At 40.5% G+C, this 267,827-nt stretch overlaps 3 protein-coding genes and 2 long non-coding RNA genes across 14 annotated transcripts; 4 read left to right on the top strand and 1 right to left on the bottom strand.

The window, feature by feature from the left end:
* Nucleotides 1-11,683: 11,683 nt before the first annotated feature.
* On the top strand, nucleotides 11,684-73,459 carry ZYG11A (zyg-11 family member A, cell cycle regulator). The gene is made up of 14 exons (NM_001205891.2): nucleotides 11,684-11,773; nucleotides 28,430-28,595; nucleotides 38,674-39,425; nucleotides 53,435-53,575; nucleotides 56,973-57,149; nucleotides 59,650-59,714; nucleotides 60,244-60,343; nucleotides 60,437-60,490; nucleotides 65,131-65,292; nucleotides 65,368-65,412; nucleotides 67,582-67,776; nucleotides 69,534-69,595; nucleotides 70,141-70,238; nucleotides 73,296-73,459. Exons 1-14 carry the CDS (start codon nucleotides 11,684-11,686, stop codon nucleotides 73,457-73,459), a joined length of 2,271 nt encoding a protein of 756 aa, NP_001192820.1.
* A 2,284-nt stretch (nucleotides 73,460-75,743) lies between these two features.
* On the bottom strand, nucleotides 75,744-106,180 carry ECHDC2 (enoyl-CoA hydratase domain containing 2). 6 transcript variants are annotated; one of them, XM_024988378.2, is made up of 10 exons: nucleotides 105,996-106,180; nucleotides 89,421-89,488; nucleotides 89,264-89,351; nucleotides 86,294-86,380; nucleotides 85,392-85,484; nucleotides 83,715-83,774; nucleotides 83,319-83,506; nucleotides 78,677-78,727; nucleotides 77,212-77,259; nucleotides 75,744-76,404 (listed from the first exon to the last, which is right to left on the bottom strand). In XM_024988378.2, exons 1-10 carry the CDS (start codon nucleotides 106,126-106,128, stop codon nucleotides 76,327-76,329), a joined length of 894 nt encoding a protein of 297 aa, XP_024844146.1. In that variant the 5' UTR covers nucleotides 106,129-106,180; the 3' UTR covers nucleotides 75,744-76,326.
* On the top strand, nucleotides 104,201-128,683 carry LOC132344909 (uncharacterized). Of its 2 annotated transcripts, XR_009493983.1 has the most exons (3): nucleotides 104,201-105,015; nucleotides 117,595-117,652; nucleotides 117,768-128,683. It is a non-coding gene; the product is annotated as an uncharacterized lncRNA (long non-coding RNA). The 2 variants fall into 2 exon arrangements; XR_009493982.1 differs by lacking the exon at nucleotides 104,201-105,015 and having other exon boundaries at nucleotides 108,272-117,652.
* A 6,668-nt stretch (nucleotides 128,684-135,351) lies between these two features.
* LOC132344910 (uncharacterized) lies at nucleotides 135,352-140,997 on the top strand. Its single transcript, XR_009493984.1, has 2 exons — nucleotides 135,352-139,281; nucleotides 140,116-140,997. It is a non-coding gene; the product is annotated as an uncharacterized lncRNA (long non-coding RNA).
* Nucleotides 140,998-147,109: 6,112 nt separating this feature from the next.
* Nucleotides 147,110-266,316, top strand: SCP2 (sterol carrier protein 2). Of its 4 annotated transcripts, NM_001033990.3 has the most exon segments (16): nucleotides 147,150-147,289; nucleotides 152,525-152,579; nucleotides 157,631-157,702; nucleotides 158,714-158,845; nucleotides 160,074-160,138; nucleotides 175,364-175,490; nucleotides 188,778-188,841; nucleotides 194,641-194,727; nucleotides 198,236-198,386; nucleotides 199,479-199,626; nucleotides 209,038-209,145; nucleotides 227,018-227,171; nucleotides 238,809-238,902; nucleotides 255,186-255,315; nucleotides 262,243-262,322; nucleotides 264,656-265,670. In NM_001033990.3, coding segments are annotated over 16 exon segments (1,632 nt in total). In that variant the 5' UTR covers nucleotides 147,150-147,220; the 3' UTR covers nucleotides 264,752-265,670.
* The last annotated feature ends 1,511 nt before the right edge of the window (nucleotides 266,317-267,827 follow it).

Genomic DNA, 267,827 nt, shown 5'->3' with positions numbered 1-267,827 from the left:
GGTCGTAAGTGGACATTGACTGTCCTTACTGATGGTGTAGGGCAGCATTAGTGTTTAGATGCCACAGAATTGTTGAATGGTCACTAGAAATACTACTGCTTCACTGATACACAAACGTGAGATTAGATGTATTAGAGTGATAGGGTTTTTAAAAATATTTTATTTATTTTTATTTACTTGGCTGTGCTGGGTCTTAGTTCCAGCTCTTGGGATCTTCGATCTTTGTTGGGGCATGCAAGTTCTTTAGTGGCTGCATGGGGACTCTCAGTTATAGCATGTGAGATCTAGTTCCCTGACCAGGGGTGGAACCCAGGCCCCCTGCACTGGGAGTGTGGAATCTTAGACACTGAACCACCAGGAAAGCCACCTTTAAAAGTAGTTTTTAAAATAATTTTTGTAATAAGTATTAGCTTTTCTTAACCCCTCATTGTCTCTTCAATAATTCATTCAATACTAACATGGTATCACTATGGGCCACACATACTGAGGAAGATAAATACCTTTGGACAATATTTAACCAAACAAGTTGTTAAGCTGTGTTGTCTATAGCCAACCTTCAAAAAGAAAAAAAGCAAGACTTTCTCCATTCTCCCCTCTCCCTTACCCTTTCTAGCAGTTTTTATTATGTAGATTGGCCCAGTCTCTTGCTAAATTTAAATTCTTTTCTCCTGAGTTGTCTTTCTACTTCCTGTTCCCTATTCTTAATCTGCATTGTAAGAATCCAATGAACACCTCCGAGTAACTGCATAACTCTTCAAATTGAGAGGAGTGGGTGAATATCAGAAACCATGAGCACTCACATTAATCATTTTTTGTCTTTTTATAATTTAAGATTCTAATGCAGTCTGAAAATTAAGCCTATAAAAGCAAGTCACAGGGTGGGAGTATCGACACGCAGCTCTTGACTTCTAGAAGCAGCCTTTGGAGCAGGTTTGTGGAAATGATACCAGATTTTGCAGATGAGTGGCTTGTTCCTGTGCATTCAGTAAGACAGCTGTTTAAAATCATCATGCAGTGACTCAAAAACTGTCAATAAAGGACTGTCTCTCCTAGACTGTGATGTGACTATAAGAGTAAAGAACAACAACAAAAAACCTCAGCTCTCCTATCACTTTACATCAATACACATTATAAAAGGAACCATTTTCAATGACAAAGCTAGAATGTGATTGTCATATTTCAATATAGGAGTTATCAAACACATGTTCTACCTAATTCTTGGTTTCATCAATTCAGTCTAAAATAAAGCCCTTCAAAACTGGAAATAGTATGAATAATGAGACAAGTACTGTATTTAACCCTCAAACATGTTGTAAGGGAAGAGAATTACTCCTTACTTTATAAATAAGGGGAAGCCTAATGATATGACTTGTCTCATATCACATATATAGAAAGTAATTTGTAAATTAAACCTAGATACTGTTTTAATACCAGCTTCCCCACTCTTTGAAGAATCTTTGCTGATTTGTACAGGCTCAGTAGCGATACCTTTGAATTAAAAAGACAAATGTGGGATTTCCCTGGTGATCCAGTAAGTAGCTAAGAGTCCAGGCTCCCAATGCAGGGGGCCCAAGTTTGATTCTTGGTCAGGAAACTAGATCTCGCTTGCCACAACTAAGAGTTCGTATGCTGCAACTTCAGATCCCACAGGCCTCAAGCCTCAATGAAGATCAAAGATCCTGTGTAATGCAACTAAGACCTGGCACAACCAAATGAATAAAAGTTTTTTTTTAAGACATGTATAATCAAAAAAGTCCTCTGAAACTGGTTCATGAAATAAACCACATTATTGTTTGTGGATACTAGCAATGGATTTAAAGAATCAGATTTTAAAGACCTATGGGAACAGATCAACTATGTGATTTGGAGTCAATCAATTACCACTGTGCCAAATTCTATTGTAAGAAGGGTATAATTTCAAATAACACTAGTTTTCAGTACATTCTGATGATTGACTTAGAATTCCATATATCCAGAAAATACATACCGGAAATACATATGCTAAGCATTTTTTGATGTATACTTTTCCAGCTGAGCCTTGCAACAGCCTTGTAAAGAAGATAATTATGACATTCATGGGTAAGGAAATTGTGAGGTATGAAATAACTTTGCCAGGTTCATAGGTTATGAAGTTTCAGAGTCACACGTAAGATTTAAGTCTATCAAACTCTGAAATCTATGCTCTTAAACACTTTGCTATAAAGGGGAAGATCAATTTAACCATTCAGGACAATCTCAAATCTCATTTAAACATTAAGGCCATTCCCACTCACACTTTGGCCTCTCTCAAAGGATGGAACCCATTGACAGTTTTCCAAGTTTATGATTTGCAACCTCACTGGCCCTTAGCGTCATTATTGTAGTGTCTCCTACAATAAAACATAAGCCTTTTACAACTTAGGGAGAAAATTTCCTCCCCAAAGTAATAGGGCTAAAGAGACCAAGAAACCACCACACTGATACAGATAGAGATTACTTAAATGTGAAAATATCTGAACATGCCTTATCTAACTAGTATGGAGCTTTAGAAGAGTCACCTGCCACAGACCTCATTTGTATGGAGGTCTCCAATCAAAGGGGCACTGACCTTGAGCACTGCTGCTGCTGCTAACTCACTTCAGTTGTATCCAACTCTGTGCAACCCCATAAACGGCAGCCCACCAGGCTCCCCCGTCCCTGGGATTCTCCAGGCAAGAATACTGGAGTGGGTTGCCATTTCCTTCTCCAATGCATGAAAGTGAAAGTGAAGTCACTCAGTCATGTCTGACTCCTAGTGACCCCATGGGCTGCAGCCTACCAGGCTCCTCTGTCCATGGGATTTTCCAGGCAAGAGTACTGGAGTGGGTTGCCATTGACTTCTCCGTTGAGCACTGAGACATTTCCAAATAATTGTATAAACAACTCTCATCAGAACCTCCCATCCTTTGAAGCTCTAAACCAACTCCCCTGTCGTATTAAGCCAGTATGTAAACCTTTCCCCACAGCTGTTCCAGGAGTTAGTTTCTATGTAGGTTATTCCCATGTGTGTAATAAAATTTCCCCTTGTTTACCTACTGTCAGTCAATTTATAGGTCTCCTTCCACCTCCAACAATCGGACCTAAGTTGGTAGAGGAGTTTTTCCTCTCATAAGCCTTCACAATAAGTTCATTAAAAAAAAAAATGTTAAAACTAATAAACACGGAGAGAGAATGTTGGAATAAAGGACAGTACTTTAAATGGATGCATGTAGTTTTATATGTATCACTTGCCCTTATTTTACTCATTTTCTGCCCACCTGTGATAACTTAGAGACAAAAAGAGTCTTTTTGGATGGGCCTTAGAGAATAATTTCCTTAATTTCGTTTCCCTGGAGTGGTTTGTCTTTCTTCAAGTTCACTACTTCAGTGTGTTACCTTTTACTAATCAAATTAGCAAAGAGGGAGACTGGGGCTTCCCAGAGGGCTCAGTGGTAGACTTCCTGCCAATACCTGAAGAGATGTGGGTTTGATCCCAGGGTGGAGAAGGCCCCCTGGAGGAGAACGTGGCAACCCCGCTGCAGTATTCTGCCTGAAAAATCCCATGGACAGAGGAACCTGGCGTGCTACAGTCCAGAACTCACAGAGTCGGACAAGACTGAGTGACTGAGCACAGAGGGAGACTAGTCAAGAGGGAGATCTCAGAACTCCAGGCTGCCCCTCCCTAAATACAGGAAGCCTTTTCTTTAGGGCCATTGATACTTTGTACTGCTCTGTGATTCCAGTTCCTTTATTTTCTAAGCAGGCTCTTCCTATAGTAATACAGGTTTTACTGCTGATCACTACAATAAGAAAAATAAACCAAAGCTACAGACATGGATAAGACAAAGACTTAATAGCTAGTCTTTGTGTTTTTGATGCCCAGAAAGCGACAGTTGCTAAAAGTCTCAGAGCTTCAAATGACCCTTTTCCTTAGAAATTATCCTGTCTACTAGAAAGCACAAAACTGACACAGGCAGTGTTGATCTCTTAGTTTTTGAAATTCGGTAAGTTTGGTATTCCAGAAGAGGAAGTGAAGCTCACAGGGTACTACCCAAAGGTAAGGTGGAGATGGACTCTGAATTCAGGCTTTTTTGACATCAGAGCTCATGATCTTTCCCCTGTATTTCATGCCAGTTGTTGTTGAGCAGCTCAGTCGTGTCCAACTCTTTGTGACCCCATTGACTACAGCATGCCAGGCTTCCCTGTCCTTCACCATCTCCCGGAACTTGCTCAAACTCATGTCCATTGAGTCAGTGATGCCATCCAACCATTTTGTCCTCTGTCGTCCCCTTCTCCTGCCTTCAATCTTTACCATGCCAACATAGCTAAAGAAAATTTACAAAGTTCTTAAAGAAATCCAACCATGATCTAAAGAATCTTGACTATAGTTTTCTCATTGCATTGCAGAAGTTTAATTTCTTAAGACTTTCCAATTTATCTGTTCCTGCACTATCCTTTGCCCATTCTTCAGAGTTGTCAGAAAAAGGGAGGGGAATGTCAGGGAAGGGCTCTCTAAAGGAAGTGAGGTCTCAGTGAAATCTGAAGGATTAATACGAATTACTTAGAAGGGGGAGGTAGCATGGACAACAATGAATGTGCCAAAGTACAAGTCTAGAACTGAAACAATTTCGCTATATGATGTTAAAATGAGAATGCAAAGTGAAATGAAAGTGTTCGTCACTTGTATCTGACTCTTCGCGACCCCATGAACTATAGCCCACCAGGCTCCTCTGTCTATGGAATTCTCCAGGAAAGAATACTTGAGTGGATTGCCATTCCCTTCTCCAGGGAATCTTCCCAACCCAGGGATCAAACCCAGGTTTCCTGTATTGCAGGCAATGTCTTTACTATCTGAGCCAGAATACTAATAATTTAAACTAGAGATACAACCAGGAGCCAGATCATGAGGATGATCTAAGCCATCCTAAGAAGTTTGGGTTTTATTCTGAGGACAATGGGGAGACATGGAAGTGTTTTAAACTGGGGAGAAACATCATCAGATTTGTGTTTAGGTAGAATACTCATTTTAGGTGCGTAAAAGATTGGTTGGGATGGGTCTGGTAATGGATCAGTTAGGAGCATAAATCATCAGAAATTATTGAAGTGGAAAACTGGAGACTAGGTAGGGGATGGATATCGGAGAAGGCGATGGCACCCCACTCCAGTACTCTTGCCTTGAAAATCCCATGGACGGAGGGGCCTGGTGGGCTGCAGTCCATGGGTTGCTAGGAGTCAGACACGACTGAGCGACTTCACTTTATTTTTTCACTTTCATGCATTGGAGAAGGAAATGGCAACCCACTCCAGTGTTCTTGCCTGGAGAATCCCAGGGACGGGGGAGGCTGGTGGGCTGCTGTCTATGGGGTCTCACAGAGTCGGACACGACTGAAGCGACTTAGCAGCAGCAGCAGCAGGGGAGGAAGGGCAGGAAGCACAGTTTATGACAAAAATTTGTTCTTCCCTAAGTAGCTGCAACCTTGCCTCTGATTTTGGAGACAAACTTCCTTTTACAACTACAATTGATTTTTTCCAGGTAGCCATTACACTTTTTTTTTTCCCCCAACAAATAATACTGGCTACCTTCTGTAAGTTAGGCACTATTATTTTTAGTCACTAAGTTGTCTGACCCTTTTGCAATCCCATGGACTGTAGCCCACCAGGCTCCTCTTTCCAAGGGATTTCCCAGGCAAGAACACTAGTTCAGTTCAGTTGCTCAGCTGTGTCTGACTCTTTGCAACCCCATGGACCACAGTATACCAGGCTTCCCTGTCCATCAGCAACTCCCAGAGCTTGCTTAAACTCATGTTCCGTCGAGCAGGTGATGCCATCCAACCATCTCATCCTCTGTCGTCCCCTTCTCTTCCTGCCCTCAATCTTTCCCAGCATCAGGGTTCCTTCCAATGAGTCGGTTCTTCGCATCAGGTGGCCAAAGTACTGGAGTTTCAACTTCAGCATCAGTCCTTCCAATGAATATTCAGGACTGATTTCCTTTAGGATGGACTGGTTGGATCTCCTTGCAGTCCAAGGGACTCTTAAGAGTCTTCTACAACACCACAGTTCAAAAGCATCAATTCTTTGGCTCTCAGCTTTGTTTATAGTCCAACTTTCACATCCATACATGACTACTGGAAAAACCATAGTTTTGACTAGATGGATCTTGGCTGGTAAAGTAATGTTGCTGCTTTTTAATATGCTGTCTAGGTTTGGCATAGCTTTTCTTCCAAGGAGGAAGCATCTTTTAATTTCACGGCTGCAGTTACCATCTGCAGTGATTTTGGATCCCTCCAAAATAGACTGGGTTGCTATTTCCTTTTCCAGGGGATATTCCTGACCCAGGGATCAAACTTGCATCTCCTGTATCACAGGTTAATTCTTTACCACTGAGCCACCAGGGAAGTCCCTTGGCACTATTTTACACCTGGGTATAACAAAGTCTTTTCCCTCATGTTAGTTCAGTTCAGTCATTCAGTCATGTGCAACTCTTTGCGACCCCATGCACTGCAGCACACCAGGCTTCCCTATCCATCACCAACTCCTGGAGCTTGCTCAAACTCATGTCCATAGAGTCAGTGATGCCATCATCATCCTCTGTAATCCCCTTCTCCTCCTGCCTTCAAACTTTCCCAGCCTCAGGGACTTTTCCAATGAGTCAGTTCTTCACATCAGGTGGCCAAAGTACTGGCACTTCAGATTCAGCGTCAGTCCTTCCAATGAAGACTCAGGACTGATTTCCTTCAGGATTGACTGGTTTGGTCTCCTTGCAGTCCAAGGGCCTCTCAAGATTCTTCTCCAACACCACAGTTCAAAAGCATCAATTCTTTGGTGCTCAGCTTTCTTTATTGTCCAACTCTCACATACATACATGACTACTGGAAAAACCATAGCTTTTGATGGACCTTTGCTGGCAAAGTGATATCTCTTCTTTTTAATATGCTGTCTAGGTTGGTCACAGGTTTTCTCCCAAGGAGCCAGCATCTTTTAATTTCATGGCTGCAGTCACCATCGGCACTGATTTTGGAGCCCCCCAAAATAAAGTCTGTCACTGTTTCCATTTTTTCCCCATCTATTTGCCATTAAGTGATGGAACTTGATGCTATGACCTAATTTTTTTGAATTTTGAGTTTTAAGGCAGTTTTTTCACTCTCCTCTTTAACTTTCATCAAGAGACTCTTTAGTTCTTCTTCACTTTCTACCATAAGTGTGGTATCATCTGCATACCTGAGGTTATTGGTATTTCTCCCAGCAATCTTGATTCCAGCTTGTGCTTCATCCAATCTGGCATTTCACATGATGTACTCTGCATAAAAGTTAAATAAGCCTTACTGATAAGGCAATATTTGAGCTAAAATTTGAAGGAAGTAAGAGAGATATCCATGAATATAACAAGCAGTCCAATGGTGCTGGAGTAGAATGAATAAAGGAGAGAATGGCAGAAGATGAAGCAAGAGAAGGGCATGGAAAGAACAGATTATGTAGAACCTTGGAGAACACCATCCTTATGAATCTTTATATTCTGCCTGAGATGGGAAGCTATTGGAGGATTTGGGGTAGAGGATGACATGATGTTTAAAGTGATCACTCTAGTTGCTATGTTGGGAAGAGATTTTAATGGAACAAGCCTGAAAGCTGGGGAACCAGACAGGAGGATAGACAGGAGGATATTGTAAGAATCCAAGTTGGTTCTGACAGGGGCTTGGACCAGGTTAGCAGGTGGGAGAGATAAGAGATAGTCCTTGGATATATTTTAAAGACAGAGTCGATAGGATTTCCTAACAGATAGGATATTGGATATAAGAATAAGAGAGGAGTTAAAAATTATTTCCAAGGTTTTGTCACAAGCAACAGAAAGGAAGGAGTTGCCATATACTAAAATAGGAAAAGCAGATTAGGGTAAGGACAACAGGAGTTTACTTTTGGACACATTAGGCTATTTTGATAACCAGGTGTATATGTTGAATAAACCACTGAATGTATCACTCAAGTTCAAAAGCAGGGTACAGTCTAGACATAAAACATGGATATATCAGCATATAAATTTCTTTTAAAGTTATGAAACTAGACAAAATTACCACAAGGAAGAGAGATTGGATAGGGAAGACATATACAAGTACAGAGTCTTGGGGGTACACAAAGATTTAGAACTATGGGTGATGAGAAATCAAGAGGATGAGAAGGAGCAAAAATGAGGTAGGAGGAGAAGAGAAGAAAGAGGAAGGCATGGGAGAGGAGGAGGAAGAGAAGATGCATCCTGGAAGCCAAATGGAGAAAGGGAGGAAGAAATGATCACCTGGGTCAAATGCTGCTGAATAAATAAGATGAGAGAAGAGTGACAACTGAATTCAGCAACCTGGACGTTGAGAAGAATGGTTAGTGGAGTGGCAGGGGAGAAAGAAAAGGGTAAGAAAAAGATTGGAGACAGCATGTACAGACCACATTTTGGATAAGTTTTGCACAAAAGGGTGAAGAGATATGAGGGCAAGACCTGAATAGGTATTAAGTACTAGAAATTAGGTCAAAAGAAGTTTTTTTTTTTTTTTTTTTTAATTATGGGAAAAGTATCAGCTGGTGGCAATGATCCAAGAAAGGGGAAAAAATAATTCAGGAGAAAGAAAGGATGTTGCTGGATGATGTCTTTGAATAAGCAAGAGATGAGACTTGTTGCAGAAGCCCAGAACTAGCCAAATTGCCAATATCCATTGGATCATAGAAAAAGCAAGAGAATTCCAGAAAAACATCTGCTTCTGTTTCATTGACTACGTTAAAGCCTTTGACTGTGTAGATCACAACAAACTGTGGAAAATTCTTAAAGAAATCAGAATATCAGACTACCTTACCTGTCTCCTGAGAAACCTATATGCAGGCCAAGAAGCAACAGTTAGAACCAGACATGGAACAATGGACTGGTTTCAAATCGGGAAAGGTGTACATCAAGGCTATATATTGTCACCCTGCTTAACTTATATGCAGAGTACATCATGAGAAATGCCAGACTGGATGAAGCATAAGCTGGAATAAAGATTGCCAGGAGAAATATCAATAACCTCATATATGCAGATGACACCACCCTTATGGCAGAAAGCAAAGAGGAATTAAAGAGCCTCTTGAAAAAGGTGAAAGAAGATAGTCAAAAAGTTGGCTTAAAACTCAACATTCAAAAATCTAAGATCATGGCATAACTGGTTCCATCACTTCATGGCAAATAGATGGGGAAACAATGGAAACAGTGACAGACTTTATTTTCTTGGGCTCCAAAATCACTGTGAACTGTGACTGCAGCCATGAAATTAAAAGATGCTGGCTCCTTGGAAGAAAAACTATGACCAACCTAGATGGCATAGTAAAAAGATCACTTTTTACATCACTTTGCCAGCAAAGGTCCATCTAGTCAAAGCTATGGTTTTTCCAGTAGTCATGTATGGATGTGAGAGTTGGATGATAAAGAAAGCTGAGCACCAAAGAATTGATGCTTTTGAACTGTGGTGTTGGAGAAGACGCTTGAGAGGCCCTTGGACTGCAAGGAGACCAAACCAGTCAATTCTGAAGGAAATGAGTCCTGAGTCTTCATTGGAAGGACTGATGCTGAAGCTCCAATACTTTGGACACCTGATGTGAGGAGCCAACTCCTTGGAAAAGACCCTGAGGCTGGGAAAGATTGAAGGCAGGAGGAGAAGGGGATGACAGAGGATGAGATGGTTGGATGGCATCACCGACTCAACGGAAATGAGTTTGAGCAAACTCTGGGGGATGGTGAAGGACAGAGGAGCCTGGTCTACTGGAGCCCATGGCGTTGCAAAGTGTCAGACATGACTGAGCAACTGCACAGCAACAACAAAGAGTATAAAGAGTTCATGGTAATAGGATAGAAAGCCTGTAGTAGTAGATGGGTAGATACGATGGTTGGAGCTTAGAATTCTTTTTTTTAATATTTATTTATTTGGCTGCTCCAGGTCTTAGTTGCTGCATGTGGGATCCAGTTCCCTGACCAGGGATCAAACCTTGGCCCCCTGCATTTCGAATGTGGAGTTTTAACCACTGGACCACTACAGAAGTCCCTAGAATGTTCTTTTTGATTCTTTTTTTTTCAGTGAAAGAGGAAATTGACAGTATGATTAGGGGAAGAGGTGTTCAAGATTTGAGGACGAAAGTTATAAAATAGTCTTTAAAAATACTCTACTATAAAATTAAATTAAAAAGTACACCTGAAACTAACACAGCATTGTAAATCAACTATACTTCAATACGAGGCTTCCCAGGTGGCACAATGGTAAAGAGTCTGCCTGCCAATGCAGGAGACACTGGGTCAGGAAGATCCCCTGGAGAAGGGAATGGCAACCCACTCCAGTATTCCTGCCTGGAGAATTCCAGGGACTGAGGAGCCTGGCAGGCTACAGTCCATGGGGTCACAAGGAGTCGGACACGCCTGAGCGACTGAACAACAATCAAGGACTTGTTCTCTGTCAAGCATTTTCATGTGTTTTACATAAATTTTTTTTTTTTTTTTTCTTTTTTAACGCGCAGTTTGTAGGATCTCACTTCCCCAACCCGGGACTGAACCGAGGACAAGGTCGTGAAAGCGTGGAATCAAAACTTTTAGACCACCAGGGAGCTCGCTACATACACTATCTTATTTATAAGGCATTCTCATCCCATTTTACTGATGAGGAAGTTGAGCTTTAGCGAAATTAAGAAGCTTGTCCAAGAGCAGGCATTCCAATGCAGTATTCAAATTCAAGGCTCCCTACTCTTAACAACTATCCTTTTCCAAGACATCCCTTCTGTTAATTTTACTAGTGTACTAATTTATTGCTCTCTTTCACGGTTTCTTGGAGCAGATTATAAGGGTCTTCTTGATACTTTTTAGGTCATAAGAAACAAGAGAAGTGCTATTGCCAGTTCTAAGAGAAAAGTCTTTTAAAAATATATTTTTAAATGTATGCATTTAAAATATCCCTCAGTATCCATGGGTTCTCTATCCCCGGATTCAACGTCCATGGAACATGTTCAAAAAAAAAGTTTTCTTGAGGTTTCAAAAAGCAAAATCTGAATTTGCTAGTACCAGCAAATTATATGTAAATATACAGAATTTACAGTGTATTAGTTATACTAGTATGAGCAAGCTACAAGTCATTTAAAGTATAGAGGAGGAAGTATGTAAGTTATACCCAAATACTCCTCTTTTTTATAAGGCACTTCAGTTTCACGGGATTTGGTTATGGTGGACCCTGAAATCAATGCCCCTGGGGACAGAGAGGGACCACCATATTGTTTCCCAACTCCACAGAGCTGGTCCATGGGCGTGCCTTTGACGGGCAAAGGGAACGTGGTATTGAACCGTATGGCGTAGGTTTTGTGGGAGACTTGGGCATAGACGTGGGGGTAGGAGTTGAGTTGTCTGTACGGCGTGAAGGAGGTGGAAGGAGAACAGCTGGGTCCTCACCGGATGGAGTGGTGGGTGGCCGGGGTGGGGGTGGTGAGTGGCCGGGGTGGGGGTGGTGAGGCCCGTCCTGGGGGCGGGGTCTACGGTGGGCGAGTGCGCGTCGCCGCGCCCGGCATTTCAAACCTCGCGGCTTGATCGCTGAGTGTCAGCTCGCGGGTGTTGCTCAGCTGCTTCCTGGCGCGGGTCGAACTCTCGCGGGATCCAGGCCCACCTCGACGGCAACTCTCTCCTCGACGCCTCACAGTCGCCATGGTTCACTTCTTGCACCCGGGCCTTTCGCCCCGGACCATCGTCCCTCCGGACGCTCGGAAGGATGTTCTAGGCTTCCTCGTGGTGCAGGTGAGCTCCGAGGAGGGCAAGAATCGGGGGTAGGAAATGGAACGCGAACCTCGGCTGGACGTCAGCCCTGGGCGAGCACGGCAAGTCGTCGGGGACCGTGCGGAGACATTTTTGGCTCGTTTGACCTACGCGGGGGGTAACGTCTAAAGAGGCTGAGCCCCTGTTAGGCTTCTGTGTTCAGATGCTGGGAAGTGCTTGTCGGAGAGGAGTTTTCCGCCCGGGGCGTCCCAGCCTCCGAGCGCGCCGACCCTGCGCAGCGGAGGAGTGGCGGGGTGTGTCCCGCCTCCCGCTTGACCTTGGGCGGGTCTTCTCCTCTGGTCCCCTTGGTTCTCCTGTGTAAGTGAGTGCGTGCGTGCTAAGTCGCTTCAGTCGTTTCCAACTCTTTGCGACCCTAGGGACTGGAGTCCACCAGGCTTCTCTGTCCATGGGATTCTCCAGTAAGAATACTGGAGTGGATTGCCATGCCCTCCCCCAGGGGTATCTTCCCTACACAGGGATCGAACGCGTCTCTCCTGTCTCCTGCATTGGCAGGCGTATTGACTAGCGCCTCCTGGGAAGACTACGTGCAAGCGCGGGCGACAGCTATTTTGCAAGGTGGTGTTAAGTTTAGACGTAAGCACTGGGCGTGGCTTTATGCTTGGCCCGTGGCATTTATTGTCATCCTGCGCCCAAATGCCTTAAACTTCAACTGTTCCCTAACGTATGTTGGGGACTCGTTGCTCCCCAGAGTATGCGACCTGTCGGTCCTGGGATTGTTAATAGAAAGAGCCCGCCTGGAAGAACTGGAACCCCAAAGTGAAATTCCTAAAATTCCATGTGTTCTTTTCGGCCCCGCTCACCGTTTCCCTCGGAATGCCTTTCAAACGAAATTGAGCAACACGCAAACCAAAAGAGTGTGTATTTGGAGCCTACTGTGTATCAGTTGTCGCATTTCTAAAATCTCTCGGATTTTTTGGTAGGCATTGATGGTCTCCATTTTACTAGTGTGTAGGAAAATTGAGAACCCTTGACTTGCTCAGGATCTTGAACCTGACATCATTTCTGATGTGATTCCATATTCTACAAAACCCCAAGGGCCTCCCTTCTTAGAACTCAAAATCTAGTGAACCCATATAGTATGGAGGAAAGGAAATATTCTGATTGAGGTTGCACTTTACACACTAACGCCTTGTTGGCCTTTGTGTCCTGCAGAGATCTAACCTGTAATCCTGTAGACCCTTTTGGACTCACTTTTAAAAGCTTCTTAAATAATGCATACATTTATTTGTTATTGTTCAGTTGCTAAGTCCTATCTGGCTCTTTAGCGATCCGACGGGCAGCAACACTGCTGCACTCCCCTGTCTTTCACTCTCTCCTGGAGTTTGTGCAAATTCACGTCTTGTCTTTTGGGTTGGTGATGTTCTATCTCATCATCTTATCCTCTGCCTCTCCCTTCTCTTTTTGCCTTCAATCTTCCCCGGCATTGGTCTTCCCTGTTAGCTCAGTTGGTCAAGAGTCCGCCTGCAATGCAGGAGATTCCTCGGTAGGGAAGATCTGCTGGAGAAGGGATAGGCTACCCTCTTCAGTATTCTTGGGCTTCCCTTTTGGCTCAAGAATCTGCCTGCAATGCCGGAGACCTGGGTTCTGTCCCTGGGTTGAGATCACCTGAAAGAAGGGCAAGGCTACCCTCTCCAGTATTCTGGCCTGGAGAATTCCATGGACTGTAAAGTCCATGAGGTCGAAAAGAGTCAGACAGGACTGAATGACTTTCACTTTCCCAGCATAAGGGTCTTTTCCAGTGAGTCAGCTTTTTGCCTTAGGTGGCCAAAATATTGGAGTTTCAGCTTCAGCATCAGTCCTTCCAATGAATATTTAGGGTTGATTTCCTTTAGGATTGACTGGTTTGATCTTGCTGTCCAAGCAACTCTGAAGAGTCTTCACTAGCACCCCAATTTGAAAGCATCAATTCTTTGGCACTCAGCCTTCTTTATCGTCCAACTCTCACATCCGTATATGACTACTGGAAAAACCATACCTTTGACTATTTGGACCTTTGTCGGCAAAGTGATGGCTCTGCTTTTTGATACTCTGTCTGGGTTTGTCATAGCTTTCCTTCCATAGCACAGGCGTCTTTTAATTTCATGACTGCAGTCACAGTCTGCAGTGATTTTGGAGCCCAAGAAAATAAAGTTTGCCACTGCTTCCACTTTTTCTCTTTGTCATGAAGTGATGGGACCAGATGCCGTCATCTTAGTTTTTTGAATGTATACTGTTGGGGTATGAGGTTGAAAGACGAGAGTGAAAAAGCTGGCTTAAAATTCACCATTTTAAAAACTAAGATCATGGCGTCTGGTCCCATCACTTCATGGCAAACAGGAGGAGAAAAAGTGGAAGCAGTGACAAAACCAGACTGGATGAAGCACAAGCTGGAATCAGGATTGCCAGGAGAAATATCAGTAACCTCAGATACACAGATGATACCGCCCTTATGGCCAAAGTGAAGAGGAAGTAAAGAGCTTTTTTTTTTTTTTTTAAAGAGCCTCTTGATGAAAGTGAAAGAGGAGAGTGAAAAAGCTGGCTTAAAACTCAACATTCAAAAAATGATGATCATGGCCTCTGGTCCCATCACTTCAAGGCAGATAGATGGGGAAAAAATGGAAACAGTGACAGACTTTATATTCTTGGGCTTCAAAATCACTATAGATGGTGACTGCAGCCATGAGATTAAAAGATGCTTGCCCCTTGGAAGAAAAGCTATGACAAACCTAGACAGTATATTAAAAAGCAGAGACTACTTTTCCAGCAAAGGTCGGTCTAGTCAAAGCTATGGTTTTTCCAGTAGTCATGTATGGATGTGAGAGTTGGATGATAAAGAAAGTTGAGCACCAAAGAATTGATGCTTTTGAACTGTGGTGTTGGAGAAGACTCTTGAGAGGCCCTTGAACTGCAAGATCCAACCAGTCAATCCTAAAGGAAATCAGTCCTGAATATTCATTGGAAGGACTGATGCTGAAGCAGAAGCTCCAATACTTGGCCACCTGATGCGAAGAACTGACTCTTTTGAAAAGACCCTGACGCTCAGAAAGACTGAAGGCAGGAGGAGAAGGAGACGACAGAGAATGAGATGGTTGGATAGCATCACCTACTCGATGAATATGAGTTTGAGAAGCTCCGGGAGTTGGTGATGGATAGGGAAGCCTGGTGTTCTGCAGTGCATGGGGTCCCAAAGAGGCTGAGTGACTGAACGGAACTGAACTTTCACCCTTATCAAGAGGCTTTTTAGTTCCTCTTCACTTTCTGTCATTAGAGTGGTATCGTCTGCATATCTGAGGTGGTTGCTATTAGTCCAGCAGTCTTGATTCCGTCTTGTGATTCATCCAGCCTGACATTTGTTTGTAGCTAATGGAAAAGCTGAGTTGTTAATGTATGTCCAAGCACAGCATGTCAAGTACATTTTTTGCTGCCACTGGCATAATTGAAATGCAAGGTTTTCTTTAGAAAAGTGATCAGACTAATTCATTTCTGTGTGGGTCATTTGGTTAAGATTTTTAGTTAATTTAAAAAATTGTACAATTCACGAATACTTTTCCTTTAGATTTCTCTGTTGTTTTAAATGTTATTTAGCAATGTTTTGTAGTTTTTACTGTAAATGTCTGTTACATATTTTGTTAAATTTATCCCTGTTTTTGTTAGTACTGTGAATATTTTTTAAAAGTTTGTAGTTTGGGGGGTGTATTGATCTTGTATCTTATGACTTTGCTCAAGCTACTTTAAAAAAAATAGAAAAAAATTTAATCAAAAGTTGGTTCTTTGTAAAGATCAATAAAATTGCTAGATCTTTAGCCAGGATAACCAAAGGAAGACTGAAATAACCAATATCAGAATGAAGGAGCTACTGTCACTACTGATGTAAAGCCACATATATTGTTTTGTTTTTTTATGTTTTCTTAAGATTTTCTTTATAATCTGTTATCTGCAAATAAAGACAGCTTTACTTATTTCCTTTCAATCTGTGCTTTATATTTCCTTTTCTAAAAAATGCAATATCTAGGACTTTTTGTAGAATGTAAGAGAAAAGTAGTGAGAAGAGACATCTTTATATCATTCTAGCTCTTGGTTTTCCCATAGATGCCTTTTATCAAATTAAGGACGTTTTCTTCTATTCTTAGTTTGCTGATTTTTTTTTGTTTTTGCTTTTTTCAATCATGGATATCATGAATGTGTTTTGAAATGTGTTGAAATACTTTCTCAGCATATATTAAGGACGTATGTTTTTGTTCTTTATTGTGTTGATGTGGTAGGTTTTATTGATTGTGAATTTAACTTGACATTGTTGGACCTTAGTTCCTGGACCAGGAATTGAACTCTCACCTTTGACAGTGAAAGCTGAGTCCTAACCACTGGACTGCCAAGGAATTCCCTCCATTGAGTTTTTTTTTTTCCAGTTGATTATTTTAAAAGTTTCATTCTACCTTTTCTGTTGACTTACTAGTTCTCTTCCTCTTCTCTGAATGGTCACACAAAGCTAACAGTTTTTAAAATGTGGACTGAAGACCTCTGGGGTCTCTAAGACCCCATTCTGTTTCGTTAAGCCTCACATTAATGAAATTTGCAAAGATGTAAAACAGTGCTGCCATTGTCACTAAACTTTTAAAAATTCTTTTTGAAAATACAGCTCTTTAAAAAAACTGTTCTTTATTGGGAACTTCCTGGTAATCCAGTGGTTAGGACTTGGTGCTTTCACTGCTGCGGGTGCAGGTTCAGTCCTTGGTCTGGGAACTAAGATCCCACAAGCCATGTGGTGTGACTGGGAAAAGAAAATGTTCTTTGTGTGAACATGTGATTGGTTTAATTTTTATTATTTCTGAATGAAATATTTTAAAGATTTCTTAGTTTTAACTTATAATACAGTAATGTTGATATATATAATCCAGTTTTTTAAGAGTACTGTTGGTGCTAAGACTAAAAAGTTTGAGAGTCACAGCTCTAGGTTTTAAAATGTACACGTTTTGGAGAAGGAAATGGCAACCCACTCCAGTATTCTTGCCTGGAAAAGTCCATGGACAGAGGAGCCTGGCAGGCTGCAGTCCATGGGGTTACATGACTGAGCATGTGTGCATGAGGGTGGAGGGTCACGGGTTGGTAGCAATAAACTGGTAGAACTAAAAAAAAAAAAATTGTACACGTTTGACTTACTGCACTACTTCTAAATATATCACTTCAGCTTACAACAGTGTTCTTTGATTTTCTCCCCTCTTTCCTCTCCTTTGTACTGTTTAAATAAGACATTTTACTTTTCTAAGTTGCACAGTATATTGTTTTTACTTTTTCTTTGATGAGTTATTAAAGAAATTAGGAAATAAGAAAAATAGTTGTGTATTTATCCACATGCTCCTGTTTCCAGTACTCTTCCCTTTTCTCTAGATCCCAAATATCCATCCTGTATAATGTTTCTTTACCTAAAGAACATTTTACCTTTCTTATAGTGTAGATCTGCTGATGATAGGTTCTTTCTACTTTGTCTGAAAATATCTTTATTTTACCTTTATTTTTGAAAGATATTTCAATGCACTTAGCTTTTCTTCCTATTGCACTTAAATTTTTTAGAAAATTTTATATATTTAGTTGGATCTTTGTTGCTGCACGGGGTTTTCTTTAGTTGTGGTGAGCAGGGATGTTCTCTGGTTGCAGTGCAGGGCCTTCTCTTGTTGCTGAGCACAGGCTCTAGGATGTGCGGGCTGCAGAAGCTTGGCGTGTAGGCTCAGTTGTGGCTCTGGGGCTCTAGAGCACAGGCTCAGTAGTTGCGGCACGTAGGCTTAGTTGCTCTGAGGCATGTGGGATCTTCACGAATCAGGGATAGAATCCATGTCTCTTGCTCTGGCAGGTGGATTCTTTACGACTCAGTCACCAGGAGAGCCCTCTACAGCACTTTAAAAGTGTTACTTCATTGTCTTTTGGCTAGCATTGCTTCTGATGAAAATTCAGTGGTCACATTTTTTCGTTTTAAACTGTCCACAGTACCTCTAGCTCCCTCTGCCCCACCCCTAGCTTAGATTTTTCTTTTTATCATAGGTTTTTAGCTATTTGTCATGTTGTAGTGTCTTTTATTTCACTTTGGGTCCATTCTTGCTTCCGGGATCAGTTGGTTGATATTTTGCATCTAATTTCAGTATTTTTTGACTTTTTAAAAAAGAAAGTTATTAAGTTTATTGTTTTTTGTACCTGGCGAATTAGCTATGTAATTCAATAAATATTAAGCTATAAAACAGTTTCATAGATTCCAAGTATAGGACATTGTCCTTGTTGACCTTTTTTATTTTTAAGTTTATTTATTTATTTTCTTGCTGCATGTGGGCTTTGTCTAGTCTCTGTTGAGATTCCATATTTATTCCCTTGTTATATTCATATTCTTCTGTATATCCATGAATTATAATACCTATTTTAAAGTTCTTGTTTGCTAATTATGTTATTTCCAGATCTGTTTCTTGTTCTCTTTTTTTGGCTGCATCATGCAGCTTGTAGGATCTTAGTTCCCCATCCAGGGATTAAACCCAAACCCTCTGTAGTGAAATTGTGGAGCCCTAACCACCAGACCTCCAGGAAGTTCTCTGGATCTATTTCTTGTGACTGATTTTATTTTCTTTCCTGCTTCTTACCATTTCTTATATTTTATTGTAAGCTAAACATCATGGGTCCTAGTGTGTTTAGATTTTTGTTGTCTTTTTGAGTCAGGCCTATATTTGAGGTTTTTAAAACAGATTTTTTTTTTTTTTTTTTGGTCTGTGTTCTGCCCTTCATGAGATCTTAGTTTCTGACCAGGGATGGAACTGAGGCCCTCGGCAGTGAAAGCGCCGTGTCCTTACCACTGACCGCCAGGGATTTCTGTGAGGTTTTTTTGGCTGAGCTGGGTGAAGATCTTTAGTTGCAGCATTAACTCTTGGTTGCAGCATGTGGGATCTAGTGCCCTGCCGAGGGGTCAGACTCCCTGCATTGGAGTCCCAGTTTGAAGTCTGTCACTGGACTACCAAGAAAGTCTCTCTGAGGTTTTTAAAGCGCTATTGAAGGGACTTCTCTGGAGGTCCAGTGGTTAAAGAATGCAGGAGCACAGGTTTGATCCCTGGTCTGGGAATTAAGATACTGCATGCGCAAGCCACATGGTGTGGCCATAAATAATAACAAAACAAAAACAAAAAATGCTGTTGTAAACTTTTAAAGTTTAATTTTCTAATTGTTGGTCGTATATAAAATACAGCTTTTTGTTTGTTTTGATTTATTACCTTATACCTATTAAAACATGTTAATTAGAGTTATGTAGTAGTGTTTTGTATTTTAGAAATGATGAATCTAAACCCTCGGTTGAGATGGATTGGAAAAGGATTAAGAGTGGAAGCAGAATAATTTGGAGTTTTTTAGTATTCTTGGAAAGATATGGTAGTGACTTGACTTAGGAATTGGTAGTGGAGTTAGAAAGAAGGGGATGAACTAGAAATTTATTTGGGAGGTTTGATAGGCATACAGCAGGAAATAGATGACACAGTCAGAATAGGGCTAATTTAATGAGAGTTTTGGAGAAGGAAATGGCAACCCTCTCCAGTGTTCTTGCCTGGAGAATCCCAGGGATGGCGGAGCCTGGTGGGCTGCCATCTATGGGGTCGCATGGAGTCGGACTGAAGCGACTTAGCAGCAGCAGTGAGAGTTTAATTAAGGGATTACTTCCAAAGATAAGGGAGAGGTATGGAAAAACCACAATAATATACTACTTCATGTCTAGTGACAGTAGCTCTTGCCACCCCTAGGTGCAGAGGACCTCTCAGAAGGAATGTCTTAGTTCATTTAGGCTGGTGTGACTAAAATTCTGTAGACTGGGTGACTCATAAAAAACATAAATTTATTTCTCACAGTTCTGGAAACTAGGAAGTTCAAGATCAAGGTGCTGGAAGATTTGGTGTCTGGTGAGAGCCTGCTTCCTGGTTCATATACGTCTTTTTGCTGTGTTCTCACATGGCAGAAGGGACAAGGGAACTCTCTGAGGTCACTCTTGTATGGGCATTAATTCCATTCAGTGAAGGCTTTACCCTCATGACCTAATGACTTCCCAAGGTTCCTCCCTCCAAACATTAAATTAGAGGTTAGATTGCAGCATAAGAATTTTGGAAGAATGCAGACATTTAGTCAATAGCAAGAACAGAGGACTAATCTTAGAGGAGTGATTAGTATGCCATAGCCAGCCCAAGATACTTTAAATGAGAAAGAACAGGGGAAATTATCTGTGTGGAGTTTAACCCCCAAAACATATATCCAGTCTTAACCCTTAGAACCTGTGAATTTGACCTTTGGAGTCAGAATGTTTACAAATGTAATTAAGTTGAGGATCTTCCCCTCTTGCTTCTCTGCACCCCCACCAGGTGGCTTGTGGGACTGGGGATTGAATTTGGGCCCTTGGCAGGAAAGCACAGAGTCCTAACTACTGGACCACCAGGGAATTCCCAGGTTGAGTATCTTGGTGAGAACATCTGATCCATCCTAAAGTTTTAGGCCAGACCCTAAATCTAATGTCTGGATTTATAGTGTTTATAAGATAAAGGGATAGAATTTGAGACCTAGAGATACAGGGGAGAAGGCCATGTGAAAATTAGAGTTGTGCTGCCACAAGCTAAGGGAAACCACAGCCCCCAGAAGCTGATACCGTAAGAAATCTTCCCTAGAGCCTTCAGAGGAACAGTGGTCCTGCTCATACCTTGATTTCTGGACTTCTGTCTTCCAGAACTATGAGAGAGTAGATACCTGTTGTTTTTAGCCACCAATTTTGTGGTAATTTCTTATAGGAAATTACCTAGGAAACTAATACGTGTTCCAGTTTTTTGAGAGTTTCATGTCAGAACCAAACTAACAGCCAGAGGGTAAGGGAACCTATTCACGAGAACCTATTCATAGGATCTACACAGGTCACCTCAGCAGTAGAGGTGGAGAAGATTGAGTGGGTCTGGGGTGAGATGGGAGGTAGTTAGCAAATAGAAGATGTCTGGCACAGGTAGAACCAGTAGGATTTGCTAATGTATTGGATCTGTGTGTTTTGTGGGATGTTGATTAAAGATAAGGAAATGTCAGTAAAGATTAAGCAGCTGAATAGATGTTACGCCATTTCCTGAGTAGGGAAAGACTGGATAAATATAGTTTCCTACATGTTAAGTTTGAAGTGTTTGTCTGACATGGTTAAGTAGATACGTCAGGGAGGCAACTGGTTACCTAACACTGGATTAACGAGAGATCTGGCCTGAAGATAATACTGTAGAATTCGTTGGATTTATAGATAACATTTAGAATCATGTTATCGGTAATCAGATATTATAGAGGCAAAGTTATTAGTCATTAGTGGTCTTGATGGGAAGTCAGTCTCTAAAACATTCTACTGATTTATAAAACAAAGACAAGTAACAAAATACTGTGGTATAATTCTATGTATATAAAGTTCAAAAACATGTAGAACTAAATAATATTCAGGATAATGGTTACTTCTGGGTGAAGGGGTAAGTAGCATCAGGGAAGGGTATGTAGGGACTTCAGAAAATTGATATATTCTATTTAAGCTGTGTCATGAATACAAAAATATTTTTAAAATATATTGTTTTATATTTAAATATTTTACATATGTTCTAAACTTCATTTATATGGATTTAATCTTTACTGTATTTTAAATATGAGACTGCCATGTCCAATAATTTGGCAAATAATGTCATAAAGCCTTAAAAGGAAATATTCTGGATAAAATGCAGCAAATTCAATTACAGAGTAAAGGAAATCCCCAGCATTCCCACTCAATTCATAGAAGCTGGAAATCACCACTGTAAGCAGGCCCTGAAATAGCCAAAGATTAGAGACTAGACCTTTGCCAAAACCAGGTGGGAAGTTTGAATGGAGACTGTGAATTGTAATATACATATATAAACGTGAACTAACAAAAGCTGATTATACTTCAGGGAAATGGTAGATCTAAAAGTCTGCTTATGGAAAAGAGAAATAGGGGACCTTGTCAGTTTTGGCTTGGATTTTTGAATGAGAAAAATATCTCCTAAAAATGTGCAATCACATTTCTGTCCTCAGACTCAGGGTTTTAATTGACATTTCTTGCTTGGTTCAGGAAGTGTGTAGCTGAGAAATTATCAAAATGGTCACTGATGATGCCCCTGGGTAAGTAGCATTTAGCATAACCACCCGATGTGGCCTATCTTCTACCCAGGTTTCACAGGAGTCTAGTAAAATCTCACTAAAGATTAACTCAGAGACTTAAAGATTAGCTCATGGACTTCTATGTGGCTCAGTGGTTAAGACTCTGTACTCCCAGTCCTAGGGGTATGGATTTGATCCCTGGTTGGGGAACTAATATCCTGCGTACTGTGCCATGAGGCCTTAAAAAAAAAGAAAAGATTAGCTCACATCTTAAATTATGAAACATGAACCTCTCTGATTAAGAACCAAGAGAATCAGGGGCTGTCCTGCTGGTGTAGTGGTTGGCAGTCTGCCTGCCAGTGCAGGAGATAACAGGTTTGATCTCTGGTTTGGGAAGATCCCACATGCCATGGAGCATCTAAGCCTATACACCACAATGCTGAGCCCTGTGCTCCAGAGCCCAGGAACCACGACTACTGAAGCCTGTCTTCTAGAGCCTGTGCTCCACACCAAGAGAAGACACTACAATGAGAAGCCCATACAGTACAATGAAGACCCAGCAGAGTAAAAAACAAATAAGTAAATCTTTAAAAAAAGAATCAACAGAATTATATTCCCAGACTTCAGAAAATGGTATTAATGAAACACTATAAAGCAAGTGTGTTTAAAATTTATTAAATAAATATTGCATAGGAACCTGGAATGTTAGGTCCATGAATCAAGGCAAATTGGAAGTGGTCAAGCAGGAGATGACAAGAGTGAACGTCGACATTCTAGGAATCAGTGAACTAGATGGACTGGAATGGGTGAATTTACTCAGATGACCATTATATCTATTACTGTAGGCAGGAATCCCTTAGAAGAAATGGAGTAGCCATCATAATCAACAAAAGAGTCCAAAAGGCAGTACTAGGATGCAATCTCAAAAATGACAGAATGATCTCTCTTCGTTTCCAAGGCAAACCATTCAATATCACAGTAATCCAAATCTATGCCCCAACCAGTAATGCTGAAGAAGCTGAAGTTGAACCGGTCTATGAAGACCTGCAAGACCTTCTAGAATGAACACCCCCAAAAAATGTCCTTTTCATTATAGGGGACTGGAATGCAAAAGGAGGAATTCAGGAAACACCTGGAGTAACAGGCAAATTTGGCCTTGGAGTACAGAATGAAGCAGAGCAAAGGCCAATAGAGTTCTGCCAAGAGAACGCACTGGTCATAGCAAACACCCTCTTCCAACAACACAAGAGAAGACTCTACACATGGACATCACCAGATGGTCGACACCAAAATCAGATTGATTATATTCTTTGCAGCCAGATGGAGAAGCGCTATATAGCAGCAAAAACAAGATTGGGAGCTGACTGTGGCTCAGATCATGAACTCCTTATTACCAAATTCAGACTGAAATTGAAAAAGTAGGGAAAACCACTAGACCATTCAGGTATGACCTAAATCAAATCCCTTATGATTATACAGTGGAAGTGAAAAATAGATTTAAGGGACTAGATCTGATAGAGTGCCTGATGAACTATGGATGGAGGTTCGTGACATTGTATAGAAGACAGAAGTCAAGACCATCCCCAAGAAAAAGAAATGCAAAAAAGCAAAATGGCTGTCTGAGGAGGCCTTACAAATAGCTGTGACAAGAAGAGAAGTGAAAAGCAAAGGAGAAAAGGAAAGATATAAGCATCTGAATGCAGAGTTCCAAAGAATAGCAAGGAGAGATGAGAAAGCCTTCCTCAGCGATCAATTCAAAGAAATAGAGGAAAACAACAGAATGGGAAAGACTAGAGATCTCTTCAAGAAACTTAGAGATACCAAGGGAACATTTCATGCATAGATGGCCTCGATAAAGGACAGAAATGGTATGGACCTAACAGAAGCAGAAGATATTAAGAAGAGGTGGCAAGAATACGCAGAACTGTACAAAAAAAGTCTTCACGACCCAGATAATAACGATGGTGTGATCACTCACCTAGAGCCAGACATCCTGGAATGTGAAGTCAAGTGGGCCTTAGAAAGCATCACTATGGACAAAGCTAGTGGAGGTGATGGAATTCCAGTTGACCTATTTCAAATCCTGAAAGACAATGCTGTGAAAGTGCTGCACTCAACATGCCAGCACATTTGGAAAACTCACAGTGGCCGCAGGACTGGAAAAGGTCAGTTTTCATTCCAATCCCAAAGAAAGGCAATGCCAAAGAATGCTCAAACTACCGCACAATTGCACTCATCTCACACGCTAGTAAAGTAATGCTCAAAATTCTCCCAAGCCAGGCTTCAGCAATACGTGAGCCGTGAACTTCCAGATGTTCAAGCTGGTTTTAGAAAAGTCAGAGGAACCAGAGATCAAATTGCCAACATCCGCTGGATCATCGAGAAAGCAAGAGAGTTCCAGAAAAACATCTATTTCTGCTTTATTGACTATGCCAGAGTCTTTGACTGTGTGGATCACATAAAGTGTGGAAAGTTTTGAAAGAGATGGGCATACCAGACCACCGGACCTGCCTCTTGAGAAACCTGTATGCAGGTCAGGAAGCAACAGTTAGAACTGGACATGGAACAACAGACTGGTTCCAAATAGGAAAAGGAGTACGTCAAGGCTGTATATTGTCACCCTGCATAATTAAGTTATATGCAGAGTACATTATGAGAAATGCTGGGCTGGAAGAAGCACAAGCTGGAATCAAGATTGCTGGGAGAAATATCAGTCACCTCAGATATGCAGATGACACCACCCTTATGGCAGAAATTGAGGAAGAACTAAAGAGCCTCTTGATGAAAGTGAAAGAGAAGAGTGAAAAAGTTGGCTTAAAGCTCAACATTCAAAAAAATAATATCATGGCATCTGGTCCCATCACTTCATGGCAAATAGATGGGGAAACAGTGGAAACAGTGGCTGACTTTATTTTTCTGGCTTCCAAAATCACTGCAGATGGTGACTGCAGCCATGAAATTAAAAGACGCTTACTCCTTGGAAGGAAAGTTATGATCAACCTAGACAGCATATTAAAAAGCAGAGACATTAGTTTGTCAACAAAGGTCCGTGTAGTCAAGGCTATGGTTTTTCCAGTGATCATGTATGGATGTGAGAGTTGGACTATAAAGAAAGCTGAGCACTGAAGAATTGATGCTTTTGAACTGTGGTGTTGGAGAAGACTCTTGAGAGTCCCTTGGACAGCAAGGAGATCCAACCAGTCCATCCTGAGGGAGATCAGTCCTGGGTGTTCATCGGAAGAACTGATGTTGAAGCTGAAACTCCAATACTTTGGCCACCTGATGCAGAAAGCTGACTCATTTGAAAAGACCCTGATTCTGGGAAAGATTGAGGGCAGGAGAAGGGGACGAGAGAGGATGGGATGGTTGGATGGCATCACCGACTCAATGGACATGGGTTTGGGTGGATTCCGGGAGTTGGTGATGGACAGGGTGGCCTGGCGTGCTGCAATTCGTGGGGTCGCAGAGTCGGACATGACTGAGCGACTGAACTGAACTGAAACAAATGATGAAATAAAAAAATGAAAAAAGAGCAATATATAATCAGACTATGAAGAACTAAATGTGACAGAGTAAAGAAATAGTGACCTGGAAGGTAGATCTGTAGAAATTACCCATGGGAAGCATAATTTCCATTTTCACATGGGCATATGAACCAATTCTGGGTTTTGAGACACAAGTAAAAGTCTGCTAAGACTGTTTCAGGGAATTTTTTTGCTTCCCTGAAATTGATGCTTTTTTCTGCATGAATTCCGACGTGGCCAGGGTTTGAAGCAGTTTAAACTCTCATAAGGTCTTTTGGGAATGCAAAATAATAGAGCCACATTACAAGAACAGGTGAGTACTGTCTTATGTAAAGTTAAATTCACACTTGTAGCAAGTGTGGAATTCCAGGGACACAGAAATCCCATTTTTAGGTGACTACCCATGAAAAATGAAAACTGTGTTCCCACAAAAGTTTATGTGGGAAGCCCCACCAGGGACTTCCCTGGTGGTCTACTGGTTGGGAATTCAACAGCCAGTGCAAGGGACACAGGTTCGATTCCTGGAATCATCTGGAAAGACTGTACATGCCACAGAACAACTAAGCTCAGCTAAGCTCTAGAGCCTGCAAGCCACAACTACTGAGCCCATATGCTGCAACTGGAGAAAGCCTGAGCACAACAAAGAACCAGCCCAACCAAAAATAAATTAAAAAAATTTTATGTGAGTTGTTACAGCTTTCTTCAAATTTGTCTAAAGTGCAAATAATCCAAATGCTCTTCAGTTGGTAAAGAAAGAAATTCTAGTATATTCATTACAGTGGAATGCTTCTCAGCAATAAAAAGGAACAAACTACAGAAGCATGCAACACCACCAAGAACCTGTGTTAAAATGCATTATGCAAAATGAAAGAAGTCAGATTTGAAAGGCCTAATTACTTAATGATTCTGTTTATATGACATTTTGGGGAAGGCAGGACACTGGAGACAGAACAAAGATGAGTAGTTGCTTGGGATTGTTAAGAGGGATTGTCTGCAAAGGGACACTGGAGAATTTCTGTGTTATGGAACTGTTCTATATCTTTATTATGGTGGTCGTACACAACTGTATGGATTCATCAAAACTCACTGAACTAACTGTATACCAAAATAATTTTTTTTGCTATGTATAAATTATACTACAATTAAAAGAAAAACAATGAATAAGAAAATAGTACAGTATTCAGAGTAAGTCAGAGTAAACTTACTGGAGAAATTTGGTTGTGAAGAAGAGTAACTGAAGAGAATGTGGGAGTCAACAGAAGGTTTTTGTTTTTAAAGCAAATAATGGAGCATAAACTGCATGCTGTTGCTGCTGCTAAGTCGCTTCAGTCGTGTCCGACTCTGTGCGACCCCGTAGACGGCAGCCCACCATGCTCCACCGCCCCTGGGATTCTCCAGGCAAGAACACTGGAGTGGGTTGCCATTTCCTTCTGCAATGCGTGAAAGTGAAAAGTGAAAGTGAAGTCGCTCAGTCGTGTCCGACCCTTAGCGACCCCATGGACTGCAGCCCACCAGGCTCCTCCATCCATGGGATTCTCCAGGCAAGAGTACTGGAGTGCGGTGCCATCACCTTCTCCAGTAAACTGTGTAAGAATGATCTATTTTATGGGAATTCCCTGGTGGTCTGTTGGTTAGCACTCTGTGCTTTCCTGCAGGGCACAGCCGGGAAAAAGAAGAATGATCCATTTGAGAAGGATAGTTTGAAGATGTAAATAAATGAAGAAACAACAGGAGGAGCCAAGACAGGAAGGATGAAATCCAGCCAGCACATGTGGAAGTGTTGGTCTTTGCAAGGATGTACGTGTTTTCCATAGAAGAGGAGACCAAGGAAAAGATGCTTGCAGTTTTGAGCTAAATTTGATGGGGAGGTGGCTTCATTTTTTTCACTGAAGTGGATCAGATTCTGATACCAGTGTGAAATGGGTTTGAGGAACAAGTAGAAGGCATGAAATAATTATTGCTTGATAGTGGGAGAGTGCCCTGTCTAAGGAGACTTTGAATGATTTCCAGCTATTAGGGCTCATTTGAAGTTAATGTGCATGAATTTTCCATGACATAATATGTTGTGTGAATCTTCCCCTCTTCATAGATGATTAGCTGCTGGGTGTTGCCATAAAGAAAGGTGAATAGCGAAGTTCTTCCAGGAGAATATCTGAAGAGCATGATGGAGGAGAGAAAACAGGGAGTTGAGGATATTTATGAAGGTGGCGTGCTGCGATTCATGGGGTCGCAAAGAGTCGGACACGACTGAGCGACTGATCTGATCTGATCTGATCTGAATCTATACTTTGGACTATGGAGGGAATTTATTCAGTAAAAAGTGGTGTGGAGGTCATTGAATGTATTGCATGTTGAAAATTTGACAAAGATGGCAATCCCTGGCTTATCGCTCTCTCTTTATGTCTGAATGCCATACCTTTCAAATGTTTGTTGAATGAACAAATGTCAGTCTCTTAGCGAAGATGTCTTATATCTCTCAGTTTGTATTCTACAGCCTCCTGATTATAACAGTCTTTTATAGTGTGAACACTTTTGAGGGTGGGAATGGGCAGACCTTCTTATCCTCTGGCATGTGTTAATCACTGAATAAATGTTTGCTGAATAAATGACTGTGTGATTTCTGCTTGTTTAGTTCCTTGTGTTGTATTGAAATTGTCAGATTTATTGGATGTATTCTCTACTTAACTGTTTGGTCCAAAAGGATTAGAGCTGTATCTTACTCATCCCTGTATTCTCAGGGGCTGGCACAGAACAGGAGATAAGTGAAGGATTGAGAGAACTTAATTTTTTTTAAAGATACAACAGAAGCTACAACAGGTAAAAATCTTCCACATGGTTGATGATTGGAATAAGGTGGTTTCATTACATATAAATCATTACAGTTAGAAGAACGTATCTTAAGATATTCTCATGTATAACATGACCACTTTTATGTTGAATTTTTGTAGATGTAACAAGTTTGTTTGTTTGGGGGTTTGTTTGCTAGGAGGATGCATCTCCCTACTCTTTGGTCAACATATGCCTGAACGTCCTGATTGCTAACCTGGAGAAATTGTGTTCTGAAAGATCTGATGGAACACTCTGTCTTCCGGAGCATTGGTGTTTTCCTCAGGAATTAGCTGACCGATTCGTTTGGTTGATGACTCGGCAAGGTAACGATAAGACTGCTTTTTTGTGTACATTTATAGCACTTTACTATTTGAAAAGCACTTTTGCATATAATTCTGTTTTGTTCCTCTCAACAACCTGCTAAGAAATGCAGAAGTTTGTGTGGAGGTTGATTTTCAGAATCTTTCTGGGATCCTTTAATGAAAATTATCTTCCTTCTAGGTTTGCCCTGCTATTGCTATAGTCTCATCTCCCATTCTTTTGATTGTGAATATGAACCTTTAAAAATTTTTTCCTTTGCTTCTTTTTGTAGTAGGGCTTTCAAAGGGCTTTGTTTGTTATGTTAGTGTTTTCTTAATGAAAAATTTTGGAGAGTAACCCATGATTGAGATAAAATTCACATAGTGTATAATTCATCCATTTAAAGTATATAGTTGAGTTATTTTTTTTAGCATATTCACAGATTTGTGCAGCCATCATCCCAGGCAGTTTTCATCACCTCAAAAACAAAACAAAACAAAAAACATGTTATTCATCCCCCTATAATTCTTAGCAGTCACCAATCTACTTTCTACCTCTATGGATTTGCCTTTTTTGAACATTTAGTGTAAATGGAATCACTTAATATGTGACCTATTGTGTCTTCGGAGAAGGCAATGGTACCCCACTCCAGTACTCTTGCCTGGAAAATCCCATGGATGGAGGAGCCTGGAAGGCTGAAGTCCACGGGGTCGCTAAGTGTCGGACACGACTGAGCGACTTCACTTTCACTTTTCACTTCCATGCATTGGAGAAGGAAATGGCAACCCACTCCAGTGTTCTTGCCTGGAGAATCCCAGGGACGGGGGAGCCTGGTGGGCTGCCATCTATGGGGTCACACAGAGGTGGACACGACTGACGCGACTTAGCAACAGCAGCAGCATTGTGTCTTGCTTCTTTCATTTAGCATAATATTGTCAAGGTTCATCCATTTTGTAATATCAACTACTACTGAATTTTTATGGCTGTGTAATATTCCATTATATCCATATACTACCATTTATTCGTTTCTCAGTTGATGAACATTAGGTTGTTTTTAAGATTTTTTTTTAAATGTGGACCATTTTTAAGTCTTTATTGAATTTGTTACAATATTGCTTCTGTTTTATGTTTTGCTTTTTTGACCACAAAATGTGTGGGATTGTAGCTCCCAGACCAGGGACTGAACCCTCACCCTCTGCACCGGAAGGCAAAATCTTAAGTCCTAGACTGCAGGGAAGTCCCTGTGTTGTTTTTATTACACATTTTGGCTATTATGAATAATGCTTCTATAAACATTAGTGTACACATTTGTGTGTGTGGATATATGCTTTTATATCTTAGAGTTTATACCCAGGAGTGGAATTGCTGGGTTAAGTGGTAGCTTTGTGTTTAACTTTTTGAAGAACTTCAAATTCTTTCCCAAAGTAGCTGTACCATTTTATGTTCCCACCAGCAGTTGGAACAGAAGAGTTCCAATTTCTCCACATTCTTACCAAAACTTGTTATCTAATGACTTTGATGATAGCCATTCTGGTGGATGTGAAATGGTATCTATTGTGATTTTTATGTGCATTTCCCTAATAGCTAATTGGCTTCCCTGGTGGCTCAGACAGTAAAGAATCTGCTTTCAATGCAGGAGACCTGGGTTTGGTCCCTGGGTTGGGAAGATCCCTTGGAGAAGGGAATGGCTACCCACTCCAGTATTCTTGCTGAAAACTTCCATAGACAAGAGGAGCCTGGCAGGCTATAGTTCATGGAGTCACAAAGAGTGAGATGTGACTGAGCACGATATAAAATATAAATATAAAAAATACACATATACCTCCTTTATCTATTCATCTGTTATTGGTATGTATGTTCCTGTTGCCGTTTTAAAAATTGTTTTTATAGGTCTTTTTCTTCTCTTGTGTTTTCCGCCTAGAGAATCTCCTTTAACATTTGTTGTATAGATGGTATCCATTCATCTGTTGCTGGACCCTTACGTTGCTTCCATTTCTTGGCAGTTGTAAATAATGCTCCTGTGAACATTAGGATGTATATATATTTTCAGATCAGTGTTTTGTTTTTTTCATGGATTATATACCCAGGAGTGGAATTGCTGGTCATATGATAGTTGAGTTTTTTTAAGAAAACTCCACAGTGTTTTCCACAGTAGCTGCACCAGTTTTTACATTCCCACCGACAGTATATGAGGGTTTCCTTTTCTCCACCTCCTCACCAGCATTTGTTCTTTGAGTTCTGTCTGATGACAGCAGTTCTGACGGGTGTGAGGTGATCCCTCATTCTGGTTTTGATTTGGACTTCCCTGGTGATTAGTGATGTAACACATAAATCTTTTCATGTGCCTATTGGGCATATGCATGTCTTTGGAGAAATGTCTGTTTAGATCTTCTTTCCATTTCTAAATAGAATTGTTTGTTTTCTTGATATTAAGTTATATGAGTTGTTTATGTATGCATTGTAGATGTTTTAGGTTGGTGAAAAAGTAATGGCAATTCTTCAGACTGTGAATTTTAATTTTAAATCATTATCAGTTCAGTTCAGTTCAGTCGCTCAGTCATGTCCGATTCTTTGTGACCCCATGAATCACAGCACGCCAGGCCTCCCCGTTATCACCAACTCCAGAGTTCACTCAGACTCAGCGTCTATCGAGTCAGTGATGCCATCCAGCTATCTCATCCTCTGTCGTCCCCTTCTCCTCCTGCCCCCAATCCCTCCCAGCATCAGAGTCTTTTCCAATGAGTCAACTCTTCACATGAGGTGGCCAAAGTACTGGAGTTTCAGCTTTAGCATCATTCCTTCCAAAGAAATCCCAGGGCTGATTTCCTTCAGAATGGACTGGTTGGATCTCTTTGCAGTCCAAGACTCTCAAGAGTCTTCTCCAACACCACAGTTCAAAAGCATCAGTTCTTTGGCGCTCAGCTTTCTTCACAGTCTAACTCTCACATCCGTACATGACCACTGGAAAAACCATAGCCTTGACTACACGGACCTTTATTGGCAAAGTAGTGTCTCTGCTTTTGAATATGCTATCTAGGTTGGTCATAACTTTCCTTCCAAGGAGTAAACGTCTTTTAATTTCATGGCTGCAGTCACCATCTGCAGTGATTTTTGAGCCCCCCAAAATAAAGTCTGACACTGTTTCCACTGTTTCCCCATCTATTTCCCATGAAGTGATGGGACCAGATGCCATGATCTTTGTTTTCTGAATGTTGAGCTTTAGGCCAACTTTTTCACTCTCCTCCTTCACCTTCCTCAAGAGGCTTTTTAGTTCCTCTTCACTTTCTGCCATAAGGGTGGTGTCATCTGCATATCTGAGGTTATTGATATTTCTCCCGGCAGACTTGATTCCAGCTTGTGCTTCTTCCAGCCCAGCATTTCTCATGATGTACTCTGCATATAAGTTGAATAAGCAGGGTGACAATATACAACCTTGATGTACTCCTTTTCCTATTTGGAACCAGTCTATTGTTCCATGTCCAGTTCTAACTGTTGCTTCCTGACCTGCATACAGATTTCTCAAGAGGCAGGTCAGGTGGTCTGGTATTCCCATCTCTTTCAGAATTTTCAACAGTTTATGTGATTCACACAGTCAAAGGCTTTGGCATAGTCAATAAAGCAGAAATAGATGTTTTTCTGGAACTCTTTTGCTTTTTCCATGATCCAGAGGATGTTGGCAATTTGATCGCTGGTTCCTCTGACTTTTCTAAAACCAGCTTGAACATCTGGAAGTTCACAGTTCATGTATTGCTGAAGCCTGGCTTGGGAGAATTTTAAGCATTACTTTACTAGCGTGTGAGATGAGTGCAATTGTGCGGTAGTTTGAACATTCTTTGGCATTGCCTTTCTTTGGGATTGGAATGAAAACTGACCTTTTCCAGTCCTGTGGCCACTGCTGAGTTTTCCAAATGTGCTGGCATATTGAGTGCAGCACTTTCACAGCATTGTCTTTCAGGATTTGAAATAGCTCAACTGGAATTCTATCACCTCCACTAGCTTTGTTCATAGTGATGCTTTCTAAGGCCCACTTGACTTCACATTCCAGGATGTCTGGCTCTAGGTGAGTGATCACACCATCGTGATTATCTGGGTCATGAAGATCTTTTTTGTAGAGTTCTTCTGTGTATTCTTGCCACCTCTTCTTAATATCTTCTGCTTCTGTTAGGTCCATACCATTTCTGTCCTTTATCGAGCCCATCTTTGCATGAAATGTTCCTTTGGTATCTCTAAGTTTCTTGAAGAGATCGCTAGTGTTTCCCATTCTATTGTTTTCCTCTGTTTCTTTGCATTGATCACTGAGGAAGGCTTTCTTATCTCTTCTTGCTATTCTTTGGAACTCTGCATTCAGATGCTTATATCTTTCCTTTTCTCCTTTGCTTTTTGCTTCCCTTCTTTTCACAGCTATTTGTAAGGCCTCCCCAGACAGCCATTTTGCTTTTTTGCATTTCTTGTCCATGGGGATGGTCTTGATCCCTGTCTCCTGTACAATGTCACGAACCTCCGTCCATAGTTCATCAGGCACTCTGTCTATCAGATCTAGTCCCTTAAATCTATTTCTCACTTCCACTGTATAATCATAAGGGATTTGATTTAGGTCATACCTGAATGGTCTAGTGGTTTTCCCTACTTTCTTCAATTTCAGTCTGAATTTGGTAATAAGGAGTTCATGATCTGAGCCACAGTCAGCTCCTGGTCTTGTTTTTGTTGACTGTGTAGAGCTTCTCCATCTTTGGCTACAAAGAATATAATCAGTCTGATTTCAGTGTTGACCATCTGGTGATGTCCATGTGTAGAGTCTTCTCTTGTGTTGTTGGAAGAGGGTGTTTGCTTTGACCAGTGCATTTTCTTGGCAAAACTCTATTAGTCTTGCCCTGCTTCATTCTGTATTCCAAGGCCAAATTTGCCTGTTACTCCAGGTGTTTCTTGACTTCCTACTTTTGCATTCCAGTCCCCTATAATGAAAAGGACATCTTTTTTGGCTGTTAGTTCTAAAAGGTCTTGTAGGTGTTCGTAGAACCGTTCAACTTCAGCTTCTTTAGTGTTACTGATTGGGGCATAGACTTAGATTACTGTGATATTGAATGCTTTGCCTTGGAAACGAACAGAAATCATTCTCTCGTTTTTGAGATTGCATCCAACTGCTGCATTTCGGACTCTTTTGACCATGATGGCTACTCCATTTCTTCTGAGGGATTCCTGCCCGCAGTAGTAGATATAATGGTCATCTGAGTTAAATTCACGCATTCCAGTCCATTTTAGTTCGCTGATTCCTAGAATGTTGACTTTCACTCTTGCCATCTCTTTTTTGACCACTTCCAATTTGCCTTGATTCATGGACCTGACATTCCAGGTTCCTATGCAATATTCCTCTTTACAGCATTGGACCTTTCTTCTATCATCAGTCGCATCCACAACTGGGTATTGTTTTTGCCTGGCTCCATCCCTTCATTCTTTCTGGAGTTATTTCTCCACTGATCTCCAGTAGCATATTGGGCAGTTACTGAGCTGGGGAGTTCCTCTTTCAGTATCCTATCATTTTGCCTTTTCATACTGTTCATGGGGTTCTCAAGGCAAGAATACTGAAGTAGTTTGCCATTCCCTTCTCCAGTGGACCACATTCTGTCAGACCTCTCCACCATAACCCACCTGTCTTGGGTGGCCCCACGGGCATGGCTTAGTTTCATTGAGTTAGACAAGGCTGTGGTCCTAGTGTGATTAGATTGACTAGTTTTTTGTGAGTATCGTTTCAGTATGTCTGCCCTCTGATGCCCTCTTGCAACACCTACCATCTTACTTTGGTTTCTCTTACCTTGGACGTGGGGTATCTCTTCACGGCTGATCCAGCAAAGTGCAGCCGCTGTTCCTTACCTTGAACAAGGGGTATCTCCTCACCGCCGCTCCTTCAGGCTCAAACACATCTTTATTAATCAAAAAAGGAACCATTACAATCAACGTTTTTCCAATGAGAAGTAAGTTTTTTTATTCCTGTAGAATAAAAATCTGTATTTTGGGATTCAGTGAACTCTTGGAAGGCATTTTCTGCCTCTATTGGTTGTGGAAGCATTTTCCCTGCAGAAAGTTGTCGAGATGCTTGAAGAAGTGGCAGTCGGTTAGTGGGAAGTCAGGTGAATATGGTGGATGAGGCAAAACTTTTAGCCCAGTTTGTTCAACTTTTGAAACATTGGTTGTATGACGTGGGGTTGGGCATTATAGTCGGAGAAATGGTTCGTTGTTGTTGGGTAGAATAAGAGAAAACAACACTTCAAAACAATGATTTTTTTGATTTTCGGTCACCTCATGAGGCACCCAGTTACTGAACTTTTTCACCTTTGTTTTTTTGTTTCTTATCCTTCATTCCTGTTCCACACTTTCTTTTGTATGCTTCCGTTTCTTTATATATGTGTTGTTTTATGTTCGTCAAGTTGCCATCTTGGGAAGCTTTGTATATTTTCTCACTTTGTATACTCCCTGGATAATCTTCTTTGGTTTAGCTACCACTTCTACTTTAATTTCCCAGAGTTTTCAGTGCAGGTCTTTATTCGAAGCTCCAGAGCCACATACAAGATAGGCAGGTATCTTGGAACTCTTAGCTAGGCTGCTGAATCATCCTCCTCTTTTGGTTTTCTTCTACTTCAGTGTCTGCTGCTTATGTTTCTGCTCATCTGGCTTCCCTTGAAGGACAGTGCAAAAGCTATCTAGAGTGTAGATGCTTTTTGGTAGTTGGTCCTTGTTCCTTTTCCTCTTACATTTCCATGTTTTAAACACCATTCTCTATTCTGAGAAGACCTTGGCTGATTTTCTGGAAAGTCCTGAAGAATAACCACTCAGATCTGTGTTTTGTTAGGGTGTGAGGGCTGGATCTTTATACTTCCCAACACAGTCTTTGGATGTGGATTTCCATGGAAAAGTGGTATGACCATGGGTGAAGCAACTCTTTTCAGCTAATGCAGTCTACACAGATGAGGGCTGTCAGTTGGTGGCATTTCCAGCAGCTCAAGTAGTAAGTCCTTTCTTTCTTTCTTTCTTTTTTTAAACCATTTATTTATTTATTAATGGCTGCATTGGGTCTTAGCTCTTCAATATGGCCCGCAGGCTTCTCTCTAGTGGTGATGTGTGGACTCCAGAGTGCAAGGGCTCTGTAGTTGTGGCATGCAGGCTCTCTAATTGGGGTGCGTAGTTGGAGTTTGTGGTCTTAGTTGCCTCTCGACATTGGCATCTTAGTTCACCGACCAGGGATCAAAACTGCGTCCCCTGCATTCAAAGGTAGGTTCTTAACTGCTGGAAGTCCCAGTCATTTATTTTTAAATGTGATCTGGTGTCACATCACAGCATCTACTACACTGCCATTTCCTCCCATCTTAGATGGTTTGGCCATCTGTCTCCCTGTTCAGTGACTTAGGAGTCACTTTTCATCCCCCTCCTCCGCCCCCCTCCTTTGTTCTTTTGACACGTTTTCTGCCTTCAAAGTACATATCTCAAATGTTTTTCTCCTCAAGTCAGGTCAGATGTTAGTTTCTGACTCTTTGCAACCCCATGGACTGCAAATGACCATGGGTGAAGCATTAGCTGCCAGGCTCCTCTGTCTGGGGAATTCTCCAAGCAAGAGTATCAGAGTGGGTATGCATTCTCTTCTCCAGGGGATCTTCCCAACCTAGGGATCAAACCCAGGCCTCCTGCATTGCAGGCAGATTCTTTACCATCTGAGCCACCTTCTCCTCCTAGCTCCTGTCAATGACACCTTTCTCTTTCTTCTCCCCTGGTCTCCCAAGTGGTTTCCTTACCTTTAATTTTGTACATCGCCAAGCTCTGCCACATAGCCGAGAGTAGTCCTCTATATCTTAATCAGATCTGTCTGCACTTTTGCCACTCTTTAAAGTCTTCTCTTGTACTTAGGATGAAATGCCAGTTATTTACCCTGGCCTACAAGGTCTAACTGACTCTTGCCTCTGTCTATAACCTGTCAGATTATGGTATCCCCTTCTCTATTTGTGCTTCAGCTGCACTGGTTTTTTCTCATTTCACAGGAATAGCCAAACTGTCTCTTCTCAGGGCTTTAGCCTGTCCCTCTATCTGGAATGACAGCTACCTTTGCCTTTCACATCCTTTTTGTCTCAGCTTAAATGTCACCTCCTAATACTTCACTGAAAGACAGAAGATTCTTGTTTTCCTTCTCATTTTTCCCCACCCCTGTGTTATAGTCTTGTTTGTTTCCTTTAGAACCTTTACTGCGTTGTTAATAGTATTTTGCTTGTTTTATATTCTTTTGTATCTGTGTTCTTCTGCTGCTGCTAAGGCGCTTCAGTTGTGTCTGACTCTGTGTGACCCCAGAGATGGCAGCCCACCAGGCTCCGCCGTCCCTGGGATTCTCCAGGCAAGGACACTGGAGTGGGTTGCCATTTCCTTCTCCAGGGGATATTCCTGACCCAGTTTCTCCACCATTGCAGGCAGATTCGTTAGCAACTGAGGTGCATGGGAAGCCCTTGAATAAATGTAATAAGTTCTTTCTGAAAGCCTTGAGTATTGAGATTTCCTTTTTCCTAGGTTAGTAGCATAGCCCAACTCAGACTGGGGACTTGTGAATCAGCTTATATACCTTTTCCCTCTGTTCTTTCCCTTAATGCATTCAACTGCTGTGTTCTGTCAGTTTAAACTTTCATCTCTCATCATTAAAATCATTAATAATCTCTTGCCCCATCCCACTCCCATCAAACACCGTCTTAATTCTTTTGTGTCATCACACATAATTGGTCTTTGTAAAAATATATTATAACCATTCATTTTTTGCTTAACAAGTTTGAGTTTTTCATTTTTGTTTACAGGGTACATGAGTTTCCTAGCTTTGTTTACAGGCCCCATCTGCCTTTTGCCTTCCTCTCTGCTGTCGTTTCCGCCAGGCCTCCCCTTGTACACTGTGGTCCAGTAGCACTGATCAAATAGGGTCGTTCTGAATAAGCTGACGTTCTGTGCCTCTGTGTCTTTGTTGTGTTCTCCCACCCTTCACCTTCCCATTGGGAAACCGATATTCAGCCTTAAAACCTGCCCTGATATTAACCTCATCTGTGTTCAATATCTGGTACAAATCACCACTGAATATAATATATTATTATAGTCACTTATTTGCCTGACATGCTTCCTAGACTGAATTCTTTGTGGTCACAGGTGTCTTATTACCTTGTATGCCTATTACTTAATATGGAATCTCATATATAGAAGATGCTTAATATTAATAAGTTGTTTCTAAATGAAATCTAATACAACCCATTCATTTTACAGATGAGGCATAGAGAGAGAAGTGACTTACTAAAGGCCATCCACTAGTTTGGTTAAAAGTAATCATTAGTGCTATTTGCATATTATAGGCCCTATACTTACCTACCTCTTTTATTTTGTCTTTTTTTTTTTTTTCTATGAACAAAGTTGAAGTGAAGTGAAGTAAAAGTCACTCAGCTGTGTCCGACTCTTTTGTGACCCAATGGACTGTAGCCTGCCAGGCTCCTCTGTCCATGGAATTCTCTAGGCCAGAGTACTGGAGTGGGTAGCTATTCCCTTCTCCAGGGGATCTTCCCAACCTAGGGATTGAAACCAGGTCTCCCACATTGCAGGCAGATTCTTTACCATATGAGCCATCAGGGAAGCCCCCGAGTACTGGAGTGGGTAGCCTATCCCTTCTCCAGAAGATCTTTGCGACCCAGGAATCAAACAGGGGTCTCCTGCATTGCAGGCGAATTCTTTACCATCTGAGCTACCAGGGACGCCCAAGTAAACAAGGTTACTATGGTTAAAACTGTGGACACTGAAGTCAAACTGCTTTTGATTCTTGATTCTGCCACATATTTTGACCTTGAGTAAGTTCCTTAACCTCTTTAAGCTTTAGTTTCCTGAGCTGTGGGATGGTAATAATCATAATTCCTTTACAGTATTATTTTAAAGAGTAAATGAGATAATCTGAGTAAAGGGTTTAGAACAATGCTCGGCACAGAGTAAACAGTAAGTATAGTCATTATTGTTACTGTTAGCATGTATCAAAGTTTACTGGCCACAGTGCCTCCTGGAAAAGGCATAAGATTTAGTTATTACAAGCTGGTTCTGGTTCTCTTGTAGGCAAGCTGACTGATAGAACAGCAAGCATTTTCCAAAGCAACCGAATGAAACTGAAGCTGGTCAACATTCAGAAAGCTAAAATATCCACAGCTGCATTCCTAAAAGCCTTCTGCCATCACAAACTCATTGAACTGGATGCTACTGCAGTACACACTGACCTCTCCATCCCAGACATCCTAAGTGGACTCTGCAGCAATAGCTGGATCCAGGAAAACCTCCGACGTCTCATCTTGGACTCAACAAGCATCCCTCGAGATTCAAGACTGTTGTTCTTTGGTCAGCTCACTGGTCTTCGTGTTTTAAGCGTTTTCAATGTTTGTTTTCGTAGTGAAGACCTGGCTAATGTTTCGCAGTTACCCAAACTGGAAAGCTTGGATATCTCTAATACTCTGGTCACTAACATCTCTGCACTCCTTACCTGTAAGGATCGACTTAAATCTCTTACAATGCACTATCTAAAATGTCTGACCATGACCAAACCACAGATTCTCGCAGTCATTAGAGAACTTAAATGTCTGCTTCACCTTGATATTTCTGATCACGGGCAACTCAGGTCAGATCTAGCTTTTCATTTGCTACAACAGAAAGATATTCTGCCTAATATTGAGTCCCTGGACATTTCTGGGAGTAATTACATCACTGATGGAGCTGTAGAACTATTTATACAACAACGGCCTGCGATGCAATTTGTGGGACTGTTGGCTACAGATGCCGGTTATTCCGACTTCTTTTCTGCAAAGAAAGGCTTGAGGGTTCGTTCTTTTCTGAAATAAGTTTGTTTTATTTGTTCAGAACATTATTAAGCTTTCTTTGTGTATCAGAATCTGTACTAGGCATTCGGGTTACAAAGACAGATGAACAATTCTTAAGGAGCTTAATGATTAAGAATTATTGTGTAACTCCTATGTAGTATGAGGTTGTGAAAATATAACCTTAAATAAGATACAGCCCTAGCCTCCAGTGTCTTCCAGTCTAGCTTGATAACCATAAGCAGAGCCATTCACACATTACCTCTTAGGTGCCAGTTGGCATGTTTTGCACATTGTTTTCTATTTTAATCCTCCCATTTTACAGATGAGGAGGTTAAGCTATTTATCCAGTCATAGAACTATTAAATGATAGAGCTGGCCGTATATTTGGGTCTTTGTGAAACTAATGCTTTTCCCTCTAGGGACAGCTAAATATAATGAATAAGGCAGGTGATGTATGCCTAACACCATTTTTGAACGCAATTGTTAAAAGACCCTGAAGGAAAAAGTATTGTACATTGCTAGACTATGTTTATAGCCTCTAGTGGTGCTGTTTTTAAAAGAGCATATATTTAAATATTTACGTCCTAGAATACTTTTTAAAAACAGTGGCTTTCTACCTCAGTTGTACATTCTAATCACTTTGGGAGTTTTAAAATACACTGATGCCTGTGGCCTATTCCCTAGAGATTCCGATGTAACTGGTCTGGGATTTGGCCTGGGCGTTAAGTAATTCTAACGTGGAGCCAAAGTTCAGAACAACGACTTCAAAAGAACCCATTAAAAACAATGACTTATATAATTTTTACTGGGGTGAGAGTAAAGTGATTTGCAGTCATTAGTTGTTTTCACATTTTATTCTTTTGATTTTAAAATAGCAATTGTGTCATAAAGTTTTTTAATTTTAAATGACTTAATGAACCCATGAAGCTATCAGTTGCATCATTAGGCTACAAATAGATAATTTGAACTTTCAGATTAAATGTGTATAGTAGAGAATTGTTTACCAAGAATGTACACCTAGGCCTGTTTCAGATTAATGGCACTTAGTGTCCCAATGATCAAAAGAACCACAGCAGTTTAAAAAAAAAAAAGATTTTTAACACATCAACTCATGATATATACAGTAATATTGCCAAGTGCTAGAATATTCTGTAGAGAGATTATGCATGTAGTTAAGATATTATCAAAGCCAGTACACCAAAAGAAAATGAGACAAGTTTTCTTTCAGTAAACTTTATCTGGTATACATGTAAGTTTAGTTTATTTTGAAAATGTTAAATAATGCATTGTATACAGTGTTGGATATTTTGGGGGAGGGAGAGGGGAGACCACAATCTTCCCAGTACTAAGAAATTCTAAAGATCCTAATCCAGACTTAGTGGAGTATAAGGTATGGTAAGTTTAAAAGGTGTGTTTCAGAAAATCTTATATTTAAGAGAAATATATATTTTTCAAGTCAGATACAAAATACACTAAGCATTTTTGTTGTTTGGGTTGCTCAAAAGTTTGCTAAAAATGGGTAAAATTAAGGGTTAGTGAAAACCTTCTAACAGAACAGGTATGTGTTATTTTCTTGTACCTAATGTTACAGTGGGCAGTGTGTACTTAATTTCTTTAAAATGGGTGGAAAGGGCACCCACCATTAGTCCTAAGAGCCGTATAACATTTTCATTTGCTAGGGAATCCTTGCTGATCCACTGGTGGGGTGTCTCAAGAATGAGAATTGTTTTGTACTGGCATCTGTAGGAAACCTTGGAGAGAGAGGGTGATGTAACAGCTGTCTGGTCTTCTGCTTAGTCTTACAATGGCTTTTCCTGTGTTTTTCTTTCAACTCTTACATCTAGATTCTCACAAAACTTAAAAATCTAGACTATATCCATTGTTTAGATTGTTAATAATGTGTAGATCCTTGCACAGTTGATCTACATATAGTACTTGAAAACTGTTTTGAAATAATTTGTAATGTGGCAGATCACTAACTTTAAACATTTTGCCAAATTTGTCTTACCCTATTCTGTCTCTATACATGCAATTTTTAATACACACAAACACACACACATGCGTATTTGGCTGTGCTAGGTCTTAGTTGCAAAATGTGGAATCTTTAGTTGTAGCATGTGGGATCTACTTCCCTGACCAGGGATCAAACCCAGGCTCCTTGCAAGCGCAAAGTCTAGCCACTGGACCACCAGGGAAGTCCCCACACACAATTTTTTTCTTGAGGGTAGGTTGCATACAACATGCACCTCTGCCCATTAATATACTTTAGCTTGTATTTCCTAGAGGAAAGATAGTCTCTTTGACTCTCTGAGAGCATGGGTAATCTCAAGAATGACCATAGTGCAGCTGTCAAATTTCAGGAAATTTAACATCAATACAAATCTTTTATATAAAAGTCTACTGTATGTGTTTCCAGTGTTGATTTTCCCAGTTTAACACCATTTATAAAATATTTTTCCTTTTAGTCCATGATTATTTTTACATTCAGTTGTCATATGTGTACTTAGTCATGTCCAGCTCTTTGTGACCCCATGAACTGTAGCCTGCCAAGCTCCTCTGTCCACAGAATTTTCCAGGCAGTAATAGTGGAGTGGGTTGCCATTTCCTACTCCAGGGGACCTTTCCGGCCCAGGGATGGAACCAGCATCTCCTGCATTTCCAGGCTACCTGGAAAGCCTCAGTTGTCATAGTCCTTCCTTTTCTTCATTATATTGATGTTTTTGAAGAATACAAACTAACATTGTTGTGTTTGTTTTTTTGAAGAATGTTCCTCATTTTGGGTTTGTCTGATGCTTCATCATAATTCAGATTCTTCTAGGTCTACCCAGAATACCACATAAGGGATGTTGTGCCCTTATGTAATACACTTATGTGTCTCAAGTGTATTACAGTATGAAGCACAGAGTGCCCCTCATTGGTGATATTAATTTTCATCACTTGGTCAAAGTATTGTTCAGGTACTAGGTAAAATATCCAGGTGCAGATAAAATATTATCTATATACTCTTGTACTGTTTCTACCCTACATAGATAATACTATTCCTTTTGAAGCTAATGAATGCTGTACAAGATATTAGAAGACTATGCCAATATCCTGGCCCTCATCAGAGTTTCTGATCTAGATTTAGCATCCATTGATGATTCTTACTCGAACCATTCTTTACTGCAGTGGTTGCAAAGTGATGATTTTCCAACTCTAACTCTTTTTTTTCAGCTCTTCTTTTTATTCAAAACATTTAGCAAGTCTAACATATCCTCAGTATGAACTCATTGGTTCCTGTTGTTTTCAGTGATTTATAATGCATTGCTGTTCTTAATTATTTTGATGCTCAGCTTGTCACAGGGTGGCCAATGAGAGCTCCTGTGTCTGTTTTTACATGCCCCCATTATTACTGTTATTATTTTGAGTCTTTCTTTACTTTCTAGGCTTCTTATACTTCCCTGTTTTGGCTTTAGAGTTAGATGTTTCTCCCAAGAGCCCTGGTTCCTTTTAGTGGGAAACCACTGAGTGTTAGATGTGTTTTTAAACCGTTTCATCAAGCAGAGCTAAGAAACAGATGAAATAAGTTTAAAAGTGATACTTACAAATGTCCATCTTTATATTGTTCTTCTTTGCCTTTCCACATTCTGTGTTTGTATCTCTCTTTTCCACATGGAGAACCTCGGCTTCCAACAGCCTCAGCACATTTTCCTTAATCCTATAACATGTATAAAATAGTTTCAGAGTTGCTTCATTTATACTACTTTGAAACACAAACCTACTGAAAAAGAGTTGAAGATATATTTGCAATTCTTTCTTTTCACTCTTGACTGAGAGTATAGTCAAAGTATTAAGCCATATATATTTAGGTTTTTAAATTTCCACTTCTTACACAGTAGGTAGCATAGTACATGTACTCTGGACTTTGCTTTTCTAACTTAGTGGTATGTCTTGGAAATCACCCCATGTCAGTTCATGTTCCCGTTTTTTGGGAGGGGATGGTAAGATACACATAAAATTTATCATTTTAATCTTGTTAAGTGTATAGTTCAGTGGTTTTAAATACATTAATAATTTTGTTCAACCATCACCATCATTCATCTCCATAGCTCTTTTCACCTTGTAAAGCTGAAATACTGTAGGCATGAAACCCTGCCTCCCATTACCCCTTCTCTCCAGACCCTGGCAATACAAACTTCTACTTTGTGTCTCTACGATTTTGACCAACTCTCTGATGTAAGTGGAGTCGCACAGTACTTGTCCTTTTGTGACTGGCTCATTTTACTTTACGTAGTGTCCTAAGGGTTTGTCCATGTGGCATACTGCCTTTTTCAGGTTGAATAATAGCCATTATGTGTATACCACATTGTGCTTATCCAGTTGTCATTGATATGTACTTGGGTTGCTTCATGTTTTGGCTTTTGTGTTGATTATTGTGAGTAATGTTGTTGCAAGTAGGAGTACACAAATATCTCTTTGAGACTCTGCTTTTTTTTTGATCACTCTGTGAAGCCTCAGTTCTTTGACAAGGGATTAAATCCAGGCCTCTGCAGTGAAAGCCTGGAATCTTGATCACTAGTCCACTGGGAAACTCCCAAGACTCTGCTTTTGGTTCTTTTGGTATATACCCAGGAGTATATACTAGAATGGACATGAGTTTGAGCAAACTCTGGGAGATAGTGAAGGACAGGGAAGCCTGGTGTACTGCAGTGCATGGTGTCACAAAGAGTTGGACATGACTTAGCGACTGAACAATGAGCAATCCAGACGTGGAATTGCTGGATCATATGGTGTGAAAGTCGCTCAGTCGTGTCCGACTCTTTGCAACCCCTTTGGAATTCTCCAGGCCAGACTACTGGAGTGGATAGCCTTTCCCTTCTCTAGGGGATCTTCCCAACCCAGGGATCAAACCCAGGTCTCCCTCATTGCAGGTGGATCATATGATAATTCTTTTAATTTTGGGGTAACTACCATAATGTTTTCTGCAGCAGTTGCACAGTTTTTACATTCTCACTAACAGTGCACAAGTGTTTGAATTTCTTCACACACTGGCCAACACGTTATTTTTCTTTGTTTTTAAATTTTTTAATAGTAACCATTCTAATGGGTGTAAAGTGGTACCTCGTTGCAGTTTTGATTTGCATTTCCATACTTATCAGCTATACTGGGCATCTTTTCAGAAGGTTATTGACTATTGGTATGTCTTTGAAGAAATGTCTAGTGAAGTTCTTTGCCAGACTTTAAATTAGGTTGCTTAGGTTTTATTTTTGTTATTGTTGTTGAGATATAGGAGTTCTCTGTGTAGTCTGGATATTAATGCCTTATGATATAAGATTTTCAAATATTTTCTCCCCTTCTCTGGTTTGTCTTCATGAAGTTCAGTTTGTATTTCTTTTGTTGCTTGTACCTTTGGTGTCATATCCAAGAAATCACTGCCAAATCCAGTATTGTGAAGCTTCCTCATGTTCCTTATAGGAGTCTTATAGTTTTAGTTCATAAATTTAAGTCTTTGATCTGTTTTGAGGTAATTTCTTTCATGTGGTGTTATGTTAGATTTTACAACTTCATTCTTTTACATGTGGATATCTAGTTTTCTTAGGACAATTTCTTGAAAATACGAAATTGTCTTAGCACCCTTGTTAAAAAAATAATCTGATCATAAATGCAAGGCATTGTTTTAGGGCTTTCTAGTCTATTCCATGGGCTCCCCTGTGGCTTAGATGATAAAGAATCTTCCTGCAGTGCAGGAGTCCTGGGTTTAATGCCTGGGTTGGGAAGATCCCCTGGAGAAGGAGATGGCAACCCACTCCAGTATTCTTGCCTGGAGAATCCTATGGACAGAAGAGCTGGGCAGGCCAGGTTCAATCCTTGGGTTGGGAAGACCCTTGGAGAAGGGAATGGCCACCCACTGGTCTGTATGCCAGTATTTATGGCAGTGCCACATGTTCTGATTATTTTAGCTTTGTATTGATAGTCAGTTTGAAATCAGGATGTGTGACTCCCTTGGAATTCTGTATAAATTCAGGGCGTGTGTTTGTATTTCTGCTAAAAAGGTCATTGGGATTTTGGTAGGATTATATAAATATGTAGATAATTTTGTGTAGTATTGACATCTTAAGTCTGCTAATCCATGAACATGGGGTGTGTTTCCATAATTTATGTCATCTTTAATTTCTTTCATTAGTGTGTTGTAGTTTTCATCATACAAGCCTTTCATCTCCTTTGTTAATTCCTAAGTACTTTATTGGAGAAGGCAATGGCACCCCACTCCAGTACTCCTGCCTGGAAAATCCCATGGGCGGAGGAGCCTGGTAGGCTGCAGTCCTTGGGGTCGATGAGGGTCAGACACGACTGAGCGACTTCACTTTCACTTTTCACATTCATGCATTGGAGAAGGAAATGGCAACCCACTCCAGTGTTCTTGCCTGGAGAATCCCAGGGACGGGGCAGCCTGGTGGGCTGCTGTCTATGGGGTCACACAGAGTCAGACACGACTGAAGTGACTTAGCAGCAGCAGCAAGTACTTTATTGTATTATTGTAAACAGAATTATTTTCATGATTTCCTCTTCAGATTGTTTATTATTATTGTATAAAAATTGAACTGATCTTTGTGTGTATCCTGCAACTTTCTGGATTCATTTATTAGCTCTAATAGATAACAGTTTTTTGTTTTTTTGTGGTATATAAGATCATATAGTTTGTAAGTAGATCATTTTATTTCTACCTTTTCAATTTGGATGCCTTTTATTTTTTTAATTTAACTTTTTATTTTATATTGGAGTAGAGCTGATTAACAATGTTGTGATCACTTCAGGTGAACAGCAAAGGGACTCAGCCGTACATACACATGTATCCATTCTCCCCTAAACTCCCCACCCATCTTGGATGCCTTTTATTTCTTTTTTCTTACCTACTTGCTCTGTTTAGAACTTCCAGTGCTGTGTTCAGTAGACGCTGTGAAAGGGGCTTTTGTCTTTTTCCTGATTTTAAAAGCTTTCAGTCTCTCACTATTGAGTATCATGTTCATTGTAGATTTTTCATGTATGGCTTTTATTAAGTTGAGGTAGCTTCCTTCTGGGCTTTTTGCGAGTGTTTGGGGGCTTCCCTGGTGCCATAGACAGTAAAGAATCTGCCTGCAATGCAGGAGACCCAGATTCAATCCTTGGGTCGGGAAGACCCTTGGAGAAGGGAATGGCCACCCACTCCAGTATTCTTGCCTGGAGAATTCCATGGACAGAGGAGCCTGGCCCACTACAGTCCATGGGATCACAGAATTGGACACTTTGCCAGAAAGGGTGTTGAGTTTTGTCAAATGCTTTATCTGCATTAGATGAGGTGATCATGTGGTTTTCCTCCTTCATTCTAATACTGGTGTATATTAACATTGATTTTTTAGTATACCATGGTATGTTGAACATTGCATTCTGGGAATAAATCCTACTTGGTCATGGTGCTGTGCGTATTTGCTTAGTCATGTCTGACTCTGCGATCCCATGGACTGTAGCCCACACAAGCCCACCTCTGTCCCTGGGGATTCTCCAGGCAAGAATACTGGAGTGGGTTACCATGCTCTTCTCCATGGGATCTTACCAATCCAGGGATCAAACCCTCATCTTCCACCTTGCAGGCAGATTCTTTATCACCTGAGCCACCAGGGAAGCCCAAGAATACTGGAGTGGGTAGCCTATCCCTTCTCCAGGGAATCTTCCTGACCCAGGAATTGAAGCGGGGTCTCCTGCATTGCAGGCAGATTCTTTACCAACTGAGCTACCAAGGAAGCCCTGGTCATGGTATATAATTCTTTTATTTGGCTGAGTTTGGTTTGCCTGTATTTTGTTGAGGATTTTTCCATTTCTGTAAGGACTGTTAAATTCTAGTCTCCTTTTCTTGTAGCGTCTTTGGCTTTGGTATCAAGGTAATGCTGGCTTTGTAGAATGAGTTAGGAAATGTTCCATCTCCAGTTGTTAAACTGAAAAGTTTTAACATTAATTCTTCCTTAAGTGTTTGGCAAAATTTACTAGTGAACCCATTAGATCTAGGGCTTTTATTTTTGGGGAAGTTTTTGATTATTGATCCAGTTTCCTATTTCAGTTTTCTTCAGTGTCTTCATGATTTAGTCTTGTTAGGTCTTATATGTCTAGAAATTTTCTCATTTTATCTAGGTTATTAAGTTTATTAGAATGTAATTTTTCATAATACTCTTAGAATTCTTTTTTTTTTCCTATTGAATTGGTGGTAATGTCTTCTGTTTCATTTCAGATTTTAGTATTTTGAGTCCTTTCTTTTTTCTTAGTTTCTTTTTTTTACCCTTAGTCCATCCATCTGTCAGTTTTGGTGATGTGTTCAAAGAACCAATTTTTTGTTTCATTGATTTTCTTGCTATTTTTATATTCTCTATTTTTTTGCTCTTTGCTTTAATAATGATTATTTCCATCCTTCTGCCAGCTTTGGGTTTAGTTTTTTGATCTTTTTACGTTTAAAATAGTTACTGATTAGGAAGGACTTTGCTCATTAGTTTCTATATGTTTTACAACTTTTTTTTTTAATCCCTCATTTCCCTCATTACTGTTTTCTTTGTTCAACTGACTTTTTGGATTTTTTTTTTTTTTTTTTTGGGTTGGTATTATTCTTGTGTATTCTGTAGCTGTTTTCTTTGTGGTTATCATGGATGTTAGTTACATTTAACATCCTAACGTTATGACACTCTAATGTGAATTTATACTAGCTTAATTTCAATAACAAACAAAAGCTGTTCCTTTAGCTGTCTGTCTGCACCCCTTTTAATTGATGTTCCCAAATTATAGATTGTCTGCCCCAAAGCACAGAATAATCCTTTTTAGTGTGTTCATCACAAGTTTTGTAGAAAACAAAATTTGGAATTAAACCAGATTTATAATAACACTAGTTTTTAGATGAATAATGATCTTTTGAAGGAACTATTTGTTTATTAAATCATGTTGAAAAAAAGTGTTACCGACCATTTAAAAAATACCACTAGCTTTTGTAATTGCTCATGTATTTACCTTTGTTGAGATCTTTATTTCTTCATATAGCTTCTTGTTACTGTGTGGTGTTCCTTCATTTTCACCTTGCAGGACTTCCTTTAGCGTTTTTCATGGGGCAAGTTTAGTGGTAATGAACTTCCTTGGCTTTTCTTTACACGGAAATGTCTTGGCTTCATCCTCACTTTTTAAAAAACTTAACAGTTTTTTATTGGGATATAGCTGCTTAATAAACAGTGTTGTGATAGTTTCAGGTGAATAGCAAAGGGACTCAGCCATAAATACACATATATCCATTCTACCCCAAACTCCCTTCCCATTCAGGCTGCCACATAACATTGAGCAGAGTTTCATGTGCTGTATAGTTAAGTCCTTGTTGTTTATCCATTTTAAACATTGCAGTGTGTACATGCCCATCCCAAACCCCTTAGCTATCCCATCTGCCTATCCTTTCCCCCTAGCAACTATAATTTCATTCTTTAAGTCTATGAGTCTCTTTTTATTTTGTAAGTAAGTTCACTTGTATCATTTCTTTTTAGATTCTGCATTTAAGGGATGTCATTTGATATTTCTCCTTCTCTGACTTACTTCACTCAGTATGACACTAAGTCTGTGTTGCTGCAAATGGCATTATTTCATTCTTTTTTTAACGGCAGAATAATATTCCATTGTACTTATGCACCACATGTTTATCTGCTCCTCTGTCAATAGACATTTAGGTTGCTTCCATGTTTGGGCTATTGCAAACAGTGCTGCAGTGAGCATTGGGTTACATATATTCTTTTGGATCTTGTTTTTCTCTGGATATATGCCCAAGAGTGGGATTTCAAGGTGATATGGTAGCTCTTTAGTTTTTTAAGGAACTCCCCTCCTGTTCTCCACAGTGACTGTACCAATTTGCATTCCTACCAACAGTGTAGGAGGGTTTCCTTCTCTCCACACCCTCTCCAGCATTTGTTGTTTGTGGAATTTTTGATGATAGTCATTCAAGCTTTCACCCTCACTTTTGAAGGACAGTTTTGCAGGGCATAAGATTCTTGGTTGACAGTTTTTTTCTTTTAACACTTTGAATATATCAACCCATTGTCTTCTGGCTTCTAAGTTTTTGATGAGAAGTCTGCAGGTCTTAACTGAGGAGCCTTTGTATGTGATGATTTGCTTCTCTCTTGCTGCTGCTTAGAATCTTTGGCATTGAAATTTTGATTATAACATGTCTCATTGTGAGTCTTCTTGAGTTCATCTTGCATGGAGTTCTTGAATTTCTTGGATGTTTATATTCATGTCTTTCATCAAATTTGGGACATTTGCAGCCATTTCCCCCCCAATATTCTTTGCTACTGTAAGTCTCTTCTAAGATTCCTACAGTGTGTATGTTGGCCTGTGTAATGGTATTCCACAGGGTCCTTAGACTCTGCTCCTTTGTTTTCAATCCTTTGCTTTCTGTTCCTCTGACACAATTTCCTTTGTCCTATCTTCAAGTTTGTTGATTTTTTTCATCTTCCCGCTCAAATCTGCCTTGAAAAACTCAAGTGAATTTTTATTTCAGTTATTATACCTTTCAACTCCAGAATATTTCTGGATTCTTTTTAAGGTTTTTTTTTTTTTTTTTTTTTTAAATTTAAATCTCACTTGAGTTTCTCTTTTGTTCTTTTTCTTGACTTTATCTAATTTTCCTTTCGTTCTTTGAATGTCTTTAAGGTGGATGTTTTGAAGTCTTGTTTGAGTTGACCTGCTATATCAGTTCTGTTACAGGGACAGTGTCTTTTGATTTTAATTTTTTCCCCTTGAATGGGCCATGCTTTCCTATTTCTTTATACGCTTTGTGATTTTTGTTGTTGAAAACTAGGCATTTGAAACTAATAATATGGCAACTCTGGAAATCAGATTCTTTTCCCTTCCCAGGGTTTGATGTCTATGTTACTGTTTTTGTGTTTGGGATCTGTGTTGAGGATCAGCCTGAAGTATAAATTTTAAGATCTCTAGGTCTTTTATGAGCCTTTCCCTGGATATGTGCAGTAACTTTGGGATATTCTCTGTATATGTAGTTGTTTTGAATGTCATAGTCATTAATGTCTATCTTCTAAAAGGGGAAAAGGAAACAATGAAGGGGCAGCCCTTGAAATTGCTTGGAAGTCATTTTAGCTGGTGGGAGAGGGGCTTTGAACAGTTGGCTGGTGAGGGTGCAGTGGCATTGGCTACCCATCTTTTTGTGCCTGTTATCAGAAGCAGTCAGAGCACAGATTCCTGATATTTGGAGGGTTCTTTTCCCCACCTGGACTCTCACAGGCTAAGTGCAGGCAGCTCTAGGAGCATATGCTGGTGGCTGGGAAGTGGGATGGGGCATGGGCAGCTATTGTGGAAAGAGCTGAAATTGATGGAAATGAGCCACAGTTTATTGTTGAAACATCCTGTAGAAGTTGCAAGCATGGATATAAACTCCTTTATTTACCCTTTTTAAAAATTTTATTTATTAAATTTTTGTTGTGCTGGGTCTTTGTTGCTATTCACAGGCTTTCTCTAGCGCTGGTGAGCAGGGGCTACTCTCTAGTTGTGGTTTGTGGGCTGCACGTTGTGCTGGCTTCTCTTGTTGCAGAGCACGGACTCTGGGTGCATGGGGTCAGTAGTTGTGATGCATGGGCTTAATTGCCCTGTGGTATGTGGGATCTTCCTGGACCAGGGATTGAACTGGTGTCCCCTGCATTGCTAGGCAGATTCTTGACCACTGGGCTACCAGGGGAGCCCCCTTTTCTTTCCTTATTTCTTGAAAATGCTTGTCCACTGTTACATTACATTGTGTGTTGCTTGTTAAGTCTGATGACAATCTAGTTCTCTGATTTGTTTTGATATTTTAATTATTTTTAAATGAAAGAGATGAATATTTTTAATGATAAAAGGTACAATTCACAAAGATAGACATCATAAGCCATTAGACATCTAACAACAAAGAAACAAAGATACATAAAGCAAAAATCAGAACAGATCTAAGGGAAAAGAAAAATACAATCATAGTGACACATATTAACATTTCTCTGAGTATTTTATCAAGTGCAAAAAAAAGAATAGGAACATCTTGAGTAATGTCATTAAAAATTATAGTAGATTTCTATTATATTAATAATTTGTTTGATCTTTTTATAAGAAGGCCCTGAAGGTTGTTTTTCTTTACCATTAAATTTAATCTTTATACTGTGATATGTCTTGGATTTGATTTAGGTCAGTTTTCCCAGGTGGTTGGTGGGAGTTCTTTCAGTGTGTTGATTTAGGTCTTTTTTTATTTCCGGAAAGTTTTTGTTGGTAGTAATTTTAAAAATTAGTTCATTTCTTCCCCAAGAACTTCAAGTGTATGTGTGTTGTATCTTTTTTCCCTATCAGCACTCAATCTTAGATCCTTTTAACTTCTTTCTTTTAAAATTTCTTTATCTTGTTTGTTTCTTGCATTTCTTCTCCTTACTAAATTTTAGTCAATTCTATTATTCTTTGGATACTTTGTACTTAGTTTTTATGTTTGATATGACTTGATCTTTTCTTTTCTTGAGTTTAATCATCCCTGTTTCATCTTTTTGTTGAATGTATTTTTTTCACATCCAATAATCCTTATTAAGAACATTTACTTCAGTTTAAAGTGGTATGTTACAGATTTGTTTTTGATTTAGGAGAAGAATTTTTCTTAGCTGAAGTGTGTGGTTTTGCTTCAGTGTATAAAGCTGTTACAGGTCTTCGTTGTGGCACATGCAGTCTCTGAGGCATGTGGGATCTTTAGTTGTGGCTCTAATTCCCTGACCAGGGATTGATCCCCGGCCCCCTTCATTGGGAGTGTGGAGTCTTAGCCATTGGACCACCAAGGAAGTCCCTAGATTTGCTTTTTAAAAAAATTCTTACAGTAGCTTTATATGGAATTGGTTTGAATCTTTTTATTTCTTTGCATTTAATTGACCGGTGTCCTAATTCAAAAGCATTCTTCTGTCATTTTAGTGATGTGATGTTTCTTCAATGAATGTTGTTACTGCTGATCATGGTGGAGTTGTTTTTCTTTTCATCTTTGTGAAATCCTGAATTTTACCCCCTTTTTTTTCTTTTTCTTCACTTCCCAGGAATGCTGAAAACTAGATAAAATCTAGTTTTATATTTTTAAATAAATGTTTAAATAAATAAACATTTATTTTTCATTTACGGTTTGGGTAAGGTTACCATTATTCTCCAGACCCAAAGTCTATATACAGACTTCTGGAAGTTATTACTTTAGTGGTGGTGGTTGTTCAGTTGCCTAGTTGTGTCTAACTCTTTGCAGCCCAATCAGCTGTGGCACACTAGGTCTTCCCGTCCCTCACCATTCCATCTCCTGAAGTTTGCCCAAGTTCCTGTTCACTGCATCAGTGATGTCATCCAGCCATCTTATCTTCTGACACCCTCTTTTCCTTCTGCCCTCAGTCTTTCCCATCATCAGGGACTTTTTCAGTAAGTTGGCTGTTTTCATCAGATGACCAAAATACTGGAGCCTCAGCTTCAGTATCAGTCCTTCCAACGTGTATTCAGGGTTGTACTTGAGTTGGTAGCAAAGAAGAATTATCTTAATATTAATGAACTAATTAATTAGTTCTATAAAAGTTCAACTCCTTTTTCATCTTAGTTATTTTATCTTTTTTTTCCCCCTATCTTTTTTTTGTCTATTTTATATGAGTACTTAGAGAACACACGTTCATGGTTATTGGTTGTTTAAGCATTTACATGCTATGCATTATTCAGTTGAGGTCTCTACTGTAACAGCTGTAGGGAGATAGTATTTGAGTCTGTCTCCACTGCTTAATTAGTTTGTTATATTTAGCAATGTACATCACCTCTCTGGAGCCACCATGTAAAAATGAGGTTGAGGAGAACATTTACCTACTAGAATTACTGAATGAAATCAACATTGTAAAGCTCTTGAAACATTTAAGTGAATATTCATTGTTTCAAACACTTGACACACTAAAAAAAGCCTTCCTTGTAGGTGAAAGGTGAAACCTGTTGGTAACATCCTTGTTTTCTAGGTTGCTGGAGGAGCAAATATAAGTCAGATTTCAGAAGCACTGAGCTGCTACAGGAATAGATCATGTTTTATGAAGGAAGCCCTCTACAGGCTCTTCACAGAGACGTTTTCAACGCAAATAACCATGCCTGCTATTTTAAAGGTAACTACAACTCAGAAATGTAATTTTTAAAACTACTTATTACTTGATTCAATTAAAGTTGTTTAAAATTTGGAAAACTCAGCAGTGGCCACAGGACTGGAAAAGGTCAGTTTTCACTCCAATCCCTAAAAAGGTAATGCCAAAGAATGTTCAAACTATTGCACAATTGCACTCATCTCACACACTAGTAAAGTAATGCTCAAAATTCTCCAAGCCAGGCTTCAGCAGTACATGAACCGTGAACTTCCAGATGTTCAGTCTGGTTTTAGAAAAGGCAGAGGAACCAGAGATCCAATTGCCAACACGCGCTAGATCATCAAAAAAGCAAGAGAGTTCCAGAAAAACATCTATTTCTGCTTTATTGACTATGCCAAAGCCTTTGACTGTGTGGATCACAATAAACTGTGGAAACTTCTGAAAGAGATGGGAATACCAGACCACCTGACCTGCCTCTTGAGAAATCTGTATGCAGGTCAAGAAGCAACAGTTAGAACTGGACATGGAACAATAGACTGGTTCCAAGTAGGAAAAGGAGTACGTCAAGGCTGTATATTGTCACCCTGCCTATTTAACTTATATGCAGAGTACATCATGAGAAACACTGGGCTGGAAGAAGCACAAGCTGGAATCAAGATTGCCGGGAGAAATATCAATAACCTCAGATATGCAGATGATACCACCCTTATGGCAGAAAGTAAAGAGGAACTAAAGAGCCTCTTGATGAAAGTGAAAGAGGAGAGTGAAAAAGTTGGCTTAAAGCTCAACATTCAGAAAACGAAAATCATGGCATCCGGTCCCATAACTTCATAGCAAATAGATGGAGAAACAGTGAAAGACTTTATTTTTCTGGGCTCCAAAATCAGTGCAGATGGTGACTGTAGCCATGAAATTAAAAGACGCTTACTCCTTGGAAGGAAAGCTATGACCAACCTAGACAGCATATTAAAAAGCAGAGACATTACTTTGCCAACAAAGGTCTGTCTAGTCAAGGCTATGGTTTTCCCAGTAGTCATGTATGCATGTGAGAGTTGGACTATAAAGAAAGCTGAGCACCAAAGAATTGATGCTTTTGAACTGTGGTGTTGGAGAAGACTCTTGAGAGTCCCTTGGACTGCAAGGAGATCCAACCAGTCCATCCTAGAGATCAGTCCTGAGTGTTCATTGGAAGGACTGATGTTGAAGGTGAAACTCCAAAACTTTGGCCACCTAATATGAATAGCTGACTAATTTGAAAAGACCCTGATGCTGGGAAAGATTGAGGGCAGGAAGAGAAGGGAATGACAAAGGATGAGATGGTTGGATGGCATCACTGACTCAATGGACATGAGTTTGACTAAACTCTGGGAGTTGGTGATGGACAGGGAGGCCTGGCATGCTGCAGTCCATGGGGTCACAAAGAGTTGGACATGACTGAGGGACTGAACTGAACTAACTGAACTGATTAAACACATCGAATACAGTTACTTAATATGCCTTATTCTATTGTGAGTCACAGTGCCCACACAGTGGGAAAAAAAAAAAAGCAGTGTTAGGCTTAAACTGCCAGATCATCCCATGTTTTGAGCATCTTAATCAATCTCAATTGTTCAGATTTTTGAATTTGATCTGAGCATGGGATGATAGAACCATTGCCTAAAACAGGACTTAATCTGAAAACATGAATTCACTTTGTTTAAACATTTTTATTTATTCCTTTACTCTTTAAAATCTAAGATAATAGTTTTTTTTCCCAAAAATAGCAACCACAATATCCCTATAAGAATAGAACAAAATAGCAGTAATTGAAGGTAATTAATTCTAGCATTTAAAGTATTGTGAATAAAGTAAAGTTACCAATATTGATAGGGTCAGACTTTGCTTTCCTTTACAGAAGGATGAATTTGTTTTAAATGTAATTGGAAGAATTATGTGGTTTGAGAAAGAAAACTTATATTATTTAAACTTAAGTATAAATTGAAGTCCTAAAATTATTGTTTTTATTATTTGTAATTTCTGCAGTTCCATAAAAATAGGCTATTTTTATGACTGTTTTTAGGCTATTTGTGTACCATGGAGAATTAGATTTACTCATAACTTAAAAACAATACCGTATAAAGAGAAAAACTCTGGATCTTTGTTTCCCATCTGTAAGGAGAAAAATTGAATTAGATATTCTAAAAGTCCTTTTCATATCTATGTGAGATTTTGTGGGGGTTTTTTTTGTTGAAAATCATGTTTGTTTTACTTTCTATGTATTTATATTGCAGATGATGGCAATTACTTGAAATCCTAAGAGCAGTTTACAATATAGAAAAAAACAGTTTCCATAGAAGCAGTGTATACTGGCTCTGAGTTTATGTAGGTGTCAAAGTAAGGGGTCTGGTCTTTCATTGGTTCATAATCTCAGGGCTCATTTGTATATCAGCAGACTGGTCTCTGAGGAGGGGAGGGATCATTATCCCTATTTGAGAGACAAAACAGATCATGTTGTCCCTGAATGTTGGAGCAGGTATGGTATACACTTGGTATAACACCTTCAGTTTAAATTTATTTCTAGGTCTACACAATATGTCTTCTATTAATAGTTACCTTTCTAATGTTAGGTTTTTTGTTTGTTTTGTGGCCATGCCTCATGGCCTGTGGAATCTCAGTTCTCCAACCAGGAATTGAACCTGGGCCACGGCAGTGAAAACACAGAATCCTAACCACTAGTCCACCAGGCAACTCCCTAATGTTAGGTTTATCACTTTTCAAATTCAAATTTCTTCCTGCTCTTTTGATGGATTCATCCCATCTTTTTGTCCACTTTGTGTTTTTCTTTATCATGTTTCCCTTCCCTCGTAATTTCTTTTCCATTCCACCCCCACCTCCATTTCCTATCCAGATCCTATCTGAGACCCTGCCTAAATGTGTTCTCTGAATGAAACTTTTGACTTCCATACCAGAGATGATTGCTTGCTGTATGACCACCTTAGGCAGCACTTTATTTATACCTCTTTTGTGGTGCTTTTTTTCCAATTTCATCTTTTGACATCTCTTACAATGTTATTTGTTTATATACCCTATTTCTTTCATAAGGCTTTATGCTAAGGAGTAGGATATAAGTGATTCCTGTTTATTTCCCCTGTAGTGCTTATCATAATGCCTTGGAGGGACTGAGGCTCTATAAATGATTGTGAAATCACAGATGAGGAAACAGGTCCAGAGGAAGGAAGTGAGTTACCTAAAGTCACACAGCAAATTATTGACTGTGTTTGGGTTAGAAGGTATTGCTGGTGTCCTAAAAAATAAATGGTGAGGATGGGAAAAAATCTATTACTTTTTGTCCGGATAAGCAAGTATTTTTGATAACACAGAAATAAGACTGTGTAAAGAATGCTAATGTTGTCATATACCACTAAAATAAATTCATCTTCAGCTTGTGGCTGTAGGAATGAGGAGTCATCCATTGGATTTGCCAGTGCAGTTCACAGGCAGTGCTTGTGCCCTCAACTTAACACGCCAGGGCCTGGCCAGGGGCATGCCTGTTCGTCTGTTGTCAGAGGTTACCTGTCTACTTTTCAAGGCTTTGAAAACTTTCCCCCATTACCAGCAGGTAATTTGATTTTAATATTTGACTGTGCTTCTTACTTGAGGACAAATACATGAAAAATATGTTTTATTTAGTTCTGATTTTTCATCCTGAGAGAGAGAAGGAGGGAGGGGAGGGAGGGGGGAAAACAAATGCATGATTACTGTAGAAAAAACAAGAAATATAGATAAGTAATATGGTTTAAAAATGTTGCATTTATCAGAAAACAGCTACCCAGAAACATCTACTGTTAACACTTTGGTACATCCTATAGGCTTAGCAACATGTGTGCAAATTAAATTGAATTGAGTCATAGATCTAAATATAAAAGCTAAGTCATAGGTCTAAATATAAAAGCCATAAAACTAGAATAAAACATCAGAGTAGGCAACGTTTTCTTAGGATACAAAAAGCACACTTCATAAAAGAAAAATAATAAATTAGAATTCATCAAATTAGAAGCTTCTGCCCAAATACACACAGAGACATTAAAAAATGAAAAGATAATCCAGGACTGAGAAAAATGTCCATTACATATATATGACAGAGGACTTTTATCCAGAATGTAAAGAACTATTAAATAGGTAACACAAGATAAACAAACCAATTTTTTAACAAGGCAGAAGGCTTGAACAGACACTCCATGAAAGAAGATAGTGCAGGTGACAAATGAGCACTTGAAAAGATGCTCAGTATCTTTATCTATCAGGGAAATGCAAATTAAAAGCACATTTAGATACCACTGCACACTTAGGTGGGCTTCCTGGGTGGCACTAGTGGTAAGGAATCTGCCTACCAGTGCAGGAGATGCAAGAGACACGGGTTTAATCCCTGGGTCTGGAAGATCCTCTGGAGTAGAAAATGACACCCCACTCCAGTATACTTGCCTGGAAAATCCCATGGACAGAGGAGCCTGGCAGGCTACAATCCATGGGGCTGCAAAGAGTTGGACATGACTGAGTACACACCACAGCCTCACAGCATAGATAGCCTCATAGATAACACTGCACACCCCCTAGATTGGTTGAAATTTAAAAAGTGACAGTATCAGGTGTTGACAAAAGTGTACAGAAACTGAAATTCTCATATGCTGATGTTAAGAATGAAAAATGATAAAACCAATCCAACAGTCTGGTAATTTCTTTGAAAGTTAGAGATATACCTTTCATACTACACAGTTATTTCACTCGGAGAAATGAAATTATGTAGCCATATGATGGCATACACAAATGCCCATAATGTCTTTATTCATTATCCTCCCAAACCGAAAACTTAATGTGTAGCAACAGGTGAATAGATAAACCAATAATGGTATATTCATATAAGGAAATACTACTTGGTGATAAAAAGAAGTGAAGTACTGATACATGCCACGTGGATGAATCTCAAAAAACATTCTATGCTGAGCAAAATAAGCTAGACATGATAAAATAGATACTGTATGACTTTATGTGAAATCTTAGAAAAGACTAATTAATGACAGTATGATTTTCTGGGGTTGAAATTTGCAAGTTGGGAATGGAGTGGAAAGTGTCACAGTGGAACTTTTCAGGGTAATGGAAGTATTTTTTATGTTGATTGTGGTGGTGGGTAAAGTTATACATAATATTTATAAATGTGTCAGATCTGATTGAAATGTATACTTAAAGTTAAAATGGGAATCAGTCTATTAAAATTACAGTAACATGATCTTTCCTCACTTAAAAGAAATCTGTATTTCCACTTTTTCTTGAAAAATTGGATGATCCTTCTCAATTCAGTCTGAATTCCTACATGGCCATCATTAGTTGGAGCTGATTAATAACTGCCACCATAAAAGGGCCTGAATTGTCCAGTTTGCCATAATTCCTCCCTCTGCCCTGTTGTTTTGCATTCTGCCGTCTTCATTTGTTTATGTTACTGCCTAGTTCCTGTTGGCATTTCAGGTTTGCTCCCCCTGCTTAATACACTATGCTGCTGTCACGGCAGTACATGCCACTGGCCTACTCATGGTCTTTCAAAGAGATGTTACAATTTTTTATTCCTATAGCTTTCCTAGAAGTCCTTTTCTCTCTCCTAGTTCAGTTCCTACTAGTCGTAGATAGAAAGTAGAAGCTCTGTCACAGAGTTAGTTATGAGATCTGGTTCAGACATAGTCATTCATTAGCTGGGCCAGGCTTCTAGGAATTGGTTTAGATTGACGCACAGGCAGGCAGCTTCCCACATAGATCCTTCTAGGGTTCAGGGGGAACGGAGACTCCCTCTCTGCCAGAAAGGAGGAAGATTACTCTTTGGGCAAAGGTAAATGTTTAGAGTTTAATAGTAAGATTGATACCAGAAACTATATAAACCAACTATACTTCAGTAAAAAATAAATTTAAAAAACTATAAAAAAAAAATAGTAAGATTGAATGAAGAACTTGGAAAGGACCAGGTATGTAGTGGGCGTTCAATAAGAAAAGCTTAGAAGCTTCCAAATGCTTAGAACCTTTGTTTAGAATGGGTGTACATTTGCTCATAATTATTTTTCTTTATTCCCTTAAAGTTACAGAAGAATTGTCTTCTCTCCTTAACCAATTCCAGGATTCTTATGGATGTTCCATTCGACAGGCAAGTATAAAATTAGGTGATCTAATTTTGGGGTACTGACCAGTATTATTCTGAGCTTTGTTGTCTTTTGGTTATTAGCCTAGCAGGGGTCTGACTGAGGTTGCGATAAAGCGTTTGGGGAGAATGTTCTGTTCAGAAGTACTGTAGTTATAAATGTTGTCTCACAAAGTGTGAGTCCATTTCAGGGCAGTGAGTGATAACATAGGTGCTAGAGGGTTAAATATCGAATCAGGTTCTAGCTCTTCCATTATCCTTATGCATGTCAGATCTTCCTGGATCAGGGATCAAACCTGTGTCTTCTGCATTGGCAGGTGGATTCTTTACCACTGAGCCACCAGGGAAGCCTTTCTCTACCTTTTTGCATACTCTTTTCTTCTCTTCTTTTTGCCAAACACTCTTGGTTTTCATAGCTGAGTCTTTATAAGTCCACAAGTATTTTTAAACAGGATTTGCTGGGGAGGCTGAGTGATTTCTTAACTTCTCATGTATAGTTTACCACGTTTATTGTGAGAAAAATACTGTTTTTTAGGTTCGATGCTGCCAAGTTTGTTATGAGATGGCTTGGTAAGCATGAAAGTCCCAAGATGCAAGCCATGGCAGTGAGCATAACCTCTATTCTAGCCCTGCAGGTATGTGGTTGCTAAATGCAGACCTCTTTCTCTAGTCATAGCGGAGCAGTGATAGAATTTGAAACATTTTACTTTCTGCTTTTTTGTTTCTAGCTCTCACCTGAGCAAATTGCACAACTCAAAGAGGAGGTTTTCATGGCAGTTAAGGTAGGTTGTCACTTTTAGAACTTTTCAATAAAAGTAACAGTTTAAAAAATTAAGAACAGTTTAAAAGTATTATAAAATGAACAGTCTGTGGGACCTGCTACCCAGAAGAAGCTATTCTCTACTCTTCAATAGCTGTTTCTTCTGGTATTTACCTCCATATTTCTAAATGAAATGCTTATAACTGCAGCTGTTTTTTGTTTTGGCTGTGCTGCCTTCGTTGCACTGTGAGCATTCTCTAGTTGCGGCATGTGCTGTGGGGGTTTTCTTGTTATGGAGCTCAGCCTTAGGAATTGTGGCATTTGGGCTCTAGAGCACTTGGGTTCTCTAGTTGCAGTGTGCAGGCTTAGTTGTTCCATGGCATGTGAGATCTTAGTGTACTCACAGCTCTCCACCACCACCAGAGATTGGATCCATGTCCCCTGCATTGGAAGGTGGATTCTTAAGCACTGTACCACCAAGGAAGTACTACAGTTTATTGATTTATCAATTTTAGATGTTACCTCCTGATTCTGCTGCTGTCAGTTCAGTTCAGTTCAGTCACTCAGTTGTGTCCAACTCTGTGACCCCATGGACTGCAATACTCCAGGCTCCTTGTCCATCACCAACACCTGGAGCTTACTCAGATTCATGTCCATCAAGTCAGTGATGCCATCCAACCATCTAATCCTCTGTCACCCCCTTCTCTTCCTGCCTTCCATCTTCCCAGCATCAGCATCTTTTCCAGTGAGTCAGTTCTTCTCATCAGGTAGCCAAAGTATTGGAGTTTCAGCTTCAGCATTAGTCCTTCCAATGCATATTCAGGACTGATTTCCTTTAGGATTGACTGGTTTGATCTCCTTGCAGTCCAAGGGACTCTCAAGAGTGTTCTCCAACACCACAGTTCAAAAGCATCAATTCTTCATGGTTAGTTGTTGCAGCCTTCTTGGTGTCAGATCCTTTGTTCTTGAGGTCAGGTCATGGTGAGGTAGCGAAGTTTCTTTAAAACTCCACCAACAAATGTTACTCTGTTTTATAAGAAAGGGCAAGGTCCCTAGGCAAAAATTTCACCCTCCAAGATCCAAGTCTAGCTATGAGGCGGGGGTCCCTGCAGGGGTCAGTTACCGTGCCACAAAGCATTGTCCAGCACCCAGTCTGGGTTCTCTTGCCAGTGTCCAGGCCTGGCTGAAAAGGTGCATCTTAGTTGGCATCTCCCTCAGGGCCAGGTCTCCAGACCCTGCCCAGTTGGCATCTCTTAGGGAGCCAGGTGCCCTAGACCCAGCCATTCCTCAGCTCCTCAGGCTGTCCAAGTGGTAGGGGCTAGGTCCCACAAACTGCATCCTATACAGACTGCCACTGCTATTAGATCACAGAGGCAGGGATGGGGGAGAGGGCCATCACCTCAGGGCCTGGCTCTGCCAGTGTGTGGCCTTGGCAAGGGTTCTGTGTCTCTGTAGAACACAGGCCTCAGCCTGTTCTCTGGGCCCCCCACTGATGCACGGCTGGGTGAGCTGGAGGCTCCAGGGAGGAGGCAGAGATCCACCTCTTACCTCACTCTGCACAGGACGACCACCACTCTGCCTGCCATTGGTTGAATGGTCGCTCATTGGCAGTTGCTTGCTTGTAGGAGGGGCCTATTGCCCTGCCGACCAGTAACTGAGCAGGATCACTAAGGGTCACTCGCTGACAGTTGCTGAGTTTAGGGAGGGGCCCACTTCACCACCAACCAGTGCCTGAGCAACCTTTAATAGTCTTTTGGTAACCATAGTCTGGTAAGGGAGAAAGTGGGGGCTAATGGCTACAGCACTGGCTGCATGCTGAGGGCTGTGCACAGCCGTGCTGTATTACACTTTCAGGTCTTGCAGCTTTATTTTTGTGAATTCTCTAGATATATTCTCTCTTGACTGTATAAAATATTTGAGGTGGAATTATAACAGAGTGCTGCCAAGCACAGATCTTAGCACGTGGCCATCACTGTGTACTATTACTGTACACCCTGTTACCAGCCATTGATTGGTGCTGCAGTGGGCCCTCCCACAAGTGGCCAACTGTCAATAAGTGACCATTATTGGTCCTGCTCAGCCATTGGTTGGCACCAGGTCCCTCCCACAGGCAACCAGCTGTCAATGAGTGACCATTAGTGGTCCTGCTCAACCATTGGTTTGCACCAGGCCCCTCCCACAAGCAACCAACTGTCAATGAGTGACTGTTAACGGGCCTATTCAGCAAACAGTCAGTGGAGTGGTGGTCATTGGGGAGAGTGAGGTAAAAGGTGGATCGGGGTCTTCTCCCTGGGGACCTCCAGCTTACCTGGCCTTGGGCCCTTGGGTAAGCTGGGAGGCTCAGGGAACAGGCTGGGGGCTGTGTCCTGCAGGGCTCCAGAACCCTCACCAAGGCCACCTATTTGACTTTGCCCAGGCCTTGAGGTAGTGGTGGACCTCTCCCCTGTCTCCACCTCTTGACTTAATGGCAGTGGCAGTCAGCATAGGATGCAGTTGGCGGGACCTGGCCCCCACCATACAGGTGGCCTGAGGAGCCTGAAGGCCAGTTGGGCTCCTGGCTTCTCATTGATGATGGCTGGACAGGGTCTGGGGACATGGCCCTGAGGGAGTTGCCAACTGAGATCTGCTTCTTCAGCCAGGATCTGGACCTCAAAGGCTGAAGTTTTTGCCTAGGGACCTAGCCCTTTCTTGTTAGGACGGAGAATAATATTTGTTGGTGGAGATTTACAGAAACACCTTACCTCACCATGACCTGACCTCAAGAACAAAGGATCTGATACTAGGTCCCTTGTGGAAATGGCTGTCTCTTTCCTTTTACATGATAGTCTAGCATGTTTGAAAGAAAGCATAAATACTAGCTCAACTTTGATCTAGAAATATTCTAATATGAAATGGTATGTTGGAATCTGTTAGTTTTTTCAAGATGTTAGGACATACGATTATAATACTAGTGTTATCCTCTAGCCACAGTAACCTGCTCAGTGGCATAGAACAGACGGTTTTTCCTCTAGAATATCTCCCCACTCCCCTCCCCCCATTCCCTGTGTCCTCATTCCTTGCTTAGCTGCCTTATCCTCTTTTTATTCTGGTCTCAGTTTAGATAGTACCTTTGTATGTGTTACTGAGTGCAAGCACAAGTTTATTCTGTTTGCCACACAGCAGGCCAATCAGGAGATGAGTTGATGGAACAGAAAATAATTATTTTAATTAGATAACTAGCAGACCAAGAAGATGGCAGACTAGTGTCTCAGAAGCCATCTTGCCCCAGGGATCACCACTCCCCTGGTGGTCCAGTGGTTAAGAATCCGCCTTGCAGTGCAGAGGAAGTGGGTTCAGTCCCTGCTCAGGGAACTAAGATCCCACATGCTGTGGAGCAGCTAAGCCAGCATACGGCAGTCAGTGAGGCCTGGCACCACTTAGAAGGTCCTTGTGCCTCAAAGAGCCCTCATGGTGCAACAGAGGTCCTGCATGCAGCAACTAAGACTTGATATTGCCCAATAAATAAATATTAAGAAAATTATTTTTAAAAGAACCAAACCCATCTTACCCAATCGTAACTGAGATAAGATTTGGACTCCTTTTATATACAGGAGGGGAGAGGGGCTCACTTGGCACTGACCAGTGGCTGAGCAGGATCACTAATGGTTGCATGTTGACAGTTGCTCGCTTCAGGAGAGGGGCCCACGTTGTGCCAACTGATGGCTGAGCGGGGTTGCTATAGCTTGCCCCTGCCTTGCTGCCACAACACTCTGAGCAGAACAGTGCGACATCAGAAAGCGGCCAGGTCTGAAGAACTTCCAGATCACTCCAGCATGTTGTAACTCTGGTTGGGGCGAAGCACAAGGCGCACAAGCAGTGGAGACCACAGTGGCTACGTGGAGGCAGTTGACACGCCCATCCCTGGGATTGCTGTCTGAGGCAGGGGCGCTGTGGGTTCAGCCCATACTGACTTCACTGGTCAGCTCGTGACTGATGAGGTGGCCCAGGTGCGAGTGTCCCCAGAGTGGAGCTCTAGCCTGCCCAGCTGTGCGGTGGGTAGGCGGCAGGCATGGACCAGTGGGGTCTGTGTCGCTTCGTGCAGAGAGGTGCAGGGTGGTGCAGCAGCCCCTCCCTAGATGGCTGGTGCCAGGGATGGGGGAGGGAAGGGCCCATCACACTTTGGGAAGGCTGCTGTTACATTTGGAGGTTTCTCACACCTTTTCTAAAGAAAATTCTTAGGCTTTTAGGTGTTTCCTTCAGAGCATTTACCAAATCTTAAAATTCTTTTATTTAGTTGAGAAAAACCAATTATCTTTTTTTTTAATCTGTCTCTCTTACCTGAATATGTGCCTGCCTTCCAAAAGGTGTTGACTAGATACTCTTAACACATGAATAATGGAATAGCTAATATGTACTTGATTATGAGGTTTATTAACAAGCATGACAAACTAGATTAAGTGATTATTAAAATTTAATATTTTTTTCTTTTGAACCTCACAAAAACCCTAGGAAATAGGGGTAACTCATTTTACAGAGAGAAGGTAGGAACCAAAGCTATTAAGTGGTCAGACTGGGTTTAGAACCTCGGTTTGATTCTAAAAACTTTTCTTAACCATTGCTTTCCTTATATTGGAAACACTTGAGTCAGTCACCAGCGTGTCTAACTCTCTTTTTCTTTTTTAGGAACTTCTAGCAATAGTAAAACAGAAGACTGCTGAGAATCTAGATGACGTCACCCTCTTGTTTACTTTGAAAGCACTTTGGAATCTTACAGAACAGTCTCCGGCTATTTGTAGGCACTTTATTGAGAATCAAGGATTGGCGATCTTCATCCAAGTCTTGGAGGTGGGAAGACAGGATTGAGTTTATCTGTAAAGTTATTTTCTTCATGATACAATAACCTGTATATTCTTTTCACAGACTTTTTCAGAGACAGCAATACAAAGCAAAGTACTTGGTCTTTTGGTAAGGTGAATTGTTTTGAATTAATTGTAATTAATTAAACAATAAGAAAACTAACACTTATGTGTTACCTACTATGTGCTAGGCACTTTTGTAAGCAGTTTACATTAACTTGTTTGATCTTCACACCATCTCTATAAAGTAAATACCATTATATATGAGTCAGCTATTGCTGTAAACAAACTACAGCTTAAAACAGCATCCATTTTATTTACTTGTGAATCTGTGGGTCAGCAGTTTGAACTCAGCTCAGCTGTGCACTTCTGCTGGTCTTATGTGGTTACTCATGTCACTGCCGTCGTCCATCAGTGGCTGAGCTAGACCTAGGTGCTCCAGGATGATCTGACTCTGACCTCTGGCAGTTGGTGCAGGTTGTTAGCTGGGCCTGGTGTCTGTATGAGCTTCCTCACTTGGCGGTTTCAGGGCAGTGGTAGACAGCAAGTCCACTGCACAAATGCTTCTTCAGTTTCTGCTTATGTCAGATTTTCTAATGTCTCACTGGTCAAAAGCAGGTTATACAATCTGGGGTGTTTTCCAACAACCACTTCTCCAGTTCTCTGACAGGAGCTAGATGTCCTACAGTTCGATTCAGCTAAATTCTGTCACTGACTGTCAGGCATTAGCATCAGATCCTGAAAAGCTCAGTTCCACAAGTCTGCCTCCACTTTAGTTGCCAACTGTTAAGTCCAGAGCTACTCCTGCTTCTGATTGACTTTAAGTTGAGGGATTCCACAACCCTTTCCTCAGGTTGTAATTTGCTAGAATGGCTCACAGAACTTGGGAAGGCACTTTATTTGATATTTCTAAAATATATATTTATTTGACCGTGCTCGGTCTTATTTATGGCATGTGGGATCTTCATGTGGCGTGCCAGATGTGTAGTTGTGGCCTTGCGGAATCTAGTTGTAGTATGCAGACTCTTAGTTGCAGCATGTAGGGTCTAATTCTCTGACCCGGGATCAAAATTGGGCCCCAATGCATTGCGAGTGTGGAGTCTTAGCCACTGGACCACCAGGGAATTCCCAAAGGAAAGATTTTTTTTGGGTCTGTGTCCCACATGGCATGGGGCAATCTTTATTTCCCAGCGAGGGATTGAATCACTGCTCTCTGCAGTGAAAGTGTAGAGTTCTAACCACTTTGTGTTCGTGCTAAGTCGCTTCAGTCATGTCTGACTCTTTTTGACCCTATGGACTAGCCTGCTAGACTTCTGTCCATGGAATTCTCCAGGGAAGAATACTGGAGTGGGTTGCTGTGCCCTCCTCCAGGGGATCTTACCAACCCAGGGATCGAACCCATGTCTCTTCTACAATGGCATGCAGGTTCTTTAGCACTGGTGCCCACCTGGGAAGCCCCCCTAGCCACTGTACTACCAGTTAAAGTCCCCTGCTATTTTTAATTTATTATAGATACAACTCAGGAAAAGTCAAATGAAAGAGATATGTTGTCTCCAGCAAGAAACTCTTATTCCTGCAGCCACAAGGAAATGAATCCTACCAACAGTCCGAGTGAGCTTGAAAGTAGTCTCCCCACCCCCACCTCACCCATTGGAGCCTCCCGATGTGAGCATGCAGCCCAGCCAGCACTTTGACTGCAGGCTCGTGAAACCCAGCTAAGCAAGGCCCATACAAACTGTGAGAGGAAAAATGTGTGTTGTTTTAAGCCACCAAGTTTGTGTTAAATTTGTTACACAGCATCGAAACTAATATAGTACATAAAATAATGAAACTACTACCTGCCTTTCATTGTTACCGTTAAAACTGACGTAACATACAGCAGGCCCCAGGAATGTTAAGTTTTTGAGTCAGACCTGGATTTGTAATCTACTCCAACCAGTTGTTAGCGATGTGAAGCTGACAAGTTAGTCTTTCTGAGTGTCAGACTTTGTAGGACTATCAAAGATTAAATGAGATGAGGCAGATAAAAAAAGATGTAAGATAAGGCAGATAAAAAAGACATTTCAGTCTAAGCACAGTGCCTGGCACTTAGTAAGTGCTTCCTCAATGATTTGTTCTTGCTAATCATGTTTATCATCAAGGGGATGGGTTTGTAGTAGATGTGAGGCTAAATCAGAGGGAGGAGCAGGGACTGAGTGTTCTTATATGTATCTGAGCTGAGCAGTAAGAGAGGGAGAGGAATTGATTCCTGATATTCTCTACTCCATCTGCCCCATAGAACAATGTGGTTGAAGTCAAAGAACTCTTTCCCAAGCTGATTACTGAAGATATGGTAAAGCATATCAGTAGCTTGCTCCATAGCAAGGACTTGGAAGTCAGCTATTTAGCTGCAGGCATCATAGCCCACCTGACATCTGACAAACAGCCCTGGATATCCTGTGACCTCCAGAGGACAGCGCTTCTCCAGGATCTGGTATAAGGACTGTTCCTCTTTACAAAATCCAGAGTCATCTCTTCTTGCAGAAAACTTATTTTTCTAGATCATAAGAGTTTTTGAAATATGTGTTAATTGTAGAAAATGGGAAAGATAGAGAAGAATATAAACAAAACATTATAAATCATCCACACCTTACCACCCAAAGCTAACCTCTATTAACATTTTCTGCATTCTTTCTGATACTTCCCTTTTATAAAATTAAGCATGCAGTTTATATAGGTTATTTCCCTTCTGTTTCCCACTTTCAGCTCTTTTTAAAGCTGTTTCTTTTGGTGTTTACCTTCTTATCTCTAACATACGTTGGTATGCCTGACTTTGTAGTTTTAGACATTGTCAGTTTATTTTCCACTTAGGAAAATGAAAATTCCCAGTGCACACCCTTTCTTATACTCCAACTATATGTCTCCTTTCAGTACATTTAAATGTATTCTGTCCACGTCAGCTTATTTCCCAAGCCTCTGTTTTTGTTCCATCTGTTAGATATATTTTGTATATCTGTTAGATCCCAGGAAGTTCCTTTACTGTCGTCCTGAAGATTCTCTTTGCTCTCTCATGTTGGATTCCCTGTTTCCTGGATTGCATACCTTTCTATTCTTTGGTATACTCCCGCATTCTGTTGGGTCATATCCTCTAGTAGCTTCCTAAGAGATGTAAGAAAAGAATTGGAAACCTTTTATATTTGAAAGACCTTTATTTTACATTCACCTTTAGTTGATCAGATGGCTGGATATAAAACTCAAGTACTGAAATACTTTCCTTTCACATTTCTAGGTCATTGCTCCATTGTTATTTCTTGGTATCACTGTTGAGAAGTCCTGTGCCATTTTTCTTTGGAAGTTTTAAGATCTTTATCTTTATTGTTTGGAAATCTCAGTGATGTGCCTTGATATGAGTTTATTTTCATCTGTTCCACTGGCTACTTACTGCTCTGGAATCTTGTTTTCCTTCAGTTCTAGGAGATTTCTTTCTATCCTTTTCATTCCTCCATCCCTTCTTCCTCTTTTACTTCCTTCCTTCCTTCCTTTCCTCTTTTTCTCCCTGCCTCCCTCCCTTGCTTAATTCCTATTCTCCTGATTGAAAATCATAAGGTTGGCTTCCAACAGTCTAAACACCCATAGAAGGATAGAGTTGAGGGCAGGGGCACCTCAGCATTTAGTATTTAGTATTTTTCACTTTAGCCCCCTGTTTTTAGCATGGTACTTCCAACCTCAATTGTTCATGGGGTTGCCCAGTCCAAACATTTTTGTAAGGGGTGGTAGAGGAGATCTGGTAGTCTTGATTCCTTGGTACTTTCAACCAGTCCTCCTATTTTAAGCCTACCTGTAATCTCACTTCCTGAAGTACTTTGTATGCCCAGTTTTTAGGTCTGTTAGGGGTTCTGTTCAAAATGGGTTTGTTTTTTTTTTAACCTTCCCCAGTGCTAGACCTATTAAATCATTTGCCATTTTTCTTCTGCTTTGTTTCATGTGTGTTTATCTTCTTTTAAACCAGTTGTACTGTTCCATTCATGCTCAGTCTTCCATCTTTAAACAGAAGTCCCTTTCTGGTGTATTGTTTTCCACATGACTTTCTTCATATTCTACATATATAATGGCTGTCTAATTAATGGTTGGTTGGTTAGGTATACCTAAATTTGAGTAATCCTCAATTTTGAAAATTTATATTGTTTCATATGTATATAATTATAAATGACATGAAACAATACTAGAATCTTGATTTCTCTTTTTGTGTAGTATGCAACTATCCAGAAATGGCCAAGTTCAAGTTGTAAGATGACAGCTTTGGTTACTTACAGGTAATTTCGTCATGGTGTAGTACTTCTCTTAAAGCTTGTCCTTAGTCTCCTCACTCTGTAGAGGCCATGGTATAATAAAATATTAGAATCAAATAGCCTTATATTCAAATCTGATTTCTTTGTGATACTTGTAAAATCACTTTAAGAAAATCTCTGAGACTTAGTTTTTGTCATCTGTAAAATGAAGCTGACAGTGTGCAATATTGAGGGTGGAATCAGTTTTTGAATGTATAGTGTCTAACACAGAATATAATTTCTTAAATGCTGCTGCTGCTGCTAAGTCGATTCAGTTGTGTCTGACTGTGCGACCCCATGGACTGTAGCCTACCAGGCTTCTCTGTCCATGGGATTCTCCAGGCAAGAACACTGGAGTGGGTTGCCATTTCCTTCTCCATCTTAAATGCTAGTTCCAATTATATGCTCAGCAATACATCTGTCTTAATGAAGAATTGACTCTGGGAGTGGCTGCGGGGATGTTGAAAATATTACTATATCCCTGATGTTAGCCTGAGTTCTGAAGAAATATCTTCTTTGTACTTACTTAGATCCTTCAAGACATTTTTTCCGCTCCTTGGCAACTTCTCTCAACCAGAGGTTCAGCTCTGGGCACTATGGGCCATGTATCATGTCTGCAGTAAAAACCGTATGTATTTAAAAATAATTGTTTTTTAGCTATTTTTTTGTATAAGGATTAAGTTCAAGATGGAATTTTGAAAAATTGTTCTCTTATGTCCTGATTTTAACCCTTTTTAAGAAGAAACTAAAAAGCTTTTGTATTAGTATAAAAGATGCTACAGAATTATAATTTATTTGGGGATGGATGGTAAGCAATATAGAAAGTGAAAGTGTGCTCCTGCTCCTATTCCCCACAGGCAAGCACTATTCATTAACTATAACTATCCTTCCAGGTAATTTTCTGTATATATGCTATAGTTATTATATACTGTACGTGCATATGTTTTTAGACAAAATGGGCTCATTCTGTGTGTGGTATCCTATAACTTTCTCTTCACTGAATATTTTATCGTAAGACTATCTTTCCTATAAGTAATACATAGATTTGCCTCTTTGTAGTGGTTTGTGGGAGACTGGGGGGCCAGATGTCAGGAGTTGTTTCTCAGGAAATTAAATGTTTTTCCACATTTGTTGCTTTAAATTCCTCTTGGGAATTCTTGGCTTTTTTTCTTTGCTAAGGATTATTACTAAAATTTTTGCTTGTATTATAAAAGAATCCTAGACTTTAACTCTGTATAAAAGAATTAGAGAATTTGTATTATAAAAAGGATTATAGACTGTAATTTTATGCTGAAAAATCTTAAAGGTATAACTTTTAGAATTAATGAAATGTTTAACTATCAAAAGCATAAACTATCTTAAAATAGCTTTAACAAGTATTGGGGCCTATGTACTAAAAACTCTAGGAAATAACTTATAGACTGAAATAATTATGGACATATTATACTCCTCAGTTCTTTTCTATTCACATATATAATACAGTTCAAGTGAATGAATACAGTAAATGATGAGGAATCTGAAGATTATTCTAAAGCTAAAGTGGCAGAATAATTAGGAAAGAACTGATAGAGAAAAATGGTTTTTAGGAGCTTGCCCTAACACTTCTCTTTATTTTTGGCTACACCCACAGCATGTGAGATCTTAATTCCCCCAGGAGATATTGAGCCTGGGCCCCTACAGTGGAATCTTGGAGTCCTAACCAGTGGACCACCAGGGGAAACAAACACACACACACAAACACTGTATATATTTAGGAAAGATACATATGTCTGATGATTAAGAGAACAGACCCCAGAACCAGACTATTTGAACTTTACTCCCTGTTTTTCCATTTACTAACTGTGGGAGCTTGAGCAAGTTACTTAGCCTTTCTGTGCCCCAGTTTCCTGATCTGTAAAATAGGGATCCAAGTACCTGTTTTATAGGACTGTTAATGAGAATTAAGTGAGTTAACATTTGCAAAGCATTTAAACATTGCTTGGCTTATAGTATTAGCATTTGCACATAGTATAGTATTAGTACAAGCATAGTATACTTTGTGAGTATAATCTGCAGAGCTGAGTCAAAATGTTATGAATGTTTATAATTTTGTTGGGTATTGCTAAACTGTCTTCCAGAGAGTTGATTACCAGTTTGCATTCCCATCAGCAATATATGAGAGCTTGCAGTTTCCTTTTATTCTTGCAAAACTTTTAGTTGAATTTTTTATCTTTGCCTGTCTAAGGTGAAAGTGATTCTAACTTGACATTTTAAGTAAGGTTAACTGTCTTTTCTTACATTTGGATTGTCTGTTGGTTTCCTTTGCTTATGGTTGTTTACTGGTTTTTTGTTTTTTTTTTTTTTAATCTTTTTAATTTGAAGGAACTCTTGCAAATATTTTTTTCCAGTTTATTGTCTTGATTTTATTCATTGTTTTTGCTAGTCATTGTTTTGTTCTATGGTGTCTGGATTTCAGATCATGGTTATACCTTACAAAATTGATGAACATTTTCAGAAATTTTCTTTTAAAGTATTACCCTCCAGCTATTCTCTCTGTTCCTTTCTTATAACATTTATCAGAAATATCTTATATCTTCTCTCAATCAGTCCTACATATCTTGTTACCATTAAAAAAAAAAGTATCCATGTCTTTGTTTCTTTTTATTGCATTCTTGGTTGTCTTAGTTGTGTGTTTTTTCTCTTTAAGATTTTTATTCATGTGGATGGACCATTTTAAACTCTTTATTGACTTTGTTACAAAACTGCTTCTGTGTTTTTTTTTTAATGGTTTGTTTTTTTGGCCATGAGGCATGTTAGCTCCCCAGCCAGGGATTGAATCCATGTCCCCTGCATTGGAAGGCAAAGTCTTAACCACTAGTCTACCAGGGAAGTCCTTAAATATGTTTTGGATCATGGTTTCTGTGTTTAATTGACTGTTTCACTGATTAAGAGAATCTTTTTCAGACTGAGTTGTGGACATATCCCTTTAGTACAGTTTTGTATTTGCTTCTGTCAAGTGTTCTGGAGGTTTTCCTGGGATTGGTCTAATCCTTATATTAATTTCTCAGCTCAAGGATTCCAAGAACATTTAGGCTAACCCTGTACCAACTTCGGTTGAGATCCCAACTTGGGACTCAGGAAAGACTTCTCCCCAGAACCCAGGCCAAGATAGACATGTTTCATTGTCTTATCCCTTGTCTCATCTGGCCTTTTGAGGGGCCAAATTTATGCATTATTTTTGCTTCTGACTTCCTAAAGTTAAAATTGAAATTCCTAGATTACTGAAACTGACAGTCCCTTTCTACTCCAGAAAAGTTACAGGTGAGGTTACATGAGCTTTAAGTGCTTTTTTTTTGCTCTTTGTGTCTGACTCCTTGACAGTTCCTTTACTTTGTACACTCAACCATGAATTTAAAATTTTTCAATTATATTTTATCCAGCCTCTGGTATTTTTAGGTTGTCTAGCTCAGCATACTGCCTGAACATGAAATTTTTATTATTTTCGTAATAGAAGAAGTTCTTATCCTTTTAGCTAGAGATATTTGAAGCATAGAGTTGTCTGGAAATAAACTTAATAAAATAATCATCCGTTATCAAATTGCATAAGCCGAGCATTATTGGCATCTTTAAAATGATGAATGTGGTAACTGGGAATATTTAAAATACCAACTTGAACATCAGGTTTCTTTGCTTGATTTTCTTTCAGCCAGCAAATACTGCAAAATGTTAGTTGAAGAAGAAGGATTGCAACTTTTGTGTGACATCCGGGAGCACAGTGAGGCAGACCCCCAAGCACAGCAGATCGCAGCCTCCATTGTAGATGACTTCAAAATGTACTTTATAAATTACCAGAGGCCCTCTCTCTGTTGAAGGCCCTTCTTAACCTCAGGGCCTCAGAGGTGCTACGTCTTCAGTATCAGGCCTTCTGCTGTATCAGCAATCAAGTGTTGGATTGAAACAAGTTGTCGGAGTTTGTGAGCTGACCGCCTTGTTGGCCTTTTGGGGGATGATTTTCTGTAAGTTATAAGAAGTTTGGATTTGTGTGATAGCCATAATCTCAAATCAAGTTGGAATCATTCTCGGAATACCTTTTCAGTAGTTTTGAAAAATCAAGCCCTAGACTCTGTGGGAAGACCTGTAAGCTTTTGTTCAAACAGCTATGCCAGTTAATTTTCTTTAGCCCTGACCAGTTTCTAACTGAGTATTGTCACAGGAAAGAAAAAAAGAAATACCTATGGGGGACCTCTGTATTTACGTTAAATTTCATGGTTGAAAGAATCTCCTGAGTTGTTATTCCTGGCTATATGAGGCCTTTGGAAAAGAAATGCATGAAAACGTTCTAGGAAACATGTGTGTTTAAATGTATTGTTTGGAAGGCAGAACCTCTATTGGAGGGAAGGGAAAAATTTTTTTTAATATATACCAAATTACCTTCCACTTGTTGGGTGGAGGAAAGAGAAATACATTTTTATGATTTTTGGATAGTCTACCTTTGACCTTTTTTCCTCCAACTTTACACCTTAGACTGAATGAGCATAATAACATTGTGGGTAATTGGTGCTGGTGGGGCCTGGTCACAGGACTGAGAAGTGTTTAGATGAAAGATTATATAGCGAGTATAAATCTCAATCCCTCAGATTTTTAATTTGAGTGCGACTGTGACCAAAACAGAGGAAGGACTGTGCCAAAGATTTAAAGAGGTGCTCTTACCTAACTTGGATGAGAAAAATAATGAGCTTTTCTGAGAACCAACCTCAACCTCAGTGTAAGCTATGAAAGGCTTTTGTTTGTGTCCTCTGCAAATGTGCTTTATGGAATGAAGTCCTTCCTCACATTATTGACAGTCAATGAAACATGTTATGCCAGTCATCTAAATTTTTCGAAGAAACAATTTTTTTAAATTGGTAGCTTATTTTAGTATTAGATTTTTATACTGTAAGCTGGCCAGATTCTTAACCGGAATGCCCCATATCGTCTTTTGAAATCAAATGAGGTTTATTCTTATTCTAAATTATTTTCTCAAACTATTGCTCACTGGTGTCCCACTGGATAAGGGGAATTTGTGACCTGCTTCCTTCAACGGCCCTGAAACTCCACAGATTTTCTCATTCACTCTTGTGCATGATTCTAAAAGTATGTCTTAGTTTCCTGACCTGGGTTCCATATGTCAGAACATGCTGTTACCAGATACAAGCGTGGGCTGATGTGAGGAGGATGAGTGGGAAATAGTACCTGTTGAGGTCCAGTTCAGCATTGGGCACCTCTGTACATTTTCTCTGATTTTCAACAGTCCTCTGGGATAGTTTTAGTCTTCCCTGGTGGCTCAGATGGTAAAGGCATCTGTCTACAATGCGGGAGACCCGGGTTCGAGCCCTGGGTTGGGAAGATCCCCTGGAGAAGGAAATGGCAATCCACTCCAGTACTATTGCCTGGAAAATCCCATGGACAGAGGAGTCTGGTAGGCTATGGTCTATAGGGTTGCAAAGAGTCAGATATGACTGGGTGACTTCACTTTACTTCAACAGATAAGAAGAAGGAAGTACAACAAGATGGTTACTTTCCTAGATAGACAAATTTTGCTTGTGTGGTTGGTGCTGATTCCTAAGACTTGGGTTCTTGTCTTACTTTTCCTTCCAGGAAATGAGTACAGCTTTGAGGCACATTTGTTTTTAAAAGCAAGTCAACAGTGTTACTGGTCTGTGTCCATGCCCATGCCCATGGTTCAGTAACTCCTGAGCCTGCCCAGGCACAGGCTTAGGAAGCTCAGATCAGTTAAAGAATGACCACATGACTGTCTCTTGCCCTGCCTTGGTATAGGAGGAGGGCTGCTGAGGCTAGTGTGCACATGTGTATATCAGCCCCCCTTTATTTCAAAGTGCCATCATCTTGCTTTTTTGCTCGTGCTATTCCCCTCAGTTTTCCTCTTCTTTGCCTCCATTGCCTGTTTGATCCTTCAGCCTTCAACTGCAGTATTACCTGTCCATTTCTTAATCTTCCATGTTGTCCACCTCAGTTAATCGTTCCCTTCTCAGGGCTCCTGAAAGTTAATTAAATGCACCAGCAAAGATTTGTCTGCCACCCTACAGTTTACAAAAGGTTTTCACAGCAGTGATTTCATCTGGTTCTTAAAAGAAAACAGTACATTAATCATAACTCATGTTTATGGAACATCAGGTATTTTATTATTTTTTAATCCTCAAGACAGGTTCATTATAGTTGAGGAGGCTGAGGCAAACAGTGAGTAACTGGCAGAGAGCTGAGTCTATTCAACCACAACCAAGGTCTCCTTATTATCTCTATTGTACTGAGGGAGAAACAGGGCCATTGTGGGGTGGTTCTTACAGCATCTTGCATCTCTGGTGAGCACCTAATAACTGAGACGCAGTGATCAGACTTGGGTGCCAGTGCTATAAGGGCCCAGAGGGGTCTGTTTTATCCTTAGTTTATTGTTCTATTAGGGAGAGACAGGTATGCTCCAAAGCCAACCTCACCCCAGTGATGAGCTCGCCTGGGTGAGGAGTAATGAAGGGAGTAGTAGGTGGCATAGTCAGCACCCTAGTACCAGGCACCATGCCTGTTATTTCCTATCCATCATTGTCCTTGTGAGGAATCTGGAACCCAGAGAGGTGAAATGATAAGGGCAGAGGTGAAATGATGAGGGCAGAGGTGCTGCACATCTTCCTTCTGGATCCTGCCCTGTAAGCTGTGCATCTCCCTTGCTTCAGGTTAAATGGAGGTCACTCGCCAACAAATCTGGGGAGGCGCTTCTCCCTGAAAGCAGCCATGCCTTCCAGCCGATCCCGGGTTGGGATGTTCTGAAACAACATACAGAGTATCAGTTTGCAGGGACAGGTGCAGAAACCAGTAAAGACTTGCTGAAGGTTGTTCAGCCCCTGGCGAGGCCAGAATCCAGTCTTTCACTGTCTTTGGACTCTGGTGTTGGGTCATGCAAACGTGTGGGCCTTGGTGGCTCCTTGATCTCCTCACACCAGCCTGATTTTGTGCGCAGTGTACGTGCCTCTGAGAGCTCACAGTCTCATTCAGCAGTCTGAAATGAGGCTACTCGGTAGAAAACAAAGACTAGGCTTTGTGGTAAGAGCTCTGGCTCTGAATCCTGGTATGCAGTTGGTTTACATTGGGTTCTATAAGTTCCCAAACCCCCGTTTAGGAGGATTTTGTTACTTGTTAGCCTGGAGATTCATGTTTTTGACTCACTAAGGAGTAAGGGGCTAAATGGGTCAGCCATAGTTTATTGTCCCACCATCGAGCATACACAACCTATGGGCAATAATCAAGGCCTTGGCATCCTCCAGCCTGGGCTCTAGGCTGGTACAGCCTGGCCTGTACCAGTAGCCACTGATACAGAGAACTCAGAAGCTGCTCTTCTTCTGTCGGGTTCCTCTGTGATTCTCTGGACAGCAAATTAGGGCAGGGTGCAGTGCCATTAGATGGCTGAGGAAACAGCCCCAGAGAGTGCTCTGTGGCTCCCCTGGGATCAGTGCAGGCTGACTGTGTGGGTTGGGAGGAACCTGTTCAATTGGTCATGTACTAATAGTACCCAAGAACCCCACCCTGGCCTGGCCTCCGCTTACAAGCATGCAGGACTGGCAGCAGACACGTACCTGGGCGTAGCATATCCCTTCAATGGCCATCCCTGATGCGATGTCCACCTGCAGGAAAGAAGTGGTGCCTGGATCAGCCTTGCCCACCTCCATGTGCCCTGGGCGCCAGCTCGCCCTGCTCTCTACACCACTTCCTGCTGTTCCCTGGATTCTTCCAGCAAAGAATTATCCAGGCTTACTGTATGCCAGACCATATGAAGAGAGATGGTGTGATAAGGAATCCCCTACTGGAGAGGGAACACCATTCATTACAGAGGTGAGGCAGTGCTAGGATGAGTGGGGGCTGTGAGAACAACAGGGGGGATTACAAACAGCCTTAGAGATGAGGAGGGAGTGTGTGAGCTGTGCTTGCACAGGCATTGTCCCCTCCTTCCCCACCTGGCTGCCTCACCATGTCTCCTGTCACCCCCATTAATGAACTCTTCTGGCTTTCCATTGCCCTCAGAACCAAGGCCTGCATGACTTGGCCCCTGGCAACTTCCCAGTCTCTACTGTCCACTGCTTGTTATTACTCACTTAAAGGCACTATTATAAGAGAAGTACTGTTTATAGCAGCAGTTATTTTCCCTACTACACAGCTGAGAAATCTGAGGCATGGAAAGGTGGAGTGATTTGTGTAAAGACACAACGGTGTGTGGGAAAACAGGTCTTAGAACCCAGATGGTCCAGCACCAGGGCCCATGCCCCTAACCTCACTGCTGTGCTGACTCACTTGTCCCTTCCTCTTGTTCAGTTGAGTTGCTTATTTATGCACCTCTGTTTTTTCTCTCACACTTTCCAATTTTTCTGGAATTCTTATCCAGCCTAAACCCCAGTTCTAGAAAACATTCTCCAACACAGCACTGTCCAGCCCTGTACCCAGTAGCCCCATGGAAGGTGCAGCTCTACCCTCTCTGGGCTGTCTACTTGGTACTCGACTTTTTATTAGTGACTTATGTCAGTCCCTCTCCTACCTTGGGGGCAGAGACCATATTTGATTCATTCTGGTGTCCCAGTTCAGGTCTAGGTTTAGTGTGTAATGAATGAATAAGTTGATGTGTAGGATGAGTTAGCTGCAGCCAAGTCAGCGTGCCTGAGCCCCGTCTGTGAGGCCGCATTGCTGACCATCAGCATAATCCTGAGAACATGGACTGATAGCCATGCAGACCTGGGTTCTTGTAACTCATTTGCTCTGTGACCCCGGGTAAGTCATTTACCCTTTCTGGACTTCAGCTACCTTCTCTAACCAAGGGAGAGAAATGAGGATAAAATATAATTTGGAGTATTTTTACCTGGCCAAACTTCATTTTGTAGATGGGTAAAACTACAAAACAAAGAGAGAGGTTCAGGCTCCAAGTCTATTAGAAGAGTCTGATTGCTGAGTTCTTTCCAGCTGTGTTGTCCATCTGTGTGCCCTGAAAGCACTGCCTCCCAGCCACCCCACTGACCTTAGCAGATGCTAAGTTCCGACCCAGAACCCTCTCACCTCTATTCCTCGGTCAATGGCTACTTTGCTCAGCCGCACAGCAATGGGGGCCTAGGGAAAAGCAAACGCTTGGTTGAGGGGATCAGTTGGTGCTCACAGGCACACAAGCTCCATGATAGGGGATGAGGTCTGGGTAGAAATCCAGCTATTCTAGTGACAGTGTTTACTTTTGTTAGTGTTATACCTACTAATTAGCTGATGTTCCTTTTCAATAATGAAGGAAGCCTAACCGATCCCTAACCCTCCTAGTCCTGACCATCTGGAATTCTCGTCAGTTAATACATGCCTCCAGCATGTACAACATACTCCACTGTACACATGCTTTCCCACCCACAGACTTGTCTAACGGTCACAGGCTGCTCCCCAGCCCTTCAGGAGGGGTTTAATTGAGGCTCAGGGTGGGGAAGCAGTTGGCCACGTTTATCCAGTCAGTGGCGAAGCTTGGATCCGATTCCCAGTCACCTTTCCCACTCCTGTCCCTTCCTCTACCCGTCTCATCTCAACAAATGCAAGCCTCCACTGAAAGCACGTTTTACCCCAGGAGGGTGAAAAAGGTCAGTAGTAGGAACTTGGACTTTGGAATCTGACAGGCCGGGGTTGAAATCCTGAGGGCCATTTTGTAGGGCCACTTTGAAGCAAGAGCACTGAAGTGACCATCTTTGCCTCATTGGTCTTGCTTCTAATTATTTTGTGCCACTGCAGGTCTGGCTCTCCATCCCCCACCACACTTCCAGGCAAGGAGTGCGTTTGCCTCCTATTTTGTTCATATTGTATTATTTGAAGGTTTTGTAAGACTTTATCAGGAAAGAACAATTTAAAAAGTCTGTTAGCATGGAAACCATAAATGAAAAAACTAGCTACATAAAGATGAACTTCAGACAGGGAAAAATACCACAGATTCAAGCAAAAATCAAGATCTGGGAGAATATATTTGTGATATTGTGACAGAAGCATTTCCTTTACAAAAAGCTTATATATATATATATATATATATATATATATACATACATATATATATATATACTTTTTAGCATTCACACAGTATGGAAAGCTAGTTCACAAAAAGGAAAAAAAAGACATAAGGTGTGCTCAGCTTTACTTTTAAAGAAAACGTAGATCAGAACAGTTAGGTGCTCCTTTTCACTTCACACTTGGGAACTGTAAAGGTTGATAATGCCCATTATCGTTGAGAAGTATTTGCACACAGAGTTGAATGGAGAGTAAACTGGAACAATGCTTCAGGAGGACAATTTGCCAAGAACTGGCAGATTAGATAGATGCCCATGCTCTTTCATGTTGTAACTCCATGTAGGCATCTACCCTATAGATTCATTTCCAAGAGTACACTAAGATGTACAAAGTTAATCACTCCAGCTATTTTTCAGGAGCATAAAGATGTCAGTAATGTGAATGTTCCTCACTAGAGTACTGGTTAAATGATGGCACATCCATACCATTAATGAAAAAGTGTGCAGTTTAAATGAATGAGGTTGATAAGTATGTGCTGAAATGAGCAACTCTCCAACATATAAGGTGAGAAAAGGAAGCTGCATCGTGCTGTGTATATTATTCAGTTTGTGTAGAAGGTGTTGGTGTGATGTGTCTTTGGGGAGAAAGGTCATGAGAATGAAGAACTTCACTTTTTGTTTTATACTTTTCCATACTGATTGAATTCTTTTCTGTGCATAGTTTGTTTTTAAACGTCAGTTAGAACTGGACTAGCCTTTAAAGGTGTGTTCCTTGTCCCCTAAATTGTCCTAAAGGAATTTAGAATTAGATATGTGAGTATATGTGTATATTTTACATGTACAATGAATATTTCTGGAAGAGTATGCGAACTGTTAACAGTGGTCATCGCTGGGGAGAGTGACTGGGGAACTGAGGACTGTTTAGGTGACCCAAAACACTTGTCTTTTTGCCAGTGACTGAAGGGTTTTAGGATGTGGGACTTTTCACTTTGAACCTGGAACAGCCCCAGGATAACAGGATCACCCTACTTTTGATTTTTACTCTGTGTCCTTCTTATTCTTCTCTCCTTTTTGATTTGTTTATCATGAATATAACTCCTGATTTCTCATTGAAGAAAATTAAAAACTATATAGCATGTTGTCCCTGTGTTGAAAACACACATATTTATGTTTCTGAGTGTGTGTGTACATATATGTAGTTGACCCTTGAACAACCCAGAGCTTGGGCGAACCAACTGTCCATGCAGTAAAAAATCTGCACAGAACTTAGAGAGTTCTACATCCACAAATTCAACCAACCTTGGATCATGTAGTGCTGTAGTATGTATTTAGTGGGGGAAAAAAATCCATGTATAAGTGAACCTTCACAGTTCCAATTTGTGTTGTTCAGTGGAACACTCTGTGAAGCTCAGTTAGAAATACGATGGATCATTATGTGTTATTTGGAAATGAGAACAGTGAGTCACAGTTGCCACAGGATGTTCCATTACTTTGATGTTGAAATGGAAAATGTATTCAAATCCATATTCAAAGGGTAAAGTATATGTACTGTTTAAAGGGAAAATCTGAGTGTTAATTTCTGGACCTTGTGTTTATTGATAGGCTCTTTGAGGCTATAATCTCTGGAGCAATTTCACTGCTGGTTTTGGTAATTTGTCCACTAGAGGGCAGCTGTCTACAACAGCATCTCTTGCCCTCAGGAATCTTTTCATATTTGGCACTCAGTAACTCACCTGGAAGTTAAACAGGTTGCATCAGAATGCCCCAGGATTTGCATTAGTGATTCTAATACTAGTTTTTGGTAGGCTGTTGTTTTGGTATGGAAAGCTACTTTTAAATACTGGAATACTAGTAATTAGTAAAATACCATTATTTCAATATATTGAAAAGTCATGAGACCAAGCTCCAAGACCCAGTTATTTATTTTATGCAAAAAGACAAACCCTAGAGTCTACAAATAGACCCCTCAGTCTGTGTAAGTGTAATCAGTTACTACCCCGAGTCACTCAGAGTTTTTGTTATCAGTTCAGACTTTCTGACCGAGTATAAGAGAAACACGACAGCATTAAAATGAACAGCTTCAGACTCTCCATTTATGTGTGATGAAACTATAAACAAGAAATGAAGACAAAACAAATGCTTTTAAACCAAACTTACCATGTTTTTTATAGTCCTTGCCCTCAAGTAACTAAGCAAGTAAGTAAGTAAAGATCTCAAAGTTATAAAAAGAGGCAGGATAGGATTATTTGAGGGAGATTTTTTTTTTCCCCCTAAGTAAGATAACTCTTTTTTACTTTTCATGATTAATACAAATATTGTGTTAATAATATTAAAATTATAGATTATGGTTAACAATATTATATTACTTTTGTAACATGTCTTTAATTTTTTGTATTTGAAATCCATTAAAGATTTAGTTTGTTCTTTAAAAATTGTGTACATGGTCTGCACTCTTTAAAATGCTAGTTATCATCTGTATTTCTGTATTATGCAGAATGGATGCCAAAACAGTGTCTGTCTTTGTGGTGGTGCAGTCACTTTCTTTGACTTTGATGAGCAGTCACTTAACCTTGTTGGGTCTGTTATAGCACAGACGCGACAGGGATAATCACCTCACCTGGATTGTTCTAACATTGGGACACTATTAAAGTACCCAGGATTGCTTGTGTCTGAAGGATGAGGGTGCACCATATGGGCTCAGTGAGTATTACAACTTAACAGAACCTGGCTCCATTTCAGCTGCTTGCCTATCTTTGTGGAAACTTGGGACGTCCCTCTGGCTCTCTTAGAGAAGTGAGAAGCCAGTGGAGCCTCTCGGGTACTTGGAGATTACATGTAGGCAGGGCCTAACCCACTCCCTGGGTATCTACACCTTTGGGGAGACTATGCTAATAGGCTATTTGAGGATTAAAAAGTATGGGTCTTAACACATGTCCTACATCATGTATTTCAAGTGCTTTTCCACCATGTAGTATGGTCGAAAGATGGGCTGGTAGTTCTTTATCTGCTTTAAAGAATCTTGCATTTTCAATTTTGGGACACATTCATGCTTTACTGTCCAGTACAATAGCCAACAGCCAGATGTGTCTGTTAGCATTAAAATATGGGAAGTGTAATTGAGAAAGTAAAATTTTAATTTAAGTAATGTGGCTAGTGGGGCTTCCCAGGTAGCTCAAGGGTAAAAAACTGCTTGGCAAGCAGGAGCCTCGGGTTCAGTCCCTGGGTTGGGAAGATCCCCTGAAGAAGGAAATGGTAGCCCACTCTAGTATATTTGCCTGTAAAATACCATGGACAAGAGGAGTCTGCTGGGCTACAGTTGGTGGAGTCGCACAGAGTCGGACATAGCAACAAAACATGGCTAGTGACTGCCTTAGTGGGTGGCACAGATAGAGATCATTTGCATCATCTCAGAAGTTCTGTTTTACAGGCTGTTCTGAGGATTTTCAAGCTTAATTGATCCCAGCGCCTCGGAACTCAATTTTCATCTTAACTTAAAATCTGATTTAGTATTATTTACTAGATGGCTGAATGGAAGCAAAATCGCCAAAGATGGTTAATTTTATAAATCTGGGAAAATGGATCTTGTGTGGTTGCATGAGACACCCTTGCCCCCTGGCTTCCGCACCTGTGATCCCCAATGGCACAGGCCCGCCTGTGCTGAGCGGCAGTCGTACCTGGGGTAGGATCTCCTGGGCCAGTGCTCGTGCCCGGTGGTAGGCAGCATTGCCCTCCTCGTTCTGGGCCACAGCGTGGTTCACCAGCCCCAGAGCCTGGGCCTGCGCCCCACTCAGTCGTCGGCCTGTGAAGATGAGCTCCTTCGCCAGGGCCACCCCCAGGCATCGAGGCAGCCTCTGAGTCCCTCCTGCCAGGATGGAGTAGGGATGGTGAATCCTCATGGAATGTGGGGGCCCAGAGGAGGCCCTGGCTGGGAGTCAGCCAAGACCTCTCAGAGGACAAGATTGGGTTAGGCTGGCGGGGAAGAGCCCAGAACATAGGGCAAAAGAGGAAAGTAGGGAATTATGCTGGATAGAATAAACAGGTAGAGGATGGATGGTGTGTGTTGAGATTACCTGCTCCTGGGAGGAGCCCTCGGGTGGTCTCGATCAGTCCCATGACAGCCGAGGAAGCTGCTTAGACAAAACAGAGTGAAGCCCCCACCCTGTCTTCCAGCTCCAATCCCAGAGGATAAGAGACACTCTGTGGGCTCTGCTCACCCTTCCAGCCAATTACTTCCCTCATGGTGCGGCTACAGCCAGGCTCCTCCAGTTACTACCTTTGGAAGAGCCCTAACCTGGAAGTCAGAAGGCCCAGCACTCATCCTACCTCCACAACTCACTGAGCAACTCTCTTAGCCTTTCTGAGCTATGTGGATGGGGGAAAAAAAATGATAACGTCTCTTTTACCTGCTTTATAGAGTTGCTAAGGATTAAGTGAGGTCATGGTGCTTAGAACAAGAAGGGTTCCTGGATGATACCCAGTACCTATTTGTAAGTTAATGGATTCTTAGTCTCATGTTAACTCTGGTCTGGCCTAGAGTGTCAGTGACTCCTGCTTCTACCAGTTTTCCCTCCGAGCTTTTTGTCAGCCTGAAATTTTCCTGTATTCTGATCCACATCCTTTTTTCTGAGTTGCACTTCCTGTGAGAAGCCTTCCTTGATTGAGTGTCCCACCCCACAGGCTTCTCCTGAATTCCCTGAACACGGTCCCTCCAAACCATGCGGTATGGGAGGGAGGGGTCTACATTCACCCTCCTATCCATCAAACCCTGCAAGTTAGCTCCCCTAAACAGGCAGGTAGAACCAGAGTTGGTGCTATGACCTGACCTGGTATTTTGATGGCTTCTCTTTGCTATGTATCATGTGGATATAAAGTCCCTCTATGCCTGGGGCTACATGTTAAAAAAAAGTTATTGGTGGCAGGAGAAGTAGTAGCACCATGATGACACTCAGATCTTCTCTAAAGTAAGTAAGTAAGTAAGTGTTAGGCGCTCAGTTGTGTTTGACTCTTTACCACCCTATGAACTTTAGCCCTCCAGGCTTCTCCAAGCAAGAATACTGGAGTGGATTGCCATTTCCTTCTCCAGAGGATCTTCCTGACCCAGGGATCAAACTCAGGTCTCCTGCATTGCAAGCAGATTCTTTACTGTTTGAGCTACAGGGAAGTGTCATATCTTCTCTGATCGGCTCTAAAAAGGGCACACCTAACCACCAAGTCCGCAAGGTTAAAAAGCAATTATCTTCATCCTCCCTGCCCTCCACACTTCAAAGTTCAATTTCTCTGAGCTACTAATGCAAACCTCTGTGGACTCTGATAGAGCTACTGTAGGGCACTGTTCCTGCCCAGTCATGCTTGTGATTAACTGGGCATAGACTGCCCTCATGGCTCTTGTTCACAATATGATCGATACAGCTGGCTTGGACAGAACTGGAAGACTGAATAGATACCTTTGTCCCCAACCTTCACTCTCTGTGTTCTTTCTAGCTGTGTCAGCGGTTGCCCTGGGGTTGGTACAAACAGTCCTGAGCTGAGGGCAGCTGACTCTGAGAAGGGACGAGTCCTGTAGCAGTCAGGGGCTGGGCGGTGGGTGGGGAACCACTGCTTCCTGAATTCCTTGGCTCCCACTTTGCCTTTAGTTCTGGGGTTTGTTGGGAAGCTGAGAGCAGTGGCTGACTGCAGAATCCCCAGAATTAGCTTGTTTCATTCGCTCTTCCCTCCCACCCTTCCACACCTCTCCCTGTACCCAGTACCTGCCACTCGGAGGTCACAGGCCAGGGCAAGTTCCAGGCCTCCACCCAAGGCAAACCCATCCATAGCTGCAATGGTGGGTGCAGGGAACGCTGCTGTGGAGACAAAGGAGGGCTCAGCCTGTGAGGCCCTGGTAGGACCAGGACAGTGTCTCAGGGTAGGAGACGGTCTAGCTGGTTGTGATAGAAGGCTTCATTGGTCCCAAGTTTGGGGACCTTACCTGGTACCTCAGCCAGGTTATCTTAGCAGTCAGTTTTCCCACTGGGGCAAGTTGTGGGATCTGCTGGGGAATAGGAGTGGGGAGATGGATGGGCAGGGTGATGCCTGGTCAGGCCCACCCTCCTGTGGGCCTCCCCAGGACCCGCCTTTTTACTCTCCCTTCTCATTCTGTGTGCTGAGAACAGAATTGAATCTGATATGGGGAAGGCCAACGGGCAAACAGGTGATGATGACCCAGGGTGATCGGTGATTTGAGAAAGGAAGCTTGGATGATGGGCCAGGGATGGCTTCCTGGAGGAGGTGGCACTGGTTGTCTTAAAAAATGCATAAACAGTTCAGATGGCCTAGGAGGGATATTCCAGAAAAAGAACAAGCATTTATCAAAGCCTGCAAGCATGCTTGCTGAAAGTTGACTCTGGAATGGCCAGGCTTGTACCCTCAGGGCACAGGGGCTGGGGGTCAGAACTAGCAGGGCACTAATGCTGGGGAGCCAGTGCCCTTTGGACCCTTGTGGCACCCTCCTCCTTGTAGAATTCCTTGTCCCTGCCCCCTCTCCCTGGGAGGATCATCTCTCCACAGAGCTCACAACAGAAACCATTCTGTCTTTAGGGTATGGTAGATTGGGTGAGGCTGGGATCAGCAGGACTCCTGAATGCGCCCCTCCTCCCCACTCCAGAACCCTCACCAATCTCAGTCATCAGGCCTCGAAGCCGCTGGACAAAGAGCCCCACTTCTGCCTCACTCATCTGCTCCCGCTCCTTCAGGTCTGCACCTGCAGATGCAAGGGTGACAGCCCTTGGGAAATGACCTGGCACTGAATCCCAGGCTGTCAAAGGATCCAGCAATGGAAACCTGAAGAGAAGCGGCCAGAGAGGAAAGAGAAACACCAGGAAAGCTCGTCAGGGAAGCCAGGGAGGGAGGAGGGTGGGCAAAAAAAGACACAACAACAACAAAAAGGTGAATTGGATTTCATCACAATTAAAAACTAATGCATCAGAAGAGATTATGAAGAGAGCAAAGACGACCCATGAATGGAAGGAAATAACTTGCAAATCATACATCTGGTAAGGAACTGATATCTATGATATATAAAGATTTCCTACAACTAAAAACAAATAAAAAGGACTTCCCTGGTGGTCCAGTGGTTTAAGACTCCATGCTTCCCCTGCAGGGGGCACGGTTTGATCCCTGTTTGGGGAACTAAGATCATGCAAGTTGTGCAGAGTGGCCAAAAACAAACAAAGGACTTGAGTAGACATTTCTCCAAGGAAAATAAGCCAGTGAGATTTCCCGGCTAGTCCAGTGGCTAAGATTGGGCTTCTAATGCAGGTGGCCCAAGTTCCATCCCTAGTTGGGGAACTAGAGCTCTCATGCCGGAACTGAAAGGTGGCATGTCACAGAAGACTGAAGATCCTGCGTCCCTCAACGAAGACCCAGTGCAGCCAAATATTTAAAAAAGAAGATAAGGCAGTAAGCACTGGAGAGTGTGTTCAGCATCATTGGGGAAATGCAAGTAAAAACCACAATAGGATAGTGCTTTGTACCCATTCAGACGGTGATTATAAGTAACAAAAAAGTGTTGACATTGGTGTGGAGAACTCTGATGTACCGCTGGTAGGAATCTCAAATGATACAGCTGCCGTGAAAAATATTTTGGTGCTTCCTCCCAAAGTTCAAAGTAGGATTACTCTGTGGTCCAGCCACTTTACTCCTAAGTATATACCCCAAAGAATTGAAAGCAAGGACTCAAAACAGATAGGTGCACACCAATGTTCGTAGCAGTATTAATCACAACAGCCAAAATGTGGGAACCACCCAAGTCCCTCAACAGATGGATTAAAAAAATGTGGAATATATATGTGAAAAAGAATATTATTCTCTTTTAAAAAAGATAGAAATTCTGCAATATGCTACAATGTGGATGAACATGAAGTACATGATGCTAAGTGAAATAAGCTAGCCATGAAAGGACAAATGGATGATTCTACTTAAATACTTAGAGTAAGCAAATTCGTAAAGATAGAGAGTAGAATGGAGGTTACTGGGTGTTAGGGAAATGGGGAGGAATTGCTTCAGTGTATAGTTTATTGAGATGATGAAAGTTTTCTGGAAATGGATAGTGGTGATTGTTGAATAACCTTGTGAATGCACTTAATGCCAGTGAATTTTACACTTAAAAGTGATTAAAATGTAAATTTTGTGATTAAATGTAAATTTTGTGTAATGTACATATTTTTGACAAGTCATAAAACACATTAAATAGTAATAAAATAAAAATTTATTATTCCTGTTTTATTGAGAAATAATTGGCATACAGCAGGTATAATTATTTTTTAAAAGAAGGGCTTGGTTGAGGAGTGAGTGCAGGGACAGTGGCATGGGGGGGACAGGGTCCTTGGTGAGAGTAGTGACAGTGGAGGTTCACTGAAGGCCAGACAGCCGGAGCCTGAGTCATGAATAGGGGGTGAACGTACTCTCTGCAAGTCCTAGATTATGGGAAAGTCAGTTGGGAGAGCCCTTGAGAGTCTGATTACTCCTAGCCCCTCAGTGACAGATGGGGAAACTGAGGCCCAGAGAGAGACAGGGACTAGCCCAGGACTCCAGAGCAAATCAGGGGCAGATTCAGACCTCCTGCACGCCCCCTGCTTTCCTGTCCTTCGCTGGAGGGGTGAGGAGCGGGGCTAACAGTCATGAAGTGACCGTGATGGAAGACGTCAGACCATGGGGGAGCCAAAGGAAGAGGCCGGAGTAGGAGGAGGGCCTCGATCAGGGCAGTGGGGTCAGGCAGACTGGTCCGCATACTTCCCTTGCCACCTCCCGCCCCAGGCTGCTCACCGGGATCCTGACAGTTGAGGCCTGGGGACTGAGCCACATGCCCTTGAAACTGCCTAAGAATCACTCGCTTCCCACCCTCGCCCTCCGCAGCCTCTTCCCGTCTCCCTGGTGTCCCCTCCAGAGCCACCGCAGAGTCAGTTCTTAGCTCAACTCTCATTCGCTTGCTTCTTGTAGTGGGCCTGAGATGCAGCATTTCTCATCTTTGAAAGGAAGTGCGTAGTGCTTGCCCTGTTGTGAGGACCAAATGGTGCAGAGACATGGAAGAGTTTCGTTGACAGGGACTGAAATCTTGTAGTGGGCAAAGGGGCAGTAAGTCAGTCCTATCTTGGCCACAGACGTGGTGAGTGTCGTTGGACTCCGTTTTCTCATTTCCTCAATGCAGTGTCAGAACAGAAAGAACAGGGATTTGGGGGTCAGAAAGGTCAAGTTCTAACCGAATTCTCACTGGCTGTGTTGCTCTAAGCAAGGAGTTTCACCTCTGAGTGCATATCTTTAAATGGGAATGAGTCCTGTGCTGTGTGCTAAGTCGCTTCAGTCATGTCCAACTCTTGGCACCCTCATGGACTGTAGCCCGCCAGGCTCCTCTGTCCATGGGGATTCTCCAGGCAAGAATACCGTAGTGGGTTGCCATTTCCTTCCACAGGGAATCTTCCCGTCCCAGGGATCAAACCAGTGTCTCCTGTATCCCCAAGTGGGTTCTTTACCACTAGGGCAACCTGGGAAGCCCGAGTCCTGTGCTAAAACAACCTAACTGTTCCCTAAATGCAGGCTGGTGGGAGCCCTGCTGAGCCCCGGGTTGGGGGCAAGGAAGGAAACCCACCTGCGCAGAACACACCCTTCACTCCACTCCTGAAGATCAGGACACGCACTTGACGGTCCTCCCGAAGCTGGGCCAGAGCTTCCAGCAGCTGCAGAGGAGACCAGATCAGATACCTCCCAGCTCAGCCCCTCCCACCCTGGTGCCCGCCCTTACTCACCTGACTGACGAAGACGTTCCCCAGGGCATTGCGGGCACTGGGTCTGTTCATCAGAATCTCAGCAATTCCTGCAGGGGACAGGGCAGCGTTGGGTGAGCCAGCTGCCCTGCTCACTCCTGGGCTGGGGCCTGGGATCTGGGCAGCCTCTACCCTTGATGAGCAGTGTGACCTGGGGCAAGTCACACACACTCAGGCCTCAGTTTTTCCACCCATAAAATCGGGAGAATAACCCTTGCCCTTTCTGCCTCACAGAAGTGGAAGGGCTTGAGAACCTCAGAGCACCATGGGGAGAGGGACGAGAATGACTGCCCCAGTGGTTCCTGCCTGCTTCTGCCATTGCGAGACACACACACACACACCTACACACCCCTTCTTCAATTTCACATATCTCTCTCCATGTGATTCTTTTCTCTACAGCCAGACTTCTTCCTCTCGAGCTGAATGAGTTATGATAACACTACCATGCAGAAATCTTGTGTGCCCTGACTCAGTCACTGCTCCCACCTCCCCCCAAAAGTAACAACTCTCCTGACTTTTTTCCTCCTGACTTTTTATGGTGATCACTTCCTTGCATTTCTTTACAATTTTATCACACAGATGGTCATCTCCAGACCATATAGTTTAGACTTGCTAATTAATTAACAAAAGAAAACTCTTAAAAGCTTGTTAAAATCCTTAGGTTCTGCTTCTAGCCCTGTCTTTTGCTCAAAGATATTTATTAAAGAACTTGAGGCGGGACTTCCCTGATGGTCCAGTGGCTAAGACTCCCTTAATGCAGGAAGCCTGTGTTCAATCCCTGGTCAGGGAACTAGATCCCACGTGCTGCAACTAAGATCACAAATACTGCAACTAAGACTGGCACAGCCAAAGATAAAAAAAGAACGTGGGGCATTTGACCTGTAAGATTTCCTGCAGCATGGAATTTACTGATTGCACACTCATGGGACAAGCGAGCAGACGCCTCTGTCATAGGAATTTAGCAGCTAATCCAGAGGCTTGAGCACATTCACATTCTGTCCTCTTTGGCAAGAGAATATCCTTTGCCCTACTCATGTGATATTCTTTCATGAGCACCAGTGAAACTTCTTGAAAGGCTTTTCCATTTTCAGTTAATAATTTTCTTGCCTTCCATTCTCTTAAGTCTTCTCCAGTCTAGCTCCCACCCCATCGCTTGGCAGAAACTGCTCTCACCTAAGTGAGACCAGTGTAACCAGTGTAATCACATCACTAACCGAGGGACATATTTCCATCCTTGTCCCAGGCTCAGCAACAATTAACTCTCCTGACCAAACACCTGCTCCTCCTTGAACATTTTCTGCTCGGCCTTTTTTTTTTTTAGTGGACAGGTTTTTTTTTTCAGAACAATTTTAGGTTCACAGCAAAATGGAGTAGAAAGTGCTTACCTGATGGTTCAGAGGGTAAAGAATATGCCTGCAATGCAGAAGACCCGGGTTCAATCCCTGGGTTTGGAAGATTTTCTGAAGAAGGAAGTGGCAACCCACTCCAGTATTATTGCCTGGAGAATTCCATGGACAGAGGAGCCTGGCAGGCTACAGTTCATGGGATTGAAAAGAGTCGGACATGACTGAGAAAGTGCAGAAGTTCCCATAAATCCTCTGCCCAATGCACATGCGTAGCCTCCCACCAGAGTGGGACATTTGTTACCAAGATTAACTTCTATGCATATGTCATTATCACCCAGCTTTCATGTTTACATTGGGGTTTACTCTCGGTGTTGCATATGCTATGGGTTTTGACAAACGTATAACAACATGTACCTGCCTGTGGCTCCACATTTTCCTGGCCTTCCTACGTCTCAGATGATCCCCTGCACTTCTTTTCTAGGTTTTCTTCTACCCAATTTAAAAATTCTTAAATCATTTATTCAACATATATCTGTAATAAATAAGTCTTGGGGATATAATGTACATCATGGTGACTAGAGTTAAGAATATTTGAAAGTTGCTAAAACTGTACATCTTATAAGTTCCCCTCACTCACACAAAAATGTGTAAGTGGGTGGTGATGGATCTTAACTACATTTACTGTGGGGATTACTGCACAATATATACAAATACTGAACTGTTACATTGTACATGTGAAACAAATGAAACAAAGCAAAGGCTAACAGAGTTTTGCCAAGAGAACACACTGGTCATAACAAACACCCTCTTCCAACAACACAAGAGAAGACTCTACAAATGGACATCAGCAGATGGTCAATTCTGAAATCAGATTGATTAATATTCTTTGCAGCCAGATGGAGCAGCTCTATACAGCCAGCAAAAACAAGACCAGGAGCTGACTGTGGCTCAGATCATGAACTTACTGCAAAATTCAGACTTAAATTGAAGAAAGTAGGGAAAACCACTAGACCATTCAGGTATGACCTAAATCAAATCCCTTACCCATTATACAGTGGAAGTGACAATTAGATTCAAAGGATTAGATTTGATAGAGTGCCTGAAGAACTATGGATGGAGGTTCGTGACACTGTATAGGGAGGCAGTGATAAAGACCATCCCCAAGAAAAAGAAATGCAAAAAGGCAAAATGGTTGTCTGATGAGGCCTTACAAATAGCTGAAAAAGAAGAGAAGCTCAAGGCAAAGGAGAAAAGGAAAGATAGACCCATTTGAATGCAGCATTCCAAAGAATAGCAAGGAGAGATAAGAAAGCCTTCCTCAGCAATCAGTGCAAAGAAATAGAGGAAAACAGTAGAATGGGAAAGACTAGAGATCTCTTCAAGAAAATTAGAGATACCAGGGGAAGATTTCATGCAAAATGGGCACAATAAAGGACAGAAATGCTATGGACCTGACAGAAGCAGAAGATATTAAGAAGAGGCTGCAAGAATACACAGAAGACCCTACATAACCACAATGGTGTGATCACCCACCTAGAGCCAGACATCCTGGAATGTGAAGTCAAGTGGGCCTTAGGAAGCATCACTATGAACAAAGCTAGTGGAGGTGATGGAATTCCAGTTGACCTATTTCAAATCCTGAAAGATGATGCTGTGAAAGTGCTGCACTCAATATGCCAGCACATTTGGAAAACTCAGCAGTGGCCACAGGACTGGAAAAGATCAGTTTTCATCCCAATCCTAAAGAAAGCCAATGCCAAAGAATGTTCAAACTACTGCACAATTGCACTCATCTCACATGCTAGTAAAGTAATGCTCAAAATTCTCCAAGCCAGGCTTCAACAGTACCTGAACTATGAACTACCAGATGTTCAAGCTGGATTTAGAAAAGGCAGAGGAAGCAGAGATCAAATTGCCAACATCCATTGGATCACCAAAAAAGCAAGAGAGTTCCAGAAAAACATCTATTTCTGCTTTATTGACTACACCAAAGCCTTTGACTGTGTGGATCACAACAAACTGTGGAAAATTCTTAACAGTGGTAGGAATTCCAGACCACCTTACCTGCCTCCTGAGAAATGTACATGTAGGTCAAGAAACAACAGTTAAAACTGGACAGGAACAACAGACTGGTTCTAAATCAGGAAAGGAGTATGTCAAGGCTGTATATTGTTTCCCTGCTTATTTAACTTATATGCAGAGTACATCATGAGAAATGCTGGGCTAGATGAAGCACAAGCTGGAATCAAGATTGCCAGGAGAAATAACAATAAACCTCGAATACACAGATGACAGCATCCTTATGGCAGAAAGCAAAGAACTAAAGAGCCTCTTGATGAAAGTGAAAGAGAAGAGTGAAAAACGTGGCTTAAAACTCAACATTCTGAAAACGAAGATCATGGCATCTGGCCTCATCACTTCTTGACAAATAGATGGGGAAACGAAACAGTGACAGATGTTATTTTCTTGGGCTCCAAAATCATTGCAGATGGTGACTGCAGCCATGAAATTAAAAGATGCTTGCTCCTTGGAAGAAAAGCTTTGACCAGCGTAGACAGCATTATTAAAAAGCAGAGACATTACTTTGCCGACAAAGATCCATCTAGTCAAAGCTATGGTTTTTCCAGTAGTCATGTATGGATGTGAGAGTTGGACCATAAAGAAAGCTGAGTGCTGAAGAATTGATGCTTTTGAACTGTGGTGTTGGAGAAGACTCTTGAGAGTCCCTTGGACTGCAAGATCCAACCAGTCAATCCTAAAGGAAATCAGTGCTGAATATTCATTGGAAGGGCTGATGCTGAAGCTGAGCCTGATGTGAAGAGCTAACTCACTGGAAAAGACCCTGATGCTGGGAAAGATTGAAGGCGGGAGGAGAAAGAGAAAAGGGAGGATGAGATAGTTGGATGGTATCACTGACTGGATGGACGTGAGTTTGAGCAAGCTGCAGGAGTTGGTGATGGACAGGGAAAGCTGGCGTGCTGCAGTGCATGGGGTCGCAAAGAGTCAGACATGACTGAGCGACTGAACTGAACATCTGAAACTAATATGTCAATTGTATTTTGATTAAAAAACCACTTCTTAACAAAAGATAACCACACAAAAGAAGATATACAAATAACCACTAAGCACATGAAAAGATATTTAATTTTATTAGTCTCAAATAAATGAGAGTTTAAAAAAAGCCTAGATATGGCTGTACACCAAATACAATGACTAAAACTAAGAAGACGAAAAATAAAAACCAAGTGTTGGTTATTAAAAAAAAAACAAACCTGAATATCTAGCAAACAACTTTGATGTATAATAAATTGTGGGAGTTACAAGGATATGTACCAATCCCTGTCTTCAAGGGATTGTTGTATTAGTGCTTATAGCCTAATATAAGTAAATGATAATATGAGGTCATAAGTAAAATAAATACATAAAGTACTATAGGATTATAAATGGTAGTTCATAAATGGTAGCATTTGAGCAAGGTGGAAATAGGTAAAAAAATGTCATCTTCAGAGTGAGGGGAAGTGTGAAAAATACTACATGTAAGAGACTACTCCATTTGAAAAATATTTTATCGAATGTGTTAATGTCTATTGTACAGCAAAGTGATTCAGCTATATACATATATATTCCTTTTCCTATTCTTTTCCATTATGATTTGTCACAAGATATTGAATATAGTTCCCTATGTTATACAGTAGGACCTTGTTTATCCATTCTGTATATAATAGTTTGCAAAGTAGTTGAAGTTCCGGAAAGGTCAATCCAAGATCTCTTTATTCAGTCGTTTGTACAGTTATGTATTTAACACACGCTGGCCTCTGTACTAAACACTGATGTCAGAGACTAGAGCAGACTCAGTCCCTGTCCTCTTAGATCCTAAAAGTCTAACAGAGGAGATCGACACTCAACAAGTAATTACTATTTGTGACGAGTACATGGGGGAAAAAAAGACAGGAGGATAGGGGTTTAGAGTGGGCAGAGGGGGAGCCCTAGTGTAGAAGATCAGCAGTGACCTCCTGGGGGAAGAAGTGACCTTTCAGCTGAGAGCTGAGGAATAAATAGGAGTTAGCCAGACAAAAGTGTGTGTGTGTGTTGGTGGGGAAAAGCCTATTTCAGAGAGGGAGTGGCACAGATGAGGGCCCTGAGTGCAGCAGAGCGGGTACTATAGGGTTTATATTGCTGGGCCTTTAATGTTTTTTGGCTGCACCTGAGAATTAAACCAACATAAAACAGATTAACAGGAGAAAAGCATACGAATTTGTTCAAGTTTTATGTAACACAGGACTCCTCAAAAGGAAATGAAGACCCCTAGAAATGGTAGGTCCACATGCTATGACAAACCTAGGCAGCGTGTTGAAAAGAAGAGACATTACTCTGCTGAAAAAAGTCTGTATAGTCCAGGCTGTGGTCTTCCCAGTGGTCATGGATGCTTGTGAGAGTGTAAAAGACACACCTTTTAGTGTCTTTACAGTGGACCACAAAGAAGGCAGAGTGCCAAAGACTGTGCCAAACACCTTCGAACTGTGGTGCTGGAGAAGACTCCTGACAGTCCCTTGGACAGCAAGGAGATCAAACCAGTCAATCTTAAGGGAAATCAACGCTGAATACTCATTGGAAGGACTGATGCTGAAGCTGAAGCTCTGTATTACGGTCACCTGATGTGAACAGCCGACTCTTTGGAAAAGTCCCTGATGCTGGGAAAGATCGAGGGCAGAAGGAGAAGAGGGCATCAAGGATGAGATGGCCAGATGGCATCATCCATGTAATGAATATGAACTTGGGCAAACTCTGGGAGACAGTGAGGGACAGGGAGGCCTGGTGTGCTGCAGTCCACGGGGTCAAAAGAGACGAACACAACTGTGTTGACACAACACAACAAGCTTTTACAGTAGGAAGAGCAGCAACTGTGGCAAAGTTAACTGTGTGGGAGGCTACAGGAAGATAAGGCCTGTTTCTACACAGTTGTCCACACTTGTCTGTTTCAACACACTTGTCCGTACAGGATTCTCTTGGCTTCAACTCCCTGTTGAAGAATATTTTTTTTAATCTCCAGTTTCAGGAAGGGCATTTTTCAAACGGGAGTTCTTATCTTCTGTTTTCAGTAAGAAATGCCCTTCTTGCATCTGCTGTTTATTTCAAGCGGCTTTAGCTCAAGATTATCCCTATGCCAATGTAGCATATTTCTTGGCGGGGGGAGGGGGGCACCTTTTAGTGTCTTCCAGAACTGGAGGAGTTCAGAGGAAAGGGAGAGCCCCGTGAGGCGTGACAGGAGTCAGGAGGGCTGCGCTTGCTTGTCTGCCCCTTCTCCTTCCCGCTTCCCGTGTGCTTGGCTCCTGTACACGCAGGACTTCCCCGCACACCCAGCCTGCTCTCCTCTGAGCTCCAAGCCTGAAAATCCTGCTGCTCACTTGACATCTAGACCAACATGTCAAAAAATGATCAGTCTTTCTTCTGCTCCTTTGGTGAGTGAATGATATATCAACTCGGAGGTCTCTCCTGTTGCCGGGGTCCAGCCCCGGCTGATCCAGGGTATTCGAAGGGGAGACGGCTTATTCAAATGTTAATTAGAGATGTAAAGAGTAATAGAATGAGGATAGCTCAGTAGGAAAATTCAGTGGAGAAAAGAAGCTGAGTAGCTTGGTTTACGCGGAAAATCAATATAACCCGTGACACGAGGTTAGCTCTGACCACGGAGGCCGCAGGCGCCCTCTCGAATAGCGGAAGGTGCCCCACCTTAGACACCTTCTCAAGTGGGTCTTAGAAGCCCAGGCAAATAAATGGTCGCAAGGATATCCGCGCTCCAGATGGAGACTCAGCTGGAGGTCAAGGAGAAAAATGACATGGGGAGACCAAGCATTGGTGAGCAAGGCCCGTAGCTTTATTTTCAACAGGGGCTTATATACCCTAAGTTACACATAGAGGATAATAGGGGATGCAAAGTCAGCAGTTTTTGATCCTTATCAAAAACTGGGGTTTCTTTCCTGCAAATTTATCGTATACAAATGGTTTAGGTGATTTACATCATCTTCTGGCCAGAAGGCCTATTAACATTTTATGGCTCTTGACAAAGACTTATCAACCATAAGACTTATTTTCTCTAAGTAATTATTTTAAGGTTTGGTGCCATCTTCCGAAGATAAAATTGCATTCCTATAGGGCGGATGTGTAATGGGTTTACAACAAAGGAAAGAATTTATTACCTTAAGGGTCTGAAGTTACTAACACCAAGGCCACTACTTATTTTTTCTACATAGCAACTATATTAATTAATACACATTCAAGGATACAATTCAGGAGATGTGAAAACTTGGCAACAAACATTGGCTCATCAATGAAATCTTTTACTAGTTTTATTCTGACAGTTTCTAACTCTCTGAAAGGCTCTAAGCTATTTGAATATCTTAAGCTTCCTGTGCCTCTGGAGGCTGGGAGACTGTAAACAATCGTATGCATAGCTGTAGGAATCCGGGTAAACTTGTCAGGCGAGTTAGAGAGCCACCTGAGGGGTTTGGATTTAAACACTCCTAGTTGCCCAGGAACTTTATTAATTGGAGCTGTAAGTTAGCTCTTGGACAGAGAGAGTGAGATGGTGGTGGGGGACAGGCCCCAGTAAAGTCAGAGGTGAGAGCACAAAGCAGTAAAGTAGGCAGACTCTGGTTTTTTGGGGGTAGATGCTCGAGAATATCCAGGCGGACTCCTGAGGCTCGATCCCGCCTTTGCGTACGCCGAGCCTCCTTCCTCATGACCTTTGTCACGAGTGGAATGCCTCACCAGCTCCCGGCATCCTGTTGCCTCCATTTTTCTGACACTTGAAGTTTACTCAGTGTCCGAGGCAGACGATTCAACCTCTTGGATCTCAGACCTTGCAGCTCACACCCTGCCCTCCTGCAGCCACTAAGCTGATAGGCTCTTCCTTCTACTGCGTGAATGCCCCAGCTGGCCCACTGTCCTCAGTTTTGCCTCCCCTTCCCCTTCCACATTCATTCCCTCATTTGGGTCAAAGTCATCTTTCTAACCCAAATCTGACCATATTCTTCTTGCTTCCCTTTTCATCAGAATTCAGTCTAAATCCTTATTACCACCCAAAAGATTCCCTACAATCTGGCCTTTGTACATCACTCTGGCCTCATGTGCCAAATCAGGGCCAAGTGTGGGGGACAGAGACCGACTCTGGGCAGAGGCTCAAATATGCTTATGCCTTCTCGCTTGTTTCCCCTCCTGTAAAATGTCCGGATGGATTAGAGGAATGTGTTCACCAATCCCTTGGTCTTCAAAGGCCTCATTCTTTTCTCTCAGTGTACCTAGCTTGGTGGAACAAGCAGCATTTATTAAGATGGTGTTCTCAGTGTGAGTTGATCTGAGATACCCAGAAGGGCCAGTGAAAGTTCTGGTGCTCTCAAGGACAAGGCTTTACAGCCACAGTTAGAGAACTGTGGTCTAGGACAGAGAAATGTAACATGCAGTCTAGCTGGCTTCGTCAGCCTCCCTGGAAACCTTCATAAAACTCTTTGAGCCCCGCAGGCCTGGAGGTCCCACTGAGGAACTCAGATGTCCCAAAGGTCCTCCTCTCCAGAAAAGAAAATGTCGCAACCTGGGGAAGGGAAACTGGTGGATACAGAGGAACCACATCAGAAGGGTTGAGGAGAACAGTCTAGGTCCAAGGTCACTGTGGCAGATAGACTTTAGAGTGGCCCCAGTGTTCATATCCTGAATAATCCCCTTCCCTTGAATGTGTGGGCAGAACCTGTGAATTGCTTCTAACCAAGAGAACCACAGGTAAGGTCATAAAAGATCACTTCTAAGATTAGGTCCAATTACATGACAAAGATAATGAGATGTCACTTCTGTGATTAGTTTATAATGTATATAAGACCCTGTACTGGACTTCCCTGGTGGTCCACTGGTAAAGAATCTGCCTGCCAATGCAGAGGACGTGGGTTCATTTCCTGACCCAGGAAGATTTCACACACTGCAGGGCAGTTAAGCTAATTCACCACAACTACTGCCCAGTCCTTAAACCCTTGAGCCACAACTGTTGAAGCCTGAGTGCGCTAGAGCCCAAGCTCTGCAACAAGGAGCCAGCGCCATGAGAAGCCTGCACATGGCGACTAGAGAGTAGCCCCTGCTCTCGGCAACTAGAGAAAGCCTGCGTGCAGGAAGAACCAGAGCAGCCAAAACTAAGTAAAATTTTAAAAGACTGTATTACTAGCACACACTAGTGGGCCCATGGATACGGTCCCGTGGCAGGGTCCACAGGGCAGCCTCCAGGAGCTCAGAGTGGCCCCTGGCCAACAGGAAGAAAACAGGACTTCAGTACTACAACAATACGATATGAATTCTGTCAATAGCCTGAGGAACCTGGAAGCAGATCCATCCCCAGTTAAGCCTATGATGAGAGACCATAGCCCCTGCCAACTCTGGGATTGCAGCCTGCTAAAACCCTGAAGAAGAGAACCCAGCAAAACTGTGCCTGGACTTCTGACCTATGGAAACTATGAGATAATAAGTGTATGCTATTTTAAGCAACAGTCTGTGGTAATATGTTATGTGGCAATAGAAAACAAATATAGTCATTACATCCTGGGATTGACAGGAACTTTCCTCTCTCCTCTTCACTTTCCTGTTCTGTCTTTCCTTTTTCTCTGGCTAACTCTCTCCCATATTTCATCTCTAGCTCCCTCTTGCAGAATGCAAATATGGTGCTCGGCTGAAGTCACAGCTCAGTCACATCCCAGCTCCATAGCCTTGGACAAGTTACTTTATCGTTCTGACCTTCACTTTCCTGATCTATAAATAGAAATACTAAAAAGGTTGTAATGAAGATTAAGAGATAATGTCCATAAGTGTATAACTAGAGTCTGTGGGCACTTTGAGCAGGGAAAATGCACAGAAGCTGGTGAAAGTCTAGGACCCAATATGAGGTGTGAGCTCTAAGCTGGGAGACCTAAGGGGCCAGACAGGGTGTCTTTGGCTTTCATTCATTCACCTGACAATGTTCAGCTGGAACTACCACATGCCAGGCCCCGGAGAAATAGAGGACCCAGCCGTGGTCCCTGACTTCTTAGTTGACACCCTATTCTGGGAACATTGCCCTTGCTGGACCCCAGTAATAATGATGGGTTTGCATTGCACCCTCTCTACTCCTATCAGACTCCCATGATGGTTTGATTTGCTTAGCAGAAGACCTAGAGTCACATCTGTCTGGGTCTGGATCACACAGTGATGTGGGTGGGAGTCGATAGAAACCACTGGAAAGTCATGTGGGTATGTGTGCTCAGTTGCTCAGTAGTGTCTGACTCTTTGTCATCCCTATGGACTGTAGCCTGCAAGGCTCCTCTGTCCATGGGATTCTCAAGGCAAGAACACTGGAGTGGCATTGCCATTCCCTTCTCTAGGGGATCTTCCTGACCCAGGGATCAAACCCAAGTCTTCTGTGTCTCCTGCATTGGCAGATTCTTTTACCACTGAGCTGTGTGGGAAGCCTTAATAATCCCTTAGTATACAGAGGGGGAAACTGAGGCTCAGAAAAGAAGAGAATGTGCCAAAGTTACTAGGTGGACCCAGCTAGCAATCCTCACTCTCAGAGTTAACAAGTGATGAGGAAGACAAGTTCAGACAGAAGGAATGTAAAAGGACAAGGGTGGGGGAAGAGGGTGCAATTCCTAAGTGGTTTACAAAGGTAGAGAGGGAGGAGAGGACCCAAGTCAGGGGCATAGTTAGAAGAAAACACGTAAGTGGGATGGCTTAAAATGAACAAACCCATGGTAGGAGATATAAGGTGACATGGTCAGGTTGTGGTGGAGAACCTTGAATATTCAGCTGAGGAACTGGAGTAAAGCCATAAGAGTGAGGAGTGGTTAACGGGCTAATCTCATTTTCAAAGACAACAGGCACAATGTGACAATGCTCTGGTGCTGTCACGCCAAGTGGAAGACAGAACTGGTGACTTGTAGGAGGATGGTGGGATGGTTCTCCTGGGTGTGGGTCTCCTCCTCATGCCTCCTCCACTGCCTCTTCTTGGTTTCCTTATCTCCTTCCCTCTAGGACATTCTATATGCCCTCTGGCAGGGGCAGAAGCTTAATCTCCTGATGCTTATACTTTTGTTCAGTGGCTTAGTCATTTCTGACTCTGTGACCCCATTGACTGCAGCACACCTGTCCTCCATCATCTAGAGTTGCTCAAACGCATGTCCATTGAGTTGATCATGCCATCCAACCATCTTATCCTCTGTCTCCCCTTCTCCTCCATCTTTCCCGGCATCAGGATCTTTTCCAGTGAGTCAGCTCTTCACATCAGGTGGCCGAAGTATTGGAGCTTCAGGTTCAGCATCAGCCCTTCCAATGAATATTCAGGATTCAATGAATATTCAGAATCCTTTAGGATTGACTGGTTGGATCTCCTTGCTGTCCAAGGCACTCTCAAGAGCCTTCTCCAGCACCACAGTTCAAAAGCATCAATTCTTCGGCACTCAGACTTCTTCAAGGGCTTCCTTGGTGGTTCAGGGGCTTCCCTGGTGGTTCAGATGGTAAAGAATTTGCCTGCAATGAGGGAGACCTGGGTTCGGTCCATGGGTTGGGAAGATCCTCTGGAGGAGGGCATGGCAATCTACTCCAATATTCTTGCCTGGAGAATCCCCATGGACAGAGGAGCCTGGCAGACTATACAGTCCATGGGATTGAAAAGAGTCAGATATGACTGAGAGACTCAGCACACAGCACAGCACAGCTGGTGGTTCAGACAGTAAAGAATCTACCTGCAATGAAGGAGGCTTGGGATCCATCCTTGGGCCAGGAAGATCCAATGACGAAGGAAATGGCAACCCACTCCAGTTATCTTGCCTGGAGAACTCCATGGACAGAGGAGCCTGGAGGGCTACAGACCTTGGAGTCACAAAGAGTTAGACATGATGGAGTGACCAACACATTGCAGCCTTCTTTATGGTCCAATTCTCATATCCATATGTGACTACTGGAAAAACCGTAGCTTTGATTATGCGACCTTTCTCAGCAAAGTGATGTCTCTGCTTTTTAATATACTGTCTAGGTTGGTCATAGCTTTTCTTCCAAGGAGCAAGCATCTTTTAATTTCATGGTTGCAGTCACCATATGAGGTGATTTTGGAGCCCAAGAAAATAAAGTCTGTCACTCTTTCCATTGTTTGCTCATCTATTTCCCATGAAGTGATGGGACCAGATGCCATGATCTCAGTTTTTTGAATGTTGAGTGTTAAACCAGCTTTTTCACCCTCTTTCACTTTCATCAAGAGGCTCTTTAGTTCCTTTTCACTTTCTGCCATAAGAGTGGTATGTATCATCTACATATCCGAGGTTATTGATACTGCTCCCAGCAATCTTGATTCCAGCTTGTGCTTCATCCAGCCTGGCATTTCACATCTGTACTCTGTATATAAGTTAAATAAACAAGGTGACAATATACAGCCTTGATATACTCCTTTCCCAATTTGGAACTAGTCCAGCTCCATGTCCAGTTCTAACTGTTGCTTCTTGACCTGCATATAGATTTTTCAGGAGGCAGGTCAGATGGTCTGGTATTCCCACCTCTTTAAGAATTTTCCACAGTTTGTTGTGATCTACACAGTCAAAGGCTTTGGCATAGTCAATAAAGCAGAAGTAGATGTTTTTCTGGAACTGTATTGCTTTTTCGATGATCCAATGGATATTGGCAATTTGATCTCTGGTTCCTCTCCCTTTTCTAAATCCAGCTTGAATATCTGGAAGTTCTTGGTTTACATACTGTTGAAGTCTCACTTGGAGAATTTTGAGCATTACTTTGCTAGCATGTGAAATGAGTGCAATTGTGTGGTAGTTTGAACATTCTTTGGTATTGCCCTTCTTTGGGATTGGAGTGAAAGCTGTCCCTTTCCAGTCCTGTGGCCACTGCTGAGTTTGCCAAATTTGCTGGCATCTTAATGCAGCACTTTAACAACATCATCCTTTAGGATTTGAAATAGCTCAGCTGGAATTCCATCACCTCCACTAGCTTTGTTCGTGTAATGCTTCCTAAGGCCCACTTGACTTCACGTTCCAGGATATCTGGCTCTAGGTGAGTGATCATTATCTGGGTCATTAAGACCTTGTACAGTTCTTCTGTGTATTCTTGCTGCCTCTCCTTAATATCTTCTACTTCAGTTAGGTCCTTACCATTTCTGTCCTTTATTGTGCCCATCTTTGCATGAAATGTTCCTTTGGTATCTCTGATTTTCTTGAAGAGATCTCTAGTTTTTCCTATTCTATTGTTTTCCTCTATTTCTTTGCATTGTTAACTTAAGGCTTTCTTATCTCTCCTTGCTATTCTCTGGAACTCTGTATCCAGATGGGTATATCTTTCCTTTTCTCCTTTGCCTTTTGCTTCTCTTCTTTTCGCAGCTTCTTGTAAGGCCTCCTCAGACAATCATTTTACCTTTTTTGTATTTCTTTTTCTTGGGGATGGTTTTGATCACCACCTCCTGTACTGTGTTACAAACCTCCATCCCTAGTTCTCCAGGCACTCTGCCTATCAGATCTAATCCCTTGAATCTATTTCTCACTTCCACTGTATAATCATAAGGGATTTGACTTAGATTATACCTGAATGGCCTAGTGGTATTCCCTACTTTCTTCAATTTAATTTTGAATTTTGCAATAAGGAGTTCATGATCTGATTCAAGGTCAGCTCCTGTCTTTTTTTTTTGCTGACTGTATAGAGCTTCTTCATCTTTGGTTGCAAACAATCTAATCAGTCTAATTTCTATATTGGCCATCTGGTGATGTCCATGTGAAGAGTCAGCTCTTGTGTTGTTGGAATAGGGTGTTTGCTATGACCAGTGCATTCTTTTGGCAAAACTCTGTTAGCCTTTGCACTGCGTCATTTTGTACTCCAAGGTCAAACCTGCCTGTTACTCCAGGTATCTCTTGACTTCCTACTTCAGTCCCCTATGAGGAAAAGGACATCTTTTTTGGTGTTAGTTCTAGAAGGTCATGTAGGTCTTCATAGAACTGTTCAGCTTCTTTGGCATTAGTGGTTGGGTCACAGACTTGGATTACTGTGGTACTTGTTATTTCTGGATAAAAAATTCTCCTATCTACAAGTGAGCCATGATAATTTTTCAACTAATGTACAAGTCTGTGTTCTTAGTCTCTGAATTACTAGAAGAATAGTGATGTCCATTAATAGTTGAGAACACAGGTTTTAAAATCAGACCGGGTTCATGTTGCTTAAACTCTCTGTTCCTCGGTTTATTGATCTGTAAAGTTGGGAGAATAGTTATAGCTATTTCAAGGCAAACACTGTTGCCCGTTTGGCAGTGAACAAAGCATGAGAGCATCTGGGGTATTCTCTAACCCTAGCCATCCCACATGGCCAGAGAATTCTCACCAAGTGAGGCAGTTGGAGGCCAGAAGCCTCTTCATGTCCATCAAAAGTGGGGGACGTACATAGGGAACAGTATGCAATATCACGGAGCAAGGAACAATTCTTCAACAGCTCTTCAACTTAGCATCAAGCAAGAAAAAAGAAGAAATATGAGATGCCTAGAACAATACAATCTGTGTCAACTAAAATTTGGACACAGTGCTACTTTAAATGCGGGGAAGGTTAGAGGGGTTGGACCGGGGGAGAAAGTAAAGACAAGAAGAACTTGCCCAGCTGGTGACACAACAGCAGACAGGGGAATGCCACTGAATGCAAAGTCCAATCACTGCCCTTCACCCGCCTTCACAAATAACACTGCACCCAAACAGAAACAAAACAAAATATAACACAACCAAGAAAACCCAACACAAGGCTCAATCAAGGTGTTCTTGCCAGTGAGTGCTGTGAACTTTCCCTTGAGTCAGCAGGACTCCACATTCCAGCAGCAGCTGCAGGGCAATTGCACAGGAGGGCGCCAAGCACTCCTCCTGGCCTCTCCTCTCTCTCCTCCCCTCCTTTCTCCCACCCCTCCCCCCTCCTCAGCTCCTCCTTTCCAGGAGGCGGGACACCCTAAGCCAAATGGAATTGGCTCGGCTGCCCCAGCCCACTGGAACCTCGCCAGGAAGCTCAGCCTGGGAGGAAAATCAGGCATTTTAAAGCTGTAGTCGGGGGTGGGGATGGGGGTGGGGGTGGGGCTTGCTGGCACTTAGTTCTACCCTTGAACGAGTCCCTTCTCTTTCCTCACAGCCCCAGGCCACTAAATCTGGGGCTGAGGGGACCGATATTGACGCAGAATCCCTTCACAATTACGGTGGGGGCGGCAGGTAAGGTGGTCACCTACCAAAGGATTTAGGCCAGGGGAGCCTCTACTGGGGTGCAGGAACTTTGGGGTCCAATCCTCAAACACACTGAGCAACCTGCCTCCCCCTTACTGGTTTTGGGGTAGGAGATAGATGGGCCCCCAGGCCAGACAGCTAGTGTTTGTCAGTGGAGTAAAACTGAAGTTTCTCACCCAGACCCGCCAAGGACAAAGCTAGTGTCAGTAAATGAGCTCTGCTGGAATAAAGAGGTAAGATGATCACCCCTGAGGTCAAGAAAAATGTCCTTGTCTACACATGTGCAGGAAGGCTTTTTAGGGGTGAAAAAGGGCGGGGTTGCCACCCCTTAGTAAGCGTGGACACACCCCCATAGGTCTCTGCAGTGGGATCCATCTTAGCAAAAAGTTGCCCAGGCATGTTGGGGAGGTCCTAGGGCCAGTCAGGTGTGAAGAAACCAGATAATTTGCCATATATAAACACCCAAAGGCTGTCCTTTATAAGTGATTTAACTCACCTCTTTACTGGCCTCCTCCTCGTTAGAGAGGCCCCAGATACCCTTTCTCTCTGGATGTGTATTTCTGTCTAGCTTTTCTGACTTAAATATAACTGCTTCTCTGTGTGCTCTCCCATATGTTGTGCTGTGTCTGTAATAGTAAGCTTTGTACCTGTTTTTACAGTCTTTGCCTCCTTGAAACATTCTTGTTTTCAAATGCCTGCTTGCCTTCTAGCCTCTCCCTGCTGGTGGTCTAGGAGATAGGATTCCTGGTTTTCATCCAGGCTACCCAGGTTCAATTTCTGGGTAGGGAACTAAATTCTCTCTCAGGACCACTCACTGCTTTCTCTCTCTGAGATCAGTTTCAGTCTGCCTCCCTGTAGTGGGAGTACTGGCCATGGGTCCGTACTGGCCAACAGCACCAGGCATGCCAGGCCTGCCTCTCAGCCAGCCAGAGCTCACCCCAGCCGCTTTCCGGGCTCTCGGCACTTACCCTGGTTTGGACCCGCCAGAGCGCACACCTGGATCTCCCGGCCGGCAGCCCCGGGGTTGGAGGAGCAGCCGCGGGTCTCAAGCGGCTTCCAGGGGCGCGGAAAGCGCAGGGTGCTGGTCAGGACGCGCAGCATGGGGGCCCACTTTGGGAACGGGCCACTCGGCCCTCCACCACCGCCTCCCGCTGAAAGCTCGCTGCTCTGCTCCAGGCCTTTACAAACTGCTCCTCCTACGGGCCGAGAGCCCTGCGCGGCTCCCTGAGCCTGTAGGAAACCGGAAGACATGGGTAAGGAGAAAGCCCGGCTCTGTTGTGTACTTTAGGACAAGGCTGCCAATCTAAGTCCCAAAATTTTAATCTGTAAAGCGCGGGTAATAAAAGTGACAAGTGCCAAAGATAAAGCCGAAAGCTAAAGTAGTAGAACAGATTTTAATCAGTAATACACTGTTGCAAAAGAGAAATGAACTTTTATGAACAGCATGAACTCTTAACATAGTTTCTAACAGCTCAAGGACACATCCCTAGGATGACTCTAGCCCCTTTTAAAGTGCCTGCCTGAGAAAACTCAAGACTGCCAAAAGAAATTACTGTTTGTTCCAGCCAGCATCTGAAGGTAGGGTTCCTCTCTCCCAGTCTCTGTGGGAGCCTAAGCTTGCAGAAGGGACAGCGAACCTAGAATAGTTCCATGTGGACTAACCCCGATCTGCGTATTTTGAAAGTTTTCACTTCCCTGACTGTCCACAGTCCTGGCTCAACCACTTCCTTAATCCTTCATTTTCCTTGTAAAATCTCTTCTCACTACTTTAGGGGAGGCTGAAGCCTAGTAGCCAAATAAGATGGTAATAAGCCAGATAAGATGGTAGGTGTTGCAAGAGGGCATCAGAGGGCAGACACACTGAAACCATACTCACAGAAAACTAGTCAATCTAATCACACTAGGACCACAGTCTAACTCAATGAAACTAAGCCATGCCCGTGGGGCAACCCAAGACAGGCCGGTCATGGTGGAGAGATCTGACAGAATGTGGTCCACTGGAGAAGGGAATGGCAAACCACTTCAGTATTTTTGCCTGAGAACCCCATGAACAGTATGAAAAGGCAAAATGATAGGATACTGAAAGAGGAACTCCCCAGGTCAGTAGGGGCCCAATATGCTACTGGAGATCAGTGGAGAAATAACTCCAGAAAGAATGAAAGAATGGAGCCAAAGCAAAAACAATACCCAGCTGTGGATGTGACTGGTGATAGAGGAAGGTCCGATGCTGTAAAGAGCAATACTGCATAGGAACCTGGAATGTCAGGTCCATGAATCAAGGCAAATTGGAAGGGGTCAAACAAGAGATGGCAAGAGTGAATGTCGACATTCTAGGAATCAGCGAACTAAAATGGACCGGAATGGGTGAATTTAACTCAGATGACCATTATATCTACTACTGCAGGCAGGAATCCCTCAGAAGAAATGGAGTAGCCATCATGGTCAACAAAAGAGTCCAAAATACAGTACTTGGATGCAATCTCAAAAATGACAGAATGATCTCTGTTCGTTTCCAAGGCAAACCATTCAATATTACAGTAATCTAAGTCTATGCCTCAACCAGTAATGCTGAAGAAGCTGAAGCTGAACAGTTCTTTGAAGACCTACAAGACCTTTTAGAACTAACACCCAAAAAAGATGTCCTTTTCATTATAGGGGACTGGAATGCAAAAGTAGGAAGTCAAGAAACACCTGGAGAAACAGGCAAATTTGGCCTTGGAATATGGAATGAAGCAGGGCAAAGACTAATAGAGTTTTGCCAAGAAAATGCACTGGTCATAGCAAACACCCTCTTCCAACAACATAAGAGAAGACTCTACACATGGACACACCAGATGGTCAACACTGAAATCAGATTGATTATATTCTTTGCAGCCAAAGATGGAGAAGCTCTATACAGTCAACAAAAACAAGACCAGGAGCTGACTGTGGCTCAGATCATGAACTCCTTATTGCCAAATTCAGACTGAAATTGAAAAGTAGGGAAAACCACTAGACCATTCAGGTATGACCTAAATCAAATCCCTTATGATTATACAGTGGAAGTGAGAAATAGATTTAAGGGCCTAGATCTGATAGAGTGCCTGATGAACTATGGATGGAGGTTTGTGACATTGTACAGGAGACAGGGATCAAGACCATCCCCATGGAAAAGAAATGCAAAAAAGCAAAATGGCTGTCTGAGGAGGCCTTACAAATAGCTGTGAAAAGAAGAGAAGTGAAAAGCAAAGGAGAAAAGGAAAGATATAAGCATCTGAATGCAGAGTTCCAAAGAATAGCAAGGAGAGATAAGAAAGCCTTCCTCAGCGATCAATGCAAAGAAATAGAGGAAAACAACAGAATGGGAAAGACTAGAGATCTCTTCAAGAAAATTAGAGATACCAAAGGAACATTTCATGCAAAGATGGGCTCGATAAAGGACAGAAATGGTATGGACCTAACAGAAGCAGAAGATATTAAGAAGAGGTGGCAAGAATACACAGAAGAACTGTACAAAAAAGATCTTCACGACCCAGATAATCACGATGGTGTGATCACTCACGTAGAGCCAGACATCCTGTAATGTGAAGTCAAGTGGGCCTTAGAAAGCATCACTACGAACAAAGCTAGTGGAGGTGATGGAATTCCAGTTGACCTATTTCAAATCCTGAAAGATGATGCTGTGAAAGTGCTGCACTCCATATGCCAGCACATTTGGAAAACTCAGCAGTGGCCACAGGACTGGAAAAGGTCAGTTTTCATTCCAATCCCAAAGAAAGGCAATGCCAAAGATGCTCAAACTACTGCACAGTTGCACTCATCTCACTTGCTAGTAAAGTAATGCTCAAAATTCTCCAAGCCAGGCTTCAGCAATACGTGAACCGTGAACTTTCAGATATTCAAGCTGGATTTAGAAAAGGCAGAGGAACCAGAGATCAAATTGCCAACATCAGCTGGATCATGGAAAAAGCAAGAGAGTTCCAGAAAAACATCTATTTCTGCTTTATTGACTATGCCAAAGCCTTTGACTGTGTGCATCACAATAAGCTGTGGAAAATTCTGAAAGAGATGGGAATATCAGACCACCTGACCTGCCTCTTGAGAAATATGTATGCAGGTCAGGAAGCAACAGTTAGAACTGGACATGGAACAACAGACTGGTTCCAAATAGGAAAAGGAGTACATCAAGGCTGTATATTGTCACCCAGCTTATTTAACTTATATGCAGAGTACATCATGAGAAACACTGGACTGGAAGAAACACAAGCTGGAATCAAGATTGCCGGGAGAAATATCAATAACCTCAGATATGCAGATGACACCACCCTAATGGCAGAAAGTGAAGAGGAACTAAAAAGCCTCTTGATGAAAGTGAAAGTGGAGAGTGAAAAAGTTGGCTTAAAGCCCAACATTCAGAAAACAAAGATCATGGCATCTGGTCCCATCACTTCATGGGAAATAGATGGGGAAACAGTGGAAACAGTGTCAGACTTTATTTTTTGGGGCTCCAAAATCACTGCAGATGGTGATTGCAGCCATGAAATTAAAAGACACTTACTCCTTGGAAGGAAAGTTATGACGAACCTAGATAGTATATAGAAAAGCAGAGACGTTACTTTGCCAACAAAGGTCCGTCTAGTCAAGGCTATGGTTTTTCCAGTGGTCATGTATGGATGTGAGAGTTGGACTGTGAAGAAAGCTGAGTGCCAAAGAATTGATGCTTTTGAACTGTGGTGTTGGAGAAGACTCTTGAGAGTCCCTTGGACTGCAAGGAGATCCAACCAGTCCATTCTAAAGGAGATCAGCCCTGGGATTTCTTTGGAAGGACTGATGCTAAAGCTGAAACTCCAGCACTTTGGCCATGTACTCATGCGAAGAGTTGACTCATTGGAAAAGACTCTGATGCTGGGAGGGATTGGGGGCAGGAGGAGAAGGGGACGACAGAGGATGAGATGGCTGGATGGCATCACTGACTCCATGGATGTGAGTCTGAGTGAACTCCAGGAATTGGTGAAAGACAGGGAGGCCTGGCGTGCTGCGATTCATGGGATTGCAAAGAGTCAGACACGACTGAGCAACTGAGCTGAACTGAAGCCTAGTAGAGAAGAGGGCTCAGAGGACCCTGACTAGAGTCTGGTGATAGAATCTTTTTTTTTTTTAATTGGGTGCTAATTACTTTACAATATTGTATTGGTTTTTGCCATACACTCACATGAATCAGCCATGGCTGTACATGTGTTCCCCATCCTGAACCCACCTCCCTCCTCCTTCCCCATCCCATCCCTCAGGGTCATCCCAGTGCACCAGCCCTGAGCACCCTGTCTCATGCATCGGACCTGGACTGGCGAGCTATTTCCATATGGTAATATACATGTTTCAATGCTATTCTCTCAAATCATCCCACCCTCGCCTTCTCCCACAGAGTCCAAAAGTCTGTTCTTTATATCTGTGTCTCTTTTGCTGTCTCGCATATAGGCTCATATATGTGTGTTAATATACTGTATTGATGTTTTTCTTTCTGACTTACTTCTCTTTGTATTATAGGCTCCAGTTTCATCCACCTCATTAGAACTGATTCAAGTGCATTCTTTTTAATAGCTGAGTAATATTCCATTGTGTATATGTACCACAGCTTTCTTATCCATTTGTCAGTCCATTTGCCTGTGGACTGGATAATTATCTTATCCATTTGCCAGTGGACATCTAGGTTGCTTCCATGTCCTGGCTGTTGTAAACAGTGCTGTGATGAACATTGGGGTACACGTGTCTCTTTCAATTCTGGTTTCCTCAGTTTGTATGCCCAGCAGTGGAATTGCTGGGTTGTATGGCAGTTCTAGTTCCAGTTTTTTAAGGAATCTCCTCACTGTTCTCCATAATGGCTGTCTTAGTGTGCATTCCCACCAACAGTGTAAGAGGGTTCCTTTTTCTCTGCACCCTCTCCAGCATTTATTGTTTGTGGACTTTTTGATAGCAGCCATTCTGACCAGCGAGAGATGGTACCTCATTGTGGTTTTGATCTGCATTTCTCTGATAATGAGTGATCTTGAGCATCTTTTCATGTGTTTGTTAGCAGTTAAACTGTATTATTCATTGATTTGTTATTTCTTTATAGGTTGCATAACCATAACCACTCCCTCATTCTAGAATATTTTCATCACTCTAACAGGAAACACTATCCATTTGGCAGACATTTTCCATTTCCCCCTTCATCTGGGCCCTGGCATCCACTCCTCTATTTTCTGTCTTTAGAGAATTACCTAGTCTGCGACATATTCATTCACATGAACAGAATAATGCAATATGCAGCCTTTTGTGCCTGGCTTCTTTTAATTAACATGATCATTTCAGGGTTATGGCATGTTATAGCATGTATCAGAACTCCATTCATTTGATGGCTGAATAATATTGCATTGCATGTTTTATTTATTTGATCACCAGTTGATGAACATTTGGGTCATTTCAACACTTTTTTCTTGTTTCAATTTGTTCCTCATTAAACTTTCTTTATTTTTAATTAAATAACTTTAAATATTACAATTTAATGGCTTTTTTGGGCCCATTTTTTGATTGGGTCACTTATTTTTCTGGAATTGAGCTACAGGAGTTGCTTGTATATTTTTGAGATTAATTCTTTGTCAATTGCTTCATTTGCTATTATTTTCTCCCATTCTGAGGGCTGTCTTTTCACCTTGCTTATAGTTTCTTTCATTGTGCAAAAGCTTTCAAGTTTAATTAGGTCCCATTTGTTTATTTTTGCTTTTATTTCCATTACTCTGGGAGGTGGGTCATAGAGGATCTTGCTATGATTTACATCAGAGAGTGTTTTGCCTATGTTTTCCTATAGGAGTTTTATAGTTTCTGGTCTTACATTTAGATCTTTAATCCATTTTGAGTTTATTTTTGTGTATGGTGTTAGAAAGTGTTCTAGTTTCATTCTTTTACAAATGGTTGACCAGTTTTCCCAGCACCACTTGTTAAAGACATTGTCTTTTCTCCATTGTATATTCTTGCCTCCCTTATCAAAGATAAGGTGTCCAAAGGTGCGTGGATTTATCTCTGGGCTTTCTATTTTGTTCCATTGATCTATATTTCTGTTCTTGTGCCAGTACCATACTGTCTTGATTACTATAGCTTTGTAGTATAGCCTGAAGTCAGGCAGGTTAATTCCTCCAGTTCCATTCTTCTTTCTCAAGATTGCTTTGGCTATTCGAGGTTTTTTGTATTTCCATACAAATTGTGAAATTATTTGTTCTAGTTCTCTGAAAAATACCATTGGTAGCTTGATAGGGATTGCATTGAATCTATAGAGTGCTTTGGGTAGTATACTCATTTTCACTATATTGATTCTTCCAATCCATGAACATGGTATATTTCTCCATCTATTTGTGTCATCTTTGATTTCTTTCTTCAGTATTTTATAGTTTTATATATATAGGTCTTTTGTTTCTTTAGGTAGATTTATTCCTAAGTATTTTATTCTTTTTGTTGCAATGGTGAATGGAATTGTTTCCTTAATTTCTCTTTCTGTTTTCTCATTGTTAATGTATAGGGATGCAAGGGATTTCTGTGTGTTAATTTTATATCCTACACCTTTACTATATTCACTGATTAGCTCTAGTAATTTTCTGGTGGAGTCTTTAGGGTTTTCTATGTAGAGGATCATGTCATCTGCAAACAGTTTTTCTTCTTCTTTTCCAGTCTGGCTTCCTTTTATTTCTTTTTCTTCTCTGATTGCTATGGCTAAAATTTCCAAAACTATGTCGAATAGTATTAGGGAGTGTGCATCCTTGTCTTGTTCCTGACTTTAGGGGAAATGCTTTCAATTTTCACCATCGAGGATAATGTTTGCTGTGGGTTTGTTATATATGGCTTTTATTATGTTGAGGTATGTTCCTTCTATGCCTGCTTTCTGGAGGGTTTTTATCATAAATGGATGTTAGGGCAGTAATCCAATTCCTTTAAAAAAATGTATTTATTAAAAAAAATGTATTTATTTGGCTTGTCAGGTCTTAGTTGCAGCACACAGGATCTTTAGTTGTGGCATGTTGGATCTAGCTCCCCAACCAGAGATCAAGCCAGGGCCCCCTGCATTGGAAGCTCAGATTCTAAGCCACTAGACCACCAGGGAATACCTTTAAAAAAAAATTTTTTTTTTTTAATTTATATACTAGTCCCCTCTTGAGGGCTCCATCTGCATGATTACCAAAGACCCAAGTTCTTAAGGAATGTATAATATGGAGAAGGAAAGGGTAAATCATTTAAATATGATGTGTTAGGATATTTGGTTAAGTGTAGTAGATTGGAAATATGAATTTATCTCTATTGGTGCTTTCCAAATCTCACAAAAATGACAGTAAAGACATTAAAGCATTAACCCATCAGGGTGAAGTGACTAGGAGAGGAAACAGAATGATGTCAGAAAAACACTGGATGATTAAAAGCTGGTGGAAGTGTGGTTATTGACTCAAAACAGAGAAATGCAGAGCCCAAGTTCCTGAAGAAGGGTTATACTGGCTGAGTCTTCCTGCAGTACTCGAGAAGGCTTAGGACCTACATGTACTAGATGTCAAGTAAGGTGGGGATGAGAGGAGGGAAGAAAAACACTTCCATGGTATAATTGGATTCCAAGATCCTTTTTACCACTAGGTGACTATCAGTTCCTTGTCAAAGTATAGGAGGCTTGTTCCCTGGAGAAATTGAACTGATGCGTCTCTAGAATCATCTGACCTTTAGGTTTAGTGGAAGACAGGAAGGAGGCCCAAGTTGAAAAAAAGGATTTAAATGGAATTCTTTATATTATTTAATTATAGTAATTGGCAACCCTGTTCCTAGAGCACTGGTGATCAGATACATACCAACTTCCTGGCAGAGGTTTGGAAAATTATGTGAAATGGCTCCAGAGAAAAGCCAGAACACCACCCTACTCAAAGGGCAAGATTTTAATGGACTTGAGTATAGCAAGAGTATGAAAAGTTCATTGATATTCTTTTAAATTCAACATTGCTTTTAGCTTGTCAGAAACTCCCACTTGTCATGTTTTAGTCTAGTATTAAAAAAGAATATCCACAATTATCTTAAGAGGCTATTAAAGTGTTTCTTCCTTTTCTAACCACAAATCTATGTGAGTTCAGATTTGCTTCATAGAATTCAACCTAAAAAATAATGCCAAAAGTTGAATGAAGAATCAGCTGTGTCAGATGTAAGAATTCACCTGCCTCTTATGAAAGCAGATGTTAAAGAGAATTGCAGATTTGCAAAACAATTGCACCTGATCAGTTTTTCTTGCGAGATATAGGGAAATATAGGGTGAGTCTGCAAGATTCTGGATCCAGCTGTCAATATGTGGGACAGAGAACAGAGGAACAAGTTGAACTGCATGAATATGCAATCTACAAAGTCCAGACTGTGGGAAACCACAGTCCCAACAGTCTAGGTCTTTAACAGATGTGTTGAGAGGGGAAAAAATGTAGTGGAGAGGAACCTTAAATTAAAAAATAATTTTAAAAGCCCAGAATTTTTTTTTAAAGGCAAGGCCGAAATATAGTGTCCATAGACACTTTGGTGATAAAACTATGAGTCACTACAAGGAAGTAATTATTATAAGAATCAGGATAATAATTACCCTTATTCTGAGGTGGGGTTGAGATAAGGGACAGTGTGTTTAGAGGAGTTTGTGGAGTAGCAGGGAAAGTTCAGTTTTTTAGTTTGCATGGTTGTTACCAAAAAATAAAGGTAGAAACTAGGTAAAATGTTAGGGCAGATTTTAATCAATAGTTCAGTCCAGTTGCTCAGTTGTGTCTGACTCTTTGTGACACCATGGACTGCAGCACGCCAGGCTTCACTGTCCATCACCACTCCCAGAGCTTACTAAAACTCTTGTCCATTGAGTCAGTGATGCCATCCAACTATCTCATTCTCCGTCATCCCCTTCTCTTCCCACCTTCAATCTTTCCCAGCATCAGAGTCTTTTCTAGTGAGTCAGTTCTTCACATCAGGTGGCCAAAGTATTGGAGTTTAAACTTCAACATCAGTCCTTCCAGTGAATATTCAGGACTGATACCCTTTAGGATTGACCGGTGGATGTCCTTGCAGTCCAGGGGACTTTCAAGAGTCTTCTCCAACACTACAGTTCAAAAGCATCAATTCTTTGGCTCTCAGCTTTCTTTATAGTCCAACTCTCACATCCATACATGACTACTGGAAAAACCATAGCTTTGATTATAAGGATCTTTGTTGGCAAAGTAATGTCTCTGCTTTTTAATATGCTGTATAGGTTGATTGGAGCTTTTCTTCCAAGAAGCAAGTATCTTTTAATTTTATGGCTGTGGTCATCATCTGGAGTGATTTTGGAGCCCCCCAAAATAAAGTCTCTCACTGTTTCCATTGTTTCTCCATCTATTTGCCATGAAGTGATGGGGCTGGATGCCATGATCTTCGTTTTCTGAATGTTGAGTTTTAAGCCAACTTTTTCACTCCTCTTTCATCAAGAGGCTTTTTAGTTCTTCTTTGCTTTCTGTCGTAGGGTGGTGTCATCTGCATATCTGAGGTTATTGATATTTCTCCTGGTTGTGGCTATTAATCAATAGTAGGCTGTTGCAAAAGTCCAGTGTGAAGTAACTTTGTACACATGTGACTCAGTGTATTAAGGGGGTTATAAGGGAATAGGGAGGATGGTGAGTAGGGACTCAGTACAGTAGTCCCTTGGTGTCCCTGAGGTATTGGTTCCAGAATTTCTTTTGGATATCAAAGTCCATGGATGCTCAATCCCCTTAGTTATCACACTGTATCTGGGGGGTGCAGAACCCACAGATGCCAAGCACCAGCCATAAGGTCAGGAAAGTGAAAATTTACATAAACTGGAAAGAGAGGAGTTTAGTGAAAACCATCTGGATTTGCTCAGTGGCTCTTATCCAAGCTTAGGGTCCTGCCCTCCCACAGAGACTAAGAAATCAGCCTTATATTCAGGTGTTGGCTGGAGGAAGCAGTGAATTCTTTTGACAGCCTGGAGTTTTCTAAGTCAAGCACTTTAAGCGGAGCCTCACTATCCTAGGGACCTGGCCTTGAGCAAGTTAGAACTCAAAAAATTATCTTAATGCCTCAGTCTCTTAGGTCAAGATTTAGATCTAGTAGAGAAGAGGAATCAGAGAAGCTTGAATAGAATTTGGTGAAGGAGAGAATCTTTGTCAATGGTTACAAGAGTATTTGCCTTAAACTTTCAAAATGAGGCAGTTAACTCCAGGAAAAACAAAGCAAAACAAAATTGTTCAATGAAGCACATGTAATCATAATATACAACCTGGCCCTGTAATAGGCAACATTATCTTAATAAGGTAAGCACTACATACTGATTTAATTTAAAACTTGTGTTTCCACTGTATAAGGATGCTGCTGCTGCTGCTGCTAAGTCGCTTCAGTCGTGTCCGACTCTGTGCGACCCCATAGACAGCAGCCCATCAGGCTCCCCGGTCCCTGGGATTCTCCAGGCAAGAACACTGGAGTGGGTTGCCATTTCCTTCTCCAATGCATGAAAGTGAAAAGTGAAAGTGAAGTCACTCAGTCGTGTCCGACTCTTCGCAACCCCATGGACTGCAGCCTACCAGGCTCCTCCATCCATGGGATGTTCCAGGCAAGAGTACTGGAGTGGGGTGCCAGCGCCTTCTCCGGTATAAGGAGGATGGGAACTGTAAATATATAAGTGAGGTGGTCTAAGAGACATAATTCTCATCGTCCCATATTGGAGACTATGATATAATTTCTTAAATTGATAAGTCAAGAAATAATAGTATCAGAATATTTAGAAATGTGACATTTTAAAAGAACTATCTATAAGAATTGAAAATGGATATTTTGGGAGCATGTAAGACTAGTGCTCAGTCAGTTCAGTTCAGTCAGTCTCACATCCGAATCTTTGCAACCAGTGAGTGGAAGGTAACAGGTTGCTGTTTTTATTATAGGCTTTAGGGTAGGTTTTTATTTTATTTTTTGCATTTCTTTGCTCTGGAATTTCCTTTTCTGCCAATTACCTAGCTCCTGCTGCTGCTGCTAAGTCGCTTCAGTCGTGTCCAACTCTGCGCGACCCCAGAGACGGCAGCCCACCAGGCTCCCCCGTCCCTGGGATTCTCCAGGCAAGAGCACTGGAGTGGGCTGCCATTTCCTTTTCCAATGCGTGAAAGTGAAAAGTGAAAGTGAAGTCACTCAGTCGTGTCCGACTCTTAGCGATCCCATGGACTGCAGCCTACGAGGCTCCTCCATCCATGGGATTTGCCAGGCAAGAGTACTGGAGTGGGTTGCCAACCTAGCTCCTACTTATCCTTAAATACCCTATTTAAATATCAGTTTCTCTGGGAAGCCGTTCTAGTCCCCTGAGGCTGGGTAGTTGTCTCTCCCAGATCATTCTGTACTTAGTACACTGTCTTCCATTACATAAGTTCCCTGCAGGTACAAGCTGTATATTATTTATTATCAGAGTCCAGCAACACTGATAGATACTCATTTTGTTTAAATGACTAGATGAATGTATTTCTGTGGTTCTCTCTTGTGAGAGACTATCACCATAGTGTTTCCTTTTGTTATCTTCTCTATTTCTAGTTCACAAAGCCTGAAGTTGAGAACTCGAGAGACTACCCTGACTTGGCAAAGGAAGCAGGTAAAATAGAACATTTAGATCTTTGAACATTGTAGTTTATTGTGTGGTCTGTCATGATTGTGGAGCAGCCTTGCAACCTTCAGAGGACTCTTGATCAAAGATGTTTTATTTTCAGGGCCAAGGAGTCTAAGCTTAAGTATCAGTTGTTTAAGGGAAATTCTGGTTTCGAGAGATCAAATTGCCAACACTCAATGGATCACAGAGAAAGAAAGGGAATTCCAGAAAAACATCTACTTCTGCATCACTGACTACGTGAAAGCCTTTGACTGTGTGAATCACAACAAACTGTGGAAAATTCTTCAAGAAATGGGAATACCACACCACCTTACCTGTCTCCTGAGAAACCTGTATGTGGGTCAAGAAGCAACAGTTAGCACCTTACATGGAACAATGGACTGGTTCAAAATTGGGAAAGGAGCATGACAAGGCTATTTATTATCATCCTGTTTATTAAACCTATATGCAGAGTACATAATTCAAAATGCTGGACTGGATGAATCACAAGCTGAAATCAGCATTGCCAGGAGAAATACCAACAACCTCAGATATGCAGATGATACCACTCTAATGGCAGAAAATGAGGAACTAAAGAGCATGTTGATGAGGGTGAAAGAGGAGAATGAAAAAACTGGCTTAAAACTCAACATTCAAAATACAAAGATCATGGAATCCGGTCCCATCACTTCATGGTAAATAGAAGGGGAAAAGGTAGAAGCAGTGACAGATTTTATTTTCTTGGGCTCCAGAATCACTGGGGATGGTGACTACAGCCATGGAATTAAAAGACGCATGCTCCTTGGAAGGAAAGCTATGACAAACGTAGACAGCATATTAAAAAGCAGAGACATTGCTTTGCCGACAAAGATCTGAATAGACAAAGCTGTGGTTTTTCCAGTAATCATGTACAGATGTGAGAATGGGACCATAAAGAAGGCTCAGCACTGAAGAATTGATGTTTTCAAATTGTGGTGCTGGAGAAGATTCTTGAGAGTCCCTTGGACAGCAAGGAGATCCAACCAGTCCATCCTAAAGGAAATCAGTCCTGAATATTCATTGAAAGGACTGATGCTGAAGTTGAAGCTCCAAGACTTTGGCCACCTTATGTGAAGGGCTGACTCATTGGAAAAGACCCTGATGCTGGGAAAGATTGAAGGCAAATGGAGAAGAGGATAAGATGTGGCAGAGGATAAGATGGTTAGATAGCATCACTGTCTCAATGGACATGAATTTGAGCAAAGTCTGGGAGATAGTGAAGGACAGGGAAGCCTGGTGTAGTGTAGTCGCAAAGAGTTGGACACAACTTAGCGACTGAACAACAAAGGCTTCCCACACATGGAGACCTTGGAAAATTCGTGGTCCCACAAAGTTTGTTTAGGTACAGTCCTTTTCCTGTGATGGCAACCCACTCCAGTATTCTTGCCTGGAAAATCCCATGGACTGAGGAGCCTGGTAGGCTACAGTCCATGGGGTCGCAAAGAGTCGGACACGACTGAGCAACTTCACTTTCACTTTTCACTTTCTTTTTCCTGTGAAGCCTTTCCCTTCCTTCTTTCCCTGTCAGATTGTTGCCAGGCAACCCAGAAAAGATTATTCTCATTTTTCATTAGATACTCTTTGTCGCTCCAAGTACCTCATGCACGCAGTGTTCATAAATTAGATTTCATTTCAGCTCTATTATACAAGTCTGTGGTTAGATATTACTATACAGGGAATCAGAGCATCTCTGTCCTCCGAAAGAAAGGTTTGTGAGATTTGATTAGCTGATGTTGATTCTTTGGGTGGACAGTATTCATTCAGTGTTTATCGTTTGGTTGTTGAATGTCCTCTTGACTGTTGTCTCCAAACAGCTTCTACTTTTCTTTGAAATAGGAAATGCTTTAATCAGTTTTTCTATGTATTCTTTGTTCTGTTTCTTTTAGTTAGTTAAAAGTAGTTACTATAAAAAATATATGGATAGAATATTTTGATTATAAGATGGTAATGTTGAGATGAAGTTATTAAGTTTGAATTTACCTCTGGAATTGTCTAATAACAAGAAATTCAGTTTGATTGCTTCTGTTTACTGATTACAATTTTCTTCTTTTGCAGACATTATTAGGAAAATAAACTCAATTTAAAAAAGGATTTTTTATGTAGAATGCACTTTTAGAACTTAGCTTTGTTTTTATAAAACCCCTTGGTTCCAACTGTGAGAAGTGAGAGGGAGGTGAGAAGTGCAAAAGGGTGACTCTGTTCACGTATCTGAGGTAGTTCTAGGTGAGTATGTTCACCTTCAGCCTACATCAGTCATGTTTAGTTCAACATGTATCTAAGCGTCACTTGGTGGGGAAGCCCCTGAGATCCTATAAATGATTTTGTTCTCAGCCCTCTGGGCTTACTTGTCAGCTGTGGTGCTGAGGCAAGAGAATTGGTTTAAGGGAAGTCTTACCCTCTAATTCTCCAAACTGGTTTAGGAGGAGGTTCTGCTACCTTCCCTGCCCTCATTATTTCCTAAATGCATAGTGTGGAGGGAAGCGCAACCAGCAGGATTGTGTCCTGTCACATTATTTAGAGACTTCTTACTCTTTACACAGTCCTGCTCATCTTCTTTCCCTCAGAGAAAGGTTAGGAATCCCTCTGCAGCTAAATGCAAAGTGGTAAAGCCACACCATGTAACTCTCTGAAACTGTTTCTGATGTTGAAAGTTACTTCTGTGCTTCCTTTGTTTTCTAATCCCTTTAACATTTTTACTTAATAATGATTTAAATCTGAAAATATATGAAGACAACCTGGTGTTAGGAGAAAATGTTCAACAAATATTAAGGAGTGTATCCCGGTCACTTGGGAAGATTCAGTCAAAGTCTGGTGTACAGATCTTAGAGCCTTTGCCCTCTAGTAGGGAAAATAAGGCAAGTTCACATACATGGTGAGTAGACCATGGGAGGTGCAAGATGATTTGGCCACTTAGAGGAGTATCAGAGCACAGGCTAAACTTTATACCTTTCCACTTAACTCATTCTCTCCTACTGGTTATAAGAGCAGTGTTTGTTTTATTGGAACACATGCGAGCGTGCTGAGTCACTTCAGTCGTGTCTGACTCTTTGCGACCCCATGACCTGTAGCCCACCAGGCTCCTATGTCCTTGGGATTCTCCAGGCAAAAATACTAGAGTGGGGTGCCATGCCCTTCTCCAGGGGATCTTCCTGACCTTGGGATCGAACCTGTGTCTCCTATAGCTCCTGCATTGCAGGCAGATTTTTTACCGCTGAGCCACTGAACACAGAAGTATATAATAATGAAAGGAAAATTTGTGACCCAAGCCTAGCTACTGTTAACATCTTGGTGTGTTCTATTTTAATATTTTTTTTTCCTATGGCTATCTGGGATCATATTCTAAATGTAGTTTTGTATCATGATTTCTAATGCATTATTATGAGCATTTCTCCTGTCACTTAAAGCTGAAAAAAAAAAAAATTTGCATGTTTTTTGTATATTTATGCCATAATTATATATTTTTAAAGGTATCTATTTATTTTTAATTGAAGGATAATTGCTTTACAATATTCTGTTGGTTTCTGTCATACATCAGCCTGCATCAGCCATAGGTATACACATGTCCCCTCCCTCTTGAACCTCCCTCCCACCTTCTGCCCCATCCCACCTGGCTAGGTTGTCACAGAAGAACAGGCTGAACTCCCTGCGCTGTATGCTACTGCTACTGCTAAGTCACTTCAGTCGTGTCTGACTCTGTGCGACCCCATAGACGGCAGCCCACCAGGCTCCCCCATCCCTGGGATTCTCCAGGCAAGAACATTGGAGTGGGTTGCCATTTCCTTCTCCAATGTATGAAAGTGAAAAGTGAAAGTGAAGTCGCTCAGTCGTGTCCGACTCCCAGCAACGCCATGGACTATAGCCTACCAGGCTCCTCTGCCCATGGGATTTTCTAGGCAAGAGTACTGGAGCAGCTTCCGATTAGCTATCTGTTTTATACACAGTTACATACATATTTCAACACTACTCTCTCAATTTGTCTGACCCTCTCCTTCCCCTGCTGTGTCCATAAGTCTGCTCTCTATGTTTGAGTCTCTATCCTGTCCTGCAAATAGGTTCATTATTTTTCTAGTTTCCATATATACTACACACTGATATACGATATTTGTTTTTCTCTTTTTGACTTACTTCATTCTGTATAACAGTATGCTATCATTTTTGTTGTATATTCGCTTTACAACTTTTTTGATATTTTAGAAGAACTATAGTGAATATCTTCAGTTCAGTTCAGTTCAGTTGCTCAGTTGTGTCCGACTCTTTGCGACCCCATGAACTGCAGCGCGCTAGGCCTCCCTGTCCATCACCAACTTCCAGAGTCTACCTAAACTCATGTCCATTGAATCGATGATGCCATCCAACCATCTCATCCTCTGTCGTCCCCTTCTCCTCCTGCCCTCTATCTTTCCCAGCATCAGGGTCTTTTCAAATGAGTCAGCTCTTCGCATCACATGTCCAAAGTATTGGAATTTCAGCTTCAACATCAGTCCTTCCAATGAACACTCAGGACTGATCTCCTTTAGGATGGACTGGTTGGACCTCCTTGCAGTCCAAGACTTTATTGGGAAGGGGCGCCCAGGTAGAAAGCAGTAGGATAAAGGAACCCAGGAGAACTGCTCTGCCATATGGTTCACAGTCTCGAGTTTTATGGTGATGGGATTAGTTTCCGGGTTGTCTTTGGCCTATCCTTCTGACTCAGAGTCTTTCCTGGTGGTGCACGCATTGGTCAGCCAAGATGGATGCCAGTGAAAAGGATTCTGATACATGATATCTCCTTTTGACTTTTCCCAAACTCTTCTGGTTAGTGGTGGCTTATTAGTTCTGTGTTCCTTACCAGGACCTCCTGTCGTAAAATAACTCATACAAATGGTTACTATGGTGCCTGGCCAGAGTGGACGGTTTCAGTCAGTGTGCTTCCCCTAACGGTAATTGTGTCAATGGAGTATATTTATAGTATATTTATAGTAATTGTTTTAACATTAAAATGATTCTGTCATCTGTATCATTTCTATTGATTGATTAATCCACTCTTTACAAGTTGTACTCTTCTGTTTCATTGCATGCATCATAACTTGTGATTGAATGTTAAACATTATGAATTTTACTTTGTTGGGTGTAAACGGAATTTTTATGTTCCATTAACTATTTAGGAGTTTGTTCTGGGATTGTTGTTTTTTAGAAGTGGTTTGGTCCCTTTGAGATCTGCTTTTATGTTTTGTTAGGCAGAATCCAGAACAGTCCTTATTATTCCAAGGCTGAACTGATGCTGCTATTCAAGCAGTAACCTCAGGATTCCACTGATGCTCTTTGTGTTAGGAGATCTTTCCAATGTGGTTTTGAGAATAAAACTATTCCTGGCCCTATGGGAACTATTTTCAGAGAGCTCTCCCTCTCTTCTCTCCATTACTCTTCTCTGTGAGTTCTTTCCGAGATCCCTGTACTAAGCTTTATGTTGTCCATTGTTTGAAAACAGTCACTTTGTATATTTTGCTCAGGTTTTTAAATGTTTAAGACAGAAGGGTAAATCTGTAGTCCATCATGACTACAGCAGAAGTATATATAATTGTTTTCATTAACATTCCTTTTCAACTTAGGTAAGAAAATTTTCTGTATTAAAATTTTTTTTAAATTTCATATGATAGAAAAAATTCTACTGATGAAAATCCAAGCATAATTTTATATACTTATTTTAAAGATTTCTGTGTTCACAGATTCCCAGAAAACATTTATCCTTTGGGTTGGCAAGTTGATATCATATCTAACTATATAATTTTCCTTGTGTAAGCCTATTCTTTCTTCATCTTATTTTTTATATTTATTCATGTGTTTGGCTGCACCGGGTCTTAGATCCTGCACGCAGGATCTTTGATCTTCATTATGGTGTGTGGGCTCTTTTAATTACAGCGTGTGCATTCTAGTTCCCTGACTATATTGACTAAAAGGGTACACAATTTGAGAGTTGTGAATTAAGCTTTATTTGGGGCAAAATCAAGACTGCAGCCCAGGAGGAAGCACCGCAGATAGCTCTGAGAGACTGCTCCAAAGAGACAGTCAGGGAAGGTCAATATATTAAGAGTTCAGTGAAGTGGGAGTTCAATAGAGTCAAGCTTACTTACTTATCTATTTCTGCTTTATTGACTATGCCAAAGCCTTTGACTGTGTGGATCACAGTAAACTGTGGAAAATTCTTCAAGAGATGGGAATACCAGACCACTTGACCTGCCTTTTGAGAAACCTATATGCAGGTCAGGAAGCAACAGTTAGAACTGGACATCGAACAACAGACTGTTCCAAATAGGAAAAGGAGTACGTCAAGGCTGTATATTGTCACCCAGCTTATTTAACTTATATGCAGAGTATATCATGAGAAACGCTGGGCTTGAAGAAACACAAACTGGAATCAAGATTGCCGGGAGAAATATCAATAACCTCAGATATGCAGATGACACCACCCTTATGGCAGAAAGTGAAGAGGAACTAAAAAGCCTCTTGATGAAAGTGAAAGAGGAAAAAGTTGGCTTAAAGCTCAACATTCAGAAAACTAAGATCATGGCATCTGGTCCCATCACTTCATGGGAAATAGATGGGGAAACAGTGGAAACAGTGTCAGACTTTATTTTTTGGGGCTCCAAAATCACTGCATCATTGCAGCCATGAAATTAAAAGACACTTACTCCTTGGAAGGAAAGTTATGACCAACCTAGATAGCATATTCAAAGGCAGAGATATTACTTTGCCAACAAAGGTCCGTCTAGTCAAGGCTATGGTTTTTCCAGTAGTCATGTATGGATGTGAGAGTTGGACTGTGAAGAAAGCTGAGTGCCAAAGAATTGATGCTTTTGAACTGTGGTGTTGGAGAAGACTCTTGAGAGTCCCTTGGACTGCAAGGAGATCCAACCAGTCCATTCTAAAGGAGATCAGTCCTGGATGTTCTTTGGAAGGACTGATACTAAAGCTGAAACTCCAGTACTTTGGCCACCTCATGCGAAGAGTTGACTCATTGGAAAAGACTCTGATGCTGGGAGGGATTGGGGGCAGGAGGAGAAGGGGACGACAGAGGATGAGATGGCTGGATGGCATCACTGACTCGATGGACGTGAGTTTGAGTGAACTCTGGGAGTTGGTGATGGACAGGGAGGCCTGGCATGCTGCAAATCATGGGTTCGCAAACAGTCGGACACGACTGAGCGACTGGACTGAACTGAACTGAAGCTTACTTTATAAAAGGTGTTCTGCTAGTCAGAAGGAGCTGATATCACCAGGAAGGGATTTAGTGTTTTTCTAGATATGAAGAGATTTAAAGATTGTTATCATGAAATCAGTTCCTGAAAATCTATCTACCTAAAACACCTGTTCCACCAGATTCCCTGGAGCACAGAGTGCCTCTCCACCCTGAACTCCCTCTAGGGGAAGTGTTAAAGGTCAACAGCTGCAGCAGCACAGGTTCAATCTCCACAGAGACAGATGGCAAATGCTTTGTTAGATGGTAAAACTAAGGCACAAAGAGAGAGGTCAGACTCAAAGTCTGTAGGAAGAGTCCAGTTCCTGAGTTCTTTCCAGCTGTTCTGTCCAACTGTGTGCCCTGAAAGCCACGCTTCCCAGCCACCCCACTGACTTTAGCAGACCCAAGTTCTGACCCAGAACCCTCTCACCTCTATTCCTCGGTCAATGGCTACTTTGCTCAGCCGCACAGCAATGGGGGCCTAGGGAAAAGCAAACGCTTGGTTGAGGGGATCAGTTGGTGCTCACAGGCACACAAGCTCCATGATAGGGGATGAGGTCTGGGTAGAAATCCAGCTATTCTAGTGACAGTGTTTACTTTTGTTAGTGTTATACCTACTAATTAGCTGATGTTCCTTTTCAATAATGAAGGAAGCCTAACCTATCCCTAACCCTCCTAGTCCTGACCATCTGGAATTCTCGTCAGTTAATACATGCCTCCAGCATGTACAACATACTCCACTGTACACATGCTTTCCCACCCACAGACTTGTCTAACGGTCACAGGCTGCTCCCCAGCCCTTCAGGAGGGGTTTAATTGAGGCTCAGGGTGGGGAAGCAGTTGGCCACGTTTGTCCAGTCAGTGGCGAAGCTTGGATCTGATTCCCAGTCACCTTTCCCACTGCTGCTCCCTTCCTCTACCCTCTCATCTCAACAAATGCAAGCCTCCACTGAAAGCATGTTTTACCCCCAGGAGGGTGAAAAAGGTCAGTAGTAGGAACTTGGACTTTGGAATCTGACAGGCCGGGGTTGAAATCCTGAGGGCCATTTTGTAGGGCCACTTCGAAGCAAGAGCACTGAAGTGACCATCTTTGCCTCACTGATCTTGCTTCTAGTTATCTTGTGTTACCGAAGGTCTGGCTCTCCATCCTGGGCCCTGCTTCAGGCAAGGAGTACATTTGCCTCATATTTTATTTACACTGTATTATTTGAAGGTTTTGTAAGGCTTTATCCAGAAAAGAACAATTTAAAAAGTCTGTTAGCATTGAAGGCATAAATGAAAAACTAGCTTCATAAAGATAAAAGAACTTCAGACTGGGAAAAATACCACAGATTCAAGCAAAAATCAAGAACTGGGAAAATATATCTTGATATTGTGACAGAGCTTTTCCTTTACAAAAAGCTGGTATAATTTTTTTTTTATAGCATTCACACAGTATAGAAAGGTAGTTGAAAAAACGAGATGAGGTATGCTCAGCTTTACTTTTAAAGAAAAATAAATCAGAACAGTTAGGTGCTCCTTTTCACCTCACACTTGGAAACTACAAAAGGTTGGTAATGCCCATTATTGTTGAGATTTAGGAAACAAGTATTTGCACACATAATTGAATGGAGAGTAAACTGGTACAATGCTTCAGGAGGACAATTTGACAAGAACTGGCAAATTAGATAGATGCCCATGCTCTTTCATGTTGTAACTCCATGTAGGCATCTGCCCTACAGATGCACTTTCAGGAATATACACTAAGATGTCCAAAGTTATTCATTCCAGCTATTTTTCAGGAGCTTAAAGGTGTCAGTAATGTGATGTTCCTCATTAGAGTACTAGTTAAATGATGGCACATCCATACCATTAATGAAAAAGTGTGCAGTTTAAATGAATGAGGTTAGTAAGTACATGCTGAAATGGGTAACTCTCCAGATATTAGGTGAAAAAAGGAAGCTGCATCGTGCTGTGTATATTATTCAATTTGTGTAGAAGGTGTTGGTATGATGTGTCTTTGGGGAGAAGGGTCGAGAGAATGGAGAACTTCACTTTTTGTTTTATACTTTTCTATACTGTTTGAATTCTTTTGTGTGCGTAGTTTATGTTTTTAAACATCAGTTAGAACTGGACTAACCTTCAAAGGTGTGTTCCTTCTCCCCTAAATTGTCCTAAAGGAATTTAGAATTATTTAGATATGTGAGTATATGTGCACATTTTGCATGTACAATGAAAATTTCTGGAAGAGTATGAAAACTGTTAACAGTGGTCATCTTTGGGGAGTGTGACTGGGGAATTGAGGAATGTTTTGGTGACCAACTGTCCTGGTTTGCCAGTGACTGACGTGTTGTTTTACGATGTGGGACTTTTCACTTTGAACCTGGACAGCCCCAGGATAACAGGATCACCCTACTTTTGATTTTTATTCTATGTCCTTTGATTTGCTTGTTATGAATATGTATTATTTAACTATTGATTTCTCATCAGAGAAAATTAAAAACTATATAGCCATGTTGTATCTGTGTTGAAAACACACATATTATGTTTCTGAGTGTGTTTGTGCATGTATACATAATTGTAGTTGAGCCTTGAACAGCCTGGAGCTTAGGGGAACTGATCATTCAAGCCGTAGAAAATCTGTACATAACTTTACAGCCAACCCGCCTTGTAAAGAATTCTGCATCCACAAATTCAACCAACCTTGGATCATGTAGTACTGTAGTATGTATTTAGTGAACAAAAAAAAATCCATGTATAAGTGAGCCTGCACAGTTCCAACCTGTGGTGTTTGAGGTAACACTGTGTGAAGCAGATCAATTAGAAATATGATGGATCATTTTATGTTATTTGGAAATGAGAACAGTGAGTCACAGTTGCCACAGGATGTTCCATTCCTTTGATGTTCCATGGAAAATGTAGCCAAATCCATATTCCTACGGTAAAGTATATTTACTGCTTAAAGGGAAAATCTGAGTGTTAATTTGTGGATCTTGTGTTTATTGACAGGCTCTTTTGGGCTGTAGGGCTTCGTGGCTCAGACAGCAAAGAGTCTGCCTGCAATGCGGGAAACCCGGTTTGATCCCTGAGTTGGGAAGATGCCCTGGAGAAGGAAATGGCAGCCCACAGCAGTGCTCTTATCTGGAAAATTCCATGGATGGAGGAGCCTGGTAGGCTACAGTCCATGGGGGTCGCAAAGGATCGGATCCGACTGAGCGACTTCACTTTCTTTTTGGGGTGAATGTAATTTCTGGAGAATTTTGACTCCCTGGTCTTGGTAGTTTCTCCAGTAGAGGGCAGCCGTCTACCACAGTATCTCTTGCACTCACCCCATAGGGAATCTTCATACTTGGCACTCAATGGCACTCAGTAACTCACCTGGAAGTTAAACAGGTTGCATCAGAATGTCCCAACATTTGCGTTAGTGATTCTATCACTAGTTTTCAGTATGATGTTGATTTGGTATAGAAAGTGAAAGTCACCCAGTGGTGTCCGACTCTTTGCAAACCCATGGACTCTATAGTCCATGGAATTCTCCAGGCCAGAATACTGGAGTGGGTAGCCTTTCCCTTCTCCAGGGGATCTTCCCAACCCAGGGATCGCACCCAGCTCTCCCACATCGCAGGCGGACTCTTTACCAGCTGAGCCACAAGGGCAGCCCAAGACTACTGGAGTGTAGCCTATCCCTTCTCTAGCGGATCTTACCGACTGAGGAATCGAACAGGGGTCTCCTGCATTGCAGGCGGATTCTTTACCAGCTGAGCTATCAGGGAAGTCCCTTGGTATAGAAAGCTACTTTTAAATACTAAAATACTAGTAATGAATAAAATACTGTTATTTAAATACATTGAAAAATCTGAAGCCTGAAACATCTTGAGATCAAGCTCCAAGACCCAGTTATTTATTTTATGCAAAAAGACAAGCTCTATACAAATAGGCCCCCCACTCCATGGAAGTGTAATCAGCTACTACCTTGAGTTACTCAGAGTTTTGTATCAGCTGAGAGACTTTCTGACCAAGTATAAGAGAAACACGACAGCATTAAAATGAACAGCTTCAGACTCTCCATTTATGTGTGATGAAACTATAAACAAGAAATGAAGACAAAACAAATGCTTTTAAACCAAACTTACCATCAGTTTTTTATAATCCTTACCCTCAAGTAACTAAGCAAGCAAGTAAGTACAGATCTCAAAATTATAAAAAGAGGCAGGATTATTTAAGGGAGACTTTTTTCCCCCAAAATAAGACAACTCTTTTTTACTTTTCATGATTAATTCAAATACTTTTCTGTGTTAATAATATTAAAATGATAGAATATGTTTAACATTTTTATATTTGACCTTTGTAATATGTCTTTAATTTTTGTATTTGAAATCCATTAAAGATTTAGTTTGTTCTTTAAAAATTGTGTACATGGTCTGCACTCTTTAAAATGCTAGTTATCATCTGTATTTCTGTATTATGCAGAATGGATGCCAAAATAGTGTCTGTCTTTGTGATATTATTGCAGTCACTTTCTTTGACTTTGATGAGCAGTCACTTAACCTTGTTGGGTCTGTTATAGCATAGACGCGACAGGCATAATCACCTCACCTGGATTGTTCTAACATTGGGACACTATTAAAGTACCCAGGATTGCTTGTGTCTGATTGTGTCTGAAGGATGAGGGTGCACCATATGGGCTCAGTGAGTATTACAACTTAACAGAACCTGGCTCCATTTCAGCTGCTTGCCTATCTTTGTGGAAACTTGGGACATCCCTCTGGCTCTCTTAGAGAAGTGAGAAGCCAGTGGAGCCTCTCGGGTACTTGGAGATTACATGTAGGCAGGGCCTAATCCACTCCCTGGGTATCTACACTTTTGGGGAGACTATGCTAATAGGCTCTTTGAGGATTAAAAGAAAGTATGGGTCTTAATACATGTCCGGAGAAGGCAATGGCACCTCACTCCAGTACTCTTGCTTGGAAAATCCCATGGACGGAGGAGCCTGGTAGGCTGAAGTCCATGGGGTCACTAAGAGTCGGACACAACTGAGCGACTTCACTTTCACTTTTCACTTTCGTGCATTGGAGAAGGAAATGCAACCTACTCCAGTGTTCTTGCCTGGAGAATCCCAGGGACGGGGGAGCCTGGTGGGCTGCCGTCTATGGAGTCGCACAGAGTCAGACACAACTGAAGTGAGTTAGCATAGCATAACACATGTCCTACATCATGTATTTCAAGTGCTTTTCCACCACGTAGTATGGTTGAAAGATGGGCTGGTAGTTCTTTATCTGCTTTAAAGAATCTTGCATTTTCAATTTTGGAACGCATTCATGCTTTACTGTCCAGTACAATAGCCAACAGCCAAATGTGTCTATTAGGATTAAAATATGGGAAGTGTAATTGAGAAATTAAGACTTTAAGTAATGTGGCTAGCGGGGCTTCCCAGATAGCTCAAGGGTAAAAAACTGCTTGGTAAGCAGGAGCCTCAGGTTCAGTCCCTGGGTTGGGAAGATCCCCTGAAGAAGGAAATGATAGCCCACTCTAGTATATTTGCCTGTAAAATACCATGGACAAGAGGAGTCTGCTGGGCTACAGTCTGTGGGGTCACACAGAGTTAGACATAGCGTCAAAACATGTGGCTAGTTCATGGGGTCTCGAAGAGTTGGATGACTGAGTGGCTTCCCTTTCACTTTTCACTTTCACGCATTGGAGAAGGAAATGGCAACCCACTCCAGTGTTCTTGCCCAGAGAATCCCAGGGATGGGGGAGCCTGGTGGGCTGCCATCTATGGGGTTGCACAGAATCAGACACGACTGAAGTGACTTAGCAGCAGCAGCAGCAGCAGTGGGTGCCTTAGTGGATGGCACAGATAGAGATCATTTGCATCATCCCAGGAAGTTCAGTTTTATGGGCTGTTCTGAGGATTTTCAAGCTTAATTGATCCCAGCCCCTCGGAACTCAATTTTCATTTTAACTTAAAATCTGATTTAATATTATTTTGCTAGATGGCTGAATGGAGGCAAAACTGCCAAAGATGGTTAATTTTATAAATCTGGGAAAATGGATCTTGTGTGGTTGCATGAGACACCTTGTCTCTTGGCCTCCCCACCTGTGATCCCCAGTGGCACAGGCCCACCCGTGCTGAGTGGCAGTCGTACCTGGGGCAGGATCTCCTGGGCCGGTGTCGCCGTCCTCCTTTTGGGCCACAGCGTGGTTCACCAGCCCCAGAGCCTGGGCCTGCGCCCAACTCAGTCATCGGCCTGTGAAGATGAGCTCCTTCTCCAGGGCCACCCCCAGGCATTGAGGCAGCCTCTGAGTCCCTCCTGCCAGGATGGAGTAGGGATGGTGAATCCTCATGGAATGTGGGGGCCCAGAGGAGGCCCTGGCTGGGAGTCAGCCAAGACCTCTCAGAGGACGAGATTGGGTTAGGCTGGCAGGGGAGACCCCAGAACATAGGGCAAAAGAGGAAAGTAGGGAATTATGCTGGATAGAGTGGAGTTGAACAAGTAGAGAAGAATGGATGGTGTGTGTTGAGATTACCTGCTCCTGGGAGGAGTCCTCAGGTGGTCTCGATCAGTCCCGTGACAGCCAAGGAAACTGCTTAGACAAAACAGAGTGAAGCCCCCACCCTGTCTGCCAGCTCTAATCCCTGAGGAGAGGAGACACTGTCTGCTGACTCTGCTCACCCCTCCAGCTGATCATTTCCCTCATGGTGTGGCCACAGCCAGACTTCTCCAGTAGCTGCCTTTGGAAGAGCCCTAGCCTGGAAGTCAGGAGTCCCAGCACTCACCCTACCTCCACAACTCACTGAGCAACTCTCTTAGCCTTTCTGAGCCTCATGGACTGGGAAAAAAATTGATAACCTCTCTTTTACCTGCTTTATAGAGCTGTTTAGGATCAAGTGAGGTCATGGTGCTTGGAACAAGGAGGGGTTCCTGGATGGTGCCCAGTACCTATTTGTAAGTTAATGGATTCTCTGTCTCATGCATCCTTAGCTCAGGTCTGGCCTAGAGTGTCAGTGACTCCTGCTTCCACCAGTTTTTCTCCCAGCTTTTTGTCAGCCTGAAATTTTCCTGTATGCTGATCCACATCCTCCTTTCGCAGTTGTACTTCCTATGACAGGCCCTCCTTGAGTGTCCCACCCCACAGGCTTCTCCTGAAGTCCCTCAACACGGTCCCTGTGAACCATGCAGTGTGGGAGGGAGGAGTTTACATTCACCTTCTACCCACCAACCCCTTCAGGTTAGCTTTCCTAAACATGGGCAGGTGGGGACCAGAGTTGGTGCTATGACCTGACCTGGTATTTGATGTCTTCCCTTTGTTATGCATCATATGGATATAAAGTCCCTCTATGCCTGGGGCTACATGTTAAAAAAAAGATGAACAGTTCTTGCTTGGTGGCAGGAGAAAGTGTGGCACCATTATGGCACTCAGATCTTCTCTGATCTCCTCTAAAAAGGGCACACCTAACCACCAAGTCAGCAAGGTTAAAAGCAATCAATTATCTTCATCCTCCCTGCCCTCCACATTTCGAAGTTCAATTTCTTTGAACTATTAATGCAAACCTCTGTGGATTCTGATAGAGCTACTGTAGGGCACTGTTCCTGCCCAGTCATGCTTGTGATTAACTGGGCATAGACTGCCCTCATGGCTCACCTTTGTTCACAATATGATCGATACAGCTGGCTTGGACAGAACTGGAAGACTGAATAGATACCTTTGTCCCCAACCTTCGCTCTCTGTGTTCTTTCTAGCTGTGTCAGCGGTTGCCCTGGGGTTGGTACAAACAGTCCTGAGCTGAGGGCAGCTGACTCTGAGAAGGGACGAGTCCTGTAGCAGTCAGGGGCTGGGCGGTGGGTGGGGAACCCATACTGCCTGAATTCCTTGGCTCCCACTTTGCCTTTAGTTCTGGGGTTTGTTGGAAAGCTGAGAACAGTGGCTGACTGCAGAATCCCCAGAATTATCTCGTTTCATTCACTCTTCCCTCCCACCCTTCCACCCCTCTCCCTGTACCCAGTACCTGCCACTCGGAGGTCACAGGCCAGGGCAAGTTCCAGGCCTCCACCCAAGGCAAACCCATCCATAGCTGAAATGGTGGGTGCAGGGAATGCTGCTGTGGAGACAAAGGAGGGCTCAGCCTGTGAGGCCCTGGTAGGACCAGGACAGTGTCTCAGGGTAGGAGACGGTCTAGCTGGTTGTGATAGAAGGCTTCATTAGTCCCAAGTTTGGGGACCTTACCTGATACCTCAGCTAGGTTATCTTAGCAGTCAGTTTTCCCACTGGGGCAAGTTGTGGGATCTGCTGGGGAATAGGAGTGGGAAGATGGGTGGGCAGGGTGATGCCTAGTCATGCCCACCTTTCTGTGGGCCTCCCTGGGACCCGCCTTTTTGCTCTCCCTTCTCATTCTGTGTGTTGGGAACAGAATTGAATCTGACATGGGGAAGGCCAACGGGCAAACAGGTGATGATGACCCAGGGTGATCAGTGATCTGAGAAGGGAAGCTTGGATGATGGGCCAGGGATGGCTTCCTGGAGGAGGAGGCACTTGTGGTCTTGAAGAATGCATAAGCAGTTCAGATGGCCTAGGAGGGATATTCCAGAAAAAGGAACAAGCATTTGTCAAAGCCTGCAAGCATGCTTGCTGAAAGTTGACTCTGGAATGGCCAGGCTTGTACGCTGAGGGCACAGAGGCTGGGCGTCAGAACTAGCAGGGCACTAATGCTGGGGAGCCAGTGCCCTTTGGACCCTCATGGCACCCTCCTCCTTGTAGAATTCCTTGTCCCTACCTCCTCTCCCTGGGAGAATCATCTGTCTCTCCACAGAGCTCACAACAAAAACCATTCTGTCTTTAGAGTATGGTAGATTGGGTGAGGCTCTGAATCCCAGGCTGTCAAAGGATCCAGCAATGGAAACCTGAAGAGAAGCGGCCAGAGAGGAAAGAGAAACACCAAGAAAACTCATCAGGGAAGCCAGGGAGGGAGGAGGGTGGTCAAAAAAAGAGAGACACAACAACAACAAAAAGGTGAATTGGATTTCATCACAATTAAAAACTAATGCGTCAAAAGACACTATCAAGAGAGCAAAGACAACCCATGAATGGAAGGAAATACTGGCAAATCATACATCTGGTAAGGAACTGGTATCTAGGCTGTATAAAGATTTCCTACAACCAAATACAAAGGACTTCCCTGGTAGTCCAGTGGTTTAAGACTCCACACTTCAACTGCAAGGGACACGGTGTGATCCCTGGTTGGGGAACTAAGATCACGCAAGCTGTGCAGAATGGACAAAAAAAACACAAAACCTCACAAAGGACTTGAATAGACATTTCTCCAAGGAAAATAAGCCAGTGGGATTTCCCTGCTAGTCCAGTTGCTAAGATTCTGGCTTTCTATTGCAGGTGGCCCAAGTTTGATCCCTAATTGGGGAACTAGAACGCTCATGCCAGAACTAAGAGGTGGCATGTCACAGTGAAGTTTGAAGATTCTGTGTCCCTCAACTAAGACCCAGTGCAGCCAAATAAATATTTAAAAAAGAAGATAAGGCAGTAAGCACTGGAAAGTGTGTTCAGCATCATTGGGGAAATGCAAAGAAAAACCACAATAGGATACTGCTTTTTACCCATTCAGATGGTTATTATAAACAACAAACAAAAAAAGTGTTGACATTGGTGTGGAGAACTCTGATGTACTGCTGGTAGGAATCTCAAATGATACAGCTGCCGTGAAAAATATTTTGGTGCTTCCTCCCAAAGTTCAACATAGGATTACTCTGTGGTCCAGCCACTTTACTCCTAAGTATATACCCCAAAGAATTGAAAGCAAGGACTCAAGCAGATACCTGCACACCAATGTTCATAGCAGTATTAATCACAATAGCCAAAATGTGGGAACCACCCAAGTCCATCAACAGATGGATTAAAAAAATGTGGAATATATATGTGAAAAGGAATATTATTCATTTTTAAAAAGGATAGAAATTCTGCAATATGCTACAACATGGATGAACATGAAATACATGATGCTAAGTGAAATAAGCTAGCCATGAAAGGACAAATGTATGATTCTACTTGTAGGAAATAGAGTAGACAAATTCGTAAAGATAGAGAGTAGAATGAAGGTTATGGGTGTTAGGGAAATGGGGAGGAATTGCTTAATGAGTATACAGTTTATTGAGATGATGAAATAGTTTTTGAAATGGATAGTGGTGATTATTGAATAACGTTGTGAATGTACTTGCTGCTGCTGCTGCCAAGTCGCTTTAGTCGTGTCCAACTCTGTGCGACCCCACAGATGGCAGTCCACCAGGCTCCACCGTCCCTGGGATTCTCCAGACAAGAACACTGGAGTGGGTTGCCATTTCCTTCTCCAATGCATGAAAGTGAAAAGTGAAAGTGAAGTCGCTCAGTCGTGTCCGACCCTCAGCGACCCCATGGACTGTAGCCCACCAGGTCCCTCCGTCCATGGGATTTTCCAGGTAAGAGTACTGGAGTGGGGTGCCATTGCAGTCTCTGGTGAATGTGCTTAATACCAGTGAATTTTACACTTAAAAGTGATTAAAATATAAATTTTGTGTAATGTATATATTTGTGACAACTCAAAAAATACATTAAATAGTAATAAAATTTTATTATTTTTTCCTGTTTTATTGAGAAATAATTGGCATACAGCAGGTATAATTATTTTTTAAAAGAAGGGCTTGGTTGAGGAGTGAGTGCAGGGACAGTGGCATGGGGGGGGGCAGGGTCCTTGGTGAGAGTAGTGACAGTGGAGGTTCACTGAAGCCCAGACAGCCGGAGCCTGAGTCATGAATAGGGGGTGAACGTACTCTCTGCAAGTCCTAGATTATGGGAAAGTCAGTTGGGAGAGCCTTTGGGAGTCTGATTCGTCCTAGCCCCTCAGTGACAGATGGGGAAACTGAGGCACAGAGAGAGACAGGGACTAGCCCAGGATTCCAGAGCAAATCAGGGGCAGATTCAGACCTCCTGCACGCCCCCTGCTTTCCTGTCCTTCGCTGGAGGGGTGAGGAGTGGGGCTAACAGTCATGAAGTGACTGTGATGGAAGACATCAGATCATGGGGGGAGCCAAAGGAAGAGGCTGGAGTAGGAGGAGGGCCTCGATCAGGGCAGTGGGGTCAGGCAGACTGGTCCACATACTTCTCTTGCCACCTCCCGCCCCAGGCTGCTCACGGGGATCCTGACAGTTGAGGCCTGGGGACTGAGCCACATGCCTTTGAAACTGCCTAAGAATCACTCGCTTCCCACCCTCGCCCTCCGCAGCCTCTTCCTGTCTCCCCGGTGTCCCCTCCAGAGCCACCGCAGAGTCAGTTCTTAGCTCAACTCTCATTCGCTTGCTTCTTGTAGTGGGCCTGGGATGCAGCATTTCTCGTCTCAGAAAGCAAGTGCGTGGTGCTTGCCCTGTTGTGAGGACCAAATGGTGCAGAGACATGGAAGAGTTTCGTTGACAGGGACTGAAATCTTGTAGTGGGCAAAGGGGCAGTAAGTCAGTCCTATCTTGGCCACAGACGTGGTGAGTGTCGTTGGACTCCGTTTTCTCATTTCCTCAATGCAGTGTCAGAACAGAAAGAACAGGGATTTGGGGGTCAGAAAGGTCAAGTTCTAACCGAATTCTCACTGGCTGTGTTGCTCTAAGCAAGGAATTTCACCTCTGAGTGCATATCTTTAAATGGGAATGAGTCCTGTGCTGTGTGCTAAGTCGCTTCAGTCATGTCTGACTCTTTGCGACCCTATAGACTGTAGCCCGCCAGGCTCCTCTGTCAATAGGGATTCTGCAGGCAAGAATATTGGAGTGGGTTGCAATTTTCTCCTCCAGGGGATGTACCCAACACGGGGTCGAACCTGTGTCTCCTGTGTCACCAAGCGGGTTCATTAGCAATAGCGTCACTTGGGAAGCCCTGAGTCCTGTGCTAGAAATGACCTAAGTATCCCCTGCATGCAGGCTGGTGGGAGCCCTGCTGAGTCCCAGGTTGGGGGCAAGGAAGGAAACTCAACTGCACAGAACACACCCTTCACTCCACTCCTGAAGATCAGGACACGCACTTGACGGTCCTCCCGAAGCTGGGCCAGAGCTTCCAGCAGCTGCAGAGGAGACCAGATCAGATACCTCTCAGCTCAGCCCCAGCCCACCCTGGTGCCCGCCCTTACTCACCTGACTGATGAAGACATTCCCCAGGGCATTGCAGGCACTGGGTCTGTTCATCAGAATCTCAGCAATTCCTGCAGGGGACAGGGCAGCGTTGGGTGAGCCAGCTGCCCTGCTCACTCCTGGGCTGGGGCCTGGGATCTGGGCAGCCTCTACCCTTGATGAGCAGTGTGACCTGGGGCAAGTCACACACACTCAGGCCTCAGTTTTTCCACCCATAAAATCGGGAGAATAACCCTTGCCCTTTCTGCCTCACAGAAGTGGAAGGGCTTGAGAACCTCAGAGCACCATGGGGAGAGGGACGAGAATGACTGCCCCAGTGATTCCTGCCTGCTTCTGCCATTGTGAGACCCACACACACACCTACACAACCCTTCTTCAATTTCATGTATCTCTCTCCATGTGATTCTTTTCTCTACAGCCAGACTTCTTCCTCTCGAGCTGAATGAGTTATGATAACACCACCACCCAGAAATCTCGTGTGCCCTGATTCGTTCACTGCTCCCACCTACCCCTTAAAAGTAACAACTCTCATGACTTTCTTTTTCCTCCTGACTTTTTATGGTGATGACTTTCCTGCATTTCTTAACAATTTTATCACAAAAATATTCTTCTCTAGACATTATAGTTCAGACTTGCTAATTAAAAAAAAAAAGAAAACTCTTAAAAGCTTGTTAAAAACCCTCAGCTTCTGCTTCTAGCCCTGTCTTTCCCTCAAAAGTTATTTATTAAAGAACCTGGGGCAGGACTTCCCTGATGGTCCAGTGGCTAAGACTCCCTTAATGCAGGAAGCCTGTGTTCAATCCCTGGTCAGGGAACTAGATCCCACATGCTGCAACTAAGATCACAAATACTGCAGCTAAGACTGGCACAGCCAAAGAGAAAAAAAGAATGTGGGGCATTTGACCTGTAAGATTTCCTGCAGCATGGAATTTACTGATTGCACACTCATGGGACAAGCGAGCAGACGCCTCTGTCATAGGAATTTAGCAGCTAATCCAGAGGCTTGAGCACATTCACATTCTGTCCTCTTTGGCAAGAGAATATCCTTTGCCCTACTCATGTGATATTCTTTCATGAGCACCAGTGAAACTTCTTGAAAGGCTTTTCCATTTTCAGTTAAAAATTTTCTTGCCTTCCATTCTCATAAGTCTTCTCCAGTCTAGCTCCCACCCCATCACTTGGCAGAAACTGCTCTCACCTAAGTGAGACCAGTGTAACCAGTGTAATCACATCACTAACCGAGGGACATATTTCCATCCTTGTCCCAGGCTCAGCAACAATTAACTCTCCTGACCAAACACCTGTTCCTCCTTGAACATTTTCTGCTGTGGCCTTTTTTGTTTTTTTAGTAGACAGTTTTTTTTTTCAGAACAGTTTTAGGTTCACAGCAAAATGGAGTAGAAAGTGCTTCCCTGATGGCTCAGAGGATAAAGAATATGCCTGCAATGCAGAAGACCCAGGTTCAATCCGTGGGTTTGGAAGATCCCCTGAAGAAGGAAGTGGCAACCCACTCCAGTATTCTTGCCTGGAGAATTCCACGGACAGAGGAGCCTGGCAGGCTACAGTCTGTGGGATTGAGAGGAGTCAGACATGACTGAGAAAGTATGGAGAGTCCCATAAATCCTCTAGCCACTGCACAGGCATGGCTTCCCACCAGAGTGGGACATTTGTTACCAAAGATTAACCTCCATACATATGTCATTATCACCTGACTTCCACGGTTTACATTAGGGTTCACTCTCGGTTGCATATGCTATGGGTTTTGACAGATGCATAACAACATGTACTTGTCTGTGGCTCCACATTTTCCTGCTTTCCTACGTCTCAGATGATGCCCTGCACTTCTTTTCTAGGTTTTCTTCTACCCAATTTAAAAATTCTTAATTAATTTATTCAACATATATCTATAATAGGTAAAAATTTTCATTTTCAGAGTGAGGTATAGTGGGAAAGCGGAGAACGCAATGGCACCCCACTCCAGTACTCTTGCCTGGAAAATCCCATGAATGGATGAGCTTGGTAGGCTGCAGTCCATGGGGTCACTAAGAGTCGTGCACAACTAAGCGACTTCCTTTCACTTTTCACTTTCATGCATTGGAGAAGGAAATGGCAACCCACTCCAGTGTTCTTGCCTGGAGAATCCCAGGGACGGGGGAGCCTGATGGGCTGCGGTCTATGGGGTCGCACAGAGTCGGACACGACTGAAGTGACTTAGCAGCAGCAGCAGCATAGTGGGAAAGATACTATAGGTAAGAGACTATTCCATTTGAAAAATTGTATCTTATTGAATGTGTTAATTTCTATTGTACAGCAAAGTGATTGAGTTATATACATATATATTCCTTTTCCTATTCTTGTCCATTATGCTTTATCACAAGATATTGAATATAGTTCCCTGTGTTACACAGTAGGACCTTGTTTATCCATTCTAGATATAATAGTTTGCATCTGCTAACCCCAAACTCTTAATGCATTCTTCCCCAACCTTTCCTTCCCCTTGGCTACCACAAGTCTCTTCTCTATGAGACTACTCAAGTAGTTGAAGTTCCTGAAAGGTCAATCCAAGATCTCTTTATTCAGTCATTGGTACAGTTTTGTATTTAACACACACTGGCCTCTGTACTAAACACTGATGTCAGAGACTAGAGCAGACTCAGTCCCTGTCCTCTTAGATCCTAAAAGTCTAACAAAGGAGATCGACATTTATCAACAAGTAATTACTATTTGTGACGAGTACATGGGGGAAAAAAAGACAGGAGGATGGGGGTTTAGAGTGAGCAGAGGGGAGCCCTAGTGTAGAAGATCAGCAGTGACTTCCTGGGGGAAGAAGTGACCTTTCAGCTGAGAGCTGAGGAATAAATAGGAGTTAGCCAGACAAAAGTGTGTGTGTGTGTTGGTGGGGAAAAGCCTATTTCAGAGAGGGAGTGGCACAGATGAGGGCCCTGAGTGCAGCAGAGCGGGTACTATAGGGTTTATATTGCTGGGCCTTTAATGTTTTTTGGCTGCACCTGAGAATTAAACCAACATAAAACAGATTAACAGGAGAAAAGCATACGAATTTGTTCAAGTTTTATGTAACACAGGACTCCTCAAAAGGAAATGAAGACCCCAAGAATGGTACGGCCTACATGCTATGACAAACCTAGGCAGCGTGTTGAAAAGAAGAGACATTACTCTGCTGAAAAAAGTCTGTATAGTCGAGGCTATGGTCTTCCCAGTGGTCACGTACGGTTGTTAGAGCTGGACTGTAAAGAAGGCAGAGTGCCAAAGACTGTGCCAAACACCTTTGAACTGTGGTGCTGGAGAAGACTCCTGACAGTCCCTTGGACAGCAAGGAGATCAAACCAGTCAATCTTAAGGGAAATCAACCCTGAATACTCATTGGAAGGACTGATGCTGAAGCTGAAGCTCTGTATTACAGTCACCTGATGTGAACAACCGACTCATTGGCAAAGTCCCTGATGCTGGGGAAAATTGAGGGCAGAAGAAGAGCATGTCAGAGGATGAGGTGGCTGGATGCATCACCCATGCAACGCATATGAATTCTGGGAGATGGTGAGGGACAGGGAGGCATCGTGTGTTGCCGTCCTTGGGGTCGCAAAGAGTCAGACACAACTGGGCAGACAAACAGCAAACAACGTGCTTTTACAGTGGGTTGTATGAAGAGCAGCAACTGTGGCAAAGTTAACTGTGTGGGAGTCTACAAGAAGAGAAGCCCTGTTTCTGGTGTCTGTTCACACTTGTCTATTTCAACACACTTGTCTGTTTGTATAGAATTCTCTTGGCTTCAACTCCCTGTTGAAGCCCATAATGAGAGACCATAGTCCCTGCCAACTTCAGGACTGCAGCCTGCTAAAACCCTGAGAAGGGAGTTTGTGGGTACTTTGAAGCAGAGAACCCAGCAAAATCATGCCTGGACTTCTAACCTATGAAAACTATGAGATAATAAATGTACGCTATTTTAAGCAACAGAGTCTGTGGTAATTTGTTATGTGGCAATAGAAAACAAACATAATCATGACATCCTGGGGTTGACAGGAACTTTCCTCTCTCCTCTTCACTTTCCTGTTCTGTCTTTCCTTTTTCTCTGGCTAACTCCCTCCCATATTTCATCTCTAGCTCCCTCTTGCAGAATGCAAATATGGTGCTCGGATGAAGTCACAGCTCAGTCACATCCCAGCTCCATAGCCTTGGACAAGTTACTTTATCGTTCTGACCTTCACTTTCCTGATCTATAAATAGAAATACTAAAAAGGTTGTAATGAAGATTAAGAGATAATGTCCATAAGTGTATAACTAGAGTCTGTGGGCGCTTTGAGCAGGGAAAATGCACAGAAGTTGGTGAAAGTCTAGGACCCAATATGAGGTGTGAGCTCTAAGCTGGGAGACCTAAGGGGCCAGACAGGGTGTCTTTGGCTTTCATTCATTCACCTGACAATGTTCAGCTGGAACTACCACATGCCAGGCCCCGGAGAAATAGAGGACCCAGCCGTGGTCCCTGACTTCTTAGTTGACACCCTATTCTGGGAACATTGCCCTTGCTGGACCCCAGTAATAATGATGGGTTTGCATTGCACCCTCTCTACTCCTATTAGACTCCCGTGATGGTTTGATTTGCTTAGCAGAAGACCTAGAGTCACATCTGTCTGGTTCTGGATCACACAATGATGTGGGTTGGAGTTGATAGAAACCACTGGAAGGTCGTGTGGGTATGTGTGCTCAGTTGCTCAGTAGTGTCTGACTCTTTGTCATCCCTATGGACTGTAGCCTGCAAGGCTCCTCTGTCCATGGGATTCTCAAGGCAAGAACACTGGAGGGGTGTTGCCATTCCCTTCTCCAGGGGATCTTCCTGACCCAGGGATCAAACCCAAGTCTCTTGTGTCTCCTGCATTGGCAGATTCTTTTACCACTGAGCTGTGTGGAAAGCCTTAATAATCCCTTAATACATAGAGGGGGAAATTGAGGCTCAGAAAAGAAGAGAACGTGCCAAAGTTACTAGGTGGACCCAGCTAGCAATCCTCACTCTCAGAGTTAACAAGTGATGAGGAAGACAAGTCCAGACAGAAGGAATGTAAAAGGACAAGGGTGGGATATGCTGCTGCTAAGTCGCTTCAGTGCTGTCCAACTCTGTGCGACCCCATAGGCGTCAGCCCACCAGGCTCTTCCATCCCTAGGATTCTCCAGGCAAGAACACTGGAGTGGGTTGCCATTTCCTTCTCCAGTGCATGCATGCATGCTAAGTCACTTCAGTCATGTCTGACTCTATGCGACCCTATGGACAGCAGCCCACCAGGCTCCTCTGTCCACAGGATTCTTTAGGCAAGAATACTGGAGTGGGTTGAAGAGGGTGCAATTCCTAAGTGGTTTACAAAGGTAGAGAGGGAAACCCAAGTCAGGGGCATAGTTAGAAGAAAACACTTAAGTGGTATGGCTTAAAATGAACAAACCCACGCATGGTAGGAGAGATAAGGTGACACGGTCAGGTTGTGGTGGAGAACCTTGAATATTCAGCTAAGGAGCTGGAGTAAAGCCATAAGAGTGAGGAGTGGTTAACGGGCTAATCTCATTTTCAAAGACAACAGGCACAATGTGACAATGCTCTGGTGCTGTCACGCCAAGTGGAAGACAGAACTGGTGAGTTGTAGGAGGATGGTGGGATGGTTCTCCTGGGTGTGGGTCTCCTCCTCATGCCTCCTTCACTGCCTCTTCTTGGTTTCCTTATCTCCTTCCCTCTAGGACATTCTATATGCCCTCTGGCAGGGGCAGAAGCTTAATCTCCTGACGCTTATTGTTGTTGTTCAGTGGCTCAGTCGTTTCTGACCCTTTGTGACCCCACTGCCTGCAGCACTCCAGGTTTCCCTATCTTTCACTATCTCCTGCTGCTGCTGCTGCTAAGTCGATTCAGTCGTGTCCGACTCTGTGCGACCCCATAGATGAGGCTCCCCCGTCCCTGGGATTCTCCAGGCAAGAACACTGGAGTGGGTTGCCATTTCCTTCTCCAATGCATGAAAGTGAAAAGTGAAAGTGAAGTCGCTCAGTCGTGTCCGACTCTTAGCGACCCCATGGACTGCAGCCCACCAGGCTTCTCCATCCATGGGATTTTCCAGGCAAGAGTACTGGAGTGGGGTGCCATTGCCTTCTCTGTCACTATCTCCTAAGTTTGCTCAAATTTATGTCCTTTGAGTCGATCTTGGCATCCAACCATCTCATCCTCTGTCACCCCCTTCTCCTCCTGCCCTCAATCTTTCCCAGATCAGGGTCTTTTCCAATGAGTCAGGTCTTTGCATCAGGTGGCCGAAGTATTGGAGCTTCAGGTTCAGCATCAGTCCTTCCAATGAATATTCAGGGTTGATTTCCTTTAAGATTGACTCTTTTGAGCTCTTTGCTGTCCAAGGGACTCTCAAGAGCCTTCTCCAGCACCACAGTTAGAAAGAAACAATTCTTTGGTTCTCAGTCTTCTTAAAGAGCTTCCCTTGTGGTTCAGGGGCTTCCCCGGTGGCTCAGACAATAAAGAATCTGCCTGCAATGTGGGAGACTTTAGTTCGATCCCTGTGTTGGGAAGATCCCCTGGAGGAGGGCGTGGCAACCCACTCCAGTATTCTTGCCTGGAAAACCCATGGACAGAGGAGGCTGGTGGGCTAGAAAATTACTAGAATTCTAGTGATTTACTAGAATTACTAGTAATCACTGAATTACTAGAAGAATGTGATGACCATTAATAGTCGAGAAGACAGGTTTTAAAATCAGACCTGGTTCAATTTGCTTAAACTCTCTGTCCTTGTTTTATTGACCATAAACCTGGGAGAATAGTTATAGCTATTTCAAGCCAAACACTGTTGCCAGTTTGGCAGTGAACTGAACATGAGAGCAAGGGGGGTATTCTCTAATGCTAGCCATCCCACATGGCCAGAGAATTCTCACCAAGTGATGTAGTGGGAGGCCAGAAGCCCCTTCATGTCCATCAAAAGTGGGGGATGCACATAGGGAAGTGTATGCAACAGCAGGGTGCTAGGAACAGCTCTTCAACTTCGTATTAAGCAAGAAAAAAGGAGATATACAAAATCCCTAGAACAACTGAATCTGTGTAAACTAAAACTTGGACACAAACAGTGCTACTTTAAATGCGGGGAAGGTTAGAGGGGTTGGAACTGGGGAGAAAGTAGACAAGAGGACCTTGCCCAGCTGGTGACACACAACGGACAGGGGAATGCCACTCACTGATTGCAAAATCCAACCACTGCCCTTCACCCGCCTTTGCAGATAACACTACCCCCAAATAGAAACAAAACAAAACACAACCAAACAAAACCCAAGACAAGGCTCAATCAAAATGTTCTTGCCAGTGACTGCTGCGAAATTTTCTTGATTCAGCAGGACTCCAAACTCCACCAGCAGCTTCAGGGCAATTGTGCAGGGGGTCCCCAAGCTCTCCTCGGGCCTCTTCTCTCTCCCCTCCCCCCCACCCCCAACTGTGTCCTCTCCTCTGCTCCTCCTTTTCAGAAGGCCGGGCACCCTAAGCCAAATTGGAATTGGTTTGGCTGCCCAGCCCACTGGAACCTTGCTAGGAAGTTTGGCCTGGAAGGAAATCAAGTATTTTAAAGCTCTAGTGGGGGCTGGGCTTGCTGGCACCTAGTTCTACCCTTGAACAGGTCCCCTCTCTTTCCTCACAGCCCCGGGGAACCAAATATGGGGCTGAAGGGACCGATATTGACATAAAATCCCATCGGAATTACTGTGGGAGCGGCAGGTGAAGTGGTCACCTACCAAAGGATTTAGGCCTGGGGAGCCTCTACTGGCAGAGAAGGCAAAGGCATCCCACTCCAGTACTCTTGCCTGGAAAATCCCATAGATAGGAGCCTGGTAGGCTGCAGTCCATGGGGTCGCTAAGTGCTAAAGTGCTGCCTTGTGCTAGGCTCTAGGGATAGGGAGGAAAAGGGGAGATTCTTTGCCCCTTGTCTGATCAGGTGAAGATTTTACTAAGCTGACCCATTCTTAACCCAGGAATTCTTTACCTAGGCTAGTGGAGGCTCCTTAGACTCACCTGGAGAAACTAAACATTCATGCCTAGGCTTTACTCCCAGACGCTCTGATTCAGTAGAAAGTGGGCTCTGAATATGGATGTTCTGAACCTTTGGTGATTTTTATTGGTGGGGGGCACAGTATATATAAATGTGCAATTTCTATAAGGCCTTTTGAAATCATAAAAATGGCCTATGAACTGAGAGTCCACTTGGTTCAGTTTCCTTTTAGAACTAAGTGTGTTTGTCTTTTGCAACCCCCTTGAAGCCAGTCAGCATCAGTTTGAACATGTCCCTAACCACCCACCCCTGCCCCCAGACAGGATACTCAGTCCCCTCAGAGATAGCTTGGTCAGTCTAAGAAACACCTCAGCTTGCCCCAAGTCCTCTGTCTTTTCACCTCCTGCCCAGTAACTCCTCAGCAGCCAGGTGGAGTTTTTGTTATTCTACAAGTCCTAAGAACAACTGGAGGAGGTAACCTTCCAACATTTGATGCTTTATGCCATGAAGATCTATGAGGGGCTCTTATCATACACCCTTAAGACTGGAAGGGGCCTCAGAAATTTTACAAACATACACACACACAGAGTCAGTTCTCAGATTTTGGTGTTAGTTATTTTCTAAAAGTTGCTGTAAACACAAATTAGTGAATACTGAACAATTGCTCCTAAGGAAAATACAGGGTTAGGCATCTGCAAGTCTCTGCGCACGACATATTTTGTCAGTTGATCAATAAATAAGCTGGTTTTATGTGTTTCTGTTTAAAGACATCTTGTTATTTGTATTTGAACTCAGGGCCAATAACACTATAACTCATGTATGAGCCAAGTTCAGTATTTTCTTCACAGTGCACCTCACACCCTCCTTGTATCTAGGTATACTTCAGGCACCATGGTTGCAGGAGATTTTTTAAATGGTGAAATGAACAGCAAAACACAAAAATGTGAAAAACATGGCACAAAATCATGAGAAACACGTTTGTTTACAGCATGAACTGGACAGGGTCTTGTGTAACCTCAACTGAAAACAGACATGTGGGGCAACTCACATTTTTCCCCCCGCCTCCAGAGCTCTTGGAATATTGACTTTGGGGTTACGGATACATTCTTATCAGTAGGAAAATCCGCAAATTCAGAATCAGCCAATAAAAATCATCCCCTAAATATATAATATATCCACAACATATATTTGGTCCCTGTTTCAAGTGCTAAAGGCTTTGCTTCTATCACCTCCCTTAATCCTCAAAAGACAAAAGGTCACACAGCGGTGACCTTTTCCACCTTTTCCACTTTCCTGGTGGCACAAAGGATAAGAATCCGTCTGCCAATGCAGGGGACACGGGTTCGCTCAAATCCCTGGTCTGGGAAGATCTCACACGCCCCTGAGCAACTAAGCCCCAGGTCGCCACAGCTACTGAGCTCAGGTGCCGCAGCTACTGAGGCCGGGGCATCCAGAGCCTGTGCTCCCCAACAGGAGAAGCCACCACGGTAAGAAGCCTGTGTACCCAAGGAAGACGAGCCGCTGCTCCTTACAACTAGAAAAAGTGCGCAAAGCAAGGAACATCCCGCAAAGCCAAAAATACATAAATAACGAACAAACAAACCATATTATAAACACTAAAAAAAAAAAAGTCACGGCTAGTGACAGGACTTTGGTTTTATTTTAGACATTCATATAATAAAACCCGTCCCTCCTCCCCCGTAGTGTATCTCTTCCAACTTCTCGACCTATAGGATACAGAGCAACTCCCAATATTTCAAAATTTTTCCTCAGGCTACTCTCGTGAATCCAGTCTTCCTTCAATCTCAGGCCTTGCTGCAGGCCACAATAGCCCTCAGCATAGACAACCTAAACCTGAAGGATTGGTACTAGGCTATAGAGCCTTTTTCAAGGGCTGAAAGGGACGGAGTTTCCAACCAACCGGTGAATTCTCGCCTTGAACTTTGTCCGCTTAAGTCCCCTAGCTCTTCCCTCCCTGCACAGTCATCGCCGGTGTCTCCGCGCACGCGCACGTTTCCAGTTCTGCCCGCCCCGCCCCGCCCCTCGGCCGCCTCCTGTTGCTTCCCTGACCCCAAGAGCTCAGGCGGAGCTGCAGCTTCAGTCTGCGCCAACCTCAGACCTGAAAGCTTTACGTCCGCTGCGCCCGCCTGTGCCCACAGTGGTTCGAACAATGTCTTTGGTCGCTTCACAATCTCCGCTCCGGAATCGGGTGTTTGTGGTGGGGGTTGGGATGACCAAGGTAAATAGAGCCGTGAGTCCCCGGAGGTGGGCTCCCTGCTCCGCTCAGCCTGGGTGAGGCCGCGGGAGCCCTGAGTGACCGGGAAACGGGGTTTGGGGTGGGTTGTGGGGTGTCAGGACTCGTCGCCGTCCGTCTGTCTGCCCTTCCTACCGGAGGGCGCCACTGGCTTCCCACCGCCCAGCTCGGCTCCTTGTCTGTGAGGCATCAGAGTGGCGACTCGGATGGGTTGTGATGTTGATGTCTCTGCGGAATCATAATGTCTCAGTGTTGTTCTGCGGCTATATGTTCCTCCTTCTTCCCTTTTCTTCCTGGGGCGCAGTTTGTTAAGACCTCAAGATGACCCAAACTCCGCACCTCCTTTGAATATGGGTGGAAACCTAAGTTGTGTGGACTTGTAACTGAGGCAAGGTTTGCCCCATACCCAGGAGGAAAGCAGGTCGTGAATGTCGCCAGCCCTGCACTTCCAGTAATACTCCGTGTTGGATCCCTTCTCAGTTGCAACTGTAGGAGTAGAAATCTCAGTGATGCTCAGCGTCTTGGCACAGGTGGCAGGTTTTCTACATCCTCCGACCTTTGCGTTTCTCACATGGTACTCTGCTTGCTACTCAGGAGGCCAGAGGCAGCTACAGTCTCACTTGATTGTATTTCTTGACATGCTCACTACCTTTGTGCTCTGCTGCTGCTGCTGCTAAGTCGCTTCAGTCGTGTCCGACTCTGCGAGACCCCATAGACGGCAGCCCACCAGGCTCCCCCGTCCCTGGGATTCTCCAGGCAAGAACACTGGAGTGGGTTGCCATTTCCTTCTCCAGTGCATGAAAGTGAAAAGTGAAAGTGAAGTCACTCAGTCGTGTCCGACTCAGTGACCCCATGGACTGCAGCCTACCAGGCTCGTAGAGAAAACAACAGAAAGCAAAGGAACAGAGGCATAACGAAGTTTGGGACGAAACTATCAGTACTTTAGCATCACCTCTGTGTTCTGTGCTCTGTACTCTAGTGATGCTAAAGTACTGATAGTTTCGTCCCAAACTTTGTTATGCCTCTGTTGCTTTGCTTTCTGTTGTTTTCTCTACTTAAGACCATTTGTCTTCACTTGGTTAACTTGTTTGCATTTTTAATACTCCCTTCCCAGGACGGAGCTCGGTCCCTACCTCTTTTGTCTTTTTTTTTTTTTTGTCTTTTATATTTTTTCCTACCTCCTTTTGAAGAAAATGGGCTGCTTTTCTGGGTGCCTGATGTCCTCTACCAGCATTCAGAAGTTGTGGAATTTACTGGGCGTTTAAATGTTCTTTTGATGAATTTGTGGGGGAGAAAGTGGTCTCCCTGTCCTATTCCTCCACCATCTTAGGACCACCCCCTTGTTTGCATTTTTTAAAAGATCAATTCAGATCTTCTAGGAGAAGTTCTGATTCTCCTGACTGTCCCATAGAGCCCTGTACTTAACCTCTGTCTTAGTACTTTATATTTTATCCTGAAATTCTGTTTATATGTCTATATTCTTCTTTTGCATATAGCCATCTCCCAGGTTAATTAATTGCTATACCTCTGCTGCTGCTGCTGCTGCTGCTGCTAAGTCACTCCAGTCGTGTCCCTCTAGCACTTTGAAAATGCCTTGTGCTTGAAGAGCTCAGTAAGTGTTAGTTGAACACTATTAAATGCATGTGCTTTGTGACAGAGGGTTCCTATGGGAAGTTCTCTTTCCACGAAAACAACCTTAAACTTTTAAGGTCCTGCTCTGTGTTTCATAGACAGCTATGTATGGCAGAAGGGCAAGGGAAATCTAGGGGATCTTTTTATAAGGGCAGTAATCCCATTCTTTTTAAAAAAAATTTTATTTATTTGGCTGTGTCAATTCTTAGTTGCAGCACATGGGATCTTTAGTTGTGGCATGTTGGCTCTAGCTCCCCAATCAGGGATCAACCCAGGGCCTCCTGCATTGGGAGCTCAGATTCTAAGCCACTAAACCGCCAGGGAATACCTTCAAAAAAAATTTTTTTTTTTTTAAATTTATATACTAGTCCCCTCTTGAGGGCTCCATCTACATGATTACCAAAGACCCAAGTTCTTAAGGAATGTATAATATGGAGAAGGAAAGGGTAAACCATTTAAATATGATATATTAGGACATTTTGGAGAAGGCAATGGCAACCCACTTCATTACTCTTGCCTGGAAAATCCCATGGACGGAGGAGCCTGGAAGGCTGCAGGCCATGGGATCGCTAAGAGTTGGACACAACTGAGCGACTTCACTTTCCCTTTTCACTTTCATGCATTGGAGAAGGAAATGGCAACCCACTCCAGTGTTCTTGCCTGGAGAATCCCAGGGATGGGGAAGCCTGGTGGGCTGCCGTCTATGGGGTCGCACAGAGTTGGACACAACTGAAGCGACTTAGCAGCAGCAGCAGGACATTTGGTTAAGTGTAGTAGATTGGAAATATGAATTTATTTCTTTTGGTGCTTTCCAACTCTCACAAAAAATGACAGTAAAGAAATTAAAGTATTAACCCATCGGGGTAAAGTGACTAGGAGAGGAAACAGTAGAACGATGTCAGAAAAACAGTGGATGATTAAAAGCTGATGGAAGTGTGGTTATTGATTCAAAACAGAAACTCAGAGCTCAAGTTCTTGAAGAAGGATTATACTGGTTGAGTCTTCCTTCAGAACTTGAGAAGGTTTAGGACCTGCATGTACTAGATGTCAAGTAAGGTGGGAATGAGAGGAGGGAAGAAAAGCACTTCCCTGGTATAACTGGATTCCAAGATCCTTTTTACCACTAGGTCACTATCAGTTCCTTGTCAAGGTATTGGAGACTTGTTCTCTGGAGAAACTGAACTGATGCGTCTCTAGAATCATCTGACCTTTAGGTTTAGTGGAAGACAGAAGTGAGGCCCAAGTTGAAAAAAGGGAATTAAATGGAGTTCTGTATAGTATTAAATGATAGTAATTACCAGCCCTGTTCCCAGAGCACTGGTAATCAGATACATGCTAGCTTCAGGGCAAATTTTGGAAATTATGTGAAAAGACTCCAGAGAAAAGTCAGATTATCACTCTACTCAAAGGGAAAGATTTTAATGGACTTGAGTATAGCAAGAGTATGAAAAGTTGATTGATATTCTTTTAAATTCAACATTGCTTTTAGCCTGTCAAAAACTCCCACTTTTCACGTTTTAGTCTAGTATTAAAAAAGAATATCCACAATTATCTTAAAAGGCCATTAAAGTCCTCCTCCCTTTTCTAATCACATATCTGTGTGAGGTCAGATTTGCTTCATAGACTTCAACCTAAAAAATAATGCCAAAGGTTGAATGAAGAATCAGCTGTGTCAGATGAAAGAATTCACCTGCCTCCTATGAAAGCAGATATTAAAGAGAATTGCTCAAGTGCAAAACAATGCCCCTCATCAGTTTTTCTTGAGGGGAATATAATTATTTTTAATAAAATTATTTATGTTAACATAATGGTTTTTTTTTTCTGAGTGAATTGTTATTTTAAATGTCCTGTTATACGTGCTAATAGGGTAAATATTGGTAACTATAACCCTCATGATCAAAGTTCTGGCATCTTCAGTGATTTTTAGGAATGTAAAGCTGTCTTGAGACTGAAAAGTTTTGAGAATTACTGGTTCTAATCATTGAGTACTAAGAGCTACTAACAACACAAAGAGAGAAAATCATATGCTTCCAGATGAAAAAATAGACCACTACTGATAGTTTTGCCAGAGAGATAGAGTGAGTCTGTAAGATTCTGGATCCAGCTGCCAATCTGTGGGACAGAGAACAGAGGAACAGGTTGAACTGTATGAGTATGCGATCTACAAAGTCCAGAGTGTGGGAAACTACTGTCCCAGCATCTGGGTTCTTTAATAGATGTGTTGAGAGGAAAAACATGTAGTGGAGGGGAACCTGTAAATTAAAAGAGAATTTAAAAGACCCATAATTTTTTTTAAAAGGCAAGGCTGAAATATAGTGTCCAAGACACTTGGGTGATAGAACTACGAAATACTACAAGGAAGCAATTATTATAAGGATCAGGATAATAATTACTTTGGGGGTGAGGCGGGGTTGAGGTAAGGGACAGCATGTTTAGAAGAGTGTGTGGAGTGGCAGGGAAAGTTCTGTTTTTTAGTTTGTGTGGTTGTTGTCAAAGATAAAGGTAGACACTAGGTAAAGTGTTAGGGCAGATTTTAATAAATAGTATGCTATTGCAAAAGTCCAATGTGCAGTAACTTTATATACATGTGAGTAGAGAAGAGGAATCAGAGAAGCTTGAATAGAATTTGGTGAAGGAGAGAATATTTGTCAATGATTTGTACAAGAGTGTTTGCTTAAACTTTAAAAAATGAGGCAGTTAACTCCAGGAAAAACAAAACAGATTGCTCAATGAACCACATATAATCATAATATACAAGCTGGCTCAATAATAAGCAACATTGTCTTAATAAGGTAAGCACTATGTAATGATTTAATTTAAAACTTATGTTTCCACTGTATAAGGAGGATGAAGAACTGTAAATATATAAGTGAGGTGGTCTAAGAGACCTAATTCTCATTGTCCCTTATTGAAGACTATGATATAATTTCTTAAATTGATAAGTCAAGAAATAATAGTATCAGAATATTTAGAAATGTGACATTTTATAAAAGAAATATCTGAAAGGATTGAAAATGGATGTTTTGGGAGCAAGTAAGACTAGTGAGTGGAGGGCAACAGATTGCTATTTTTATTATAGGCTTTAGGGTAGGTTTTTATTTATTTTTTGCATTTCTTAGGAGAAGGAAATGGCAACCCACTCCAGTGTTCTTGCCTGGAGAATCCCAGGGACGGGGGAACCTGGTGGGCTGCCGTCTATGGGGTTGCACAGAGTCGGACACGACTGACGGGACTTAAAAGCAACTGTTGACTTTCCTTTTCTTTTATTTACCTAACTCCTACTCATCCTTAAATACCTTATTTAAATAAATATCAGTTCCTCTGGGAAGGCATTCTAGTCCTCTGAGGCTGGGTAGTTGTCTCTCCCAGATCATTCTGTACTTAGGACCCTGTTGCATAATTGCCTGTCTTCCATTAAATAAGTTCCCTGTGGGTACAAACTGTATATTATTTATTATCAGAGTCCAGCAACACTGACAGAGACTCAGATTTTTTTGTTTAAATGACTAGATGAATGTATTTCTGTGGTTCTCTCTTGTGAGAGACTATCACCATAGTGTTTCCTTTTGTTATCTTCTGTATTTCTAGTTCACAAAGCCTGGAGTCGAGAACAGAGACTACCCTGACTTGGCAAAGGAAGCAGGTAAAAGAGAATATTTAGATCTTTGAACATTGTAGTTTATTGTGTGGTCTGTCTTGATTGTGGAGCAGCCTTGCAACCTTCACGGGAAGTTTTTTCAGGGCCAAGCAGTCTAAGCTTAGGTATCAGTTGTTTAAAGGGAATTCTGGCTTCCAGAGATTAAATTGCCAACATTCGGTGGATCATAGAGAAAGCAAAGGAATTCCAGGAAAACATCCACTTCTCCATCATTGACTACATGAAAGCCTTTGACTGTGTGACTCACAACAAACTGTGGAAAATTCTTCAAGATTTGAGAATACCAGACCACCTTACTTGTCTCCTGAGGAACCTGTATGTGGGTCGAGAAGCAACAGTTAGCACCTTACATGGAACAATGGACTGGTTCAAATTGGGAAAGGAGCATGACAAGGCTATTGTCACCTGTTTATTTAACTTACATGCAGAGTGTATCATGGGAAATGCCAGGCTGAATGAATCATAAGCTGAAATCAACATTGTCAGGAGAAATATCAACAGTCTCATATATGCAGATGATACCACTCTAATGGCAGAAAATGAAGAGGAACTAAAGAGTCTCTTGATGAGGGTGAAAGCAGTGAGTGAAAAAGCTGGCTTAAAACTCAGCATTCAAAAACTAAGATCAAGGAATCCGATCCCATCACTTCATGGCAAATAAAAGAGGAAAAGGTAGAAGCAGTGACAGATTTTATTTTCTTGGGCTCCATAATTACTGTGGATGGTCACTGCAGCCATGAAATTAAAAGACGCTTGCACCTTGGAAGGAAAGCTATGACAAACGTAGACAGCATATTAAAAAGCAGAGACATTGCTTTGCTGACAAAGGTTTGTATAGACAAAGCTATGGTTTTTCCAGTAGTCATGTACGGATGTGAGTGTGAGACCATAAAGAAGGCTCAGTGCCGAAGAATCGATGCTTTCAAATTGTGCTGGAGAAGATTCTTGAGAGTCCCTTGGGACAGCAAGGAGATCCAACCAGTCCATCCTAAAGGAAATCAGTTCTGAATATTCATTGAAAGGACTGATGCTGAAGCTGAAGCGCCAAAACTTTGGCCACCTGATGCGAAGGGCTGACTCACTGGAAAAGATGTTGATGCTGGGAAAGATCGAAGGCAAACAGAGAAGAGGGTGGCAGAGGACAAGATGGTTAGATAGCATCACCGACTCAAGGGACATGAATTTGAGCAAACTCCGGGAGATAGAGAGGGACGGGGAATCCTGGCATAGTGCAGTCCATGGGGTCACAGAGTCGGACCTGACTTAGCGACTGAACAACAAAGGCTTCCCACACATGGAGACCTTGGAAACTTCGTGGTCCCATGAAGTTGTTTAGGTACAGTCCTCCTGTGAAGCCTTCCCCTTCCTCCTTTCCCTGTCAGATTGTTGCCAGGCAATTCAGAAAAGATTATTCTCATTTTTCATTAGACACTCCTTGTCTCTCCAAGTACTTGTGCACTCAGTGTTCGTAAATTAGATTTCATTTCAACTCCATTATACAGGTCTGTGTTTACTATACGGGAATCAGAGCATCTCTGTCCCCCAAAAGGAAGGTTCATGAGATTTGATTAGCTGATGTTGATTCTCTAGGTGTATAATATTCATTCAGTGTTTATCGTTTGGTTGTTAAATCTTTTCCTCCTGACTATTGTCTCCAAACAGCTTCTACTTTTCTTTGAAATAGGAAATGCTTTAATCAATTTTTCTATGTATTTTTTGTTCTATTTCTTTTAGTTAGTTAAAAGTGGTTACTATAAAAATATATGGATGGAATATTTTGATTATAAGATGGTAATGTTGAAATGAAGTTATTAAGTTTGAGTTTACCTCTGGAATTGTCTAATAACAAGAAATTCAGCTTGATTGCCTCTATTTACTGATTACAATTTTCTTCTTTTGCAGACATTGTTAGGAAAATAAACTCAATTTAAAAAAAGGAATTTTTATGTAGAATATACTTTTAAAACATAGCTTTGTTTTTATAAAACCCCTTGGTTCCAACTGTGAGAAGTGAGAGGGAGGTGAGAAGTGCAAAAGGGTGATTCTGTTCACGTATCTGATGTAGTTCCAGGTGAGTATGTTCACCTTCAGCCTACATCAGTCATGTTTAGTTCAACATGTATCTAAACGTCACTTGGCGGGGAAGCCCCTGAGATCCTATAAATGATTTTGTTCTCAGCCCTTTGGGCTTACCTGTCAGCTGTGGTGGTGAGGCAAGAGAATTGGTTTAAGGGAAGTCTTACCCTCTAATTCTCCAAACTGGTTTAGGAGGAGGTTCTGCTACCTTCCCTGCCCTCATTATTTCCTAAATGCATAGTGTAGAGGGAAGCGCAACCAGCAGGATTGTGTCCTGTCACATTATTTAGAGACTTCTTACTCTTTACACAGTCCTGCCCATCTTCTTTCCCTCAGAGAAAGGTTAGGAATCCCTCTGCAGCTAAATGCAAAGTGGTAAAGCCACACCACGTAACTCTCTGAAACTGTTTCTGATATTGAAAGTTACTTCTGTGCTTCCTTTGTTTTCTAATCTCTTTAACATTTTTACTTAATAATGATTTAAATCTGAAAATATATGAAGACAACCTGGTGTTAGGAGAAAATGTTCAACAAATATTAAGGAGTACATCCGGGTCACTTGGGAAGATTCAGTCAAAGTCTGGTGTACAGATCTCAGAGCCTTTGCCCTCTAGTAGGGAAAATAAGGCAAGTTCACATACATGGTGAGTAGACCATGGGAGGTGCAAGATGCTTTGGCCACTTAGAGGAGTATCAGAGCACAGGCTAAACTTACACCTTTTCACCATAACTCATTCTCTCCTACTAATTATAAGAGCAATGCATGTTATTTATTGGAACATAGATATATATGTATATAATAATGAAAACAAAATTTGTAACCCAAGCCTGAGACAGTGCACTAAGTCGTGTCCGACTCTTGCGACCCCGTGGACTGTAGCCTGCCAGGCTCCTCTGTCTAGGGCATTCTCCAGGCAAGAATACTGGAGTGGGTTGCCAGCCTAGCAGCTGTTAATATCTTGGTGTGTTCTCTTTTAATATTTTTTTTCTATGGCTTTCTGGGATCATATTCTAAATGTGTATCATATTTCTAAAACTTACTATTATAAGCTTTTCTCCTGTCACTTAAAACTGAAAAAAATTAAATTTTCATGTTTCTTTGTATATTTATACCATATTAAAATTTTTTTTTAATTGTTTATTTTTAATTGAAGGATAATTGCTTTACAATGTTGTTGGTTTCTGTCACACATCAGCCTGAAACAGCCATAGGTATACACATGTCCTCTCCCTCTTGAACTTCCCCTCTCCCTCCATTCTGACCCACCTGGCTAGGTTGTCACAGAATACTAGGCTGAACTCCCTGTGCTACAGAGCAGCTTCCCGTTAGCTATCTGTTTTACACACAGTTACATAGATATTTCAGTACTACTCTCAGTTCGTCTGACCCTCTCCTTCCCCCGCTGTGTCCATAAGTCTACTCTCTATGTTTGTAGGTTCATCAGTATCATTTTTCTAAATTCCATATATACACATTTATACATGATATTTGTTTTTCTGACTTACTTCACTCTGTATAACAGTATGCTATCATTTTTGTTGTATATTTGCTTTACAGCTTTTTGACATTTTAGAAGAATGATAGTGAACATCTTGCTGAACACAAATATTTGTTCTCATCACTGGTTATTTTTGAGGACAAAGCCTAGAAGTAGACTCATTGGAGCAATGAATATAAACAGTTTTATCAGTCTTGACAGATTATTTTTCAGACCATTATTAGTTTTACTGGGATCATATGAGAATGCTCTTTTTTTTTTTTTGCTCGTACATAAAGCAGGAAAAGAAAGCTGGTTTGACTAAATCAATCCCATGGTCAATCATACATATATCTTCTTAAGTTAAAAAATCTTTAAAGTGATACATTCATTTGGTTAGAACACACACACACACACACACAGACACACATACACACAGATGGTTTATACTTCCCAGACCTCTTCTGGGGCAACTTCTTTTAACTGTCTTGGCTTTAGTTCTTCTGTTGGTTATCTCCCTATCTCTAAATACTCTTTCCACCACAATTGTTCTCCTTTTCAATTTATCAGTTTTAGATATCTGTTTGCTTCTCACTATGGTAGATGAGGATTTAGGTCAACCTTTTCTCTAGCTTCCACTCTCCTCTTCTTATTTTCATAATTTTTCTCAATTCCTCCAGTGGTCATTTCTACACCTTTGGATAGCTTCCTTGAAGCTTCTTTTCTTGTTCCATAGACAGGGTCATCTCTTGATCCTGGCTTTGTAAGATGATCGTATGAATGCTCCCACAGTTCCCCTCCTCAGCACTGACATTCTATCTTATTTTGCCCTCTGGATGAGTGATAGAGCGACAGAAATGAATAAGACACCTTGTCATTAAGGAGCTTTAAGACTCTTGGGGTTTAATATATTTATAGTTAGGTGTACAGTTAGAATAGGAAATGTTAAATATCAAAAAAGTGGTGTGAAAAAGTGTTACAATAGCTTAGAGGAAGAAATGATAATTTTTTAAAAAATTATTTTTTATTGAAGGATAATTGTTTTACAGAATTTTGCTGTTTTCTGTCAAATCTCAACATGAGTCAACCATACATAGGTATACATATATCCCCTCCCTCTTGAAGTTCCCTCCAAATGATAACTTTTGAAAGGTAAGATAACTTCTGAAAGGCTGAGATGATTTGATGAAGGATTTTCATTTGAATCGATCCCTGGGTTGGGAAGATCCCCTGGAGAAGGAAATGGCAACCCACTCCAGATTACTGCCTGGAAAATCCCATAGACAGGTGTTGGGAGGATCCTGGCGGGCTGTAGTGCTTGGGGTCACAGAGAGTCGGACAGAAACAGCAACTGAACACACTAGAGTTAGAGAGTGACTAAACAGCAGCAACACCCTAGAGTTAGCTTTACTCTGGTCAAACTCTAAACTTATTTTTACTCACTTAAAGTGCTATGTGATAAAACTTTTTTTGTTTTTATAGGCCAGAAGGCTTTAGCGGATGCACAGATCCCTTATTCTGCAGTGGAGCAGGCATGTATTGGCTATGTGTATGGTACGTGGAGACTATATATTCTAAAAGTTGTTCACCTAAGTCTGTCATCAACTACATAAACAATACAGAAGAATTTGTGAATTTTAACCCTCAAAACTCAGAATTCAGGGTCTTATTTTCATTATTTTTAGAATTTCCTTATGTGTCAGCCTAGTTTAGTACACATATATATTTTGCCAATATTGTGTTGCCAATAAAGGGGACAAATTTACATTTCTTTTTCTTGGGGATGGTCTTGATCATTGCCTCCTGTACAATATCAGGAACCTCTGTCCATAGTTCTTCAGGCACTCTGTCTATCTGATCTGATCCCTTGAATCTATTTGTCACTTCCACTGTATAATCATAAGGGATTTGATTTAGGTCATACCTGAATGGTCTAGTGGTTTTTCCTATTTTCCTTAATTTAAGTCTGAATTTGGCAATAAGGAGTTCATGATCTGAGCCGTAGTCAGCTCCTGGTCTTGTTTTTGCTGACTGTATAGAGCTTCTCCATCTTTGGTGGCAAAGAATATAATCAGTCTGATTTCGGTAATGACCATCTGGTGATGTCCATGTGTAGAGTCTTCTCTTGTGTTTTTGGAAGATAGTGTTTGCTATGACCAGTACATTCTCTTTGCAAAATTCTATTAGCCTTTGCCCTGCTTCATTCTGTACTCCAAGGCCAAATTTGCCTGATACGCCAGAGATTTATATCTGATAATACACATGAAATATTGCTTCCTTTATCATGTAACCCTACCCAGATTGAGTTGTTTGCTATTACTTGGTCATTTCTCTACTTTCCTACCTCTGTGTTATATAAATAAAGTGCATATATATATACTATGTTTTGAAAATTTTTGTATTTGCAGAATAAGTGGTGCTTCATGCTGAAACTGTTTCTGAGTAAGATGTCCATGTTTTATGTTAGACAAGGGCATAATACTAGAAAAATATAATGTAGTGTTATATTGCTTTGCAGCTCCATAATTGTCATGTTGCATAGATAATTTTCTTTTTTCTATGTAGGTGACTCTACCAGTGGGCAGAGGGCTATCTATCACAGTTTGGGACTGACTGGAATTCCTATAATCAACGTCAACAATAACTGTTCTACTGGCTCAACTGCTTTGTTTATGGCCCGGCAACTGATTCAGGGTGGTGAGAAGTGCCTGTTTGTCTAGTGTACTTAAATAGATGTGGGGTTATTGCCCTTCTTTTATGATGTCTCCATATGACCCTCAGAGGGATTGCTTTTTAATGTATTTTTTTAAATAAAAATTTTGATATATACTTTATATAGCACAAAAGTGTAGAATTCAGTGTTTTCAATATGTTCCCAGGTTTATGAAACTATCAGCACTGTTTAATCTTAGAACATTTGTATCACCCATAGAAGAAAGCTCTACCCATTAGCGGTCACTTCCCGTTTCTCCCCACAACCCTTGGCAACCACTAATTTACTTTCTGTCTCTATGGATTTACATATTCTGAACATTATATTAATGAAATCATATAATATATGACCTTTTATGGCTTTTTTCACTTACCGGAATATTTTCACAGTTCATTCATGTTTTAGCATGCATCAGTACTGCATTCTTTTTTGTGGCCAAATAGTAATCCATTGTATGAATATACTACATTTTGTTCACCCATTTATCAGTTGATGTACACTGTGCTATTTCTACTTTTTGGCTTTTATGAATAATCCTGCTATAAACATTTGTGTACAACTTTTTTGTGGCCATATGTTTTCAGTTCTCTTGGGTATATATCATAGTCTGTATTTCCAAATGTTCTAGGCTCCCTCATTAGGCCTTTTATTCTTCTGATTGTTGATTATTGCTCTGCTACTTGGTATTTTAATTGTTGGAGCTTTATAATGTCTCACTGTTGGATAATACTAGTAGCCCTTTTACCCCCTACCTTGTTATTTTTTTTTTCTTTTTTTAAAGAAAAATTTTTGCTTGTTTTGCTGTTCATTTGAACTTTAACATCATTTTTAGAAGCCCCCTCTTTCCAAAAATAGTTCTGTTGAGATTTTGATCAAGATTCTTTAAAATTTTTTAAAATCTTATTTAATGTTTAAAAATTCACAATTAGCTATTTGTATTCGTTCTTCACTGGAACATATTTCCACATTAATAAAAAGTTTTGTTAACGCTCAAAATCAAGGAAGAAGTATATACTTTATTGATTTTTCCTTGTATCTAGAGGTGTATAAGAATTTTCTCTGTAATTTTCACTTATTACAAATTTTATAACCCCTACACTATGTTTTTACATTTTGTGTACATCGACATACTTGTTTAAATAGAAGTATTTAAGGGTATTTTGTTTGAGTCTAGAAATTTAATTTTTCAAGATAATTACATTTTCTTTCAAGGTCTGGCAGATTGTGTCTTGGCTCTTGGGTTTGAAAAGATGGAAAAGGGACCCATTGCAGTAAATGTGAGTCTCAATTATTTTTATTTCAGAACTGTTATAACACTATGAGAAAACTTTGCCCATCTGACTGCCATAAATAGAGCTCGCAAAAGCTGAAAAATGAGATTGTCTATGTATGCATGCATGTGTGCTGAGTCACTCAGTTGTGTCCAGCTTTTTGCGACTCCATGAATTGTAGCCTGCCTGTCAGGCTCCTCTGTCCCTGGAATTTAAGGCAAGAATACTGGAGTGGCTTGCCACTTTCTTGTCCAGGGAATATTCCTAATCCAAAGATCAAACCCTCATCTCCTGGGTTTTCTGCATTGGCAGGCAGATTCTTAACCACTGCACCACCTGAGAAGACCATATGTATGCATCGGTTCAGTTCAGTTCAGTTCAGCGCTCAGTCATGTCCGACTCTTTGTGACCCCATGAATTGCAGCACGCAGGCCTCCTTGTCCATCACTAACGCCTGGAGTTTACCCAAATTCATGTTCTTTGAGTCGGTGATGCCATTCAGCCCTCTCATCCTCTGTCATCCCCTTCTCCTCCTGCCCCCAATCCCTCCCAGCATCAGGGTCTTTTCCAATGAGTCAACTCTTTGCATGAGGTGGCCAAAGTATTGGAGTTTCAGCTTTAGCATCAGTCCTTTCAATGAACACCCAGGACTGATATCCTTTAGGATGGACTGGTTGGATCTCCTTGTAGTCCAAGGGACTCTCAAGAGTCTTCTCCAACACCACAGTTCAAAAGCATCAATTCTTTGGCGCTCAGCTTTCTTCACAGTCCAACTCTCACATCCATACATGACCACTGGAAAAACCATAGCCTTGACTAGACGGACCTTTGTTAACAAAGTAATGTCTCTGCTTTTTACTATGCTATCTAGGTTGGTCATAACTTTCCTTCCAAGGAGTAAGCATCTTTTAATTTCATGGCTGCAGTCACCATCTGCAGTGATTTTGGAGGCCCCCCCCAAAAAATATGACACTGTTTCCACTGTTTCCCCATCTATTTACCATGAAGTGATGGGACAGATGTCATGATCTTAGTTTCCTGAATGTTGAGCTTTAAGCCAACTTTTTCACTCTCCTCTTTCACTTTCATCAAGAGGCTTTTTAGTTCCTCTTCACTTTCTGCCATAAGGGTGGTGTCATCTGCGTTCCTATTTGGAACCAGTCTGTTGTTCCATGTCCAGTTCTAACTGTTGCTTCCTGACCTGCATATAGGTTTCTCAAGAGGCAGGTCAGGTGGTCTAGTATTCCCATCTCTTTCAGAATTTTCCACAGTTTATTGTGATCCACACAGTCAAAGGCTTTGGCATAGTCAATAAAGCAGAAATAGATGTTTTTCTGGAACTCTCTTGCTTTTTCGATGATCCAGCGGATGTTGGCATTTGATCTCTGGTTCCTCTGCCTTTTCTAAAACCAGCTTGAACATCTGGAAGTTCATGGTTCACGTATTGCTGAAGCCTGGCTTGGAGAATTTTGAGCATTACTTTACTAGCGTGTGAGATGGGTGCAACGGTAGTGTGAGCGTTCTTTGGCATTGCCTTTCTTTGGGATTGGAATGAAAACTGACCTTTTCCAGTCCTGTGGCCACTGCTGGGTTTTCCAAATTTGGTGGCATATTGAGTGCAGCACTTTCACAGCATCATCTTTCAGGATTTGAAACAGCTCAACTGGAATTCCATCACCTCCACTAGCTTTGTTCGTAGTGATGCTTTCTAAGGCCCACTTGACTTCACCTTCCAGAATGTCTGGCTCTAGGTCAGTGATCACACCATCATGATTATCTGGGTCGTGAAGATCTTTTTTGTACAGTTCTTCTGTGTATTCTTGCCACCTCTTCTTAATATCTTCCCCTTCTGTTAGGTCCATACCATTTTTGTCCTTTATTGTGCCCATCTTTGCATGAAATGTTCCCTTGGTATCTCTAATTTTCTTGAAGAAATCTCTAGTCTTTCCCATTCTGTTGTTTTCCTCTATTTCTTTGCATTGATCACTGAGGAAGGCATCTCTTCTTGCTATTCTTTGGAACTCTGCATTCAAATGGGAATATCTTTCCTTTCTCCTTTGCTTTTCGCTTCTCTTCTTTTCTCAGCTATTTGTAAGGCCTCCCCAGACAGTCATTTTGCTTTTTTGCATTTCTTTTCCACGCGGATGGTCTTGATCCCTGTCTCCTGTACAATGTCACGAACCTCCGTCCATAGTTTATCAGGCACTCTGTCTATCGGATCTTGTCCCTTAAATATATTTCTCACTTCCACTGTATAATCATAAGGGATTTGATTTAGGTCATACTTGAACGGTCTAGTGGTTTTCCCTACTTTTTTCAATTTAAGTCTGAATTTGGCAATAAGGAGTTCATGATCTGAGCCACAGTCAGCTCCCGGTCTTGTTTTTGCTGACTAGATCCTGGTAATTTAGACAGTAAAGAATCTTAGAGATAATTTTGCTCAACACTTTTATTTTGTGAAACTTATGTTCATACAAGTTAGATCATTGAATCTGAGATGGACCTGTGTATTTAATTTGAAACATTCAAATTTTATTCATTCATTAAAAAATTAATTCCATTCAGCAAACTGAAGAGTGTCAATAAAGTGGGACTTCTGTTTTCCATAATGACAAGTCAGGTTTTTAAATCATTTCTCCTAATGATCACAACTGAAATATTTGAATGGAATAGAAATAAGATACCCTGAAGACACTGAAGAACTAACAGGAGAGGAACTGCAGGTGAATGCCAGAAAATTAAGATCAGCATTAGAAATTGTTTTTGCCTCAGAGGCCTTTGATCAGGAAGCCTTGACCTTCCATTTTGATGGCCCCCTAGGATGAAGGGGAAAGTAGTCGAAGCTCAGGTGCTCCAAAGATGAGAAATTTAATACCCACTCTCCACCTTTAACTGGGTGGACTCTGTAGGGGTAAACCTTTTAGGTAAAGGTGAACACAAAGTAAAATTGCCCCCTTTGATCTGATCTGATCCCCTACATCCTCTTTTTCCCTTCAGGAGCTTACAGGGAGAATTGCCTTGGCACTGAGCTGAGCAAGGGAGAAAAAAAGAGGACAAAATAACCAGAAAACTTTTCACTGAGAATTAAGAAACCAAAGGCTATTTTTATCTGGGACTGCTGCCAAAATGCTCATTTACCTGGGTGGTGAAAGAAACATCAGGCTATGAATTGAGTCTGGACTTAGGCTCAGCTGGTAAAGAATATGCCTGCAATGTGGGAGACCTGGGTTCAATCCCTGTGTTGGGAAGATCCCCTGGAGGAGGGCATGACAATCCACTCCAGTATTCTTGCCTGGAGAATCCCCATGGACAGAGGAGCCTGGTGGGTTACAGTCCATGTGGTGGCACGGAGTTGGACACAGCTGAGCAACTAAGTACAGTACAGCACATGAATTGAGTCTAAGTTGGTTCCAGTTTGGTACCAATTACTTTCTACCATTAAGTTGCACTCAACAGAAGCAACTGCAAATTTTCTTTTGGAGGAAAGCATCTTCCTTCTAGGCTTTGAGATCTATTCAAGTAAGTTTTCAAGGACCTGCAATTAAAGATAACCAAGTGTTAAAGAAACAAGGTACCATATTTGAGGACCAGGAGAAAAAAGGAACGGTAAAAAGTGATCTCTGCAGACCTCTAAAGCTAGATACATTGGATACAGATTTAGGCATACTGGACGTGAGTTTGAGTGAACTCTGGGAGATGGTGATGGACAGGGAGGCATGGTGTGCTGCGATTCATGGGGTCGAAAAGAGTCGGACTCGACTGAGCGACTGAACTGAACTATGTTTAAAAAAAAGAAAAGCTTGAAAATACCTCAGGGGTATAAGAAACTGCAAAAAGGGATATTGTAGGCTTTAGAAAAATACCAAATAGGATTTATAGAACAAAAATGAAATATTTAAAATTGAAAATTCAAAAGATAGGTTTGGTAGCCAATTATACATGATTAAAAAAGAATTTCTAGTGAAATGGGACTAGAAATAATTATTTAGAGTACACTCTAGAAAGAAAAAAGTTTGAAAATAGGCAGGAAGTTATGATATATGGAGAATAGTGTGATGTTATAATAAACGGATAATTGGAATTAATGGGGAGAAGTGGTGAGAGAGAAAATAGGGCATAGGCATTTTGTCTATCTTTTCAGAAAATTAGCTGTTAGTTTCATTTATCTTTTTAATTTTCTTTTAAGCCTCTATTTCATTTATTTCCTCTCTAATCTTTGTTATTTTCTTCCTTCTAATGATTTTAGGCTTCGGTTATTCCTTTTTTTCTAGTTCCTTGAGAGAAAAGTTAAGTTGTTTATTTGAGATCTTTCTTGTTCTTAATGTAAGCATTGTTTTGAATATCCCTCTTAGAACTGCTTTTACTGCATCCTACAAATTTTGATGTATTGTATTTCCATTTTTGTTTGTCTCAAGGTACTTTATGATTTCTTTTTTGACTTATTGGTTGTACAGTAGCATGTTGTTTAATATCCACATATTTGAATTTTATAGTTTTCTTTCTGTAATTGTTTTCTACTTTTAAACCACAGTGTTTTGAAAAGATGCTTCCTGTGATTTCAGTCTTAAATTTCTTAAGACTTGTTTGTGGCCTAACGTATGATCTATCCTGGAGAACATTTTGTGTGTGCTTGAGAAGAATGTGTATTCTGTTGATTTTGAATAGAATGTTCTACAAGTCTCTGTTAAATCTATCTTGTGTAGTATCTTGTTTAAGGCTGGTGTTTCCTTATTGATTTTCTGTCTAAATGATCTGTTTATTGATGAAAGTGGAGTATTAAAATCTCCTACTATTATTGTATTGCTATCTATTTCCCTCTTTAGATCTGTTAATATTTGCTTTATGTATTTAGGTGCCGCTATGTTGGGTGCACAAATATTTACAAATGTTATATCCTCTTGTTGGTCTGACTCATTTATCATTGTATAATGACCTTCTTTGTCTCTTAGTACAGTCTTTGTCCTAAAGTCTATTTTGTCTGATGTAAGTACAGTCAACCCTTGAACAATACAAGTTTAAACTGCATGGGTCCACTTTTACATGGATTATTTTTCAGCAGCAAATACTACAGTACTACAGTTGGTTGAACTTACTGATGTGGAACCGAAGATATGGAAGAGCCATGGATATGGAGGAATTGCACTCATAAATTATATATTATATGCAGACTATAAATTATATGCAGCTTTTCAACTGCATGGAGGGTCAGTGCCCCAACACTCATGTTGTTCAAAATTCATCAGTATATATCTACTGTAGCTTGGTTTTGGTTTGCAGTTGTGTGGACTATCATTTTCCATCTCTTCACTTTTAGTCAGTGGTATCCTTACATCTGAAGTGAGTCTCTTACAGGCTGCATATAGTTAGGTGTTTTTAAAAAATCTGTTATTAACTGTGTGTCTTTTGATTGGAGAATTTAGTCCATTTACATTTAAGGTGTTATTGTTAAGTATAGACTTACTGTGGAGAAGGAAATGGCAACCCACTCCATTACTCTTGCCTGGAAAATCCCATGGACGGAGGAGCCTGGTAGGCTGCAGTCCATGGGGTCGATAAGGGTCCGACACGACTGAAGCGACTTCACTTTCACTTTTCACTTTCATGCATTGGAGAAGGAAATGGCAACCCACACCAGTGTTCTTGCCTGGAGAATCCCAGGGACGGGGGAGCCTGGTGGGCTGCCGTCTATGGGGTCTCGAAGAGTCGGACACGACTGAAGCGACTTAGCAGCAGCAGCAGCAGCATAGACTTACTGCCATTTTGTTAATAGTTTTCTGGTTATTTTGTAGGGTATAGGTATTATTTGAAGAGATAATGGTTAGCATATAACTTGGACTGGCAAAGGACACTAATCTATAGATTGAAATTCCAGTGACTCCAAAGTAGAATAAATAAAAAGAAACTCATATATAGATATGTCACAGTGAACTGCAGAACAAAAGAAAAAAAAAAGCAATACAAAAGTAAAGAGAATAGTGGGGTTTAATATCTTTGTTTTGGGGCCACACTGCATGGCTTGTGGTATCTTAGTTCTCCAACCAAAGATTGAACTTGGGTCATCAGCAGTAAAACACAGATTCCTAACCACTGGACTGCCAGGGAATTCTCTTTTAGTATTTTCTTTGTATGGAGACTGTCAGTACAACACAGGTTATAGACATTCTTTTTGTGTATCTATGGATATTGAGTTTGGACACATTAGCTTTAGAATAATTTTACCTTCTATTTGTGAAAAAGTAATTAGAAAATTATTAAATGAGTGTTTTAAGCAATTTGAAGCAACTTCTAAATGAATTTTTTGACAATTTTAAGACTAAGGGTCTGTAAATTTGGTTATTGACATCATTTTAAAGAGTTGTATTTTAGTTAAGAGTTTCCTTCGTTGACTCAGTGGTAAAGAATCTGCCTGCTAATGTAGGAGATGCCAATCCCTGGTACAGGAAGATCCCCCAGAGAAGGAAATGACAATCTACTTCGGTATTCTTCCCTGGGAATTCCCACAGACAGAGCCTGGTGGGCTACAGTCCTTGTCAGATATGACTTCGAGACACTTGCCCACCACCATTTTAGTTAAACCATAGTCTCTTCATCTTAAAAGTAGTCTTAATTTTAGTAATAATCATTTGGTAATGGTTTCTACTTTTTAGTTTTGTTTCTCCAGTGTTAAGTGTATAATTTCTTATATATATATGTTTTCCCCAAGAGGGGAGTTGTTTCTTTAATTATGTACTTAATGATTCTTTAAAATATGAGTATCTAGGAACTGATCTCTCTGGTAAATTCAGATTTTCCTGTAGAAGGTGCTACATTATAAAAATAGAATCATTGTTAGAAAATGAGTTGAAGACTTTAGCCTTTCACTTGGGATTATATTGTTACCTAATGCATGAGATCAATCTCATTCAATTTTCTGTGTTTTAACATTAAAGGACCTCTACCCCATATTAATTTAAATCCATGTAATATTATCTCTTAGAATCAAAAGAGTGGTTGGAACATCACAGGCCTTCCAATCAACAGAAGCTATTTCCCATTTTCCCTTAGAGAGCATTTTAAGAAAATGGTTTAAGCTAAGTTGGGTCTTAAATATAATTAAGGTATAGTAACAATTTTTTTTTGTTTTTGGTGGTGTGGTGTAGGTTTTGGGATGTTAGTTCCCCAACCAGGGATTGAACCTGGCCCTTGGCAGTGAAAACGTGGAGTCCTAACCACTGGACTGAGAGGGAATTCCCTAAAATTGCTATATAATAAATAAATAAATGAATAATAATAAAATAAAGGTAATTAATGATCCTCCTGGAGGAGGAAATGGCAACCCACTCAAGTATTCTTACCTGGAGAATTCCATGGACAGAGGAGCTTGCAGGCTATAGTCCATGGGGTCGCAAAAAACTGGACACAACCAAGCACATACATACACAATTAAAGATCAAGGAAGACAGGTTGTTTCTAGTTATGGGATAAAACATCATAAGCCAAGTCATGAATGTTGGAATGAATATAGTAGGTTCAGGGGACAGTTTGAAAAACTGGATTGCAGGGTGGCAACAGGAAAAGATGCCAAATAAGATAGTTAGGTGATTGGCTAACAGAGGCACTTAATATTTATGTCACATGATAAATAGATGTTTTTCTTTCGTAGTTAATGGTAGGTACCTTGATAACTTTTATTAAAACTAGAAAATAGTAAAATTCATCCATAGTCCGGCAATTTTAAAAAGTAAATATGTTAAAAGTCGTTTTTTGATTGTTTAATATTGTTCAAAAGTATATATGTTAAAAGTCATTTTCTGCTTGTTTAATCCTATTCTTCAGAGGTAACCAGTATATTTATATGTCCTTTCTTTTTTCCATATTTATAAAGGTATCTAAATATATTCATGTACTACACTACACACACATACATACTAACAATGTTAAAAAAATTTGACATGTATGTGAAGAAGATGAAAAATTTTATACATATTGCTCTTTCACGTTACAAATGGACAGATTTCCTGGTTTGAACATGTTGATAAACTTCCTTATTTTTTTAAGAAATTATTATAGTTTTTAACTGAAGGATAATTGCTTCACAGAATTTTGTTGTTTTCTGTCAGACATCAAATGAATGATAAACTTCCTTATTTTTAACAACTTTCTAGTATCCTTTTTCATGGCCATAAGGTTTTCAATTGATCCCTTCTGCTTTTCTGGTTAGATGGTTTACTTTTAATTTTATATGTGTTTTGTTTTTTGTTTTGCTGTTACAGTGCTCCAGTCAACATTCTTGTACATAATATCTTTACTTTCTCAAGCAGTTCTTTTTTTTTATCCTTTTTTTCCCTCCCACCATCCTCAAGCTAGTATTTCTGTAGGACAGAAGTAATTTAGACAATGTTTTAGTTAGAGGTGGCCCTGAAGATGCTGTACCGGTAAAGTGAAACCATAAAGCCCAAAGTGAAGTAATTACCCAGTGCCATACGACCAAGTTAGCAGTTAGTGATACAACTGTTGGAGAAGGCAATGGCACCCCACTCCAGTACTCTTGCCTGGAAAATCCCATGGATGGAGGAGCCTGGTAGGCTGCAGTCCATGGGGTCGCTGGGAGTCGGACACGACTGAGCGACTTCACTTTCACTTTTCATTTTCATGCATTGGAGGAGGAAATGGCAACCCACTCCAGTGTTCTTGCCTGGAGAATCCCAGGGACGGGGAAGCCTGGTGGGCTGCCGTCTATGGGGTCGCACAGAATCGGACACGATTGAAGTGACTTAGCAGCAGCAGCAGATACAACTGAGACCAGGTCTTTTGATCCAGAGGTGCTTAGCTGAAACTGATGCCTCCTGGCTTGTACCAGCTTGCAAGATCTGATTATGCATGCCTTTTTTTTTCCTATCTTTGCTTTCAGTGACATCATGCTAGCATATTCAAATTGGTCACTGCAGGATTATTTACACCCCCAAAATCAACAAATACTATCAGTAAGACCTCCTTCATCCAACATGAGCCTATTAAATATTTACTAGGAAACCACTGATTTAAATCTACCATCTTTCTACTTGTTTTCTTTTGTTCAATATCTTCTTTATTCCTTTTTTCCTCTTTGTCTTCTTTTCTGTTCATTGAGAATTCTTTATAATTTTATTTTGTCTGTTTTATGATCATATTAACTATACCTCTGGAGCTTTGTTTTTAGTGGTTTCATTAGGGTTTACATTCATCTTTAACTTATTCACAAACCCCCTTTAAATAATGTTATGACTGTTCACTGTAGTATGTTACATGAATCTTACAAAGTGTTTTTTTGGTTGCCTCTTCCTAGAAGCACATTTTACTATACATGTTATAAGCCCCTCCTCAGTGGGGCTTTTTGTCTTAAATAGTCAATATTTTTAAATTTTAATTAAAAAATTTTATTTATAGCTGCACTGGGTCTTCATTGCTGCACATGAGCTTTCTGTAGTTGCAGAGAACGGGGGCTACTCTAGTATGTGGGCTTCTCATTGCAGTGACTTCCCTTGTTGCAGAGCATGGACTCTAGAGCCCAGGTTCAGTAGTTGCGGTGCATGAGCCCAGTTACCCCAAGGCACGTGGAATCCTTCCAGACCAGGGATCAAACCCCTGTTCCCTGCATTGGCAGGCAAATTCTCAGCCATTGGACCATCAGGAAAGTCCCTCATCAATTATTTTTTGAACGAATTCTTAAAAAAGGAACCCTTATATTTTTTTCCACATGTTTATCATTTTCAGTGCTCCTTATTCCTGTATTATTGATCCAGAATTTCCTTTAGGATTATTTTCCTTCTGCCTGGAAAATCTGCCTTACCACTTCATATAGTACTGATTTGCTGGTGATATATTCTCTCAATGTCTGTGAGTTCTACTAGGTCTTTATTTACCTTTTTTTTGAAAGATATATTTGCTGAGTACAGAACTCTCTGTCAGCTTTACTTTATCTTGGTTCACTGTCTTTTTGGCTTTCACTGTTTTCAATTTAAAGTCTGTTATCATTCTTATTTTTTGTTCCCCTATACTTAATGTATATTTTACTTTGGTTACTTTTAGTATTTTTCTTTCTCACTGGTTTCAAACAGTTTTATTATGATGTACCTTGGTGTAGTTTTATCATGTTTTGTGTTATTGGGGTTTGTTGAGGCTCTTGGCTATATGAGTTATAGTTTTCATCAGATTTGAAAATTTTTCATCCATTATGGCTTAAACTATTTGTTTCTGGCTTTTGTCTCTCTCCATTGTCTCTTTTCCTGACTCCAGTTACAATATCTCTAAACTTCTTGATTGTTGTTCCACAATTCACTGATCTTGTTCATTTTTTTTAAGTTTTTTTTCCTCCTCGTGTTTTAATTTGTTACTTGCTCAGGTTTGCTAATCTGTGCTGCATTGTTTAGTCTGTTAATTTCATTGAGTTTACTTTTCAGACAATATATATTTTAGCTCTAAAAAAATTTCGACTCTTTTTTATATCTTCCATATTTTTCTTTGTCATGTTCATGCTTTTTTACCTTGAACAAATGGAGTATGTTTATAGTAATGTTGCAGGAAGAGGGACCTCTTCCAGGGCCCAAGAGTGGGCTCTTGTCTAACACTTGGAAATGAATTATCTGAGGAGACACACGTGTTGACAAAGCAATATGACTTTATGGGGAAGGGGCACCCAGGTAGAGAGTAGTAGGGTAAAGGAACCCAGGAGAATTGCTCAGCAAAACTTTCAGTCTCAAGTTTTATGGTGATGGGATTAGTTTCTGGGTTGTCTTTGGCCAATCCTTCTTTGATTGGCCAAAGACTCAGTCTTTCCTGGCGGTGCACACATTGCTCAGCCAAGATGGATGCCAGTGAAAAGGATTCTGGGAGGCGGTCAGACACCTTTTGACTTTTCCCAAACTCTTCCGGTTAATGGTGGCTTATTAGTTCTGTGTTCCTTACCAGGACCTCCTGTTGTAAAATAACTCACACAAATGATTACTATGGTGCCTGGCCAGAGTGGGTGGTTTCAGTCAGTGTGCTTCCCCTAACAGTAATTGTTTTAGTGGAGTTTATTTATAGTAATTGTTTAACATTAAAACAATTCTGTCATCTGTATCATTTCTATTGATTGATTAATCCATTCTTTACAGGTTGTAGTCTTCATTTCATTGCATGCCTCATAACTTGTGATTGAATGTTAGACATTATGAATTTTGCTTTGTTGGGTGTTAACGGAATTTTTGTATTCCATTAACTATTTAGGAGTTTGTTCTGGGATAGTTGTTTTTTAGAAGTGGTTTGATCCCTTTGAGATTTGCTTCTGTGTTTTGTTAGGCAGAATCCAGAACAGTCCTTATTATTCTAAGGCTGAACTGAAGCTGCTATTCAAACAGTAACCTCAGGATTCCATTGATGCTCTTTGTGTTAGGAGATCTTTCCATTGTGGTTTTGAGAATAAAACTATTCCTGGCCCTACGGGAACATTGGGAATTATTGTGCCTGCTCCTTTTCAGTGACTCTTTCCCTGGTCTTATTAGTTTCCTCATATTCATGTGTTGATTCACTAAAGACTCAAGGGAGCTCTCCAGATTTTCAGAGAGCTCTCCCTCTCTTCTCTGTGAGTTCTTTCAGAGATCCCTGTACTAAGCTTTATGTTGTCCATTGTTTGAAAACAGTCACTTTGTATATTTTGCTAAAGTTTTTAAATGTTTAAGATAGAAGGGTAAATCTGGTTTCTGTAGTCCATCATGGCTAAAAGCAGAAGTGTATATAATTGTTTTCATTAACATCCCTTTCAACATAGATATTATTTTCCATATTTAAAAAAATTTTTTTAGACTTCTTTTGACAGAAAAACTTTCCACTGATGGAAATCCAAACATAATTTTATATACTTATTTTAAAGATTTCTGTGTTCACAGATTCCACGGGACCCATTTATCAACTGATTTTATCTTTATCCTTTGGATTGGCAAGTTGCTTATCATATCTAACTAACTAATTCTCCTTGCATAAGCCTATTCTTTCTTAATATTATTTTTTATATTTATTCATTTGTTTGGCTGCACCGGGTCTTAGACCCTGCACACAGGATCTTTGATCTTCATTATGATGTGTGGGCTCTTTTCGTTAAGGCATGTGGGGTTTAGTTCCCCGACTAGGGGTTGTTGACTGAAAAGATGCACAATATGAGAGTTTTGAGTTAAGTTTTATTTGGGACAAAATCAGGACTGCAGTCCAGGAGCGGGTACCTCAGATAGCTCTGAGAGACTGCTCCAAAGAGGCAGTCGGACAAGGTCAATATATGATTTTGGTGAAGTGGGAGTTCAGTGCAGTCAAGCGCTTGCTTTACAAAAGGTTTTCTGCTGGTCAGAAGGAGCTGATGTCACCCTGAAGGGATTTAGTGCTTTTCTACACATGAAGAGATGCAAAGACTGGGATCATCTGAAAAGATCTAACTATATAAACATCTGTTCTACCAGATTCTCTGGAGCACAGAGTGCCTCACTCCACCCTGAGCTCACTCTAGGGGAAGTGCTAAAGGTCGACAGATGCAGCAGCACAGGCTCAACCTCCACAGAGACAGATGGCAAATGCCTTTGTTTTGTTGTTCAGTTGCTGGCAAATGCTTTTGGCAAGTGCCAGTTTGTAGTTGACAGGATGAAAGTTGGCTCCCCTGCATTGAGAGTGTGGAGTCTTAGCCACTAGACCACCAGAGAAGTCCCTCTTAATCTTTTTTTTTTTTTTTTGAGTTTTTTTGAATTGGAGAATTGGGAACATCCCCTGGAGATGGGCATGGCAACCCAGTCCAGTATTCTTGCCTGGAGAAGTCCATGGACAGAGGAGCATGGCAGGCTATAGTCCATGAGGTCACAAAGAGTTGGACATGACTGAACAACTAACACACACACATAGTTGATTATAATGTTTTGCCAATTGCTGCTGTACAGCAAAGTGACTCAATTATGCACATATATACACTCTACTTTTTGTTCTCTTCCGTTATGATTGATCACTGGATATTGAATGTAGTTCTCTCTGCCATACATTAGGATCTTGTTGTAAACGTAATGTCTACCAACCCCAGACTCGCAGTCCACCCCTCTCCCTCCTCCTGGCCTTTGGCAACCACACGTCTATCCTCTAGTTCTTTGAATCTGTTTCTGTTTTGTAGATAGGCTCATTGCACCATATTTTTGACTCCACATATAAGTGGAATCATAGTATTTTTCTTTTCTTTCTGATTTACCTCAGTTGGTATGATATTCTGTAGTTACATCGATGTTGCTGCTGCAAATAGCATTATTTCACACATTTTTGTGGCTGAGTAGTGTTCCATTGTACATACGTACCACATCTTCTTCATTCATTCATCTTTTGATGGACATGAGGTTGTGTCCATGTTTTCTCTATTTTGAACAATGCTGCTATGAACATAGTAGTGCATGTATCTGTTTGAATTATAGTTTTGTCTGGGTATATTCCCAGTAGTGGAATTGCTGGATTATATCGTAGTTCTGTTTACAGTTTTCTGAGACACCTCCATAGTGTTTTTCATAGTGGCTGTACCAACTTACATCTTCACCAACAGGGGATAGATATGAGGGTACCCTTTTCTTCACAGCCTCTTCAGAATTTGTTATTTTTAGACTTTTTAATGATGGCCATTCTGACAAGTGTAAGGTGGTACCTCATTGTAGTTTTGATTTGCATTTCTCTAATAATTAATGGTTTTTAGAAAAGGCGGAGGAACCAGAGATCCAGTTGCCAACATCCGCTGGATCATGGAAAAAGCAAGAAAGTTCCAGAAAAACATCTATTGCTGCTTTATTGACTATGCCAAAGCCTTTGACTGTGTGGATCACAATAAACTGTGGAAAATTCTGAAAGAGATGAGAATACCAGACCACCTGACATGCCTCTTGAGAAACCTATATGCAGGTCAGGAAGCAACAGTTAGAACTGGACATGGAACAACAGACTGGTTCCAAATAGGAAAAGGAGTCTGTCAAGGCTATATATTGTCACCCTGCTTATTTAACTTATATGCAGAGTACATCATGAGAAATGCTGGGCTGGAAGAAGCACAAGCTGGAATCAAGTTTGCCGGGAGAAATATCAATAACCTTAGATATGCAGATGACACCACCCTTATGGCAGAAAGTGAAGAGGAACTAAAGAGCCTCTTGATGAAAGTGAAAGAGGAGAGTGAAAAAGTTGGCTTAAACCTCAACATTCAGAAAATGAAGATCATGGCATCTGGTCCCATCATTCCATGGGAAATAGATGGGGAAACAGTGGAAACAGTGTCAGACTTTATTTTTTGGGGCTCCAAAATCACTGCAGATGGTGACTGCAGCCATGAAATTAAAAGACGCTTACTCCTTGGAAGGAAAGTTATGACCAACCTAGATAGCATATTCCAAAACAGAGACATTACTTTGTCAATAAAGGTCTGTCTAGTCAAGGTTTTGGTTTTTCCAGTGGTCATGTATGGATGTGAGGGTTGGACTGTGAAGAAAGCTGAGCACAGAAGAATTGATGCTTTTGAACTGTGGTGTTGGAGAAGACTCTTGAGAGTCCCTTGGACTGCAAGGAGATCCAACCAGTCCATTCTAAAGGAGATCAGTCCTGGATGTTCTTTGGAAGGAATGATGCTAAAGCTGAAACTCCAGTACTTTGGCCACCTCATGCAAAGAGTTGACTCATTGGAAAAGACTCTGATGCTGGGAGGGATTGGGGGCAGCAGGAGAAGGGGAGAGAAGATGAGATGGCTGGATGGCATCACCGACTCGATGGACGTGAGTTTGAGTGAACTCTGGGAGTTGGTGATGGACAGGGAGGCCTGGCGTGCTGCAAATCATGGGGTTGCAAAGAGTTGGACACGACTGAGTGACTGAACGGAACTGAACTGAACTGAAGAGCATTATTATTTACATTTTAATCATTTTCATCCTCATTACTTTCTATTCCCTCTTCCTTCAAATATGAATGCTAGATGAGCCGGGAATTTATCTGTTTTGTTTATTGTTTTATCCCCAGAACATTTAGCAGTTATTTGCACATAATGGGATTCTTTATACATGTTTCTTTTTTTTTTTTACTTAAAAATTATTTATTTTTAATTGAATGACTGATTTTAGTCATACTGTCACTTTTTGGCTTACTCCACACTTCTAATTAACAAACATGTTAAACACTGTAATAGTTGAAAGAGATACTTATCATGTCGAGTACTTATGAAAAAATTTTTTTCTTCTCTCTTAGATTCAAGATAAGGCTAATCCAATTGATAAACATGTTGAAGTCATGGTCAATAAGTATGGATTATCTCCCAGCCCAGTTGCTCCTCAGATGTTTGGGAATGCTGGAAAAGAGCACATGGAAAAATATGGTATGTTAAAAAAATTTAAGGCTTATTTTTAGTTATATACACATATTTATTAAGGAACTGTAGAGGATGCCAGTTTGTATAAAATATGAAATGGTTTTTCAATTAAGTTGAAATAGCCTTTGTTGAATTTAGTTGTATTTATACAAATGACATCATATTGGAAATACCTTGGATGTTCCAAAACAAGACACTAAAGTAGGAAAAATAACGTAAATCTTCAACCATGGACTATAAATTGAGGCTTATCAGTTTTGAGTACAGTATTCTCAGTACTTGAATCCATCAGGAGTCCATCGTCATTTGTCAGTCCATAGTGTTTTATTTTAAATTTAATTAAATTAATTTATTTATTTTTGGCTACACAGTGTCTTCTTTGCTGCATGGGCTTTTTCTTGTTTTGGCAAGTAGGAGCTACTCTCTAGTTCAGGGCACAGGGTTCTTACTGAGATGGCTTCTCCTGTTTTGTGAAGCATGGGTTCTGGGGCATGTGAATCTTCAGTAGTTGTGGCACATGGGTTTACCTGCCCCGTGCCATGTGGACTCTGCCCAGACCAGGGATTGAGCCCATGTCCTCTGCATTGGTAGGCGAATTTTTAACCACTGAAGTACCAGGGAAGTCACATAATGTTTTGGGAGAATGAAATTGCGTAGTTGATTTTTATTTTGTAGGTGAGCATCCTAGCTTTTTGACTGATGATCAGTGATTGATCTGCATTAGCCAGTTAGTTAAAGCATGGGGTAGTGCAGAAAGAGTTTTTTTTTTTCCTTTAATTTTTATTATATGACCCTGTGTTCTGTGAGATGAGAAAGAAAACAGTTATGCTTGAAAGTACAACATTCCTATTCTTTGCAGGAGAAATACCATAGGTTTGATAACCAAGATCAAGTAATCAGAAACGAAAGAAATCTTCAAGGAAGATGGTAGGATGGCATAGAGGAGACTGATGGTTTGGGGCCATGGGAATTTTCTTCCTTGTAGCTATTTGTTACCATTTTAAATTCTGTTCATTCCAGTCTGGCTTCCCCTCTTTCTCAATGCTACCACTGATCACCACATTGCCATAGGAAGTAAATACTGCTCAATACTGTTTTAATAGACCTCAGCACCATTAGTCCCTTTTGATCACTTCTTTCTTAAAACATTTTTCTCTTGGCATTTGTAACACCTCATTCTTCTGATTTTCCTTACCTCTTTGGCTATTCCTTGTCCATTTCCTTTTGAATTAAATAATTTATTTAAAATATTTAGCTCTTACTGTATTGCTGGCATTGTTCTAGGCACTGAAATATACAAGTACTGTTGTTCGATCGCTCAGTTGTGTCTGATACTTTGCAACTCCATGGACTGCAGCACGCCAGGCTTACCTGTCCTTCACTATCTCTTGGAGTTTGCTCAAACTCATGTCCATTGAGTCGATGATGCCATCCCACCATCTTGTCCTCTGTTCCCTTCTTCTCCTTTTGCCCTCAGTTTTTCCTAGCATCAGGGTCTTTTCTCATGAATTGGCACTTTGCATCAGGTGGCCAAAGTATTGGAGCTTCAGCTTCAGCATCAGTCCTTTCAATGAATATTTAGGCTTGATTGCCTTTAGGATTGACTGGTTTGATCGTGCTGTCTAAAGGATTCTCAGAGTCTTCTCCAGCACCACAGTTCAAAAGCATCAATTCTTCAACGCTCAGCTTTCTTTATGGTCCCACTCTCACATCTGTACCTGAATACTGGAAAAACCATAGCTTTGAATTTGTGGACCTTTTTGGCAAAGCAGTGCCTCTGCTTTTTAATACACTAGGTTCTTCATAGCTTTTCTTCCAAGGAGCAATTGTCTTTTAATTTCATGGCTGCAGTCACCATCCACAGTGATTTTGGAGTCCAAGAAAATAAAGCCTGTCACTGCTTCTACTTTTTCCCCATCTATTTGCCGTGAAGTGATGGGACTGGATGCCATGACTTTTGTTTTTTGAACATTGAATTTTAAGTCAACTTCATCACTCTCTCTTACCTTCATCAAAAGGCTCTTGAATTCCTCTTCACTTTCTGTCATTAAGGTGGTGTTATCTGCATATCTGAGGTTTTTGATATTTCTCCCAGCAATCTTGATTCCAGCTTGTGCTTCATCCAGCCCCTCATTTAGCATGACGTACTCTGCAAGTAAGTTAAATAGGCAGGGTGACAGTATAGAGCCTTGATGTACTCCTTTCCCAGTTTTGAACCAATCTGTTGTTCCATGTCCAGTTCTAACTGTTGCTTCTTGACCTGCGTACAGATTTTTAAGGAGACGGGTAAGGTGTTTTGGTATTCCCATATCTTTAAGAATTTTCCACAGTTTTTTCTGATCCATACAGTCAAAGGCTTTAGTGTAGTCAGTGAAGCATAAGTAGATGTTTTTCTGGAATTCGCTTGCTTTTCTCATAATCCAGCAGATGTTGGCAATTTGATCTCTGGTTCCTCTGCCTTTTCTAAATCCAACTTCTACGTCTGGAAGTTTTCAGTTCACGTACAGGTGAAGCCTAGCTTGAGGGATTTTGAGCATTACCTTGCTAGTGTGTGGAATGAGTGTAATTTTGGTTTAGTTTGAACGTTCTTTGACATTGCCCTTTTTTAGGACTGGAATGAAATTGATCTTATCCAGTTCTGTGGCCACTGCTGAGTTTTCCAAATTTGATGGCAATGAGTGCAGCACTTTTGCAGCATCATCTTTAGGATATGAAATAGCTCAGCTGGAATTCCATCCCCTCCACTGGCTTTGTTCATAGTTTGGCTTCCTAAGGCCTACTTGACTTCACACTCTATGGTATCTGGCTCTAGGTGAGTGACCACACCACTGTGGTTATCCAGGTCATTAACACCTTTTTTTTTAATGCAGTTCCTGTATATAATCTTGTCACCTCTTCTTAATCTCTTCTGCTTCTATTAGGTCCTTATCATTTCTGTCCTTTATTGTGCCCATCTTTGCATGAAATAGTCCCTTGGTATCTCTAATTTTCTTGAAGAGATCTCTAGTCTTTCCCATTCTATTGTTTTCTTCTATTTCTTTGCATTGTTCACTTAAGAAGGCTTTCTATCTCTCCTTGCTATTCTTTGGAATATCAGTATTCCAATATCTGCAAATATCCAATGTCTGCATATCAATTAACTATTGCTGTGTAACAAACTACTCCCAAATTCAGTTTTTATTAAACAATGATTATTATCAAAGTTTACAAGTTTGTAGATTGACTGGGAAACAGTGGATCTACGGAGAAGGAAATGGCAACCCATTCCAGTATTCTTGCTTGGAGAATCCCATGGACGGAGGCGCCTGGTGGGCTACAGTCCATGGGATCGCTAAGAGTCGGACACGACTGAGCGACTTCACTTTCACTTTTCATTTTCATGCATTGAAGAAGGAAATGGCAACCCACTCCAGTGTTCTTGCCTGGAGAATCCTAGGGACCAGGGAGCCTGGTGGGCTGCCGTCTATGGAATTGCACAGAGTTGGACATGACTGAAGTGACTTAGCAGCAGCAGCAGCAGTGGATCTAAGTCATGCTCAGCTCTTTTTGTCTGGGTTGATCATATGAGTGTAGGTTGGGTGTCCGTTTTACTCCTGTTTGGCTGGGTGTCTCATCCTCTTCCTGGGACCAGCGGGCCACCTCTGGCATGTCCTTTTCATAGTCACAGCAGAAGCAGAAGAGAGTAATCTGCAATATGCAAGGTATTTTGAGACTTGACCAAAGCAAGTCATATGAAAAACTTGGAATCAAGGGATAGGGAAATATACTCTACTTTTTTAAAGGTAGGAATCTGCAAAGTCAGATCATAAAGGGAAAAAGAATTAGGGATATCAATGAAGTCATTCTCAAGCAACAAATAAGCAGAGGAGATGTGTGGTATTTGCTTAAATTTCTAGTAGGGGGAGACAGTAGCATATGAACAAAATAAAGATAATTTCAAATAATGATTAGTAGCTGTGAAGAAAATAAAACAAGGTAATGCATTTGTTGGGGGGGGCTAGGGTAGTCAATGATGGAGTGTTTACCTGTATATCCAGTTTTCACCTTCACATCTCTGCTTGTGTGTGTAACAGATGTCTCAAATTTCACATGTTTATGTGCAGACTCAAAGAGTCAAGGAATCATGGTGGTGACTGAACCCAGCATTTTTTAAAAATATGAAATTTGTTGTTGTGTAGTATAACTCAAGTCAGAGAAATGCACGCAACATAAATATACAGCTTAGTGAATTCTCCCAAAGCCCATATCTGTAACCTAATTTACCTCCCAGGTCAAAAATAGAATGCTAACACCTAAGAATCCTCTCTGTAGAAAATTTGTATCTTAAAAATTTTGTGGCTTTCGTTTTTATTGTAAAAACTTGTTTGGTCCTCCTGTCTACAAATTACACCTGCAAAATCTCTTTGGGTCCTTTCTGAGATGGCTGAGGGGCAACCTTCTTAAACTCCTAAGCAGTCCTTTGAGAGGAATTGTGAGGCACAGCTCTTTTCTCTTTAGAGAGCTTTTTTTCTGTATGAAAAGTATTCTGAGGCATCGTCTTTGTTTTTTTCTGAGTCTTAAAAGATTTGTCACAACCTGGGCTTCATTTTTGGACCATGCTTTTCTGGCAGTGCACTGGCTTTGATCTTTGCTCAAAGACTATTTGTTAATTTTAGCATCTTTTACCACTTTGAGAGTCTGAGAATTTTTAAAACTATGAAGTCCTGGATTGTTTTTGTTTAATAGTCCTTTCTGCAATATAGCATTATAGAATTTTACTATAAGCAGCAAGAATCAGTCATGTGGCAGTTTCAATATTTTGTTTATTATCTAGTTTCTACATAACTTTTGGTAATAGTAGTATTATAATTTCTGCTTCTATTGTAACAGGGGTCTCCTTTTCCTCAGTTTTCAGGAAGATTTTGTTCTTTTGTAAACTGTCATCTGCAGCATCCTCAGTTTCTTTGGTTTCTTCGAGGCACTTCAGTTTTTTTCACTAGCAATGTTCCAAACTTTGGAATTAGAATGGTTCCAAAGCCATTCACATGTTTTACATTTTTGTTCAGTATAACTCCATTTCCACTGTATTAGTCTGCTTGGGCTGATATAGAAAATATCATAGACTGGGTAGCTCAAACAAGGAAATTTATTTCTCATAGTTCTAGAGGCTGGGAAGTATAAAATCAAAATGTATGATAGGGTTTATATCATACTAAAGCCTCTTTTCTTAGGTCATAGGTGACCTCCACCTCACTGTGTATTCACATGACCTGTTCTTTTGTGTGGGTGCAGAGACAGAGGGAGAGAGAAAATTCTCTGTGTTCTTTTTTTAAGGATTCTTATAAGAGCACTAATCCTGTCTGGAGAGTCTCACCCTCATGACCTCATATACCATGATTATTATACCTCTGCAAATACCCATCTCCAAATACCATCACATTGGTTGTTAGGACATCTGCAAATGAATTCTGAGGGGACACAGTTAAGTCTATAGCATTCAGGTACCAAAATATGTGTTAATATTATAAATTACTGTGTTACAGTGAGACTGTTTAAAAACCATTTCTTGTTTTAATTCCTGCTGTCTAGTCTTCCCATATGTAAGCTCACTGGCCTTTCAGTGTGTTCAATAAGCCAAACTTATTCCTTGTACCACAGTCTTATATTTTCTTTGGCTACAGTGCTCTTTATTCTTTTAAGGTCAACTCTTTTTGCTGTTTAGGTCTTTAAAAAAAACCTCTTATATCTACAACACTTTACAGAAGTATTTCTGCTTGGATGTCTGATAGATCTTTCAAATTTAATAGGTCTGAAACTGAAATACTAATTGTCTCCTTGAACTTCCACCTTCCCCATTGTTTCCTCCTGAAGTTTCTCCTATCCAGAAAATGATAACTCTGTCTTTCTAGGACCTATGACCCGCCTTTTCATTTTTCTTGTACTCAATATTCAATATATCAGCAAACCTTTTTACTCATTTCTCAGAATATCTATAAATATGAGAAATAGAAATATTTCTCTACATTTCCCCCACTTCTGTAGTGCAGACTATCATAATTTCTCACCTGGAGTATAGGAGTCTCCTAAATGGATTTTCTGCTTCTGCACATGCATCTGTACAGTCAATTTTTTCTTTTTTCCAGATCAGTGCTTTTCAAATATAAACTAGATCATTTCATTCCTCTGCTCAAAACTCTATTGTGTTCTTACCACACTCAGATTGAAACCTTCAGGTCTTTTTATGGCCTACAAACTTCTATATGTTCTGACCTTCAACCCTCATTTTCTCTTTGACTTCATTTCCTACCATTTTTTTTCTTTCACCTCTCTGCTCCAGCCTCAAACACAGTAAGCACATTGCTACTTCATTCAGGGCCTTAGCCTTGCTATTTCAACTTCTGAAACACTCTAAGATATCAGTGCTAACTTTCTTACTTCCGTCAGGTCTTTGCTCAAATGTCATCTTCTGCTTTCTTTCATCACCCTCATTCCCAGAATTGCCTATCCTCTGTCTTCTGCTTTAACATTTTCTATAGCACTTATAAAAATCTGGCTCTATGTATTTTCTTATTTCTTGAATGTCTCTTCCAACCAGAATTGAAGTCCACAGTTCAGTCAGTTCAGTCGCTCAGTCTTGTTCGACTTTTTGCGGCCCATGGACTGCAGCACGCCAAGCTTCCCTGTCCATCAACAACACCTGGAGCTTGCTCAAACTCATGTCCATCGAGTTGGTGATGCCACTCAACCATCTCATCCTCTGTTGTCCCCTTCTCCTCCTGCGTTCAATCTTCCCCAGCCTCGGGGTCTTTTCCAGAGAGCAAGCTCTTCGCATCAGCTGGCCAAAGTATTGGAGCTTCAGCTTCAGCATCAGTCCATCCAATGAATATTCAGGACTGTTTTCCTTTGTGATTGACTGGTTTGATCTCCTTGCAGTCCAAGGGCCTCTTCTCCAACAACATAGTTCAAAAGCATCAATTATTCGGTTCTGAGCTTTCTTTATGGTCCAACTCTCACGTCCATACATGACTACTGGAAAAACTATAGATTTGACTAGACAGACCTTTGTTGGCAAAGTAATGTTTCTGCTTTTTAATATGCTGTTTAGATTTGTCATAGCTTTTCTTCCAAGGAGCAAGCGTCTTTTAATTTCATGGCTGCAGTCACCATCTGCAGTGATTTTGGAGCCCAAGAAAATAAAGTCTCTCATTGTTTCCATTGTTTTCCCATCTATTTGCCATGAAGTGATGGGACTGGATGTCATGATCTTCATTTTTTGAATGTTGGGTTTTAAGCCAGCTTTTTCACTCTTCTCTTTCACTTTCATCAAGAGGCTCTTTTGTTCCTCTTTGCTTTCTGCCATAAGGGTGGTGTCATCTGCATTTCTGAGGTTATTAATATTTCTCCCGGCAATCTTGATTCCAGCTTGTGCTTCATCCAGCTCAGCATTTTGCATGATGTACTCTGCATATAAGTTAAACAAGCAAGGTGACAGTGTACAACCTTGATGTACTCCTTGCCCAATTTGGAGCCAGTGTGTTGTTTCATGTCCAGTTCTAACTGTTGCTTCTTGACCTGCTTACAAATTCCTCAAGAGGCAGGTCAGGTGGTCTGGTATTCCCATCTCTTGAAGAATTTTCCGGTCTGTTGTGATCCACTTAGTCAAAGGCTTTTGTGTAGTCAATAAAGCAGAAGTAGATGTTTTTCTGGAACTCTGTTGCTTTTTCTACGATGTAACGGATGTTGGCAATTTGATCTCTGGTTCCTCTGCCTTTTGTAAATCCGGCTTGAACACCTGAAAGTTCTCGGTTTACATACTATTGAAGCCTCTCTTAGAGAATTTTGTGCATTACTTTGCTAGCATGTGAGATGAGTGCAATTGTGCATTACTTTGAACATTCTTTGGCATTGCCTTATTGGGATTGGAATGAAAACTGACCTTTTTGAGTCCTGTGGCCACTGCTGAGTTTTCCAAATTTGCTGGCATATTGAGTGCAGCACTTTCACAGCATCGTCTTTTAGGATTTGAAATAGCTCAACTGGAATTCCATCACCTCCACTAGCTTTGTTCATAGTGATGTTTCTTAAGGCCCACTTGACTTCACATTCCAGGATGTCTGGCTCTAGGTAAGTTATCACACTATTGTGGTTATCTGGGTCATGAAGATCTTTCTTGTATAGTTCTTCTGTGTATTCTTGCTACTTCTTAATACCTTCTGCTTCTGTTAGGTCCTTACTGTTTCTGTCCTTTATTGTGCCCATCTTTGCATGAAATGTGCCCTTGGTATCTCTAATTTTCTTGAAGAGATCTCTAGTCTTTCCCATTCTATTATTTTCCTCTATTTCTTTTTATTGATCACTGAGAAATGCTTTCTTATCTCTCCTTGCTGTTCTTTGGAACTCTGCATTCAGATAGGTATATCTTTCCTCTTCTCCTTTGCCTTTAGCTTCTCTTCATTTGTCAACTCTTTGTAAGGGCTCACTGATTTTTGTTTGTTTTATTCCCTGCTCTTTGACTGTTACTTAGAAGAGTGCCTGGCATAGAACAGATATTCTGTAATTAATTAATCTTAGAGGCCCTTTTCTTCATCATTCTAATTAAAGTGGATCCCTCCTGTTATTATTTTTAATAGATAGTTTCCTATTGCTTTCCTTCATAGCACTTAGCTCTATTTATATTCATATATTTATTGTATATAGTTTTACTTGTTTAATTTTTGTGTTCCTTATTTCTCTTATAAACTTGTTTGAAAGTAGAAATTATGTTTATTTTGTTTACCTTCAATCCATGCAGCCTAGCAACAGTGGTTGGCATGTAATCTGGCCAGAAAAAAGGGTTTTCCCCCTCTTTTTTTTCTACAGTCTCTAGGATATTTAAATGTTCAGTAACTGTTTTTTTTAATGAATGAATGAATACATTTCCATACCCATATTATCTCATTCAATTCTCACAACAATCCATTGTAGGAAATGTTATTATTGTACTATTATAATTGTACTATTAGTACAATTGTTATAATTGTACTATTAAGTACAATTCTGGCTTCAGGATCTCATATATATATTTAATATATATCTCATATATATATATATATATATTATATATATATTTTTTTCTTTCTCTTTCATGGTTTCCTTCCTTCCTTTCTTTCTCTCTCTCTCCCCCCTTTGTTTCTTCCTTCATTTGTCTTTGTTTCTTCCTTCCTTCCTTTCTTTCTTTAAATGGTGTTGAGAAAGTGTCCTTTAATTCTTTCAAAAGATTACAACACCTTGGATCTCCTGTACTTTTCTCACCCTTCCCTATAGTCATGATTTGATTTATTGCAACATTTTTTTCACTTTTTGCAGCAACATTTCAACATTTTTCTACAAGTGTTTCACTCTTAGGGGGAGTCTTTCTCTTCTGGGTGGTAGTTTCAGAGCAATTGTAAGCCTACCACTAACTCCCCACTCCTCTCCTCTGCAGTGTTTTCAGACTGCCCTTCTTCCCTAGAGGTATCCTGTGGACGTGAGAGCTGTTACTGTGGAAGTTACTGGCAGATATTTGGTTACTTTTCTTTTCACCTTTATCTTTTTTTCCCACTTATAGGTAATTTGAAGTTTTGTGTTTTCTTTTGTCTAGTTATGCTGAGGGTATGACTTTGTGCAGTTTTATTTGTTCTTCTTGTTTATTGGTATTGTTTTTGAGGATACAGAGATTTTGGCCACTTCCATTGCCCTCAGCTAGCTGGAAATCCTGTGTCTGGTGCGTTTTCAATCTTTTCTAAAGTTTTACATTAGTCATAGTAGTTGGATAGTTTTTTCTAGCCTAAAATTTGAAGTATAAATGTACGAAATGTTATTCTTCATCCAGTAGATTTCTAGTGAATTGTAGAATTTCATTGAGTTTCAAGTTGTCACTTGAAATTGCCATTTTTGAATGTGTCCTAGAAATGAATAGGTAAGAATGTTTGTAGTAGCTTACATTCTGCCATAAAGTCAGGAGATTTTTGTGGCTTCAAAGTTTGATTCCAGGAGATTGAGATCTTCTTATACCATGCATATTCTTAAAACAACCAAAAATGTGAATTGGCAGTTCAGAATCAGGAGTCAGCAAGCCCTCTATCTGTGTCCTGGCTTCATAAATACATGGTAAGGGATTGGCTGAATATTTTTCAAAGGGTTGCTACCTTGTATAGATTAATTTGATCCCATAGTAAGAAAACAAGAAGGAAAGACATAATATCTACTGAATATCTCCATTTTAGACACTATACCAGGTGCTTTTATATAGTTTATCTGCCCTTCTTCCTATAAATCCGTGTATGAATTGCTTATAAATCTTCTAATGGATGATAGTAAAGCATTTGTACTTCCTGTGACAAGAAACTTGCCACAGACACTACTCATTCCATTTTTCTGGGTGATTCTAATTGTTACAGTGCCCTTTTTCATGTTGAATTCAAATCTCTCTCCCTATAGTTTCTGTCTTCTGAGACTCATATTAATAGAACAAGCCTCTTTCACCTTATTGCCTGTCAAATATCTGAAGCCAGACAGACCTTGTTCCTTTAACTGTTTCTCATTATGTTACTGAAATGCACGTCCATGTGCCTGATGCACAGAGAGGCCAAACAAGTCTGAAATTTTAGAGTTTGGAACAGAGAAAGGTTTATGGAGGAGATGCAAGAAGGGTGGCTCATGCCTTAAAACCCCAAAAGCTTTCATCAAATCTCTTTTATAGGAAAGGTGAGGAGGGGTGTGGTTAGTTATCGTAAACTTCTTGGGGCCACGTCCTTTGTTCTAGAAGTCAGGTCATAGTCAGGTAATGAAGTTCCTGTAAATCTCTACCAGCAAATGTTATTTTTTTCTTCTAATAAGAACGGGCAAGGTCCCAAGGGCCAGTTTCGCCCCTGAAGTCCTAGTCCTGGCTAAGAGGAGGAGGTAGACCTCAGTTGGTCCCCAGACCCTGCCCAGCTGTCATCACTGAGGGAGCCAGGCACCCAACCCAACTGGCCCTGAGGCTCCTCACGTCTCCCAAATGGGGAGGAGGAAGTGGGTAGGGACAGGTCTCACAGACTGTGACCCAGGCAGACTGCCATTGCTATTAGGTCTCAGAGACAGGAATGGGGGAGAGGTTCACTGCTGCTTCAAGGCCTGGCCCTGCCAGTGTGTGATCTTGGGGAGGGTTCTAGAGCCTTGCAGGACATAGCCCCTACCTGTTCCCTGGGCCCTCCAGCTCATCCACTGGTCCAAGGCCAGGTGAGCTAGAAGGCCCCTGGAAGAAGACCGGGATTTGCCTTTTAATTCACTCTACACCTGATGACCACCACTCCAATGGGCTCATTGACAGTTGGCTGTTTATGGGAGGGGCCCACTAATGATATTGCAGTAACCTTTGCCTCCTAATGACTGCATGCTAATGTCTGCACTTGTCTGGGTTCTATTACAATTGTTTCATTACCCATCATCACCAGACTAATTCCTGTACTGTGATCGCATGTAAGCTTTTCTGGTAATCTCATCACACTGGTGATTCACATTGAGTTTATAGTGGAACAGACCCTCAGAGCTTTTCTCATGGCTGCTGCTCCTTTTCTTAGGCAGTTTTGGGTATTCAAGAATAGAACTGGGCATTTAATTAATTATATTCTGAGCCATCTCATTGATAAATCTCTTCGAAGTCTATTTGAATCCAACATTGTAGCAGTCTCTCCCAGTTTCAGATTTGATGAGCATAACTTTAATTTTCTAATCCAATTTTTAGAATAATTACCCAGAGCATGGCTGAAGTTAGAGATTAGTAGTAGAGACTTTTCTCTAAGTTACTACATTGATCAGTGCCTTTCATTGATCAGCGATTCTGTGTTCTGTTGGCTCTTAAAATCCTCTTATGATGTGGTCAGTTAAGTTGGAAAATGCTTCATACTTTAACTCCCTTTTGGACAGTCATAATACACATGCAATGGTAAAGGCTCTGAATGTTTTGCCATAAAGAAATTAGTTTAACTTTGTTTAAGCAAGTGCTACATAAACTTGACAGAAGAATCTGTATATTTTTAATAACATCCCCAAGCCCCTGAAAACCAAAAGGAAACAAAGCTCACTTTACAGGATTTCCTTATCTTGTCCCAAAAGATGATCTTAAAGATTGTCCATTGTTGGGACTTCCCTGGTGGTCCACCTGGCTAAGACTTCATGTTCCCAGTGCTGGGGGGCCTGGGTTCAATCCCTGTTCAGGGAACTAGATCCTGCATGCTGCAACTGAAAGATCCCACATGCTGCAACTAAGACCTGGCACAGCCAGATAAGCAAAAAATAAAATAAATACTAAAAAAGAAACTTCAGTTATTAAAAAAAAAAGATTTTGTCTTTTTTATCTAGATGCTATGTTTCATTTGATCTACTAGCCAATATGAAAAAGATATCATTAATAATTTGATATGGCTTGTTCTTACTGAACTCATACCATCTGTTTCTGGAGCACTCACTAGTGTTACTGGTATGAAATAACCAGTGTGGTCTCTGCCTTCTTCCATTTTTATTAGAATTGAGAGAATATTCGCTTAGTTATATGTGTCATTTCTGCTCTGAGGATTACCCTCTTTGATAGAGAGAAAACAGAAATGGGAACTCTCCACGTTATTATGCTGTCTATGAACATAATATTATCAACTCCAGTCAGTGGACTTTTTCCTTCCTTGGTCTTTCTGCTCCAATGGAGGATTCAAAATCTATTTTATTCTTTCGTCTCCTTAAAAATAGTAAAAAAGATTTTTGCAGATCATGCTTCAGTAGTGTGCTTGCTTTTGTTTTCTCATAGTAATCTCTAAACTTTCTGTTAATTTGAAAAGCACACACTTTTTCATTAGACTGTAACTTTTCTATAGGCCGTCCTGCCTTATTATAAGGAAAAAGAAGATCAGGCCCTGGAAGTTATGAATTGGAAAATTCACTTTGTCCAGGGGATTGGGATCTTTTGGCATGGGGATTGAACTTCTTGAAGAATTGCTGGCAGTGCTTTCCTGCCTTATAACCACTCGGCCCTAAACTGTAGTTTCTGGTTTTTGAAACTAGATCCTAGTTGTATGAGGTAGAATAGGCCCGTTTGAACTATTTTCGTATCATATGATTATTAGTTGATTCAATTCATTAAATATACCCATTTAATTATAAAGAAATGTTTATCTGAAGGGTCAGTGTTGAAGTTTTCAATACGAATATCTGCACATGGGAACATGTGGAAATATTTAGCAGGATACTGAGTTCCATTGCGACATTTGTTAATAAGCAGCAGGAAGACATTAACTTGCTAATAGAAGTTTGCTTTCTCTACAGGAACAACACTTGAACACTTTGCAAAAATTGGATGGAAAAATCATAAACATTCAGTTAATAACCCGTAAGTATTTCGGAGACAAGAAGTAGTGAAAATATGGGTTATTCGCTTATGTAATGTGCAGCTTTATAGTTGAAAAGCAAATGCAAGAACTCAAAGATGTCATTAATAACTTGAAATTTTTTTCCTTAGGAAAAGCTTGTGCCCAAGTAAACTTTTGACTACTTTTCAATTTAGATTTTGGTCTGTTTATATTTTTGTTGTTGTTGTTTAGTATTTGGGATGCCATTTGAGTTTAGTGGCTCTTTTAAGAAAGAATGTGAATGGCTTATGTTAAAAGATGTAATTTGTCATTGGTTCCAACCCTAGTACATGAAATTTATTATAATAATTTTAATTGGAAATAACCAGGCCCCATTTTAGAACATTTTTTAAAACGTTTCCTAGTTTGTTTTGATCAATTAGAATGTTTGTAAAACATTTGTTGGTAGTTTTAATGACTTTATATTACATTATTTGTATTTTAATCATGTTAGTTTCATTAACTCTAGTACAATAATATTGTGATTTGTATAGTAAAATATAGTCTGAAGTAAAATTACATTATATGTATTACTGATAATTAATCTTTGAATCCCTAATACCTAGTGAAATGTGTGGCTCATGGCAATATACTTAAAGGTTCCTAAATAAAATAGGTTCATTGGGAATTGAATTAGTGCCATACCACTGGAATCTCTACAAAAGCAATGCCACTAGGCAATAAAAGAATAGTGGCTAATTTTATTAAATGCCAACTCTGTGTCACTGTGCTGCGTACTTTTATGTATATTTTCATTTAATCCTCTCAAGGACCCTATAAGGTAGTTATTTTTATTTTTATTTTATAGATGATGAAAATGAGGCTTACTGAAATTAGGCACCTTGTTCAGTATCATCCTAAATAGAGGCAAAACAATGTTTATATTTTTCCTTCTAGACTATAAACTTCTTGAGAACAAGAATCATCTCTTATCTTTATGTTCTTAATGTTTAGTGCAGAGTCTGGAACATAATAGGTGCTCAGTAAATTGTTTCTGAACTATTAAAATTTACCATGTTTAATAAACATAAAACTATGATAAGGGAGATTTTATATCACAGTGGATCATTACCACCTATGTCTAATACTTCATGCTACTTCTCATTCATGTTCTTCTCATTCTTCTGATTTTAAATTGATGTTTGAATTCAAGGCATATCTAACTAACGAATAATATCCAATCCCATGCCCTAAATCTAAGGGTATTTTGTGAAATAAAGGGTATTGTGGAAGGTTTGGTTAATTCCCTTGCTTATCTAATAAAATGGAAATTCCTTCATTTAAGATAACAAGCCTGTTATAATTTGGCCGCATTCTACTTTATTGGTCTTATTTCCTTCTTCCCTGATTATTCTCAATCTCTCCCTTCACCAGATAACTTGGTATTTCCTAAGTGTACTATGTAGTGCTTATTTCTGTGTTTTTAGTTATGTGTTAGCTCTCCCTGGAATGTCTTTCTGTCTTTCTGTTTTTTGATGAATATCTACTTATTCATCAAGTCCCATTCCAAGTATCATTGCTTCTCCTAATACTTTCTTAGAACTTCCTGGTCATAATTATTTTTTCTTATAAGCTTCATTGTACCATCTGTATACCTCTATTATAACATATCACACTGTATCTTATTTATAAATCTTTTTCTCTGATGATGATGGTTCTTGAGCAGAGATTATATCTCTGTATCTTTTTTGTATCTTTTGTTCCTATTAGGGTATTGGAACATAGTATATGCTCAACAAACTTTGCTGTTACTGAAAAGCAGCTAGGATGAGCTGTCTTAAGCTCATAAATATGATCTAGAATTGACTTCTTTGTCCTCAGAATCTGGAGAACCATTAAAAGTCCTTGTCATTTCCCAAAACAGGTAAGGAACTGTACCAACATACTGAGGAATTGACGGTACTGTAGTTCCTGGCTTTGAGGCTTCAAAGCTCAGCTCTGGACTTTCCCCAGAGAAGCAAAGCTTCTAAGTCTTGCTGCTACTGCTGCTGCTAAGTCACTTCAGTCATGTCCGACTCTGTGCGACCCCATAGACGGCAGCCCACCAGGCTCCCCTGTCCCTGGGATTCTCCAGGCAAGAACACTGGAGTGGGTTGCCATTGCCTTCTCCAATGCATGAAAGTGAAAAGTGAAAGTGAAGTTGCTCAGTCGTGTCCGACTCTTAGCGACCCCACGGACTACAGCCCACCAGGCTCCTTCGTCCATGGGATTTTCCAGGCAAGAGTACTGGAGCGGGGTGCCATCGCCTTCTCCGTTCTAAGTCTTTCTTTTACTTAATTCCTTGCCTAACCAGGCACTCATTTATCCACTCATTACAGCATTCTTCTAAAGGAATTTCATTCACTCAGATAATATGTATTCAGTAGCTTGCTATATGTAAGACACTCATTAAGCTGCTGGTGTTATAGCAGTGAGCAAGAAGGATAAGTTCCATGTCCTCATGGATCCTCTGCTATGTATTATAAGTCCTCAATTCTGTTGAATAGGCCAATATTATCTCTGAATTTCAGCTTCTTCATTTAGAACTCATTGAAACAGCCCAAGAATAGCCTTCTATTTAAGTTGCTAACTTCTTATACTAGATTTTGCTTGGCTAGTGAAGAAAGATAATTCTGTGTTTGCTAATCAGTCATTAGAAATACCTTGTAACGTATTTCTAAGAAGGTTAAGAATTATTCTCGAGTGCTTCCTCACAAATTATAAGAACACCTAAAGGCAGTGAGAATCTGTGATCAGTAAATAATAGGATTATGGGTAGCTTCTGCCACTTGAGCCTTCAGACCTGTGTCTATAATTCTGTCCTAGTTGTCTTCACTTAGATGTCCCATAGGTGCCTCAGAGTCAACATGTCCATACAGAATTTCCCATTTCCCCTCCACAGTGTTTTTCCTTTAGTATTTTTCCTCTTGGTGAATCACATCAACATATATCCAGTGATTTAAGGTAGAAAACTAGAAGTCATCCTTGACTTTCCCTTCTTCCTCACTGTCCCATATGAAATGCAGATGAGCAGGGATGAATGGTTGCCTGGAGAATCCCAGGGATGGGGGAGCCTCGTGGGCTGCCGACCCTGGGGTCGCACAGAGTCGGACACGACTGAAGCAACTTAGCAGCAGCAGCAGCAGCAACAAGGATGAATGGAATCCTAGTGATTCTGTCTCTTTACTATCTCTTGAATTCATTGGTTCACTTCATCTTTCACTTCTAATTTCCTATTTTAAACCCTTGTCATTTCTTGCCTTAGTTATTGCCCTAATCTCTTCGTTGATTTACCTGCTTTTGGTAATGTCTTTTAACTGTCTCTTTTCCATTACACAGCCTTCTTACTGAAATACAAATCTGGTCATGTCACTCCCCAGCTTAATCTCCTTTATAAGTTCTTTCTTGTTTTCAGTATCAAATGGAAACGCTATATACTGGACTTTGATGATCTGATCCTGTTCATGTCTCCTGCCCCAGGTGCTGACCTTTTTGCCAGGAATTCTCTGTCTCCCACTTCCTCTTATTTGCAGCCTTGGAAAGGAAGCCTTTTTGGTATCTGGGTTTGATGCATATCCTGTTGCTCCCATGGCACCTTGTATAACATTTCTATCATGGCATTTATCATACTAGAATGGTGTTTTTTATTGCTGTGGGTTCAGACTAAGCTCCTTGAGAATAGGGACTGTGTTCATATCCCCATCATCTAGTACAGGATCTGGGTTAAATAAAGTCCTTTTTTGAAAGTTGGTGATGGACAAAGTTGACATTAGAAGCAAAGGTATAGATAGTAGTGTGCAGATCTGAGTTACATGGGCTTTGTTTCTAAACACTGGAATTGCTTGTTAACTTTCACAACAGTTGGATTTTGCTTTTGGAAACTCCCCTACTGTGTCTATTTGTTTTTGCCAGAGCAATTTCTGAAACCATTTTATTATATTGTTAGATGCACCAAACAGGGTAAAAATGAGTTTCTTCTTTGCAGTGATCAAAAAAGGAAATGTGTTTTAAAAAATGTAGACATTTTATTAAAGACTCTGTACATTTATTTAGGAACTCTGTTAGCCTTTATTAAATGTAGTTGTATAATGTCATTACCACAAAAGTTGGCTGAATTGCAAGTCATTTAGTTTTACTTTTAAGGAAATAGTGTTTTTATAATTCTCCAACTGGCCTGACACCAGCTGGATGTATTGCAATTTAATTCTGGTACTAACCACCTGGAGTTAATACACACACATGAATTAAGGCTTCACAAGACTGCCTTCATGTTAGATGGCAGTCTGAGCAGGGCCCCCAGGCCACCTACCCTTTTGACCAAGTGACTATTAATTCAGGGATTCCCATGATCCTCTCATGTTTGATAATTCAGTAGAATGACTCACAGAACCCAGAAAAGTACTGTGAAGTGAAAGTCTCTCAGTCGTGTTTGACTCTTTGTGACTCCATGGACTGTATAGTGGGTAGCCTTTCCCTTCTCCAGGGGATCTTCCCAGCCCAGGGATCAAACCCAGGTCTCCCTCATTGCGGGCAGATTCTTTACCCACTGAGCCACAAGGGAAGCCCAGGGGAACCCAGGGATCAAACCCAGGTCTCTCACATTGTAGGCAGATTCTTTACCAGCTGAGCCACAAGGGAAGCCAGAAGGGAAGAAGAGTACTGTATGTACTTACAATTAGAGTATTATCATAAAGGGGTTTCCCTGCTAGCTCAGCTGGTAAAGAATCCGCCTTCAGTGCAGGAGATGCCGATTTGATTCCTGGGTCGGGAAGATCCCCTGGAGAAGGGATAGGCTACCCACTCCAGTATTCTTGGGCTTCCCTGGTGGCTCAGCTGGTAAAGAATCCGCCTGCAGTGAGGAAGACCTGGGTTTGATCCCTGGGTTGCAGGAGGGAAAGGCCACCCACTCCAGTATTCTGGCCTGGAGAATTTCATGGACTGTATAGTCCATGGCGTCACAAAGAGTTGGACATGACTGAACGACTTTCACTTCACTTCACTTCACAATTGAGGAACAGTCAAAAGAAGAGTCACATAAGGTGAGGTCTGGAAAGGTTCCTAGTGAAGAGCTTCCATGCCCTCTTCCTGTGGTGTCGCAGCACATCACCGTCCTGGTATGTGAAGGTACTCACCAACCAGAGGGCTTCACCAAGCTTCAGTGTCCAGAATTTTCATTTGTTGTTCAGTCACTGTCATGTCTTATTCTTTGTGACCCCATGGACTGCAGCAATCCAAGCTTCCCTGTCCATCCCTGTCTCTTGGAGTTTGCTCAAAGTCATGTCCATTGGGTTTTCATTGGGGTTTCATTATGTAGGTATACTCCATTAAATCTTGGCCACTTGATTGAACTTGATCTATAACTGTCCCTTTTTTGCCTAGGGGTCACACTGGCTCAAAAGTCCAAATCCTGTGTTGGCATGGGTGGTCTTTCTGGTGACCAGGCCCCTGCCTCACCCCTTCCTTATCCACCAGCTAACAAGGGGACCCATGGAAGTCACCTAATTAGCATAGCAAACATACTCCTGTTACTTAGGAAATTCCAAGGGTTTCAAAATTTCCATGCCAGAAATCCAGGACAAAAATTAGACACAATTTTTATTATATAATGTGGTATTTTAGAGTTAGGAATTTAAAAAATTAATTCAAATTACTTATTTAGAAATGGTTGATGAAAGCATGTCTTTTGTTTTTGAAAATAATATTTCCATATTAATCTCTCTTTAACTTCTAAACCAGAACATCTTCAACAAAAATTGAAATTGCTACCCCACATTCTGTAACTATTTATTTTATATATTTAGGTATTCCCAGTTCCAAAAGGAGTACAGCTTAGATGAAGTGATGACGTCTCGAAAAATTTTTGACTTTTTGACAGTCTTACAATGTTGGTAAGAAAAACACATTTTAATATTTAATAGAAGTACTATCCCGTCTCCCCGACTCCCACCCCTTGGGTAAACCTTAGGCTCTGTATCTGGATATATCTGTGTCTGTACGTGCTTTTATAGAATTCCTGTGTATAGAACTCCTAAGTATAGTCCTTACACTGGAGTGAGCACCCTTACTTTCTGTTTTTGTCTAGAGACAGGCTGTCTTTTCTCTTCGAATATTATATATTTTACTTCCTTCTCTCATGCCTTTCACCTACTCTGTTCTAATAGTGTTTATTCATTTAAATGCAACTTGGGACAGTGGAAACCAAAGATTTTTCCCTTGATCATTTCATTTCCTCTGTTGTATATTTCTACTGTAGGAAATTTTACTCAATTGTAGTAACTAAGAATAAAGGTAAAACAAGAAAAAAGTTGTAGCTCTAATAATGATAGCAGCCCCATCTTGAAAATTGCTTGACATTATCTGTCTCCTAGAAAACTGAATTAATATTGCATAGCTCCCACCTATGTTTAATAATCACCTGGGTGTGTCCTGGAGATCCTGGCTGGGATGCAAATGAACAAGTGGTGTTCGTTTTGATCTGCTGCAGTATAAAGATCTGCCCATTTTTAAAGTACAACTCAACTCAGAGAGAGCTTTCCTGATAGCTCAGTTGGTAAAGAATCCACGTGCAATGCAGGAGACCCTGGTTCAATTCCTGGGTCGAGAAGTTCTGCTGGAGAAGGGATAGGCTACCCACTCCAGTATTCTTGGGCTTCCCTTGTGGCTCAGCGGGTAAAGAATCGGCCTGCAATGTGGGAGACCTGGGTTTGATCCCTGGGTTGGGAAGATCCCCTGAAGAAGGGAAAGGCTACCCACTCCAATATTCTGGCCTGGAGAATTCCAAGAACTGTACAGTCCATGGGGTCCCAAAGAGTTGGACATGACTGAGTGACTTTCACTTTCACTTTCAATTCAGAGAAAGCTTCTTGTATTTGCTACCTTCTTTCACAGCCTGCTGTAAGGAGAAGGCCTATTTTGAGATCAGTTCAGTTCAGTCACTCAGTCATGTCCTACTCTTTGCAACCCCGTGGACTGCAGCACACCAGGCTTCCCTGTCCATCACCAACTTCCAGAACTTACTAAAACTCATTTCCATCGAGTTGGTGATGCCATCCAACTATCTCATCCTCTGTAGTCCCCTTCTCCTCCCACCTTCAATCTTTCCCAGCATCAGGGTCTTTTCCAATGAGTCAGTTCTTCACATTAGGTGGCCAAAGTGGGAGTTTCAGCTTCAGCATCATTCCTTCCAATGAATATTCAGGACTGATTTCCTTTACAATTGACTGGTTTTATCTCCTTTCAGTCCAAGGGACTCTCAAGAGTCTTCTCCAACACCACAGTTCAAAAGCATCAATTCTTCGGCATTCAGCTTCCTTTATAGTCCAATTCTCACATCTGCACATGACTACTGGAAAAACCATAGCTTTGACTAGATGGATTTGTTGGCAATATGCTTTTTTTTAATATGCTGTCTAGGTGGACTTCCCTGGTGGCTCAGACGGTTAAGCGTCTGTCTACAACGTGGGAGACCTGGGTTCGATCCCTCGGTTGGGAAGTTCCCTGGAGAAGGAAATGGCAATCCACTCCAGTACTATTGCCTGGAAAATCCCATGGACAGAGGAGTCTGGTAGGCTAAGTCCATGGGGTCGCAAAGAGTCAGACATGACTGAGCGATCTTCACCGTAATCATTGCTGTCTAGGTTGGTCATAGCTTTTCTTCCAAGAAGCAAGTGCCTTTTAATTTCATGGCTGCAGTCACCATCTGCAGTGATTTTGGAGCCTAAGAAAATAAGTCTGTCACTGTTTCCACTGTTTCCCCATCTATTTCCCATGAAGTGATGGGACTGGATGCCATGATCCTCGTTTTTTGAATGTTGAGTTTCAAGCCAGCTTTTTCACCCTCCTCTTTCACTTTCATCAAGAGGCTCTTTAGTTCCTCTTTGCTTTCTGCCATAAGGGTGGTGTCATCTGCATATCTGAGGTTATTGATATTTCTCCCGGCAATCTTGATTCCTGCTTGTGTTTCATCTAGCCCAGCATTTCTCATAATGTACTCTGCATATAAATTAAATAAGCAGGATGACAATATACAGCCTTGATGTACTCCTTCCAATTTGGAGCCAGTGTGTTGTTCCATGTCCAGTTCTAACTGTTGCTTCTTGACCTGCTTACAGATTTCTCAGGAGGCGGGTCAGGTGGTCTGGTATTCCCCTTTCTTGAAGAATTTTTCACAGTCTGTTGTGATCCACGCAGTAAATGGCTTGGCTTAGTCAATAAAACAGAAGTAGATGTTTTTTTTGAAACTCTTGCTTTATCGATGATCCAGCAGAGGTTGGCAATTTGATCTCTGGTTCCTCTGCCTTTTCTAAATTCAGCTTGAACATCTGGAAGTTCATGGTTCATGTATTACTGAAGCCTGGCTTGGAGAATCTTGAGCATTACTTTGCTAGTGTGTGAGATGTGTGCAATTGTGTGGTAGTTTGGGCATTCTTTGGTATTGCCTTTCTTTGGGATTGGAATGAAAACTGTCCTTTTCCAGTCCTGTGGCCACTGATGAGTTTTCCAAATTTGCTGGCATATGGAGTGCAGCACTTTCACAGCATCATCTTTTAGGATTGAAATAGCTCAACTGGAATTCCATCACCTCCACTAGCTTTGTTCGTAGTGATGCTTCCTACGGCCCACTTGACTTCACATTCCAGGATGTCTGGCTCTAGGTGAGTGACCACACCATCGTGATTATCTTGGTTGTGAAGATCTTTTTTGTATAGTTCTTCTGTGTTTTCTTGCCATCTCTTCTTAATATCATCTGCTTTTGTTAGGTCCACACCATTTCTGTCCTTTATTGTGCCCATCTTTGCATGAAATGTTCCCTTGGTATCTCTAATTTTCTTGAAGAGATCTCTAGTGTTTCCCATTCTATTATTTTCCTCTATTTCTTTGCACTGATCACTGAGGAAGGCTTTCTTATCTCTCCTTAAGTAGATCACAAAAGTCTTAACCAAACCATGGATTTTCTGGTATCTCCTATTCCATCATTTCCCATTTTTCAAAAGGATTTCAGGACTGATTATTTGAGAGAGAACAAAGTTGGAGCTAGTTAGGCCTAGAGTAAAATCTTTATTGTATTAGCTTAGAAATAACATTGTGGACTCCTCAGAAGTCACCAGAAAATACCTTGTGTGTCTGCAAAGGCAAACCTGGAATTCTTTGCAGTAAGAACTTTTGGGGAGAGACCCATAGAGTCTAAGCAGTGATCGGCAGCCTTTAAGTTCTTGCTAGAGGTTCAATCTTCAGATGAGAAGCATGTGTAATTTTTAACTACGGGTATTACTAGGACAGTCCAGTGACCAGCAAGCATCCTCTCCCTGCCTGTCTTTCCACATTGTAAGAACTCCTAGTCTGAAATCCTAGGATTGAAGTGAACAGGATATCAATAACCATTTTACCTCCTCTTAGTCCCACTTCAGATGGTGCTGCCGCAGCAATTTTGGCTAGTGAAGCATTTGTACAGAAGCATAACCTGAAACCCAAAGCTGTGGAAATTTTGGCTCAAGAGATGGTGACTGATATGCCAAGCTCATTTGAAGGAAAAAGCATTATTAAAATGGTGTGTCTCAGGTTCTGTTTTATTAATCAGTTGAGGGATTTCTTTTTAAAAGTTTAAAGTGACATCATGTCATCAGCTCTGAAAGTTTATTTACTTGAAAAAAATTGGTCTAGAAAATTTAGTATTGTAACCCATCATTTAAGAATCTAAGGGAAAATCACTTATGAGAACATATGGACTTCTAACTAGTGTTCTATTTTAAAAAATTATGGAATGATTAAATATGCCCAGAACTCCAGTCTTATAGAATTAAAAAAAAAAAAAAAAACAAGGATGTTTTGAGGAACTTTTTGACCCTTAGCACTTTAAAAATTCTGACTGCAGATTGAGTACAAAATGGAGGAAGTAAAAAAAATGAGAATTCTGAGCCAGAACTCTAGGTTGAATATTTGAAGATACATACATATATACATATAAAAATATGCATTGTGTACACACATATATGTAAGTAAGCATATGGTTTACATTAGAGTTTATAAAATGATTTTATAATAAGTCTTTGAATTTTAAAATGTTTCTATAAGTTCCCCAAGATAGGGTATGGTAGAGGTAGAACTTAGGTTTTTCCAATTGTAGTACATTTTCCATTATATCACAATTTTATTGCTTGGAAAAGAGTTGAGTTTGCATGTTAAAGGGTGTTAAAAGCATGAATATTGGAAAAATGATTTGAATCCTACATGATCTTCTGTTGATAAAAGAAGATTATTTACTTTCATGTAGAAATTCACCCATATTTTTCAGTGAATCATAATAGTCTCTTGATAAATCTCTTCAGTCTACCACAACTGTATATTGTGGTTTAACAGAGTTTTGTAACAGCACTGGATATGGCATGAGGAATTATAAATCCTTTTTATATATCTGATTTAAAATTCTATTCTTTATAGTACAGAATTTAATGTATATGTCCATTGTCTCTCCTGGATATTTTATTTGGACTTTCTGTATAATATAGAATTAACTGAGATTTCAACATTTATGGACAATCCTTAACTGTAAAGGTTATACATATATTAATCTTTTATAATCCTTACATGAAAGTCCCTGTTTTGATACCTTTAATTTATTTATATATGATTTTGGTTTTAGGTTGGTTTTGATATGAGTAAAGAAGCTGCCAGAAGGTGCTATGAGAAATCTGGCCTGAGACCAAGTGATATTGACGTAATAGAACTTCACGATTGCTTTTCTGCCAATGAACTTATTACTTACGAAGCACTGGGACTGTGTCCAGAAGGTAATATCTCTGATGAGGTGCAGATTAACTTACTACATTTCACTAAGAAAATTTCACGTTCATCATCGAAACAAAATAATTCACTAATTGCTTTCCCTTCTATGTTGGCTCTGCCACACTGTGCTAAGTGAATGTAAGCTCTCTTAATGCTGGACTTTAAGAATTGTAGTTTTGGACAGTACCAAACAAGATGACAGAATATATAAATGGTTTAATTTATGTAAATCAAGGGTACTTGTAATACACTGTTAAGTAAAAAAAAAAAAGAAAAATCACTTATGTAATTATAGGTATTTCAGATGTGTTTGAACAAAGACCTGCAGAAGGGAAAATGAGAAGACTAGTTGGTGGGATCTGGAGATTTTTTTTGTTTGTTTCTAAAGTGGTTGTACCATTTTCCACTACTACTAACAGTATGTGAGATTTTACTTGCTTCATGTTCTTATCAACAGTTGATGTGATCAGTTTTTAAAATTTGAATCATTTAAGAGACTATATACTGATGTTTTAATTTTCATTTTAATTTGCTTATCCCTGATTACTAATGATGTTGAGCATCTTTTCTTGTGTTTGTTGATATTTCATGTATCTTTTGTGAAGTGTTTGTTCAGATCTTTTGCCTTTTGATTACTGGGTTAGTTTTCTTCTTTATTATGTTGTAAAATTTATATATATTCTGGATACAAGTAATGTATCTGATATATGTGGGCTGTGAACTTTTTCTCCCAGTCTGTGACTTGTCTATTGTTTTTTTATTTTTGGCTGTTCTAGGTCTTTATTACTGCACTTGCTGTCTTTTTGTTTTATTAATGATGTCTCTTGCAGGACAAATTTAAAACATTTTGATTATCTGTTACATATATTTTAATCAATTTTTAAAGATTTATTTTTTAATGGAAGGATAGTTGCTTTATAGAATTTTATTGTTTTCTGTCAAACATCAACATGAATCAGCCATATGTGTACATGTATCCCCTCCTTCTTGAACCTTTCTCCCATCTCCCTCCTCATCCCACCCCTCTAGGTTGATACAGAGCCCCTATTTGAGTTCCCTGAGACATAGCAAATTCTCATGGGCTATCTATTTTACATATGGTAAGGTAAGTTTCCATGTTACTCGCTCCATGCATCTCACCCTCTCCTCCCCTCTCCCTGTGTTCATAAATCTGTTCTCTATGTCTGTTTCTCCGTTGCTGCCTTGCAAATAAATTCAATGGTACCATCTTTCTAGATTCCACATATATGCGTTATTATATGATATTTATCTTTCTATTTCTGAATTACTTCACTCTGTATAATAGGCTCTAGGTTCATCCACCAATTAGAACTGACTCAAATGCATTCCTTTTTATGGCTGAGTAATATTCCATTGTGTATATGTACCACAACTTCTTTATCCATTCATCTGTTGATGGACATCTAGGCTGCTTCTGTGTTCTAGTTATAATAAATAGTGCTGCAGTGAACATTGGGTACCTGTGTCTTTTTCAATTTTGATTTCCTCTGGGTGTATGCCTAGGAGTGGGATTTCTGGATCATATGGTGGTTTTATTCCTAGTTTTTTAAGGAATCTCCATACCATCTTCCAAAGTGACTGTATCAGTTTATATTCCCACCAACAGTGCAAGATGGTTCCCTTTTCTCCACACCCTCTCCAGCATTTATTGTTTGTAGACTTTTTGATGATGGCCATTCTATCTGGTGTGAGGTGATATCCCATTGTAGTTTTGATTTGCATTTCTCAAATAATGAGAGATGTTGAGCATCTTTTCATGTGTTTGTTACCATCTGTATGTCTTCTTTGGAGAAATGTCTGTTTAGGTCTTTCCCCACTTTTTGATTAGGTTGTTTGTATTCCTGGTATTGAGTTGTATGAGCTGCTTATATATTTTGAAAATTAATCCTTTGTCAGTTGTTTCATTTGCTCTTATTTTCTCCCATTCTGAGAGTTGTCTTTTTATCTTGTTTATAGTTTCCTTTGTTGTGCAAAAGCTTTTAAGTTAATTAGGTCTCACTTGTTTACTTTTGTTTTTATTTCCATTACTCTAGGAGGTGGGTCATAGAGGATTTTGCTTTGATTTATGTCATTTATGATTTATGTCAGTGTTCTGCTTATGTTTTCCTCTTAAGAGTTTTATAGTTTCTTGTCTTACATTCAGGTCTTTAATCCATTTTGAGTTTATCTTTGTGTATGGTGTTAGAAGTGCTCTAATTTCATTCTTTTACATGTAGCTGTCCAGTTTTTCCAGCACCATTTATTGAAGAGTCTGTCTTTGCCCCATTGTATATTCTTGCCTCCTTTTTCAAAAATAAGGTACTTATAGGTGCATGGGTTTATTTCTGGGCTTTCTATTTTGTTCCATTGGTCTATATTTCTATTCTTGTGCCAGTACCATACTGTCTTGATGACTGTAGCTTTGTAGTATAATCTGAAGTCAGGAAGGTTGATTCCTCCAGCTCCATTCTTCTTTCTCAAGATTGCTTTGGCTATTTGAGATCGTTTGTGTTTTCATATGAATTGTGAAATATTTTGTTCTAGTTCTGTGAAAAATGCCATTGGTAATTTGATAGGGATTGCATTGAATCTATAGATTGTGTTTGGTAGTATAGTCATTTTCACAAAATTGTAGTCATTTTCACAAGATTGATTCTTCCTACCCAGGAATGTGGAAATCTCTCCATCTGTTTATGTCATCTTTGATTTCTTTCATCAGTGTCTTAAAATTTTCTGTGTACAGCTCTTTTGTCTCCTTAGGTAGGTTTATTCCTAGATATTTTATTCTTTTGTTGCAATGGTGAATGGGATTGATGCCTTAATTTCTCTTTCTTATTTTTCATTGTTAGTATATGGGAATGCAAGTAATTTCTGTGTATTGATTTTGTATCCTGTGACTTTGCTAAATTCACTTTAATCAACTTTTTAATGGTTCAGGCTTTTTATATTCTAAGAAACTCATCTACCCCAAGATTGTAAAGATTATCTTCTGTTTTTATTCTAGGGTTTCTATAGTTTTAATTTTACTTTGAAGTATATGATCTATTTTGAGTCAGTTCTTATGTTTGGTATAAGATAAAGGTTGATACTGTTCTTTTTATTCCTATACTCAACCATTTATTGGAATGACTTTTCTCTCCATTGAATTGCTTTGGCAGCTTTGTCAAAAATTGCCATATACATGAAGATCCATTTTTAGATTCTATCTTCTGTTCCATTGATCTCCATGTCTATCTTTCACCAATATCAAATTATTTTTGGCTACTATGTTTATTCTACTCTACTATATTAGATGGGATAAGTTCTCCACCTTTGTTCTTTTTAGAAATCATTTTGCATGTTTTAGGTCCTTTGCATCACCATGTACATATCAGAATTAATTTGTCAATTTCTATAAAGTAAAAAGCTTGTTGGAATTTTCATTGTGATTTTATTGAGTCTTGCATCTGTGATTTTATTGAGTCTTCCCATCACTTCATGGCAAATAGATGGGAAACAATGGAAACAATGGATATTCTTGGGTTCCAAAATCACTGTAGATGGTGACTGCAGCCATGAATTTAAAATATGCTTGCTCCTTGGAAGAAAAGCTATGACCAACCTAGACAGCATATTAAAAAGCAGAGATACTACTTTGCCAACAAAGGTCTGTCTAGTCAAAGCTATGGTTTTTCCAGTAGTCATATATGGATGTGAGAGCTGGACAATAAAAAAGACTGAGTGCCAAAGAAATGATGCTTTTGAACTGTGGTGTTGGAGAAGACTCTTGAGAGTCCCTTGGACCGCAAGGAGATCCAACCAGTCAATCCTAAAGGAGATCAGTCCTGGGTGTTCATTGGAAGGACTGATGCTGAAGCCAAAACTCCAATAGTTTGGCCACCTCATGCGAAGAGTTGACTCATTAGAAAAGACCCTGATGCTGGGAAAGATTGAGGGCAGGAGGAGTAGGGGACAACAGAGGATGAGATGGCTAGATGGCATATCTGACTTGATGGGCATGAATTTGAACAAGCTCTGGGAGTTGGTGATAGACAGGGAAGCCTGGCATTCTGTAGTCCACAGGGTCACAAAGACTCAGACACGATTGAGCGACTGTACTGAACTGAGCTAGATTAATTTAGAGAGAATTGTCATCTTAACAGTGTTAACTCTTTAAACCATTATATGTGTATATCTCCTTTAGCTTCTAACAGGATGCTTCTTGTTTTCAGTATAGGTCTTTTGTTAGGTTTTATTCCTTGGAATTAAAATTCCAATGATTTTTGGTGTATTTTAACCTTCATTTCCCAATATCTGCTGATAGTATGAAAGAATGCAATTGATTTGAAAAAAGGTTGAAAACTGTGACTTTGCTAAATCCATTTATTCTGATAGTTATTTTCCAGATTATGAGTGATTTTTCTATGTAAACAATCATGCCATTTGCCAATGACAGTTTTACATCTTCCTTTCTGATATTTTTTTTTTTTTCTTACCTTACTGCAATGACTGTGAGCTTTAGTATCATATTGAATAGAAGTAGTGAAAGTGGTCATCATTACCTTGGTCCTGATCTCAGGGGATACAATTTTATCTTTCACCATTATGTGTGTTAGACACAGTTTTTTTGTTTGTTTGTTTGTTTTGTTTTTGTTTTTGGCTGTTGTTGATGCCATTTATCATGTTGAGAAAGTTACCTACTGTTCTTTGTTTGCTGAGTTTTTTTTTTTTTAAATCATGAAGGGGTGTTGGATTTTAAAAATTCTTCTACATCTATTAAAATGATCATATGGGTTTTTCCTTTGTTTTGTTGACATGAATTACATTGATTGATTTCAAATGTTAAATTAAGCTTGTGTTTCTGGGATTAATTTTACTTGGTCATATTATTTAACCTTTTAATATATTGTTAGATTCAGTTTACTAGCATTTTGTGAATAATATTTGCTTATATATTCATGAAGTATATTTATCTATAGTTTTCTTTTCCTAGTTGTTTTATGCTGATCCCTGAAAATAAATTGAGTAGTGGTCGCTCATTCTATATTTTCTAAAATTGTTTGTATAAATTAATGTTACTTCTTCTTTGACTATTTCATAGAATTTACTGGTATAATCACGTAGTTTAAAGTTTTCTTTGGCAGTATGTTTTCAACAAATTAATATTTATTAATAGAGACAGACATATTTATATTTTTTGTTTCTTCCTGTGTCTATTAATTTTGGCAAGATACCTTTTTTCAAAAAAGTTGTTTATTTCATTTAAGTAGTCAGATTTGTCAGCTGAAGTTGTTCAGAGTGTTCTGTTTTTATTCTTTTAATTTCTATAGAATCCATGGTTACTTTTTTTTATTCCTGATGTTGATGTTTTTTGTTCTTTATCCTTTTTTTCCTTCATCTGCCTACCTAGAGGTTTGCCACTTTTGTTGAGCTTTAGCAAGATTTGGCTTTTGACTTTGTTGTTGTCTTTTTCCCCCTCTACTTCACTGATTTCTGCTTTTCATTATTTCCTTCCTTTAATTTACTTTGGGTTTACTTGACTTTTTTTTTTAAGTTTCTTATGACAGATGATTTATTTTAGATCTTTCTCCATTTCTAATGTAGTATGTAAAGCTATGTTTTTCTCTGAGCAGTATGTTAGCTGCATTCCACAGATATTTTTAAAAATTTATTTATTTATTTTAATTGGAGGCTAATTGGAGTACAGTATTGTAGTGCTTTTTGCCATACATTGACATGAATTAACCATGGGTATACATGTGTCCCCCATCCTGAACCCCTCCCACCTCCCTCCGCATCCCATCCCTCAGGGTCTCCCAATGCCCCAGCCCTGAGCTCCCTGTCTCATGCATTGAACCTGGACTGGCAATCCATTTCACATATAGTAATATACATGTTTCAGTGCATTTCTCTCAAATCATCCCACCCTCGCCTTCTCCCACAGAATCCAATAGTCTGTTCTTTACATCTGTGTCTCTTTTGCTGTCTCACATATAGGGTCATCATTACCATCTTTCTAACTTGCACATATATGCGTTAATATACTGTATTGGTGTTTTTCTTTCTGACTTACTTCACTTTGTATAATAGGCTCCAGTTTCATCCACCTCATTAGAACTGATTCAAATGCTTTCTTTTTAATAGCTGAGTAATAGTCCATCCAACTAAAAAGCCTCTTGATAAAAGTGAAAGAGGAGAGTGAAAAAGTTGGCTTAAAGCTCAACATTCAGAAAACTAAGATCATGGCATCTGGTCCCATCACTTCATGGGAAATAGATGGGGAAACAGTGGAAACAGTGTCAGACTTTATTGTTCTGGGCTCCAAAATCACTGCAGATGGTGACTGCAGCCATGAAATTAAAAGACACTTACTCCTTGGAAGGAAAGTTATGACCAACCTAGATAGCATATTCAAAAGCAGAGACATTATTTTGCCAATAAAGGTCTGTCTAGTCAAGGTTATGGTTTTTCCAGTAGTCATGTATGGATGTGAGAATTGGACTGTGAAGAAAGCTGAGCACCGAAGAATTGATGCTTTTGAACTGTGGTGTTGGAGAAGACTCTTGGGAGTCCCTTGGACTGCAAGGAGATCCAACCGGTCCATTCTAAAGGAGATCAGTCCTGGGTGTTCTTTGGAAGGACTGATGCTAAAGCTGAAACTCCATTACTTTGGCCACCTCATTCAAAGAGTTGACTCATTGGAAAAGACTCTGATGCTGGGAGGGATTGGGGCAGGAGGAGAAAGCGACAACAGAGGATGAGATGGCTGGATGGCATCACTGACTCGATGGACGTGAGTTTGAGTGAACTTCCGGAGTTGGTGATGGACAGGGAGGCCTGGCGTGCTGCAATTCATGGGGTCACAGAGTCGGACACGACTGAGCGACTGAACTGAACTGAATAGTCCATCATGTATATGTACCACAGCTTTCTTATCCATTCATCTGCTGATGGACATCTAGGTTGCTTCCATGTCCTAGCTATTGTAAACAGTGATGCAGGTAACATTGGGGTACACGTATCTCTTTCAATTCTGGTTTCCTCGGTGTGTATGCCCAGCAGTGGGATTGCTGGGTTGTATGTCAGTTCTATTTCCAGTTTTTTAGGGAATCTCCACACTGTTCTCTATAGTGGCTATACTAGTTTGCATTCCCACCAACAGTGTAAGAGGGTTCTCTTTTCTCCATACCTTCTCCAGCATTTATTATTTCTACAAAAGGTCCACAGGTTTTTAATATCCATTGTCATTTAGTTCAAAATATTTAAAATGTCTCTTTAATGTCTAATTTTGTCTTTGACCTGTAAACTATTTAGAGATGAGTTGTTTTGTATCTAAATATTTCGATTTTTCATAGGTATCTTATTGCTTTCTATTGTAATTTTGTTGTAGTCAGAGATTATGCTTTATTTGGTTTTGATCCTTTTAAATTAGTTGAAATTTATTTTATGGCTCAGCACATGGTATATACTGGTGAACTTACATGTACTTGAAAAACAATGGTGATTTCAAGATTGTTAGATGTAGTGTTCTATATGTGTCAGTTAAATCAAGATGATTGATAGGACTTTTCAGATCTTCTGTGTCTCCACTAATTTATTAGATGTGCTCTATCACTTGCTGAGAGAGGGGTGTTAGAATCTCATATTGTAGTTGTACTACAGTTGTGGAGTTATCTCTTTTTTTAATTTTATCAATTTTTGCTTTTTTTATTTTGAGGCTCTGCTATTTATGGTTTTTACATCTTCCTGATGAGGTTTTTTTTTTTTTTTTCATTATCAAGTATTCTACTTTATCTCTGGTTATATTCTTTGTCTAGAAGTCTCTTTTATCTGACTAACATAGCCATGTCAGCCTTCTTATGCAGCAACCAGAGAAAAAGCTGTGCAGCAGCAAAGATCCAGCACAACCAAAAATAAATATATAAATAAATGATTGTGTGTATGTTAGTCACTTAGTCATGTCTGACTCTTTGTGACCCCATGGACTCTGGCCTGCTAGGCTCCTCTCTCCGTGGAATTCTCCAGGCAAGAATACTGGAGTGGGTTGCTGTTTCCTTCTCCAGGGAATCTTCCCAACCCAGGGATCAAACCCAGGTTTCCTGCACTGCAGGCAGATTCTTTATGGTCTGAACTACCATCAAAAGCTATTAGATGCCTCTGGTAGCATCACCATGACCATTATCATCATTATTTGGACACATTTCACCTCTCATTACCAGAAATATCATCTGGAAGAATATTTTATACTATGCATGCATTATTGTTTACTCCTTAACCACCTGGATGAATGACCACAGAATTGATAAGAATGTTGAGGCTGCCAAGCATGTGATGTAATTTTTTTTCTTTAAGCTTACATTCACAGATGTAAGCTGCAGATGGTGACTGCAGCCATGAAATTAAAAGACGCTTACTCCTTGGAAGGAAAGTTATGACCAACCTAGATAGCATGTTGAAGAGCAGAGACATTACTTTGCCAACAAAGGCCCATCTAGTCAAGGCTATGGTTTTTCCTGTGGTCATGTATGGATGTGAGAGTTGGACTGTGAAGAAGGCTGAGCGCTGAAGAATTGATGCTTTTGAACTGTGGTGTTGGAGAAGACTCTTGAGAGTCCCTTGGACTGCAAGGACATCCAACCAGTCCGTTCTGAAGGAGATCAGCCCTGGGATTTCTTTGGAAGGACTGATGCTAAAGCTGAAACTCCCATTACTTGGGCCACCTCATGCGAAGAGTTGACTCATTGGAAAAGACTCTGATGCTGGGAGGGATTGGGGGCAGGAGGAGAAGGGGACGACAGAGGATGAGATGGCTGGATGGCATCACTGACTCGATGGATTTGAGTCTGGGTGAACTCCGGGAGTTGGTGATGGACAGGGAGGCCTGGCGTGCTGTGATTCATGGGGTCGCAAAGAGTCGGACGCGACTGAGCGACTGAACTGAACTGAACTGAACTGATGCTTAACAGTGTTTTCAGCCATTTTATTTCATGAAAGTGCTCTTTTTTTCTCTCTCTCTCCCCTCTCCCCACTGTTGTTTACTAAGAATATTTCTATATCATGTAATGTACAGTTGAAAATGGAAATGAATACATTTTGGCAAAATTATGAATTTTTAAACCTAGTATTATTTTATTGTGTCTATTTCAATGTTTTTCTTATGATTCTCTGAATCTCTGTTATATTAAGAGCAATTTTGGAAGCAGAGAGCTCTTAGGAACTAATAGGAGCTTTGTTTCATGCAGGAAATGTTCTGAAAATATAAGCCTTTAATACCCAATATTTATTACCTCACTTTTAGAAGTGTGCATGTCAGTTTGATGTTAGTTTGAGCCATCAAGAAATGTTTGGTCCAAGAAATTCTTGGCTATCCATAAGTTAAAAAAAAAACATATCATTTATCCCAATGTTATTTTTTACATTTATTTTTCCTTCTGTAGGTCAAGGTGGAAAACTGGTTGAAAGAGGAGATAATACTTATGGAGGAAAGTGGGTCATAAATCCTAGTGGCGGATTAATTTCAAAGGGGCACCCACTTGGAGCTACAGGTAATGATACACATAGATTTCATAATTTTTAAATCATTTTTGGCATAAGTGTGAATGATTTGGTCATTGATTTAAGTGAATGATTTTATTCTCTGATTTTGGTATGCAGTGTTTTAAATGACTATTTAACTATGATATTTTCAATTTTTGTTAAGTATAGTATAGTTCAAAAATCTTGATTAATTGTTGAGAATTTGAATTAGTTGAAACTCTAAGTTCAACAAAAGGCATATTTAAAAGTCTGATTATTCTAAAATAGGTGTACAACTTAATTAACAAGATGTTTCCAAATAGGGATACTGCTAGATCTGCTAGATAGGATCATCTGAAATAAGCACATTATATACGTATAGTTGCATATGTGGTTGGTGTTGTATAGAAATTTTTATAGAAAGTTATAAGAATTTTACTGTGGCTCTACTACTAACTGGCCATATGACTCTTTTGATTAATTTTCAGTTGTTAATGATTAGTCAGTCACTCTGACTCTTAGTTTCCTTAATTGTTAAATGAAGAAATTGTACAAAGTGGTTTCCAAAATAGCTTAGCACTAAAATTCTGAGATTTATTTTATGAAGACAGGTAAGTTTTGTATTTTTTTTATATTGTCTTATGTATTAAGTAAAATTGTATAAATTATCAGAAATTCCAAAATAGAGAAGAATTAGAATTCATAGTGTATTTATTTCAGCAATTAATTTTGGTTTATTTCTATTTATCACTCAAATTAGGTAATCTTATAAACTAGTAACAAAAATGAGTGTACATTGATAGAGTGTACATTGATAGAAATAGGTAGACAGGCACATACAATTGTAGTATAATATGCCACTTTTTGTTTTCTATTCTGTCTGTTCTTTGATTCTTTTCTCTCTTTCATACTATCTTGTTATTAACTAAATATTTTTTAGTATTTTATTTTCTCTCTTCTATTGAATTGTTTCCTTTTCTCATTTTTTTAGTGTTTGCTCTAGGATTTACAACATGCATCTTTAATTTACCATGGTCTACCTTCAAATAATGTCATAAAATTTCACTTATAGGAATTTTTCTAACAGCATATTTCCATATACCCTGATACTGTGCGCTATTATTATCATACATTTACTTCTGAGTGTATTATAAAACCCCACACTATACTATTACTATTATTATTGCTTTAAATAGTTTAATATGTTTAAAATATCTTTAAAAGTAATCTAAAAATGAGGTGAATGAGAGTGATGTTACTAAGAGTGGCAGAATAACAACATCTGAAAATACTCTCTGTTACAAAATTACCAAGAACACTTGCAAAAATTGTCAAGATCAACTTTTTCAGTTGATTAATTAACAAAGGCTTACAACAGTCTGAGCAACATTTATTAAAAAGAAGTCAACAGCTCTGTCTGTAAGAACAGCAAGCTTTGTGGCACTTTTTACTTGCTCTGATATCAGTCCTTTTCTCCAGCTCCATGGTAGCCTTGCAAACAAGAGCCTGCAGTCATGGTGAAAACTAGCAGATTACCCAGCACTAGAGAAGGCAAAATTGAGCTGAAGTTCTTTCAAAGCCCCATACTTAGAGGCTTGTCATTATTTGACCTGTCTGGAAGTTCTCTGGTAAACCATTCTCAAAAAGCTTGCCTTTGTGTAACCCAAAGAGAACATGCCCAATGCAAACAGTATTTTCCTCAGAGTGATTTGTCAAAAACAATCAGCAACAACTGTTTAACAACGTAGTTGCTTAAGATGTCAAAAACAGATGGAGCAAACAACAAATTAAACACTCCCACCCCAAAAAAAAGCTTAAAAGGAAAGCTGGTGAATGAGTTGTCCATTTTGTTGTTGTTCAGTTGTGTCCAACTTTTTGTGACCCAATGGACTGCAGCATGCCAGGCTTCCCTGTACTTCACTATCTCTTGGAGTTTGCTCAGACTCATTTCCATTGACTCAATGATGCCATCCAACCATCTCATCTTCTGTTGCCCCCTTCTCTTCATGCCCTCAAGCTTTCCCAGCATCAGGATCTTTTCCAGTGAGTCAGCACTTGGCATCAGGTGTCCAAAGTATTGGAGCCTCAGATTCAGCATCAGTCCTTCCAATGAATATCCATGATTGACTTCCTTTATGATTGATTGGTTTGATCTCCTTGTAGTCCAAGGGACTCTCAAGACTCTTCTCCAGTACCATAGTTTGAAACCATAAATTCTTTGGCACTCAGCCTTCTTTATCATCCCATTCTCACATCCATACATGATTACTGGAAAAACCGTAGCTTTGACTATATGGACCTTTGTTGGCAAAGTGATGTCTCTACATTTTTTTAAATTTATTTTTTTATTGAAGGATAATTGCTTTACAGAATTTTGTTGTTTTCTGTCAAACCTCAAGAAGAATCAGCCATAGGTATACATATATCCCCTCCCTATTGAACCTCCCTCCCATATCCCTCCCCATCTCACCCCTCTAGGTTGATATAGAGCCCCTGTTTGAGTTTCCTGAGCCATACAGCAAATTCCCATTGGCTATCTTTTTTACATATGATAATGTCAGTTTCCATGTTACTCTTTCCATATATCTCACCCTCTCCTCCCCTCTCCCCTGTCCATAAGTCTATTCTCTATGTCTGTTTCTCCACTGCTGCCCTGTAAATAAATTCTTCAGTACCATTTTTCTAGGTTCCGTATATCTGTGTTAGAATACAGTATTTATCTTTCTCTTTCTGATTCACTTTACTCTGTATAATAGGTTCTGAGTTCATCCATCTCATCAGAACTGACTCAGATGCGTTCCTTTTTATGGCTGAGTAATGTTGCATTGTGTATATCTACCACAATTTCTTTATCCATTCATCTGTTGATTGACATCTAGGTTGCTTCCATGTTCTAGCTATTGTAAATAGTGCTGTAATAAACAATGGGATACATGTGTCTTTTTCAACCCTGGTTTCCTCAGGGTATATGACTAGGAGTGGGATTACTGGGTCATATGGTGGGTTTTATTCCTAGTTTTTTAAGGAATCTTCATACTGTCTTCCATAGTGACTATATCAATTTACATTCCCACCAACAGTGCAAAAGGGTTCCCTTTTCTCCACATCTTCTCCAGCATTTATCGTTTGTAGGCTTTTTGATGATGGCCATTCTGACTCGTGTGAGGTGACATCTCACTGTGGTTTTGATTTGCACTTCTCAAATAATGAGTGATGTTGAGCATCTTTTATGTGTTTGTTAGCCATCTGTATGCCTTCTTTGGAGAAATCTCTGTTTAGGCCTTTTCCCCACTTTTTGATTAGGTTGTTTGTTTTCCTGGTATTGAGTTATATGAGCTGCTTGTATATTTTGAAAATTAATCCTTTGTCAGTTGTTTCATTTGCTGTTATTTTCTCCCATTCCAAAGGTTGTCTTTTCATCTTGCTTATAGTTTCCTTTGCTGTGCAAAAGCTTTGAGTTTAAGCAGGTCCCACTTGTTTACTTTTGTTCTTATTTCCTTTACTCTAGGAGGTGGGTCATAGAGGATCTTGCTTTGATTTATGTCGAGTGTTCTGCCTATGTTTTCCTCTAAGGGTTTTATAGTTTCTGTTCTTACATTTAGGTCTTTAATGCATTTTGAGTTTATCTTTGTGTATGGTGTTAGGAAGTGTTCTAACTTCCTAAGTGTTTCATTCTTTCACATGTAGCTGTCCAGTTTTCCCAGCACCATTTATTGAAGAGGCTGTCTTTGCCCCATTGTATATTCTTGCCTCCTTTGTGAAACATAAGGTACCCATAAGTTCATGGGTTTACTTCTGGGCTTTCTATTTTGTTCCATTGGTCTATGTTTCTGTTTTTGTGCCAGTACCATACTGTCTTAATGACTGTAGCTTTGTAGTATAATCTGAAGTCAGGAAGGTTGATTCCTCCAGCTCCGTTCTTCTTTCTCAAGATTACTTTGGCTATTTGGGATGTTTTGTGTTTCCATATGAATTGTGAAATTTTTTGTTCTAGTGTGAAAAATGCATTGGTAATTTGATAGGGATCACATTGAATCTGTAGATTGTGTTTGGTAGTATAGTCATTTTCACAAGATTGATTCTTCCTACCCAGAAACGTGGAAATCTCTCCATCTGTTTATGTCATCTTTGATTTCTTTCATCAGTGTCTTATAATTTTCTGTGTACAGTTCTTTTGTCTCCTTAGGTAAATTTATTCCTAGATATGTAATTTTTTTGTTTCAGTGGTGAATGGGATTGATACATTGATTTCTCTCTGATTTTTCATTGTTAGTATATGGAAATGCAAGTGATTTCTGTGTATTGATTGTGTATCCTGCAACTTTTATAAATTCATTGATTAGCTCTAGTAATTTTCTGATACTAGCTTTAGGGTTTTCTATGTACAGTATCATGTCATCTGCAAACTGAGAGCTTTACTTCTTCTTTTCCGATCTGGATTCCTTTTATTTGTTTTTATTCTCTGATCGCTGTAGCTAGGACTTCCAGAACTATGTTGAATAAAAGTGAACACCCTTGTTTTGTTCCTGATCTTAGGGGGAATGCTTTCAGTCTCACCATTGAGAATAATGTTTGCTGTAGGCTTATCATATATATCTTCTCTGGTGGCTCAAATGGTAAAGCATCTGCCTACAATGCAGGAGACCTGCGTCCGATCTCTGGGTTGGGAAGATCCTCTGGAGAAGGAAGTGGCACCCCACTCCAGTACTCTTGCCTGGAAAATCCCATGGATGGAGGAGCGTGGTAGGCTACAGTCCATGGGGCTGCAAAGAGTAGGACATGACTGAGTGACTTGCTTTCACTTTTCACTTTATCATATATAGCCTTTAATATGTTGAGGTAGGTTTCTTCTATGCCCATTTTTTGAAGAGTTTTAATCATAAATGGGTGCTGAATTTTGTCAAAGGCTTTTTCTGCATCTATTGAGATAATCATATGGTTTGTATCTTTCAATTTGTTAATATGGTGTATCACACTGATTGATTTGAGTATATTGAAGAATCCTTGCATTCCTGGAATAAACCGAACTTGATCATGGTGTATGAGCTTTTTGATGTGTTGCTGAATTCTATTTGCTAAAATTTTGTTGAGGATTTTTGTATCTATGTTCATCAGTGATATTGGCCTGAGTTTTCTTTTCTTGTATTGTCTTTGGTTTGGTATCAGGGTGATGGTGGCCTCGTAGAATCAGTTTGGAAGTGTTCCTTCCTCTGTAATTTTTTGAAGAGTTTTAGAAGAATAGCCATTAGCTCTTCTCTAAATGTGTAATAGATTTCTCCTCTGAAGCCATCTGGTCCTGGGCTTTTGTTTTTTGGGAAATTTTTGATCACATCTTCAATTTCCGGGCTTGTAATTGGGTTGTTCATAATTTCTGTTTTTTTCTGGTTCAGTCTTGGAAGATTGAACTTTTCTAAGAATCTGTCCATTTCTTCCAGGTTATCCATTTTATTGCCATATAGTTGTTCGTAATAGTCTCTTATAATCCTTTGTATTTCTGCATTGTCTGTTGTAACCTCTCCTTTTTCATTTGTAATTTTTTTGATTCGATTCTTCTCTTTTTTCTTGATGAGTCTGGCTAAAGTTTTGTCAATTTTGTTTATCTTCTCAAAGAACCAGGTTTTAGTTCTATTACTCTTTACTATTGTTTCTTTCATTTCTTTTTCATTTATTTCTGCTTGGATCTTTATGATTTCTCTCCTTCTACTTATTTATTTATTTATTTTTGTTCTTCTTTTTCCAGTTGTTTTAGTTGTCAAGTTATGCTATTTGATGCTTTTCTTTTTTCTTGAGGTAGGATTGAATTGCTATAAACTTCCCTCCTAGAACTGCTTTTGCTGCATCCCATAGGTTTTGAGTAGTTGTGTTTTCATTGTCATTTGTTCCTAGAAATTTTTTGATTTCCCTTTTAATTTCTTCAGTAACCTGTTGATTACTTAGAAACGTGTTGTTTAATCTCCACATGTTTGTGTTTCTTACAGTTTTTTTCTTGTAATTGATATCTAGTCTCATAGTATTGTGGTCGGAGAAGATGCTTGATATGATTTCAATTTTGTTAACTTTACTGAGGTTTGATTTGTGACCCAAGATGTGGTCTATCCTGAAGAATGTTCCATGTGCACTTGAGAAGAAGGTATATTCTTCTGCATTTGGATGGAATGTCCTGAAGAAATCAGTGAGATCCATCTCATCTAATGTATCATTTAAGACTTGTGTTTCCTTATTAATTTTCTGTTTTGATGATCTGTCCATTGGTGTGAGTGGGGTGTTAAAGTCTCCTATTATTGTATTATTGTCAATTTCTCCTTTTCTGTCTGTTAGTGTTTGTCTTATATATTGAGATGCTCCTGTGTTGGGTGCATAGATATTTACAATTGTTATGTCTTCCTCTTGGATTGATCCCTTTGTCACTATGTAGTTTCCTTCCTTATCTCTTGTGATCTTCTTTATTTTAAGGTCTATTTTGTCTGATATGAGGATTGCTACTTCAGCTTTCTTTTGCTTCCCATTTGCATGGAATATATTTTTCCATCCTCTCACTTTCAGTCTGCACATGTCTTGAGGTCTAAAGTGGGTTTCTTGTAGACAGCATATATACAGGTCTTGTTTTTGTATCCATTCAGGCAGTTTGTGTCTTTTGGTTGGAGTATTTAATGTATTTATATCTAAGGATTTAAAGTAATTATTGATATATATGTTCCTATTGCCATTTTCTTAATTGTTTGGGGTTTATTTTATAGATCTTTTTTCTTCTCTTGTATTTCTTGACTATATAAGTCCATTTAACATTTGGTGTAAAGTTGGTACTGAATTCTCTTAACCTTTGCTTGTCTGAAAAGCTTTTGATTTCTCCATCAATTTTGAATGAGATCCTTGCTGGGTACAGTAATCTTGGTTGTAGATTTTTCCCGTTCAGTACTTTACATATATCCTGCCATTCCTGCCAGAGCCTGCAGAGTTTCTCCTAAAAGATCAGCTGTTAAGTGTATGGGGTTTCCCTTGTATGTTACTTGTTGCTTCTCCCTTGCTGCTTTTAATATCTTTCTTTGTGTTTCGTCTTTGTTAGTTTGATTACTATGTGTCTTGGCATGTTTCTCATTGGGTTTATCCAGAATGGGACTCTTTGTGCCTCTTGGGCTTGATTGACTATTTCCTTTTCCATATTGGGGAAATTTTCAACTATAATCTCTTCAAAAATTTTCTCATACCCTTTCTTTTTCTTTTCTTCTTCTGGGACCCCTATTATTCGAATGTTGGTGTGGTTAATATTGTCCCAGAGGTCTCTGAGACTATCCTCAGTTTTTTTCATTCTTTTTACTTTATTCTGCTCTTCAGAAGTTATTTCCACCATTTTATCTTCCAGTTCACTGATTCGTTCTTCTGCTTCAGATATTCTGCTATTGATTCCTTTGAGCGACTTCACTTTCACTTTTCACTTTCGTGCATTGGAGAAGGAAATGGCAACCCACTCCAGTGTTCTTGCCTGGAGAATCCTGGGGAAAGAGGAGCCTGGTGGGCTGCCGTCTATGGGGTCGCATAGAGTTGGACACGACTGAAGCGACTTAGCAGCAGCAGCAGAGTATTTTTAATTTCAGTAATTGTGTTGTTTGTCTCTGCATGTTTATTCTTTAGTTGTTCTAGGTCTTTGTTAATTGATTCTTGCATTTTCTCCATTTTGCTTTCAAGGTTTTTAATCATCTTTACTATCATTCTGAATTCTTTTTCAGGTAGTTTGCCTATTTCCTCTTTATTCATTTGGACTTCTGTGTTTCTAGTTTGTTCCTTCATTTGTGTAGTGTTTCTCTGCCTTTTCATTATTATTATTTTTTAACTTATTGTGTTTGAGGTCTCCTTTTCCCAGGCTTCAAGGTTGAATTCTTTCTTCCTTTTGGTTTCTGCTGTCAAAGTTTGATCTAGTGGTTTGTATAAGCTTCTTATAAGGTGAGGTTTGTGCTGAGTTTTTGTTTGTTTGTTTTTCTTCTTATGGGCAAGACTGAGTGAGGTAGTAATCCTGTCTGCTGATGATTGGGTTTGTATTTTTGTTTTGTTTGTTGTTTAGATGAGGTGTGTAGTGCAGGGTGCTATTGGTGGTTGGGTGATGCCAGGTCTTGTATTACAGTGGTTTCCTTTGTGTGAATTCTCACTATTTAATACCTTCTAGGGTTAGTTCTCTGGTAATCTAGGGTCTTGGAGTCAGTGCTCCCACTCCAAAGTCTCAGGGCTTGATCTCTCTTCTCAGTCTCTCCACCAGCCCCCTCTGCATTCACACAACCAGTGTCTTCTTTTTAATAAACTGCCTAGATTCATCATAGCTTTTCTTCCAAGGAACAAGTGTCTTTTAATTTCATGGCTGCAGTCACTGACTGCAGTGATTTTGGAGCCCAAGAAAATAAAGTCTGTCACTCTTTCCATTGTTTCCCCATCTATTTGCCATGAAGTGATGGAACCGGATGTATCTTAGTTTTTTGAATGTTGTGTTTTAAGCCAGTTTTTTCACTCTCCTCTTTGATCTTCATCAAGAGGCTCCTTAGTTCTTCTTTGCTTTCTGCCATTAGGGTGGTGTGATCTGCATATCTGAGACTATTGATATTTCACTGAGCAGTCTTGATTCCAGCTTATGATACATCCAGTCTGGGATTTTGCATGATGTATTTTGCATATAAATTAAATAAGCAGAGTGACAATATACAGTCTTGATATACTCCTTTCTCAATTTTGAACCAGTCCATTGTTCCATGCCTAGTTCTCACTGTTGCTTCTGGACCTGCATACAGGTTTCTCAGGAGGAAGGTAAGGTGATCTGGTATTCCCATCTCTTTCAGAATTTTCCACAGTTTGTTGTGATCCACACAGTCAAAGGCTTTAGCATAGTCAATGAAGCAGAAGTAGATATTTTTCTGTAATTCCTTTGCTTTTCCTATGATTAATGGATATTGACAATTTGATCTCTGGTTCCTCTGCCTTTTCTAAATCCAGCTTTTACATCTGGAATTTCTCAGTTCACTTACTGTTGAAGCCTAGCTTGAAGGATTTTGAGCATTACCTTGCTAGCATGGGGAAGACTGAAGGCAAGAGAAGGGGATGACAGAAGATGAAATGGTTGGATGCATTGGTTGGATGGCATCACTGATTCAATGGACATAAGTTTGAGCAAACTCCAGGAGATAGTGAAGGACAGGGTAGCCTGGCATGCTGCAGTCTATGGGGTTTCAAAGAGGTGAACACAACTGAGCAACTGAACAACAACAAGGGGAGTGAGTGCAATTGTGCAGTAGTTTGAACATTCTTTGGCATTGCCTTTCTTCGGGATTGAAATGAAAACTGGCCTTTTCCAGTCCTATGACCACTGCTCAGTTTTCCAAATTTGCTGGCATCTTGAGTACAGCACTTTAACAGCATCATCTTTTACTATTTGAGCTCAGCTGTACTTCTGTCACCTCCACTAGCTTTGTTCATAGTAATGCTTCCTAAGGCCCACTTGACTTCACACTCCAGAATGTCTGGTATAGGTGAGTGATTACCCCATTGTGGTTATCTGGGTCATTAAGACACAATTCTTCTGTGTATTCTTTTCACTTCTTTTTAATATCTTCTGTTTCTGTTAGGTCTATACCATTTCTGTCCTTTATTGTGCCTGTCTTTGCATGAAATGTTCCCTTGGTATCTCTGATTTTCTTAAAGAGATCTCTAGTCTTTCCCATTCTATTGTTTTCCTTTATTTCTTTGCCTTGTTCACTTAAGAAGGCTTTTATCTCTTTGCTGTTCTTTGGAACACTGCATTCAGATGGGTATATCTTTCCTTTTCTCCTTTGCCTTTCACGTCTCTTCCTTTCTCAGCTATTTGTAAGGCCTTCTCAGACAACCATTTTGCTTGCTGCATTTCGTTTTCTTGGGGATGGTTTTGTTCACTGTCTCCTGTACAATGTTGCAAACTTCTGTCCAAAGTCTTCAGGCACTCTAAGTTGCTCAGTCATGTTTGACTCAGCGACCCCATGGACTAAAACCCACCAGGCTTCTCCATCCATGGGATTTTCCAGGCAAGAGTACTGGAGTGGGTTGCCATTGCCTTCTCCAAAATTTATTTTTCTTTTTGTTGAATTGTAAGAATTCTTTCTAGTCCTGTGTAAAAGTTCTTTACAAAATATATGCTTTGCAAAGATTTTTCTCCCAGTCTGTGACTTTCCTTTTCATTCTCTTACTAGTGTCTTTAAAGAGCAAAAGTAAAAACTTTTGGCTAAGTCCTATCTAAGAAATCTTTTTCTAACCTTGGGTCACAAAGATCTTTTCCTGTGTTTTTTTCCCTAAATGTTTTATGCTTTCAGCCTTACAGTTAGATTTGTAACCCATTTTGAGTTAATTTTTATGGATGATACAAAGTATTAATTTGAGCCCATTTTTTACATGGTGATTTCCAGTTGTTGGAGTGCCACTTATTGGAAACTCTACTTTATCCATTGTATTGCCTTTGTCAAAGATCTACTGATTTAGTTCCTAAATATGTGGGCATTATTTCTGGTTCCTCTTTTCTTTCCAGTTAACCAATTTGTCTGTCTTTACATGAGTACCGTGCTGTTTTGATTACTATACCTTTATAACAGTTCTTGAAATTAGGTAGCTTTAGCCCTCAATTTTATTCTTTTTCAGAGTTGCTTGGCTATTCTAGCTTCTTTGCATTTCTATAGAAATTTAAAATCAGCTTGTTGATTTCTACAGAAAACCTTCCTGTAATTTTTTATTAGGGTTAAGTTGAATGTATAGATTTATTTGGGAGTGAATTGAGACTCAAACAATAGTGAATTTTCTGACCCATAAACAAAATATATATCCCCATTTATTTAGGCCTTTAACTTTTTCCAGAAATATAGTTTTCATCATATAGGTCTTGCATATCTTTGTCAGATTTATCCCTAAGTATTTCATATTTTTGGTGCTGTTGTGAATGGTATTTTTTTCAGTTTCAAATTTTTATTCCTAGTATATAGAAATATAATCAAATTTTTGTATATTCATCTTGTAGCCTTGCCAAAACTGACTTGTTAATTTGAGTAGTTGTTTAAAAACGCTATCAGGTTTTCTGCATAGATAATCATATCATCTGTGGATAAAGACAGTTTTACGTTTTCCCCTGTATCTTCATGAAATGGTCTTCTTTGCTCTGTCAAGTCTTTGCACTGAGATCTACTTTGGCTGATTTAATATGGCCACTCTAGCTTTCAATTTTTAACCCGTGCTAACATGGTAGGCCTAATGCTAAAGCTGAAACTCCAGTACTTTGGCCACCTCATGCGAAGAGTTGACTCATTGGAAAAGACCCTGATGCTGGGAGGGATTGGGGGCAGGAGGAGAAGGGGATGACAGAGGATAAGATGGCTGGATGGCATCACCGACTCAATGGACATGAGTTTGAGTAAACTCCAGGAGTTGGTGAGGGACAGGGAGGCCCAGCGTGCTGAGATTCATGGGGTCGCAAAGAGTCGGACACGACTGAGCAACTGGACTGAACTGAACTGAACATGGTATACCTTTTTTTTTAACTTTTAAGCTTTAACCTATTTGTGATTTTATGTTTAAAGTGCATTGGCAGGATTTAGTTGGTTCTTGTTTTTCTGCTCTGCACTGGCAATGTCTGCTTTTGGTTGGGATATTTAGACTGCATTTGATGTGATTATTAATATGGCTGTTTATGTTCTCTTTGTCCTAGCTGCTCTTTATTCCTGTTTCTCTCTTTTTTTCGGCCTAGTTTTGGATTGCTTTTTGTTTCTCCATTTTATCTTTATTATTATGGCCTATCTTCAAGTGTTATTATACTACTACACCAGTAGTAAAAGAACATTACCACAGTGCATTTCCATTTCTCCTGTCCAGGCTTTACAATACTGTAGTTGTGAATTTTTCTTTTACATATGTTATAAAGCCCACAAGAAATTATTATTTTTGTTTAATAAGAAAACCTTATCTATTTAAGGTTAATGTAGTTGCTGCTTTATTCCTTTGAGTAAATTCATATTTCCACTTGCTGTCATCACATAGAATGTGCTTTTTCAGTGTATACTGAGTCCATTAAAGCATTTTGCCCTTTGAAACTCAACAAATCTTTGCTTTCTCAAAAAGCCAGGCTCCAACAATAGAAAAACATGCTTTTTTATGTTATTTATGCCAAGACTTTTAGATGTCTAATTTGAAACTAAAGCTGCTGCTGCTGCTGAGTCACTTCAGTCGTGTCCGACTCTGTGCGATCCCATAGACGGCAGCCCATCAGGCTCCCCCGTCCCTGGGATTCTCCAGGCAAGAACACTGGAGTGGGTTGCCATTTCCTTCTCCAGTGCATGAAAGTGCAAAGTGAAAGTGAAGTCGCTCAGTCGTGTCCGACCCTCAGTGACGCCATGGACTGCAGCCTACCGGGCTCCTCTGTCCATGGGATTTTCCAGGCAAGAGTATTGGAGTAGGGTGCCATTGCCTTCTCCAGAAACTAAAGCTAAATGATTAATTTTTGGACTTGGCTGTCTTAATGGCATATGAAGAGTTATGTGTTCAAGGAGGCAGGACGAACAAAAGAATACAGATAATATCTCAAGATATTATTTCCTGTAATTTTTTCATTCTGTAGATTTCCATAGCATTTTGTACTCATCTTAATAGCACTGTGAATCCTCTGTATCTTCAGTACTTAGTGGAGTGGTTGATACATGTTTAAATAGTTTATTTTCAGTAGCAACCAGACTTTATGCCTATGTAGCTGAGTCCTAAGCTATTTATTTTTATATAAAAAGACTGTCCAACATCTTCTGAGGAAATTTTTGAAGCAAGATGGTAGTAAAATGAGGTAATAAGGTTAAAAATTTTTTTATCCTTCACAAGAGATTTTAAGAAGTATGTTACCATTTGAATATACTTCTTTGACAGGATGCCTATTCCTGTGCCCATTCACAGTTTATAAAAGTATCATGTTCATGTTTGATAGTCTGTTTTTTTCCAAGGAGAGGAAAAGTATGGTTTTCGATTCAGTGCCAGAAATTATCCAAGGAAGGAAAATTTAAAAAAAAAATGTTACTCATGTAAATGCTTTTGTAACTGTCTGCTGCGCCTTCTTGGCAAATGGATTTCTGAGGCCAACTTTTGACTTCCACCCTTTACAGATCTATTATAGATTCTAGAAGTATAAGAAGTGCCAGCTTATTCTGAAGCAGATAAACAGAAAGCTCATATAATTAGTATGTTTTCTCAGTGTCAGTCCTCTTTTGTTAAAAGCAAATAAATAAGTTAACATCAATCTTTATTCCCTTCCTTCCTTCTTTTCTTGCCACATGTGAGTTAAGCAAATCATGAGTAGAGATTTAATGCAGTGTACCACATCTTCTAAAATATCAGTGGTAGGTGTGACTGAGATGACTGCAAAATCTGGTGCTTCCAGGGTATTCATGTTCTCTCTCTCTCTGTCCCTCCCCACCCCCTCCACTCTCTTCTCTTTCATTCCCCTTGGCTGTCTTGAATACCCTCTAGCCTCATTACTTAACTTTCTATTTCTAGGCTGTGTTCCTTTATATGCCTATCTTATTTATTAGATCTTCTGAGCCTTGAGCAGTATCAGCACAGAATAGGCATTCTGTAAATATTTGTTGGATGAATGGGTAGATGAATATCTAATTGGTTCCTTGCATTTTTTACTAAGACTATATCATAAGCATTTTCCTAAATTTAAAAAATTTTTGTAAACTCATTTCAAATAGGAATATAGTACTTTGTCATATGAATAGATCATACTTTATTTAACTATGTCACAGTTATTTCACTTGTATATATCTAGTTTTTCACTGTTCTAAGAATGTGATGAACAGATAGCTTTGTGTGTAAGACTTTTCCTATACCTGATTATTTTCATAGAATGGTTTTCAAGGCATTTTAAATGCTCTTAATAATTTTGTACTTTGCTTTCTAAAAAGATTGTGCATTTGAACTATTATCCATAGTGTATGAAGGTGACTGTGTTGCCATAGTCTCCATAGCATTGATAAGCTCCATTTTTAAACATCCTGACTAGTGAGGTTGGTTAAAGTGGTATCTTTCTATTTGATCAAGGTGAAGTTGATATTTTTCTCAAATATTTGTAAACTATGTATATTTATTCTTTTGGGACAAGAACTAGCCCTATTTCCCCACCTGTGTATTCATAAGACAAGTTTGAATACTGTTTTTTATCTTAAGTATGCGTGAATGTTTAAACTTTTTATTTGGCAGATTTCAAGTAAAACTGATTGCTCCAAAATTTGGATATATTAGAATTATTCACTTTGACCTTAATATTCAAAATGTTCACAATTCAAAAAAATCATTCCAAGATATAGAATTACCTATTTTAAAACAATGTTTAAAATATATATTCTGTAAAAATATGTAGACATTGCCTACAAAGGAGAAATGGCAGTTAAATTTCCTGAGGAGGTTGAAGTTGTATAGAAAACTGTCTTATGTTTTCCAATTTCCCCACTCTTCTTTTTTTTTTTTTGATGTTCTTTCTCAAGACTTTATCAAGCATAGTAGAAAACTTGTATACATATATATAAATAATATGTATAATATATATATTTTAGAAAACTTATGAATTTTTGCCTAACATTTTGATTCCATTTGTTTGACTTAGTATGAATAGAATGCTAGATTTCTAATTTAAAAAAATAGATATGCAACAAGCAACAAAGATTTACTGTATAGCACAGGGAACTATAGTCAATATCTTGTAATAACCTATAATGGAAAATAAAACTAATGTGTAGTGTATAACTGAATCACACAATAAAAGAATTCTACTTTTTAAAATTTAGTAATGTTTATCTTTTTGCCAGTTTTTCTAAATGTCCTATGGACATCTATTAACAATATATTAGATACAAAATTTTAAATACATTTGTATAGAATATAAGATTAATATAAATTAATATAAATAGAAATCTATTGTATTTAAACTATTAATGACATCATTCAAGATGCTTTTGTAACTTTTTCCGCACTTGATAAAATATTCTCAGAGAAATGTTGATATGTGTCACTATGATTATATATATTTTTCTTTTCCCTTCTATTTCTTCTGACTTTTGCTTTATGTATCTTTGTTTCTTTGTTGTTAGGTGTCTAATGGTTTATGATATCTCTCTTCTTTGTGAATTGTACCTTTTATCATTAAAAATGCTCATCTTTGTTTTCATTTAAAATAAATAAATTTAATTAAAAAAAATAAAACTGTCATAGGTACTTGGGAATCAGATACTGTGATTGGGGGTGGGTGTAAGAACAGATATTACAGGTAGACCTGTTTGCTGTGCCTTCAGGGAAGACAATGAAACCAGTCTTTCCTGATAGAACATTCTTAAATAGCTGGTATGGGAGAAAAACAAATGTAAATCAGGAGACCTAGAGTCTAATCTCAACTCTGGAATTAGCCTGCTTTGTCTCCATTCACAAATTACTTAATCTTACAGTTTTCTTACAGTTTCTCATTGCTAATGTTTTAACTAAACAAGGGCCATACACCCATGGTTTGGTGTATAAAGCCAAACTCTAACAGTGGGCGTTTGCAGCAAAGTAAGGGTTTATTTACAGGGTGCCATGAGAGTGAGAAACAAGTCTCAGATCTACTCCAGATTAGTCTTTGAATTAGGGATGTTTTAAAGAAGAAGGACAAAGACTGGAATTAATCATCATGTTGTGACATTTATGTGACATTTTTCAATCATGGTTTTGGGAGTCAGAATGTGTTTGGTTTATGATTCTCAGGGCAGGTGGTCCATGGCTTGGGGGTCTGTGAGTTCATCTGGCCAGGAAAAATAACCTGAGTTTGTATGTTAATAATGGTATATACAACAGCAATTTTATTACAGTAACTATGTTATCAACAACAGTAATCTTAGTCATCTGACTCTAATTAGTGTTCAGTTAGCAGAGGATTGAGGGGACAAGAAAGGGATTGAGGGCAAAGGAGACAAGTTTTGGATAAAGAGATTAATCATAAATTCAGAAAGGGAACTCAGTTTTAGGGGGGGCTCATAAGTTCTTCCCAACTCTAAAAATCTGATTTTATTATCCAGAGGACAAAATACAGTTTTTATGAATCCAGTGCTATTCTTGTGAATAGGTCTGTAAAACAACTCATTCTTTCTAGGAACTTTTTGAGAAGAGTAATAGGAAAATTTCCTATACTAGCTAAATTTTTTAGGTGAAGCCAATTACCAATCCTGGATTATATTCTTTTGATATATTAAGAATGGCAAAATTAAATTATTTTTATGCTCTTTTGCCTCAGCCAAAGAACTGTATATTCAGTGTTTTCTCTTTCAACATTGCCAAAAAATGACAGGTTGGGTAAATTTAAAGAGCACAGGGAATTTCTTTGTTGTAGTTTAGTCACTCAGTCCTGTCCAAGTCTTTGCGAGCCCATGGACTGCGGCACGCCAGGCTTCCCTGTCTTTCACCATCCCCTGGACCTTGCTCAAACTCATGTCTATAGGACCTTTGTTGGCAAAGTGACATCTCTGATTTTTAATATGCTAAGTTTGTCATAACTTTCCTTCCAAGAAGCAAGCATCTTTTAATTTCATGGCTACAGTTAACCATCTGCAGTGATTTTGGAGCCCAATAGTCTTTCACTGTTTCTATTGTTTCCCAGTCTATTTGCCATGAAGTGATGGGACTGGATGCCATGATCTCAGTTTTTTGAACCCTGAGTTTTAAGCCAGCTTTTTTCACTATCCTCTTTCACCTTCATCAAGAGGCTCTTTAGTTCCTCTTCACTTTCTGCCATAAGGGTGGTGTCATCTGCATATCTGAGGTTATTGATTTTTCTCCCAGCAATCTTGATTCCAGCTTGTGCTTCTTCCAGACCAGCATTTCTCATGATGTATTCTGCATAGAAGTTAAATAAGCAAGGTGACAGTATACAGCCTTGACATGCTCCTTTCCGAATTTGGAACCAGTCTGTTGTTCCATGTCGGGTTCTAACTGTTGCTTCCTGACCTGCATATGGCTTTCTCAGGAGGCAGGTAAGGTAGTCTGGTATTCCCATGTCCTTCCCTCCCCCCCCCCCCCCCCCCCGCCTTTTTTTTTTCCCATGTCTTTTTAAAGAATTTTCCAGTTTGTTGTGATGCACACAGTCAAAGGCTTTAGCGTAGTCAATGAAATACAAGTTGATGTTTTTCTGGAATTCTCTTGCTGTTTCTATGATCCAGTGAATGTTGGCAATTTGATCTCTGGTTCCTCTGCTTTTTTTAAATCCAGCTTGAACATCTGGAAGTTCTCGGTTCATGTACTATTGAAGCCTAGCTTGGAGAATTTTGAGAATTACTTTGCTAGCATGTGAAATGAGTGCAATTGTGCAGTAGTTTGAACATTCTTTGGCATTGCATTGCATTGGGATTGGAATGAAAACTGACCTTTTCCAGTCCTGTGGCCACTGCTTTTTCCAAATGTCTTAAGCTTGCATATCTTCTAAATACAGAGATTATTCAGGGAGAAAAAATGACTAGCTGCAAAAACCCTCCAGGCTTTTAAGAGAAGTTATTACTTAGGGAATCATGGTCTTGGCTGAATAAATTGGGTTAGTTAAAAATCACACTTAAATGTTAGCCGTTCCTTTGCTTGAGAAAACTGATTGGGGCTTGGGGCTTCCCTGGTGGCTTAGACGGTAAAGAATCCGCTCGCAATGAGGGAGACCTGGATTTGATCCCTGGGTAGGGAAGATCCCCTGGAAAAGGGAACAGCTACCCAAACGAGTATTCTGGCCTGGAGAATTCCATGGACAGAGCAGCAGGCTAGAGTCCATGGGATCGCAAAGAGTCCGAGGTGACTAAGGGACTTTCACTTTCTTTCACTTTTCTAAACCAAGGGAATCTGACTGTTCTGTGTTCGATTTGTTAGGTCTGGCTCAGTGCGTTGAACTCTGCTGGCATCTGAGAGGGGAAGCCGGAAAAAGGCAAGTTCCTGGTGCAAAGGTTGCTCTGCAGCATAATATAGGCATCGGAGGAGCTGTCGTTGTTACGCTGTACAAGATGGGCTTTCCTGAAGCTGCCAGGTAAGTGGCGTTCTGGATTTAGTTTGGCAATGAACCCTTCTGACTTCTCGCAACTGTTACATTGTACATGTAAAAAAAAGTCCCAATTTTATTGTGTTAGTACTTAAAGAGACCAAGTATCTCATTACCTTGCTTTAACAACTTGGCTTTAAAATGTTAAAGCTGGTAATGAACTTTCAACCTTAACCAGCCTTAGGAAAATTTTGTTCAAAAAGGAGGCAGCATAGTGAAAAGAGAATGCTAAACCAGAAGCCAGAGCTAGCTGGGAATATGTTTAACAGCTTTATTGGGGCGCAGTTCACATGGCACAAATTCACCATTTTACCTGTATATGGTTTTTAGGATATCATAGAATTGTGCATTCTTCACCACAGTTAGCTTTAGAACATTTTTAATACCCCCAAAGAAGAGGAACCACGTACCCATTAGTAGTCATTCCCCATCCTCACTTTTTGCAGGCTCTGGCAACCACTAATCTATTTTCTGTCTCTAAGGTTTTGCCTTATTCTGGACATTTTATATAAATGAAATCATAAAATAGGTGGCCTTTTGTGATTGCTGCTTTCATTTAGCATAATGTTTCAGGGTTCATCCATGTTATAAAAAGGAATGTAATACTTCATTCCTTTTAATGGCTGAATAATATTCCATTATAAGGGTTCTGATTTCTTCAAATTCTCATTGACACTTGTTATTGTCTGTTTTTTTATTTTAGGTATCCTAGTGGGTATGAAGTCATATCTCATTGTTGTTTTGGTTTGCATTCCCTTAACGGATACTGATGTTGAACATCTTGTCATTTGCTCATTGGCCATTTGTATATCTTAGGAGAAATACCTATTCAGATATTTTGGCTGTTTTAAAATTGGGTTGTCTTTTGTTATTGAGTTGTAATAGTTCTTTAACAACCACTTTTTGAGGGCCTGATGTGAGCACTGAGACTAAAATAGGTGTTTTGTCTGCACATCTTTGTTTAATCCTCATAAAAGGCGCACATGGTAAGTTTTGTACCTTGTTTATAGGTGAAAAAATTGATGGTCACAGTTAAAATAATTTATCTAAAGAGTCTTAAGTGGTAGCAGTCAAGACTCTAACCTTCATCTATCTGAGTACAAAGTTCCTGGTTTTTGGCTATTCTGTGCTTCTGATCTTTGATATTGTTGAAACAGTGCCTGTGTTCCAGACCTTAGAATGAAAATTTCAGCAAACATAGAAGGAATTCATACACTAAATAGTTAACCCTCAAAGTCCCTTCCAACTTTCTAATCCTTATCTATCGAAGTTCAAATTTCCTGTTTTGTTGGCTACTATGTGCTGATCTTTGACATTGTTGAAACATGCCTGTGTTCTAGGCCTTAGAATAAAAATTTCAGGAAGCATAGAAGGAATTCATATACTAAACAGTCTTCAGAGTCCCTTCTAACATTTTATATACTAGATTTCTTCCAGAAAACTTATGGATAAACCAAGTAAAAAAATATAGTCAGACTTCAGTTTCTACTAAAAAAACTTTGAATATTAAGATATCATGAGGAGCATCCTTTTATAAGATGAGTAATCTCTTTTCTGAGTTTGTGTAAGTTCAGCTTCCCTAAAGCAGGGCACATATCAAATAAATTGTAAGATATGAAGAATTTTCAGAAAACATTGTTATAACTTTATATATTAATTTTTTTCCTAATCTGGATGAAAAGTTGCTTAATCATTATTAGCTTGATAAGCTTTCAACACAGGCAAAATAATTACCTGTGATTTGTTGGAACTAGTCTGGACTCTCCCCCAATGAAGTGTCAAGATACTTTGTATGTACACGTAAAAGTGTTCATTATTTTATCACATACAATTAGGAAGAAGTGGCAAGCTTGCAGAAGGGCACAGTGATGATTATGAGTAAAGGCTGAAAAATTAGACTATTAATAAAATGAAATTGGCTTGTGGAGGATTTTAAGCCACTCATTCAGACTTTTGACTGAGAAGATGGTATACCACAGATAACTCTGCTCTCAGTGGAACAGAAAAAAATTAGAATTTAGCTAAGGGAGAATTCAGTGTAATTCAGTTCCATTTAGTCATGATTTACTGAATACCTACTGTGTGCCAAGAATTGGGGATATAAATAAGATTTTTTTTAAAGCCGTGGTATCTGATTCTTGAGCAGCTGACATTTAGTACGGTTTCATAGAAAGTGAGTTTCCTGGCCTGGATCTTGAAGGGTAAAATGGAGTTTGCTAAGACAGGGGTATTCCAGACACAGGGAGTAGCAAGGGCAAATGGATGGAAGGATGAAGTAGCCTTGGGCTTCCCATGTGGTGTCAGTGATAAAGAACCCTCCTGCCAATGCAAGAGATATGAGAGACAGAGTTTCTGTCCCTGAGTCTGGAAGATCTCTTGGAGGAGGGCACGGCAACCCACTCCAGTATATATGCCTGGAGAATCCCATGGACAGAGGAGCCTGGCAGGCTACAGTCCATAAGGTCGCAAAGTTGGACATGACGGAAGCGACTTCTCACGCTGCAGGCATGCATGAGGTAGCCTGCCAGGGTCTGAGAGCTGTGTGCATTTCATTCAGCTTTGGTGGGAGCGTACCTCCACTCCTCATTGTGATGTTAATATGACTCCTCTAGTAGGTTCACTTTTCAACCTCTTAGACTTTCCAAGGGCTTCTCAGGTGGTGCATAGGTAAAGAATCCATCTGCCAATCCAGGAGACACAGGAGACTTGGGTTCTATCACTGGATCGGGAAGATCCCCTGAGGAAGGGAATGGCAACCCACTCCAGTATTCTTGCCTGGAAAATCCCACGGACAGAGGAGCTAGGTGGGCTACAGTCCATGGGGTTGCAAAGAGTCGGACATGATTGAGCATACACACAGGCTTTCCAAAACCATCTTTGACCTTCCGTCTTAGCTGGTTACTTTTCCTTGTACCTTGTTGAAAAAACAGAAGCTATTAGACCCAAACTCCCTCATCGTCCATCCCAAGGCTTCCTGACCTATTTAGAATTCAGTTCAGTCGCTCAGTTGAGTTCTACTCTCTGCTACCTCATGGACTGTATGTAGCATGCCAGGCTTCCTTGTCCATCACCAACTCCCAGGACTTGCTCAGACTCCTGTCCATTGAGTCGGTGATGCCATTCAACCATCTTATTCTCTGTTGTCCCCTTCTCTTCCTGCCTTCAGTCTTCCCCAGCATCAGGGTCTTTTCAAATGAGTCAGTTCTTCGAGTCAGGTGGTCAAAGTATTGGAGCTTCAGGGTCAGTCCTTCCAATGAATATTCAGGACTGATTTCCTTTGCAATTGGCTGGTTGGATCTCTTTGCAGTCCAAGGGACTCTCAAGAGTCTACTCCAACACCACAGTTCAAAAGCATCTATTCTTCAGCACTCAGCTTTCTCTATAGTCCAGCTCTCACATCCATACATGACTACTGGAAAAGCCACGGCTTTGACTAGATGGACCTTTGTTGGCAAAGTAATGTCTCTGCTTTTTAATATGCTGTCTAGGTTGGTCATAGCTTTTCTTCCAAGGAGCAAGCGTCTTTTAATTTCATGGCTACAGTCACCATCTGCAGTGATTTTGGAGCCCAAGAAAATAAAGTCTCTCACTGTTTCCATTGTTTCCCCATCTATTTGCCATAAAGTGATGGGACCGGATGCCATGATCTTCATTTTTTGAATGTTGAGTTTTAAGCCAGCTTTTCACTCTCCTCTTTCACTTTCATCAAGAATCTCTTTAGTTCTTCTCCGCTTTCTGACATCTTAATTCCAGCTTGTGCTTCATCCAGCCTGGCATTTCTCATGATGTACTCTGCAAGTAAGTTAAATAAGCAGGGTGACAATATACAGCCATGATGTACTCCTTTCCTAATTTGCAACCAGTCTAGTGTTCCATGTCTGGTTCTAACTGTTGCTTCTTGACCTGCATATCTAGAATTACACCCATCTAATCTCTTCTGTGAGTCTCATCTTTCACAGGCTGCTAGATCTCATCCCCCTTCACCTTCTTAAGACTTCTCTCCTCTTTTCCCCTGGTTCATCATCATCATCAGGCAAACATGCTATGATATGTTCATCTAAAAACAAAAGCAAATCTTCCTTAATGCCACCCTCCCCCTCCAGAGACCACTCCATTTCACTCTTCCCTTGAAAGTAATGTCTCAAAAGAGCCACAATGTCTGTATTTCCCTCTCCTATACACTCTTTAGTTTACCATTTTCTGACTTCTGTCTTCCAGCATTCACTTAAAATTGATTTTGTCAAAGTCACCCGAAAAATCCTGTTGCCAGTCCAGTGGGAGTTTGCCCTTTGACATAGTTTCCTCCTGCTTCCCTCCTCCCTCCCTCCAGAATTCTTTCTCACCTCTGTTACACCTTGCTCTTCTGGTTTTCCTCTTGCATCACTGGCTGCTGCTTCCTCTTCTCTCCCAGACTTGTAAATAATCAAGTCCTAGTCTTCTTTCTCTATAATGCCCTTAAGATGAACTTGTTTGTTCACATGGATTTAAATGCCTTCATTATGCTAATGATTACCCACTTTATCTCAGCCGAGACCTATTCTGGCTCCAGACTCTCATACCCAGCTGCCTTCTTGTCTCACATACTGACTGTGCTTGAGATGGAACTTTGATCCCCTTTATTCAAATTTAACTCAGATGACCATTATATCTACTACTGTGGACAGGAATCCCTCAGAAGAAATGGAGTGGCCATAATGGTCAACAAAAGAGTCCGAAATGCAGTACTTGGATGCAATCTCAAAAACGACAGAACGATCTCTGTTCGTTTCCAAGGCAAACCATTCAATATCACAGTAATCCAAGTCTATGCCCCAACCAGTAATGCTGAAGAAGCTGAAGTTGAACGGTTCTATGAAGACCTACAAGACCTTGTAGAACTAACACCCAAAAAAGACATCCTTTTCATTATAGGGGACTGGAATGCAAAAGTAGGAATGTCAAGAAATACCTGGAGTAACAGGCAAATTTGGCCTTGGAATACGGAATGAAGCAGGGCAAAGACTAATAGAGTTTTGCCAAGAAAATGCACTGGTCATAACAAACACCCTCTTCCAACAACACAAGAGAAGACGCTACACACGGACATCACCAGATGGTCGACACCGAAATCAGATTGATTATATTCTTTGCAGCCAAAGATGGAGAAGCTCTATACAGTCAGCAAAAACAAGACCAGGAGCTGACTGTGGCTCAGACCATGAACTCCTTATTGCCAAATTCAGACTGAAATTGAAGAAAGTAGGGAAAACCACTAGACCATTCAAGTATGACCTAAATCAAATCCCTTATGATTATACAGTGGAAGTGAGAAATAGATTTAAAGGCCTAGATCTGATAGATAGAGTGCCTGATGAACTATGGAATCAGGTTCGTGACATTGTACAGGAGACAGGGATCAAGACCATTCCCATAGAAAAGAAATGCAAAAAAGCAAAATGGCTGTCTGGGGAGGCCTTACATATAGCTGTGAAAAGAAGAGAAGCGAAAAGCAAATGAGAAAAGGAAAGATATAAACATCTGAATGCAGAGTTCCAAAGAATAGCAAGAAGAGATAAGAAAGCCTTCTTCAGCGATCAATGCAAAGAAATAGAGGAAAACAACAGAATGGGAAAGACTAGAGATCTCTTCAAGAAAATCAGAGATACCAAAGGAACATTTCATGCAAAAATGGGTCCGATAAAGGACAGAAATGGTATGGACCTAACAGAAGCAGAAGATATTAAGAAGAGATGGCAAGAATACACAGAAGAACTGTACAAAAAAGATCTTCACGACCCAGATAATCACGATGGTGTGATCACTCACCTAGAGCCAGACATCCTGGAATATGAAGTCAAGTGGGCCGTAGAAAGCATCACTACGAACAAAGCTAGTGGAGGTGATGGAATTCCAGTTGAGCTATTTCCAAATCCTGAAAGATGATGCTGTGAAAGGGCTGCACTCAATATACCAGCAAATTTGGAAAACTCATCAGTGGCCACAGGACTGGAAAAGGACAGTTTTCATTCCAATCCCAAAGAAAGGCAATGCCAAAGAATGCTCAAACTACCAGACAATGGCACTCATCTCACACGCTAGTAAAGTAATGCTCAAAATTCTCCAAGCCAGGCTTCAGCAATATGTGAACTGTGAACTTCCTGATGTTCAAGCTGGTTTTAGAAAAGGCAGAGGAACCAGAGATCAAATTGCCAACATCGGCTGGATCATGGAAAAAGCAAGAGAGTTCCAGAAAAACGTCTATTTCTGCTTTATTGACTATGCCAAAGCCTTTGACTGTGTGGATCACAATAAACTGTGGAAAATTCTTCAAAGAGATGGGAATACCAGACCACCTGATCTGCCTCTTGAGAAATTTGTATGCAGGTCAGAAGCAACAGTTAGAACTGGCCATGTAACAACAGACTAGTTCCAAATAGGAAAAGGAGTACGTCAAGGCTGTATATTGTCACCCTGTTTATTTAACTTATATGCCGAGTACATCATGAGAAACACTGGACTGGAAGAAACACAAACTGGAATCAAGATTGCCAGGAGAAATATCAATAACCTCAGATATGCAGATGACACCACCCTTATGGCAGAAAGTGAAGAGGAACTAAAAAGCCTCTTGATGAAAGTGAAAGAGGAGAGTGAAAAAGTTGGCTTAAAGCTCAACATTCAGAAAACGAAGATCATGGCATCCAGTCCCACCACTTCATGGGAAATAGATGGGGAAACGGTGGAAACAGTGTCAGACTTTATTGTTCTGGGCTCCAAAATCACTACAGATGGTGACTGCAGCCATGAAATTAAAAGACACTTACTCCTTGGAAGGAAAGTTATGACCAACCTAGATAGCATATTCAAAAACAGAGACATTACTTTGCCAACAAAGGTCCGTCTAGTCAAGGCTATGGTTTTTCCTGTGGTCATGTTTGGATGTGAAAGTTGGACTGTGAAGAAGGCTGAGCACCAAAGAATTGATGCTTTTGAACTGTGGTGTTGGAGAAGACTCTTGAGAGTCCCTTGGACAGCAAGGAGATCCAACCAGTCCATTCTGAAGGAGATCAGCCCTGGGATTTCTTTGGAAGGAATGATGCTAAAGCTGGAAACGCCAGTACTTTGGCCACCTCATGCGAAGAATTGACTCATTGGAAAAGACTCTGATTCTGGGAGGGATTGGGGGCGGGAGGAGAAGGGGACGACAGAGGATGAGATGGCTGGATGGCATCACTGACTCGATGGATGTGAGTCTGAGTGAACTCTGGGAGTTGGTGATGGACAGGGAAGCCTGGCGTGCTGCAATTCATGGAGTTGCAAAGAGTCGGACACGACTGAGCGACTGATCTGATCTGATTCCCACTACATTCTTCCTTTTGTCTATAAATGGCACTACCATCCCCTCAGTTATTCAAACCAAACACTTAAATCATCCTTGGTCTTTCCCCTCCCCCTTAGATCTCCCTCATTCCCAGCAGCAAGGCCTTTGAAAATCTATTTTGAATCCATTTCCTTCTCTTCATCTCCTCTGGCATACTGCTTCCACTGTAGTCCATACCACCACCACTTCCTATCTGGACCACTTCAGCAGCCTCATAACTCTCTCCCCACCTAAGTTCTTGCCCAGCCTGGCCACTGCACACTGTTTTAAGAATAAGCACAGATCAAACTATTTCACTTTCCTGTTGAATCATTTCAGGGAGTTTCTGAATTCCCTGCTTTGGCCTGCATGGTCTGGTCCCTGCCCAATTCTCCCCCCACTTACTGGACTCTAGTGACTGGTCCTGTTTTACTTTCTTTGAAACACAAACTGGAATCAAGATTGCCAGGAGAAATATCAATAGCCTCAGATATGCAGATGACACCACCCTTATGGCAGAAACTGAAGAGGAACTAAAAAGTCTCTTGATGAAAGTGAAAGTAGAGAGTGAAAAAGTTGGCTTAAAGCTCAACGTTCAGAAAACGAAGATCATGGCATCCAGTCCCACTACTTCATGGGAAATAGATGGGGAAATGGTGGAAACAGTGTCAGACTTTATTGTTCTGGGCTCCAAAATCACTACAGATGGTGACTGCAGCCATGAAATTAAAAGATGCTTACTCCTTGGAAGGAAAGTTATGACCAACCTAGATAGCATATTCAAAAGCAGAGACATTACTTTGCCAACAAAGGTTCATCTAGTCAAGGCTATGGTTTTTCCTGTGGTCATGTATGGATGTGAGAGTTGGACTGTGAAGAAAGCTGAGTGCTGAAGAATTGATGCTTTTGAACTGTGGTGTTGGAGAAGACTCTTGAGAGTCCCTTGGACTGCAAGGAGATCCAACCAGTCCATTCTGAAGGAGATCAGCCCTGGGATTTCTTTGGAAGGAATGATGCTAAAGCTGAAACTCCAATACTTTGGCCACCTCATGCAAAGAGTTGACTCATTGGAAAAGACTCTGATGCTGGGAGGGATTGGGGGCAGGAGGAGAAGGGGATGACAGAGGATGAGATGGCTGGATGGCATCACTGACTCGATGAACGTGAGTCTGAGTGAACTCCGGGAGATGGTGATGGACAGGGAGGCCTGGCGTGCTGCGATTCATGGGGTCACAGAGTCGGACACGACTGAGTGACTGATCTGATCTGATCTGAACATTACAAATTCTTTTTTCTCTTTCAGAATCTTTGCAGTTTCCTCATTGAATGGTTAGCTCTTTTTCTTTATTTTATTGGGTCTTAGCTTAAATTCATTTGGTCAGAGACATCATTCCTTGACTGCTTTACCTAAAGTAGATTCCTGTTTTTGTTTGCTTTCTAATATTTTCAATTATTTTTGTGTGCTTATTTCTTTGTGTCCTGGAAAAATATAAACTCAGTGAGGACTGGGACTGGGTCTGGCTTGTTTGCCTTTATACTCCCAGTGCCTCTAACAAGGCTTGGCATTTGGCAAGCAGCCATTAAATATGTATGAAATGACAGAAAGAAGGGAAGAGGAGGGAGAAATGGGTGGGATCAGTGGGGAGAGAGAAAGAGAGAAGGAAGGAGAGAGGATAGAGAAATGAAAGGCTTTGCTTACTGAGAAGCTGCTACACTCTTTGACTCCTTCAGGTATATATTTCTTGTGTTTACTTGTCCCAGCCCAACCACAACCAGCATGCTTGTGTCATTTCAGAGGAGTTAAAATCCTAAGGCTCCCTCATCTTCCACAGGTCTTTGAGTTTACTTCGGCCTCTAACACTTGAGCCTCTGCAGCCTGTAATCGTTGCGGCTCTCATTTTTTAACCATGGGCCAGTATCTCTGCAAGTTACCTTCTGCACAGGATTCCATTTAATTCTGCAAAGTCATTGGCACTGACTACCTTCTTGCCTGCCTCCCCACAAGAGGTTGTACAGAGATGAAGTAGCTCGCTCAGCATCATATGGCTACCGAATGGAGGAGCCTTGGGATTCTAACCCAGGCCTTTGTACCTGTAGGGACTATGTTCCTTCTGCCATATCAGGTCATTTATCTGTAGTTGTTCCCTAAGTAACAAACAACCAATAGGCAGATGTTGTTAAATTCATGTCTTATAGCTAAAAAATAAATTTTCAGTCCAGCCTCTGCTTACTCTTCTTATACCCTGTTTAATCACCATCGTCTCTTGCCTGGGGATTTGTAGCCTCTAAATTGGTCTTCCTGCCTCCCACTTGCCCTTTTATAGTCCATTTTCCAGGTGGCAGTCAGATTTATTTTTTTAGACATGTAAATTGGATTGTGCTACTCTCCAGGTTATATATACCCTACAGTTCTTCTCACAGTACTTAAAATAAAACCCGCACTCTGAACTATGATGTATAAAGCCCCTTGTTATCTTGCCCTGTGTTACTGTGACCTTAGATCCTTCTCCTCTGCCCTGCTCCAGCCATGCTGGCCTTCTTATACTTCCTTTAACTGCCAAGCTAGTTTCTGTATCCCATTCTTCACACTGAAAATGTAGAACTGACTTTCCTGCCTAAATCTTTACATCAGTTCAGTTCAGTTCAGTTCAGTCGCTCAGTTGTGTCCGACTCTTTGCGACCCCATAAATCACAGCACACCAGGCCTCCCTGTCCATCACCAATTCCTGGAGTTCACTCAAACTCATGTCCATTGAGTCAGTGATGCCATCCAGCCATCATATCCTCTGTTGTCCCCCTCTCCTCCTGCCCCTAATCCCTCCCAGCATCAGGGTCTTTTCCAATGAGTCAGCTCTTCGCATGAGGTGGCCAAAGTACTGGAGTTTCAGCTTTAGCATTGTTCCTTCCAATGAACACCCAAGACTGATCTCCTTTAGAATGGACCGGTTGGATCCCCTTGCAGTCCAAGGGACTCTCAAGAGTCTTTTCCAACACCACAATTCAAAAGCATCAGTTCTTCGGTGCTCAGCTTTCTTCACAGTCCAACTCTCACATCCATACATGACCACAAGAAAAACCATAGCCTTGACTAGACGGACCTTTATTGGCAAAGTGATGTCTCTGTTTTTGAATATGCTATCTAGGTTGGTCATAACTTTCCTTCCAAGGAGTAAGTGTCTTTTAATTTCATGGCTCTAGTCACCATCTGCAGTGATTTTGGAGCCCAGAAAAGTAAAATCTGACACTGTTTCTACTGTTTCCCCATCTATTTCCCATGAAGTGGTGGGACCAGATGCCATGATCTTAGTTTTCTGAATGCTGAGCTTTGAGCCAACTTTTTCACTCTCCTCTTTCACTTTCATCAAGAGGCTTTTTAGTTCCTCTTCACTTTCTGCCATAAGGGTGGTGTCATCTGCATATCTGAGGTTATTGATATTTCTCCTGGCAATCTTGATTCCAGCTTGTGCCTCTTCCAGTCCAGCGTTTCTTATGATGTTCTCTGCATGTAAGTTAAATAAGCAGGGTGACAATATACAGCCTTGACGTACTCCTTTTCCTATTTGGAACCAGTCTGTTGTTCCATGCCCAGTTCTAACTGTTGCTTCTTGACCTGCATACAGGTTTCTCAAAAGGCAGCTCAGGTGGTCTGGTATTCCCATCTCTTTCAGAATTTCCCACGGTTCATTGTGATCCACACTGTCAAAGACTTTGGCATAGTCAATAAAGCAGAAATAGATGTTTTTCTGGAACTCTCTTGCTTTTTCCATGATCCAGCAGATGTTGGCAATTTGATCTCTGGTTCCTCTGCCTTTTCTTTACATGGCAGGCTCATTTACAAAATTTAAGACCTAATTTAAATATCACCTCCCCAGAGAGGAAGAAGCCACCCAACACACATAAATATACTTTCATTATATCCTCTTAACTTGCCTTATTTTCTTCATAGTAACTATATTCTTTATTTTTTTGCATGTTCATTGTCTCCCCCACTGGCATAAAAGCTTCATGAGGATAGGTTCATTGGTTTACCTTTTTTTCAGGACGGCGCCTACTACCTGGTGAGCAATCAGTATTTGTTGAAAAATGAGAATAAAAGTTTAATTGTTTTAATTGCCCTAAAAACAATTTCCTTTGGGTGAAAGTCCGAACATCTCTCTTAGAGTTTTTGAAAATTACTACATTTATACAGCATTTACTATATAAATGTTGAAAAAAAAAAAAACCCAGTACCTAGTACCTATGGGGCTCCATGGATTGAAATCTATTATTTTCCTCAATTCTTCTAGAACTCATCAAATTGAGGCTGCTCCAACCAGCTCTTCAGTTGATGGATTTAAGGCAAATCTTGTCTTTAAGGAGATTGAGAAGAAGCTTGAAGACGTAAGTACAATTTATGTAAAATACTACCAGGAGGACCGTGGGCTAGTGGAAGTGGATACAGATTTCGGGTGTTGCCATGAAGTGGTATACGTTGAAAATTTATAGCATATTGTCAAGTACTGAGTGTATCTTAGATTTCTCAGTGTCTGTTATGGCTTCCTTGTAATTCTGGTAAAAGTGCATTCAGAGATAGTAAATCTCCAGATTTGAGTTATATAAAGGGATTAAAATCTGTTTTGGTCTAATTTCCTTTTGGATTAAAAAGATCTTACTTAGAATCATTCAAAAGAATAATATTTAAAGGAGCCTTAAAAGCATCTAATATTAAAAGTCCTTTTAAAAAGAATTTTTTTGCGTTTGAGTTTTTCAGAGTTTTCAGATCTGTTTTTCTTGTTGTAAAAATGAGCTCATCAAGAGAATTATACAGAAACATACAAAAAAATTTTTTTAATTTAATTTTATTTAACTTTACAATATTGTATTGGTTTTGCCATATATCAAAATGAATCTGCCACAGGTATACATGTGTTTCCCATCCTGAACCCTCCTCCCTCCTCCCTCCCCATACTATCTCTCTGGGTCGTCCCAGTGCACCAGCCCCAAGCATCCAGTATAGTGCATCGAACCTGGACTGGCGACTCGTTTCATATATGATATTATACGTATTTCAATGCCATTCTCCCAAATCATTCCACCCTCTCCCTCTCCCACAGAGTCCAAAAGACTGTTCTATACATCAGTGTCTCTTTTGCTGTCTCGTATACAGGGTTATTGTTACCATCTTTCTAAATTCCATATATATGTGTTAGTATACTGTATTGGTGTTTTTCTTTCTGGCTTACTTCACTCTGTATAATAGGCTCCAGTTTCATCCACCTCATTTGGACTGATTCAAATGTATTCTTTTTAATGGCTGAGTAATACTCCATTGTGTATATGTGCCACAGCTTTCTTATCCATTCATCTGCTGATGGACATCTAGGTTGCTTCCATGTCCTGGCTATTATAAACAGTGCTGCGATGAACAATGGGGTACATGTGTCTCTTTCAATTCTGGTTTCCTCAGTGTGTATGCCCAGTAGTGGGATTGCTGGATCATAAGGCAGTTCTAGTTCCAGTTTTTTAAGGAATCTCCACACTGTTCTCCATAGTGGCTGTACTAGTTTGCATTCCCACCAACAGTGTAAGAGGGTTCCCTTTTCTCCACACCCTTTCCAGCATTTATTGCTTGTAGACTTTTGGATCGCAGCCATTCTGACTGGTGTGAAATGGTACCTCATAGTGGTTTTTATTTGCATTTCTCTGATAATGAGTGATGTTGAGCATCTTTTCATGTGTCTGTTAGCCATCTGTATGTCTTCTTTGGAGAAATGTCTGTTTAGTTCTTTGGCCCATTTTTTGATTGGGTCATTTATTTTTCTGGAATTGAGCTGTAGGAGTTGTTTGTATATTTTTGAGATGAGTTGTTTGTCTGTTGCTTCACTTGCTATTATTTTCTCCCATTCTGAAGGCTGTCTTTTCACCTTGCTTATAGTTTCCTTTGATGTGCAGAAGCTTTTAAGTTTAATTAGGTCCCATTTGTTTATTTTTGCTTTTATTTCCAATATTCTGGGAGGTGGGTCTTAGAGGATCCTGCTGTGATGTTTGTCAGAGAGTGTTTTGCCTATGTTCTCCTCTAGGAGTTTTATAGTTTCTGGTCTTATGTTTAGATCTTTAATCTATTTTGAGTTTATTTTTGTGTATGGTGTTAGAAAGTGTTCTAGTTTCATTCTTTTACAAGTGGTTGACCAGTTTTCCCAGCACCACTTGTTAAAGAGATTGTCTTTAATCCATTGTATATTCTTGCCTCCTTTGTCAAAGATAAGGTGTCCATATGTGTGTGGATTTATCTCTGGGCTTTCTATTTTGTTCCATTGATCTATATTTCTGTCTTTGTGCCAGTACCATACTGTCTTGATGACTGTGGCTTTGTAGTAGAGCCTGAAGTCAGGCAGGTTGATTCCTCCAGTTCCATTCTTCTTTCTCAAGATAGCTTTGGCTACTCGAGGTTTTTTGTATTTCCATACAAATTGTGAAATTATTTGTTCTAGCTCGGTGAAGAATACTGTTGGTAGCTTGATAGGGATTGCATTGAATCTATAAATTGCTTTGGGTAGTATGCTCATTTTCACTATATTGATTCTTCCGATCCATGAACATGATATATTTCTCCATCTGTTATTGTCCTCTTTGATTTCTTTCACCAGTGTTTTATAGTTTTCTATATATAGGTCTTTAGTTTCTTTAGGTAGATATATTCCTAAGTATTTTATTCTTTTTGTTGCAATGGTGAATGGAATTGTTTCCTTAATTTCTCTATTTTCTCATTATTAGTGTATAGGAATGCAAGGGATTTCTGTGTGTTGATTTTATATCCTGCAACTTTACTATATTCATTGATTAGTTCTAGTAATTTTCTTGTAGAGTCTTTAGGGTTTTCTATGTAGAGGATCATGTCATCTGCAAACAATGAGAGTTTTACTTCTTCTTTTCCAGTTTGGATTCCTTTTATTTCTTTTTCTGCTCTGATTGCTGTGGCCAAAACTTCCAAAACTATGTTGAATAGTAATGGTGAAAGTGGGCACCCTTGTCTTGTTCCTGACTGAAAGGTTGTTGTTGAATCACACGAATACACTGGGATTCTTGGCCCCCGGAGGAGAAGAATTCAATCCGGGGCCAGAGACGAGGCTTGATCACTCGGAGCTTTTGTGTAATAAAGGTTTATTAAAGTATAAAGGAGATAGAGAAAGCTTCTGACATAGGCATCAGAAGGGGGCAGAAAGAGTACCCGCTTGCTGGTGTTAACAATGAGGTTATATAATCCAAAGAATGTCTGGAGGTTGTAAAGACCTCCTCCGACCTACTCCCATAATTTACATTTTAAGATAACACTGTCCTCAGGCAAGATACATCCTTGTAAAGACCAGGTATACTCCCATAATTAACATTTTAAAATAACAGAAGGTTGAATCCAAAGACTGTCCTTAGGCAGGATACATTATTGGTATATAATCCTAAGGAATGTGGAGAAAGAAAAAAAGTTTGTCCTTTTTTCCTCCTTGAGAATTCCAGACCCCTCTCTCCTTGGGGACCCCTAGACTTCCTATCAACCTGCCTAGGAACTGACTCTCTCACTGACTTTAGGAGAAATGCTTTCAATTTTTCACCATTGAGGATAATGTTTGCTGTGGGTTTGTCATATATAGCTTTTATTATAAGTTGAGGTATGTTCCTTCTATTCCTGCTTTCTGGAGAGTTTTTATCATAAATGGATGTTGAATTTTGTCAAAGGCTTTCTCTGCGTCTATTGACATAATCATATGGTTTTTGTTTTTCAATTTGTTAATGTGGTGTATTACATTGATTGATTTGCGGATATTGAAGAATCCTCGCATCCCTGGGATAAAGCCCACTTGGTCATGGTGTATGATCTTTTTAATGTGTTGTTGGATTCTGATTGCTAGAATTTTGTTAAGGATTTTTGCATCTATGTTCATCAGTGATATTGGCCTGTAGTTTTCTTTTTTTGTGGCATCTTTGTCAGGTTTTGGTATTAGGGTGATGATGGCCTCATAGAATGAGTTTGGAAGTTTACATTCCTCTGCAATTTTCTGGAAGAGTTTGAGTAGGATAGGTGTTAGCTATTCTGTAAATTTTCGGTAGAATTCAGCTGTGAAGCCGTCTGGACCTGGGCTTTTGTTTGCTGGAAGATTTTTTGATTACAGTTTCAATTTCCGTGCTTGTGATGGGTCTGTTAAGATTTTCTATTTCTTCCTGGTCCAGTTTTGGAAAGTTGTACTTTTCTAAGAATTTGTCCATTTCTTCCAAGTTGTCCATTTTATTGGCATATAATTGCTGATAGTAGTCTCTTATGATCCTTTGTATTTCTGTGTTGTCTGTTGTGATCTCTCCATTTTCATTTCTAATTTTATTGATTTGATTTTCTCCCTTTGTTTCTTGATGAGTCTGGCTAATGGTTTGTCAATTTTATTTATCCTTTCAAAGAACCAGCTTTTGGCTTTGTTGATTTTTGCTATGGTCTCTTTTGTTTCTTTTGCATTTATTTCTGCCCTAATTTTTAAGATTTCTTTCCTTCTACTAACCCTGGGGTTCTTCATTTCTTCCTTTTCTAGTTGCTTTAGGTGTACAGTTAGATTATTCATTTGACTTTTTTCTTGTTTCTTGAGGTATGCCTGTATTGCTATGAACTTTCCCCTTAGGACTGCTTTTACAGTGTCCCACAGGTTTTGGGTTGTTGTGTTTTCATTTTCATTCATTTCTATGCAAATTTTGATTTCTTTTTTGATTTCTTCTGTGATTTGTTGGTTATTCAGCAGCGTGTTGTTCAGCCTCCATATGTTGGAATTTTTAATAGTTTTTCTCCTGTAATTGAGATCCAATCTTACTGCATTGTGGTCAGAAAAGATGCTTGGAATGATTTCAATTTTTATGAATATACCAAGGCTAGATTTATGGCCCAGGATGTGATCTATCCTGGAGAAGGTTCCGTGTGCGCTTGAGAAAAAGGTGAAATTCATTGTTTTGGGATGAAATGTCCTATAGATATCAATTAGGTCTAACTGGTCTATTGTATCGTTTAAAATTTGTGTTTCCTTGTTAATTTTCTGTTTAGTTGATCTATCCATAGGTGTGAATGGGGTATTAAAGTCTCCCACTATTATTGTGTTATTGTTAATTTCCCCTTTCATACTTATTAGTATTTGTCTTACATATTGTGGTGCTCCTATGTTGGGTGCATATATATTTATAATTGTTATATCTTCTTCTTGGATTGATCCTTTGATCATTATGTGGTGACCTTCTTTGTCTCTTTTCACAGCCTTTGTTTTAAAGTCTGTTTTATCTGATATGAGTATTGCTACTCCTGCTTTCTTTTGGTCCCTATTTGCATGGAAAATCTTTTTCCAGGCCTTCACTTTCAGTCTGTATGTGTCCCCTGTTTTGAGATGGGTCTCTTGTAAACAACATATGTAGTGGTCTTGTTTTTTTATCTATTCAGCCAGTCTTTGTCTTTTGGTTGGGGCATTCAACCCATTTACGTTTAAGGTAATTACTGATAAGTATGATCCCGTTGCCATTTACTTTATTGTTTTGGGTTCGAATTTATACACTCTTTTTGTGTTTCCTGTCTAGAGAAGTATCCTTTAGTATTGGTTGGAGAGCTGGTTTGGTGGTGCTGAATTCTCTCAGCTTTTGCTTGTCTGTGAAGCTTTTGATTTCCCCTTCATATTTGAATGAGATCCTTGCTGGGTACAATAATCTGGGCTGTAGGTTATTTTCTTTCATCACTTTAAATATGTCTTGCCATTCCCTCCTGGCTTGGAGAGTTTCTATTGAAAGATCAGCTGTTATCCTTATGGAAATTCCCTTGTGTGTTATTTGTTGTTTTTCCCTTGCTGCTTTTAATATTTGTTCTTTGTGTTTGATCTTTGTTAATTTGATTAATATGTGTCTTGGGGTGTTTCGCCTTGGGTTTATCCTGTTTGGGACTCTCTGGGTTTCTTGGACTTGGGTGATTATTTCCTTCCCCATTTTAGGGAAGTTTTCAACTATTATCTCCTCAAGTACTTTCTCGTGGTCTTTCTTTTTGTCTTCTTCTTCTGGGACCCCTATGATTCGAATGTTGTAGCATTTAATATTGTCCTGGAGGTCTCTGAGATTGTCCTCATTTCTTTTAATTCGTTTTTCTTTTTTCCTCTCTGATTCATTTATTTCTACCATTCTATCTTCTAATTCACTAATCCTATCTTCTGCCTCTGTTATTCTACTATTTGTTGCCTCCAGAGTGTTTTTGATCTCATTTATTGCATTATTCATTGTATATTGACTCTTTTTTATTTCTTCTAGGTCCTTGTTAAACCTTTCTTGCATTTTCTCAATCCTTGTCTCCAGGCTATTTATCTGTGATTCCATTTTGATTTCAAGATTTTGGATCAATTTGACTATCATTATTCGGAATTCTTTCTCAGGTAGATTCCCTATCTCTTCCTCTTTAGTTTGGTTTGGTGGGCATTTATCCTGTTCCTTTACCTGCTGGGTATTCCTCTGTCTCTTCATCTTGTTTAAATTGCTGAGTTTGGGGTACCCTTTCTGTATTCTGGCAGTTTGTGGAGTTCTCTTTATTGTGGCGTTTCCTCACTGTGTGTGGTTTTGTATAGGTGGCTTGTCAAGGTTTCTTGGTTAGGGAAGCTTGTGTCGGTGTTCTGGTGGGTGGAGCTGGATTTCTTCTCTCTGGAGTACAATGAAGTGTCCAGTAATGAGTTATGAGATGTCTATGGTTTTGGGGTGACTTTGGGCAGCCTGTATATTGGAGCTCAGGGCTGTATTCCTGTGTTGCTGGAGAATTTGCTTGGTATGTCTTGCCCTGGAACTTGTTGGCCCTTGTGTGGTGCTTGGTTTCAGTGTAGGTATGGAGGCATTTGATGAGCTCCTGTCAATTAATGTTCCCTGGAGTCAGGGTTGGGACTTAAGCCTCCTGCTTCCAGTTATCGGTCTTATTTTTACAGTAGTCTCAAAACTTCTTCTTCTATACAGCACCATTGATAAAACATCTAGGTTAAAGATGAAAAGTTTCTCCACCATGAGGGTCACCCAGAAAGGTTCACAGCATTACATGGAGAAGAGAAGAGGGAGGAGGGAGTTGGAGTGACCCAAATGAGATGAGGTGGAATCAATAGAGGAGAGAGCAGGCTAACCAGTAATCACTTCCTTATGTGCACTCCACAACTGGACTGCTCAGAGATGTTCACGGAGTTATACAGAGAAGAGAAGAGGGAGGAAGGAGACAGAAGTGGCCAGGAGGATAAAAGGAGGGAATGAAAAGGAGAGAGACAGATCCAGCCAGTAATCAGTTCCCTAAGTGTTCTCCACCATCTGGAACACACAGAAATTCACAGAGTTGGGTAGAGTAGAGAAGGGTTAGGGAGGAGACACAGGCGACCTGGTGGAAAAAAGGACAGTCTGAAGGGGGAGAGAGCAGTCAAGCCAGTAATCTCGCTCCCTAGTAAAAAATGGGTACTGAAGATTGGGTTCTTAAAGGTACAAAATTGATAACGAATTCCTAAAAGCAAAAATTAAAAATCTAGAGTAGAGTTTGGAATTTCAAAAATACAATGTTAAAGAAAAGAAGAAGGAAAAGAAAGAGAGAAAAAGAAAAAAAAAAAGTCACAAAAATTATAAAGAAAATATAGGTACAAAATTGATAACTAATACCAAAAAGCAAAAGTTAAAAAATCTAGAGTAGAGTTTGGAATTTCAAAAATACAATGTTAAAGAAAAGAAGAAGGAAAAGAGAGAAAAACAAAAACAAAGTCACAAAAATTATAAAGAAGATATAGGTACAAAATTGATAACAAATACCAAAAAGCATAAATTAAAAATCTGGAGTAGAATTTGGAATTTCAGGAATACAATGTTAAAGAAAAGATGAAGAGAAAGAAAGAGAGAAAAGAAAAAGTCACAAAAGTTATAAAAAAAAATATAGGTACAAAATTGATAACAAATACCAAAAAGCTAAAATTAAAAATCTAGAGCACAGTTTGGAATTTCAAAAATACAATGTTAAAGAAAAGAAGAAAAAAAAAAAAAAAAACAAGGTCACAAAAGTTATAAAAAATATATATATGAAGTTTGCTTTTTTTAAAAAAAAGGGTCTTTTTTTTTTTTGCAAAGTAATAGTAGGTTATAAAAGTGAAAATTAAAGGAGTAATAGAGGACTTAAAAATTTTTTTTAATTTAAAAAAAAGAAAGAAAGAATGATCGTAAAAATAGAAAAAATATATATAGGACTTTCTCTGATGTTGTTGTGGGTATTGTGGGTTCAGTTCATTTTCGGCTAGTTCCTTGTTCCGGCTTATATTTCTCAAGATCTATAGACCCCTTCCTATGTAGTTGGTACTAACCACGGGGTTTTAATCTATTGCCTGTCGCTTCCAAAGTGGTTCCCTCTGTTATAGCTTCTTCTGTTTGCTTGTCTCTTCAGTGTCTGATTTCCGCCCTGATACAAAGGGGGTGGTGGTGGACACCTTTTTTTTTTTTTTTTTTTTAAGGCTCACTTGTTCAGTCGTGCTGTGGGGAGGGACTGCTACTGCTGCTAAGTCACTTCAGTCGTGTCCGACTCTGTGTGACCCCATAGGCAGCCCACCAGGTTCCCCCGTCCCTGGGATTCTCCAGGCAAGAACACTGGAGTGGGTTGCCATTTCCTTCTCCAATGCATGAAAGTGAAGTTGCTCAGTTGTGTCGGACTCTTGGTGACCCCATGGACTGCAGCCTACCAGGCCCCTCCATCCATGGGATTTTCCAGGCAAAAGTACTGGAGTGGAGTGCCATTGCCTTCTCCATGGGGAGGGAGGGACGCTGCAAATAAATAAGACTGGCATGTGCGCAGTGCCTCAGCCACACTGGGCCTGTCCCCACTCACGGTGCGTGTAGACTCCCTGCCCACACTGCTCAGGCTCTAGATTGCTCCGCCAGGAACCATCCGCGGCCAGCCCTGGGCTGCTTGAACCTCCCAGGTCTAAGCTGCTCAGGTTCAGGCACTCGGGTAGTCCTCAGAGGCACAGATTTGGTTGGGCCTGCGTTTTGTGCCCTTCCTAGGTCCGAGCAGCTCAGAGAAGAAAGACAAGACATATACTTGTCTTTCAATGATGAAGTGTTTGGCGAGCACGGTTGCTGCAACTTATTGCCTCCCCGCTGCTCGGTTATCTGGGTGTACAACTGGCACACCTTTGCAGGCGGATGTTGACTGTCCAGAACCCCAAGAACTTTTAGTTAGCAAAGAAGCCTGCTTACAGTTTTGTAGATAATGTCTCTCTGGGGCTGCGATTGCCCCCTTCCGGCTCTGGCTGCCTGTCACCGGAGGGGGATGGTCTGCAGCCAGCTATCTCTGTACAGTCCTTGTTCCGTGTGCGGGCCTGGCAGTGTCTTAGGTTAGGGCTGGCTTTTCGCATGGTAGATATCCCACAGTCTGGTTTGCTAGCCCAAATTATTTCCCTCAGGTAGTGCTCAGGGTATTCAGGCCAGATCCTTACTCTAAGCAATGCAGCCCGCGCTGTGCTTCCCTGCCCAGCCCCCGCTTGCTAATGGCAGATGCAGGCATCTGCGCTGCTTCTCCGCTGGGGGAGTTAACGTAGGGCTCGTAATCTGGGGGTTTTAATTGTTTATTTATTTTTCCTCCCTGTTATGTTGCCCTCTGTGCTTCCAAGGCTCGGCACAGACTCGGCAGTGAGAATGTTTCCTGGTGTTTGGAAACTTCTCTCTTTTTAAGACTCCCTTCCCAGACGGAGCTCCGTCCCTCCCTCTTTTGTCTCTTTTTTTGTCTTTTATATTTTTTCCTACCTCCTTTCAAAGACAATGGGTTGCTTTTCTGGGTGCCTGATGTCCTCTGCCGGCATTCACAAGTTGTTTTGTGGAATTTACTTGGCGTTTAAATGTTCTTTTGATGAATTTGTGGGGGGAAAAAGTGTTCTCCCCGTCATATTCCTCCGCCATCTTAGCTCCTCCAAGAAAAATTTTAAATCTCCTGAAATGCCATTACTGAGCGCTCCCTAAAGTATTAACGGTGGTTGATATTCTTTCAGACATCTCTCTGTGTATCTGAATAAACAGTTTTACACAACTAGGATCATACAGTACATGCTGAATTTTTAAATTTGTTATATGCGGACCTCTGTTTATGTACAGTAATTAGTTCTTGATAGATAATAGTCACACTAAAGCAACCTAATAGTAACTCTTTCTCCAAAAAGAGAGTTGTTCCCTTGGGTAAAATTAGACATTTACTTCATTGTTTCATTAAAGACATCTTGGAATTTCATAATTGATTTTAATTTTACACATCTGTGAAACTGACCAGTGGGCTCAAATAAAAAGATTCAAAATATTTAAGGTGTGCAGTTCACTCATGTTAGAGGCACAGTGTGAAAACAGACATTGTGCATATCTCGAAACTCCCTTATTGTAACACAAAGAATTTCTTAACATCTTAAGGTGATTGTGCTGTGGGTGTGATTGCACTAAATAGCTAATATGAATGACATGTCTTGACAAAATACCCTACATTTCTAGAATTTTTGTAACGATCATCAGTCTTCTTGAGGTAGAGAGGGCCAGGGTTGACTGTTTCCAGCAGGCAGGCACTGGCCCAGCAGCTTGCAGACCTGTTCTGCCACCATTTTGCAAGGATACACCTGCATTGGTCTACCTGTTGTTTTATAACCAGCTTCTTATTTCTTGATAGTATGTTCCCTACCCATAAATATAAACCCTTACCATGAGTTTTAATGACCCCATAGTATATGTTTGATTATAAATATCATACTCTATTTAACTAGCCTCTTATGATGAACATTAGGTTGTATTTAAGTCTTGCAAAAAATAAAGTTATAATAAATTTCCATTTGTACTCATCTTTAGGTACTTAATGCCATGATACATATTGCCAGACTATCCACCAAAAAGAGGGTATTAATTTCCAGACTCAATGATAGTTCATGAGATTGACTGTTTTTTCTTCACTCTATCTCCAGTGCTTTGTTGACTGGTTTTTTAAAAAAAACCTTTCCCAAGAGTAGAAAAGTATATCTGCTTATTGTTTTTGAAATTTCTTTCATTACAAGTATCCACTAAAATGAAGTTGAACTTGCTAAGGCCTGAAAAAAAATTTTTTAATGACACCAATATTTGCCTGCAGAGTAGCCCATAGGATAGTTAACTTCTGCCAGGTTGTCCCATTTTTTAACATTATTCTGTCAAAAAAAAAAGTTTAGAGAGTATCTGATATGGCTGTATGTCAGCCATTGAATACTTCATTATTGGGATTAACAGTGGTGTTTTTATTTCACAGTGTTCTTTTAACTTTGCACATGTTTGCCTCTTGCTCCCATTTTAATTCTTCTCCCTCTGTAACCTCTCTTGTGTCAACCTTGTCCCCTTATTTTTTCTCTCCTTCTCACGACTTTTCTAAATGTTTTTCTAAATGTTTGCCACACCAGAAAATGAAAGTATTGGAATCTTTTGTCAATTCATGCATTTTCTTCATTGGGAAAAAAGAAATCTGGCAAGAGATTTTATTTCCACTTTTGTCGTTGTTAGCAGTACCCTATTGCCCTTCTTTGAATTCTGTCTTAATTTTTTGTTCCTGTTCAGTTTACCACAGGACCTACTCCTTGACCTTTTGCTACTCAAAAAGAATTACTTTTCTTCAAGTACCGAAGGCACTTAGAACTATTTGTGATCTCCAGTTTCACAAAAGATGTGTAGTTTCTTTACCCTTTTAACTCTCTCCTTGTCCATTTCCTTACCCTCTCTCACTCCCTCTTCAATTGAAACTGTCTTATTGGCTAAAGGATTTGATTTTATAAGAGGATCAGTTGGTTCTCAAAAGTAACAGCAGATGCAAAGTTAATCTACATCTGTCTTAAAGAAGTGGAAGGAGTTTCTAAGTATTGGGGTAGTTTCTAAACATTTGCTGTGTTTTCCTGCTCTAACTTGGCGTCTGCCATAACTATTCCTGAGGCATTGTGCAAGCAGATGTCATAGATGTAGCTGTTCATGGGCCGTTGGCTCCAGAGGAGGCCTGGCTCTTTGGGTGGCCCAGACCCCAGCATTACTAATCTACTTTTCTAGGTTACCTCCGCAGAACCTTGAAGGACAAAAGATTTTAAGGAATGTGGAAAAGACTTTGAACTTTCTTTCAATTTATGCATGGTGACAGAAACTACTTTTATAGGCTAAAGTTTGAAAGTATTGATGTAACCACCTTTGCCATATGATAGCAAATAGAAAGAGCATTGAATTTGAAGTTAAACCGACCTGAATTTGAGTTCTGGTTGTATTACTTACTTGTCATATGTTACCTCCCCTCAGGGAACATTAGAGTTTAGTGGCAAGACAGACATGGAAAAAATTTCCTAGGAAAAAAAAGAAAACGGCTTTGACAAGAAACATGCGTGTGGTTTATGTGCAAAGGGCTATCAAAGTGTCCAATAGAGACAGAAAGCCTTTCCAGAGGAGTTAGCATGTGAACTGAGGACTTGACTTGGTGAAGTTGGGTAGGAATGGAGAAAAGGAAGAGGTGAGTGAATTCGGGCAGGGCATAAGTAAGGGCACAGAAGCACGTATGTTCATGACATTAAAAATGGTCAGAACAAAAAAGCCCTGAGGAGGATGAAAAAGGGGCTGAAGGTAAGAGCATTACCTTCCGGTTACGAAGACTCTAGAATGAATGTAAAGACATGCGTTATCCTGTGGGCTGTGGGGAGCCATCTAAATTCAAATCTGAAAGTGATAATTCTGTTAGTGTTAGGTGGGTTTGTATTAGGTGGATTAGTTGGCAGCAGGATAGAGAATAGTCTAAAGGGTTCTTAACCGTTTAGAACCCTAGTTGTTTCTGCCTAATGAGGTAATATTAATACCTGTCCAGTTACTTACAGGGTTTTATGAAAATTAAATAATGATATAAAAAGCATTAAAAAAAAAAAGCACTTGAAAACTTTATAGCCGCCCAAAGATTGTTATTGTTGTTAATAATTTTTCCTAGAGTTAGCTTAAAAATAATTTGAGATCTTTTAAGGGAAGCAAAATAAGAGAATTTCTCTCCTCCACTTTAAAAAAATCTGACAGTCATTTTGGTTTTTTGACTTAACTAGAAAATGTTAGTAGTTGGTCTCAGGACACTCACATGTGAGATTTGCCTCCATGGAGGTTGAAATAAGTAGGCCTAGACTCAATAATTTTAGAATAGCTTCTTTGGAATCCTAAGACCTGTGGTTGATTCCAGATAGGTTCAGGCTTATTATCTGTGTCCAGGAAAAAGGTCAACACACCCACTAGGATGACTAAAATAAAAAAGACAGAAGTGCTGATAAGGATGTGCAGAAATTGGAACCTTCCTTTGTTGCTGGTAGGATGTAACATGGTACAGCCACTTTAGAAAACAGTTTGATAGTTCCTCAAAAAGTTACACATCACCCTAAAATAACATAAATTTTAACTTCTAAATGTAAACCTAAGAGGAATTAGAGCCTATCAATGTCCATGTGAAAACCTGGACACAAATGTCCATAGCAGTATTACTGATAATAGTTAAAAAGGGGAAACAGCTGCCAATTGATGAATGGCTAAACAAAATGTGCTGCCTGCATACAATGGAATGTTACTTGGTCATGAAAAGGAATTAATTTCTGAGACATGCTGCCGCGTGGATGAACCTTAAAAGCATTATGATAAGTGAAAGAAGCCAGTCACAAAAGATCATATATTGTATAATTCTGTAAACAGAAGGTAGATAAGTGGTTGGCAGGGGTTGGTGGAAAGAGAGAATGGTGAGGTAGAGGGTGACTGCTAATGGGTGTTGGCTTCTTTAGGGGGCGATGAAAATGTTTTAAAGTTAGATACTGGTGTTGGTTGCACAACTTTGAATATACTAAAATACCACTAAACTACTTTAACAGGATACATTTTATGGTATATGAATTATATCTCAGTGAATTTGTTATAAAAAGCAAGGCACAATAAGAACTTAGGTCAGTATCTCTGCCTACATAGAAACAGAGGTGAGTATCTAGTAATGATTATTTGAGTGTTTCAGGTAGTTAGCACAGTGCCTGAGCGTAGTAAACACTGAAATCTTTGTTAGAAGAACAAATATTGTGTTCTTCTAACCAAAAGAAAGAATCTTGGATATAAATTATTGCAGGATGTAAGGCTAAAAAAAAAAAAAGTGGGAAGTAAAAGCTATTAGAAATTGTAAGAAGACTCAAAAGGTAGTCAATTCTAAAATAAATATAAAAAGATCAATATATTTTCTATGTATTTTCAATAATTCAGTAAAAATATAATGAAAAACATATTACTAACAAGAGCAATATAAAATAACTAATAATAAACTTAGCAAGAAATGTACAAAAGCTTATATGGGGGGAAATGACAGAATATTGCCAAGGGACATCAAGGAAAACTTGAAGATAGAACATATTCGTGAATGGGAGGACTTAATATTATAAGGTAATTATTCTCTATCAAACAGATCCATGTATTTTATGTAACCCTGTTTAAATCCAACAGCATTTTGGGGCAAAAAACTAAATAAATGATTATCATGTACATCTAGAAGAAAAAAAAGGTTCAAAAAAATCCAAGATTAGTGAAGAATATTTGGAAGATTATGGAAATGTTTGGATTCCCTATAATAGCTCAGATAATAAGGAATCCTCCTGCAATGCAGGAGACCCAGGTTCTATCCTTGGGTCAGGAAGATCCCCAGGAGAAGGAAATGGCAACCCACTCTAGTATTCTTGCCTGGAGAATCCCAGGGACAGAGGAGCCTGGTGGGCTGCAGTCCATTGGGTTGCAAAGAACTGGACACGACTGAGTGACTAACACACACACACGTGGAAATTTACTATATTAAAGAGTAAAGTAGATTTATAAAGCTATAATACTGGCACAGAAATAGCAGACAGATCATAGAGTGAAATAATGGGAAAAAATACTAACATTTATTAAGCAGTTACTCTGTGTTTTGTGGGTATTTAAGTATTGTACAACTTTATGAGGATAGCTGCTATTATTAACTCTGTTTCACAGAAAAGAAGACAGAATGAGAGAGGTTTATTAACTCGCTCAGGGTTACATAAGTACATGACAGAGCAAGAATTCAAACTTATGCTGTTTCAAATTTATTGTTATTAATTAGCAAAGTTGAATTCTTGGAGTTTAACTTTATATAAATGAGTTTATATAAAAATACTTAGATACAAGAATGTTATTTACAGCGTTGTTTTAATAGCCAGAACTTAGGACTAACCTAAATATCAAGCAACAGCTGTGCTGTGCTGAGTCGCTCAGTCATGCCCGTTTCTCTGCGACCCCATGGACTGTAGCCCGCCAGGCTCCTCTCCCATGGGTATTCTCCAGGCAAGAACACTAGAGTGGGTTGCCATGTCCTGGATCAAACCCAGGTCTCCCACATTGCAGGTGGTTTCTTTACCAGCTGAGCCACCAGGGAAGCCCATGAGTACTGGAGTGTAGCCTATCCGTTCTCCAAGGGATCTTCCCAACCCAGGAATCGAACCAGGGTCTCCTGCATTGCAGGTAGATTCTTAACCAGCTAGCCACCAGGGAAGCCCATCAAGCAACAGAGAATAAAGTATAGTGAATTTCTACAATTAAAGACTATGTATAGTCATTTAAAATTATGTAGAAGAATTCTTAATGACACAGTAGTAAGGATAGATATATTAAACTGAAAGGTGGATTACAAAACACTATAGTATACACTGTGATCCCATTTAAAAAGTATATATGCAGAGAAAAAAAGATAGAGGGGATTTATATCAACATGTTATTTTCTTGAGTGGTGATGAAATTGTGAATGATTTCTATTTTCTTTTTCTTTATCAGTATTTTCTATTTTTCTGCAGTATGATATATTTAATTGCAATGAAGTTATTGTGTCTATGTGCTTTTTCAGGGGGAGGTGTGTGAGTTATTCACCCTGACAGCCAGCTTAGGGCGTCCTCTGTGCTCTGCTTCATCATAGAGATCATAGTGTGTTATCATTTACCCTTCTAACTCTGTAAAGCCTGAAACAAAGTTTGGGGACAGTCACGGTTTCAGTCAGTCAGTATTTCAGTAAGAAAAGGGGAAACAGAGTGGGAATGAAGGGAAGAGGGGAGGAGAAAGGAAACCACCCTACAGAGATATGGATCTGAGGTTATTTTTTCAGCCTCATTCCCCAAGATCCAAAAGTAGGTGGTGGATGGGATATTATATAATTCTTTATAGTAATCCAGAAAATGAGTTGAACCACTTATCTTTAAATTCTGATTGTGGAACACCAAACATATATGTGAAGGAATTTACCTGCTAGAAAAAAAGAGGGGATAGGGTTCCTATGTTTTGAGAGGCCAGAGTGAATCTTCCAGAAATTATTGAGACAAATGAAGCCTATTTCAATAGAAAGTGCTGCTGTGCCACTCACTCCCCAATTCCCCCACCCTTCTACCAGTTGTATCCCAGAAAGACATTTTCATCAGAAGATCTGGCAGATGAGGGAGTTGCTGCCAGGTTACCTTTTGGATTTTCTGGGTAAAAGATCCTAAGGGAGCCTGGGGACTGCCTGCTGCCCAGCAGCTCATGTCATATATCTGCTTAAACATTTAATTTGGGGGCAAAACCAGAGGAATGAACTTAATATAACTCTGTGTTATTTTTCTTTCCAGGAAGGAGAGCAGTTTGTGAAGAAAATCGGTGGTATTTTTGCCTTTAAGGTGAAGGATGGCCCTGGGGGTAAAGAAGCCACCTGGGTGGTGGACGTGAAGAATGGCAAAGGATCAGTGCTCCCTAACTCAGGTCAGTGCAGTGATGACTTCATTGATTAAGCTCTGACAAGTTCACAAAGGAAAATGGGGGCCTGCTTTGGTGTCCCCCAAAGGGCTGGCTTTAGAGTTAGAGAACCTTGTCAAGGACTGGGGAATCTTTGGGACTAGGAATAGGTCCTAGGTTTTCTCCCAAAGATTGAGAGGCTCCATCACTGTTGCTAGCATTAGGCTTTGGCATTAGACAGCTTGGGTTTAGAGTCCTGGTCCTGCCACTCACAGATTCTGGCCTTAAATTATTTCACTCAGAGCTTTTTTTTTTTTTTAATTTGTAAATGGAAATAATAAATGGTTCCTATTTCATAGGATTTGTGTGGGGATTAAGAGAATTGTCTGCTAATTAACCTGTGAAGCACATGGGTCAGTGTATGGCTACATGTCCTCAAAAGACCTGTCTATACTCACTATCTCCACTTCCTGTCATCTCGGTGTTTCTTGAACCTACTTCAGTCAGTCTTTGTCAGCTCATCATTATTCCAAAACTGTTCTTGTCAAGGTCACAAGTAACCACCGTATTGCTAACTTCAGTGGTTAGTTCCCAGTTTTTATAATATTACTCTTCTAGGCTTTCTTCCTACCTACTGGGTGTTCCCTCTTGGCCTCTCCCTGTTTTTTCCTTATCTCTCAGTGTATAAATGTTGGTGTGCTCTAAGGCTCAGTTCTATCTACATTCACTGCCTGGGGCTCTCATCTAATCTCATGCTTTTCAAACCGTCTCTACACTGATGACTCCCAGATCTCTTGGTGTGAACTCAGGCATTGAACTCCAAGGTGTATATCCAGCTGCTTAACTAACAGATTTACTTGGATACTTACTAAGTATCCACTGATATTCCATTTTGATAAATTTCCCCTTTGTTTAACCAGTTCCTCTGTCTAAAATCCTTGAAGTCATGCTTGGCCCTTCTTTTTTTAATTGAAGTATCATTGACTTACAGTGTTGTTCCAGTCTATGCTGTACATACCATGTAATTGGCCCTAGTCTCTTTCTTACTACATCTTCCTCACTTTGCTCCAGTCACAGTGGCTTCCTTGCTGTGGCTTGAGTGTAAGGTATTCCCAGTTCAGGAACTTTCTACTGCCTGGGATCATCATCCTTCAGATATCCTCATGACTGGTCCTTGCATTTGCTTTGGATTTTTGCCCAAATGTCACCTTCTCAGTGAGCGTTTCCCCAGCCACACTTCTAAATCATACCTCATTATCATTCCCTATTGTCCTTTTCTGCCTTACTTTTATTTATAGCACTTTCCTCCATCTGATATACTGTATCTTATTTATTTGCTTATTGTCCATCCCCCCCTTGAGTTGTAAGCTACGTGAAGGCAGAGCTTTTGCCTCTTAGGTTCACTGCTGCATTCACAGTGCCTAGAACAATATCTGATACCTGGTAGGCCTTCAATAAAATAGATAATAAAAATGAACAGAACGAATGAGTGATGCTTAGTAAGCATTCAGTAAATGGTAGCTATATTGTATGTTATGTTTCTCTCTTTGGAGAGAACCTGGTGCAATTGAGAGAGGTGATCTAGGGACACTAGCTTTTTTGAAAAAAATGAAAGTCAGAGCTGTGTTTTAGAGGATGAAGCTGCTGTATTAGACCTGATGAATTAGAAAGGAAGAAATCAGAGGCAGAGAGCGCAATTAGGAGAATGGATGATACCACCATCTAAGTAAGCAAAAAGGATAGCTTGAGGTTGGCAGTGAGAAAAGTGTTAGGTGGAGTCACCAGGTCATCAGGAGTGTTTGGGGTGCAATTGATGGTACCTGGACTGTGAAGGAGGAAGAGTTCTGTCAATACTCATAGGGTTATTAAGATCAAATAAAGTCCAGGTATGTGAAGCTCTCAGCATAGAGAGAGCTCAGTAAGTGCTGGTATAGTAACAGCAGCAGCAGCACTTTATTTCCTAAAGTCACTAGGAGTCCTTTCTTGGAATATTAGGATCTAATCCAGCTATAAATCAAGTCCAGCTATCTCAGTTTGCTAACTTTTTTTTCTCCCTGCTCTTTGATGTTATCTATCTACAAGAGAATTGGATTTTCTAAATTGTAAATACCTTAATGTTTTTTAAAACACAATAGTATTAATATTATTAGTTTTCTACAAAAAATTAAATACTTAGATTTACACTTAAAAAACATGTACAGAATCTATATGCTGATAATTATAAAACATTAACAAAGGAAATCAAAGAAAACCTAACTGAATGGAGGGAAATAGCATATTCTTAGATTGGAAGACTCAGTTGAATAAAGGTGTCACTTCTCAAATTCATCTATGTACTAAATACAATTTCTACCAAAATTCCAGCAAGACTTTTCTTAGTCATGCTGCTGCTGCTAAGTTGCTTCAGTCGTGTCCGACTCTGTTCGACTCCATAGACGGCAGCCCACCAGGCTCCACCGTCCCTGGGATTCTCCAGGCAAGAACACTGGAGTGGGTTGCCATTTCCTTCTCCAGTGCATGAAAGTGAAAAGTGAAAGTGAAGTTGCTCAGTCGTGTCTGACTCTTAGCGACCCCATGGACTGCAGCCTACCAGGCTCCTCCGTCCATGGGATTTTCCAGACAAGAGTACTGGAGTGGGGTGCCATTAGCTTAAAAATCATTACAAAAAATAAAGTGGGGAGAATTACTCTACCTGATATTAAGGCTATTGTTGTTATTTTTTATTATTGGAGTGTGCTCATTTTATACTACCATATCAGTTGCTGCTATGTAGCAAAGTGAATCAGCCTTATGTAAACATGTTAGTGTTAGTTGCTCAGTTGTATCTGACTCTGTGACCCCATGGACTATATAGTCTATCAGACTCTTCTGTCCATGGAATTCTTCAGGCAGGAATACTGGAGTGGATTGCCATTCCCTTCTCCAGGGGATCTTCCCAACCCAGGAATTGAACTCGGGTGTCCCACATTGCAGGCAGATTCTTTACCATCTGAGCCACCAGGGAAGCCCTATAATGTATACATACATCCCTTCTTTTTTGAATTTCCAGACATTTAGGTCACCACAGGGCACAGAGTAGAGGTCTCTGTGCTATAGTAGATTCTCATTAGTTATCTATTTTATACATAGTAATGTGTATATGTTAATCCCAATCTCTCAATCCATCCCACCCCTCTCCCCCATAAATACCTTAATTTTTAAGACTTTAGACTTTTTCTCATGTAATGAGAAAATTTTGTTACAGCCAAAGATGAAATGGCTGTTAAATCACATTCCTTTTAAGTGTTACCCCTGCATTCTAAGACATACAAAAAATTTTAATTTCCAACATTGTTTTAGTTAATAATATGGGCATCATATGCTTTAATAGTTTATTCCCATCCTAGTCCGTTTGAGTTGCTGTATTGAACATACCACAGCCTGGGCGGCTCATAAACAACAGGAATTTCTGTCATAGTTCTGGTGACTGGAAGTCCAAGATCAGGACATTGCTATGGTCACATTTAGTGAGGCCCTTCTTCCTGGTTCATAGCCAGTGCTTTCTTACTGTGGGCTCACATCATGGAAGGGCTCAGGGTCTCTCTGAAGCCTCTTGATAAGGCATAAATCCATTCATAAGGGCTCTACCATCATGACCCTTGGAGGCCCTCCATATTAATACTATAGCATCAAGCATTAGGATTTCAACATACGAGTTTTGGGAGGATACAGACATTCAGACCATAGCAACTGCTATGTTTTTTTTTTTTTTTTTTTTAATTAAGGCAAAGATTAGCTAACTGTTGGGCCATAATTTGATATTATTACTGTTACCAGTTGTAGTGCTATTAGAGTACTGTTATTATACTGATTACCTAAAACACTGACTGCTGAAAATTTTAATTTCTTGGTGAATTTTTCCTTTTACACTTGAAACTTCTCATTTGTCCAGAGTAGACATGGCTGCTTTTGCAAGAAGAATTTAGAGTCTTTGTGATATGGCATTTTTGCCATTATATTTTGATTATAGTATTAAAATTATTATTTTAAAAACTTTGTTTTTATATAAGTAATACATAATCAAGTGTAAAAAATTTGGAAAAGATAGAGAAATAAAATGAAAAAATTACTTTCCTATAATCTTACCATCTATATCAAGAGTTGACAAATGATGGCCTGTGGGGAAAATTCATCCTGCCACCTCATTTTTTGTTTTGTGTAAAATTTTTTTGAGGTCTAGCCCATAAAGAAAGGCATAAATCTGAGTGTATAGGCAAATAAATGTTAACAAATGAATACATCTCCCAGCTCAAGAGGTAGAAAGTTGCCAGCACTCTAGAAACCTCCCACATATCACCTCCCATCTCTAATCATTCCCCAAAGGAACCACTATTCCAAGTTCTATCACCATAAGTTGAATTTTATTTATTTTGGAAATTCATACAGATGGAGCCATACAATATTTACTGTTTGAGGTGTGGCTTCTTTCATCATTGTAAGATCCATTATATTATTGCATGTAGCGTCAGTTCATTTTTACTGTGTGACTCCATCAGAATTTATTTATTCAGTTCATGGTTGATATATCTTTACATGTTTCCATTTTGGGGTGTTAATGAATACAGCCATTACAGACATTCTCATGTGTGTCTTTTAGTGGACATATGTACTTATCTCCATTTGGCATATAACCAGGAATAGAAATATTAACTCATGAGCTACCATATAGCCAAGTTTCCTTGTGGACATACTGTTTTAATTCTCTTCTGTATTACTCTTCAATATTATATGAGAGTTTTATTTGTTCCACATTTTTGACAGTACTTTGGTAATTTAGTTTAGTCTTTTTTTTTTTTAAGTCAAATTCTTTAAGGTATAATTTATGTACAATAAAATCTACCATTTTTAGATTACAATTCTATGAATTTAGACAAATGCCTACAGTTGTGTAGCCACTACCAAAAATCAAGATACAGAATATTTCCAAAAAATGTCCTCGTCTCCTTTGGTAGTCAATCCCCTTCTCTCATGCTCGGGTCCTGGAAACCACTGATCTGATTTCTGTCCCTGTGGTTTCTCTTTTTCCAGCATGTCATAAACTGCACATGGAATCATAATAGCCTGCAGCCTTTGAGCCCACATCTTTCACGGACTGTCCGTAGTGTGTTCCTGTTTGTTGCTGAGTAGTTTATCCACTCACTGGCTGATGTATATTTGTCTTTTTTCCAGATTTTGGCAGTTTGAATAAAGCCTCTGTGAACATCCACATACAGGTCTTTGTGTGGATTTATGTTTTCATTTCTCTTGAGTAAACACTGAACACTTAAGAGTGGGATTACTAGGTCATATGGCATATGTGTTTGTAGCTTTCTAAGAAACTTCCAGGCTGTTTTCTAAAGTGACTGTAACATCTTACAGTCCCTCTAGCATTATATTGACCTTTAGCTGTTCATCCGTACCAGCACTGGGTGTTTTTGAAGCTCTTCATTGTAGTAGGTATGTTGCAGTGTCTCATCTATACTTTCAGTTTGCATTTTCCTGATGACCAGTGGAACCGAGCAGTGTTTCATATGCGTCTCTGGCCATTGGGAGATCTTTTGTATGTGCCTGTTTGCCCATTTTTGTATTGGTCTATCCACCCTTTTCTAATTGAGTGATAGGAGTTTTTTTATATTTTCTGGCTACAAGTTCTTTGTTCGATATATGAGTTACAAATATCTTCTCCCTCTTGGTCTGCTACTGTTTTGAAAACAGTTTTGTTGGAATACAGCTGCCTGCATTTGTTTGTGTATTATCTGTGGCTGCTCTTGTGCTGTAGGTGCAGGGTTGAGTCACTGCAGTAGAGAGCTAATGGCTCACAAAGCCTAGAGTATGTAATGTCTGATCCTTTGCAGAAAAATTTTGTTAAGTTCGGATAGCGCTAGGTATGCATCTTCTGTTACCGCACGACAAATGACCACAAACTTAGTGGTTTAAAACAAAACACTCATTTATTACCTCACAGCGTCCATGGGTATGTTGGCTGAGGACAGCTTAGCTGAGTCTTCTGCATAAGGTCTTACAGGCTGCAGTCAGGGTGTTGTCCAGGGCTGGGTTGTCATCTGGAGACTTGGCTGGAGAAGGGGTTTATATCCAAGCTCAATCATGTTGCTGCAGAAGTTACTTCCTTGCAACTGTAAGAATGATAGCTTTAGGGTTTTTTTGTTTTTTTTTACTGGTTATAGTCCAGAGTCTACCCGCAGCTTCTAAAGGCCAGTACCCTGCCATGTAGCTCTTTGCCTGTGCGGTATGTAGTTCACAGTATAGGAGCTAGCTTATTCAAGGCCAGCAGGAGAGTGAGGCAAACTTGGCCAGCAAGAGAGAGTCTTATATAATGTAATACAACACAAGAATGACAGACCGTCACCTTTCTCACTTTCTGCAGGCTAGAAGCAAGTCACAGGTCCTGACCATACTCGAGGGTAGGGGATTATACGAAGGCATGAATGAAAACCAGAAGGCAACGATCGCAGGGGTCACCTTAGAGTCTGTGTGCCCCAGTAGCTATTATTATTATATTGGTCTTCAAGTTTACAGATGTTTTTCCTATACATATATAATTGAATATCTGTTTTTAAGCAAAACATGGGTTCATGCTTACAGTTCGTTTTGTAACTGGCTTGTGTAACAGTATCATGAACAGTATAATATGAATATCTTTTCAGGTCAGTGAAATGTAGATCCTCATCATCTAATGGCTGCATTGTACCCCACTGTATGAATATACCATGATTTAATGTATTCCCTCTTGTCGAATATCAAGATTGCTTGTGATTTATGCCACATTTTACCAGGCTGCTGTAGAGTGTATGGGAGTGCCCATGTGCCCACACTAACACTGAGTATGATTCTGTTGCAGTCAATGACTTTTGACTAAAATGTACACATGAAACTGAACACTCCCCTTTTCTCCTTCTTTCTGCATGTCTGTTTTAGATAAGAAGGCCGACTGCACAATTACAATGGCCGACTCGGACTTATTGGCTTTGATGACTGGTAAAATGAATCCTCAGACGGTACGTATAATGGTGCTTATATTCTTGTATTAGGTGTGTTTTGGTTTTTTCCTGATGGCTCAGTTAGTAAAGAATCTGCCTGCAATACAGGAGACCTGGGTTTGATCCCTGGGCTGGGAAGATGCCCTGGGGGAGGGCACTCCAATATTCTTGCCTAGAGAATCCCCATGGACAAAGGAGCCTGGCCGGCTACAGTTCATGGGGTTGCAAAGAGTTGGACATGACTGAGCGACTAAGCACAAACACACACATAGGTGGGTTTTAGCCCATTTGATTTCATCACCTGTCTCAGCCTCATCCCATAAAATCTAAAGCGGTCAAACCCACAAAACTCAGTGTTCCCCAAATGTCCACTTAATGAATGACAAACAGTTGTGGATATAACCGTGTGCCAGCCACTGCCTTGTGTGCTAGAAATGTTCAGATGAATAAGAAATAGCTCACTTGTTCAGGGCATCCACAATTTGGTACAAGACAGGTTTGTAGAAGAGTAAGTGCACCAAATAGCCATGGTGCCCTGTCTGGCTTGTGGTTGAGGAGGGTGGAAGAAGAGAAGCCACGTCTTCCTGGGCTGTCAGAGAAGGCTTCACAGAGGAAACAACACTTGGCTTTGTCCTGGGGGTGATCAGGAGTCAGCAGTGTACAGGTGGAGAATAGGAATCATTCAGATAGAAAGAGGGGCCGGTGGTCACAGAGGCAAGACCTTCTACTTTCGTATCTTTGCCGGTGCTTTTTTTTTTTTTTTTGTCTGAACTGTGACTTCCTTGACAAACTCCTTGTCTTTCAAAATGAATTTAGGGACTTCCCTGGTGGTCCAGTGGTTAAGACTCTGCACTCCCAATTCATGGGGCTTGTGTTCGATCCCTGGATGGGGAGCTAGATGCCACCTGCTACAACTAAGAGTTCACATTCTGCAACTCAAGGTCCCTTATGCTGCAAGTGAGACCCGACACAGCCAAATAAATAAATATTAATATAACAAACAAAAGGAATTTAGATGATATGTTTGAAGACCTCCTACCACATTGTTGGGGAGCTATAGTCAGTCCCTCTTTGGGGCCACTTGCTGGGCTACTAGCCTAGCACTTGTTTCATTATGGTAGTCATAATGTGCCTGTCTCTTCCCCATTAGATTTAGATTGTGTTTGTCTCAAGGAAACAAAACACATCTTGTTCATCCTTGTGTCTTTAGAACTTAACATGCTGCCTGGTGTGCACGCGTGCTAAGTTGCGTCAGTCGTGTCCGAGCCTTTGTGACCCTGTGGACTGTAGCCTGCTGGGCTCCTCTGTCCATGAGATTCTTCAGAGCTGGCACGTCCCCCTTCCCACCCACTGCAGCTCAGCCACCGTGCACTCCATACACTTCCTTGGTAGCGTGGCCAGGCTTCACACTCAGCTGCCTTTGTTCTCTCAGTTTATCTGTTTACCACCCGTTTGGAGAGTGTCAGCTTGCTTTTCCTGAACACCTGTTAGCACCCAGAGGAATTAAAGATAAATGTGGGAGACCTTTGCATTAATGTGCTAATAGTCATTTCTTCTCTAGAGTGCACAGGCTTTAGTAGTTGTGGTGCACAGACTTAAATTTGCCCTGCAGCATGTGGAATCTACCTGGACCAGAGTTCAAACTCATGTCCCCTGCACTGGAAGACAGGTTTTTAACCACTGGACTACCAGGAAAATCCTCCCAGGCAGTTGTTAAATGCAACAAGTGTGTCTCTGCACTTGGGACTGTTTTGAGTCTCCTTATTGAGCCAAAGATTCACACAGGCACCTCAGTCTCAGCAAGCTGCTCTGCCTCCTTCTGTAGGGAACACAAAAAGGGAGAAAAATGGTGATATTTCATTGCATAGATGCATCTGTAATCGAATCCCAAGTTTCTGAGTGTGTTACACATGTGCTTTTCCTCCCTGCTGGCAGACCCGCTGCATGTGTAATGTTTTTAAACAAAATCAGTCTAGTATGAACCCACTCTGCCTAAGATGTGGAAAATGTACCTTCTTTGAGGAAAACAGGTAATGGCAGACTCAGTTTCTAAGAGAACAGACTTTGGAAAAATGTCCCTTTTGACTGCTCTGTGTAAAGCATGACTTTTACAAATTCATCCTTGTGACGAATCAGGTGCTAAATCTATTACAGAAAGCCAAGTTTCATATTCTGAAGAAAGTTTGAGACCTGGATAAATAAATCATCTTGGGGCTGGATGGTTGAGTGCATGTGTGCTAAGGCGTTTCAGTCATGTCCAATTCTTTGCGACCCTATGGATAATCTAGAAATATCAGCGATCTCAAAACAAAAAAAGCAAATAATAAATGTTCTTTTTTTTTTCCTCACAGGCCTTCTTTCAAGGCAAATTGAAAATCAATGGCAACATGGGTCTGGCTATGAAGTTACAAAATCTCCAGCTTCAGCCTGGCAAAGCTAAGCTGTGAACTCCCTTTGCCTCCTTTGAAAATCAAGATGAGATATATAGATATATATCCATATATTTCATTGTCAGAACTTAGATTGAAACTATACATTGGGAAATAGCATGAGATTTGTTTTTAAATGGGTGTGATCAATTCTGTTTTTTCTAAGTGCTGGGTGAATAGAACCTGATGGTTTACTACTGCTTTGCTGAGTTGCAAACAACTGTGCATTACAAAGTTAATATGGTAATCATGGTTTGGGGTAAAATTGAGTTTTAGAATAAAGTTAGAAATAGCAAAATACAAAAAGTATGTAAACAGAAGCTCTCATTTTGCTAATAATGTATATTTGAAGATTATTCTGCCGAAATTTCAAGTTTTCCTTGGGAGAATGAAGAAACAGAATATCATTATTAGCTGACCAGTAATTAATGTTGTGCATTTAATGACCTTAATATATTTCTCAGTGATAATTTTTAAAATTCTGTACTGGGATTTTTGTTTTTAAAAAAATAAACTTTAAAATTTTGAATTTCTTGCCATCAAAGTGGCATTTTCTTCCCAAATCAAAGAAATGTGATCAAAGCTTGGGAGTAAAAATCTATCACTGAACCCAGGCCTATTTTTTAAAATAAAAATATTTTAAAATGAGATTTGTTCTTGAAAAAAATTAGTGTATAAGAGTCACAAAACGCTGTTTTGAAAGTAATTCAGTGAATGGAGTTTGCTTTGAGATGCACAGTTTTCAAATTATAATCTTGTATTAATTTAAATTTGTAGCATTCTTAATTATAATTTTCCTTTTTCCATATGTTAGTTTAACCACATTTATCTTCCTAGTTTTTCTGATGCTAATGTTATTTCTAATTACTCAGTAAAATGTGGGGTAAAATAATGTTTTTGGAAGAATATTCAATATCAAAATTAAAATAGTTCTTCCTCATTGCCTTTGTTTTTATTGTGTATATTATTTTTGTTCAAAGTTTTCCAGATGACAGAGAGTAAGAGAAAAATTTGAGATTTACAATCTGTGTTACCTAGACTGCTATCTACTGGTACTTTGGCATAATCAGTCACTAGTTCTTGATTAGGGAGGTGCTGTGTTGTGGTGGAAAGAGCACTTGACTAGAAATTAGGAGTCTTGTTTTTTTAGGCAAATAAGTAATTGCCTATCTGAGCCCATATTCTAACCTGTTACAAGGGTCTCTAAGGCTCCTTCTGCTCTGATAATCTTGTGAGTCTCTTAGTAGAACCTTTGGGAGACATCCAGACCCCACCTTTCTTCTGTTAAGATGGTTACTTCACCCAAAGGTGGTTGGAGGTAAAAAGCCAGGTGGTTTAATTTGTTTGTTTAAATGCTGGGAGTCTCTAATAATGAAATCAGGACTGTGGATCCGACCCCCCTAGACCATTTAACTTTGCATGTTCTACAACCAGCAGAACAGTGTTTGGGGCTAGGGAAAGGTGGTAAATTAAGTCAGTATAAGTTGACCTCAGGTCCCCCAAAATGAATTCAGAACACAGACTTACTTCCTAATCATGGTGGCTTTTTACTCTCTGAAGAAATAAAGACTTCAAGAAAATCATTCCAACAAAATGTGTGACTTATTTGTAGTTTGAATTTGCTGCTGCATTCTGCCTTCACTTATTCCAGGTATCAGGAGATATTTGTTATAGCCTTTAGGAGAAACCTGGAAAAACAAACAAACAAACAAATAAAAACAACAACAACAGGTTCTTGGGGGTAGGGATAGATTCGTGTGTAAATACAATTTATATGTATAATAGAGAAGTACTTCATGATAAAAATACAGCAGCAGTTTAATTTCTAGGGAAGCATCATGGTTTGGAAGAAAGAAGTTGACAAATCTGGGGTAAAACTGATGCTGTTACGTGTTTTGCTACTTGAGAGGATTGAGCTTCAGTTACCTCATCTAGAAAGTGGAGATATTAATATTGACCTCCTATGATTATTGAGACTCTAGAAAGAGAACATATGTAAAATACCTAAATTAGTGTTAGAATCCCATGGACGGAAGAGCCTGGTAGGCTGCAGTCCATGGGGTCATGAAGAGTTGGAACAGGACTGAGCGACTTCACTTTCCCCTTTTCACTTTCATGCATTGGAGAAGGAAATGGCAACCCACTCCAGTGTTCTTGCCTGGGGAATCCCAGGGATGGGAGCCTGGTGGGCTGCCATCTGTGGGGTCGCACAGAGTCGGACACGACTGAAGCGACTTAGCAGCAGCAGCAGTGTTAGGTGTACATCCTAGTCATTCTTAGTTCCTGTACTGAAGTGTGAGTTCCCTTATTCTCCCTGCCTTTTGTCTCTGTGATGTATGATATGATGTGAGTCTTTTCTCATCTGTTGATTCACTGAACATATATCTTGAGTGCCTACTGTCTGTAGGGTACCATATTGAGGGTAATGCTAGGCACTGGAGATAGCAGTGAGCTCCTCCCCTAATAGTGCTTACAGCCTAGTGGGAGAGACAGTCAGTCAAAGAATTATTGTTACAGACTGATATGCCATATGAGGGATAGTCAGGGTGCTGTGATGGAGGGTCATAGTAAGGGGCCTCTTTTGATACAGTGGTTGAGGGAGACATCTCTGAGGAGGTAATATTTAAGCTGAGATCTACAGTTTGAGGAATGAACCATGCAAAGATCATTCAGGAAAGGAAAGATGCCTGGCTTGTTCTAGAAATTGCAAGAGGGCCAATGTGAACGGAATACAATGACCTGGAACTAAAGGCCCAGGATGAAGTTGAATAGATAAACAGGAGCCAGTTATATTGGCATTTGTTTATTACGGTAAGGTCGGGTTCACCAACCCCCCAGGCCATGGCCTGTTAGGAACTGAGCCGCACAACAGGAGATGAGCAGCCAGTGAGCAAAGCATCATCTTTATTTACAGCTGCTCTGCATCGCTCACATTACTGCCTGAGCTGCTCCTCCTGTCAAATCAGCAGGAACATTAGATTCTCATAGGAACGCAAACCCTATTGTGAACTGTGCACACAAGGGACCTTGACTGCAAGCTCTTTAGGCATGCTGCGATTCATGGGGTCGCAAAGAGTTGGACACGACTGAGCGA

Source organism: Bos taurus, chromosome 3 (assembly GCF_002263795.3).
Source record: "Bos taurus isolate L1 Dominette 01449 registration number 42190680 breed Hereford chromosome 3, ARS-UCD2.0, whole genome shotgun sequence".
Taxonomy (NCBI): domain Eukaryota; kingdom Metazoa; phylum Chordata; class Mammalia; order Artiodactyla; family Bovidae; genus Bos; species Bos taurus.
The sequence above is the reverse complement of the archived record's forward strand: the minus strand, read 5'-3'. Positions and strand labels throughout refer to the sequence as shown.

Coding starts and splice junctions, on each gene's coding strand:
- ECHDC2 (XM_024988378.2), bottom strand. CDS start 106,128: ATGCTGCGCGTCCTGACCAGCACCCTGCGCTTTCCGCGCCCCTGGAAG. Junction 85,485..86,293: donor AGGCCTGATGACTGAGATTG/GTGAGGGTTCTG, acceptor TTGTCTCCACAG/CAGCGTTCCCTGCACCCACC. Junction 77,260..78,676: donor CCATTGACCGAGGAATAGAG/GTGAGAGGGTTC, acceptor TCTTTCCTGCAG/GTGGACATCGCATCAGGGAT.
- SCP2 (XM_010803499.4), top strand. CDS start 147,221: ATGTCTTTGGTCGCTTCACAATCTCCGCTCCGGAATCGGGTGTTTGTG. Junction 152,580..157,630: donor TGACTTGGCAAAGGAAGCAG/GTAAAAGAGAAT, acceptor TTGTTTTTATAG/GCCAGAAGGCTTTAGCGGAT. Junction 198,387..199,478: donor GAAAAAGCATTATTAAAATG/GTGTGTCTCAGG, acceptor TTTTGGTTTTAG/GTTGGTTTTGATATGAGTAA.
- ZYG11A (NM_001205891.2), top strand. CDS start 11,684: ATGGTTCACTTCTTGCACCCGGGCCTTTCGCCCCGGACCATCGTCCCT. Junction 39,426..53,434: donor CTGCAAAGAAAGGCTTGAGG/GTTCGTTCTTTT, acceptor CTTGTTTTCTAG/GTTGCTGGAGGAGCAAATAT. Junction 60,344..60,436: donor CCTCTATTCTAGCCCTGCAG/GTATGTGGTTGC, acceptor TTTTGTTTCTAG/CTCTCACCTGAGCAAATTGC.